General features: G+C 40.0%; 3 protein-coding genes and 1 long non-coding RNA gene across 12 annotated transcripts; 3 read left to right on the forward strand and 1 right to left on the reverse strand.

Moving 5' to 3' along the window:
- Positions 1-1,204: 1,204 nt before the first annotated feature.
- LOC134298726 (uncharacterized) lies at positions 1,205-1,563 on the forward strand. The gene is made up of 2 exons (XR_010005816.1): positions 1,205-1,412; positions 1,495-1,563. It is a non-coding gene; the product is annotated as an uncharacterized LOC134298726 (long non-coding RNA).
- A 75,369-nt stretch (positions 1,564-76,932) lies between these two features.
- camk1g (calcium/calmodulin dependent protein kinase IG) lies at positions 76,933-136,224 on the forward strand. 3 transcript variants are annotated; one of them, XM_016993336.2, is made up of 14 exons: positions 76,933-77,089; positions 88,039-88,119; positions 100,075-100,192; positions 113,158-113,286; positions 114,595-114,669; positions 120,992-121,130; positions 121,460-121,583; positions 122,089-122,164; positions 125,425-125,537; positions 128,563-128,641; positions 130,388-130,475; positions 131,347-131,762; positions 134,590-134,714; positions 135,579-136,224. In XM_016993336.2, the coding sequence occupies exons 2-13, from the start codon at positions 88,041-88,043 to the stop codon at positions 134,675-134,677; spliced, it is 1,524 nt and encodes a 507-aa protein (XP_016848825.1). In that variant the 5' UTR covers positions 76,933-77,089; positions 88,039-88,040; the 3' UTR covers positions 134,678-134,714; positions 135,579-136,224. The 3 variants fall into 3 exon arrangements, with proteins under 3 accessions (XP_016848825.1, XP_062834710.1, XP_016848826.1); XM_062978640.1 differs by lacking the exon at positions 100,075-100,192 and having other exon boundaries at positions 76,934-77,089; XM_016993337.2 differs by lacking the exon at positions 88,039-88,119 and having other exon boundaries at positions 76,934-77,089.
- On the reverse strand, positions 133,396-224,271 carry lamb3 (laminin subunit beta 3). Of its 7 annotated transcripts, none has more exons than XM_062978638.1 (24): positions 223,956-224,271; positions 217,032-217,106; positions 214,423-214,479; positions 213,151-213,305; positions 175,043-175,157; positions 174,687-174,760; positions 173,612-173,803; positions 172,430-172,493; positions 170,684-170,871; positions 168,370-168,490; positions 167,177-167,365; positions 165,018-165,173; positions 159,962-160,158; positions 157,780-157,891; positions 155,336-155,708; positions 153,232-153,392; positions 149,567-149,775; positions 147,814-148,017; positions 146,585-146,729; positions 141,832-142,039; positions 140,317-140,458; positions 140,007-140,183; positions 138,937-139,090; positions 133,396-136,788 (listed from the first exon to the last, which is right to left on the reverse strand). In XM_062978638.1, the coding sequence occupies exons 3-24, from the start codon at positions 214,448-214,450 to the stop codon at positions 136,649-136,651; spliced, it is 3,504 nt and encodes a 1,167-aa protein (XP_062834708.1). In that variant the 5' UTR covers positions 214,451-214,479; positions 217,032-217,106; positions 223,956-224,271; the 3' UTR covers positions 133,396-136,648. The 7 variants fall into 7 exon arrangements, with proteins under 7 accessions (XP_062834708.1, XP_016848824.2, XP_008108022.2 ...); XM_016993335.2 differs by having other exon boundaries at positions 214,423-214,482; XM_008109815.3 differs by lacking the exons at positions 217,032-217,106; positions 223,956-224,271 and adding an exon at positions 216,004-216,538.
- Positions 224,272-256,991: 32,720 nt separating this feature from the next.
- On the forward strand, positions 256,992-259,195 carry g0s2 (G0/G1 switch 2). Its single transcript, XM_062978641.1, has 2 exons — positions 256,992-257,223; positions 258,491-259,195. The coding sequence occupies exon 2, from the start codon at positions 258,535-258,537 to the stop codon at positions 258,850-258,852; it is 318 nt and encodes a 105-aa protein (XP_062834711.1). The 5' UTR covers positions 256,992-257,223; positions 258,491-258,534; the 3' UTR covers positions 258,853-259,195.
- The last annotated feature ends 29,163 nt before the right edge of the window (positions 259,196-288,358 follow it).

Below are 288,358 nucleotides of genomic sequence, written 5' to 3' on the forward strand. Positions count from 1 at the left end.
CTCTGTCTCACCACCCATTCAAGCATGCTTGGTGGGAACCAGGGAAAGGGCTTTTTCGGTGCCTGCTCCCAGACTGTGGAATTCCCTCCCGAGAGAGAGCAGGATGGCCCCATCCCTGCTGGCCTTCTGCAAGCAGGCCAAGACCTTCCTTCCTTCAGCATAAATTATTATTATTATTATTATTATTATTATTATTATTATTATTATTATTTTATTGTATGACACAACAAACAAGATAGACATGCTGGATTTCATATTACTTATTATTTATTTATTTATTTATTTAGTATTATTTCATATTATTATTATAACAATTATTATTATTTGTTATTATTATTATTATTATTATTATTATTATTATTATTATTATTGGAGCTGGGCTGTGGCACAGCTAGTTAGTTGACAGCTGCAATAAATCACCACTGACTGAGAAGTCATGAGTTTGAAGCCAGCCCGCATCAGAGTGAGCACCCGACCATTAAAAAAAAATAGCCCAGCTCATTGTTGACCTAAGCAACCTGAAAGATAGTTGCATATATCAAGTGGGAAAATATCAAGTAGGTACTGTTTATGCGGGGAGGCTAATTTAACAAATTTACAACACCATAAAATCATCCAGCAACATGCAGAGAGGAAGGAGGAAGCAATCCATCAAGGACTCGATGTCACAGAGGATGATGAAGCAGCAGCTCCCGCTGTGGCCGGAATCAAGCATACCCTCAGGAAGCCTGGAAGCTGGAAAAAATGTTAAATTGTCTCTGTGCCTCTGTCTATATCTCTGTCTGTATTTCTAATAGCACTGTATGTTTGCCATGTATGTTGTGACTGCGCCTTCGGGGATTATGGTTGATGGTGATGGGATTCGAAGAGGAAGAAAAAACCCTCGTGATGAGGGTTCACTGGAGGAGTTGCGCAGGAAGCGACTTAGAGAGCTATATGGGGGATCTTCTGAGGAAGATTCAGATGGGGAGTTTGGGGAAATGGATGCTGAGGAACAGGTGGTGGCTGGGGAAGTGGGCACTGAATGGGCACAGCCACCGGAGATGTCTGGGGATTTGGGGCCTATGGATACTACTGAACCTGGGGTTTCTGCAGGAGCTGATCCCACTTGGGATGCTTGGAGAAGGGAGGATGGTTCTTTAAGTGTTCATGGGACTAAGTGTGGGCAGGATGATTGGGACTCCGATGAATTGGTAGGTACTCCGGATCCACGAGCTCTAGCTGTGTGGAGTTCAGACTCTGAGTAGATTTGGGACACCTGGTGTTTGGGTGTGAGTGTTTGGTCACCCAGGAGGAAGGGGAATAAAATGGGAATGTTTGGCCATTGCACTTTGCGTGTGGCAAGGTGTTGCTGAGGCGCCATTGGGATCTCTGTGTTTCCGTGAAGACTGGACTTGGACTGTGATTCGGATGTAAGTTATCTGGGACTGCTCTGCAGCAGAGCGATGGAACTGTGTGGGTTTCCTTGGACTGCATTCTGATTACTATTTCTAGCTGCTGATACCATCTGGCTTGGCTCTCGCTGTGTCTTATCGTGGACCTGGTTTGGATGACTGCACCCTCTTCGGACTTTGGATTGAATTTGACCTGGCTTCTGTCTACGCCCTCTGACTGACGACTACTCCCAGCTTCTGACTACTGGTTTGCCTTTCGGAATTTGCTGCTGCCTCCTGACCTGACCTTGGAATCTCCTGACGATGGCTATTTATCATCCCTTTGAAGCTTTCGGCTTTATCTGCACCGTGGAAGCAGTTTACTGCTCTTCTAGTTTGTTTGTTTTCAAGCCAGTTTGCTGTTTTTCTTTTGGGAACTGTCCCTTTAAATCCGCAGAGCCGGCTGTCTGTTTTCAGAAATGGTTTGAAGCCAAAAGAGGCTTTTGCACTTTCAGTTATACTCTGCAGCTTCTGAAAGGTTTCAAGCCTTCGTTTATTTTGCATATTTTCCTGCAGTCAACTCTATTTGTTCTCCAAAGCTGAATTGAAGCGTCTTTTTAGTTTTTATTGAATGCCAGCATGGGAAAATAGCGTGGCTTGTTTTTGAGTTATTTTTGTCCAAACTACTCTTGAAACACTGATAAGTGAAGTGTTTCAAGGATACTTTCTGTGTTTATGTTATTTTTGGCTTATCTTCGGAATAAACTCTGTTTTGTTTGTTAACTGGCGTCTGACTCTTGACAATGTATGTGTACATTGTGATCGGCCCTGAGTCCCCTTCGGGGTGAGAAGGGTGAAATATAAATACTGCAAATAAATAAATAAATAAATAATAAAACTTTATTTCTATCCCTCCCTATCTCCCCATTGGGGACTCAGGGTGGTTTACAACATACAGAGGCAAACATTCAATGCCGTAGAGTGCGATCAAAAACAAATAAACAACCATAAATTAACTAAGAACACATTAGAAATCAATATAACACAATAGTGTAACATTACAACAAATTAGGCATCACACAGTAGAAATACATGTTTAAATGAATAGGCATCTGAAAACAAAGTTTAGAAATTAAAACTAATAGGATGTAAGCATTAAAATTTTAAATGCCAGAATGACATGCCATTTTATAATCCATGAAGAGCCCGCGGTGGCGTAGTAGGTTAAACTGCTGAGCTGCTGAATTTGCTGACCGAAAGGTTGGTGGTTCAAATCCGAGCTTCTACCAACCTAGCAGTTTGAAAACATGTCAATTTGTGTAGACCAATAGTGGGAAGGGAATGGCGCTCCATGCAGTCATGCCAGCCACACGACCTAAGCTCTTCAGCTTAGAAATGGAGATGAGCACCAACCCTCAGAGTCGGACATGACTAGACTTCACATCAGGGGAAAACCTTTACCTTTACCTTACCTTCATAATCCATTCCGTTATATTTGTGCCAGGTACGTATTTTATATGTCTTCCTCTATCTTGTGAGCATAAAAAGGTCTTTAGGTTTTTGTTTTTGTTTTTTTCGAAGAGAGCAAGGAGGGCACCGTTTTAATCTCTTTAGGGAGGGCAGAAGGATAAGGGGCATGCTGCTGGGGAGGTGTGACTGGGATTCTTGGTGTGAGACTGGAAATTTTAAAGGCTATTTTATTTTAAATATTTAATTTGTTTTTCCCACACTGTACTATTTAATTTAATTATTGCACTTTTTAAACTTTGCCAAATGTGTGGGATTGTTAGTCGCCTTGAGTACCCATGGGAAGAAAGGAGGGGTATAAAGTTAATAATTATGATTATTAGAAATTTTGTTAGAAATCAGAAAGTGTTAACAACATAATCAAAGGTCTAGACCTTGATTCTGCAAGTCTGATGAGCTCAATTTTTTCATAGCACAAACAAAACTGTCTGAACTGTATTTGCTCTATACACAAGGCAACCTTACATGACAAATGTTAGGGGACATCTGAAGCATCTTATTTTAAACTCCTAGACCTTTCAACTCTCTTGGAAGATAGAGCCTTGTCCTCTATTCCCTGAATGGTGTACTGCCCTTAGGTGTAACTGTAAACTTAACCCATAGCTAGTATTGAAATAAGGTTCAAGTGTCAGTCCAGTCAACTTCTGTATGTGTTTTTTAGGGGGGTGCCATTTTGTCTTTTGCATCAGACAGCATAGAGTATTGGGCCATCTTGGTTTGAAGGAGTTAGTGAAAAAATGCAACTGCAAGCAGACTGCTGGGAGAGGGGGAGGATTAACCTGGAAAGATTAATTTTAATGAATAGCCATCACACACTTTACTGATTAAAATAAAGTGTAGGTAAGACTGAAGAGCAGAGCCTGTCAAACTCTTAAAGGATTTGTGTTCTCTTCTGTGATTTAGTATTGATCACTTGGGGGATGCACTAAGAATTGAAGGTGAAACTAAGACATGAGTTCAGCAAATGCTGGGCCTCTTCTGCATAGTTCTAGGGCAGAAGGGCACAAATGGGAAGAAGGGACACAATCCCTCCTTTTCTGTCAATTACCTGCTGCATATTTCCTTATAAGACATGCTGTTCAAGGCTAATTTACCTCCAGCTGGATTAACTGCTGGTTGAGAAAGAGGAAAAGGCAATTTAAAGCAGCTTGGAATTAAATTTGCAAGAAAGAAACAGAGAAGGTGGAAAGGTTAAGCACATTCTTTCTTCATACTAATGCCTTTTGTAGATGCTTTTCAAGTCTCAGATTAGCACTATGAACAGCAAAAGTGGTTCCTCATCTCTCTTTTCTTGAAAATAATAATAATAACTCCTCAAAACACAGCAAAGAATCAGTACAAGAAAACTGCACTAAAAACTAGAGCTGACAGCTGGCACAACAAAACATTGCATGGAAAGTTCCTTGACAAAATTGAAGGAAAAGCTGATAAGGAGAAGACCTGACTATGGCTCACGAACGGGACCCTGAAGCAGGAGACAGAAGGACTGATCCTTGCAGCCCAGGAGCAAGCCATCAGGACAAATGCAATTAAGGCCAAGATCGAAAAATCAGCTGATGACCCAAAATGCAGACTGCGCAAGGAAACCGACGAAACCATTGATCATATCCTCAGCTGCTGTAAGAAAATCGCACAGACATACTACAAACAGAGGCACAACTATGTGGCCCAAATGATTCATTGGAACTTATGCCTCAAGTACCACCTGCCAGCAGCAAAGAACTGGTGGGATCACAAACCTGCAACAGTACTGGAGAATGAGCACACAAAGATACTGTGGGACTTCCGAATCCAGACTGACAAAGTTCTGGAACACAACACACCAGACATCACAGTTGTGGAAAGGAAAAAGGTTTGGATCATTGATGTCGCCATCCCAGGTGACAGTCAAATTGATGAAAAACAACAGGAAAAATTCAGCCACTATCAGGACCTCAAGATTGAACAAAGACCCTGGCAGAAACCAGTACAGGTGGTCCCGATGGTGATCGGCACATTGGGTGCCATGCCAAAAGATCTCAGCCGGCATTTGGAAACAATAGACATTGACAAAATCACAATCTGCCAACTGTAAAAGGCCACCCTACTGGGATCTGCATGCATCATCTGAAAATACATCACACAGTCCTAGACACTTGGGAAGTGTTCGACTTGTGATTTTGTGATACGAAATCCAGCATATCTATCTTGTTTGCTGAGTCATAATAAAATAAAATAAAATAATAATAATAATAATAATAATAAGGTTTCATCTTCTGACCATGCTGGATGGGGAGGGCTATTTGCCCACCCCGATGAATGAGACCAAGTTTTGGAGGTGGGGTACAACTTATAGGTGCCCGCCCCTCTCATTTGCTAGCATTGGAGCAGCAAACATTGAAGATGTCTCTGGTCCACTGATAAGCTACCATTCTCCCTTGCACTCACCCTTACTGTAAGTGGAGAGTTGTTGTGAGGGAGGTGGCAGCTGCAGTGAGGGGTGCCTTGTTGGCATCCCATTGTTCGGGCTCATCGTTGCTTGGGGGCCTCCATTTCACTTTTGGCCTCCTCCTCCTGATGACGGGAGGCGCAGGGCCTCATTTCTACACACATTCTCCTTGTGGTGTCAGGAGGTGTGGAGTGGCTCACTCAATTGGGCGGCGTAGGCTATCATGTGGAATATTGGGATACAATTTGCATCTTTTGGTGAAGGCCAGGAATGGGAACCCCTACCAGTAAATTCACTCTACTGAGGTGGGGGGAACAGAAATGGCCTTGAGACTACAGGGGAATTCTAATAGCTGAAGTCTCTCAACTTGGGGTTTGAATACTCTATGCAGCTTCCCTAAGCAGTTGCCCTGGTTATGACTCATGGTGAGTTATGTGAGGAACTCATGTTTCTCACCCAAGTCAGCTGAGGAATGGTTCTGAGATGGCCACTGCCTCGGCTTACGCAACATCAAGTTCAAACCCCTACTTTTACCTGGTTGCAGTTCATAAAGGAAGTTTCAATAGGTAACAATTTAATAAAAGTTACCCATATTTATCCAGACACAGTTGCCTGCTCTCTTTATTTCATTGATGGGTGGGCAGTAAAATTATGTATATCCTGCCCCCTCTCCCCAAAGCCTAATATCTGTTTAGGCTTTCGATATGGGACATTATGGTAGCCATTGAACAGTTATATTATAGTACTCTTTTTGATAGATTATTATATTGACCTATACAGCAGGATTTTGATATCCATTGACATTTGCTCCAAGGTTGCTCTGTGGATACTAAACCCATGGATACTCATGTGCCATTATACATAGTGGCATAGTAAAATAGTGTCCCTTATAGAACACTTGTTTTGGGGATTTAAAAAAATATTTCAAGCAATGAATGGTTTAATCAATGGATGGAGGAGGGAGGTGATTGTAGTCTCAATTAGGGTAGTCCATTGATTTGACCTATGTGGTCAATCACTATTAAAAATGTATTCAATTAGTCTACTTTTCTCTATTTGGGACTATTCAGCAGGGATCCAGATGTTATATAACTAGTCCCTATATGCATCAGATCCTATCTGATCTTGGAAGCTAAGCAGGTTCCTCCTTGGTTAGTATTTGGATGGGAGACTGTCAATGAATACCAGGGGCTGTATTTCAGAGGAAGGAAATAGGAAAACTACCTCTGAGTATTCTTTGCCTAAGAAAATTATATCAAAATCAAAGTGTCTTCAAAAGTCAACAAGCAAGTAGAAGGCACATAGACTATAGGTTCAGCAAAATCAAGCTCTTAATTAATTAACTCATTAGATCTTTCTATGCTTTATTATGATGTTCTGTAGGTCCTTTTGGCAGCCATTGAGGGAATTTGCAGGGTTTTTTTGGTCTTAAGGCGCTAATTTATATGGTAATATTTCAACTTAGCCACATCCATCATGTAACAAAGGGGGCATTGTGATCTCATCAGTGTAAGTAAAAGTGACATAAGAGGATTTTTTCAAATGAGAGCACATGCTGATGGATGGTGATCCTTACTACGTCAGGAAAGTATCGATTCTAGCCAATAAATTATTTCTCTCATTAATAACTCACAGGCAAGAGCAAATGGAGACCCTACAATATTTGTTATAGAATTTAATGCACAATGAACAATAATTCTTCCAACTCACAACATTTTAATAACTCCCAATCCACAGGGGCATGAACTGGCTTCTTATGGAAATGTTAGTTTCTTCAGTAGATCCCAGAATACAACAAACTGCCAATCATATGACTGATCATATTAGAAAAGCTGCAGTGAAGCAAGGAGAAGAAAATGCATCACATACAGGGAGGAACTATGACTGGACCTTAAATATGGGGATAATCTTAATGATAACATTCAAATATGGTGCCATTTGAAGAATTAGGTATATTAACCTATGATTCTGCCAAATGTTACAACTGTATTGTGCAGCTTGTTGCTCTAAAAGGACTTTACCACCTTTTATGCAACTACTTATTTTAAAATGGTAAGATATCATGTATGTATCAGACCAAATAAGTGAATGTCATGATGTTCTTGCTTAATTTCTGCATTCTGGCAGAGAAAATGATGTATTTTCAAGAGAGAAACAGTGCACACTGCATTAAACCTTAAGCCCCCACTAAATGTAATATACTGTATAACACACACAAAAATTCCATGCTGACATCTAGTGGAACTTTGTATTCAACACTTTTAGAATGACCATTTTCAATGTTGCAGATTGCGACCTGTCATCCATTTTGAAAAGCCCTGGCTTCGTATAATACATTGCATGTAGCAGCATGAAAGTTCTGAAAATGTTTCAGCTTTTAATTATATTGTGCAATACAGGGAAGGAAAAGTCCCCGCTATGTAATCAACAAAGCACTAATATGGGTTCGAAAGAGATGATGGCGGATGTTGTGGAAATGGATTATTTGTTCAAGTGCTCTTTTGACATTAGCCAAGAGCAGATATAATTGCTAATACTGCTAGAGCAATTGGATGTGATGAATAGATAGCAATTATGGAAAAGCAGGTATGTTGTTTGGTGTAGAGCTGGAAATGATTGTATTTTGCTTTACAATTCCTAGTATACTGCTGGTGATTATGGATGGGAGTGATACTCCAGAAAGTAACTTGTTCAAGTTCTAGGTTTGTGGTTAAAATTATGGATAGGTTGTGTGACAGTATCCTTGGGAACAGCAGTTTATCAAGGCCCAGAGTGAACAGACAAAAGACTAAAGACAAACACAACAAGTACCAAGCAGCGAGGGGACAGTAATCTCAAATAAACAGCTAAAGGGAATGTCCCACAGGTTTAGATGTCTTTACACTAGTGCCCAGAGCATGAGAAATAAACAAGATGATCTGGAACTCCTAGCACAATAAGACAGTTACAATGTAATAGGCATAACTGAAATCTGGCAGGACGAGTCCTATGATTCGAATGAAGAAATGGAATGGTATAACCTATTTCAGAGAAATAGACCAAACAGGAGAGGGGTGGAGTAGCAATATATGTCAAAAATATTTACACCTGTGAAGAGATGAAAGACTTCAATTATGGCTGGGTCAAAACCAACAAAATGAATTTCAACAAGGACAAATGTAAGAAACTACACTTAGGCAGAAAAATTGAAATGCAAAGATACAAAATAGGTGGTGTCTGGCTCAACAACAGTCTATGTGAGAAAGATCTTGGAGTCTTTATAGACAACAAGTTGAACACTAACTAACAGTGTGATTAAGCAGCTAAAAAGCCAATGGGATTTTGGGCTGCATCAAAAGGAGTACAGGATCTAGATTGAGGGAAGTCTTTGTAGTCTGCTTTGGTTAGACCTCACCTAGAATACTTTGTCCAGTTCTGGGCACCACAGTTCAAAAGAGATATTGACAAGCTGGAAGGTGTCCAGACAGGGGCAGTTCAACCATTAGGCGAATTAGGCAGTTGCTGAAGACGGCATCATCTGGGGGGCACAATTGAGGCATCTCTTGAGGTGCCTCCAAGTGCCCTAAAGCCAAGGAGTAGCCACCGTCACCTTTGGAAACCCGGCCTGCCACTCACCAGTAATGGGAAGGGTGAGGGTGTGCGCGTGCCAGCTGCGCCAACTTTTTGTTCGTGCCTCTCACCTCTTCTCTTTGCGCGAGAGGCACTCAGGCCAGTGGCACTAGCTTCCTGTTCTCGCTGTGCGCACGCCTCTCTCCTTCTCATGCAAAGAGAAGAGGGAGGCGAGGGACACGAGTGCCAGCGGCATCAATTTTCTGTTCTCACTGTGTTCGCACCTCGCCTCCCTCTTCCCTTTGCATGAGAAGGAGAGAGGCATGCTCACAGCGAGAACAGGAAGCTGGTGCCGCTGGCCTGCGCGCCTCTCTCGTTCTCGTGCAAAGGGAAGAGGGAGGCAAGGGACAAGAGCACCACTGGCATCAACTTTCTGTTCTTGCCGCGTTCACGCCTCGCCTCCCTCTTCCCTTTGCGCGAGAAGGAGAGAGGCACACGCACAGTGAGAACAGGAAGCTGGTGCCGCTTACCTGTGCACCCCTGCCTCCTCCTCCCAGGCCCGCGGCCTCTTGCTGGCCTCCGCGGCCTCTCCCTTGATCAAGGTTGTTGTGTTATTTATTGCTTATCTAATTGCATAGTTTTTACCTTGTATTAATATTATGCTTATTATGTTGTTATGTTATTGTTTTTATGATTGGAAACCGCCCTGAGTCCCTTTTGGGAGATAGGGCGGTATATAAATAAATTGTTGTTGTTGTTGTTGTTGTTGTTGTTGTTATTATTATTATTATTATTATTATTATTATTATTATTATTATTATTATGTCCAGGGTGGGAGAACTCTTGTGTGCTGGAGACAGATGTGGATTTTGCCATTGGCCACCTTGATTAGCATGTAATGGCCTTGCTTTTCCTTAATCCTTATTATCCAACATTTTCGCTTATCCAACACTTTTATTTTTCAGTGATTAGTTTGGGGGGGGGGTGCCAAAATTCTTTTTGCTTACACTTGAACATTACCTCAGGCCGGCCCTGTGTCCAGAGGAGGGCGGTGAAAATAATCAAAGGTCTGGAGACTAGGACCTATGAGGAGCATCTTAAAGAACTGGGTAAGTTTAGCCTGCAGAAGAGAAGGCTGAGAAGAGACACGATAGCCATGTATAAATATATGAAAGGGTATCATCTGGAAGAGGGAGTAGACTTGTTTTCTGTTGACCTGGGAACTAGGAGAAATAGGTTCAAATTACAAGAAAGGCGATCCCACCTGAACATTAGGAAGAACTTTCTGACTGTACAAGTTGTTCAACATTGGAACTCTCTTCCCTTGAATGTGGTGAAAGCTCCTTCTTTGGAAACTTTTAAACAGAGGCTGGATGGCTATCTGTCAGGGATACTTTGATTGTGCTTTTCTGCATGACAGGGGGTTGGACTAGATAGCCCATGTGGTTCCAACTCTATTATTCTGCGATTCTATGATTCTATGAAGCTGAAATAATTAAAATTTTCACGACCTATGAAAAGAGGGAGTTGCAGAAAAATGAGGGAACTGTTTTCTCAGTGCTTCCAGTCTACATTCTGGTTTTCCTTCCTGCTATATCACTATCTAATCCATTACCTGATATTGTCCCAAACCCAGTGCAGAGTGAAAGCAAGCAACATTACCCTTATTCTGAATTGGCTTTATACTCTGACAAATAGTTAAATCCAATTAGTTCCATGGCTTTACATTATCACTGAGAGTATGACTCTCCCCTACCCCATCTGCAGCTGATGAGATGACATAGCAAGAATGAAGGAATATATGAGTGAAAAGCAACACAACAGAGTGATGTTTAGATAATTTATTTAGTAAAATGAGATGCCCAATGTTTTTTCCTGCTACTTGGTGAAAGGGGATTTTAAACAATAGTGGCTCCTAGTTTGGGAAATGGTAGTCAATGATGAAATGAGCTCAACATGTGTTTATTTTATTTGATTTATATTATTTATCTACTAATGTTTACTATGTAGTAACTTACCGATCTGACTTTGTTTGTTCCTCTCTGCAAACAATCAGCAGCAAAAAAAACAAACTTGTTTAATGTATCTGTTGTTAGCCAACTTCGTTATTACACCAGATTTATGGATTTATGAACTTAAGTTCATGCACCAGAACACTGCTAGAGTAGTATCTATGTAACATGGATATCTATATGGGTGTATGCAACAATAAAAAACACACATAAACACACACACACACAATCTGAAATGACTAATTGGCTCTGATTTTTTTTTGTTTGAGATGGTGCATGTTGCTGACTTGGTGCATGTTGTGTGAATTCAGTAATCTCATCAGAACCTAAGGTGACACCAACCTGGCAGCATCAGGAACAATATGCCTCAATTTCTTTATCCAGAATCCTGTTTATTCAGTCTGAAAGAAATTGGTGTGTCTGTCTGTGTGTGTGTGTTCATGCACAAGTGGGAGGATATATATGCATTTAGAACTTTCCCTTCTATCCTCAGTTTTCCAATCATTACTCTAATATCAGCATCCCACTAATTGAACTACACCAAACCTCTTATGATCCTACAAAAGAAATGTTTTTGGATATTATTATCTTTTCCTTTCTGAACCCTTTCTCATCTCTCTTGATGTGGCTGTAGTGCAGTGTAAGGCAGCTGCATAGGGTGCCCAGGCCAATTTTCACCATGACTTTTCCCTGTAAAGTGCACAGTGCTGCAGTGTTTGATCACATGATTTGATCCTGGCATTATTTTGGCACATCATCAACTTTCTTTGCATGGGGAGTTCAAAGGGGGGGGGGGGTCACACCTAACTTACTTCATTTATAGTGTCTTTGGTGCCCTTGAGCTATTTTTCAGGTGAGTATCACTCCAAAAGATGTGTGTACCCGAATCCTGTCTAGCTATTACTTACAACAGAAAACCATAACTATTTCAGCCAGACCCACCTCCAACTCTACTGGAATGAATGGGGACTCATTGCCCTGTTAACTGAGAAGTAGCTGCCTGACATTCCCATTACCTCCCATGAGCAATTTTGGGCATAACAGGAAGAAAAAGGACCTTTGTGACAAATCCCTCTTGCTCTGCAGATTGCTCATGTGGGGGGAGTGGGATTGTCAGGCTCCACCTTTTGATTGGCAGGGGAATGAACCTTCATCAAGCCCAGTGGCTGCTTACTGGAAAGTGGGATTTGGGAAACTTTCACTGTCCCTATGTAGTCCCTGAACTAAGGACCATGTTTAACTATATTCATTAGGCTTGCTCAAATAATTCGATTTCCCCGTTACCCGTTATTAATTCGTTATTTTCGTTTGTTTTGAAGCAATATGCGGCCTTGATTGTCCACACGTCTGGATATCGCAGTTTCGAATCGCGAGAGGCCGTTTTTTCTTATTTCGTCGTTTTTTTCGTTAGGAAAAAAAAGCTTTTGCAAATCACCCAAACTCCCACCATTCAGGCCCTTTCCTTTTGCCCCTCAGCAAAAGGGGCGTCACGGGCTCAGCCAATGGGAGGGGGCGAGGGGGAAGGAGGCCGAGGAGGAGGAGGAAGACGGAGGGGGGAAATGGCCACCGCCGCCGCCTCGCCTCAGCTCAGGCCTGGTGTCTCTCTGTGAGGCGAGAAGGCGGCGGATGGAGCCGAGACCGAGAGAGACAGAGAGGGGCCCGGCGGTGAGGTTTTGATGTCTGTGCGAAGCTAGGCAAGTGGGGTTTATATATCTGTGGAAGGTCCAGGGTGGGAGAAAGAACTCTTGTCTGTGGGAGGCAAGTGTGAATGTTGCAATTGTCACCTTGATTAGCATTGAATAGCCTTGCAGCTTCAAAGCCTGGCTGCTTCCTACCTGGGGGAATCCTTTGTTGGGAGGTATTAGCTGGCCCTGATTGGTTCCTGTCTGGAATTCCCATTTTCTGGGTGTTGTTCTTTTACTGTCCTGATTTTAGCTTTTCTGTAGCTAAAAATGCATATAAAATTGATTTTATAGGGAGGATAAATGATTGGATTTCAACTCCTACAGCTTGGCTTTCTCTGCCAATAATGGTACCCATCTTGAATATTGTAAGGGATTTATTATTATTATTATTATTATTATTATTATTAGACCTTGCTCCCAGGAAGGTGCCTTCGCTGTGGCTCCCAACTTATCTATCTATCTACCTTTCTACATATTCTCCACATTGTGTGTATGTGTATGTATATTATATATACATGAGCCCCGATGGCGAAGTGTGTTAAAGCACTGAGCTGCTGAACTTGCAGACCGAAAGGTCCCAGGTTCAAATCCCAGGAGCAGAGTGAGTGCCCGCTGTTAGCTCCAGCTTCTGCCAACCTAGCAGCTTGAAAACATGCCAATGTGAGTAGATCAATAGGTACCGCTCTGGCGGGAAGGTAATGGCACTCCATGTAGTCATGCCGGCCACATGACCTTGGAGGTGTCTATGGACAACACTGGCTCTTGGGCTTAGAAATGGAGATGAGCACCAACCCCCAGAGTCAGACATGACTGAACTTAACGTCAAGGGATACCTTTACCTTTACCTATACACACACACACACAAACACACACACACATATGCAGGGACTATATATATATACACAGTATATATCACACACACACCAATTTAACAAAGTTTCAGCCACAAAAACAAAGTTTCTGAAGTAGAACAATGACTTTCACAGTAAGACAACCCAATTTAACAGGAAATAAGACTTTCAAACCAGGAACAGATTTCTGCAATTATTAAAAAATGGTTTATTATAAAAGCTATGAAAATTCTCCAAAACTCAGAGGATAAGGGAAACGTTCCAAATTTTGGTGAGCTATCAGTGTTAAATGTGTTCTACCACTGTACCAAGTTTGAAGAAGATCACTCAAAAAATGAGGGTGGGAGAGTCCTGTAAAGTCCTCTCCCTTTGTGCTGTTTTTGGGAATTGCGCATGCGCGTCCACCATTAACAAATTAATTTAGAAAATAACGAATTTTCGTTAATTTCGAAATTTTTTGGGGGCAAAATTCGGAAATACCTTCAAAAACGAAACGCTGCCCCCCTCTACTTTTGCAACGAGTTTAGAATCAAATTTTTCGTGGATCGATCAAGCCTAATATTCATAACTGCCCAATATCATTTATGCCATTTAAAAGAAAAACAACCAGGGCTGTAGGGTTTGGGGATTAAGGGCCACTAAAGTAGCGTACTGGGGCAACATGTGTCCAGCAGGCTGCATTTTTATGATCCCTGCTATAACATAAGCTTCCCCTCTTACTCCTCATTTCTCCCCCCAAGACAAATATAAAAAACACAAGCTAAGGTTTGAAGGCTCCAGAATAAGTAAAGTATTTCCAAGAAATAAATCCAAATGAGAAAAGGAAAATACAAGAAACTGACTTACACAGGGTACAGAATGCTTCTAGAACATGGCCATACAGCCTGGAAAACTCACAGCAACCCAGACTCTTTTTTTATTCCTTGCTACCTAGCTTTCTTTTTGTCTTTTAATTGGTCTCTTTTCCATCATCACTAAAATTCCTTTCTGTGTTAACAGGTGGCAGTTCAGGAGAAGCAGTACCTCACGCTATTTTTTTCTTTTTACTGGTCATAAGCAGTTCCCCTTTGCCTTGAGAAAAACAACACAATTGTGATGTCCTCTTGGCATGCTTACTGGATATAAAGCCATCAGATGTATCCAGAGTATTCCATTTAGTAGCCATTCAAATCTAGGCACTTACCATAGCGATGAATTAGCTTTGCAACTCCTTCCCCACTAAATTCTGCTGCTTGTGTCCTCAACCAGCTGGTCAGCCCTTCCCGCAGCTGCGCAGCATCACCAAAATGCTGCGTTGCCAACCACACCCCCATTGTTGGAAACAAGTGGTTGAGGACGCAAGCAGCAGAATTTAGTGGGGAAGGATTTGCAAAGCTCATTCATCGCTATAGTAAGTGTCTAGATTTGAATGGTGACTCCGTGAGATGTGGTATTTGGGTGTGGCTTTCAACTGCATATGGTAAATGTTTTCTCCTATACTTTGTTCATTTTTAATTCCAAAACGTAATCTACTTTGTGGATAGCCCTCATAAATATATCAGAACATTAATGGGACTTTATTATACTTATTTGTATCAAGTTTAAGTGTTTGGTTTTTTCCCCAGAGGCTATACATACAGTATTGCCTAGACTCAATATTGCTTCATTCCTGAAGAGTTATATCACTCATTGTTGACTGATGATTTCCATGATAATGCACATTTATTTTGTGTATATCTACAGTGAACTAACTTAAAATATCCTTGGAATAAATCAAAACACATAGACACATGAGGGTTTGTTTTGTTTTGCATACAAAATGAGGGGAGATGGCTTTTTAGGAGGAGATCATTCATTTACTAAGAAGTCTCATCAGTCTGCTAAAAATCTTTACTTGATTTTACTTGACTGTAAGTGCTTTCAATGTAATACCAGTGTCACCTTTGAAAGGGTCTTTTATTGATGATGTTTCCTAGCCATTCCTAGTTTCTTGGTGGTTTGAAGAAGCGGGAAGGAAGAAAATTAAATTACTTAACTTAGTGGTCTTAATTATCAGAAATAATTACCTCCACTCACTTCTCAAACATGAACTCTCTAGAGAATGAAGCATTTTACAGTGAGATTGAGCAAGGAACCAAGTCCAAAGGAACCAGTTTGTAACTTATTTAGAGGATTCTAATTAACCCACTGAGTGTATAATGCAATCAAAGCTTCTCCATTAGACTTAATTATTAAAAGCTATTAAAGAAAAGAAAGCATGTGTGTGCTAACTGATGTGCCTGGAAAAACGGTATGTGTCCATTTCCCTAATGCACAGTCTGTCACTGAAAGAGAAGTGAGTCCTGCAGTGCATTTCAGGTAAAGCTTATATGAAGAATGGCCTCTACACGGTATTCAAGAAAATGCATATGAATCTCTTATAGCCAGGCAACAGAGCCAGGCTTTTCACATCAGTCGGCTAAGACCTGTGCATTAATCACTTACAGAGGCATCATCCAAGATGGCAGTTGTCACTCTAACACTTGCCAGAATGTACTGTCACCATTAACAAAAAATACTGTTTGCTATATACTTCCAATGTCAATCACTAACTTGTCTGAAACCTGCTTCTACTGGTTTGCTTGGGCATTATAAGGGACACTTCCAAGTTCATGAGATGCTCACACAGAGTCAAATAACTATATACATAGAATTGTTTTTATATGCTGCACGCAGATGAGTTCACTTTCAAGCTGCTTACAAGTTTGGCTATGGTTATCACGTGATAAAAAGGAAATTATTATGCAATCCAGCTGTCAAATCTTTCATGTATATATTGTACACACACACACACAAGAGAGAGAGAGAGAGAGAGAGAGAGAGAGAGAGAGAGAGAGAGAGAGAGAGAGAGAGAGAGAGAAAATACTGAATTATATTTCAGTATAATTCATAACTTAATAGATGAATATTACCACTCAAGGTTATAAATAATGTATGTGCACAGCCTGGTTCAAAATGTGACCAAATAAGGCTTATTTGGTATTATTTGCAGCTGTCAAAAGAGAGACAGCTCCTGCTTTCATGTCCAGTCTAGCAGATCAGTACCAAATCTGAAACCTCACAAACTTTCATTAGTGATTTAGAACCTTATCCCATTTGCTGCCAGAACTGCCACACATCGTGGTGTATCTGGTGGTACCCAATCACTCCACGCCCTGCATTGCCTGGCTTCTCCCTCATCTCACCCCACAGGAAGAAGTGTCAGTAACCCAACTTCTCCTCATTAATCACTATACAACACAGGAAGTCACCTGTGTTTCTGTCGTGGCTTCATATGGCAGTTCCCCTTCTCTTTTACCATGGAGCCCTGCTGGAAGTAGCTGTGCTTCGTTGGATGGAAGCTGGTGACTCTGCTCTCAGTCAGTGTGCATGATACATTACTTCCTCAGCTCTCCAAAACAAAAATGCCAATTTCAAAAAAGTAGAGAGAGGAAAACAAATAGTGTTTTGCGGCTGAGGACTCTACATTCAAATCAAAGCAGAAGGTTTTGTCAGTTTTCCAGAGTACTTTGCTTATGTGTTCCTGCATAACAGGGAGTTTGGCTGTATGGTCTCTTGCGGTTTCTTCCAACTCTATAATTCTATGATTCTATAATTGCAGCCCCAATGTTTGGGGAAAGGGACACTGTATATATTGGTGAGCCATTTCAGTGGTCTTTTTCAGGAGCTCTCAGGAAGAGAAATTCAAAATGGGTTTTGACAATTCTGTGGGATCCTGGAAGCATGTAGCACAGGATGCCTACTTGAACATTCCTGGATGCTCAGCTCTTTCTGGCTCTGATACTGTTTGTTCAGAATTCATCACCCATCGCTTTCCTGTTGTGCTTTCTGTAATTTTAGTCACCGCTGACTTTAAAAAGTTTTAAATTGTTTAATTTATTTCTAACTCCCTATGGCCAGAAAACATGCTTCTGAAAATGCGCATATTTCTCACCTAAGAACATCACAAATGCCATCCCTAGGGACACCATACATGGCATTTTCATACCCAAAATCTTGGGGAAAGGAGGCAACATGCAGATGCTTCCCCTCAATTGAAACAGTCATCATTCAAATAACTAGCCCTGAAAGGAGAGAAAAATTCCACCAAACCTGACATTTTGCAAGTTTCTAAGTAATGATATCTCTATACTGAAATAAACCTCCCTGAATCACATCACATAATACAACTCCTGCATAAGCTCCAATATTTCTTTGTCAGGGGGAGCCTCCCAGATCCAAGAGTTCATGGTTCACAGGTTATTATTCTGGCTTCACGCCTGGCTATGGGACAAAAAGTAATTTGGCAGCTATGATAGATCGCCTACATTGGGAACTGGATGAAAAAAAAAGCCATACATACCCATCTGCATCAGCCAAATTCAGTACAGATAGTTAGCCTAATGTGATTCATATTTGCATACCACATAAAATTAAATTGTTGTTGTTGTTTATTAAGTTTATTTATACCCTACTTTTCTCTCCAACGAAACTCAAAGCAGCTTACATTAAAAACCTTTCAGTAGAATTTAAAATCTGAAATATACAAACATTAAAACAGAATTAAATATAAATAATATTAACAAATTTACAGCTAAAATCCATGAAAGCATAATCAAAGCTAAAAACCACAGCAACCATATTTTATTAAAAATAAGGAACCTGGGGGAAAATGTTGAGTATCTTTCAGGCATCAGGAATGGTGTTTGCATGACCAGGAAGAAAGGGCAGGAATTGGAATTCAGGGAAAGGGGGATTCAGTGGCTGGCCATGTGGACAGTGGGCCAGATGTCTCTAAGGTATCATCTAAACATCCAGGAGCAATTTCTCTTCAAACCTGGTCTATAAAGCCCGTGTTAAATGAGCAATTATTCAAGCCAAGACTTTAAAGAGTGAGCATTCCAAGTCATAGCCTAAATGGAAGAATTTGTCAACGTTGGTTTCTCTCACTTTCTTTTAAAAAAAAACAGATTATTTTCAGTTCCTGATTTCATGATGAAATTTGCACATGTCAATCAATTTGTATCAAAAGCAAACTGAAATGATATTCTCACTCATCTGTAATGTTAATGTATGAATTGAAATCATTACTCATGTGAGGGAGCTGTTCATTTTGAAAATGAACAACACCATTTGCTCATACAACCATTCTAGCACTAGGTACAATAATCCAGTTTCTCAAAAAGCAGTGTTTGGAGTGGCATGTAAATAGCCAGATTTCATGCAAACATGCCAGAAAATGCATATGGTCAGTCTGCCACTAACAAATGTGTCCAGGAGAAGACGTCAACAAAGTTCTTCCTGCCACCACCCTCACCACCACCATCACTTTTTGATGAAAACATTTACAGGAGTCAAGCCAGCAGCAAAACATGGTGATTTTTTGTGTGTTATTTCCCCAGTTTAATGTTTTTAGAATAGAAAAGGGATACTATAGCCAAAATATTCAAAAAATGGTAGGAAATCTGTTTTTCTGATATCAAGAAACTCTAGCAAGAAGAATCTTGGACTAATGAGAATCATCACAGTTTTCTATTTTTTCCTTGCAAAATTCAAATATGAGGAATTTATTATTTCGTCACAGAATGTTTTTCTATGCACTCTATTCTGAAAAAGTATTTTCTCAGCATAACAAAATTATGTTTCATGCACAAAAGTATTACATGCAATTGTTTGTGCAGAATACATTTTTGAAGACTTTATTTCTGTGACAATGGTGAGAACTAATTGTTGCTTTCTTGGGGAAAAATATTAGCAAATAATTATATCCCTATTTTGAAAGCTTCTCCTTTGTGACAAAAATATGCATTGCTAGATATCTTCCCACAAATGTGATGCTCAACAACTAAACAAAATATTGTTTGCACTTCTCATGGTTGCATATATTTAATGAAAGTAAAATGCTCAAATATTTATTAGTAGATCTGAGCTCAGCAACCAGCAGGATGTCCTCATTTTCATGCAAATGAAGGTATCCTATTTGGTATCTCAGAGTTATAGCTATTCCACCTCACCAAGCCTTTATGGGCCACACTAATGATAAGCAAGGGCTGAAGAGACATTCATAGCTACAGTCTGACAGGAAGCTTCATGACACAGAAAAATAATCAGAAAGGAACAAGCACAAGACTGAGGCCTGTTGAAAATGCACCTTGTCTTTCAACAACCGCATTCTTTCTTGCATCATATCTCTTGCTTTCTGGAAAGCATTGTAACATAAACTGAGAAGAACAGATATGTGCCACGAAAAAGGAAATTTTGAACTAGGTTTGTGTGCTGGTATTTTATTTAAAATATTCAATGGCAGTATGGTGTAGTAGTTTGAGCATTGGACTACATCTCTGGAGACTAGGATCTGAATCTATACTTGACCATGAAAATCTACTGGATTACTTTGGGCAAGTCACATTCTCTCAGTCTCAGAGTAAAGCAGCCCCTTTGAACAAATCTTGCCACAATAACCTTGCGATAGGTCTGCTTTAGAATTGACATGTCAACCATAACACAAGAACAATGAATGTAGAAAACATGAAAGAGAAGAAATTATCAAATGGCCCAACATTGTTTATTAGAGTTTGTAGTTTACTGTCAGTAGGTTCTTTACATCAGAACTTTTTTAAAGAGAAATTTGCTAGCTTCATTAAATTGCTAAGCACATATGAAGGAAAAGCTGTAGCTTTTGTTTTCAGGAAAATGAACAAGACAACTCATTTACTACAAGCAAAGCACTATACTGGAGAGAAAGAAGAGCATCTGAATTTAGCAGTTATGGTGTATGTATATTGGTTTCAAATGCAAACTAGTCCAGCATGTGCAATGTCAATTGGCTCCAGGCAATGGTTTAAACCAGAGTTTCTCAAACTGTGCTCCTCCAAATGTTTTGGACTTTAGCTCCCATAATTCCTAACAGCTGGCAAGCTGGCTGGGATTCCTGGGAGCTGAAGTCCAAAATATGGAGGAGCAGAGTTTGAGAAACACTGGTTTAAACAGTCAAAAAAATCTTTCATTTTGTGGAGGGAAGTAAGATTTATCTACCTTTTTATTTATTTATGCATTGGTTAACAAAAAAATAAAAACATGGTACCTGGAGCCTTCTGAATGGAAAGTATGTGCCCTGATCTATGGTCCTTATTTATTTATTTATTTATTTATTTATTTATTTATTTATTTATTTACAGCATTTATATTCCGCCCTTCTCACCCCGAAGGGGACTCAGGGCGGATCACATTACACATATAGGCAAACATTCAATGCCTTTTAACATAGAACAAAGACAAGACAAACATAGGCTCCGAGCGGGCCTCGAACTCATGACCTCCTGGTCAGAGTGATTCATTGCAGCTAGTTGCAGCTGGCTTGCTCTCCCGCCTGCGCCACAGCCCGGGTCCTTTCTCATATTCCAGTGTTTCTCAAACTGTGCTTCTTCAAGCGAGCTGTTTGGAATCGTGGGAGCTGAAGTCCAAAACATCTGGAAGATCACAGTTTGAGAAACTCTCCTGTTCGAATAGACTGTATTTTAATCAACAGGAAAACTTTCTTTTATCATTTTAAACTTTTATTCTGTCCTGACTGAGTCAATGGAATCATACATTTGCCTTTCGCTTTTGTCGCACTGATAAAATTAGATTATGATACACCATAATTTAGAAGGAGGGGGCTAGTTCTTTCCAAAAATGTATTTCCTTAATAAAAGATCCTCCTGCTGAGTATTCTTAACTTATTTTTCTGCCTGCAATTTGATTCTTTCATACTCACTATTCTTATAATGTGCACCTCTGTGTGACCGGAGCAAAAGATCCAGCAGACTTTTCATTCCAATAATAAATCTCAAGCTCCATGCCCTCTAACAAAAACAAAAGTTTAAACATCTCAATGCAAACTCTCTAACATGCATTTGAAATTTATTCTTATTTTAAATGCTTTATAAATTATTTAAAGCGTGTATATTAAACTATGTTGCATTAAATGTTTTGCTGTTTCAAATGGCTCCTATAGTGCACTTTTACCTCTTCCACCTTCATGGCCGCATCACAAAATTTACTGGGTAGAGACTTACCACCAGATCACAAATCTGCAGAGAATATTCAAGGGCTACATCGTGTTCATTCAAACACCACCTACATATGAAGTACGTACAAATAGTATCTCTTTAGAGTTTTACTGGAACAAAACACTATGGAAAGAAATAATTAAAGTGTGTACACACCCCTCTATATCATGGGTTATGTTTTTCCATTGCATAGCAAGAAACTCAACCTTCTTTATAAGTATGAAAACCTTTAAAAGGAATAATTTGCCAGTTTCCCTGACAATGTAATAAGTTTTTATTTTCTTGCTTTTACTCCCAGAAAATGCCAGCTGAGGAAAAGAAAGGGAGACAGAAATAAATAAGCAGGGATATTACAAATATTGGATAGTGAAAGGTTACCTTTATAAATGAGCTACTGCTGATAAACTCTATTCCACTGTCAGGCAACAAAATGCAGGCAAAAACCTGTGATGAGAATACAAGGGAAGTTAAATTTACAGGCTGAATCTGATGAAATTCATCAAGGACTACAGCTGGTGTCATGTCTAGATCACATTCTTGTGACACACCAGGAACTACTGCTGTGTTCTCTGAGAAGAAGCAAATTAGAAATAAAACATTTGTAAACAAGATGTGAAGACTCAGATACATTAACATGGTCTTATTTGAAAGTTTGCTCTAACCAAAGACATTGAAATAATGTAGGCTGGAATTATCTCAGAAAATGGCAAGCAATAGGAAAGATTTTTTCAAAGCGCCATGACTTCCTAGGGAAATATCTCTATCTGGATGCTTCCAAATATGTTAAGTGTGTCTATTAGGTATGTGTGATCCAGAAAAAAAATGGTTTTAAACTCTGTTTGAGAGTAGGGGGCGCTGGCACTTTGTTTCTAAAGTCATTTCCGAATTTTGAAGGCAAAAAGTTAGAAACTTTCCAAAACTTCAAAATCTTCATATATACCTCGTTAATGGCGGACGGGCATGTGCATGAAGGAAAACATTACTGTCAATGGGGAAACTTGAGAGGCTTCTCTCGCACTCATTTTTTTAGCTATCCTGGTGAAACTTGCTACAGTGGTAGAACACATTTACCACTGTTAGCTCACCGAATTTCAGAACATTTGACTTATGTTCAGATTTTTGCTTATTATTTTTTAATAATAACAAAAAATCTGTTCCTGGTTTGAAAGTGTTATTTCCTGTTTGATTTGGTTATCTTTACTTTGAAAGTGATTGTTCTACTTCAGAAACTTTGATTTTGTGGCTGAGACTTTGTTAAATTGGTGGAGAGAGACTCAACAAACCATAATGTGCTATTTATAGGACGATGTCCCTTGCGCAAAGAAAAGTTTTGGCAGTGTAATAAAGTTTTGCCATGTTTTTATGATAGAACCAATTAGGTAATTACATTTATCAACCAGGAACAGAAATCAGAGCACACCATCAAACCACTCCTGACAGATGGCCATCAGCCTCTGAATAAGGAAATCTATTCCTGGCTTGAAAGTGTTATTTCCTGTTTGATTGGGTTTTCTGGGGCTGAGAGTGTGTGACTTTCCCAAGATCACCCAGTGGGTTTCCATGGCTGAGTGAGGAATCAAGCCACAATTGGAATCCAACTCTCAAACCAGTGCACTACACCATGCTGTTGTTCTCTCTCTAAACTTCTCATACCCTCCAAGAATTCACAGATGAAAACCAGGACAAGCAACATCCAAGTTTGGTCAAGATGGCCAATGTTATTATTAAGGAAAGAGTGAGGACAAAAGGGGGTGGGGAATGCCAAGAGAAGATTGGAACTGGTACACCTGGGAAATGTAGTTTTAAAGTAGGCATATGGCTCCTCCCTTACTATTGGGGAAACTTCAGGGCTGCTATCTCCCTTATTTTTAAAGCTATTGGGGTGAAACTTGCTACAGTAGTAGGACAAATTTACCATGCTTTGCCCATCAAGTTTCATAATGTTTCATTTATCCACAGAATTTTAGGGAATTATTAAAACTTTTTAAAACAACTTTTTAAAAAGATGCTTGCTGCCTCCCCCTCCCTCCCCCATCAGCCTTGATTGGCTGAGAGGAACAGGTTTAACTTCCCTCATATTGACACAGAACCACATAACTTTACACAGGTTTATATACTATTATTTCCTTAATTCCTCTTTGCAGATTCCATGATTTTATATATTATAAACATTAGACTGTCTCTCAATGCCACAAATAGCTGCTCCAGCCCAATTCATTCTGGGAAATGTAGTTCAGTGCAGGCATGTGGCATCTCCTAGCTTCCCATTAAATTACTATAAATGGGGAAAATTCAGAGACTCCGTTCTCTCTCATTTTTAGTTATTGGGGTAAACTTGCTACAGTGGTAGAACATATCTATCACTCTTTGCCTATCAAGTTTCATAATGTTTCACCCATCCACTGATTTTTTTGGGAATTTTCAGTTCTTAAAAAACAACATTTTTAAAAAAAGAGACTAAAAGAATGATGCCTCTGCTTATAATATAATAATAATAATAATAAATTTATTCTTATATCCCGCCCCATCTCCCTGAGGGGACTCGGGGCGGCTCACAACAATAATAAAAACAGTGACAAATTACACATTGTAAAATCAAACATGAAAAGCAGTCATACAATCAATACATACATCACATGTTAAAAACAGGGAGATAAAACAGTTCTAGGCCGAAATAGAAGGCTTCTGTAGCTTCGTGGCAGAAGTACTCAGCAAGGTATCAATAATCATGGCAGAACACTCTCTAATTAAATTAAATGGGCAGACAAATCAACCCCCAAAAATTAGTCGTCGAAGGCCCTCTGGAAAAGCCAGGTTTTAAGGCTTTTTCGAAAGGCAAGGAGGGTGGGGGCCTGTCTAATCTCCCTCGGGAGTGAGTTCCAGAGGCAGGGGGCCACAGCGGAGAAGGCCCTCTCTCTCGTCCCCACCAGCCGCAACTGCGAAGGTGGTGGGAGCGAGAGGAGGGCCTCCCCCGAAGAGCGAAGAGATCGTGCAGGTTCATAGGGGGAGATGCGGTCTCTAAGGTAGGTGGGTCTGCTTCCCCCTTCCTCCTTTGTCAGCCCTGATTGGCTGCGAGGCATGCCAACATGTTTGGCTTCACCTCTCAGCGGGACTTGGTCACAGCTATATCCAAAGACATCCAAGACTTAAGAATCAAAAGCTCCTTTTGATTCAAATTCTTAATATTGAGAAGGCAGTGAGCAGGTGGGTTGGAACTCGCTTCAAAAGTGCTTTAGATCCAAATTAGATCTGAATTTAACGAACATATGAACAAATCGCACAAACCTAGTGTCTATGTAAAATGCCTGTAATTTAGCAAACTACCTTTGCTATCTTTGGGCATTTTCTCAGCCTTTACTTGTATCATAGGTTTCACCCAAAAATTGAATATTCTAACCAAGGCAAGTTAGGTTGGTACTTTTGTTTTGATTTATGCTGTTTTGTTTTACACACCATGCCTTCTTATTTGAGCTAGACTTCTGCCTTGTAATAATGGCAAGCTTTTATGTGAAAATTGTGAAGCATGAATATTTGACTCAGCTCTCAGTTTTATGAACAAATTCCTATGCAAACTGTACATATATTTTTGTAGTAAAAAAACAACAACAAAGAACAATACAGTATTTACAACGAAGAACAATTTTAACCAACATAAACTTACCAGAATTTAAATGGGAAGTGTGAGCCTGCTTTTGGCCGATGAGATAGTCAAGTTAATTAGGATTGTTACGTTGTGTGCCTTCAAATCATTTCAGATTTAGAGAAATCCTTATTCAAAAGTTTAGGGCAGGTAAATGTCCTTGGAAGGCTGCATCTGGCCCATGAGCCTTAATTTGGGGACCCCTGATCTAATGGGACAAATATGTGACTGATATTAATTCAAAAGTACCAGTCTGTTTCAAAAAGGTCACCTACATAGCACTGATATCATCTGGCTGGTCCTCCAAGGATAGGGTCAAATTGACAGATAGTTTATTGGAGCCAAATGAGAGTGCATCCATATGAAACTCAATACAGGCTGTCTACTTGGTAAAGTATTATAATGTGGCAATAAAAGCTACAAAGCAAACTAGCACTCCATTTCCTTTAACTCTCTCTTGAGGATAGGCAGATCAGATTCCATCCCATTAGAACACTTTGATTAGTGAAGTGCAATTTCAGGTGTCATTGCTGCAACAGTAACAAGAGCATATTAAAATCCATCTTTCATGCCCATAAGAGTTTTTTTATGGCCTGATATACACTTCTAGTGAAGTCATTTAATCATATATATAGGTAGAAGGTAATATACTTCTGTATAAGTGATACATCTACACACATTTGTAACTTAAGGATGAATAATGACTTGTCTAATCCTTGTTCTAGGAAGAATATGAAAATAATACGTAATTAATAATACACTCTTGTTTAAATACTTTGTGGAGTTAGAATTTCTAATACTTACTTGGATAATATGAAGGGAAGCCAGCCAGTTCTGGGGAAGAAAAAGAGTAAAAGAAATAATAATAATAATAATAATAATAATAATAATAATCAAGAAATAATAATGATAATAATATTTATTTGTAATAGCTCAAAGTGGGGTATAACACAATTAAAATACATAGATAAAAAGGACCATAAAATACAAATAATAAAAATAGAACAAAGATTAAAATAGCAGTACTAATAAAAGAAAAAACCTTCAGAGCCTCTCTTGTTTGAAACTTGGGGGCTGCCTGTATTTTGGCACCATGGGTTGCAGAAAAAGGGGAAAGAGAAGATAACTTCAATTCCATTTTTTGTTAGATACCCAAATATACCACTGGATCGCAGCACAATAGCAAACCAAGAAACAAGACCCACTATGGTTTTTAAGCAGTCATTGGGGTTTACAGGTAGGTAAGTGTGTATAAGATTACAATCTTTGTCACAAGCACTAACAGCAGTGGAAGGCATAACGGTAGTTTGAAATGGCTCTCTAAAGAGGTTAAAATCTTGTTTGTAACTGGGGCACTGCCTGTATTTTGGCACCATGGGTTGCAGAAAAGAAAAATGGATTACTAATGAAATTGTCTTTCTTTGCATCCTGCTTGGCATTCAAAGGTACAAGACTAGAATGAAGTGGAAAAATGGTGGGCCTTATGCAGTCTGTCGTCCCTTGTGTTATGGCCCAAATGCCTCCACCAGTTTCAAAAAAGCCATGCCCTTTTTAAAATTTTGTCAGCATGATTTGGGGAAAACATTTGCATCCAAACTACACAGAAAGTCCCCAAGACATAAAAACGTCCAAAAGTTATTGGAAGAAATATCCATTTCTGTGCTTGTTCTTACTGCTCTCTTGTCCACCAGGGATGGTAGGCAGACAGAGATTAGGATTTTCCTCTCCTGTTTTATTTGTCAGTCACCGATCCCAAAAGTTTTATGGGCAAATGATGTTGTCTAGTGCAATCAGGTATGCTTAGACTAACCTTCAGTTGTAAAAGAAAAGGAACCAGCCCAGATGAAAACCTATTTGCTCTTCTCTTTCTATATGTTCTTTAATGAAAGAGGCCATACTACAACATGTTCCCCCTCACTCCCTTTTCTCTTTTGAATTAGACTATTACAATCCAATAATGTAGTTCTTTAATAAATGTTCCTCCTTTTGATGATGCTAAATTTATTTTTCTGCCTGCAATTTGGTGCTTTCAAACTCTGCTGTGAGTGGAATAAAGGACTCTAGCAGATCTTTTATTCCAATAATAATCTCTCATGATTTCTCCCTTCTTACAAAAGCACCCCACAACCCCTCAAAACTTCCACTTTTCTTTGCAATTCTTATCAAAATTGTGAAAAGAAATGATATGATGTCAGTTTTTCACACCATCTTGAGAGGGACTTCAGTGAAAAATGGAAGTATTTGGGCTTGCCGTGGAGGATGTAGCCCACAGGGATATTTGTGGGGAAAACGGGCTGCTGGCCAATATGCAGTTGTCCAGCCATGGTCTAGAACACCTTTGGTCTAGAATACCAATGGTCTAGAACATTTGCAACCTCTTTCCACACAAGTAATTTTTACACAGCTCCAGGTATAGGTATACAAAAAGATATAAAATCAAACAATTAATGATAATAAAACAGCATTTTCATGGCTTGCTAAACAGTCTGATTTCTCCCTTTTTTGAAGAACAAATAAAGCATTTTCTGTGGAGCTCACTGTAAACTCTGCACATTATTGCTAACTGATTTATTGTTGTCAATTTTTTCAAGATCTCAGCATTTAGCTAAGGGGGACCCATTTGGGATCGGGACCCACAGTTTAAGAAGCAGTGGCCTAGAAAAAGGTGACAGCTCACATTAAGGATTATATCCCAGGTCTTCCCTGATATCTTCCATTGTTTGATTACCCTTCGCCTTTAACAATCAAAGAAAAATGCTCTCATGAAGATGTAAAAGCTGAATGAAGCATTCATAGTAATACAGATTCATCAATGATTGTGTATTTTCTTTTATACACACAGCTTGTTGAAAGTCTTAGAATGGTGAATCAGGAAGAAAAGACGAGTGAACAATTGAATGTAGACACCTGAAGAAAATCTGAAAAAGTGTTTAGAGCTTTGCTGTCTAAATAACGAATGAGCTGTGTTCTAGGTAGAATCTAGTGGCATTGGGTGGCTCGAGTGATAAATCAGAAGAAAGGCAGGTGGTCTGCTGGCTAGCATCACAAAGCTGATGTGCAGTTTTTTATGAGAAAGGGGCTGGCTTTCAGAAGAATAAATCACTATAACTCTTGGCTGCTCAGAAGTTATAGCACTTGGCAATGCCATGTGGAGACCCTGTAATAACTCATACCTTTCTAATGAAAAGTCTGGTGCTAAGAGATGGATTTACAGACTGGTATGAACAGCCCTAACTCTTGTTTTTATTTTTCCTAATAGTAAATTAAATTAAAGACATTGCAATTCACCAAGTTTGTGGAACCCATTCAATGTCAATCTTGTGGAAAAGGCTAATAAACACAAATTAGAAATCGGCTCTGAATGAAATCAAACACTTATCTGCTATTTTGGATCTATGCTCCAATAATTACATGTATTTGGGTAGGATGGGAATGCATATTATTTAAAAACACTGTTGTGTTGCCCCATGTTCAACATACAAACATATCCCCCCACTGCATACAATATTCCATTTATTATGTACCTTAAAGTTACCTCTGACTTATGATGACCTTATTCTAGTGTTTTCTTGGTAAGAATAATGTTGGACCATATGAGAATTTCTTCCCTTTCAGCTTTTCTATATTTATTATTGTGTGCCATCAAGTTGTTTCTGATTTATGGGAACCCTAAGGTGAACCTATCAGAGGGTTTTCTTGGCAATATTTGTTGTGGGGGAAGTTGCCATTGTTTTCTTTTGTGACTGAGGGAATGTGATTTACCCAAGGCCACCCAGTGTGTTTCCACAGCTGAGCAGTGATTCAAACCCGGGTCTCCTGAAGTCCTGGTTTAATATTCAGACTATCACACTTTGTTGGTTCTATATAGCATATTACAAGTTGGAAAACTACCCTACATTATCATGTATAATTCTAGAAATATTAGTCAATAATCAATCCCCAAAATCTGAATCAATTTATTGATGGGTCAACATAATGACTCAACTCTCTCTTTTTAAGGAAGTATCATCTCTTTGAGTAAAGTGACAAAGAGCTTAGTTCATTCTGGAAGAACCCAAAAGAAGCAGTCCCTTTACACATTCAGCCATAGCACTGCTTCTGGCTTTTTTGAATCCTAGATGGAGAAAATGTAAGCAGTGGCCCACTGAGGTGGAATTGATGCATTCCGCTTCTACAGAATGACTCCTGACTTATTCATGGGTCCTATTAAAATCCATGATTTTGACTCCAAAAACTGCCCTTGACATACACATACAATAAGTACAGAACTTTAGTTTTCTGAGGCAGACTGAAAAGAGGATCTGCCATAAATGTGTGTGAAAATAACAATGGCAACAAATGATAAAACTCTCAAGAATTTCAGAAATCTGACCCAAGTATTTCAAGAAAATCTATAAATACATAAACAGAATGTATGAAATGAATACACATAATCAATTTTAACTGCATATTGTATGGATTCAAAATTAGCCCAATATTAGCCCAAATGCAACACTCATAGTTCTTTGTTGCAGTCCAAGATTGTAAATGAACTGTGTATACCTTCTAAATTTGGTTAGGCTTTCTCAGATGATTTTATAAAAATGAAATCGTTTGCAACTATGTACTGGGCCACAAGCAGCCAATCTTCATTCAAATCTAACTTCATCCTGTGACATGACGGAACTAATCAGAATCGTTAGCTGTCAGGAACATCCTGAAGAAATCCTCATTTGAGAAGGAAACAATCCTCTATGATACTAAGACTTTATAATCTAATCTTCTATATTTATAATTGCAATAAGAAAGCCCTGAAATTAAAGCACTATTAGCATAAATGATGAAATCCATCATCATTAACAATACATCTACTATATCAGATTTGATATTTAATACATAAAATATTTAAATTCTACATAATAGGAGCAGCCCTTTCTCACTATTATTTGATTCCAATAGAAAGTGGTTTCTGTATATTGGTCATTTGGAGTTTAATCCATACTCCAGTCAAGTTCATAGCAAAACTTCTCACTGATCAAAATGCAAGAGAATTGGTAATAATGATAGAATAACACAATACTGTCAACTATCTGTTATGAGGGAATTCTTCAATAACACTGGTCAACAAATTTTTGGGAATGTTGTTTTGTTTCCTCCACAATTTTGGGTGAACCAAGTAGATTTTAACATACTGAACACAACTATGCATTTCTTATGTCTATATTACATACAGTTTTCTTGAAAGGGCAATTTATTATTATTATTAATAATATTATTATTCATATATATATACCCCTTAACATTAAACATTAGCATACAATTTAAAATATGCAAATATGTAAACATTGTAGGCTTTAGCCTAGTCTATCTGTCCGAACATATCTCTCCCTATGAACCCCCTTGGAGTCTAAGATCATCTGGGGAGGCCCTGCTCTCGATCCCACCTCCTTTGCAAGCGCGATTGGTAGGGATGATAGACAGGGCTTTTTCAGTGGTGGCCCCTCGCCTGTGGAACTCCCGCCCTAGTGATATTAGATCAGCCCTCTCCCTCCTGGCCTTCAGAAGGAGAAACCTGGCTTTGGGAGCAAGCTTTTGAAAATAGCGCAATGCAATAAGTTGACTTGGAAATCGTGCAATTGATTATGGAACTGCCTTAGACCTTGCTTTTGGATGATGTGTCTTAACATTGGAATGTATTTTAATTATGTTTGTATGTATGTATTTTAATTTTAATTTAATTTTACTTCAAGTTTATGTTTTTATGTCCAAGGCACTATGCAAGTGCCGTTTGTAAGCCGCCTTGAGTCCCCCTTGGGGTAGAGAAAGGCAGGATATAAATATGGTAAATAAATAAATAAATAAATAAATTACAACTGAGCCAAATATAAACAGTATTTAAATCCATTATAGTTAAAATCCATTAAAACATATTCAAAGTTAAAAACCACAGTCTAAACATTACTGTATGTCTGTAGCAGCATACATTATGACAGTAATTGTGTCATCAGGAAACAAAACTAAAAATGTTTTGCCACAAATTTTCATTTGTAATCACTGTCTGATGCTTCCCGGATGAGACCTTTCACCATGTTTGTCACTCACAGCACCCAGGTTTTCTGGAAATACGTCCAAGTGGGAATGAAGAAAATGTATCTTCAGTGACATGTTGCACTTTATTGATTTGTATGCCTGAAGCAGACTTTCAACCTGTTGGACATAATTGGGTGCTTTATAGCTGTCTAGAAAGTTACAAAGAACATTCTTAAAGGCTATTCACGCAACATGTTCTGCACCCTGTAGAAGACCAAAGTGGTTGTCCTTCATCACATCTCGGACTTGTGGGCCAATGAAAACACCTTCTTTTATCTTTGCATCACTTATGTGGGAAAACATGTTCTGCCAATAAATTAAGGCTTCACTTTGCTTGTTCATTGCCTTAACAATTTTTTTCCCATTGGCTTGAGTTTGGATAAACCAATGGGTCATGAGCAACATTCCTCTGCCATGAAACCAATTTATTGCAGGGAATCCAGTCTTTTTTGATATAATGCAAATCTCTTGCTCAACTGTCCCATTCACACAGGAAACAGAAATACTTGGTGTAACCAAGCTGCAGACCCAGTAGAATTGCAACTACCTTAAGATCACCACACAAATTTTAGTTGTGCTTTGAACAGAAGTTCCATGTTCTCAACTGATTCTTTCATATGAACAGCATGTCTCACAGGTATAGATATTGTTCAGCAAAATAACCTTCAAACTTAAGAATCTGTCAAGAGTACTTTGATTGTGCTTTTCCTGCATGGCAGGAGATTTTTGTACCAGATGACAAAAGATTCCATCCTTTTAGCCTTGATCCAAGCAGCTCTGCCTGACTCTTTGATAAACCCAAATCTCAGACCAGATTGTTCAGCTCTGCCTGAGATATTAAATGAGGATCACTGGATGGATGTTGATGGCACAAAGTCAGGATCTGCATCAGTTTCCATCTGCATCTTATCGCAATCATTGCCTACCTCGTCATTCTCTAGTGTCCATGCCTCTGGCATAGCCGAGCAAGTTTCTACATGATCAGAAATGTATTTTTGTGGTATTTTAACAGACTGAGTCTTTGTTACATGTTACATAATATTGGTTATGGCTGTCAAAGATATAAGTAGTCTAAAATCATGCAAATTACTGTTGGGAAAGAAAATGTTTCATAGTTTTGTAATAATTGTAAAATAAAATTGGGAGTTTCTCAAAAATCTTAAGTGGTATGACAATTTTGAAATCATTTATGTCATCAGCATAAAAAAATCTATTTTATAAACCAAAAATTGTAAACAAAATACCTGTTTTTCAGTGTAATTAAAGAAATTATCACTAAAGTTTTAGCTGAACACATGTTGGAATAAGGAAGTAAGTCCCATAAAAATTCTTCCCTTTTTTTGCTCTATTTTTTAAATTGAAATGTATCATCAAAATTTTACATATAATTCTTTCATATATATAAGATTTTGTTGTTGTTACCGTATTATCTAGTTCATTGTGTAAAATGTAATAAATTAACATTGTAAACATTAAATCCCCATGTTAGATTTTTCTTTTCTTCCAATTTTTAAAGGGTTCCCAGTCTTTCTTGTGTATTGAAGGGTCTTTTATCTGAAGATGTCTTGTCAAAATGGCAATTTCTGCTATTTCAGCTACTTTTCTTATGTATTCTTCCATTTTTGGTGGAGTTTTTTCTAGTTTCCACATCTGTGCAAACACAATTCTTGCCAGAGTTGTCATCAGAATGAAAAGTCTGTCATATGAAGTAATCTCTCTGTTATGCCTAGTAATAATGCCTCTGGATGCATAGGTATTTTTAGTTTTAATACTTTTTCTATAGTTTCATTGATCTCAATCCAATTTATTATTCTTAGTATACAGTAGATTCTCACTTATCCAACATAAAAGGGCCGGCAGAACTTTGGATAAGTGAAAATGTTGGATAACAAGGAGGGAGTAAGGAAAAGCCTATTTAACATCAAATTACGTTATGATTTTACAAATTAAGCACCAAAATATCATGTTTTACAACAAATCAACAGGAAAAGCAGTCCAATGCACAGTAACTTTATATAGTAATTACTGTATTTACAAATTTAGCACCAAAACATTGCAATGTATTGAAAACATTGACTACAAAAATATTGACTACTAAAAGGCCGACTGCATTGGATAATAGAGAATGTAGGATAAGTGGAGGTTGGATAAGTGAGACTCTACTGTTGTTGTTGTTGTTGTTGTTGTTGTTGTTATTATTATTATTATTATTATTATTATTATTATTATTATTATTTTGCCATCTTGCACATATTAAAAAATGACCCCGTTGTTTGTTTATATTTCCAACGGGTATTTCTCAATTGTAGCTGTATTTTGGCTATTTTTAAAGAAATCATGTGACATTGATAAAATATTTGCTAACAGTTTTCCAGCAGTGAATAATTTCTGAATATTTTTAATTTTTTTTACTTTCCAGACGCATTCCCACTTATCTAGACTAATCGTATGTCCAATATTTTTGACCCATTTTAGCATACATTTTTGATATCTTTTCTTCTGTGTGTAGTTTTAGCCGGAGGGAGTAGATTTTGGATTGTTGTTTGTTTCTTACTTGTAACATTTTGTCGAAATTGGTCTTTTCTTCCTCAAATCCTATGTGTGCCTCCTTTTTATATTGAGGGTGTAATATTTGTATAAATTCAAACCAGCTCAGGTTGCAGCCTTGTTGGTTTATTTCCGTCCTTGTTTTTAGTTGGAGATTGCCTCGTGTCTAAAGTAAATCCACATAGGTTAAACATCTTCTGCTACCCTTGGGATTTTCACTTTTCTTAAAAGCTTCCTCAAAGTCCATTGTGCTATTTTTGTATGAAATTTTATTTTGCGTTTGTTCCAAATTCTCATCAGAATTTTCCTAATTGGGTGTTTATTAAAGTTTGGGAATTCTGCCACTTTTCCATGAATTATGTATGCAGGCAAGCCAAATTTTAAATCTGTTCCTTCAAGAACTGTGAAGCTTTAATTGTCAAGATGGAGCCATTCTTTTACCCAATTCAGTATAGCTGCTTCTTGATATAGTTTTTATTTGGGAGATCAAGTCTGCTTCTTTGTTTAGCATCTTGTAATTTTTTTTGTCTTTATTCTAGGTTTTTCCCCTCTCCAAATACATTTTGTAAGTTCAGCATTCCAGTTCTTACATTCTTTTTCCTTAATATCAATTGGGATATTCTGGAACAAGAAGCATATTTTGGGTATTCCCATGGAAAATTTACTATTCTTTCCAATTTCAAATGTAAGTATTATTTTTAATTGTTTAATCAATTAATGTATATCTACTCCAACACTGCAAAATATGATTTTTCTGTCCAAAATCATGTTTTCTGGAAATCATGTGCATTTCTGTATAAATTAATTTTCCTCAAACCATGGCCAGAGTGTAAAGAATCGTATTGTTGGTCTCCATTTCCTTGGTGTGATTTCACACTTCGAACAGTGTAATCACTCAATTCTAACAGTAATAGCACTGCTAGAATTGTATGGGTTAGGACTATTTGTTTTACCCTGTGCTGTTGGTAAGTTTTTATTTTTATTTATTTTTTATTTTTTTGCAAAAAGAAGTCTCTGTGGCAGGTCAAAAATCTTTTTTATGTGTGTGTGCTAAATTAGTTGTACAAAACAGTGTTTGTGTAATGCATTTTTGGCACAAATTATTTGGAGACTTTTGTACAAGAAGCTATATTTTATGGCAAAAAATTAACAAAGTCCTAATATGTTTATACCTTTTCTTATCAAGGATGATACAATCTGAAAGCATTCTTTACATAACACCCAGTGTGATATAGTGGACTGAGTGTTGAGTAAGCACTTTTGGCGACCAGGGATGAAATCACCAGTCAAGCATGGAAAGTCCCTGGGTGATGTTGGTCAAGTCACATTCCCTCAGCCTCAGAGGAAGGCAATAGAAAATGTTCCCAGGGTAGGGTTGCCATAAGTCAGAGGAGACTTGGAGCATTTGTTGTGGCTGTCAGCCTTTAAAACGAACCTATCACAGGGCTTTCTTAGTAAGATTTGTTCAGAAGAGGTTTGTTATTGCCTTCCCCTGAGGTTGAGATAGTGTGACTTGCCCAAGGTAACATCTTCTTACAGCCCCCAAGCTATTATTGTCTTGTTATTAATAATATCTAAACCAGATTTGGCTTAAATAATATTTTGAGGCATTTCATGGTGTACTGGAGACTATGTCAAGGAGATATATGGGTATGAAAAAGTGGGCTCCAAATTTATTATAAATGCACCTAATCCTGTTATGGCATGAACAGAATTTTTGGGCACTTTAAGACACACTGCATATATGTATTCATAATTTCAAAATGAAATCAGTTTTAAAAGCATGGCTCAGGGAGCATCTGTCTTAGCATTTGAGCTGCTACCCTTTAAAGCGACCTTTCTATACTATATTAAAATGGTAGCAGCAATACAAACATTGCCAGCAATGAATATAGCAGATGACAGCACAGCAGGGAAGGGAGTTGGAGTGCAAAAGGCTGACATGGAGGACAATGAGCTTCTTGCAAGCCTCACAGACATCGAACTCCTACAATCTGATTATGAATAGAAATGCAAATGAGTTGGAATTAGAATATACACACACACACATCCATTACCAGGTTTATGTTCATTGCATATCCAGGTCACAGACTCAACCAACATCATGAGAAATCCTGTAAAATATTGTTAACCAGAAAAAACTACACCTACATTACTGTTGCAGCTATGGCATCAAGGTCTTTATTGTCTTAAGAAAAATACCTAACTTGCATACCATCCTTCTCTTTAAGCAACTACTTTTACTGGATAGTTTGTTCTGCAACCATCCAGCATCAATGCAAAAAATAACACAAGGCTCCAATGAGGACTGCAGTTTCCTTTGAGCCCAAAGGAGGGAGCAACTCACTAAGAATTCTCCACCAGCAGGAAGGTCACCAAAATCTGGCAGTGCCAAGAACCCATCAAAGTGCTGAGTGGATGTGACAGATAAATAGGGCCTGAGATTCGGTTCATGCTTTTGGGACATCTGTTTTAAGGCTTAATTAATTATCTGTCAGGTTGTAAAGGAATTGATTAAACCCTAAATTGCATTTTAAATCCTTCATTAGTATTCTCTGTTGGTGTTTGGTCCTGTAATTATTTTTCCATTCCCTTTTTGTTTTAATAGTCCCTAAAACTTAGTTCAGCTAATAAAATGCCCAATTGATCAAGCACTGATTTGGGAGATATTTTCAAGTATATGTCTGTTTGGTAAATGTTACATTATTCCCCCAAAGCTACACTCCTTGGTTACAGGTAACTGTTGCATTTGAGTTCATTTACGTTGCTTACTCATTTGCCTATTCTACTCATAAATATGGAACAATTCTGTTCCTAACTGTAGGTTCAATGACTCGTGTAGTCTTTTTCATTAAGGACATTATTGCATGAGGTTTATAAATTGTATTAGAGGTTCTTTAGCCCTGAATGGAAAAAAAAACTCACAATTGCATGATATCATCATAAACACATTGCAAACCAATCTTTGAGTTGTGTTGAAGCAATCCTTTTTTTAAAAAGGGGCACATCCCATTTTAGGGCTGTTCAACCAGTCTTCCAAACCGATTTCTCCCATGCCAAAATCCGAAATGGCTTCTACAGCAACATTGGGACCAGTGATTGTGAGAATATTATTCCTTCTCTTCGCATTTGTTGCCTGCTTCCAATCTGCTGCTATTGTCACTATTAGTAGTCAGACAAAGAAGTCTGGATGCAAAGCAAAAGCTTCCTGTTTCTCCCTGAACACTTACTTTAAAAAAATTAAATGAAGTAGCTGCACAGTTCCATGACTGCTGATATGAATTTCTCCTCTTAATTATATGTTTCAATTTCTTGCCAGGCAAGACCGTTTTGCAGAATTTCCTGCTCATGGATGGTTTTGCATCACTAAAAAAAGGTTCAAAATCTAAACTAGATTTTCCTTCTTGCAGAATAAAGATAATAGGACAAATTAATTACAAAATGCTCATATATTTTGACTTCATATTTTAAGTATTCATAGGGAAGGTGCTTCAGGATGTTGGAAACCCAGAAGTGCAGGCATGTACAGCTCGGAACCTCTAAAATTTGAATGCTTGGCATTCCTCAATTCTCACTGAAAAAAGGGGGAGCATGTATGAAGACAGGGAATGCACGGATTGAGAGGAGCAATGTCCCTGCAGCTGCAGGAAGCTAACATTCTTGAAGCTTTCTTAGGACCTCATCACATTGAGGTTCTCAAGCCAGGCAACAGTGGGGGCATCTTTGGGACAGCGGGGAAAATCCAGTGGACAGTGAGAGAAACCATCATCACATGTCCCGCTTTGCCTCCTTCCCCATCCCATGGGGGAAACTGTCACTGCCTGCCCCCCACTCTTCCCCCGGCTTACCTTATGAGAACAAGGGGAACTTCCTGTGATCTCAGGGCTCCATCCTCGCAACCTCTTGGGAATGACCTAGGATGCTGCAAAAAGTAAATGTGATGAGGCCCCTAAAGTGTTTAATTAAGACTTGGTAACACACTGTGGTGGCACAGTGTGTTAAAGCGCTGAGCTGCTGAACTTGCGGACCAAAAGGTGCCAGGTTCAAATCCCGGAGTGGAATGAGCGCCCGCTGTTAGCCCCAGCTCCTGCCAGCCTAGCAGTTCGAAAACATGCAAATGTGAGTAGATCAATAGGTACCGCTGCGGTGGGAAGGTAACGGCGCTCCATACAGTCATGCCGGTCACATGACCTTGGCGTGTCTATGGACAATGCCGGCTCTTCAGCTTAGAAATGGAGATGAGCACCAACCCCCAGAGTCGGCCACGACTGGACTTAACATCAGGGGAAAACCTTTACCTTTACTATGATAAGAAGAGGGCTGGGCAAGAGTACTGCAATCTCAAGCAAGGCAGATTTGCAACAGCAAAACCCTTTTTAGGACCCACATCCAATAACATCTTAAGTGTGCAAGGAAAACACAGAGATAAAACATTTCAGCTATGTTTTACATAAAAGATGCTTACCAATTTTAAATAGTTTCTTTATGTTTATTTTGCTTACATTGAAATGTAGCACAAAGGTCCCTGAGATATTAGAACTATACAATCTTGTACAATCTTGAAAACATTCCAAGAGCTTGAGATGCTATGGTTTTTCATACAATGTGTCCTGATATCATGAACACATGTTAAATAGAAAAGCCTATAGTCTAAAGGGGGAGGACTACCGCTCGGTGATATTTGTTTTGCTTTTTAAAAAGTCCCAGATTCAATATCAGGTGCCTCTGAGGGCTTTCTGAAATGCCAGAGAGCTACTGCTATTAAATGGAAACAATTCCAGCTTCAACTCTCTGGGACCTTTCCAGCATAACCAGTAGTGGGGTAAACTGGGAGTTATAATCTGACAATATCTCAAGGATCACTCAGTTCGTACCCAATGGCTGCACTCTAGTTGAGACTAACAAGTGGATTTAGGCTTGTGCTTTATTATTCCATGTTTATTAGTTCAGACCACTAACATAGGATGTTCACAGTGACTAACCTACAAATGCCTAGAAAAGGAATCTCAATATTCTTCAGTGCAGCTCTATAGTCAATTTCCAACCACTGAGGCACCCATCTACACTACCATATAATCCAGTTTCAGAATGCAGATTAACTACATTCAACTGGATTATATGGCTGTATGGACTCATATAATCCAAGTCAATGCAGTTCAATCTGCATTTGTGAGTCTACACTGACCATTATAATGCATTTCAAACTGAATTATGGATCTTTTCACACAGGGCTTTTTATGCCATTTTTCATCTTTTAGCTGGGGCCTGCCGAGCATCATCAAACGATGCTGTCTTGGTCCTGCCCACGCTCCTCCCAACGTGGAGGGGAAGTGTCACAATCACTTTTTCCTCCATGATGGAGAGGAACCTTTTTTTCCCTCTCCATTTCCCCATATGATGAGGAAAAGGACAACGGGGCTGCCCCTTCTCCCATATGATGGGGACAGGGTGCCTTGTACCATCCCCACCATATGATAGGGAAGGAGGGAGGGTTTGTAGGGCATCACAAGCTGCTCCATGCACCTTCCCGTTCGCCAGCAACTGCTGGCAAAATGGCACGGCCCCAGGTTGTGTGAAGAGGTGGAAGATGACAGTGTTTACCATCATGCTGGATAACCTATACATCTCTAAAGAAAACCTATTAATCCATGAACTATCAAATCTATAAAAGTGAATTGTGAAGGCTGAATGGTATCTTTGCTCTTTAATGCTCTTCCATCTCAAATATTTGCTAAAGAAACATCATCGGACTCTATCAGCTGAGGTGATTCACAATTGTACATTGGGTGAGAGATTCTACTTAAGGACCCCAGTAACTATTTTTTATATTTTATAGTTTTTTGTTTAAAAGCTACTTCACTGCCTCATGTACTTCAGGATATGATTTATAAATACCAAAAACAAGCAGGGAAGATGAATAAGTCTCCTTGCTTATTATTGGTTTTGCATTGTGTGTCAAATTTCACATGCAAATTACATTTGCCATTTCAGATTCCATCTTATTTTCAACACTCATTTGAGCTGCATTATCTATTCAGACCTGACAAAGATGAAGTTTATAGGGAAGGCCTGCATCTCCTGTGGCTTGTTTAGCTACTCTCTGCATCTTGCATACTGACAAATGCTGGTACAGCTGTCCACCATAATGACTCTGTTTAAATTGTTTTGCAAAATATCTTCTCCTGAGGAAACCTGCTGTCAAAGTATATCTGGAAGAATTGCATGAGACCACATAGTGTCTCCAAAGTAATCCTTTATTCATTTTTCATCCACTCTATCAGTGAGTGGAATGGCCACAGTTCAGAAGGCCAACTCAATAGTCTTCTTCTCCAACATCTCATTGCTCAAGAGTTGTACAAAAGAGAACTACATTAATAGCTGCAACCAACTTTGTTCATACTAATAGATCCTCAGGCCCACAATCTAAAAAGAGATCCGGAGGACAGGGAGGTGGTGTCGCTATAGTCTACAAGGATTCCATCCCCCTGACCAGGTGCCCCATTCCACAGTCAACCTTGTTCGAATGTGTCCATCTGAGGGTGTGTGACTGGGACAGACTAGGAATTCTGTTAGTGTACCAACCACCCCACTGCACTACAGTCTCCCTGCCTGAGCTAGCAGGGGTGGTCTCGAGCCTGGCGTTGGAGTCTCAGCGGCTTATGGTGCTGGGGGACTTCAATGTCCATGCTGAGACCATCCTTTCCAGCATGGCTTAGGACTTCATAGCCACCATGGCAACAATGGGGCTGTCCTGGCTAGTATCTGGTCCCACGCACAGAGCGGGATACACACTTGACTTGGTTTTCTGTCAGGGATGGGAGGAAGGTGGCGGTGTGGAAGAGCTTACCATCGCTCCTTTGCCATGGACCAACCATCACCTGATCAGATTTAGACTTACGGCACACACACCCAACCTCCACAGGGGTGGAGGAAAGATTAAAATGGAGGCTTATGGATCCGGATGGATTCCTGACAGCTCTCGGGGAGTTTCTCACCACCTCGGCTGATGACCCTGTTGATGCTCTGGTCGCCCTCTGGAATAAAAAGGTGGCTAGGGCAATAGACACGATCACTCCAGAACGCCCCCTCTCGAGTACCAGAGCTAAACCATCTCCTTGGTTCACCGAGAAGCTGGCAGCAATGAAGAGAAAGAAAAGGGGACTAGAGTGTGTGTGGCGTTCACCGATCGAGCCAAACCGAACACAGCTATGTTCCTATCTTAGAGCATATGCCGTGGCAATAGACACTACAAAGAACTCTTTCTTTGCAGCGAAAATTGCGTCCGCAAAGAACCATCCGGCAGAGCTGTTCCGAGTTGTCAGAGGTTTGTTATATCGACGGGATCCCTGACAACTCGGCAGCCTGCTGTGAAGCATTTGCTCGGTTCTTTGCGGACGAAGTCGCTTTGATCCGCTCCGGCTTTGACATCATATTAACGGCAGCTTCCGAGGATGTAGCAAGAGAACCTGCTTGTCCCATTTTGATGGATTCCTTTCAATTGGTTCAGCCTGAGGATGTGAACAAGGTGCTTGGAGAGGTGAGGGCTACCACATGCATCCTAGACCCCTGCCCATCCCGGCTGGTGAGAGAAGCCAGAGGGGAATTGGCCAAGTGGGTGAAGGTGGTGGTGAATTCCTCCCTTCAGGAAGGCATTGTTCCAGCGAGCCTTAAATTGGCTGTGATCAAACCGCTGTTGAAAAAGTCATCACTGGACCCCACTCAATTGGATAACTATCAGCCTATTTCCAATCTCCCCTTTTTGGGCAAGGTCATGGAACGTGTGGTGGCCACACAACTCCAGTGTGATGATTCATGGGCCTTGTAGTCCTGTTCCTAGTACTATTGTGACAGACGAAGAGGAAAATATGGGATTTTTGCCGGTTCAGTCAGAGCCGGAGTCTCCTCACCTGGAGGATGTTGATGTTTGTCCTCAAGAATTCAGCCAAACAGGCCTTGGGCAGAACTCCCCCCCGTTTCCCAGAAAAGAATCTTATTCTCGTGAAAGAGGAAACAGAGAGGCTCATCGGAGGAGTTTACGCATTGCTGCCAGAAATCAAGCTGATTAGGCTTGCTTCCCTTGGGAAATTCTAAGGAGTCACACATCTGGACAGAGTTGGGTTTCGCTTCTCGTTCTCTAGGGAAAGAGTTCTGTTGGCGGGAAAATGAGACCCAATATAGGTGCTTAGCGCCAGGGATACTTTGCGGAGTCAATTGTTCAGCTTGAGGAGAGTGATCGTGTGTGGACTTCGTAACCCCAGTTCCTTGTTTCCCGGATCAAGTTTCCAGCCTTGCCTTGTTTCACGGACTTCCTTGGACTCTGTTCATGTTTCATGTTGCCTCGTTTCAAGTCTTTGATCTAGCCAAGAATCAAGTTCATTTTCCAGCCTTGTTGTCAAGCTACATTGGACTTTAAGGACTCTGTCATTCCCCACACTATTGCTTGGCAAAGTGTGTGTTTCGGTCAAGTGGATTATAACTTTGAACTCTAATATCTTATATTGGACAATACATTTCTGGACTAAATTTGACCTCTTCTGAAAGGTCTGTTTCTGAACTATATTCTTCACTTGTTTTTATTGACTTTATATATTTCTTTAATAAAGATATTAGATAGATTCTGGGTCTTGACAACAATTCTGTTCAAAAGGCAGATTAATTGGTTGTGTATTCAGAAGCTGTGTATATAAAGTTGCATGTACATAAATTCTATTCAGTCATTGTGACAAATGTTCAGGGCATCATAGTGCCCCCTTCCTAAATATATAAAATCTACAATATATAAACCTAAATATTAACTGTTGTTTTCTCATTTTAGAGGAGAAAGGCAGTCTCACAAATTTATACACAAAAATCATAGAAAGTTCATGGAAAAAGTTAAAAATTCTGTTCTTGCCTTTAAGCTCTCTGACTTCGAAGAGGAAGAGGAGGAGGAGGAGGAGGAGAGGGAGGGAGAGAAAGGAAAGGAAAGCAAACATGACTTCAGGGTAGGCAATATTCCCACTGTGGGAATCTTTAAACTCCCTAAACAGGACAAATCAAATCTGATTTCTTTGCAGGCACATAATTAACCCCTTGAGTACACATCAAGCTAAAGCTAAATAATTATGGTACTTAATTTTCCAATTGCTGATGAAAATCTCTTTTAGACTCCTAATTGGCTGCCACCTCCTATTACAGCTTACTATAAGCACCTAAAACAATCAACTTGGGGACTAGGCTACTTTAGCAAGAGAATACGGCAACAGCTGGTAGAATGTGTTTTACATTTGTATGAAGCCTATAGATGAAACGTAGAACTTAGTATGAAATGTTTCTGTTTCACATAATGGAAGGTTATCAAGATGCATTAAACCAAATTTATTTGAATATTAAAAAAGAAGACACACCACTTCTAATTGATATAACAGCAGAAAAATACCAATATATCTTTGCTAGTGGTTAACAGATGCCATCTCCATAAGGGGCAAGGAGAGGGAAGAGTGAGTCCTGCCCCCATTATTGTTTGTGGCAGTCTCCACACCCCTGCTTTAGAAGGTGGAAAGTATGACTATGATCTGACTAAGATTAAGCAGGCTTGTAGATTTCATTAATATGAGTTTCCATATCTGCATCTTCCTCCCAATAAATTGAATATTGTTCAGGCTTCTGTTCATACATCTCATGTCTGGAGCCCAAATACTTGTTGATTTTTAGCCTTCCCCACAGGTTTGCTTGGTTACTGGGCTTGTAAGAGCTGCAGTTTATTGTTGGTCCCATTTCCCCCTGATCACCTGCTGGCAATGTTCACTATACACTGGCAAAACAGTATAAGCATTTCTCTAGTAGCTGCTATGAGGTGGATAAACATAGCTAGGTGCTGCGAAATGCCAAAATGGTTTTGTTGAAAGGCTCCAAAGCCATGATACAGCTAGTGTATCTAATACATCATTAGACTATACATGGAGAAAATGGTCCATTCTCATCAGCATTGTGATGCTAGATGAGTATATTGTCAGTGAAACTGCTGCTCTTCTGTAGGAAAAATACAATTCATCTTAAAGTTTTCATATTCACAAGTAGAACTTGGAAGCTTCCTCTTAACAATGTGTATAATATGCTGACACCATCCCTAAGAGAGTCAGAGCATCATTCTACTACTGTTTTCCAGATGACTTCAGCATGTCATTATATTCCTTATTCTTAAAATTCACCTTCTAAACACTGATGGTAGCGGTCTCATAATAAGAGACTCCTCTGGCATTATCCTATTTTGTATGCAGATACTGACTGACATGAACAGTGATTTGAAAGAGTGACCAGCTAAAAATAGGTAAAGCATCTCCAAGTCCAGACTAATGAGGAATAGGGAGAAAACAGTGACAAGTGGTATCTACTTCAGCAATGCAGTTTTTACATTCTTGGGCATTTTTCATGAATCTGGAAACTCTATTCACATTCTGAGAACCCAATACTTAGCCATATCCTGTAATAGTTTCCTTTGGTATTAAAACAGATTAGCCATTGAGGTTTACAGAGATGAGGCAAACCAGAAGATTACTGATTGGAGAAGAGATTGCAAAAGCTAAAGACTAATGCAAGAGACACCTTACAAATGTTTTGGACTTGATATTTCAGAAGCTCCAGTCGGCATGATAAATTGTAGAAACTATAGTCCAAAATATCTAGAGAGGAAAAGATTATCTACATATGGCCTCACGAAAAGTGATATTATACACCTATTTTAAAGGGGATACCTAATACCGCTTCTTTTATTTTGAAGGAGCAGAAAGCCAACTGAATGATGAGAAGCAATAATACAGTAAACCAGGGGCAAGCTGTTCCTCCCAGCATTCCTTACCATTGGCTACGCTGGCCAGGACTATTGGAGTTTGCAATCATACAACATTCAAAAGGTCACATATTTCCCACTCCATGGTAAACAGTGAATAGAAATCTGGGGACCCTTGCAAAGCCCTAATCCACACTATTCTAAGCACTGCTGAAAGGAATGCATGAAAAGGTGAGTATATTAAAATAAGATGTGCACAATGTGTCCAGACTAAAATATTAGGAAAAAGTAAAATGTATCTGATAGCTGATTCCTGCATGCTCTTACTGTTGCCAAAAGACTCATATTCCAATTGTGGAAGAATAAACATTCTGTCTATGGTTCAATAGTCAGAAGGTCTCACTAATTTATTTTTCATTGTATTTTACAGATGCCAACTTAAAACAAATGTGGAAGGTGGAAGTGGGGGATAGAAAAATGATCAGCCTGTATTAATATATATACTTAGCTCATGCACATAATATATGTATTTCTCTTATGCCCTTGTTTCCTTCTTTTTTTTCTCCCTCTTTTCTTTGTAATTTGAAGATATTTAAGCAAATGTGTACCAAATCATTATGTATGGGAAGAGTGAGATGCATCCATCTGAAAAAAGATATACAGCCATTTATGTACAAGACATAAAGGAAAAAAAATACAAATATTCATTCTGGTTTTTTAAAGAATGAATACATCACTGCAAAAACTGTATGGGGTTGTTGTATGTTTTCCAGGCTGTATGGCCATGTTCCAGAAGTATTCTCTCCTGACGTTTCGCCCAAATCTATGGCAGGCATCCTCAGAGGTTGTGAGGAAGCATCAGGAGAGAATACTTTTGGAACATGGCCATACAGCCCGGAAAACATACAACAACCCTGTGATCCGGCCTTGAAAGCCTTCGACAACACAAAAACTATATGGATCAAAGTCAATGCAAATCAAACAACCAAAACACTGTTAACTCAGCATATTTGCCTCTTCTTATTTCTGATTTATATTTCTTTCCAACAGAAATTGTTCAGCCCAGGATTTTCAGTGAGTAGTCATGGAGGTTCACAAATGTCATAAGAAAGGAGAACAAATAAGTATCAATATGTTTATTTTCTTTCCCCCTCTTTTAATGGGCATAGAAATGGAACTCCAGATTTAAAAAATCAAAAAGAAAGGGAACAAAGATTCATTTAGATATCTAATTAAGCCATAAATAAATGTACCGTCAAGTTGCTTAATTAGCAGCATGTGTTTATTAGGAGCCAATTACATGATCCCTTAGCAGTTTTAATTAATGATTGTCAGCCCAAGGAATGTAATTGGCAAAGGTTAAAATGAACATGAAAATTTATCTGTAAAGTTAACCAGCTAAAGTTACTTTTAGCAATCTATCAGAACAGAAAGAGAAGCCTATAGCCTTTTCTGGTGCACAGCAGAATATTTTAAAAGAGATGTAAATGACATCTTCTTCTCACAAAAAGTAGCCAATAGTACCTAGTAGAGAGCAATATAACATTTTCCTCCAAGTCGCTATATCACTAGGATATTCAGCTCGGTTCATCTCATCAGAACCAAATAATTAAGTCTGTCACATGTTTATATTCAAGGGATATGTGCTACATGACAGGCATGGCATAGAAGAAACAGAGGCAGAGGAGAAACTGCTTCTGCCTCTCAGTTTGTCCTTGGCATGTCATTGTTGAAAAGTCAGAAACAGAATCTCTCACCTTAAAAACAAACAAACAGGCAAATAAAAAACAAAGATGCCAAATAAGTTAATTTAAAGCATTGATGTTGATCTTGAATATAGATTGAGGTAAGATAAATGGAATTTGAAAACCAGAGTTGGTAATTGGGGATCATACCATCCAATTCCTTTATTCAGTTTTTTCTTAATTATTCAATATTATTAATACGTTTTTAATGTAAATCCCTCCCCTCCCTCTCAGGGCAATGTACACATTTTTCTTCAACCTCACAACACTTTTGTGGGAAACACGAGTCTGATTGATGGATCTTCTACACTGACAATATATTTGGGATACCAGATCAGGCTCACATGGTGTCCTGACAGAGACTCCTTCAACTGCGCTGGAAGCAGGAGGGAGTTCCTGCTACTCAGTGGTACCAAACATGCTCTGTATCACTGGGCAGCCACTCTAGGGGCACCCTCTGCTTACCATGTCATGGCAGTCCCCAACCACGATGAGCCACCAACCTCTTCCTTAGTGCTCTGACTATCATGCTAAGATAGATTGAGGGGAGGGAGGAAACCATCAGCCAGAGTGCCAAAAAATGGTAGATGGCATATCTTGGCTGGGGGCCACTACAACATGAGAAGAAACGGGGGACTGCCATCCTTAGGCTGCCTGGGCCCAGAGGACGAAGGGTGGCAAGGAAGAAAGATGTGACTGGTTCCGGTTAGGGATTGACCCAATGTCTTCTCTGCCCCAAGTCAAGGGACAACTGAAATCCTGGGTCAAGATTCAGGCTTTCCTCCAAGTTAGCCTAACCTAAGGCAAGGCCATGCTAAGATAAACTTACTGCAGGTTAACTTGGATCAGTCCTGTGAAGTGTTCAGCCACAGCAAAGCTGATCAGTTATCAGCTGAGCCCTGAGTATGAATAAGCCAAGATCAAAAAAGGAATTTGGAGCTGAGTTCAACACAAACACATTAACATCCCATCCAAAGCTTTAATGCCCCCCCTCTCTCTCTCTCTCTGTCGCATAGTTATTTCTGACTCTTCGTGACCTCATGGACCAGTCCATGCCAGAGCTCCCTGTTGGCCGTTGCCGCCCCCAGTTCCTTCAAGGTCAGGCCAGTCACTTCAAGGATACCGTCCATCCATTTCGCTCTTGGTCGGCCTCTCTTCCTTTTTCCTTCCATTTTCCCCAGCATCACGATCTTTTCCAAGCTTTCCTGTCTCCTCATGATGTGGCCAAAATACTTCAACTTTGCCTCTAATATACTTCCCTCCAGTGAACAGCCGGGCATTATTTCCTGGAGGATGGACTGTGTCGCACCTCAGAATAGTTCACCTTGCTATAGACACCCAGTCACACACAGAAGGAAGTCTTTTGTAGTTTTATTGAGCAAAAGCAAATATAAATCAAAGCAGGCAGTTATAAGGTTTCCAAGATTGCAGTAAAAGAGTCAATAGGAATCCAATAGTTCATAAGCCATAAAAATCCATTAGTCCATATGCCATAGAAATCCAATAATTCATAAGCCAAAACAGTAGATGATAGATCCCAAAGAACAAAGGCCCAAAGGTTATAAAGATCCAGGAACAGAAAACTTCTCTTAAGCATGAAGCAGGAACATCCACTCAGATGAAGCGAGAATTTGCTTTGACAAAAATCTATCTCAAAACACACACTTTTAAAAGCAACTCAAAAATGTATTTCTCTTTCCTTCCGAGGTCTCTCTCTTCCCCGCCAATCTTACACTCCTACAAGGCTGTACTCCCTTCCATAACAACCGGTCCGCCCTAGATAATGATGGCGCCCCTTGAAGGTCCTCGTTATCTTGCACCTGAACTGGGGCTGGAAACACCGGGGCTCGAGACATCTCTTGCTCATTAATTCCCATGGGAATGTCATCCTGGCTGTTATCTATGGCCGGATGGGTCAACAGTTCATTCTGCTCAAGCTGCATTTCTTGAGCCTCTAAATCAGCCTGTATCATTCCCATTCCCATGCCATAATCCTGAAATTCATCCTGCATCCCATCATCTGGCTCTTGTATCTGAAACCCAGAATTCCCTTCTTCATCCTCACTCTGGCTATGCTGTGGCTGAGTCACAACAGACTGGTTGGATGCAGATGGGAGATGAGCAGGAGAAGTCAGGGCTACTGTTTAATCGCCCATCTTTAAAAGGCCTATTGAAGACCTACTAATATCAATCTTGCAACTCTATGAAAATCAAAGTGGAGTTGTATGACTGTTGTACTTTGTACACCCAACCTTAAAGATATCCCAATTAATAAGATCCTGGGTGTCTTCAAATGACATCTAGATATACAGGAGCATATTTGGCAATTTGGGGGCAGGGCCCAAAACAGGTAATTGTATAATCAGGAGGTGATGTTTTTGTTGCTTCCTTAAGTCTTGAACTGGCCATTCCAAATCATAGATTTATATAACTGCTAGAAAGATACATCTTTTTAAAGTTTCTGGTATAACACGAAGAGTTATGAATCTCAGTCCCAGATTATGATGTATAGAAATCACTCACCTACCAGGGAGCTATTTAAATTATTACTTTGTATATCTGAAGCATGAAAATAGAACTGAAAATCACTTTTATATCATCTATAAACAATTCTTGCAAAGCTGCTTTTGTTGTTCCCTAGGGCCATCATTTTAATGTAAGCCACAGGTTTTTTTCATAACTATTCTAGATTTTCAAAAATTCAATGATCTTCAAAATTTCATATTATTAATTGACTTATTCACAAACAGTCAGAATGATTGCTAGCTATATTATCTACATAAAACAAATAATCTATGTAAAACATGCAAACCAATCTGTGTGAAACACAATATAACCATAAACATTATTCAAATCCTAATTCTATACTTATACATTATAATAATTGCGATTATAATTCAATTCAATTACAATAAACCATCAGCAAATAAATACATGAAGTATTTATTAATTTTCTCAAAGCTAGCATAAATACATGTATTTCATTTTCAGATGGTATATAACTGGCAATTTCCAAGCTGGGGTGGTGCCACCAATAAATCTCTGTAGTGCAGGCATGGGCAAACTAAGGCCCAGGGGCAGGATGCAGCCCCCAGGGAACTTACCTCAGGCCCTTTTTATTTTCCTCATCCTCTTGGCATAAGGACATGGTGGTCCGCCATATCCTTATGCCAAAAAGATGAGGGAAAAAAGGCATGCAGCAGCTGAGAGCCCTCCGGAGCACTCTCAGCCACCACCTGTCTTGCCCTCCTCCCAGCATAATGACAAGATGATAGCCCAAAGATCAGAGTATCAAAAGGAGAATTGGGAGGGAGAATTGGGGCAGTTGCTAAGTGTCTTGCCTTTTTCTAGCATAAGGATGGGGTGAGCTGCCCCACCCTTATGCCGGAAGGACAACCTGAGAATGACCCAGGCCCTGCCCTGCCCCCTCCTGACTCTGACCTCTCCTGGGCCCACCCCACCCCACGTAGGCCAGTCCCACCTCCCTCCTGGGCCCTCCTGGCCCAGTCCACAATGCGTCCCCAAGGCAAAAAGGTTTGTCCATGCCTGCTGTAGTGTATAGTTGCCCAGGTGGCTCCACACATTAAGGGTATCACAAGCAAATACTTTCAACCAATCCTATATCCTAGGTCTGTCAGTATCGGATCAACTAAAAAAGACAAAAAAGCACAAGTTGTAGGTAGTTACTCCTCTATATGGAAATTCACAATTACTTGCATTTATTTCATCGTAGATTCTATACTGTTTGTCAGAACTAATATGAAAAGCCATGGATATATAATCAAACCTTTCTGCAGAATCTTGATTTAGGACATTTCTACTCCCTAGTGATTTTCATGACCCATTGAAAACAGGAGGCAAACATGTGGTTTTCTTTCACCAGAGTTAACAAAAGATTTATATTTCATAATTTTTTCAGGCTCATTTTTCATTACTTTTTCATTATCACCAGAGAAGACATCTCCATCCACTTTGATCCAAACTGGTTTTCAGACACAATCATTAAAGTTTTCAGTTCTTATAAGATCTAATTACTCACCTACTTTCACACATTTTAGCATCAGCTGCAACCCTATCACCAAACTGTCTTTGAAAAGCTGCCAAGCAGATGTCAAATGGAAATGGTTATCAGCCAGCATGAAATGAAAGCAGTCTCCTGTACAGATATTCTTGTCAAAATTTGGTAGTGTAACTGGGAAGAACACATCTAGGGACATGAGTGGAAAGCTTATGTCGTTTATGCAAGGGAAAAAACTACAAAGTGATTCCATCATAGTGAGTCTATAAAATCCTACAGAGGCAGAAACATTTTAATCTAGCATATTAAGGCCATAACAAACGCAAACGAGTGGAAAAAGGCTGACAGAGACTAGAAAGAAATCACCCATTTGAAAAAGTAACAAAAGTTATCAGCTGCAAGAAGAGCCCTGGGAACATGAATAGGATATTTATCATTCAATGGTATGAGTTGCATGTTTATTCTTAAAATGTAGTGCATATCTTTTCTCAAAGATATTCAGGGTGAAATGTATGTTTCTCATCTATTCTGTCCTCACAACAACCCTGTGAGACAGTTTCAGGTTAATACTGTATTTCTTCAATTGTAAGACACACTTTTTCCTGTATACAGGGGTGGTTCACCCAAAAGGCAATATAGGCAGTTGCCTGGAGTGCCAGAATTTGGGGGGCGCCGTTGTGGTGCCTCAGCAGGCAGCAGGACCAAGGCAGGCAGCAGGACCACTTGGTAAACTAGAGGTGAGATGGGCGGCTGCCCACTTGCGCCATGCGGCTGCTTGGCTCCGCCCTGTATCTTTCGAGGATATGGGGCGGGGCCAAGTGTCTGCATGGCGCATGTGCAGTGGTCGGAGAGGGTGCCCTGCCCATCTCACCCATCCGCCAGAGGCGGTCCAAACAGTGAGATGGGCGGGCCACCCTCTCCGACGACTGTGCATGCGCCATGCTGCCACTTGCCCCTCTCCCGTATCCTCGAAAGATACAGGGCGGAGCCAAGCGGCCACATGGTGCAAGCGGCAGTGCGTGCACTCACCACACTCCAGCCACTTCACCCGGCGGGAGTCAGCCTCGAAGGATATGGGGCGGAGCCAAGCAACCGCATGGCGCATGTGGGCAGCCGTCCATCTCGACGCCGGTATACCGATAGGTCCTGCTGCCTGCCTTGGGACGTTTCGCCCACATCTATGGCAGGCAGCCTCACAGGTTCTGAGGTTTGTTGGAAGCTAGGAAAGTGGGGTTTATCTGTGGAAAGTCCAGGGTGGGAGAAAGAGCTCTTGTCTGTTTGAGGCTAGTGTGAATGTTGCAATTGGCCAGCTTGATTAGCATTTAATGGCCTTGCAGATTCAAAGCGTGGCTGCTTCCTCCCTGGGGCATCCTTGGTTGGGAGGTGTTAGCTAGCCCTGATTGTTTCCTGTCTGGATTTCCCCTGTTTTCTGAATGTTGTTCTTTATTTAGGCTTCTCCCTAATCCCTCCTTATTGTCCAACATTTTCGCTTATCCAACGCTTTTATTTTTCAGTGATTGGTTTGGGGGAGGGGGGCGCCAAAATTCTGGTTGCCTACACTTGAAAATTGCCTTGGGCTGGCCCTGCATATATATATACATACACTAGCTTGGGTACCCGACGATGCCAGGCCATGCCAGTTATTTGAAAAGGGCATTGTTTGGTTTTGGATGTTAGGTAATATCAGTTTGATCATATGTTGGTCTACTGTATTTCTGAGAAAAAAAACTCAGTCTTTGTTTTTGTTTTTATTTTTTTATGAATATTCCATTTTGAAAATGCATAAGGATATGAGTGAATTACAATTCCCAAAAAATCTTGGGTCAGTCCTCCCCAGACCCCTCCTGTATTCACAGTTAGCCATCTTGAGTCTGTGTGCCAAGTGTGGCATAGATCCGTCATTAGCTGGGTTCAGTGCTCTCTGGATGCAGGTGAACTACAACTCCCATATGTCAAGGACAATCACTGCCAAACTCCGCCAGTATTCCCAGTTGGCTATGTTGAATTTGTGTGCCATGTTTGGTTCAGATCCATCATTGGTGGGGTTCAGAGGGCTCCAAGAATAAAGGTAAACTATAACACCCAAAGGTCAATCACCCCCAAAGTTCACCAGTATTCCCAGTTGGCTATGTTGAATTTGTGTTCCAAATTCCATATCCGTCATCAGATGGGTTCAGTGTTCTATGAATACAGTGAACTATAACTCCTGGATGTCAAGGTCAATCACCCCTAAACCCCACCAGTATGCAAAGTTGTCTGTGTTGGGTCTGAGTGCCAAGTTAGTTCCAGGTCCATCATTGGTGGAGTTCAGAGTGATCTTAGATTGCAGGTGAACTATACATCCCAGTCCCAACAACTTTTATAAATCATGGTGAATTCTCCCCAAATCCCTCCAGTATGTTCAGTTGCTGATCAATTCCTCTGTTTGCTGTGTGCCATAGGAAAGAATAGAATAGGAAAGAGTTAAGAGAGAGGCAGTGGGCTTGCTGTAACCTGCAATGTCCTGGGAGGGAGTGACTTGGTGGCTCCTCAGCAATGGGAACTATAGCCTGTTTGTGGAGGCTGGAAGCTGACTGTGTGAGCTGACACCTGTGCCACATACACACATACAGTTGGATTTGCCTATGTGTTGACTTGCCATTCAACAATTGTTCGAACTCATCAGATTCAAGCTGGAACCAACAGACTTCCAAGTTTTAGTTATAATATTTCTGTACCACCTTTTTGAAGCCTCCCGTGGCTCAGTGTGTTAAAGTGCTGAGCTGCTGAACTTGCAGACCGAAAGGTCCCAGGTTCAAACCCGGAGAGCGGAGTGAGCGTCCGCTGTTAGCTCCAGCTTCTGCCAACCTAGCAATTCAAAAACATGCAAATGTGCATAGATCAATAGGTACTGCTCTGGCGGGAAGGTAACGGCATTTCAAGCAGTCCTGCTGGTCACATGACTTGCCAAATGTGCCTGTGATGGCAGTGGCGGGAAGAGGAAGGCCTTCCTTCCTTTTACCTAGGGTAGTGTACAAAACACACCAAAATAAAGAGCATGCAAACACATATTCCAACAGTAAGCATACATTCAAAGGAATGTTAAAAGATGTGCCAAAACAATCCCTAAAAGTGGAGAGTCCATATAAACAGAGTGCATTCCATAGTGTGGAAATCATGCAGAAGAAACTCTTTTCCTACTTGCCTCCACCACTGGAAGGAATTTCAAATGGCTGGTCTGCCAATGAAGAATTTTAATCAACTCATTTTCTAGTCCTTTTCTTGCTTAGAAAACATGGAATACTGAACTCATTTCAGTTTCATCCTAATAACATTAGATAACATTAGAAGTTGCATTAGATACTAGGACTACTACATGCCTTTTTAAAAGGTGCTTGCTACGCAATCCTATAAACATACCTATTCAGAAGCAAGTCCAGTTAATAGAGCTTCCTCCCAGGCACATTTGTGCCTTAGTGACTTCAAAACTAAGCATGATCATCAGTGGTTCTAAAAGTAAATGCTATTATTTTGCTGGTAGCTTGTCTCATAGGAATAGAATATAGGCAGTTGACTCTATGAAATGGAACTGCTGATTACTGAACAATAGTCAAATAGATGTAATAGTATCTTTTTCATAACACACACAAACGTGTGTTCCAAAGAGGGATGCACATCTGCAATGCAAGTCTGATCCATCTTGAACATGCTTGAATTCATTTCACTTGACATGGTAGGCATCCCTGGAAATTGAAATTGTACTATCCTCAATGCCTTCATTAAAGCCATCAGCTAACAAAATTTCACACCCAGTGAAATCACCTTAGGTAAACCTGTCCTTGTCAATCTTCTGGCAAACTTGGCAAGGGATGTCCAATTCACCCTCCAGTCCATTGCACTGCAAAACATGTACAACAATTTGAGTTGTGGCATCACTCTGTATGTGTGTTGTGTCAGCCATGAGGATATTCCCCACATCCAGTGAGTATCACAGGTTATAATAAATTAGAATAGCTTTGCCCTGCTTCAAGCAATGTCAGAGGATGCTCTGGTGTTTATTCTGAAGCTTTGGGGCAGCGTGGACAGCTGGATTGGATCTGGTTCAGACCTATCCATTGTCCACACTCCTGTCACCCCCATGTTACCTGCACTCATCAGTGCAGGAAGAAAGCGAAGGCTTATGTCTGTTTTGTCATCATCACTGCTCCCATCCAGCAGCAGAGTTTCATGCAAGCTCCTGGCTGCTGCAGGTGCCCCATTCTGAAATCAACAGCGGTGTGTTTATGACCAGGAAGAAAGTGTGGAGAATTGCCCTCTCCTTTTTCCTGGTTGTGTGAGTGCCTCTGCTGATATCAGAGCAGGGCACTTACAATGGTCAGGAACTCACATGGAGCTCTGGCTAGGAGCAGTGATGGCAGCAACATGTTGTGTTTCCTTTTTCCTGCACTGATGAATTGTGGGATACTCCAGAGTTGCAAGTGAATGTGTTGTCGAAGGCTTACATGTCCAGAATCACTGGGTTGCTGTGAGTTTTCTGGGCTGTTTGGCCATGTTCCAGAAGCATTCTCTCCTGATGCTTCACCCACATCTACAACAAACATCCTCACTACCTGTTAGACCTCACAACCTCTGAGGATGCCTGCCATAGATGTGAGTGAAATATCAGGAGAGGATGCTTCTGAAACATAGCCATACAGCCTGGAAAACTCAAAGCAACCCAGTTTCAAGCAAATATTAGAGCACTCACTTGCCCAAAATGGATAAAAGATTCTGTTGCAAAAATAAGAAAGGAGAAGTTGTCTTTTCTCCTAAGGTTTTTCAATGTGTTCCAACAAAGAAATTCTAGAGGTGACAGTGACTTGTGGCAAAACCAACACATATTCCTGTAGAATGTTTAAAGCTAATAATTCTATTGTGGAAGAAACTTCCATAAATGCCCTGCTTAGATAGATACAATATTTTATGTATCTGATATAGCCGGTTTTGTGGTCTAAAACAATATGTGTCATCTTACATTAAAACTTTTAGTCTCTGAGGTCTCCCAGGACTTTTTGTTGTATATCCTAATAAATTGCATTTAGGCTAGAAATGATTTTTTAAAAATCCTTATTATTTCTGTCTCAAATCCAACACACCCTGTGGCCGTGCCTAAGGCACTTGAGACTGAGCACAGAAGTGTTGACAGCTTTTTTTACCATCCCCCAGAAGACAGAAACAGATACACAAAGTAGGAATAAACCAAGAACCATTTTAATAACTTAAAAAGCAGCCGCATTGCATAGTACAGTATAGGCTGAAGCAGGTATATATCTGTATCTCTTCAGCATGTTCAGAGCAAGCCCTCGAGCCAAATCAATTAACTTAACTGATCCCAGCACGCAAATCCCCAGGATGTCTGCATAGACCAAATTCTTCCTCAAGCCTTGAGCTGTAAAGGAGAAAGTCAATCAAGCCAAACGCAAAAGATGTTCCTTTCCAAATTCCCAATTCCTAAAAGACGGAAAAAGAAGCAGTAGTGGATTGTGTGTGTATATATATTTGCCTTCAAGCCACCTGTCACTTTATGGTGACTCTACGACTTCCATAGGATTTTCTTAGGCATGGAATAGGTACAAAAATATGTGCATGTAGGTGATAAATGCTTAATTCAGCATTGAATCCCCATGCCATTATTACAGTTTATAGATACAGGGATTTCTAAAGACAAAAGAACTTCCAAAAATCACAGTGTTCAGCTCTTGTCTTCGGGCTTTCTGTTAAAAGTGTCTGTGTTGAGGAGTGGAGCAGGGCTCTGTAATCCTCATACATTTTCAGCCTTATCACTTGAGGTAAATTAAGTGTCCTAGGACACTTTTGGGACAATTTCTCCTCTCTGGCCGCTGGATGGCATCACATGAATTCTGGCGGGGCCCCATGGAGAAAGCGTTCTGACTGTGTCACAGGAGTCTTCCCTCAGAACACAGGCGGCTTCCTGTGTTCCATAGAAAACCATGGGGCCAAGCCGTGCAGCAATGCTTCCCCATCTGGGATGGGAAAACATCAGCTGTGGGTGAGATGGGGAAAGGGGTACCAGGATTGCCCCACAGATTCATCACAGGTGGTAACCAGTTGCTCTGAGAGACCTCATCCATGTGATGAGGTCACCAGGGTGAATACATAAATTCAATCAATGTTGTGATTAGAGCCAGCCCTACCATTAGACAGTGCCTCCTCAGCATGTGTTAAGTATCATGAAAGGCAGGAAAATGTTAACTGTTTAATGTGTTAAACAGTGCTTTTTAATCTGAGGTTTCTTCTGATCCGGAGCCAAGATTTCATTACTAACTATGCTACTTGGCCTCATGAGTCCTGATCTACCAAGCCTCAGCCTTGATTCTGATCTCAAAAATTGGGTCCAGGCTTCCAGTTTATCCCTACAATACCATGTTTGAAGATCAAGACTGAACTGCTCCAGTCCTTTACTGATCATGCTCTTTGCTCAAAGGCTGCAGAAATAATATGTCTTGAGCAATTGCCATAACATGAGGTTACAGCCGAGAAGAATCATTATCCATGGCACCAATCAAGAGAAAATTCTCACCTGCTCACATATTACTGTTTAATAGTGACAGAGATTGTCTGTTTCTTTTAGCAGAGATGTCATTGAATCTTGAGGCGCTGCCATAATTGTTAAAGGTGACATGCTAATTCTGGTTATATAAGGAGACACTGCAAAAGGACATACATATAAAACTCAGTGCTCCTGTTTAAAGCGTTTTAAACATTCAGGGTTTTGTTTCTAAATGGCATTAAAAGAGTATTTTCCATTTGTATTTAATGGCTTATTTCTATGTTTAAAAAATGATTATTGGGAGAAAGAACTGGCCAAGGTGTGTTGTCCAAAGATTTAAACGTTCCTTAAAAAATGTAATTTAATTTGAGAAATCTCATACCAAGAATACATGTCACTATCCTTTTTTCCCTCAAATCCTTTCTCAAAATCATCATTTTCTTTTTAAAAATACAATAAAGTAACAATAAAACTAACAAGCAAATTTGGAGGTATGTAAAAGCTCACAACTACATTCTACCTAATATGACAAAACTACAGCTAAAAACCTATTAAAATAACAAAACATAAAAACAAAACAAAACATACAGTACACACAAAAACTAAACAAACAAACATAAAAACTTTTTTCCACATGTGGTGGACCTGTAAAAAAGCAAGAGAATTCTGGGATAACATACAAAAAACACTGCAGGAAATTTTTAAATCAAAGACACAACTAGAATTCGAATTATTTTTATTGAGTGTCTATCGCAACCCTGCACAGCGCCTCTCAGTATAAACAACCACTCCTCATCAGTCAATCCGAGATCCAAGCCAAAGTTGATTCAAACAACAAACCATGCAGGGATAATCTAAAAGTCGTAGTCAATAGCCCATTCCAAATGTCTTCACCAAACATTAAAAATGATACATAATCCAAAGTCCAAAGCGAAGGTCTAACACACAATAAGGCACACAAAGTCATCCAACAGAGCTCCAAGCTATAGCAAGTTCCAAACATTGCTCCCAGCAAAGACCAAATCCAAACTGCCACTCTTTATGCTCTATAGCACAAGTGATTTCACCTGTTGGCCCTTCTCTGTGCCAGGCGGGTGGATCTACGCAGCTGAATAGCATGAGTCCTCAGTTGCAATCTTTCTGGGATAGTTAACTTTGCCTGATTGCTCTCCTGATCTTGAGTTAACTCAGGACTCCCACTTGCCTGAGGCACTTGGTCCTGCACTGCAGGGGCAGCTTCCTCAGAGTCAGGCTGCAGCTGTTGTTGTTCCCTGCTTTCTACTGACTAAGATGTTGACCCTGGCAGCCCTTCATCTTTATCTGTATTGCAAACCCTGACAAAGTCAAATAATGAAACAAAATAATTAAACTACAAAGGATTGCACTATATGATCATAGCAGCAAGAACAGTATACGCACAAGTTCTTGAAGAAGGCAGACCTCCCAACAATAGAAGAGTGGATGGTTAAAGTCTTTAAAAAAGCAGAAATTGGCAAATTAGCAACGAACATCGAAAAAACACAAAAAACTATCAAAAACTGCAAACTATTTCTAAACTTTGTTTTAAAAAGAAAGAAGAAAATGTTTTTTTAGAAGGCTTCATAATTTAACCTGTTAGAATCAGTGTAGGTGATTTAGCTGTACACATAATAAAAGTGAAAATATGTATTTGTGTATGTGAAACGGGTGTCCACTCACACAGACAGCCTCTGGCCTACACAAACAGGCTATAGTTCCCAGTGCTGAGGAGTCAACAAGTCACTCCCTCCTAGGACAATGCAGGTTACAGCGAGCACATCCCAGGGTTCCTTTCTCTCTCTATTTGCATAACACCACCCACTGCCTCTCCCTTAACCCTTTCCTACCCTTTCCTATGGCACACAGCAAACAGATGAATTGATCAACAGCTGAACATACTGGAGAGGCCTGGGGAGAATTCACCATGATTTATAGGAGTTGTAGGGACTGGGATGTATAATTCACCTGCAATCTAAGAGCAGAAGCCCATCAATGATTGACCTGGAACTAATTTGGCACACAAACCCAACATGACCAAGTGTGCATACTGGTGGGGTTTGGGGGTGATTGACCCAAGGTTTTTGGGAATGGTAGTTCAGCCATCCTTATGCATTTCCTAATAGAAGCATTCATTTAAAAAAAAAGCAAAGACTGAGTGTTTTTATAAGATATAGCAAAACATGACCAAACTGATATGACCTCACATCCAAAAACAAACAAGGCCCTTTTCAAATAACCTGGGCATCACTGGGTAGGGTACTCGAGCTGGTAAATAATAAATGTCAGGCTAGAAGGAAGAATAGAAAAACAATGTAATAGGAAGGAAGAACTGACTTATATATGGATGTTTCCAACCCAAGGGATGGGAAGTCACTAAATTGGGCAGAGTGGGAGGAGAGGAGAGTGTAATCAAATATGAAAATTGTATAGAAGTTAGGAAGTATTGTACTGGTTCATGTATATAGATTTGTTTCACTGTTTTTTATAAACATGTAAATTGAAAATTAAAAAATTAATTTAAAAAATCTAAGAGCCTCAGAGTCACTGTCAGAGTTTTTCCCTTATTAGTCTACTCCATTTAAATGAGATAATCACACAGCTGCTTTGGGTAACACTATTACTTCATACATTCTACAAACTGACAAATGCCCCCATCTTTGTTGTGAAAAAGTAACAAAGAAATTCTAATCTTTCTTAAAGTTGATCAAAGATTTACCCATCTGCTAGCTGAAATTGACAGACTGACTATGCTGATTTAAAAGATACCTTCATTTTCTGTTGGGATTTTGCTTTAACATCTGATAAAGTAATTCTAATCTTTCTGGACAGCCACATTTTAGCAAGGAGTAGAAATGTTCCTCCTTCAGTAAGTATTTACTTTAGAGGCCTCCAGTACACCCATGGGAGTAAGAGTACCACTAGCCAGGTTTGTGAACCACTGGTGAACTATTCCAGGATTGTATCAGGGATAACCTGAGATCTGCAAGTTCCAAAGACTAAGCCCATTAACCATGACGGCCAGGAGATACAATACTGGCTTAACCAGAAACAGTGCACAGCAGCCTGGAAAACATACTGGTTCCCTGGTGACTACATATTTTCCAAGATTGCAAACAGTAGGGAGGGAAGGCAAATATAATAAACCAGTTAGGAGTCAACTATTTCTACAATGCCTTGCTATTTGCACAGTTATTGTGCCTGCAGGCTCTTTCTACCTTCCACCTCTGGCTAAACCAACATATATGTTGGCACAGTAAGCCACGTATGATGGGAAAGAATCGCTGCCAGCAAGGCAGGTTGCTGGGATTTTCCTGCTGCCCCACTGATTCACCACAGAGGCTGACAAATTGGAATGAAAGAGAAGGAATTGGGCTTCATTTTTTAAAAAGGGAAAAAATGTTGTGCATGGACAAAGGAGGAGGAGGAATTGGGTTTTATTTTCAGTAAAAGTTTTATTTTAATACCTATTTTATATGCCTATATTTCTGGGACCACGTAAACATTTCTCAGGCAGAAAAAGATTGCAGGTGGAAAAAGTAAGAAGCCCTATTTTTCACTGATATGTCTTCTAAATATGGGAGTATTTCAGAATGGTTGGCTTTTCCAACAATGCAATCACCATTTCCTCCATCCCTTTCTGATTTCTAATCATTTTCTTGATATTTAGGCGGCTTACCTAAACAGTCCCTTTTCTCAGCATACGGGGTCAGCCATAACATGTGCACACCATCATACTGCAATCCAGCAATTTCCAGGTGCCCCATGTAACACCATTGGAAAGCACTGTAATCTAATGAGTGTCTTGAGAGTCTCTTGCAGAATGGCATGTAAATGATGGTTTGGTTTTCTTTTTTGAGTCCTGCACAAAAGAGCAATCTTTCCCAGAAAGTGCTGGGCCTGAGACACACAGAAAATCAGGTAGTAATGCAAGACTGTCGTTATGCCTCCACTGCATGTGTGAAAACAAAATGAGATAAGACTCAAGATGTGCTGTGATTTGAGAGTTCTTATTTCTTTTTTTCCTGATCTCCCCTTTCCTTTTTGTCTTTTTGCTGATCTCTTAAAATCAGGTTCTTTTCTGATTTGGAAGCTAACAAACGCTTCCACAATGTGTGCTTACGACAGCAACTCTAGTGATTGCAAGCCCGGTTTATCATTCTTGATAATAAGATTATCTTTCTTTTCTAAGCAAGTGGAAAAAGCTCCTAATACAAATCAATACCAGTTACTGGAGAACCAAAAAAGAAAAGAAAAAAAACCTTAGCCCAAGAATGAGCTGATTAAATGCAATTCAATCAGAGAAGTCCAGCTAACATATCAAAGTCACACTGCCAGTTACTTACAATTCTCATATGCTTCTAACTATTCTCATCTTAATTCTGGAAAATAGTAGGCAATGGCATTTTTGTCTTACTTATGTCAAGGCTTAGTGTCTACTGCCCCCTGCTGGACATTCCTATGAATTGCACAGTTATATATGGAGGAATTTTATTCAAGGGTTGTTGTTTGTTTTCCCGGCAGTATGACCATGTTCCAGAAGTATTCTCTCCTGACGTTTCACCCACATCTATACCACATTTATGGTATACCTCAAAACCTCTGAGGATGCCTGCTATAGATGTGGGCGAAACGTCAGAAGAGAATACTTCTGGAACATGGCCGTACTGCCCGGAAAACAAACAACAACCCTGTGATCCCGGCCATGAAAGCCTTCGACAACACAATTTTATTCAAGATGTCCCACTGCAAAATGGGTGAATGTTTCAATAATTTTTCAGATGTCCTCCAGATGGGTCAATGTTTCATATATTTTATAATCTCCTAAAGCATTCTGGGATATTGTTGCATAAGATGTTCCAGTGTGTGACTAACAGAAATGTGAAGGACCATAGAAGGTCAAAAGTCAGAACTGCCTGTAATTTGAGACACAGGACAAAATGGTGTCCAATTAGCAGATCCTGGAACTGAAAAACATATTCAATGCATATGTAACAGCACACATAGAAGATTAATTGCAGTTGAAATAAAAAAAAGGGAAAGTTAGTTTTTGAATTACAACCTCGAAGAATTCCTCCTAGAAATGGAAATAATGCTTGTTGTTTTACATTTCCTCCCCTCAAAATGGGGTTCCCAAGCATTGGGAAATCCATTCAGGAAGAACGATACTGAGGCAAGAATGTTGTGATGTTGTTGATTTAATAATGCTAGAAGCAGCTAGTTTCAATTTAAAATCAGTGCCCCCGTCTTCCTTGTCTTTGAACGCTTGACATAAAAAGTTGTTTTAGGACTGAACCAGAGTCTAAATGTCATGATATATTACTTTCTTTTCTCTAGGAGAAAGGAGGCACCCCTCTGCGCTACCTTGAGGATTCAGGATTGTCAGCAGCCGTTTCATGCCAAATTCATTAACCCCAGCAGCAAAAACTACTGAGGAAGAAGAGGAAGTGGAAGAGGAGGTGTGCTGAAAAATGTCAGCAGCTCAGAAGAAACAACAGTGGAAGGAGGGTGGAGAGTTAGAAGGAGAGGGAAGGTATAGACTTGTAGGAGGAGAAGTGCTTTCCATTTGAGTTGTGGTGATCTAGCAGAGGAATACTAACCAATGCCAGGATCCACTGGAGAAGCTGGAATACAAAATTGGCCTGCCTTCTATTGAATTTAGAGCCTAACAATTAAGTTAGCATAATAATATAATAATGATAGGATAATATAATAGAATAATAGAATGGAATAGAATGATATAAAATATATTAATAGGATAATATAAAATGGAATATAATAATAATAACAGAATATGCTAATAATAATAAAATAATAATATGATAATATAATAGAATAATAGTATAGAATATAATGATATAAAATATATTAATAGGGTAATATAAAATGGAATTTAATAATAACAGAATAATAATATAATAATATGAAAATATAATAGAATAATAATAGAATAATAATATAATGACATAATAATAATAATAATAATAATAGAAAAATATAATATAATGATTTAAAATATATTAATAGGATAATATAATAATGGGATATAATAATAGTAACAGAATATGATGATAATAATATGGCAATAGAATAATAGTATAAAATAATCAGTTTCATGGCATAGGATAGGAAGATGAGAGGAGAATCCCAATGCGTCCTGTACCTTTAAGGAGCACAGAAGCCTTGGGGACGAGTGGAGAGCCCTCTTCCTTCCCTCCCACCCTCCCTTGCCCTGGCTCCAGGAGCCAATCAGAAGCCTCTGGGAAGCAAGGCAGCATGGCCAGGAGGGAGACGGAGGGAAGGAAGAAACGGCAGCGCAGCAGCAGCCACGGAAGGTTTTTCAAGCCTCGGCTGGGGGACAGGCAAGGCAAGGCAGGGAGGGAGGGAGGCACAGAAAGCAAGCACTTTCCCTCCCTCCCTCCGGTGTATGAATGAGTGCTGCTTCTGCCCTGCAGCCATGCTTCCCAATGGAACTCTGCTGCAGCTTGGGTTGCTAGGTCTTACTTTCAGGGGAGGCCTTATATTTGGCAATCCCCCCAAACCCCTGCTAGGTCTTATTCTTTGGGGAGGTCTTATTTTTGGGGAAACACGGTATATCTATATATCTATCCATGCAGTGATGCTGGCAACATGACCTTGGAGGTGTCTACGGACAACGCCGGCTCTTCGGCTTAGAAATGGAGATGAGCACCAACCCCCAGAGTCAGACATGACTGGACTTAACATCAGGGGAAACCTTTACCTTTACCTTATATCTAGATATGCAGATTTAGATATACATGCATACTGTTTTGCTCCAAGGATGGTATCTTTTCTAGTAATGTACCACTACAGCTACCATGCCATCCCATGGCTTTTTCAATATACTTGGCTAATTCCCCAATTACTTAAGAGTTTTCACAACGAAATACAAGTTGCTACCATGGCATCAGTGGCCATTTGCTCCTACGCAGAGTGAAATCAACATTCATGTTTAAAAGAATTCATTTTTTCTTATTCTAGTTATTCAACATGTGTGCAGACCACCCACTACTACAGCAATCTGAAGTGGATTTAAGAAAAAACATCAGTGACAACTCAGTTAACAAATCTAACATTTTCAGCAGGACCGTCACTGGCTAACCACCCACCAACATACATATAACTGAGAATTATATGGTTAGTGTGGGAGAAGAGGGGGTGGGAAATAGATAGTTTGGTTGTCTTTGGAAACCGAGCAAAATGACTAACCTGTCTCTGCTTCCATTTTCAGAACAGCAATTGAAAAGAAATTATCTGCCTTCCTTAACATGTTAAAATTGCCTAAGTTCTCTTGTTATGATTGTGAGTATAATAATTCTATCATTTTAAGCATCATGCAGTTGTTTTATTTTTCATATTGCTACTCAATCCATTTCTCATGCTGTGTTAGATTGCTTTGTGCAAAGAATGGAAGCAGAGCATTGGCTCCTGATGCTTAGGGTGACAAGATCTCCTTTTTTTGCCTGTAGGCTTTCACCCTCAGTGGTTGGGGGGCAGGGGCTGTTTTATTTTTTTCTGCTTGTGGCTATAGAGGGGTCAGGGGAGGAGGGAATATGAAATTACATATTCTTGACTGGAATATTTCCATATTTTTCCATTTGCTGAACTCCCAACTGTTGTTGAGCCCATCAACTGCTGGGTATCAATAGAACCAAGAATTAGTTTCAATATTATGGCCTTAGTATATATCATGTTACCATGATAAAACTGTGTAACACAATTTTTGTTCCTGGGTTATAAATGTCATTTCCTAATTGGGTCTAAAAACATGGGGAAAGTTTATTAAACTGTAAAATCTTTGTTTTTGTGGTTTGCACATTGGAAGGTTAAAAATTGCATGTTTTCATTAAGGAAAATGACAAATGAAGTGCATGACTCTAGACTGAAGAAAACAAAACAAAAGGAAAGAATTACTATAATCACAATCATAACAAGAGAACTTAGGCAATTTTACATGTTAAGAAGGGCAGATAATTTCCTTTCAATTTTGTGACCCTCAGCCACAAAAACGAAGTTTCTAGAGTCTAACAGCTTCTTTCAAAGTAAGTACCGCACAATTAAACAGGAAATGATACTTTCATACTGGAACATAATTTTTAAAAGTTTTGTTATTTAGTGTTATGATATAAACCTCATGCAACAAAAGACATAAAATAGCAATGTAAATCTTCATAAATATTGTTCTATGGTCACACTTTTTCAATTTTTCTCTCAGTGCAAGAAAGTGCATACTTTTACAAAATTTGTAACTCTGGATTGTGTGCAAAAAAGAGTTTGCCTATTTTGTGCACAAAATAGCATTTTCTGCTCAGAAATGTCATTTTCTGTGCAATAAATTCTGGTGTTGGTGTGAAATGTATATTTTTCGTGCAGAATAAGGTCTGAATTGTGAAGATCCTCTTGCACCCATGATTCTTTTCCCCAGCACTCAAGAAAATTGGTTATCGACGATTTTCTTAATATTTTGAATAGTCTTTATATCCCTACAAGAGAATACACAGAAAGTATAGACTGGTGATTTGCAAATGGAGTCAAAAGTACAGCATAGTTTGAGAATATAATACTACTAGTCTTGGATTTTATCATTCGGGGTGAGAAGGGCGGAATATAAATGCTGTAAATAAATAAATAAATAAATGTCATGAACACCTGAGAGTGGGAAAGGAAAATACTCATCCTTTATGCTATAGGATCTTGCACGAGTGGTCTTCTAGGCAAATCTCATTTGTTGATGACTGACTGGATGCCCAGTCAAACTGGTGGCTGGCAGTATTTCATCCAAGGTTGTCTGAGGAAGTGGTCACAGGCCGAGGTCTCAGCTGGAATCCAATTTAGTCTCCTCCCCGCCCCCTGCCAGGTCATAAAAATTAAAATTGAAAACTTAGAGTGGAATAAAGCAACCTTTTAGTATCCAAATCTGATGTCTGGTCTCATTATTTCTTAGTTGATTAGCTAACAGCAGTTCTTAAGAGCAGAGTTGCTCTACATGAAAAGGATTTCTATGGAAGCCAGAACCCTGGATAAACTTGACTAGGGCTCAAATGGAAAATCTTCTGATACAAAAAACATTCTCCTAAATAGTGGTTGGTGGATGTCAGAATGATCCCCATGACTGCCAGGAGTACAATGAATTCGTTCTGTGATTTGTTACAGACTTTAAAGAGATATTCAAACTGCAGAACTTATTTGGGGGCTCCAGCATCTTGGATAGTTCTTTTAATTTCAATTTAAAGCCCATTGGCAACCACTAGCACTATACCATGGAACCATGGATTTGTATAAAATCAGAGCTATAAAGAATGGTCATGATAAGGAACTTTCATCCTATTTGTCAATAACTCAAAAACATTCTGGCTTCCCTGGCCTTCCATTTCTTCCCTTCTCATTCCAGGCTTCTCACAGAATGACCCTGGCAGCTCGTTTTTTCCTTCCACACAATCTGCTCATTATACCAAGCTGAAACATTATTTTAAAATTCATTTTCCAGCCTTAACAATTGTATAGAACATCCTATCATCCAGTATTGCAAAGCCAATGTCAAAGTATGGCAGCCAACATGATAGGACCTATGATCATGACAGTATGCAGCCATGACAGTTAAAGTGGAATTATAGAACTATGCTTTGTGAAAGACCTCAGGAAAGAGAAAGAAGCAGTACCTTTGGAGGAAGAAAATAGTATTCAGGTAGCATCAGCTGATAATCACTGTGGTGCTGTGGTTTGAGTGTTATAGTCTGACACTAGAATCCAAGATTAAATTCCTGGCTCTGCCGTGAAAACACACTGGGTGAAATTCAGTGAAATACACATTCTCAGCCCCAGAAAACCCCATGGCCATAGGTCAGTATTGTGAAATGAAGGGGAGATAACATTGAACATATATCATATTTATATATTTCCTCCCCTCTTTTATCCTAACTACAATTCTGTGAGGAGTTCAAGTTGAGAGGTATATATTGGTTCAATGAAGAATTGAATTTGGATCTTCTGAGACCCAGTCTGACAGGCTAAACAGCCTAGCTTACATGACTAGCCATGTTCTCCAATGGCAATAGTTCGGGTTAACAAATCAACATCATTTTTATGTTATGGAGAGGAAACTGTGTTGACTGGGCCTTAAAAATGTTGTTTGGGGGGGGGGGGTATAACAACTTTTAAAAGTAGCATTTTCAAGCATTGGGTGTCTGTTTTCCAACTGGAGCTTCTTCTCCCCAATGGTGAATTCACTAGTCACAACATTACAATATTCCACAAGGATTTGGTACAATATTTCTCATCTGAAAGGCCCTAAGAGAGGATCTCAATGTTTTCCCCAGACCCTTCAAAAAGAGTCATGGGAACCAGGATAAAGCAAAGAGCTGCTTCCACTCAAGTGTTGCATGGAAATGTAGTTAAGAATGTTAGTTGTACAACTGGGAAATTGGACAGGCGAGCAGGAAGAAAAGTAGGGAACCTGTTATTGCCTAAGACATTTCTTTTGCTAATAGCTTTCTTTCCTTTATTGTTTTTGCAATGCTAGATTGATAACCATTTTCAGGAGGCAAACCAGCATGAACAAACAACTTCACGTTCCTCTGAGCTTTCTTTAGGAGCAAATTACTGTAGTCATCATAAATACCAAAGTTATGCAGAGGTTTCAGGCTAATTATCAGCCTAATTAAAAACAATTCTGTATTTTCATGACTGCATAAATTATTCAACTGTGTACTTTTTAAACATACTATCACAATTTGCAAAAGCTTCCCCCATCCCTTCTGGATAATGGATGAGAATCATTTTCTTTCTTTCTTTCTTTCTTTTTTAGAGTAAAACTTTGCCTCAAATGTTGAGCTCTATGATCAGCCTTGACAAGCAGCCAGTTTTATTTTGGTTTTTGGCTTTTTATGTGTGGGTGCATTGATTGGATTTATTAATCTTTCAGTTGCATTGAAAACCCACTTTGCAGAATATTTTCTGTGCAGCACTTCAGAATGTTTGAATATATAGGAATATGGACGGAATGAAGATGATGAAACCGAAGCTTAATCCAGACAAAACAGAGATGCATCTGCTGAATTACAAAAATAGATAAGATCATAGTGCCTGTGCTGAATTGGGTTACCCTCCCCATGAAGAACTGGGTTTTATCTTGGATAATGGTCCTGGATTCAGCTCTGATCATGGAAACTCAGTTTTCAGCTGTGGCCAAAAACACATTTACATAATCACAAGTGGGATATCACTTCTAATTACAATGGCACATGCATTCATTGTGTCCCATTTGAATTATTGCAATGCTTTCTATGTGAGATTTGAAAGGATATTCATTCCATTTGGTTCCAGGAATTTCTCTGTTTGTTAAGTGGGGCTAACTACATCGTTACAACAGAAAAAAAATGTTCCAACAGGCTTTTAGGGGACTAATGTCCCAAGTAGAAATGTTTGGTTTTGCTGCAAGTACTGTAATTGATTATTTGGCTGTATTCCTTTAGTTAAGATAGTTAAGAGTAGAGACATCACACTGGCAACGAAGATCCACATAGTTAAAGCAATGGTATTTCCCGTAGTAACCTATGGATGCGAGAGCTGGACCAGAAGGAAGGCTGAGCGAAGGAAGATAGACACTTTTGAACTGTGGTGATGGAGGAAAATTTTGAGAGTGCCTTGGACCGCAAGAAGATCAAACCAGTCCATACTACAGGAAATAAGGCCCGACTGCTCATTGGAGGGAAGTATATTGAAAGATATTAAAGTCAAAGATGAAATACTTTGGCCACATAATGAGAACACAGGATAACTTGGAGAAGACAATGATACTGGGGGAAATTGAAGTAATAAAGGAAGAGGGGTTGACCAAGGGCAAGATGGATGGATGTTATCCTTGAAGTCACTGGCTTGACTTTGAAAGAGCTGGGGGTGGTGATGGCTGACAGGGGGCTCTGGTGTGGGCTGGTCCATGAGGTCACAAAGAATCGGAAATGACATCATGCAGAGTAATCCTGCAGTAACTGAATAATTTTCATAAATACTGTAATATTCATAAATATTTCCAAAATGGAACAATGGAATTTACTTTACTGTTCATTCAAATGCTTTATTAAATGTCAAATTCTGAAGAAAACATACAATCCTTGGCATTTAAATATCCCAGAGTGACATTTAGCAGAGTGAAATAATAAGTGTTTTTGGGCTATTACAGTCAAAGATATTGGCTGTGGAATTAAACTCCCCTGCTCAGTGATTAACTGTTCTGTTGGTGACATATGCATGTACTATGTATATTGTTCATTTCTCAATCAATCCAGAAGTGCTTTGCCCAGTATCCTCCCCCTCATGTCCCAAGCTTGCTGCAAAGAGCAAATATACACATTCTAGTGCAGTGGTTTCCAATCTTTGATCCTCCAGGTATTTTGGACTTCAACTCCAAAAATTCCAGCCATCTTACCAGCTGTTAGGAATTGTGGGTGCTGAAGTCCAAAACACCTGGACTAAAGGTTAGCAACCACTGTTCTAGTGGCAGGAGAAAGTGGGCAGCCTTTTAGTATCTAGGGGAGGGTGCACAACCCCTAGTCATTTAGTGGAAAAGAACAATTGTCCCCTTCTTCAGGAGACATGATATCCTCATTAAAATATTTGAAAGAATGTCATATTGAAGAAAGGGAAACCTTGCTTTCTGCTGGTCTAGAGACCTAAACATTAGAAAGAATTTCCTGGTGATAATTGCTGCTCAACAGTGGAATATGCTGCCTCAGAATATGGTAGAGTCTCCTCTTCTTGAGAGGTTGAATGGTTACCTGTTGGGAGTGCTTCGATTATGTATTCCTGTATGGCAGGAGGTTGGATTGGGTAGCCCTTGTGGTCTCTTCCAACTCTATGATTCTATGATTCTATGAAAAGTAGTAAGGTCCCATTATGGTTGTATTTCTAAAATCTTTTGCTTTTATCAAACTTTTCATTGAGTATTTTAAATAAAATATGAATGATATTATCTGTGATACTGTTCTGTGGCAGAAAACACTCTCATTATTTTCATCTTCCATTCAAACCACAGTGGAGCACAATCTGCAGCATAAAGCACAACATCGGTAAGCAAAGGTTTCTCTGAATCACATCTGCATTTTCTTCTCAGTCTTCCTTTGTCTTTGCTTAAAGACTTTAGCTTTTCCTCTTGCACAGAAATGTGCAATTTAAAAAAATGTATTTTAACATATTTATTTCTGCAGTTTATCTAAGTTGCACAATCAAATTTGTCCCATTGACAAAATATATTTCTGCATTCTAAAATGCATCTGTATTGTGTTCTGTGCACTTTATTTCCCAGGAATGCTTCATAAACTGGTCAAATGTGCAAATGCTCAAAGCAAGGCATCCAAAAAGTTTCAAGATGTTCAGAAATGTAATTTTCATTGAAATGTCAAGTTCAATGAAATTTTCCCCCACTCTTAACTCTAAACTCAGCAACAATGTTGTAATCCTATTAGTAGCCAAATCAAATCAATGGTAATTACATAACTGCTGATTAACCATTTAACAATTCATTTAATGACTGTATTTTAATTGAAATCTATAGTGTTCAAACCTCTGACTCCTGTCAGTTCCAGTTCTTGTCATGCCAGACATGTTGGCATTGTTTAAATGTACCAACACTGGGGGTTTTTTAGAGAGGAGAAACTATAAGATGGTGCTGGAAAGTTCTCGTTTCACTATTTGAGCATTGACCTCTAAGGTTCTATAGTATTTTATATTGTCCCTCCATGCTATTTAATATATACATGAAGCTTCTGGAAGAGATTTTCTGGCAGTTTAAGTGAAATTATGGTTCTATAACTCTATAGTGAGAAAGAGGCCCAGTTTAGTTATCTAGAAACAGCCACTATTGATTCCACTGATGTCAAAGAAGGCATTTTGCTAAATCTATTTTAAAACTGCTAGGGTCTGTCAACACTAGCCAAAACCCACAGACTCACCTCCAATTGAAGGCTGTCTGTCTTCGCAATACACAGCTAACTCCAGATAATACCCCAGGAGAAGGGATTTGAAAACATATTTGGCCTGCTTTGGACAAAGTTATGAATGCTCCAGAATTTCCTGGAAACTTCAGAGTATCCTGCAGTTCCAAGGCAGTCTAGAGAGCCTGATATGCTGTTCAAATGAGGTACTGGTTCTTTCCTTGCACTCATCATCACAATGAAAATGGATGGATCATGGCTGTATCCAGGGCTATGTGAGCTCCTGACATTGCAAATGCCTGCTAACATCAGTATGGAGTGTTGTGAAAGCACCATAAAGGAGAGAGGCAATCCACCTCCTCCTTACTGATCATGCAAGTGTCCCATTCTGACATCAGCAAAAATGCCTATATGACCAATGGTTGAAATCAGGAAGAAAGAGGGAGCCTCCTTCATGGTGGTCTCACTGGCACTGCATTCTGATGTCAGCAGAGGCACCCATGATGTTCAGGAACTCACACAGAGCTCTATGACCAGCTAGGAATCGTGGCAACATGGACGAGATAAGATGCATGCCACCTTGGCAAAGCAACTGTGCTCACCATCCATGAGAAACATGGCCCAGAATTTGGCACAAAACCAGGGGTGCTCCAGGGCACTTTTACATTGGGGTAAGCATCCCAGTATAGATGAACCCCCAGTCTGTTTCAGACAGACAGGATTTTTAACTGTGCTAGACAGAAATTTCGATTTGATATTGACAGATTTTTTAAAAATTCTAACATCCTAAAATTGACCCACAAACTATTGAAATTTCTCTCTTCTTGAGAAATGTCCTAGATTTATCACAACTCTTTTGTGCCCTTAATCACATAGGGGACCCTTAAATGCATGTTGTCTATCACAAATTGATAGCACAATCATTATGAGTGAAGCTTCTTTAAGCGAAATATTGTACAAATCATGCAATGAGCAATTATTCCTTTACACATTCACTGGTCTCACTGAGACCTTTTGGCTTCTGTTGAAAAACCGTGCATGACGTCTGAAAGTAGGAAGACAGGAACCAGATGTAGATGTTGGCATAGGTGACATTTCAATGACACTTCTGGGACTTTTATGTCTTGTGTATGTGCATACATACTATTAGTTCAAATCTGAATGCATCTTTTTAAATGCAGTATATTTCAGAAACAGCTAGACGTAGATTCATGTGCATTCATTGCAAAATGTGCAGTGTTCATATGGATAGAATTCATACAAGATAGGAAGAAAATACTAGATTACAAACTTTTGAAGTCTGCCCAATATCAACCCCTAGAGGGCAATATTTGTCCATATAGTGAAAAAACTAATAGCAAGGGGTGGGGGTTCATGCTTCCGTTAATTTGAAGTGCAAGCTGTGTCTTCTTTCATTTCAGCTCTAAGATAAAGGGATCGTGTACTAAGGCATAAAAATATAATTCATGCTCACATTTTCTACATGCATTTAAATAGAGCCCAGCCCATGTACACCTACTGCAAAGTTCTCTGGCATTGCTGATGTAATCCAAGATTGCACAAACAAAGAAGTGTGCACACAAACTTTCAGAATGTTCTTGGTTCTGCTGAGAAAAAAAAATCCTAGTTCCAGGAGATTAGTAACCATCTGTAATGCAAGACCTAATGTAAGCCAAAACTCAGCAAGCTTTCTAAACAGTGAGTATCCTCTTAAAGAAACAATAGTGTCTATGAGCTTTAACCATTAGTACCACCTGGCAACTGGAATAAGAGTGCTCAGCAATGCTGAGATATTCAGGATTATGTCTATGAAATTTGTACTGCTACAGCTATATGAATGCTTGTCCATCCTCCTCTTACATCTTGCAGTTTTTTATTATATTCAAAATTAGTCTCCACCAATCTGAGAGAAAGAGATCAAGGCTGTAAATTAGATGTGCCACCATTGACCATCCTATTTGCCCAAAAACCTGTGATGTCATCAAAGAGGTGTAGGGTCATACATTATTATGGTGTAACTGGATTGCATTCAGCTATTTCTCTCATCTCTTATTACAGATGGCTTCTTGAATTTTCTATAGTGATGGAATGTAGCAGTCACTGTTTGTTGTTATCCCATGCTCAAGGAAATCAACCAAAATCATTATTTTTGCATCCCAGAAAACATTCACTATAGTATTCCGAGCTGAGCAATTTTTGTTTGTTTTTATAGGGCAGGTGGAGTAATGCAATTCAGTGGACTGGCACTTGGTTATACAGTGGCCTCAACACCAGAGCAAACTTCAGCTCATCATATAGATTTCTGAGCCTTCAGATGACGTTGGCAGGAGTAAATCCAGTCAAAAACCCAATGACTTCTTTTTATTTCACCTTCATATCCTTGGTTATGCAATGCCCAGAAATACAGAAATTATTTTAGACATGCAGTACGGATTACTCTATCTGGTAATGTAATACCATTATAGTTTCAGAAATAATGGCACACAGGCATTACTTTCAGTATAACCCATGTAAATGAGGTTATGCAGCCATTATGATCCCCTTTTTAGTGCTTAATTTCTTCCTTTGGGGGAATCTCTAATTAGACTCTGGGGTAATGGAATGTGTCAGTTTTGCTGTCTTCCACATTTCCCCCCTAAATTTTACTTATTTCTGTCAGATATATATGAAGAAAGAAGAAAATAGTTCTTCTTGAAAATGAACTGAACACAATTATTTCTCATTAGTTCCAGTCAAATTCAACAGGCACATTTTCCCAGCATGGAGAGGACTGTTGAGATCATGACCTGCATGAGTGACTGTGTCCATTCCCATTTTAACTCCCTCTCTTATGTTATTTGTGTTGAATAAGTGACACTCTCTGCTCAGTTGGAGGCCTCTTTCTGCCTTGCCACCTAATGTGGCTGATTTTTTAAAATGTTTATGGAGAAATTTGTTCACATTTTCAAAGTCCTATTCAAAATATGAATCAAATATGATTTCCACCCTAAGGCAGAAACTGTATGCATTTGAGACTAGGATAGATTATGTGGCATTCACATCTCCTGCAATGTATGTTTCATAAACATGTTCCTTGTAGCGGAGCTCTAAGAATATGTGGTTATGTTTCTGCTGGGCTGCAATTTCAGTCGCTTAAAAATAATATTCTTACCTGGCACTTCTAGTACACAATCAGTTGTCACACAATACAATGCCTAGGTGCTGCAGTCAGCCCTCCAAAAATGTAGGCTAAAACAAATCTGTTGAATAAGGAGAAATGGGGCTCTGATTTTATTTTTTTTATTTTTTTTCCACCTTTTCCCTGGTATTTTATATATGTGCCAGCTTTTTCCCGTAAGGAACACAAGGTAAACAGTAAAACCTAGCTAAGACCATAACAATAAAATACACAAAATTAAAACTAGAGAATCCATCTCTTTCCCAGGATAAAGTTCCTTAAATGCAATTACCCATTAAAAGCCTGCTTGAACAAGAATGTCTTTCCCTGCCAGCAAAAAGAGAGCTGAGAGGAGACCAGGCTGCTTCCCATGGAAGGAAAGTCCACAGGTTAGGAGCAGCCACAGAGAAGGCCCTCTCATGTCTTCTGACCAAACAAAACTGTGATGGTGACTGGACTGAGAGAAAGTTGTTCCCCTGAAGTTAAGATTCCAGCAGAACGGTATCAACCCTATTTTTACCAAGAGCCACAACAGCCTTATGGTTTCCTTCAAAGAGCCATTTGTAATTGTAAGATTATATAAATGTAACTATGTTGCCCTGGCATTGAATGCCCTGAAGACCACATCCAATGATGTGTTGGACTGGATTAAGTCCACGGGCCTTGCCTTTGACACATGTGCAGCAAGTTTACAGAGAGACATATGGTCTTTCAAACAGGCTTGACCCTGGTTATCAATGTGGGGCACACAGCCCACAGGTAGCATTTTTAAGGGGGGCAATTTGAGAAAGTACACGACAGTCAGGTGGTGACAATGGAGAAGGAGAAAGCTCACTCATAGAGAGGAGTGGTTAGAGCAGTGGTTCTTAACCTGGGGTCCCCAGCTGTTTTTGGCCTTCAACTCCCAGAAATCATAACAGCTGGTAACAGAGCAGGCCCTAGGTATTTTTCAAGTGTAGGCAAAGAGAATTTTGGTGCCCCCCCCCCAAACCAATCACTGAAAAATAAAAGCGTTGGATAAGCAAAAATGTTGGATAATAAGGAGAGATTAAGGAAAAGCCTATTAAACATCAAATTACATTAAGATTTTACAAATTAATCACTAAAACATCATGTTTTACAACAAATCAACAGAAAAAGCAGTCTCAACTACGCACCCGTATGTTTTGCGCCCCAAGCGACCACTTAATTTGCCTCATTGTTGGACCGGCTCTGGCTGGTAAACTGGCTGGGATTTCTGGGAGCTGTAGGCCAAAAACATCTGGGGACCCCAGGTTGAGAACCACTGGGTTAGAGTATAGAGTTAGAGAGTGCATGAGCACAGAAATGTGAGGCCACTTTCATTCCAAACACTCCCACTCCTTGCTTTTAAGATTACAAGTTATACAAAATATATTAAAATGTCTTTTTGTTTTGCATATAAATGTTACAAGAAATCAGTGAAAATATCTCAAGGATAATTATTACTTTCAAAAGTAAGTCAATATTTTTGTATGGAAAAAAGATTATCAGCTGCAAGAAAATTAATGTGAGATGACAGGATATTCTAATCAAATACACACAATGAAGTTGGACACTTAAGTTACTGAATTTGATGCAGATTACTCAAATCAGTTGTGCCTCAAATATTAGTACTGCCCACATGATACTTGGGTTTTTTTTTTCATTACTTTATCAAGCTCCAAGTATTTTCATTAGCAAAACCTGGTATTGGCCAGGTTAAAGCATAGAAATCTTTTCCATTCCTGCGGGTTTTTCCTGATATCTTACTAGCTTCTAAAAATACTTGCATTATTTTTTAGGGGAAAGAACCTTTTGAATGGATAATGAGCATAGAACATGCGTTGACACATCATTAACCATCAACAAATGACATCAACCATAAATGTTAAAAAAAACCACCAGCTCAAGATTTGGACATAGCTTTTCTTCCTCTGTCTCTCTATGACAAAAGAATACCAAACATGCAATCTAACTGATAAACAGAAAAAAGGCTTCCTCCAAGTGAATAGGAGTCACTTTTTTAAATAATAAGAATTGTGTCACAGGTTAGTGAGGCATCAGAATTTGAGAGGTGCTTGGGTGGCACAGTGGATTAAACCACTGAGCTGCTGAACTTGCTGACCAAAAGGTCAGTGGTTCGAATCTGGGGAGCGGGGTGAGCTCCCACTGTTAGCCCCAGCTTCTGCCAACCTAACAGTTTGAAAACATGCCACACTCCATGCAGTTATGTCGGCCACATGACCACAGGTAACAATGCTCCATGCAGTTATGTCAGCCACATGACCTTGGAGGAGTGTACAAACAATGCCGGCTCTTCAGCTTAGAAATGGAGGTGAGCACCAATCCCCAGAGTCGGACACAACTAGATTTAAGGTCAAGGGGAAACCTTTACCTTTACTGGGTGAGGCATCGGATTTGATTGTCTCAATGAAAATGGCCTGTTATGAGAAAAAATGCACCTCACTTTGGGAATATGCACATTTGCAGGGCTCATGGGGTATTTGGAGGCAATAAGATATGAATACTGTTGAAATAGCAATTGGATTAAAATGCATACACCTGGAAAATACACACATTAGGAAATCTGCATTGAAATGTATGCAAATCTCCATGCCCACCTCCACTTTCCATGAAGTCTTGCACCTGATAAGCAAGAAGGATGGAAATACAATCGAGGTGGGCTTCAGAAAAAAATTACCAAAATACAGGGTACAAGACTGTGACATCCCTAGCCCTGAGCTAAACATGGCTTTTCCCACAGTAGCTAAAGCAGACCTGCCCATAGGTAGAAAAGAAGGTCAACATGATAATGAGCTTCTTATTAAAGTAGCTGGGTGTTTTAGGAGACAGCTAGAGAAAAATCTAAGCATGCAGAAATATAAATTACTGGCTGTTTCTATGTGGCTTGGATTGTACTAATGACAGGTCTTCGGGAAAAGTATAATGACACTTGCATTTCTCTTTCAAAGGCACCCACCGAGAAAAGGCTTTTTAATTTTCATTCACTCCCCTTTAAGAGCTGCCTAGCTACTATCTCATGAAAGAAGCCTCCTGAATCCCTCCCCTTTAATCTCATTTTATTGTTAGCACTGTGCCTGCCTTTAATCCCTGCAGACCTGTAGGAGCTGAGCAGGAGAATCACAGAACAGAAGTTGCTTCATTTTGGGGTCTTGAGGGTAAGCGGATTCAATTTCCTTGACAACCATTTGTGCTCTATGCTTGTTTTCTTAAAAGTATTAATGGCATCTAGTCCGGACTGTTGACAGACTCTTTTAAACTAGATTTGATGTGATGTTTTCATCCTAAACATAACAGCTTTGCAGATTTGGTAGCCTGCATTGTACTTTACTCTATACTTTATGAACAAGAATTCCAGCCAGGAGGGAGGTGTGTGTTTGAGAGATAATGTTATTTGGCAAACATTTGTATTGGTTTAAAAAATAATAACAAAATTGATTTTGGAAAATCTAGACATTCAACTCAGACAGACATATTCCTTTGGTATTTGATAGCTGATGCATGGCTCATATTTTTCTTTCTAGCTAGGAAACTGTTCTTTTGCCTATGTTTACCAACTGTAAAATAATTCACCTTGTGCTATCTTGAATGTTAGCAGAATTAAAGCGAAAAGTTTGGATTACATGTGTAGTGTAGCACCTCTCTTTGTCCAAAGATATCATTAAAAGTTATGGAAGAATGGCAAATCTAGAATCGTGATATTGCATTTTTATTCATATTAACTTTGCCTCTCAACTATTATTGCCTGTGTTTCTGCAGTTTTCCTAATGGATTTATGTAGTGGCAGACTCTGTTAACACATCTGCTGCTGATGCCATAAGATATGAAAGCTGAACAATTTTTATTGGGGAATATTTATGCAAGGTCATAACATTCATTATATAGTAATTGGTGACACATCGTTGTCTGGATAAAACAGAATAAAGCAAGTTTAATGTATGTGTATCTGATGTCTAGTGTTCAGGGAGGGGGTGAATACTCCTAGTTTAAGCTTTCCATATTGCCACTTCTTTCTCTTTGCAAAACAAACACGTCCTGGCTGAGATACAGACAGAGGCAGCAATTCAACAGCTCTGGGTATTGTTGTTGGGTGGTCCAAAAGCATTAAAATAAATGTGTGATGCTTTTTACCCACAAAGGGCTCTCTTGAGGACATTAATTCTTTATAGAGCAAAGTTTATACACTCTAAATAAAGAGCAGACTATACTTTCCGAATGTTTGATTTAATAAGAGATACAGGTTGTCTTATTTTACTGTTACACATAAGACTCCACAGCAATATATGCCAAGTCATTTTTCTTTTGTCTCCTGCATTTCTTCAATTTGCATCTCTTTTTTTCCTCAAAGAGAATAATGTTGTAGTACTTCTGTGAATTTTCTTCTTCTATGTAGTACTAGATCAATAAATCTTTATTGTAACCAACTAAAGTACACCAGGACTGTTATACAAATGTATCTGATCAAAACTTGGATAAGTTACTTTCTTGCGCTACAATTCCCAGAATCCATCACCCAGGATATTCACAGGTAATGCTGGCTTGAAGATACCAGCTGCTCTGATGTGAAAAGTAACTTTTCTAAGCTTAGATTGTAAGGGGAAAAGGATGAAGTAAGACTTTTCATTCTGCTTAGATCCATCTTCATGACATGCTGAACTTTGTAATTAAGAATCTAGTGCCTGAGTTTACTATTTGCCTCCTTTTCATTACTTTTTTTGTGTTAAGTTATTAATTCTTTGCAAACTACTCCTTTGTGGCTGAAAAATGGAATGAACAAGCTAGCTATAGATAAATAAAAACAAAGAAAAGACAAAATTATACTCGTACAACTTGTAAATATATGAAACAAGCAATGAGCAATCTTCCAGATGTTTTTGGATTGCAATTTCCATAACTGCTCACAATTGGCTATGCCAGCCAGAAGTGATAGATGTTGTAGTCCAGAGACATATGTATGGCCATGGTGGCCCCTTTGATAAAACAGATGGCAGTCCAGTATAAACTAGTTCAGTGGGAACTTGAATGAGAGTGAACATTTACAGCTGTGTCACAGTAACAGTTCTGCAAAACTGCATTGACATTGCAGCCAAAGGAGCTCCGTGCCTATCATAAGTGAATGCTAAAGAGCTGTCCCTGGTTTGAATCAATAAAAGGCTATTAGTAGTTTGAAAGATTAAAAAGGTGGTTATTTACATGTCATCTTTTCCTCAAGAGTTAGACTCAAAGTGGCTTGACTAGGACTCTGAGATTTAAATCTCTGTTTGGCCATAGAAAGTCATGGGTGATCTTGGGCAAGTTGCACACTCTCAGAGAAAAGCAAAGACAAGCCTAGTCTGAATAAATCTTGCCAAAGAAAGTCTTAAAATAGGGACTCTGTGAGGTGGAAATGAAATAACACCAAGAGATGCCAAGCAGATGTTGCTGCAGAATAAGAGCACACATACTTTGTACTCATTGGGGGGGGGGGGGGTGCAGATTTCCTGGGTTGTTTTGATTGGGGCCCACTGGTGGCACAGTGTGTTAAAGCGCTGAGCTGCTGAACTTGCGGACCAAAAAGTCCCAGGTTCAAATCCCGGGAGCGGAATGAGCATCCGCTGTTAGCCCCAGCTACTGCCAACCTAGCAGTTCAAAAACATGCAAATGTGAGTAGATCAATAGGTGGCAGGAAGGTAACGACGCTCCATGCAGTCATGCTGGCCACATGACCTTGAAGGTGTCTATGGACAACGCCGGCTCTTCGGCTTAGAAATGGAGATGAGCACCAACTCCCAGAGTCAGTCACGACTGGACTTAACGTCAGGGGAAACCTTTACCTTTACCTTACTTTGATTGTTACTGGAATACTAAGAGCCTTCAACTCACTCTTGTAGGGGGTAGGAGAGAAATTAAGGACCTTGTCAGATGCAGTCTTCTCTCTGTTCTGTTCTGGAACTCAGAGCAATTGTTGGGCCCATGATTAAGAACACCATCAGACAAGCAGGGGAAAAGCGGAGGGATCCATTCTCCTTCATTCCCAACTGTCTTTCCCCATCGTCTGGGATGACTGATCAACCCACATCGTTTCTTGTCACTTGTTATGCTTTCCCCACTTTTTTCCCATTTTCTGCAGTTAGGGACCTCATCAGATGGCCCTTTGTAAAGTGGGGAACAGTTGGTAAAAACGTGGGGCAGCCAGTGCCTAAAAACAAAGAGACCCAACTCCTCACTGCAGAAAATGGGGAGAAAGTGAGGAAAAGCAAGGGAGTTCCTGGGTGTTTCTCACATCCCTCACCTCTGCCACATGTTGGATGAAGGAGACCCTGGGACCTCCTGATTCAGAACTTCTTATACCATTCACGATGTGTAGGAGAGGCACCAGAGGAGGAAAGAAAGATCTGGGGACCACCAACTCAAGGTCACCTAGGATATATTGAACAGATACCATCCCCATTGGCTTCTCTTGCCCAGATTTTTCAAAGCAGCTGCAATAAGCTTGATCCATCTTCTTCCATTGGCCAGCAATCATTCTACCCTCTCAGTAGTAGGGAAGTATATGCAAAGTGGAAAAGAGGATCTACATATTCCTAAAACTCAGCAGTTTTTATGATTGCTTGCTTTTGGCAACCAGCTGATGACTGTTGGGTGACAAGATTGTAACCATTCACCACACTATACCACATGTCCAGTAGAGGTGATACAGTTGATCAATAGGAAAATAAAAAGAAATAAGCAAAACTCCTGATTGCTGTGTTAAACAATCATTGCAGTAGTAGGAAGAATTCTGTAAATGTGTGTGTTGGAGGAGGGGAGATGGAGAAGAGATGTCTCCTTGTGTGTGAAGGAGTATGGGGATGACTGCATTACCCTTGTCTCCTCCTGTCATATCTTCTTCTGCCTATCTCCAGCCTCCAAGGCATCAGGCATCACTAACCAAAAGTGAATGGAAATCATAGTCTTGCCACACTAAATCTATTATTATTATCCCATGATTCAGAGTTTAATGCAGAGTAAACTGGTGGAAGGGTCATTATGTTGGTGCTGTAAAGCAACTAGGAGTCTGAAACCCTTGGAAATCCACTACAAATCATCAGTTTAATGTTGATTTTTAGTCCAGATCTTTTGTATGTTTTTAACTATACTGTACTCATTTTCATTTGTAAACTTTCTTGTGGCCCAGTTTAGAAAAATAAGGCAGGGTATTAAAATTAAATATTATTATCAACTCTTACCTTTACCAATTCAGAAAAAGATTTCTCACATGTTTATTAAAAGGAGACAGATCTGTATACCTCACATTTTTGAAGCATAACCTTTGGACATAATAGTGGTACATTTACTACGTAAGCCAGCATTGGACTCACTTTTAAGACAAGAGTTTGAATCCACACTCAAACATTAAAACCCACTTCGTGATTTTGGGCAGATCACACTGTCTCAGCCTCAGAGGAAGGGAATGGCAAAAATACACTAGGGTTGCGATAGGGCGCCCAACAAATTTACAGAATGTTTTTGTACTTTACTGAAGTTAAATAATAAAAGGTTCTGGTATGCCTCAATTAGTGGAGTAGATATATTCCTGGCAGTGACTTCTTCTTTCCAGGGGGCAACAGCATACCTAAAGAAATATGAGACCACTTCAGCATGCTTAACATTAACTGATGACTTCACCATGGGTGGCTTAATGTTTACAAACAGTATAAATCAGGACCCTCCACATTTGTAAAAATGACATTGGAAAAGGAAAGGGAATGGCAACTAAAAGTCTTCCAAATGTCCTGCTATCACATTCAACTGCATAGCTCATATCACTTTGTAAGATTCTCAAAGAGAAAAATATATCCTAGGTGAACCTAATTAGGCTTTAGTACAATCCACTTTTGTTAACAGCTCCGCTAGTTCATACCTGATCACAGTGAATTCCTGGCTACTCTTGTGTCTTTTCTATTTGTTACAGTGGCTTAATCTAGCAGGCTTTGGAGAGCTTAACTTTCACATGGTGTCCATGTGAGTTCACTGATCAGAGGGCGAAGCATGTTGACCAGAGGAAATATCTGTCTGTGTATGTTTATGTTGTGCTGTCTGTCTGCTAGCCAGTGATCTGAGACTAGCCTCCATGGTTTGGTTTCCTATCCATTTCTGAAATAATGACAAGTGAAAGCAAAATAATATGTGAAATAATTGTAATCCATGAACAGCAATTGCACCAACTGTGAGCAGCAAATTTCAGAAAGGCACTGTTGGTCTAGCTCTGATCTCATGTACATTTAAAAAATGAAGCGTGGTGAGAAGAAGGGGAAGAGCTGTGGACCTTTAAAACTTTTGACATGGGCATTAGGCAACCGAGAAGAGCTGATAATAGGAAATCCCAAAATCACTTGGCTTAGACTACTGGACATACACTGTCTACATATTTTGTTGTGTTGGTGTACTGTGTATATATATATCCATGTGCAGTGACCTAATTAATATTGTGTATATTTTATTTTTACACCCCTGAATTCCTCAAATAATTTTCAGAATATTTTAAATTACCTTACCCTATTTTCCTTCACTGTGAATTACAGATGAAATAATAATAAAGCAGTACTTTATATGACCTGCATAAATCATCCATTGTAAATTAATATTCAATTTGAATTGTTTCCATGGGTTGCTGAAGTTCTAAGGGAGACTAACAACAATTATATAATAAGTAAGTGGAAACTTGTTATTGGTATATTTGTTATCTTTGTAAATTCATATTTACTTGGGATTACCATATATCCTCATTGTGTAATATTCAGCGTGGGCTAACTCCCAGATAAATATGGAGAGGGTCTATAACTCGGTGGTAGAACATGTTTTCCCCATTAAGGGCATCAGCTAGCAAAGCTGGGCAGGTTCATTCACTGAGACCCTGATAAGAAGCCACAAGTATTGAATCCCCACCGTGAAATAAAGAGACCAGACACAAGATACCGAGAAATAAATGGGTCATTTATTGACCTAATTAGAAAACTGGTAATTGAGCTAAGTAACTAGTTGCGGGGGGAGCACTACAACATGGGTAATGGTGTGAGGCCAGCTATCGTTCTCAGACTGCCTGCCAAGACACCTGACCTGGGGAGACTCCACCTTAATGGTTTGCTATCCCAGCTAGTCATTACTGGAAGGCTGTCGCTGGGAACCTCTCCCTGAGCTATAAAGCCGCATAGGAGAGAGGCAAACCCCCCAAGGGAAGCCCTAAAGGAGATATTTTGGGGAACCCCATAAGCCATAGAACCTACTGAGGTAGACCCAAAGTCCCCTTCACCCCAAAATGGAGGGGTGTCAAGGTGTTTGCCGATCCAAGCTCCTCCACACATATGTCCTCTTTGTGCTGCAGGAAGGTCAAAAGGAGAAGGGAAGGGACTACCTGTAGGATGGTGACTTAGATCTCCCCCACCAACTGGTACGAATGCCAGCCAGAAGCACTGATCTTTCGCTGGGAGATTCAAGTGCCCCCATCTGGCCACTTCTTTCCAGAAGTGTGTGTTTGCATTATACGATAGAGACCAGTTATCTAAATCTATGGAGGAAAGTTTATTATGTACTCTAAAATAAGTGGAATTTCAAAAAAAATGGAGGTCTAAACTAGAGTAGCAATGCAAATAATTATCAGCCCTAAGTCTTCTTCCAGATAAGCTCTATATCCCAGGATCGGATCCCAGGTTTTCTGTTTACCCCAGATTATCTGACAGTGCAGGCTCATATAATCCAGTTTAAAGCAGAAAACCTGGGATCAGATTTGGGGATGTAGGGCCAATTTGGAAGTGCCCCTAGGTTTCCACTATAAAGAGGATCATGTTATACCAGTCAGTCATGTAGCAACTAAAAATAAAAAGACTTATAGGAAAGAAAATCGGCAACTCAAATTCAGCACCACAATCATGGATAATAAAATGATTTAAAACTAAGTTGAGCATTCAAGCCTTCTGCCCAAATAAAATAATCTGTTTGGTACAAATTACTTTAGCACTTTTTCAGAGGTGAAAGAAAATATCTGCTTGCCATAACATAAGAAATGTTGTATTTATTGTACTTTGTTTCACGATCAGTCTCTGGGTGATAAGCATTTGAAAAAATCTACTATTAGCTTGGTGGTATGCAATGGTCTTGTGCATTTGTATAAATTGCTCCCGCTTTTCTGTTTGTTTCATTCATATGGCCCCATTTCCATGTCTGTCTGTTGGTTCCAAAATCGGCACCCATTTGAATGAGCTCTTTTGTTTCACCATCCAAATATACAAATGAATTAGTCCCATTGGCTGCAATGGGCAGGCTGCCCAGGCTCTCCTTCCACTCAGTTTTAGGGTTAGAGGGGTAAAAATCACCAGACATGGAGGGCATATCTACCACTTTTAGCCATCCAACTCTTACAAGGTTTGGGTCATCCCCCAAATTTTAGGGATTTTTTCTTTCTAAAAATAAAATCTCATTTAAAACATTCCCTCTTTCCCCACTGGTCCCGCCCTCTAACCTAAGGACTTTAGATACCAATGATTCTGAGATGTTTTACTTTCAATCTGCAGAGGAGACCTGAGCTTAAAGGCAGGACTTAAGGTACCACTGATTCTAAGAGGTCTCTATCTCGATCTGCAGAGGAGACCTGAGGTTAAAGAATAAGCTGGCTGCAAGGCAGGCAAGAGGCAAAAAGCACGGCAGGCAGAGCAGCAGCAGCAGCCAACAGCTAAGAAGGACAGGCCCACAATAAGCTCCCGGGGTTGCTCAGGCAGCATCACATGGAATGAACAGTTGCAAAGCAAACAGTTTTGTGCTGCTTTCACTTTCGTTTCACTTCTTCATCCATGTGGGTAAGAGTCTGCTGTACCATACAATATGAATGAATGGTATGGTACAAAAGCACAAATGAAACAAATACCGAGCCCTACTCTAGTATGCAATGTTCTACCAAGAAATTCTGCCGATTCAGTCAAGATCGAGGATATGAAAGGATGGCATCTTGCATTTGCAACTGAAAAGTTAGACTTGTTCATATGGGTGACATTACTTGAAGAACATAACGAATACTTCCTTCTGCAATGACCTCAAGGGAATATATAGTATACAGATGTAACAGGGGTTTACACCTTTGCATGTTATTATTAGGGTTCCAGTCGTTGATTTAATTCCCATATTGCACAAATTGTTCAAAAAAAATGATGCATTTTGTGGAAAGTAAAATCGTTTGATAACAAATAATACACGTTTCCCTTAATAATTTCCCCTATAGTCTTCCTTTTGCACATCTTTGCAACATGGCCATTCAAAGTATCAAGTTCTTTCTCTCCTGGTTATGAAGACGCGGATTTGTACATTGATACTGAAAAACAAACAACGAAATCCTGACCTATAGCTCTAGTCTTTTAAAAAAATTACTTAATCTTCATCCAGTTCTCCACTTCAGCCTACTCACCATCACACAGAAGTCCTAAGTGCCCTATTAGTTGCTGCAGTGCAGAGCTTAGAAATGCTACTGTAAAACTTAACTCACTAGTGTCACTTTAGTCTATTCCCCATATCCATGGATTTTACTTCCAGTGATTCAATCATACACTGCTTGGAATTTAAAAAATCCAATAGGCAAACCTTGATTTTTCCATTTTGTATAGGGGACACCATTTTATTACATTATTGAGTACATCTGGGCTTGAGAATCCATGTATTTTTGTATCCAATTGGGATCCTGGAACCCCAGTGGATACCACTATATTCACAGTTTTAAAAGTTTCATGTTGCATTATTTTTAGTAAAGTATAGCTGATACTTTGGGGAAAAAAGAAACTCAAAAATGAAAAAATGTTGCACTTTCCTAAATATGGAAACTTGCCAAAATGATATTTGGAAAAGTTACTTGTTATGTGGGTGCAGGAAGTCTTTTAACATCACTGCCATTAAAACAATGATAAGGAAGGGTTGCTGTCTAGTGTGTAACAAATTATCAAGCAATAATGTGCAGCTTCCCAGACATATTTCTATCTGTACCTGCAATCTAATGCTTATTTTTTTCTAATACAGGACCAACCTGGACCCAATATCCCTAGGATCACTCACTGTCTCTAGGAACAACATATTCCTATTTATTATAAAGCTTGGCTCTCCTTCCTACTTTCAACCCTTTCTTCCCATTAAAACATAAAAAGTTGAAATGTTATCCACTGATTTTTCTGGAAATCAGGTTTTAGCAGTTATACAGATAGGTTTCTGATAACCATTGACCCTGTATATACTTACACTGCACACTTATAGTATTTGGTTATTATGGCTCCATCTCATGCATTCCTGGAATTTTGAGGTACTTAGCATTTGCACTCTGTCACCTTCTATGCTGCACTTCAGAAGAGTGGACTAAATATCTAGCAAACTACTTATCATAAGAACCATAACCCTGAGCATTTAAGGGGACCACAAATTGCCATAAATATAGTGTAGATACACTAATAGTGTACACACACAATAGCCATGTAAAAAACCACTATGAGTCCCTTTGGGGAGATAGAGCGGTATATAAATAAAGTTTTAGTATATTATTTACTAGCTGGGGGACCCGGCAGTGCCCGGGTAATTAGAAGAAGACATTGTTTGTTTTGGGATGTTAGGTAATATCAGTTAAGTTTGGTCCATATCTATCATTGGTTGGGTTTACTGCTGTCTGGATAAGGGTGAACTACAACTCCCAGATTCCCAGGAAAATCACTTTCCAAACCCTGACAGTATTCGCAGTTGGCCATGTTGGGTCTGTGTGCCAAGTTTGGTCCAGACCTATCATTGGGTAGATTCCGGGCTCTCTGGATAAGGGTGAACTACAACTCCCAGATGCGAGGTCAAGCAGGCCTGTATGCACAGTTGGCCATGTTGGGTCTGTTTGCCAAGTTTGGTCCAGATCTGATGTCAGCTGTGTTCAGTGATTTTTGAATAAGGGTGAACTATAACTCCCAAAATAAATGTCCATTCCCACTAACCCCTGCAGTATGTTCAGTTGGTCATGGGGCTTCTCTGTACCAAGTTTCGTCCCAGTCCATTATTGGTGGGGGTCACAGTATCAGTGAAGGTACTGCAAGTCCCATCATCCGTGGTATGTGTGGTCCAGATGCATCATTGGTTGAGTTAACAGGATGTACAACTCCTGTAAATCATGATGAATTTTCGCCAAACCTCTTGTTCAGTTGTTGATCAATTCTTCTGTTAACTATGTGCCATAGGAAAGGGTAGAAAGGGGTTAAGGGAGAGACAGTGGGCGGAGTCATGCAAATTAAGGAACCCTGGGATGTCCATTCTGGAGGAAAAACAACATCTAAGATGAAATTGTCCCCACATGAAAGCCTTCACTTTGGGGGGGGGGGGGTGGAATGGTGTTTGTGAAGGACACTGGCAGGGTTTGGGCTACATGTTCATGGCACTCACTATAATAATAATAATAATAATAATAATAATAATAATAATAATAATAATAATAATAATAATAATTTTATTCTTATATCCCGCCCCATCTCCCCGAGGGGACTCGGGGCGGCTCACAACAATAATAAAAACAGTGACAAATTACACATTGTAAAATCAAACATGAAAAGCAGTCATACAATCAATACATACTATAACCTACAGTGTTCCTTGGAGAAAGGGCCATTGGTGTCTCCTGTTCAGTGGGAGCCACAGCTGTTTGTGGAGGTGGGGGGCTGTCTGTGTACATAGACACCTCTGCCACATACACATTTTTCACCTTTATTATGTGTATAGATTATATATTCTACTTTAAAGGAAAGTCTTCTGTTTGAACGTCTGTTAGAAGATAATCCTTTATTTGAAGGCCTCTTCCATCTGAAGACAATTCAAATTCAATTTAAAAATAGATAACAAGAAAGGGAGAGCAGCAGGGTCTATAAAGTTACCCATCAAGAGCAATTCGACCGCAGATTTGTTAGACATAGACAGACACACAAGTCACCTGGTCACAGTCAACCTCTACTGTAGTAAAATATGCTGCAATTCTTTTTAAATGATGCCAATTGTTTCTAGCTGTGCATCTGTACACATTAAACAGTATATGTAAATCATATGCACTCTTACGTCATTTTTTCCCTTTTTGGTGATGAATTTCCTCCTTTTTTAGTGATGCATAATTCACCAAACTATCTCGACATGAACCAGAATGAGGAAAGAAAGAGGAGTGGAATGGATTGTTGCGCTACAGGTAGGGTTTTACATTTTTGGCTGATCATGTGCCTTTAAAAAAAAAACCTTCAACTTCTTGGAAGTAGAACATTAGCATGCAAGGGACAGGATGGAATAGACCTTTACTCTTTTATGTTCTAATTTTTAAGTAGTACAGACAGGAGCAGTACATATCAGAAAAGATTAAAAATGATGGTTTAGTCCAGGGGTTATTATATTGTCTCATTCTGAAGTGCATATGGACAAAAGCTGAGTTGATCACTAGGAGGTAGTGCCAGAAATTTCTGGGAAATGCTATTTATTATATAGGTAATGCATTTTAATTTGCTAATGTAAAATATTTGTACTGCCAGATACAATTTTTGGCAGTTATATGTATCAAGTGATTGAAACTAGAAAACCTCTACTACTATTAGAAGCCAACTAAAGAACTTAAAATATTACATTTAAAGTAACCGTTTGACTCACATTGACTTTGCATAGTGAACTTTCATTCAATGAATTTCATTCTCTACATTCACTAGATCATCTCTAGGTGGTTCCAGTTTAGAGCAGGGAAGGCATCAGATACCATAAAATGAACAAGCCAACACATAATTCTACCCCAAGATGATAGTATCGATCATCCTTCATACTTGTTAGGATTTGCTTGCTGTCAACATGGAACAAGGCATGACAAGTTGCTTGATAGTTATTCACCAATCAAGACCATTGGTGCCATGCTCAAGACATCAGAACACCTCCATGCCATGAGTTCACAGCCAAGGTTGAGGAATGAAAACAGAATGAAAACATCTGGGGCTCTGCATTGGAAAGAGCCTGATAACACAAACCAGTTCAGGCTAGAAAACCTGGAGGCTAGACAAAGGAATTTTCTGGAGTTGAGTAGGTAGGATTTTGGGGGTATTGAACTGAGAAGTTGGCCATGTTTTCTTCATTCATAATTTTACTGTATAGTAGTAACCTAGCATTAAAAGATGTCTAAGATTTCCTTGTGAATGAATTTAACTGCTACTAAGGTTCTCTTCTAAATCACATATTCTGGTCCACTTTCCAAGCTTCTACATTAAAAAGAAAATGATTTCTCATACTTTTGTTAGTTTTGAGAAGTTCATATTTTAAAGACATATACATAAAACCCCATTCATCCCTATCCTTGGGACTGTCCAGACATTCTCTCTTCTCTACTGTTCTTGTAAAAGCAGATACTTGTAAAGTCCTGAAAAAGAGAAGATACTGAATGTTTTAAATGTGTAGAAGCATCTTGATGGGAATTGAGTGCCCTGGCTTCAGCACAGAATCCCAAGCAGAATACTTATGGCTAGGAATAAAGAGATGAATGAAGGTAAAGGTTATACTACAGTTCCTCGGAAGTGGTCCCATGCTTCAGGGTGAATGGGATTATCCTCTCTGAATAGGATTATGCCCTTGGCATTCAAGTTCAAGTTCTAAAAATTATGTAACAATTAACTCGAAGCTCAAAGCAGTTGCGCCCGGTAGCTGCAGAGCTGGTAGGGCAACAAAAGGACAGTGTTTGAATTTTAAAGGAATTAGCCCAAATATTGGACCCTATTTTTAAACAAAATTAGTAGTATAAATAGCTCTGTTACAGTTTGAAATGAAACCTACAACTGATTCACTGCTTCCAGTAGTATTGAGGTCAACAGTAGCCAAAGTTTGTTTGCTTTTTAATCCTTGATCCAACCCTTTGATATAATACTACATTTAATAATAAATGTTAAGGCAAATTATTAGATAGATCAAATATGATGCTGAAAGAAAATAGAACACATGTGAGGAGTGATTTTTTTTTCATTTTTGAATTTTTCAGCTCTGCTAAAACATGCAAGTCCGTATAAAACAAAAAGGGCATCTTTTACCAAGACTTGTAACTGAGCAGTTCATTGGGGAACTTGCAGGCTTCCCAGTAGATAAAGGCAAACTCACATTTTGGCCTTTAAGGAGCTTATAGACTGAAGCTGTCATTCTTTAGCAACTGAGTCAATTTCTCTTTCACTACACTTGAATTAACCTTTGAAGCCTGAAGCTGGAGTACCAGTAAATAAATACCATGCCATCCTGTTCATTAAAGGTGGCAAATACAATTTCTTTGAGAATTGAAAACCTCAGCTACCTGTCACAAGAAATGAACTTTTGCCCACTGCTTTTTTTACTGTAGTTTACTGTTCAAAATGTTCCTTTTTACCAAGAAATTTAATTTGATCCCTGGCAAATTCAGCCATGTGCTTATGCTTAGAGGTTCTGGTTGCTCCTGGAAAAAGATCAATGGACCACGAATGAGTCTTTGAGGTGACATTGAGACATCTTTCTGCTGTTGCATTTGTTTTTGTTCCTAAACACGACTGGGGCATTTTCAAGAGTCTTTGTCATTTCCACTTCTTAACTGCACTAATTGTTGTGAAGGAATAAAAATTCCCTGGTGTGTTTTTAACTTCTCATGTGAACAGCAGCATGTACTGAGGAATTTGAGCTAGTGCATTGTTGTGGGTGATAGATTGTTAGAATTTGTGGAATACGATCTAGATCAATCTTTCACAGTTGTGAAAATTATGATCCCCTAGCCTAATTTACACAGTGGTTGTGAAAATCATATGAGGCTGAAAATATGTAGTTTCTCAGCTCCTTTGCGAATGGAAAAACCAACATTAATTGACTTCTTCAGAGAGCAAAGCTTTGAGGAATGACACCTGTCATTTGGATTCCAGCCTGTCTAAATTTTCAACTCATTTTTAAAACTGATGTTGCAGTAAGCCCAATTGCCATACACAAAAGAGCAAAAAAAAAGTGTTTTCTGGCCCTTACACATATTAGGAAAATACCAGTGCAGGAATCCTTAAGCAACCTCCATTTATCATTTTATTTGGTGTCTAAATGGAGCAGGTGACAACCTTAATGCTTCCATCCAGACTAGTCAGTGAGTGGTCTGCATTTTAAGGAGGGTCAGGGAATTGTTTCTATTGGGAATGATACAGCCTTCCTTACCATGTGTATCTCAGTCTATTTATTTGTTCTTTTTGGATTTTATTTTCTGCTTAACTAGCCTTGTATGCCATGCATTCTAAGCAGTTCATTTTCCATAACTATGTTGAAATGATGGTAGTGATCAGTGTATCTAATTTCTTCAGTTTTTAAAAATCCACTCAAAACCTTAACATTTCAATTGCATGCAATTCCCACAGAACATAATGAGAACTGTAAGTAAATTTGCATCACATCTGGTGCATAGGATTAATTTATTGGTTTAACTATAAGAGATTGATAGCTTTTTTATTTTCTTACTACTGTGCTTACCTGGAAGCACAACACACTTTTTCAGTCTGAACTGGCTTTCATTTGTCTTTTTCTTCCAAAAGAATGCACCCAATACTTTATTTCTTAATTCAAGAAAGCTCAGTTTTAAGTAATATCTTGGAGAGATTTAGTGATGAAAATATTTTATTTATACAAGGACTTCAAGACAGTGTGTACTTACTTGGAATTAATCTACTAGATTCTTTGTTAGAGCTGTACAAACTTTTTAGTTTGGGTATGGAAGCAATTTTTTAAAATTTGGAAAGTTATACAGTGAAACCTCGAATTAAGAGCATCCCAACTCAAAAGCATTTTGAGTGAAGAACTGTCACTCAGCCTGGGTTTTGCTTTGACATGTGAGCAGCATTTTAAATTAGGAGCACTAGCGCTAAAGGCTGAAAGCGAGGAGGAGCTGAGGAGCCTTATAAACAAGGTCAAAGAAGAAAGTGCAAAAGCTGGGTTGCAGTTAAACCAAGATTATGGCAACCAGACTGATTGATAACTGGTAAATGGAGGGAGAAAACATGGAAGCAGTGACAGACTTTGTATTTTTAGGCACACAGGCTGCAGTCAGGAATTCAGAACACGTTTACTTCTTGGGAGGAGAGCAATGACCAATCTAGATAAAATAGTGAAAAGTAGACACATCACACTGGCAACAAAGTCTGCATAATTAAAGCATTGGTATTCCCCATAGTAAATTATAGATGCCAGAGCTGGACCATAAGGAAGGCTGAGCGAAGGAAATAATGCTCACTGGAGGGAAAGATATTAGATGCAAAGATGAAGTACTTTGGCCACATAATGGGAAGACAGGAAAGCTTGGAGAAGATAATGCTGCTGGAGGAAAAGGAAGGAAAAAGGAAGAGGGGCCGACCAAGGGCAAGATGGATGGATGTTATCCTTGAAGTGACTGGCTTGACCTTGATGGAGCTGGAGGTGGCAACAACTGACAGAAAGCTCTGGCGTGGGCTGGTCCATGAGGTCACAAAGAGTCGGAGGCAACTGAACAAATAAATAACAAAGCGCCAGAGGGCTTCAAAGAAGCAGCCTCTGTGCCTCATGCCTCTGTGTCTGCGTGCCTCCGTGCTCTTGTCTGCTTTGCTCTAGTTCGCTTTGAGGAACTTTGGGTTAGTTCATTTTGTGTGGTTTTTATTCCTGGTATATTTGGCTTCATGAAGAGAGAGGGAGCAAGACAGGGGGGAGGGTGGAATGAGTACAGTATGAAGAAAATGATGCTTCTGCCTCTTCACCTTGTGCTTTGTACTTCCTTTCCACAACTTTGTGCTTCTACCATTTTAAAGTTGATCTTTCTTTTTATTGTTCTATTTGAATGTGCATATATACAGTATTTGTTATATATAAAGTACATTTTCTTATTTTTAAACACATAGCAAAAATTGGAGGAGGGTGGAACAGATTAATAGCATTTTAATGGGAAGTTGCTTTGAGATAAGACTGATTTGAGCTAAGAACTTAGTCATGGAACAAATTCAACTCATAACTCAAGGTATCACTGTATGTTAATGTTTTCCTATTTCAAAGTATATTTTCACTTTTTTATTTAAACATGGCTGAAGCAAAATGACTGAAACTCAAACTGCTTGCAAGCATTTTGGTGAAGATTTGTATTTTAGATCATTTCCAGTACCTGCACATTGCCTCTGTGCTTTAGCTTCATGGCAAAGCCATTTGCACAGAAAGAAATGTGATTTTATGTATCCTTTCAGATTGCTATATGGTTTGATATATCCTAAGCTATTTCAATCAATTAGGCTGCCTGCTGTATTTTCACATATATGAATTCTATGCCTCCCTTGGGAGTATTTATGAGCAATATTTAGGTTAATTCCTGTTCAGTTGTAAAACATAAGTCTGCTAGTTCCTTTCCTGGAGCATTAATTCTGTATAAATAGTGACTATAGAATCTGTCTGGTTTTATATTTATTTATTTTCTAGAAGTAGGCTATTAAATGGGATGAGTGTAGTCACAATGTATAGTCACTTATAAGCAACTATACATTACATCTAAATGACTGTTACTGCCTAACATCCCTAAGTTTTACCTTTACCGTGAAAGCCATTTTAATAGAAATAGCATGCTTAGTTATTATGTGCAATGTAATGACTGAGAGAAAATAGAATCAGGAATTTCTATGTGATAAATTTCCAAAAACAAATTTACTGTGTTAATTGTGATAAATCCTGTGCTATGTGTATAAACACAAGGTTAATGTCTTTTATGAAATCAACACAGCTTTCCCTAACACAATGAGTTAGTTATATGAGCAGACAATCAATAGAAATTATAGTGGCATCACAATCACAGAAAGTTGTTTTTGAGAACTGCAAGTAGTTGATATCTTGTCTAATCTCTTTGAATCATTACATTTACATTTTCACAGTGCAGTCATGCACAATGTCATCTCTAACAGTTCTTTCCAGACTATCTGTTGTGGATTTTTTTTGGCTGTTTTGCCTGCTAAATGGCTACAATTGTAATCTTGTCAAGGACAATAACACCTTCGAGGTGTATGGGTCTATAAAAATCTGTGATGAAAGGTTTTCGAAAATACAACTTTAAAATTAAGCAATAATGCAGAGGATGCTTTTGGTGAAAAATTCCTGACATTTCTGAGGCTATCAATTAGAACTGTAAACACTTGATTAACTTGACAATCTTGTCTCTTTACAGTTTTATCCCATATGATCAAGATGATGATCATGGTGGTTGGTGGATTTTTCTGTGTATTATTAATATAGTAAGACAGCCATAACCACAGAACCCATATCCCCAGGTCCATTTCCCCATGTCTGGGAATGAAATATTCTCTCTATGAGTTTTCTATGTCATCTAGGCCAGGGTTTCATAAACCTTTTTCACTTGTGACCCCTTTCCACCTGAGAAATTGTATTTATATAGGTATATAGGTAAATAAAATAGGTATATAATCAAACATTTACTGATAATAAATCAGCATTTGCAAAATTTGCAAAAATTTCCTTTTTATTTAGAACATCTGAAACATTTTCTGCAGAGTCCACTGTAAATACACTGCATGTTGTTGCTAACAGATTCTTTTAAATGTCTATATGACACTCAGAAATTTGCTATGGCTCCCATTTTCTCATATGGGATCCCATTTGGGGTTAGGACCCATAGTTTAAGAAGCCATGATCTAGGTGATACTATGGTATACTTCCCATGGAGGTTATCATAAAATTGCACTGGAAGATCTAGTAGATTTCTAGACAGATTTCAAGGAATGTCTGTGTTATTCAACATAATTATGGTATGCTGAGAGAGAAGTGAGGTAATTTAATGGGGTTCGTTCGAATCCACAGTTTCACATAATTACAATCCGGTCTAGAATGTATCCCCCATTAGGTCTTACTGTATAATATTTATATATATTCTACCTTTTCTACAGACTCATATAAACTCACGTGAAATAAATGTGTTAGATTGGCTTTTATTAAAATGCAGTCTAAATGTTTTTTGATATGTGCCGCACTTTAAAAAATACTACTAAACAGTGATAATACATTTTTGCCTATTTTAAAAAGAAAAAATAGAAACCACCTTCCATGATGATATTCAAAGGTGGATCAGGATTCCAGAAAGGGTAAAAATTGCCTGTTTGGGAAGTTCAAAAAACAAGAAAACAAGCAACTAGGTCAAAGTAAAAAAAATCTTATGTTAAAACAGTATAACAAACAAACCATGAAGTATATATGCCGCAATTCTAGATGAACCTCTTAGTTAAGCTGGTATAACTAGTGAATTTCGAGAGTCAGGCCAGGTGTTAGTTATGCCGCCTTAATTGAGATGCTAATTTGGGATTGTGGCATATATTCTTCATGGTTCGTCATTTTAAGAGCAAGCCTCTAGATGATGACGATGACGATGATGATGATGATGATGACGATGACGATGATGACTATTAGATTTTTTTTTGTACATAACAACACAGCACACATGCATATTAGATCCAAGTGTCTGGGATTTGTCTCTGAATATTGGGCGCTTCCCAAGGGCCTAAGATATTATTTTTTGCAGAATATGTGCATTTTCGAGAAGTGCTCCCTTCTGCAGCATGTGGATTGATGTTCTGTCCAAATTAAGGCTTTTCCAGTGCTTTTTGAGGTTTCTTGGAATGCTTCCAAGCACACCAACCATTATTGGTACCACTGTGGTTCTCTTTTGCTATATTTGTCTAATTTCAATTTGTAAGTCCTTGTATATCACGATCTTTTCAAGCTCTTTGTCTTCTTCTCTACTGTCTGCTGGTACTGCAATGTCTATAATGAAAACGTTTCTTTTCCACAACCCTTATATCTGGTGTATTATGTAGCAGGTGTTTATCTGTTTGGATTCTAAAATCCCAGAGTATTTTTGCTTCTTCATTTTCTTTGGTCTTTCCTGCCTTGTGCTCATAGCAGGTATTGCCACAGAGTAGGCCATACTTCTTGCAAAGGTTCCAGTGCACCATTACTGCTAGCCTGTTGTGATGTTTAATATAGTCAGTCTGGGCTATTTTTTTGCAACCGTAAATGGGGTGCTCCACAGTCCCATCACTCTCTTTGCATAAATGGCACTTTGGGTCATTCTATGACTTTTCAATTCTTGTTTTTATTGCATTTGTTCATAAGTCTTGTTCTTGTTTTACTGTTTTAATTGGGTATGATATTGGTTTTTAAGTGTGTTTTATGATTGTTGGTTTTTACTACATTTTGTATTATATGTGGCATTTAATTTTGCCATTGTGTAAGACTGCTCTGGGTCCCCTTGGGGGAGAAGTAAAAGGTAAAGGTTTCCCCTGACGTTAAGTCCAGTCATGTCTGACTCTGAGGGTTGGTGCTCATCTCCATTTCTAAGCTGAAGAGCTGGTGTTGTCCATAGACACCTCCAAGGTCATGTGGCTGGCATGACTGCATGGAGCGCCGTTACCTTCCCACCGGAGCAGTACCTATTAATCTACTCACATTGGTATGTTTTCGAACTGCTAGGTTGGCAGAAGCTGGAGCAACAGCAGGCGCTCACTCTGCTCCTGGGATTTGGGGGAGAAGAGTGGTATATAAATAAAACAAATACATAAATACATAAATAAATAAATTATGCAGCAAAAATCAGGCCTTCCATTTCCTTTTTTAGGGTTTCCCTTCTAAGCCACTCCCATGTTTTTTTGCTGTCAACCTTCCCTTCAGTGTTCTTAAAATACTGTCCATGGAGTGGCTTACTTAGCCACTAGGCTTGTCCGATCGATGGAAAAAATGTTTCAATTCTCGTTTCTAAAGTAGGGGGTGCCGGCTTTTCGATATAGAAATTATTTCTTAATGTTTCACCCAAAATTTTTGGATATTTCCAAAAATTCGTAATGTTTCTAAAATGTTTCTAAAATGGCGGACGCGCATGCGCAATCGCCAAAAAACAGGAAACCGGGGGGGACTTTTCTGGGGGTCTCCCGCCCTCATTTCTTGAGCTATTCTCATCAAATTTGGTACAGTGGGAGAACACATTCCACACTCTTTGCTCAACAAATTGCAGAATGTTTCCTGTCTCCTATGATTTTTGGCGAATTTTCATAACTTTTTATAATACACTATTTTTCAATATTTGAAGAAACCTGTTCCTGGTTTGAAAGTCTTATTTCCTGTTCAATTGGGTTCTTATCACTGTAAAAGTCCCTCTTCTACTTGTGTAGACTTTGGATTAGAAATGCAGCACACGCCAAGCAATGCCTTGGCAGGAGTGCCACTGTCCTTTGGAAACTGTAAATTGCCTTTGAACCTTTTGATCAATGGTGCCACTGGTTGACCTTGTGATTGCAAAAATGAAACTCTGGCTGAGGACTTTGGATTAGAAATGCAGCACACGCGAAGCAATGCCTTGACAGGATTGGCAACGTCCTTTGGAAACTATAAATTGCTGTGGACCCTCTATTGAATCAAATCAATGGCTGACTTTGTGATTGCAGAAATAAAACTCAGCCCAAGGCTTGGGAATAGAAATGGAGCGTGAGGGAAGCAATGCCTTGGTGGGTGCCCCACGTCCTTTGGAAACTATTTCTTCCAATGTACCCTTTAGGTTTGAAAACAATGTGTGTCTTTGTGATTGCTGCAATAACACTCAGCCCGGGGGCTTGGGATTACAAACGGAGCGGGAGAGAAGCAATGCACTTGCAGGAACGCAGACGTCCTTTGGAAACTATTATTTTCAAGTCCCCCCCCCCCTTTCAGGATTGCAAAGAAGGGCTGATGTGGTGATTGCTAAATTCCAAAAAAGAAAACAGAAAGGCAAAAGGTCTCCCTCAGGAGTAGATGGAAAGCACCCCAAGCTCAGCACTAGCAGGGACGCAGACGTCCTTTGGAAAAAAAAAGTTCCCTAAAGCCAGCCACAGCAAGGACTCTGCCCCAAGCCCCCAGCCAATTTCCCCCCCAAAAAACACAATATCGAACCAGCAACAACAGAAACACTCTACCCCCAGTCACTTAGCCCTCTCTCCCCCAAGCAAGCAAGCAGCTTCCCAGCGCGCGTGAAACACCCTCTCTCCTTGGTATCCCAACCCAGAATGGCTTGGCTCAGTTGGGGAGGGGATTTTTATAGAGATCCTCCACGTGGACGCGCAGGACGCTAGCCCCCACCTTTTTCAGCCATCGTGGAAGTCTCTGATTGGCCAGGGAGCGGTAGCCATGTTAGGCTGCGCTAGGCTCCCATTCATGTTAGGTTGCAGAAACAAAAAAAAAATTATTATTTTTAAAAAAAATATTAAAAAAAAAATTTGGAAGGAAAAAAATTAACGAAAATTTTAAGAAACAATTAGAGAATGGGCCAACGATGGTTCGAATTACATTGCCAGTTGCGCCCAGGGAAAACATTTCAATACTCGTTTCAAAAAACGAGAACAATCCGAAATAATTACGAAACGAGAAACATAACGAATATTTGGACAACCCTATTAGCCACTGCTCTTTTCATGTTGTGAACTGTTGGGCTCTGTACTCTTCTTTTGATGTTTTGGCTTTTAGTATCTGAGCCTTATGGACTTCTTTCAATGATGACTCTTGGCTTTCTTGGATGTATTTTTTCCGGCCCCTTTTCTCTTCCTCTACTGATTGCTTGACTTGAAGCAGCCCACTTCCTCCTTCAGACCTTGCTAGATAGAATATGTCTATGTCACTTCTTGGGTGCAGCACTCAATTTATGGTCATACTTTTTCATGTTTTTCTATCCAGGTTGTCCAATTTGGCTTGTGTCCAGTTAATTATGCCTGCAGTGTAACGTACTACAGGCACAGCCCATGTATTGATTGCCTTTATTGTATTTCCACAATTGAGCTTTGATTTCAAAAATTTTCTGACCTTCTAAGATATTTCTTCCTAATTGCACCTTTGACTTCTGCATGCTTGATGTTCTCTGCTTGCAGTATTCCCAAATATTTGTAACCTTCATTCACTGGCAAACTCTTTCTATGCCATTTGACATAATTTACACCTTTGCATGATGCTAGTTTTTCTTTTTTTATGCCCCAAAGATGCACACTTGTCGAGTCCAGAATCCATTGCAATGCCCGTACTGAAGATTCTTATTGTGTTCAGTTGTTGTTGTTGTTGTTGTTGTTGTTGTTATTTATACCCAGCTTTTTCTCTACACAAAGGAGACTCAAAGCGACTGCTCAAGGGAAGGAGGTCTCTTTAACTTGCTTTCAGGGAGCATGATGTTGTTTCCACAGCTCACCCACCAACATATGACATTGAAACAAGGACCAACAAAGAGGAATCCTGCTTCAGATGGTCATAGGCTCAGTGTGTGGTTGGAAAGGGGTGGTGGTGGAGAAGTCATCCTCCTTGTACCCTGATCAAAAGCTGAACAAACCTTCTTTTCTGATCCAGCTGCTTGGTCTTAAGATGAACTGAGGTAGTGTTTATGTAGTTTTACAGTAGAACTATGTCGTCTTGTTGAATACAGAATGGTCATGAATCCATAAGTCTAGGTTACCAATCTATACTGAATTTAATTATTTTTATGGCACTTATGTACCACTTTTCTCACCCTTGGGGGGACTCAAAGCAGTTCCCAACATAATCAATGGCAAAATTCAATGTCTTACATGTATAAAACATCACATATCAAAACAACAACAATGACAATAGATTAAAACCATTAAACTATAAAACTCTAAAACAACAATCAGACACAATACATAAAACATTTGGGCCTTGCAACAATCCCGAGATGATCTTTAACTTTAATAATAGCCAATGTCTGTCACTCAAGAGGAAAACTTTATATGATCCCTGAATTGAAATATGTTGCAAATAATAACTTAAGAGAAACAAAATCGTTTTCTAGGTAAGACTCTAAAGAAAATCATTACTTTTTGTGTTTACATGACCGAATATATAAAAAGAATATAGGCAAACATCACCATTATCTGTCTTTGGTAATATAGGTGAAGGTTTAAAGAGCCAATAGCATTGGTACAAGACTAAATACAGAAACTGCCAGCACACAGTGTCTATTGAGGAATGGCAAATACTTTCCATATAAAAAACTGAAAATATAGGCTAGCACTAGCATCTCTGTTTACAAATTGCTACAGCTGAATGTATTTTCCCTGTATATATGAATCATTCTGTCATCATTATTATACCTTGTCAGAAATTTCAACTTCAGCTCTGGAGAAGATGGGCCACAAACAAGAGGAGGGGGCTAATCCCTGGAAGAAACAGACCACCAACATCAGAAAAACATTTATTTTCATGGAAGCACTTGGATCGTAAGTGTTCATTACTTTTTTTAATTTATTATGGACATTTTGTACCCAGGCTTTGCAGTTCAAACAGCAATCAAAGAAAACTTCCCAAAGAATGAAAGCTACTTTAAAAGCACAAACGAGTCAATGGAGACAACTAGTTGCTCACATTACAAGAAGAGTGGGTGACTGTGACTCTCCAGATGTTTCAAGACTTCATCTCTCAGCATTCATTGCCATTAGCTAAGGTCTGAACCTTCACAGGAAGGATGTTCTTCAAAGCAATTGCAGTAGAGTCAGTGTCTTCTTTGCCTGTCATGGAGCAGGTGGTCATGAATAAAATGCAAGCAGCATTTGGCCTCCTTGAATCTGTGGATTCAATGTTTGACTCTAGATTCCATCATCCTTATTAAAAATGCTCAAAAGTAAGAATAGTGGCAATGGAGTACATCATCATCTGGAAGAGTCCCAAATCCCCATGGCTATATTAAAGAAATATAATCTTGAATTGTATTCAGAAGCTAACTATTCCTCACTTTGTTATTGTGCATTTTCTGAGCTGTATGGCCATGTTCTAGAAGCATTCTCTCCTGATGTTTCACCCACATCTATGGCAGCATTCACAGAAGTTGTGTACCTCACAACCTCTGAGGATGCCTGTCATAGATGTGGGTGAAACATCAAGAGAGAATGCTTCTGGAACATGGCCATAAATTTTCTGAGCTGTATGGCCATGTTCCATAAGCATTCTCTCCTGATGTTTCACCCACATCTATGGCAGCATCCTCATAAGTTGTGTACCTCACAACCTCTGAGGATGTGTCATAGATGTGGGTGAAACGTAGGAGAGAATGCTTCTGGAACATGGCCATACAGCCCGGAAAATGCACAGCAACCCAGTGATTCCAGCTATGAAAGCCTTTGACAATTAATCACTTTAATTACCAAAGAGTATGTTAAATATGTTCCCATTTCTCAGGGCTTGTTTAAACTGTCTTAAACCTCCATCAGACTAGAGGTTGTTCCTTGACATCCTCACAATGTCTAAGATGAGGTAAAAACAGTTAACACTTTTTTGTCCCATATTAGGTGGAGGAATCAGGAAATTCTCTGGGGTTCCAATGAAACTCCAGAGCAGCCAGCATTCCAGGGTTAAAGTGATCAGTTGAACCAGCTCTAATTCAAACTGGTCCACTGTTCACATATGAAGAATACTCACTTGAACTATCATTCCTCCTGTCATGACACCATTTTTTTCATTGTCAGAATAAATAATTCTGAGTAATCTTTCCATCCACAGAATGAACTCACAAATCTAAAACAGTTGCAGTAGAGTGTCAGCAAAAAAATATCCTATGTATTTCTACTATGTTTTATAATTACTTATCTTTTCATTGCACAGAACTGTATAAGATTAAGTAGAGACTGTTTCATGTTGTGGATCATTGGCCCAATATTATTGTATTGTCTAAATTAGGGCATGGATCTTGTGACCTGTTAGATCCCAGCCAGCCAGGGCACCAAGGCCTGCAGTGGTTCAGGACATGCACTTTGACACAGATAATGCTGAGGGTTATACTGACATTTCACCCTCCACGGAGGGGCCTTTACAGCTGCAGGTGCCTGAAGATATTGGCTCTGGAGACTTACTAATTGGAAGGCAGAAGGCAGAGATGGTAGGATGTGTGGAACATACCACTTGTTTCTCACACAGAGAGGACTAGTCACCCACACAAGACATCATGTACCAATGAGGCAAATATTTCACATTGTCTAATGGTAGAACCAACACTAACATGGAGGATACCTCTCTTGCTTAGCTGTAGAAACCATACTGAAAAGGATTATGAGAAACTGATTAAGCTTTTACTTTATATGTTTGGCCTCCACTAAATGAAACATGAGAGATCCTAATATTATGATTCCTCTCCCTTACAACAGAGAGCATGATCTAACTTCATGCTGTGGATGGGATGGAAGGAAGGGTACATGTTGCTCGGGCCTGGGTCCCCAGGTGTTTTGGCCTACAACTCCCAGAAATCCCAGACAGTTTACCAGCTGTTAGGGTTTCTGGGAGTTGAAGGCCATAACATCTGGGGACCCACAGGTTGAGAACCACTGGCCTGGAAAGACAGAATATATAGTTTATTCTGAATTTCTCCTTCTAGGGAAGGGATTGCAGCATTAGCCATGACCTTTACATTTCTGGGCTCTAGTAAAATAATAACTATATCATCACACATGCACATTGTGAGACCCTTGACTATCACTACATGTTTCTTCATCAGGCCTTATTCTTCCATATCTACAGTATTTTAATCCCTGTAGTGAGCAGGCATTTTTATGTTTTACGAAACATGGTAAGGGTAAAAGAAAACTCAAGTGGGAACAAAAATAGACATATAAGCTAGTGGACTCTCATGCAAGTCATATATTAATAGGACAAGTTGGATGTGTTGTATACTTTCCCATAGTTTGCCATTAAGCTTCTTTGCAACAAAGGGGCAGCAGTAGCCTGCTACTGTGTATTATTTTGCCTTATTGTGCTGAGATATCCTTTCTGAACAAGTTACATATCCCTTCCTCCTTGTACCTTCTAAATTCTTTGGGACTTCACATCAAAATATGGGAGGTGTGTACTAATAAGGTGTTCCTGTTTGTAGTTTGCGAAGTCTGACTGTAATGCTATGAAAAATGAGCTTAGGATCACTCAGAGATATGAAACCAGGTTTTCTAAACCTGGCTGCACATGTTACACCCAATTGGTTCTCAATGCATTGAACTGCTATAGAAATTGTGGATCATGTTCTTTCTATATATATATAGAAAGTGTGTGTGTGTGTGTGTGTGTGTGTGTGTGTGTGTGTGTGTGTGTGTATATATATATATATATATATATATATATATATATATGATTACAAAACTGTGACCCCAAAACTATTTTTCAGTAGAAGTACCATTGCTCCCTGAGGGATGGAATGAACTAATGTACTTCTGCTTGGAAGAGGATGGGTGGAAAGAGAAAAGCTTCAGGAGAGGGCGATGGGAAATAACAGCACAATGGATGTGCAAGGAGCAGTGACAGGGTATATACAATGAACAGTGATACGCAAAGGGACTATGTGGGCAAAAGGCACCAGGTCCCAATCTTTGATCTTAGCCTTGAAACACTATCACAGCCAGTTCAGCACAGCAATGTCATCTTTTCTATTTCTTGTGAATTTGCAAATTGGCTCGAGGGGGTAATTAAGGGGTCCCCCACACCCAATAAACAGGCCACTTTCAGTCCTTATATCAGAAGAAAGGCAAGCTAAAATAAAGTCAATAAATTGGAACAGAAAAATGATCTAATGTCAGCACTGGATTTTTAAAAAAAAGCATTGGTAGGGTAATCCTTGTATTAATGTTAAAAAGGTTATCAAATTCTTAGAAAAATTGTAAGTTTCTCAGGCTGGATGTTATCATTTTAAACATTGCTAAAATTGACATTTTTAGAAATGTAGAATAAGTGATAGCAATTTTAGAATTAAATCAAAGGCAGAGAAAGCAAAAGTTCAGTCTGGGAGAATCATAGAAGTGGCTCACAAGGGCCATTCAGTCCAACTGTCTGCCAGTGAAGGAATACTCAATCAAAGTACCCCTGACAGATGGTCATTGAATCTGTTTTAATACCTCCAGAGAAGGAGACTTCATCACACACTGAGACAGCATAATCTATCGAACAGCTCATATCATCTCACACCATCTTGTGATTTTAATTCGTTTGTTTTTTAATGCATTTGTTTTAATTGGTTTAGATTTTAATGCATTTGTTATTTATTGATATGTATATGCATCATTGAATTTTTGCCTTTATAAATCAATCCTGAGTCCCCTTTGGGGTGAGAAAAGCAGGGTACAAGTGTGGTAAATAAATAAACAAATAAATAAATAAAATTACCATAAAATGGTAATTATGTTGTTACAATGTTTTAATGTTATGGGTCTATGTTTTTAACTTATGTTGTTGTTGGGCTTGTCCCCATGTGAGCCGCCCCGAGTCCCTTCGGGGAGATGGAGGTGGGATACAAAAATAACGTTATTATATTATCAAAAAGTTCTTCCTAATGTTTAGGCGGAATATCTTTTCCTGAAATTTGAATTCATTGCTCCATATCCTAGTCTCTAGAACAGCAGAAAACAAGCTTTCCCCCTCCAAAGTACTATACCAACAATTATTGTACTGGGAAACAGAGGAAGACTATATAAAAAACAACATGACCATATGGGCAAGGGAGATTGGGCACACTATAAGTTTAGAGCAGTGGGAAAGATGTTGGCAAAAAAGATTAAAATTTACATATTCAATAGCGCTAAAGGAAAGCTGGTATAAAATCTTTTTTAGGTGGTACATTACCCCAGCAAAACTGTCAAAATTCAACAAGGGAAAAAATTGGGGAGAGTGCTGGAAATGTAGAAAAGAAAAAGGGGATTTTTTTCACATGTGATGGAGGTACAAGAGGATTAAAAGGTTTTGGAGAATTATACATAAGGAGATGGAGATTATATTACAAAAAAAATTATGTTAAAACTGGAATACTTGTTACTAGGTCTAACGGACTTCTCTATGGACCTAAATAATGAGAAACTTTTCATGTATATGATAAGCGCAACAAGAATTGTAATAGCAAAATTGTGGAAGACATCGGAAATACCGTCAATAGAACAATGGACACTGAAATTGATGGACATAAAAAACATGGACATATTAACGCAGATAATCTCACAACAACCGCAGACAAGGGTAAAAACGGACTGAAGCAATTTCAGTAAATATCTAAGGAAAGGAGGAATTTGGAAACATAGAAGGAATTGATGGGTAAAAATAGAAACTCAGGTATCAAGATAATAGGTTCAGAAAAAACATTGAAATGTAAAGAAGCAAAACGCTATGCAGTGGAGCTGGAAGGCAATATAGAAAGGGGGGAGGATTAGGGGGAACTGGGCTTAGCTTTTGGTTGGTTTATGTCTTCCTTTTGTTTTTTTGTTTTTTGGGGAGGTTTTTGATGTTTTGTGTTTTGCTTTGTTTTGTTTTGCGTTTTTGTTTTTCTTGTTTTTTTTAATGTATTGCAATAACTATAAATAAAATGTTTTTTAAAAAAAGCATGACTAACATGTACCTTCTAAACCTTCTCTTCTTCAAGTTAAATATACCCAGTTCCCTAAGCCGCTTCTCATAGGGCCTGCATCCAGACCTTTGACCATTTTGGTTGCTCTTCTCTGGACACGTTCCATCTTGTCAATATTCTTCTTCTTCAGCCGTGTTGTGCAGAACTGGACACAGTATTCTAGATGAGATCTGACCAAAGCAGAATAGAATGGATGCTGTCCTTCTTACCTTCTATTCTATTTGATAAACAAAATCTCTAAGTTATCTTAATAACCTATGCTCCAGTTTAGCAGCTTTATTGTGATTACATAGCTCAGTGATAAAAAAAAATCTCCTTCACACTTCATGTCTTTTTTGATTCTTTCTTGACATTTAAGTGGCTTTAATATTGTACCACAAGCATAATTTCTGAAGCTTGTAAGGGGCCAGCTATCTCTTCAATTATACCTGCATACAAGATTCCTTTTACTCATAATGGATTTTTTTTTAAAAAAAATTACTCATTTCATCAATTTACATTTTTCCACTATAATTTCTCATTTAAAGAACTCAGAAGAAATGCTATAAATACCTAGCACCCACCTTTTTTTAAAAAAAAAAATCTGACTTAGGTAGCTGGCATAATTCATCAGATGAAGTGTGAAAATCTTGATTATTTCCCTGCATGTTGCATTCCAACATGCAATAAAATGAATACATAGCATCATAAGGGTGGAGGGTTCTCAACTAGTCAAAGAGCATTTATTATTTTGAGATGTTCTAAGAGTGTACACTTATCTCATTATTTAATAACTTTCTCACTTTCAGAAATAAGGGTTCTTGAGGGTTTTGGTCCTTCCATTTTTTTCTAGCAATTAATTTACACTGTCCAGACTAATACATGGTTTGAACACAGCTAAACCTCTGTGGTTGTACTTTTCTAATGATCTTCTCCAAATCCAGTCTTATTTTAAAAATGTGGAAAACTACATTGACTAATAATACTATAGAATACAAATCATGGAGTAAAATGAAATAGCACTAGGTGCATGTGTGCATATTTGTGTGTGTGCTTAAAGCAGCCTGATGCAAAACTCGATTCAGAAACTGATGAATGAATATGTGAAAAGTTATAACAATTTGTTCGAGCTCTAGTGAGAAATTATATTACAACTCGGCTACTGTGAAGTACTAGTGGACTGCACAGTGTTTTGATAGTCATCTGAGACACAAAATATGATATTCCCATTAGATTTGTCACATAATGACACAACTCCAAAGAAAAAATCCTGTCTGTGGAAATACTTCTTTTTCTTATCTTTTCTCACTCTTTCCTATCCTTCCTGTTTACTGGCATCCAAAACATATGGTGCTTGTGACTCCTTAAGTGTTGTAGGATTACAGTTCCCCACATTCCTCATCAATCACTATAACTATGACTGATGGAAGGTATAGTACTGCTTCAGCAGAACATTTCCCATCCTAGTGAGCAGAATATTTCCCATCTTCACTCCAAGACTTTAATTAAAATGTATATCTTGGCAGTGCTTAAAAATTAAACTTCAAGTGATTCTGAACGGCATCACCAACAAACAATCTAGACATTTTTTGTATTTGTTAAAGGATTTATGTCTGTATGCACAACATTTCTGAGGAAATCAGCTTTGGATAAAATCAATTCACTAAGCATACACCCTGCAATAAACAAACAAAAACATTTTCATTATCTACGTGGATGAATACCCAATGAGCAGAGCAGGATGGAGTTTCTGCCTAATGTCCTCATCCCCAACTCCATGTGTTGATTTAAGCTTTTCTCCTAACAGTTCATGCACAGAGCTATTATAAGGATAAAGAGTTAAATTATTCTGATCAAAATTAAGGATAGGACCAGCAGATACATACAGTGAGGTGGGGGTTAGCATTTTGTTGGTTAGGGTGCTTCTATAGTATAGAATTAATGCAATTGAACACCACTTTAACTGCTATGGCTCAATGCTATGGTATCATGGAAGTTGTAGTTTGGTGAGGCACTAGTACTCTTTGGCAAAAAAAACTATCATGATTCCGTTGTATTGAACCATGGCAGTTAAAATGGTGTTGAACTGAATTAATTCTTCAGTGTATAGGCACCCTTTGTTCCAAATAGTGTAGATCCATTCAATCAGTTGTCAAACAATGAATTAATAAATCTAGTGGATTAAATGGGTCTGCTCCAGACTAAAAGAGGACTTAAACCAGTGTATGTAGGGGTGAGAGAGAGTGTGTGTCTTAAGAGAGAAAAATTGAAATTCTCCCCAGAATAGTCTTCAGCAACTCATGGGTCAGAAAAGCATTGAATCTGTTCTGGGGATTTACTCTGAACTTTTAAAGGAGTAATCCAAGGTTCTAAAAATATAAGATTCAGTACCTCTGATACCATCTTTAAACTCCGGATTGAAACCCAGAGTGAATTCCCTGCCCCATTGCCATGGGATCCACCAAGTCATTAGTTGAACCTTATAAGTTCAGAACCACCTTTATATAAAAAGAAAGGGACAAACAAGCTAACAATACACAGATTAAGAGCCATTTATCACTCATTCATATATGGTAAATTTATAATAAATAATATGATTAATAAAAATTGTAATTGTGAACAAAATTGAGATACATGGTATGAAATGAAATGAAATCTTGGAACAGTGTGTTGTTATTTAGAGAACAAAGATAAAATAAAACAAATTGGTCAGATATTTAATTTGAACAGAAGTAGAGTTCTTGTCACAAAGGAAAACAAGTATATTATTGGCACACATAACAGGAGCCCCTGATGTCATAGTGGACTAAAGCCTCGTGACTTGAAGGTTGGGTTGCTGACCTGAAAGCTGCCAGGTTCGAATCCCACCCTGGAAGAATGCGGATGAGCTCCTTCTATCAGCTCCAGCTCCATGCGGGGACATGAGAGAAGCTTCCCACAAGGATGGTAAAAACATCAAAACATTTGGTGCAACGTCCTTGCAGACAGCCAGTTCTCTCACTCAAGACGTGACTCAAGTTGCTCCTGACACAAAAAAACACACACACACATAACTTCTTGGCATGTGATGCATCCCACGGTTAGGCAGATCTAGGGATGAGATCAGTTCTCCAGAGACATCTCCAAGGAAGGGGACTAGTGAAAGCTTTTGTTTCCTCTGTGCCAGCTTGTTGATTCAAGTAGTCTAAATGCATGGCTTTAATTATCTTAAACTGTTTAGGCATGAAGCATGGAACAGATGAGTGAACATCTGATTTGTGGGCTGATAGTTTCCTACTGTCTTCGACTGTATGGGGAGATGATAGAAATTCTGATTTTCTCTTCAATAGAGTGGGTATTTTAGTAAGTGTTACTGGAAAGTGCAGATACAAGAATAGGGTTTTTAAAAAAAAATAGAAAGGGAGCAATGTTGTGTGAAGGCATACAACAATAACAAAATATGAGTAGTGCTCAAAAACTGCAAAAATCCTTGTCTTCTCACAAAAGAGGGAGAAAATCATGTTTCTCCCTATCACCCTGTCACCATGTCTCTTCAAAATCTATTGCACTGTTTGTAACAGCTGACCTCCAGTTACAACACTCAAGTGCCAGAGCTTCCCAGTTCTTGGTGTTTATACCATGTTAAAGTTAGCTTTAAGCCCATCAACATTCCAAAATTGATTTGTCTTTTTCAGCTGCAAGGTGGTGACTCCTCTAGATCGGCAGTACAGTCAGGGATAAAAGAGCAGATTATATTTAGAACCTTTTCTACCCCCACCCCCATATGGGTGAGCAGAGTGGATCCTAAATAGGATTGCTCAGACATGGATACAGCTGCTGAACTGATGAACTGCCTCAGATCTTGAGTTAGAACCACTGAATCTATGTGTAGATCTGTAGCTAGGGACTTTCAGATTTCACTCTGCCCCCATCACCGCTTGCCGATCACCTTAGGACTTACGTTGGTTTTGTTGCTTGCAAGGTGCCTATGCATGAATGTGTTTTATGTCTGGGAATCAGTGCACAATGACCCACATTGATTCTTCACAGAAAAAGGTTATAATCCAGTGGTATGGATGCCATGATGATTGGTGGCCTCTTCTATCCTGCAGCTGTTGTCTGCCTTCACCTGTTTTGCCATTGAGAACTTTCTCAAATAGTTATTTGTTTGATTGCTCCCCTGAGATCTTGCTGCCAGAGGTGACCCTGCTGGGAATACATTATGGCTTTGCTCACAAATTCACTGGACCACACACCTTGGTTTGACAACAGTGCATATGAAATAGAGCTAGGAGTCTTAGTAGATCACAAGATAAACAAGTGTGATGTGGCAATTTAAAAAGTGAATGCAATTCTAGGCTGCATTGATAGGAACATAATGTCTAGATCAAATAATATAAAAGTAGAAATGATAATACTACTGTATTAGACCCTTTCAAGAGTGAAATACGAAGCCTTGGAGTGTGGCAGAGTCTCCTTCTCTGGAGGTTTTTAAACAATGACTAGATGGTTATCTTTTGGGAGTGCTTTGATTGTGCATGGCAGGAGGTTGGACTGGATAATTCTTGTGGTCTCTTCTAACTCTATTATTCTACAATTCTAGTCCAGGATCCAACAGTGTGCATTTGCCAGAACTTATTTATTTATTTGTTTGTTTATTTACAGTATTTATATTCCGCCCTTCTCACCCTTAAGGGGACTCAGGGCGGATCACATCGCACACATATAAGGCAAACATTCAATGCCATAACATAGAACAGAGACAGAGACAGACGCAGGCACGGGCTGGCCTCAAACTCATGACCTCTTGGTCAGAGTGATTTGTTGCAGCTGGCTGCTAACCAGCCTGCGCCACAGCCCGGCCTTCATCTAGAATTGGCCATACCACTTCTCTTCTTGCAAGCATGCACCCATAAACAGATATGCACAAATGACACATTCCAGACACATTCTGAAATGTGTCTGGAGAGCTTTGGGACAGGTTTTGATGCAGCAGGAGGCTACCACAACAAGGGGAGGGGAAAAACATGTTTCCGCAAGCATTAGATGCTGGGTTCCTGTGCCGGATCATCACCATGTTAAATGTTAAGTATCTGCAATGAAAAAAGTGTCAAGTTTTGTTGTACTGTACAGCCTGTTTTCCATTGTTAACATTTTCTGCAAGAGCATCAGTCTTCAAAGACATTAATGCTATTAAATCTTAAGTGCTTCAAAAAAAAAAAAAAACGAGGACTTGGCTTAAGCTGTCTCTTTCCTACTTTGCACTTTTGGCAATTAACTGGTGTTCATACTGCATACTGTTAAAATGTTAGAGCTACTTTTGCCAAGAGATGTATCATTTCTTGGCAGAGTACACTTTCTGTACTAAGACATGCAAGTTATTCTTATCTGTATAGTGAACATGGTTGGGGTTGCATATAATGTCAGCAATATAAAAGGACTTCTTTTTAAAAAGACTTTGTACTTCTTGTTGTACTTGTTTCTCAGTGAAGAAAACAAGGCAACGAATGGGGGGGGGGGAGACAATAAAATTGATGTACTTTTTTAAGTGTTTAAAAAGCAAATCTCTTCACAAGACAATGGATTTAGGAGCAATAATCTATTTAAGGTAAATCAGGCAAAATCAAGTGGAAGGACTTTGTAAACCTCTAACCCGCACCTCATAACCATTTTTTCTCGTCCATCCTAGCAGAGATTTTCTCAGATTGTTGCATCTTGTTACAATGTTGCTTAAGAAGTTTCACTTATTTTAACCCTCCATCTTATTAGCTCTTCAACATTATTAATGAAGCTTAATGTTTTAGATCACTGCATCTAGTGTAAGGGACTAGCAATTCTTTCATGCCAATATACAATAGATTGGTATTATATTTGTTCCACATTGGCCATTACTGTTCATTTCTTTATTTATTTCTTCCCTGTTGTCTACCACTCTTTCTTTCTTTCTTTTTCTTTCTTTCTTCCTTCCTTCCTTCCTTCCTTCCTTCCTTCCTTCCTTCCTTCCTTCCTTCCTTCCTTCCTCCCCCACCCCCACCAATGAAGTCAACTGAATTGTAATTGGTGGTTGATTGATAGTATTACTGTTGTATTAACTCTTGTTTTATTGTCTTACTGTGTTTTAATTTTTTGGTATATTGTTCAATGTATTTATGCTGTTGTTTTTGTAAATTGTGCTGGTCAGGCCTTGCCCCATGTGAGCTGCCCCGAGTCCCGAAGGGTTTGGCAGGGTATAAATATTTATTTATTTATTTATTCCTTTCTTTCTTTCTTTCTTTCTTCCTTTCCTCCTTTCTTTTTTTCTTTCATTGTTCCCCATCAACTACAATTGTTTATTACTTCTGTAACTTGCCAGGTCACAACAGCAGATGGCTTATGAACCACCATTTTGAGTAACTTTTTAAAGACAATTTTCATGACACCTTTTGGAAAAGTTCACATTCAGAATGCCTGGCATATGAGCATTAATATTCCATGTTGTTTTTTTAATTTTGTAGAGCAATGAGAGACAAGTTTCACCCTGTGAGAAATCAAAAATACCCTCCAGAAGTCCCTTGGAGAGGATTCTAATCTGATATTTTGGCTTATATGAGTAGGTCAAAGTGGGAAAGGTGCAAAAATGATTCCTAGATATATGTAAGGGAGCAGCATCCCATGGGTTATGCCATTCCAGGACATCTGTTGAACCACAGAAACCCCCTAAGTGAGCATGTCACACTCACTCAGCCTAAGAGGAAGAACTCTTAGGAATAAATAATGCAAGAAAAACTCCATAATGTTTTTTTTAACTTTAAGGCAGGGAAAAATGACAATAACTAACTTGTCTTATGTCCAGTTTGGTTAATGCAAAGGTATGCAAAGCAGTAATTGGTAGTCTCTATGTCAATTGACTGGTTTATCTGCTCTGGGCTTAAATACGAATTATTAATCTGACTATGCAAAATGGTCAATCTATCTTGAAGATAGAGTTCAGCACCTTGGATAGCTCTTTTGAAGGGCAGACAATTCTAGAATGGATTCGTTGACCGATTAACATGGAAACCATCATCTCCCACATGTCCTTAAACTCTTTTCCCTTCATTAGTAGTTGCCCGTTACATTGAAAATGCCCAAAAACATGGGCAGCCAACCTTGTGTGGGCTGCAAAGATGAGAATAACTAGGATCTTTGTTTTCTATGCCAAATAAGTCCCCCGTCATTCTTACCTTGTGCTCACCTTCTGTATCTGTGATCTAGTTGGAAAAGAGGAAAACCACAATACAGATGTATGAAGAATCAAGAAAGCTGCCACTGTTCTAAGATTACAAGAGCTTAGTAAAACTGTTCGTAACAGGGTGTCTTGAAGGTCACCCGTTCATCGGTTTGCCATAAGTCAAAGCCAGCCTGATGACAATAACAACAACGCTGCCCTCTCCCCTCTCATTTGATGCAATTTTCAAAATTATCAATTCAGGCCTTTAATCTAGGTTTATACATTGCAGTAGTATGTTACTAAGGAATATGAAGTTGCTATGCAATTGCTACATTTCAGCCCACATAACTACCATTGTTCCATGGTGCTGTTTTCCCTCTATGTTTCCTACAAAACCACACAGTAAATAGAAATCCACATCCCACTGGGTATTTATGCAATTAATATACTTCAATTTGCAGCCAAATCCCCAGGTCTAATTACTAATGCCATCTGTTTCTGAAAAGGAGTATTAATTTGTTACTGTATTATTTTCTGGCTATTTCAGTGACAGCTTTTGCTATATGCATTCCACAGTGGTTTGCAGTCAAACCTTTGGATCTCTCAGTTGTTTTCAGTTAAACCATGTCAATGAAACCCTGTCCCCAATCTTTTTGTGTTTGTCTTTCTCACAGAGGTGCCTTTTCTGAAGTTTTCCTGGTGAAGCACAGAACCACTGGTCAGCTTTTTGCTTTGAAATGCATTAAAAAGTCACCGGTCACCCAGGACAGCAACCTTGAAAATGAAATAGCTGTGTTGAAGAAGTGAGTATACAGCTATCATTTCCAGATACACACAGAGAGTGAACCCATACAATTGCATTCATCGAGCATCGGGCATCATCCAAAGATCTATTTCATCATCAGGGATAATGAAATCAGTATTGCATATTGTAATATTGTGCTCATGATTTAAGTTGTTAAACTATGTATTGCTTTAATTGTTTTCTCCCCATTTGATCCCAACTATCTTTTCAATCCAAACGCATACATAGTATAGCAGGGTAACCATGGGCAAGTTACACTCTCTCAGACTCAGGATAGAGCAAAGGCAGACCCTTCACACACAAATCTTGCCACAAAAATCCCATGACAGGAGTTCCTTAAGATTGATATAATTTGGAAATGACTTGAAGGCATACAACAACAACATATGAAGGCTTCTTGCCATGAAAGCTGAATTAAAATTTTGTGTTCATAAGCAGAAATTTTTGTATTGTTATTTTTTCTACAGAATGTGTTAATGGGAAATGGATAGTCAAAATGATTATGACTATCATATAATGACTGTTGTCATAGATTATGACTAATGCAGTTAAGAACATCTCTATGCTGTCAATAAGGCTTGGTTACAAGAATATAATCCCCCTTCACTGGCTACTAGTCCATTTCTAGTCAGAATTCACAGCATGGCTTCAGACTCTCTAAAGGACTGTAACTCCCCATATGATCTGGACAAAGTTTTGATACATAGCATACATTTGATTCATATATATTTTGCCACTTTGAATTCCAGGATGTTAGAAAGTTGGGATAATAAATAAATAAAGGCTTTAAGATCTCTGGTGGAAGGGTATCTTAGTCTTACCATCATCACGGGCATATTTGATGAGGCCGTGGAAGTGACACTTCTCCGGACTGCTTCCAGGCTATGTTATTCTTTGTGTTGAAAGGTTTGGCATCCCCCAGTCCTTTTTCTTTTAGGAGAAAAAATCCCTTTTTATTTAGACAGGGCTTTGGTGTTTAAATTAAGAGGCAGATGGATGTTCTGACTATAGTGTGCTATGGTTTTACCTTTCTAGCTCTCAATTATATTTTATATGAATTTTAAGCTGTTTAACTATTTGCTTTTTAAATAGAATTCTTTGTTACGTTTTTTAACTTTACTAAGGACTGTTTTAGCTGGACTATGTTTTACACTTTGAGTCACGTGTTAGAAGAAGGGGAGCAGGTTTGTCCAATTTTTAGAAATTCAGTTCCCTTCCCAGAAAACAGCACTAGGGAAGAATTAGTTTTAGTATGATGTTTTCTGGCACTTTCATCATTGTGAAGTGTTTGTATCTTTGATTGCAGAATAAAGCATGATAACATCGTGACGCTTGAAGACATTTATGAGAGTGCAACCCACTATTATCTGGTTATGCAGCTGTAAGTATTAGTTTGCTGGTTATATAACAAAAATGGCAGTGTGCTATAGCAACATGACATCACTAACTTTGGATGAATGGGTCTGTTTCCATTTATCTTTTCCCCATTTCTCAAGCCTTGAGTTTGGTTTATGCTGAATTCATCCTGAACATGGAATCTGTTTGGTTTTATTTTAGGTTTTTTAAAGTTCATATTTAAAAAATCACATATTTATGTGAACATCTATCAGCTTTTTCAAAGGTGCATCTCACATTGTACTATATCACAAGTAACTGTGTTGAAATGAGTTGCATGCAGCCATTTCATCACATAAAGAATAATATAATGAAGAAACTGTAAACATTGTAGCACCACAATGTGGAAAAAACTACAGGAATATAAATCCCATATAATTGCTGTAGATTTTTAAAGTCTACAGATAATGGATAGTAAACTTGGGAAGTTGGGCTAACCCCTAAGGTTAATCTCTTCATCTATTTTAAACTAGTCCAACAGTGCTATCCGGGACATATCTGCTCAGAACTAAGTCCCATCAAGTTCAAAGGGGTTACCTCTAGATTATGGGTTCATGACTACATTGTAATTTATCAGATCCTGAGACAGAAAACCATTTTCAGTTGGTTTGTAAGTCTTAAGGCACATTATCTTTTTTTCTCCATCCACACAAAGCTACCTGTTTATTTCATTTCAGCACTATGAGCTTGTTTATTACTTGTTCAGAACAAGAAAAGAAAATCCTGTAGTGCAGTGACTTTCGTCTTTATTCCAACTGGAGTGTTCTGCTCAAGAGGCCACCAATAACAAATAATAGTCATTGTGTAACATATAACCTGTTGTTGCTAGAGACAATGTAGATAAGTGGATCAAAAAAGGTTTCCACGCTTCATGTTATTCCCTTTGAAAAAAGAAACTAGAGGTCAAACCAGACAACGTGATGTGAATGATATGCATAAATCTCTCTTACAAAATAATAATGTTGGCAAGAGAGAAGTTACACAAGATCAATTCCCATATCTGCCCACACAAGGTATAACAGACAAAAGAAGCAGTTTAGTCTTTTTGAAGAGCAATAACAAATCACTGCTTTATATGCTTTATAATACTTCCCCTCCTGCCCCTACTCTGCTCATTTCCTTGAGGGCAAGAAAACATTGTGTTAGGAGCGACTTGAGAAACTGCAAGTCTCTTCTTGTGTAAGAGAATTGGCCGTCTGCAAGGATGTTGCCCAGGGGATGACTGGAGGTTTTTGATGTTTTTATCATCCTTGTGGGAAGGCTGCCAAGGCATATGCTGATCCAAGCTCCCTCCCCCCCACTTCCTGCCACAAAAAGTCTCAGGTATCTGCCTAGTGTCTTTTCTCCCACCACACCTCCAGAGTGAGCTCCAAACCCCTTTTAAGATCCACTAAGAATATGTAGTTCCCTTCCACTGATAGATGTACCCTGTCTGGTCTGTAAAGCTCTGGCCTATGGAAAATGATTTCAGGATGAGGGAGGTACTGGCCTGCTAATTTCTCCACACCCTTTCTTAGTTGCCTGTTTACTTTTTGTCTTGCCCTCTCTATTGCCCTAAGATTGCCGTCAACCCTCCAAACCTGGCATAGCAACATAGCCAACCAGATGATGTAAACCCCAGGCCATCTCTTGTGAATGTAGTTGAAGTCATACTGAGCTTGTAGGCTTATGGCTATTCCCTTAAGTGATCCCAGGTCATTGCCCCCCCAAATGCAAAATGAGGATATCGGGGGTGGTCCCTTGCATTCCTCAAACAGCAGTGGCAGCAGCACATTCCACCGAAGGCTGCGTTTTCCCAACCATTCCACTGTGCAGAACTCAGCCAAGCCCATCTGCTAGCCCACAGGGGTCCGACGGGCTTGCCATCCTGCCCAGTAAATCATGCTGTGTCCACAGATCAAGAGCCTTTGGCGTGGTGGAAAGGCTCTGCAAACTAACAGCAAAGAGGTTAGTTATAACTCACCCTTCCCCGGGAAAGGCCTGATGTATCTCCTGAATGTCTGTGAATGCCATCTTCCAATTCGCTGTATAGCCTGAGAATCCATGCCCATCACAAAGGCCATAGATACAGCCCCTATTCTAAAGGAATGAGTGGCAAATTTAGCCCCTGAAACCCCTAGCATCCCCAAAGCTTTTGAAGTTACATTCCAAAATTGGTATTTAGTGAAAGGGATGCCATTGTTGTGACAGAACAGGTAACTAGGAGTATCTCCTCTAAAAAGAGCATATTGCTGTAGAGCCACAACTGGGCAGAGGTTCGCAGTACTGTTGGCATTGAGTTCCACCAACCTACCCCTGCCTTTTTGGTCCATTTTTGATTACCTAAGGGTTAATCTAATCTGATGCGGCAGAATCTGTTAATCTAATCTGATGCGGCAGAATCTTCCCACAACAGTGCTGAATGTGGTCTTGAACTGGTCAAATTCCACCACCGCCCTACCATACTGCTTCCTTGTTGCTGGTGCTAAAGACAAGCCTGTGGGCCACCTAAGTTCCTTTCTTCAAACTTCCATAACTCCAGAGGTAATGGGATTGGGGCATCCTCCGCATCCAGAGTGAGTTGCCTGAAGCATGACATCTGTTGACGGGAAAGAGCATCTGCTATCCCATTGTCAATGCCTGCCATGTGCCAGGCCAAAAATAGGATGTTATGCCTCAGGCAAATGAGCACAAACTCCCTTAACAGGGCATTGGTTCTGGGGGATCTGGTTGTTATAGAATTAATCACCTGGACAGTGGCTGCATTGTCACACCAGAAATGCACTGTCGAGTTAGAAAACTCGGAGGGCCACAACTTAACAGCAATCATGTTAGGGAAAAATTCAAGGAATGTTAAATCAGTCAGCATGCCCTTTTGTACCCAGGATGGTGGCCACAGGGATGCACACCAGTGTCCCTTTAAGTAAATGCCAAAGCCCACCAAGCCTGCGACATCTGATGCTACCTGCAAGGTGTCCTGAAGTCGAAGTTCATTTCGCCAAAAGGAGACTCCGCTAAAGTCATCAAAAAAAATTGCCAAATCATTACAAATTTCTCTGTTTATCTGTATCCTTTGGTGTGACCATACGGCTCCCACTATGGTATCACAAAGCCTACAGAGAAATGGCCTACCTGAGACAACTACCTTACAGGCAAAGCTGAGATGCCCTTTGAGGCTCTAGAATTCCCTGAGCATTGCCTTATGCCTTGCAATGAATGATTGTATCCTGTCCTTAAGATCCAGCACTTTATGCATTGGCAGGTGTGAGAACTGATGTACTGTATCCAATTCAATTCCCAAAAATGTGATCCTGGTGCTGAGGCCCTCCATTTTTTCATGTGCCAGCGGCACCCTCAATGATGCTGCTAATTGATTGAACTGGATCATTAAACTAGCACATTGGCCTGAACCCGTTCTGCCTATGAATAAAAAATCATCCAAGTAGTGAACTACACCCGACAATCCCAAGCAGGCTCGAATGGCCCATTCCAGAAATGTACCAAATTTCTCAAATGCACTGCAGGAGACTGAACACCCCATAGGAAGAGCCCTATCTATGAAGAACAAACCCACAAAGGCAAGGTCTAGCAAGGAGAAATCTTCACGATGTACAGGGAGCAAGCGAAAAGCCGACTTTATGTCACATTTTGCCAGCTCAGCACCCAAATCTTTCCTACAGACCTCCTTAACAGCCTTGACAAATGATTGTGTACTGTACTGAGCACAGCTCTGATGGGATGGCATCATTAACTGATTGGCCAGCTGGATAAGATAAGTGGTGTATTAGTCGGTATTCTCCTGGGGCTTTTTTTGGGACTATCCCTAAAGAGGATGCCAGAAAGCAAATGCAGTGAGGAGGGGGCTACCTGCAGCAAAGTTTCCTTGGCCCCTCCCCTTTGCCAACTGGCAGAAATGCCAGCAAGAACCAACTGGTCTTTCGCAGGGGGATCCAATTGCTCCCTTCCGACCCTCTGATTGGCTCCTTCTGTCTGGAGGTGCGTGATCTGAGCAAAACGGAAGCCCTGATCTCCTGTACACATAGTTTGTCAAACTGCCAAGTCACAAACCCCATGTGCTGGGAAAATTCCACCAAGCTAACGAATTCAATACAAGTGTTGACTATGGTCTTGCCATGTATACCTTTCATTATGTTAAACAGCCTTTCCCTAGTCCTTGCTACATAGTTCCCCAGTGCCTTGTGCTCCTAGGGAGTGAAATATAATCTTAACAATACTGATTTGCTCTTCTGAAGGAAGACTAGGATAATATAAAAGTGTTTTGCTAGATGAGTCCATTTGAAGCAATGTTAGTTTCTTCTTCATTGCCAATACCCACCAACACACTTCCATCCTTTACTGAAACAGGGTATTCAGTTACTTGTACTGAACCAGATTGTTCTCAACTTGAATTGGAACTGATAGGTTGATTATTCAACAAGTGTGTAAGTAGAAATGAGGGTACTAAAGTTACATCTCAACAAAAGAATGTGAAAATGATGATATAAGAAATGCAGTAGATTCAACTGGATGGGCCTTGTGGTATATTACAGATGTATGATTCTTTGATTTTATGAATAAAGAAGTTTTATGTCCACGATGACAAATACTTATTTTAGACTAGAGGAAATAACTTTATAAGTGTATATTATGTATATCATTCACCATCTTTGCCTTTCACTCTACTTCCTATTGTTGGGTAAAGTAAACCACCCTATCAGACAGAGGGATTTTTATTTCCTTTTTAAGTAGCCCAGAAAAATAACAAAAACCATGATCAGACAGCCTTCACCACTTAAGGGAACATTCTCTCTCAAAATATGGGTTCATTGTTATTTCCTTTGACTTTAAGGGATTGCAGAGGAGATGCTTATCATTCTAAGGGATTAAGAATACCATTCAAAAGGAAAATAGGTTATTGTGTCAGCTATTAAAGCTGGTTCAGGATTTAGTGCTGGATAAAAAGTGAATTCATCTAAATGAAGGTATTTCATGCTAAAATGTGGTTCTCGACCTTCCTAGTGCTGCGACCCCTTAATACAGTTCCTCATATTGTGGTGACCCCCAACCATAAAATTGTTTTCATTGCTACTTCATAACTCTAATTTTGCTACTGTTATTGTAATGTAATGTTATGTGTGTAAATATCTGATATGCAGGATGTAGTTTCACTCATTGGATCAAATTTGGCACAAATACCCAATACGCCCAAACTTGAATACTGGTGGGGTTGGAGTTAGGATTGATTTTGTCATTTGGGAGTTTTAGTTGCTGGGATTTATAGTTCACCTACAATCAAAGAGAATTCAGAACTCCACTAGTGATGGAATTGAACCAAACTTGGCACACAGATCTCACATGACCAACAGGAAATACTGGAAGGGTTTGGTGGACATTGACCTTGAGTTTGGGAGTTGTAGTTCACCAAGATCTAGAGAGCACTGTGGACTCAAATAATGATGGATCTGGACCAAACTTGGCACAAATACTTAATATGCCTAAATTTGAACACTGTTGGAGTTTGGGGAAAATAGACATTGACATATGGGAGTTGTAGTTGCTGGGATTTATATATCACTTACAATCAAAGAGCCCCTTGAACTCCATCAATGATTGAATTGGACCAAACTTACCACACAGAATCCCCATGACCAACAGAAAATACTGGTCTTTGGTGACCCCTCTGAACCCCCCCTTACGACCCCCCCAGGGGTCCCGACCCCCAGGCTGAAAAACACCTATGTATACCAAACTGAGTATCAGGATATTTCGATCATGGTTCTTTGGAAATAATAAGGCAGAAGCATGACATGGTCCAAGGCACACTAAGTTTAATTAGGTTTTTAAAAATCTTGATACTGATTTTTTCATATATATTCTATTATAACATAGAAACAAAGAAGAATTTCCATTCTCCCACTGCATTTTCAGATTATCTAATAGTAAAACAGAGCATTAGAATTAAAGTGCGCATTTCCATTATGGTTTTGTGAGAATAACTAGCATTATTATCTTGTACCAAAAGCTTTATGAAGAGATTTTTGCAATTGTGAGAGTCAAAAGTGCCATAGCAGTATTTTCTACCTCTGCAATTATAGCCCATGTCCATAATTACTTTCAGATAACAGATGAAGCAATTATGAAGTACAAGTATCTGCAGCATTAGCAATAAATATATCTATCAAGCTATTCAGTGTGACATGTGTGTGGAAGATGGGAAATAGAAAACTTAGACAATGCAGTTCTCTCTATGGAAACATGTAATCAAACTGAATTTTCAAGCAGTTCAATCAAGGCAGTTTTGTGATCGTCTTAATTATCTTCATTCACAGAGTATCTGGAGGGGAATTATTTGACCGTATTTTAGAACGTGGTGTTTACACTGAAAAAGATGCAAGTGTTGTTATTCAACAAGTCCTGGGAGCTGTGCACTATCTTCATGAGAATGGGATAGTTCATCGAGATTTGAAGGTATACTCCTTTAAAAGCTTGTATCTTGGTCACTACACCACAGTAATTTATTCTTATCCATGGACTCAACATTAGCTTTGTTTATATCCTAACAAACTATAGACATCGATGTACCTCTGCAAATGGAATAGATAAGTACTACCTTCAGAATAATGTATATAGATCCTCCTTCAAACAATCAATTGTTATATTTCCATTCTTGAAACTTCTGACCAGTTCCTTATGCAGCAAAAGAAAGCTTTATCCCATAAGTTTTTCCTATGTCTTTCTGAGTTTCTTTCAAAGCAACAGGGGGAAAAACCCTTTAATGCTCTGCTTATCCTCTATAGCCTGAAAACTTGCTATATCTAACTCCAGAAGAGGATTCTAAGATTATGATCACAGACTTTGGCTTGTCTAAAATGGAGCAGAATGGCGTTATGTCTACAGCATGCGGTACTCCAGGATATGTTGGTAAGCAACCTAGATAGGTTGGTTTGGTGGTAGTGATAGTGATAGCAGATGATAACGATGATGATTATTATTAAATTTTTCTGTGGAAGTATGCAATAATATAACTTTGGATCATACATTGAATTACTTGTCAGTCTGCCTGAGTCTGGTAGACAAAAATAGGTTCCTAGGTTCCTAAGTACATTTCTCTCTCCCCCCCCCCCTTTATGTACAATGAAAATAGCACTATATGAATGTGCATTTGCAATCAAAATCTTTAAAATGGAGTATTGTCTGAAGCAGAATATTAATTTCTGTAGAATTCTGATTTGTTGTAAGCATGCATATAATTGCACCATGAACTCACTTGTCCATCCCTCCTAAAACTGCATCCAACATGAGATCTTGCCTTTCTGCTCAACCTTTTTTGGTTTCAGGGAGGTTATCCATCCACCACCCACCCCCCAATGTTTAACTGTTTTTATTATTATTTATTATTATCTGGGTTGATTTTTCTTTGCTGCAGCTCCAGAAGTACTAGAACAAAAGCCATATAGCAAAGCTGTGGATTGCTGGTCCATAGGAGTCATTACCTATATACTGTGAGTGTCATGCTACAACTAACATGTGAATGTTTATTAGTTTGCATGTTACACCCAGAAAAAGAAAAGTGAAGTAATTTTAGAAATTTTATCCATGTTACAATACTATTCATAGTTTGGGGTTCACTCTGTGCAAAGTTCACATGTGGCTATTTTTCTCACATAAAAATTACTTTCAGCAGAAAAAAACTGTGTTCTTTTCTTCCATATGTATGAAATTTCTGCACAATAATTTTCAAACCACAGAAATTCTCATCAGTCCATGATTTGTTTCACCATAATTTTCCTACCACTCCAAAATTCAACTGTTTTCTAGCATTTTTGAATATTTTTTTCATTCCTACTTTTGGTTGTGAAAAAAAACAAAAGACCCAAATTTTGGATGTATTGCTATTATGTCCAGTCCTTGGTGTAGGGCAGAATTTTTCCGCCACTGAAAATTCCTTTGTCTGTACTACACTGTACAGCTTTATATTACACTATACAAGCTACTACATGACAGTTTTTTCTGTTCTCATTGAGACTTTCATTATTTCCATTTTCCTTCATCTCTTCATGCATTAAATATTCATTTTCTGCCATGGCAGAAAATTACACGGTAGAAATTGCAAAATAAAATACTGAATAAAATGACATGCTATTGATGATGTCATCAGAAGGTGACAGATTGGGTTCCCTGGCCTGAGTTTCTCCTTATCTATATCTTTTTGCTTTTATCCTCACTGTGCTTTTGTGAAAGTGCTTTTTCTCAAGGTGACCTTGGATGCAAAGCTGGCTTAGACATCTACAGTCAACTAAGACATTGTAAATAAGCAATACATTACACTTGCACATTGGCACCAGCATATACTGTGTTTAATAGATGAAGTAATGTGCCATCATGATAGATGCAAAGAAACAACAACATTCATTCAGTCTTGCTGTCTCCTTTATTCAGAGCCCAAGCAGTGTACTGCCCATAATTACAATGAATAAATGCATCATTGTACTTTCTAAGGTCAATTAGAATTATTTTCACCTTCCTTTGTAACCTCTGAGCTCTCTGCTTAATATTTCAGCTAAGTATCTAGTTAGTGGCAGTAGCATGCTGCAAACTGTTCAAATAAAATGTCTCATAACTCCACACAGAAGTGAAAGTTCGGCCACACATGGTGTTATTAACATGGTTTGTCATTTAACTGGGACAAAAGGAGGTGGATTGGAACAGCAAAATAGAGGAAGTTGACTGTAGTGTCAATATGGATTACTAATAGGTCCCTCCATGCCTGCTCTTTACAGAGGTATAAATCTCTTTGATGACCAAAAGGTTAAATCCACCTCAATCCACTCACTTGCACAAACACACAAAAAAACAGAAAGAGAAGGAGAGAGAGGCTGCTCCATCCTAAACAGCCTGTGAAAGAAAACCCTTATAGTTGAAGGTGAACTACCTCAATAAAATCACATTTGATACATTTCTGCTTTGCCATCCCATTTAGTTAATTACTTAGGCAATCCCTCATTGTCTGAGTATGATGGCTGTCCTAGTGTAGTGTCTTGGCGTTGGGTATGTAGGTGACTGTGGAGACCAATTCTTGACCCGCATGTTCTTCCACAGTGAGGGCATTTGTTTCCAGGTGGAAGGTAGTCCCGGTCAGGGTTGGCTTGATACACCTGCCTCTTGGCATGTTTCTCCCTTTTGCCCTCCATTTGTGCCTCTTTGAATTCCACTGCATTTCTGGTCACAGTTGATCTCCAGTTAGAGTGCTCGAGGGCCAGGGCTTCCCAGTTCTCAGTGTCTATGCCAGTTTTTGAGGTTAGCTTTAAGCCCATCTTTAAAACTCTTTTCCTGTCCACATTCTTTTTTTTTATTCTTGAGTTGGGAGTATAGTAACTGCTTTGGGAGACAGTGATCAGGCATTTGGGCAATATGGCCAACTAATTAATTTAGTTAATTAGCATCCTGGTAAACTCACCAAAAAGTATTGCATCTGAAGGGAGATCACCTTCCCAAGGGTGGGAGCAAAGGTTTCAAGGCAGTTCCTGAGAGGAAAAGTGTTCGAAGGGTTCTGCCAAGGAGGTCAAGAGAAAACGCTATTACCTCATTTAGGCTAAGGCTACAGTGCTTCAACCAGTTTGTGGTCTTTTCCATTGAAGGAAGAAAGACAGAGAGAGCTCCAGCTTTGGCTGTTCCCTCACAGCACTCCAAAACAGAAAGACAGAGGATCAGGAAACGTGATAGTTGGAACTGGGGAAAACTTTAGGTCAATAAGAGGACCCTCAGTGGGAGAAAAAGCTCAAAGAAAAGTCAGAGAAGAAAAATAATAGTGAAAACCCTTATTCCCATGTTCTACCTTGCAAGCTGTAGCCTGGTAAACTTTATAAGACGTTGCTTTTACACCTTAAGATCTTGTCACCTCTACTGGTTGGACTGCTCTGCTCATGCTTGAACAATTTTTTCTGACTTGTGATTAGCACTTGATATGATGTCATACAACCGCCCTGGTGCTGCTGGACTACATCTCTCAGAATAGCACATGGGTAGGGATGCTGGGAATTGCAGTACACTGGGAAATGGAAGGCAAATGGTTCCTGCCCTGTAATGCAACAATATATTGCCCTACTTTTTCATGTCTATAATTATTCATACTTAAAAAAAACTAACTGCTGCTCCCCTAAAGAATAATTCTCCAGAGTATAATTGCCAGGTATTACTCCATTATCCGGGCAGAGGCTACAAGAGGTTCATTTTATGGGGTGGAAGGTGGGTGGAAAAAGTTAAACCATTTCCCCTGTTTTCCTGTTATTCCCTCCACCCATGTTACCATCGTCAAAACAACCATAGTTTATAATATGGGGAAAGAGTGGGAATAACCAATGAAAATGGGGAAAATTGTTTTTCTCCTTCAACTCACCCGCCCCTTCACAAAATTGACTATCCTTCTCTGTCTAGACCCTCTTTTGGAGCCCAGATAGTGGAATAGTCCCAATTACTATACTTAAGGGGAAAGAGCCTTCTCTATGCTTCAAAGTAACCAGCTGACATCCACCACAAAGGGACAGCTGGCAAGAATGTCTAGAAAAGTGTTATCCTTTTAAAAAGGTTAGCCTTGTGTATTACCACCTTCAGAAGGAGTCACTTACTGTTGGTTCTCAACACTGGCCTCTGTTCTTCATGCAGACCTCAATATATATTTAAATATACACAGAGAAAAGGGAGGATCATACAACTGCTCATTCAAATGTCTTTTCTCCTTTTTTACCTTCTCACTTCACTTTAGTTTATGTGGCTATCCTCCTTTCTATGAAGAGACAGAGTCCAAACTGTTTGAGAAGATCAAGGAAGGCTACTATGAATTTGAGTCCCCATTTTGGGATGATATTTCTGAATCAGGTACTTTTCTATTCTGACAGAATCTCTGCTGGTGCTGAGTTTGCTGACTGGATGACCATAAGTGTGCCATACCTGGTAAATAGAAAATATCTATTTGTGCAATGAGACTACTTTTATATCTCCTTGCAGTTTACAGTGCTTCCTGATCCATTCCAGACAATTTCCCAAATTTTTGGGAAAGCAGGCCATTTTAAAACCAAGCAAGGCACAAAATAAATAGCCCAGGGATGTAGCTATGGGAAGGATGAGGAACTTCACACCAAATAAGTGTTTTGTTCTCACAATGAAGTTTTCCTTCAGTCCCAAAATTTCTAGCAGTACAAATAGTCATAGAATCATAGAATAGTAGAGTTGGAAGAGACCTCATGGGCCATCCAGTCCAACCCCCTGCCAAGAAGCAGGAAATCGCATTCAAAGCACCCCCGACAGATGGCCATCCAGCCTCTGCTTAAAAGCCTCCAAAGAAGGAGACTCCACCACAGTCCGGGGGAGAGAGTTCCACTGCCGAACAGCCCTCACAGTGAGGAAGTTCTTCCTGATGTTCAGGTGGAATCTCCTTTCCTGTAGTTTGAAGCCATTGTTCCGCGTCCTAGTCTGCAGGGCAGCAGAAAACAAGCTTGCTCCCTCCTCCCTATGACTTCCCCTCACATATTTGTACATGGCTATCATGTCTCCTCTTAGCCTTCTCTTCTGCAGGCTAAACATGCCCAGTTCTTTAAGCCTCTCCTCATAGGGCTTGTTCTCCAGACCTTTGATCATTTTAAGTCAGGGGCTTAAAGTTGTTCAAACCTACATCTCTTATATATGCTGTGTTTGCATCCCCTTGATAGTTTTCCTGCTTCTTTTTTAGAAGTCTATTTTTCTAAATGCCTGGCTCTTAAGTTATTGCAATGACTGATGGAAAATTTTATTTATTATCTTATTGAGTGGAGCATATATTCACTCCCCCCCCCCAATAGCTACACCCCTGGTATTACTTTTCTCTTTTAATTCTACTGCTGGAAGAAACTCTACCAGTGGAAAAGTTTAATGGGAATCCATTTAGCTATTACAAAGACAAAATTGTTACTCAGTTGTTTTAAATTAAACCAAAGGTTTCATTTGCTTGTTTAGAAATGAAGTCCTCTCCATGAGTTTCTGATCACATGGAGACTGCCCAGGGAACTCTCTCATTCAAATGTTTCATTCCCCAAGTGAGAAGAGCAATGGAACTGAAGTAGGGCTAGTCCATGCCTGTATTTGTGTATTGATTATATATTCTTTATAAACAAGCAAATAGGGCAACTGTGCATCTTGCATTCAGAGAAGCTTCTACGTTCACTGGCAGTTGCTGCTTGATGTGGTATAAAGATGAGCAATGAATACACTCCATAATTGGAATTCATATGTTAGATTATGAGATAAAACTATATCATGCCAATTTAACCTCCATTACTAAACTCAAGAACAAATTGGAATGCATCAATTGCCATGATTGTTGTGGAACATTTATCCAATAAACGGAACATATCTAATATCCTGACTGACTGTTCCAAACATTAATGCGTAAATGAGACCATCAGTTTTCACTCCCTCTTCCATTTGTCTTTCAATTTTGCTAATATGTTACTTTAGCAACCCTTTGCAGCAACCCTTTGTTTAATGTTTGGAATAACCAGAACTCCTGGAAGGACTTTAATCAAGTTCAGGGGAACAGGCAAGGAAATAATATTTTAGAGTATTTCCAAACAGAAGACTCGTGGCAATAACAATCAAATATTGTAGCTGTTATTCCACCTTTAATTAATTAATAAGGTTCAAACAGATCCTTAAAAATATATGAACTATGCGTGCTGTTTATTGTTAAAAGTTTTCACAGCTGGAATCACTGGAGTGTTGTGTGGTTTCCGGGCTGTATGGCCATGTCTCCTGACATTTTGCCTGCATCTGTGGCTGGCATCTTCAGAAATCCTCTAGAGATTCCAGCCACAGATGCAGGCAAAACATCAGGAAAAAAAATGCTACTAGAACACAGTCATAAAGCCCATTAACCATACAACACTCCTTTGAGTGCTGTAACTTATGTTTAATTTTAGTGAGGAGGAATTGAAACTAACAACTTGAGTACATATTTTGCTTTCAGAAAGTCATAAATTCAGTACTTTGCTATCAACAGTTCAAAGAACTTTGAGTAGCAGAGTTGTGAAAAGCCCTGGAGAGTCTTACCAAGCAAAAGGGCATGTTCAAGGCAGATTCAGAGGCACAAAGACCTTTTATCCACACAAAAGCATTTGATTATGAAATCAGCATTCCAGCCAACGAGTAGTTCACATTTACAATATAAACCAAATGAAATTTGAAGCACAAGATCTTTCCGGTGGTAGTACCACTCTTGGAATTCATCAGGCTTTTGTTTTTACCAAAAATTGAAGGCACCCTTATTTTCATAGGTTTTTAACATGTAATCTAGTTTATTTGGATTAATTTAACGCATTGAATGCCTTAAAGGTTTTTATTAAAGCAATAAAAAAGATTTTCATTCTAAAGAAACTGCTTTGTGGTAAGCCAATTTATTGTTTTTAGACTTTTATACTAACATAACTGTTGAAAAATCTGTTATCTTACACAATTATTTGAAAATTGTGTGGGTCAGAATTGACATCTCTTACATTCAGTTTCATTTCCACAGTTCAGTTACTGTGCTTAAATACCCATGACTTTAATATCATTCCATCAATGCATCTGAAGATTGCATAGCCACAAAAACAGACTGATATCCACAAAAGCCCAAACTAAAATTAATCAACCTGAAAGATAAGGCTAGATTTTTCTAACATACCACTATCACCAGCTTTCTCTTCCCTTTTCATTAATTGCTGAAACTGAGTAGTACAACTATCATCCTCGAAAACAGAGTAGGAGGTTATCTTTCCACTCATGTATCTTACTTTTTTAATGTTTTAAATAGTGGACAGTTTAGCAGATAATGGTTTCTGCTTCCTGCCATTTGTGTTTAATCTTATCTCTTCTAATTCCTTCCAAATAGCCAAGGATTTCATTTGCCACTTATTGGAGAAGGATCCAAATGAGAGGTTTACCTGTGAAAAAGCCCTCAGGCATCCATGGTGAGTTTGGAGTGCTATTACAATCAAATTTTGCAATTCTGTGTAATAGTGAAAAAATGAATCATTGATCTTTTCTGAGATATTTATTTGCATGACCCATGTGAATATGGAGAAGTCAATGGTAAAAAAATTAGATCAGATGCATAGGAACAAAGATATGTTTAAAATGTTAGAAAACACAGTACCATAAGTGGAATACAAGACCAAATTCCTATCATCTCACTACACTACTAGCCTCAAAATTCATTGGATGAAGATGGTCTACATATTTAATATAGGAACAATTTCTTGTTGTTCCTTTGGGCTTTCGCAATTATTTCATCTGGACCTTACAAAATGAGGTAAAGATAAGACTCAAATTAATAAGCAGGTTAGGAGTGGAGCTTCCGATGCTGCAGTGGGTTAAACTGCTGAGCTGCTGATCTTGCTGGCTGAAAGGTCGGCAGTTCTGAATCCGGGGAGTGGGGTGAGCTCCCGCTGTTAGCCCCATATTCTGCCAACCTAGCAGTTTGAAAACATGAAATTGTGAGTAGATCAATAGGTACCGCTCCGGTGGGAAGGTAACAATGCTCCATGCAGACATGCCGGCCACATGATCTTGGAGGCATCTACGGACAATGCTGGCACTTCGGCTTAGAATGGAGATGAGCACCACCTCCCAGAGTTGGACACAACTAGACTTAATGTCAGGGGAAAACCTTTGCATTTTCCAAAGAAAAGGATTTGTTCTGGCCTATTGTGAGATTCCCACAAATATGACCAAGGAAAGAAGGGAAGACTGTAAAAAGATAATAATTAATTCGTCAGCCGTGTACACAATACAGAAGCACCCATCTGATTATAATTGGGCCTGTAGTAATGTTTAATTTCAAATGAACTTTTTCTTAAAGTAACCAATTCAAGCAAGAAGACTTTTTAAAACAAGGGATATTAGTGATGTTAGCACTTCCCATGGCAACAGCTCAAATGCTCAGAGGTGTCTTAAACCTTTGTTTGCCAGAGTTGTAGTCTTTAAATAGATGATTAAATTTCAAAACCACATCTGATCACTCTTAACTTTAGTTTTTACTGAGGACAAGGAATCCAACAGTCCTGAGCTGTACCGTTTTGGTAATCTCTGAAGGAGAAGCACAAGGTACATTATGTGCCCACCTCCATGCTGCCACTCCAGAAAGCCAGATCATGTTCCAAAAAAGCAGCTGGTGATCAACCTCTGTAACTTAATCATAGTACCTGGCTTTGAGAAAAGACCAACTGAGACCATGGAGAGTTTCCCCATAATTGGTTTTTTTTCCATGGAATGCTCCAAATAAGAATGGGAGTAGATGGTGATGTAGGATGGTTATAATGACAGCGACTTTGTAGGAAGCGGTGGATCCTTGTGTTTCAGCCAACAGGAGACCATAGTTCAAGGACTAAGTCTCAGAATACAAAATAGGTGAAAATTGCAGAAGTTTTTTTTTTTTTTACTTGTCATATCTGTTCACTGATGCTCATGGAAGTAGAAATTTGTTAGAGACATCTTTGGTATGGCATTAAGACAGCCAAGGAAGGAAACATCTCTGCCTCTGACCATGCCAAACACTGAGGAATTTGTTTATATTGTACTATGTTGCCTTTTCCCTTTTGGATTTAATTACTACTGATTGAACATACAAAGACATTAGCTAACTGTTGTGAGAATGCAAAATGCCTCATAAGCACCATCTGCCTCCATGCCTGTTTTTCCTCTCACTCCATCTGCAGGATTGATGGAAACACAGCCCTCCATCATGACATATATCCATCTGTCAGTGCACAGATCCAGAAGAATTTTGCAAAAAGCAAGTGGAAGGTATGTTCCCTGATGCTGACATCTGAAGACATTATTGTTATGTTCATGTCCAGCAATGAACAATCATTCCAAAGGACACTTTAAAAATACATAAGCTCCAAACCACTCAGCAAAAAAAAACTTTTAATATCTTTATTTTGCATGCCATAAACTTTAAAATGGATTTGGGCTATGTGTGGAAAGCTGCATATCAGTCCCTCAGGAATGGCAGAGCTGCCATGCCAATTTAGTAAAGTTTGAAAATATAATTTTAGAAAGAGATTGTAGGTCCAGAATTTCTCAGTCAGCAAAACTGAAAAAATAACTTGTTGAGGCTTCACAATATTGTATACAAAGGAGGGCAGAAATAAAATGTTGGGGCTTTTATGAGAACATTTATTTAGCCCTTTGAGACAACACATGTTTAAAATTTCTCTGCACATAAGCTTTTTCATTTTTCATATTTCTTCAAAAAGACATCTCTCTATGCATCTGCACTGTAGAATTAATTCCGTTTGACACCACTTTAACTGCCATGGCTGAATCTTATAGAAACAAGGGAGTTGTAGTTTTGTAAGGCTACCCTTGCCTGCCACAGAATGCTGTGCCTCACCAAACTATAAATTGCAGGATTCCATAACATTAAGCCATAGCTGTTCAAGTGGTGTCAAACTCCATTAATTCTACAGTGTAAATTCACCCTCAATCATTCACATAAACATCTCCTGATGTACAGCCTAGTGAAGGGGGAGGAGTGCCATCTGAACTTGAGATTAGCTTCCATTGTTTCCTTAGGTAAAACTATTTGAGAAAAGTAGTGTTTGAGAACAGGCGTACAGTTTATCAATCATTTGGCCACTCTCACAAAACATGTTCTCTTCTCTTTTACCAGCAAGCCTTCAATGCTGCAGCTGTTGTCCACCACATGAGAAAGCTTCACATGAACTGCCACCACAGTAAAAAAGACAATCTCCCACTCATAGAAGTGCAACATGCCTCAAGACCCAATACTCCATCCATTGCCTGCCAGGAAGACCAAAATGAAGACTCCAAGATATTGATCCCTGAGTTATCATCCCAGAATCCTTCATCTCCTTCTTCCCGACACAACAAGGTGACAGACAGCAAGTGTTTGGAGCACCTGGTTAGTACATCCCTCCCTATCACTACCAGCACAGATGTGGAAGCCAGCCAAAATCCTTCCAACAGACCCTCATTTAGTTGCAGTACAACATGTGGAACACATGAGAAAGTGAAGACTGCCTTTTGCTCAGAGTCGGTACTACTCAAGAAAGCTGCCAAGCCCAAGTAAGTATCTATTTACAAAGCACAGCAAAAGCCATCGCTCTGAGCTGGCATTCTTCTATAGCCTCTCGCCTCAGCAAGCACAACTCAACACACAGAGATAAGAAAACACATTCCTCAGTCTGAAGGAATTTCCGACCTCCAAAGCCGGAAACCATGCCTGATAGGTTATAGCAATCACAACAGGCTGTCAGTCAAACTAGCCTGCTGTTAACTGTTTCATTACTGAACACACACTCTTGCCTAACAGCAGAAAACACTTGATTTACATTTCATACACATACAACCATAATCCAACATCTATTGTATTAAATGGAATTGTTGAGCTAGAAATCATCAGTACTGTCTAGTGTCAATAGTGGTCTCTTCTAGCTTTCAGATGTGTTGATCTAAAATAACCATCACTGCAGTTAAGTGCTGGGCTTTATTGGGTGAGGATGGTAAGAGTTTATTCCAACTCCACTAATGGGCAACAGTTAGGAGAAAGCTGGCATTACTGTCTGTAAGCCACAGAAAAGGGGGAAAGCTATACAGGTAAAGGTAGGTGGTAATGTTCTGTTCCTTTGTGTTACCATCCATGCTCTCATTTTTGGTCAAAACCATTCATGCCAAAAAATATAAAAAAATAACTCATTATTATGAATCATCATCATCTTGCTGTTGTTGCTGTTACTGATACTATAGGTTAAGGATCCTTTATATCAAATGCTTGGAACTCAGAAGAGTTTCAAGGGAAAGCTGACAAATTTTGGAGCACTTACATATGTATAATGTATCGCATACACCTTACACACATACCCTGAATGTAAATTTAAACTTCATATTTTTAATAGTTTTGTGGACGAAACAATGTTTATGTATATTGAACCATCAAAAACCAAAATGTGACACTATCTCAGCCACCCACATAGACCGGTTTGGAGCATTTTGGATTTCTAGATAAAATCTCAACCTGTACTAGGAAATTAACAAAATATTGAAACCAATTCTACAAATATGAAACCCAAAACAAACCAAGAAGCAAAAATGTCAATAAAAACAGTAATGTTATTGGATTGATGTTTGGATAAAAATGTTTGATAACTCTGGGCTTCCAGACATGGGATTACACTTCCCGTAATGTTACATGAAACCGACCATGATTTTTTTTGTGTGTGCAACAAACAGCATTTTCTGCTGGAAATTTTCTGCATAGAATATAACATTTCTATGCTGAAAACACCATTTGTGGAGATTTGTTCTATGCAAAGTTTGGACTTTTTGGAACAGAAAACATCATATTCTGCAGAAAGCACTGTTTTCTGAGAAAAAAATCCTGTAATTTGTGTAAAGAAGAAGTCCTGAATTATGAAGATTCCCATCACTCTGGGATTCTCTTTGGCACAGTCTCTGAACACATAAAATCATAGAATAATGAGAAACAAATTTTAAAAACATGTTCTGAATCTGTTCAAAGATTCTTTTCAGTTTCAATAACATTAGGCTGGAGGATGGTAGAGCCAAAAGGAGATCTAGGGACACATTTAGGGTGGAAGAGGCGCTGTGCATGGAAAGGGTTTACTAGAGCTTGTTTACTCATTTATTTAAAATATTGATATCCCACCCTTCAGACAAAAAAAACAAAAAACAAAGAACACATTGTTATTTTGATATTTTCATGGCCTCAGGCTTACAATCTTAATATGACAGGACATACAAGGAAAGGGGAATGACAGTGAGATAAGGGATTAAGCGCAGCAGATGCTGTCTGCTGTTTTCTCCTTCAGAGGCCACAGCAAGGACAGTTGGGATCAATTATAACAATACAAAAGTCAATTACATTAGAGATCATCTCCCAAAAGCTACAACCTCACTGGGTAGCAAATGTTACTATTGGTATTATTGTGTGCCTTTAACTTACAGCAACCCTAAGGTGAAGCTATCACAGTGTTTCCTTGGCAAGATTTGTACAAAGGAAGTTTGCCATTGCCTGTCTCAGAGGTTAAGTGTGTGACTTGCTCAAGATCATCTAATGGGTTCCATGGCTGAGCCTGGATTTGTATTACAATGCTCAAACTACTGTACCACACTGTTGTGGTGGTAGTGGTGTGCCTTTTTGACATATGATCACTCTAAGATGAAGTCATCATAGGGTCCTCTTGGCAGGATTTGTGGAGAGTTTTGCCATTGCTTACCCCAGAGGCTGAAAGAATGTGCTGATGTTAGTGAAAGCACCTGCACAACTTGGAGAGGGGAGTGGGGAATCCACAGTTATTCACACATACCTTGAAGTGTAGAGCAGTTTCAGGAAAGCTACACAACACCCCCCCCCCCCGACTTTACCTAACAAAGGACAAAATCACATTAACCAGCTTTACCCCATGTCATTGTGAGTCATGTGGACACTGAGGAATGACTTTTGGTCAAATTCTAGATTTGTGGCCCAGATTTGTATATGAAAGATAAACCATGTTGAGAAAAATTAGGTTGCTGAGACTCCATTGGTTCTTCTGTCATGAGGATTTTATGTTTGAGTTTCAAATTTATGTCATGGTTACTGAAAATGAATAGTTCACTAGCTACTCAACTAATAGATATATGAAGAATCCATGCATCAGCTAGTTCATTTATATGCATATAAGGTACACCAGATGTAGCCATTCAGATGTTGCTAGCCTCTGTCTCCCATCAGTTCAAGACTGACTCCCATCAGCCAGTGATAAGGGATTTGAGGATTGGGATCCATCTTCTGGAAGACATCAGTTACTCTGTCTCTGCTGTTATGTTGCTTCCTTCTATTCACATTGAAAATTATTTTGTTTTGCTTTCAATTTTCTATTTCAAAATTCAGTCACTTCAAATCAGAAGTCCTTGTTCCAGCAAAAAATAACCATTCATATTTTGGCACTGGGCAGACTGGAGTTTGTTTGGTGATGTGATAGGAAAGTCAGCCATATCATGTGCACACCTTTACAGGTAAGTGTGTCAAGATCTAGACATTACACAAGGGCTTTCTAATGATCCAAAATGTTCTGTTTAAGGTTAACGCACCACTTATGGTGCTGAAATGCTAGCCGCATAATATCTTATCTTTGATTAGTGCTTAGTGAACAGGGAATTTTTTTTTGCAAGGTATCCCATTTCCTCTTGAACAGGGGCTCATTAGCACTACTGAATTTTAACACTATTATTCCACTTTAACTGGAATCCTTGGGTATACACTTTGGTGAGGCATTAGAGTTCTCTTGATGATAATTCAAAATTCCCCCCTCTAATCTGCAAATCCCATAATAGAGTTATTATAATATAAAATAATAGAGTTATAATTCTGTTATATGAATTGTCACCTAGTGTGGACACTAGTCTTGGAGAGGAGATGCAATGAATTCTAGCATGAACAGTGAAAAAGAACTCTGAAAATAATACTGTGTGTACCAAACTAAGTGCTAATGGAAATGCATATATTGTGCAATAAATCCCCCATTTCATCCCCTTGTGGGATTCATAGATCTGGGCCTTAGCAAACAGTTTCACAAATTAAGCCTGTGTTTTTGCTCTCTAGTGACCAATCACAAAACAAAGCACAGTAAGAGCAAACTATATTGGTGATCACAATCATGTACTATGACTGAAAGATGTCATCCAGGAGCAACTCTACTCCCCCCCCCAAAGGTGTGAAATGTATCATCTAGTTTAGCTTTAAATCGTCTACAGGACTAAAGGTTACACACACCTGTTCTACAGTCCTTTAACAAACAATCAGAAATGAAGAATTAATTGGAAAATAACGTTATAGTCGAAAGTGCTACATATGTGGTATAATTTTCACATGTCTTTCAGAAGGACTGTTGGATTCTCTTCGAAACTTCAAACTCAAGCCTCAGTTGCTCAAGAAGAGAAAAGGACTTGACCAGAATTCTGCCAGGAAGAGCTGTGCTCTCAGAAGGCAGAGGCCTTTCCTTGAAGTGCTGCGCATTCATAGGCCTGAGGAATCAGATGGTGCAATTCTCCTGAAATGTTAGAAGGACCATTTATACAAACTGGGAAAACATTTTTATGAAGGAAAGATACCAGGCTTCTGCTAGCAGTTTCAGTGTATTTATTTGCATCCTAAGGTTATATCTTCTTTGCGGGAAGGCATGTTGTATTCCTGCTAAGTTCACTAAATTATGAGAATAATTGCCTGGTGTGTGTGTGTGTGGGGGGGGGGGGGTTGTTGCTGTTGTTTTGTGCTGGGTGCATGTGATCTAAGCAGAAAGCATCCCATGCTGACTCAACTGGTGTCTCTTTCATTTATGATATGGGGCACAATGAGCCAAGCACAGTTGCCATTTGTTTCACTGCAACTTGCATGGAGTTTCTGTACTGGTTCCAGTGGATAGAGATAATTTACACAGCATTCCTTTCCCTTGGTGGAATGACATTTTGCTTCCAAACCAGTAAATTGTTTAGTTATACTGTGCTTAATAAAGCCTATTGTTTCCAAGTGACTGCTGGTTATTAAGAATACTGGAAGTGGCCTGTGACTAGGAAATTTGTTTTCTTTGATTTAGAGTGATATACGACCCAGTAATGCAGGTGGGCGACTGACAAAATCTGTCAGTTGCCCACCTGCATTATAATGGCCAAGGTGCAAGCCATCATTGTTCTTTCTAAAATATCTTCATAGCTATCTACGATTTTTACCCTTGTAAAATCCAGGTTTAATCTTGTTTCTTCTAGGACACAATGCTCAAAATAAACACATTATTTGCAAAAAGCATTCTTCAGAAAAAGTTGATTCAAAAGGTGAATTCTAGAAATAAAAAAAACTCGGAAAGCTCCAACATTAAAGACTGATAAGGTTGCTTATCACACAAAAGAAAAACAAAAAAGAAAAGGCATTCATTGTGAAATAACAACAAACTGTTCTAATCCGTGCAGGTAGCATAATACGTAACTCGGCGGCTGATATAGTCACGAATTGTTTCCACTTTTCCTTCCAGGCCTGCCAGTTTGGCTGACTCAAGGACAAGCTCCTTGTTACTCATCTGGATTTCTGCCCCTATACCTGAGGAAAGAATGACAAATAGGTTGCACGCAAGAAAACATTTGTCTTTGCTTTACATTATCCCTTTAGTTCTTTAACATTTTCATTGACTTTTTACTCTTTTCAAAAAAAATGGATTATTGTTGCAGAATCCCCAAACCTACATGGTCAGTGGTAATGCTGGTTGGGGAATTCTGAGAGTTATCATAAAAAAAATAATATATTCAAGTGTTAAAATAGGCCAGACTGTATTGTGATATTTGACTTTTTAATTACTGACAGATGAGAGGACAAGAGATAAGCTAAACTCTGCTTATCTCATAACACATGTCCCCTGCTATAAAATCTATCTATTTATCCTATCAAGGTCATGTTTGCCTCTTGAGAAAACCCTTCTTGACTTCTTCAGCTATTTCTCCATAGTTTGTATGCCAACAATGTTCCTATGGGTGCACAGCTGTTTGTGCATATATTCAGCATTAGTTTTATATTTTCAAGCCACACAGTTGATAATGTTCTGTTACTCTTGGTTATATTGGATGGGGGAATTGAGCACCTCCTCCTGCTATGCCCTCATTCCAAGCCATGTGCCTGTTTTCTGCATGCACCTTGTCATGGCCATTCTGTGGTCTGGGACAATGGTGGGAGGCCAAGCAACTAGCCATCTCACTCCTAGTGCTCCTAGTGGTTGTCTACTGGTCTATGCTGGCTGCCCCCGTCCTCTTTGGTCACCCAGACAGAAAATAGGTAAGTCAACTGTTGGTTGGGAGACACAAGGCATAACTACCCCTGATAGAATTTTACAACCCATCAATCTCACCCCATGACATATAGCCCCAAGAGGAAGTATAGAAATGCATGTGAAATTGCTAGCTGCAAAAAGTAGTAGACAAACAGCCAGGAACAATATAAAGAAGAATTTCTGATACAAATTTATAACTGGTTCGCATTCATATAAATTACCTTATAAGCTCTAGGAAATCTCATTTATCATTTTTACTAAACATATTTAGCAGTGGATATCTGTGTCTAAATAGTAGGCCATGTTTTCTGCCCCTTCAGAACAGCAGCTAGAATCAGTCTCATTCAGCCACCCTAAACCACTGGCAGGGCCTAACCCAACATATCAGAATTGTTGCTCCGTGGCATAGCATCCTAATCAGTTTAGCATTTCCCCATGATAAAGCATCAGCTCCTTTTGATGGGGACAAATGAATTTTGACATTGACGTCAACTGAACCTGCTAATATATGCTCATCATGTTCTGTATGGGAAATTGCCTGCTGACCTATTTAATAATATCAACATTCCTTGCTGCTTTCAGTCAACTGTGAGCAGTAGTAACTGGCTGGCAGCAGCCAGCTGCCAAGTCACTGGCACAAAGAAGCACCTTCAATGAAAGGCATTCATCAGCGACACAGCTTTATCAATGAAAGCAACACCAATACCCCTTCCTAATAAAATCTCTGGCTGTGGTCCAGTTAGTTATTCATGCTGCACCTGCACAGGGGGCAAAGCATTTAGTCTACATATTGGCTGCCTCCCAAAACATATTGAGCAAAGCCATTAGATAGGGAAGCTTCACACTGGAATATAAAAATGGAACATTTTGTTTGTAAAAAACTGGCACTTGGCTTGCAGTAATTGCTTGTTATAAAGTGAGTCTGTGAACAGGTAGATAACATACAGTGTTTACAGCCCCTCGGCATAGACATCAGATCAAAAGAAAAGGCAGAGGTGCACAATATCAGTTAATCCTTCATTTCTCCATAGAATCCTAAAACTATATCAACTATTCATTATTACTGTTCCACAGACTTTGTCATTAAGAACATGCCCAACAACAAGCACAACATCAGTGGGTAAATAGTTAAGTAGAAGTAGTGTAGACTTTCTGTTTTCTTTCAGGTTTAACAGCCACTGCTCCTGAACCTAAGACATGTGAAGGCTGGGGAAACATGGGGACATTTAGGATGTAAAATCATTTTTAGTTTTTTAAAAAAATGAGAGTGTGCTGTGTTGAGATCTAGATGAGGATCAAAAGCATTTTTCCACCCAGTATGTACAATATTAGCACTAAAAATCTACTTATTCCAGAAGTATTCTATCCAATGAGAATGTCTGTGATTGTTAGCAGTTCTTTTCACAACCCTCTATTGTACACATTACCTTCCATTTTGGCCATCATATTCAAAGCTTCTTTAAATAATGTATCAGCTTCCATGTGGGCATTTTGGACCCGAGTACTTTGTGCACCCATGTTCATCCCTTTTCCTATCCGGTTTTTCAGTTCTGAATATTTTTTGATCACTTGTTCCATTCTCTGTGGGGAAGGAATTATGATGAGAGTAGTCAGATATCTAAAGGGTTCATTAAGTTGATATCATGGAAGTCAAGAGAATCCAAACTTCATTCATTCATGTTTTCTCACACCTACATGCAAAGGGGGCTATGTGTAATTTCATCCATGAGTTTTGATATACTGCATAAAATGTGCTCCCATTTTTATACCTATTTCAGTTTATCCATACAACTGGATTTCCTGCTTACTCATTTTCCCCTCCTAACGATGGCCCCTTCTACACTGCCATATAAACCAAATTATCAAAGCAGATAATCCACATTATCTGCTTTAACTAGATTATCTGAATCTAGACTGCCATATAATCCAGTTCAAAGCAGATAATCTAGATGTATATGGCAGTGTAGAAGGGGCCTTTGTCTGATCACTTCAGTTCTTTATCCAGCATACCTTCTAAAACATTCTTCATTAAACACTTGGGATTTCCCCCATGCTGTTAAAGGGTATGATTAGTAGATCCAAGGGGAGAAAGGGTGTGTGGGGGTTTGGGGTCCACGATTCCTAGAATTTTGCAACCAACATGGTGGCTATGCAAGAGGCGAGATCCTAGGAATCATAGTCCAAAAAGCATAATTCTTCTAAGCTCTGATTTAGGCAAGGTCTGTGTAGACTATGCACATTGAAAGACATATACTATAGGCAAGGATAGTGGCTGAACCAAGACAAGAATGGGAAAAAGCATTTCCCCCCAAAAGATGGTCAAGATGGCAATTGTTCCAGCTTTCTGTTAACAACCCATGGAAACTTACAATTGGGATATAATAGCAAACTACCTCTCTTACGTTTCCAGCAACTAGTTTATAGAATTATATTGCCTCATGTTTGTGCTAATACATAGCTAGAATGCCTGGAGAAATCGTTTTTGATATTTTTATACCTGCTGAGTGCTTCTTGCTTCATCACTGGCCTCTGTTGCTCTCTGTTGAGCATCTGCAGCCCTCCGCAGATCCTGACTGGCTTTGTTCTGTAGCTGACTAAATCTGTGTGTGAAGGTATCCAGTTGATCAGTGATGTCCCTCAAACTCTGCTGAGATGGACCAAGGACAGTCTGAATCTGAACATTCCCAAAGGAGAGAACAACACTTAGCAAATTACTGAAGATTATCAGTCCTGAAGAAAGATAGTGCTTGCTACATTCTATTCAACTATAAGATTTTAATGGCAGGAGCTCAGCAAATGTTAGCTACCTCATCAAGGCGGTCTTGGATGAGTCGGAGGGAATAACTGGAGCCACTGATAGTATCTTCAGCCTCCTGAAGTACTGTTCTTGCTTGTCTCAAATTCTCCACCACATCTTCCACATTGCCTTCAATATCATTGGCTCGAGTACTAGGAAAATATTACATGAAAAGGTGAGAATGACTTTTATGAAAAGCTAATTCCTACGCACTGATTTTGTGCCTAACAACATGAAAAACAGGCAATCTGGTCCATTAATCAAGTTTTTAAAAAGAAATAACAGAGCAGTGTTAAAGCAGAACAAGTAGGCAAAATGTAATTCCACATCTTTGATGCTCATTTAGAAGTCATCTATAAGGACCCAGATCCTATTAGTTACAAATGAAGGTGCAGATCAATTTATTTATTTATGACATTTCTACCCCACCTTTCTCACCCCAGAGGGGACTCAAGGCGGCTTTACATACAAGCAATGATTTGATGCCTTAAAACATAATGTACACTTAAATAAATATTAACATAGAAATTAAAGTACATTAAAAACATTAAAGTTCTCTAAAGGCTTGGTCACAAAGCCACATTTTCAGTCTCTTTTGGAAGGTCAGGAGGGAGGGGGTTCATATCTTTGGGGAGGGAGTTCCACAGCTGAGGAGCCACCATTGAGAAGGCCCTGTCTTTAATCTCCACCAATCGTGCCTGCGAGGGAGGCGGGATCAAGAGCAGGGACTCCCCAGATGATCTTAAACTCCGCAGTGGTTCATAGAGAGAGATACGTTCAGACAGATAAACTGCATAATTTACCCCTGCATAAGTCAATTCTGGATGTTGTTAGCAGGAGGTCAGAGTTCTCTACTAACTTCATGCAAACTCCGCCCCAACATCCACCTTTTAGAAGCTGCAATGCTTCCAAAATTCATTTTTATTTCATTATTTATATTCTATGAGATATCATGAGATATTAAGGCAATATTAAGTCAAGACAATATTAACAGATAAGAGTAATTTATGACATTAAAAATAATGGCTGCAATTCAGCATGGGGATTGCATCTGCATAAGTGGACTTATGAAGGAATCTCCAGTGGCACAGTGGATTAAACCACTGAGCTGTTGAACTTGTTGACTGAAAGGTCGGCAGCTCGAATCTGGGGAGCAGGGTGAGCTCCTGCTGTTGTCCTAGCTTCTGCCAACCTAGCAGTTCAAAAACATACAAATGTGAGTAGATCAATAGGTACCACTCTGATAGGAAGGTAATGGTACTCCATGCAGTTGAGTTCTTCGTCTTAGAAATGGAGATGAGCACGAACCCCCAGAGTGGGACATGACTAGACTTAATGTCAGAGGAAAACCTTTACCTTTACCTTAAGTGGACTTATGCAGTGGTGTGAGGGCAAAATGGCAGTCAAAAAGGAAGCTTCTAAATAATACTATAAATATACCCATGTCAAATATCACTTTAACACTGGATAATTTTCATCATTGGCCTTTCATGATCCAAGGCTACTGAAACAATTTTCTTTTTACCGGGCTTGTTCAGCTTCCTGCAATAGCTTTTTGGCCTTAGCAATATCCCCAGCAGTTTGGGCGATGATGTCCTCAGGGCACCGAAGCTTAGCAGCCAAATTCTGGATCTCATTCATTTTTTGGAGAACCGTAGCGGAGTCAGTAGGAAGATGAAGGGAGAGAACAAACTCGCTGATCTGCTGGATGGTAGCAGCATCAATGTCTGGGTCTGCAAAAAATACATTTAAAAAGCTAGAACAAAAACCATGTGAGTTTATGTTCCTTGTGTTTAAAACCACGACAAAGTAAGACCCAAGTCATTGCCTATAAGAGCTAGGGATAATGGAAGTTATACTCCAAGAACAAATGGAGGGCCATAATTTGCCCAGGCCTGCTTTAAAGTAAATATGTTTCAAATTATACAGAATTATCCTTCAGTTGCCAAAGAAAATATTTATATATTGTAGCCAGGAACAATAAAATCTGCTGCTTTTTGATATAAAGATACAGAGCGAATCTTCACATAGACATGGGTCCTGCCTACGTTTGCTGCATTTCTCCACTCTGTGATCTCACTAATGTTTCTGATTCAATCTGTTTACAGATAGCAGGCAACCTCTTCTCCATCATTCTCTGCACCTGCCACATCCTAGAGCTCTCAATATTTCAAGATCCATCACCCGCTTTAAGGCATCTTTTAGGTTTAGTATTCTCCCCAGAAAGCTGTCACTTCATAGCATGCTTGTTCCTCAGTATGCATTGCTAGAATTTTAACAATGAAAGGACATGTCCCCTAACTCAGGCACAAAAAAGGAAATAAGTTTAGAAAGTAAGCTTTTCAAATAGGCCATTTGTTAAATATGGGCTTCCCAGAATGATATACAAAGTCCCCAAGTGATGTTTACAAGATAAATATTATTTATTTATTATTATTATTTATTTCCAGCATTTATACCCCACCCTTCTCACCCGAGGGGACTCAGGGCGGCTTACAACAATTGGCAAATTTAATGCCTAAAATACAGTTATAAATCAGAATACTACATACAATCAGTTAAAACTTAAAATACATTATAAAACTTAAAAACATATGTAATTAATTCCATTCATCCAAAAACCTCATGCTTCAGCCTTACATCGGACCATGTCGACTTTGACGTTTACTCATTAAAAGCTTGTGCACACAACTTTGTTTTTACAGCTTTTCTAAACCCTAGAAGGGTTGGGGCTTGTTGGATATCTCTAGGGAGGGTGTTCCACAGCCGGGAAGCCGCCACCGAGAAGGCCCAACAAGTCTTAATTGTGCGAATGCTCCCCTGACCACCGCTGAGGCCTGGGGTTCCAGGCTCAGTGATGAGTCCAGGAGAACACCCAGATTGTGAACCTGTGTCTTCAGGGGGAGTGTGACCCTGTCCAACACAGGCTGTAACCCTATACCCTGTTCAGCCCTGCGACTGACCAGGAGGACCTTTGTCTTGTCTGGCTTCAATTTCGATTTGTTCGCCCTCATCCAGTCCAACACAGCAGCCAAGCACCGGTTCAGGGCCTGAACATCCTCCTTAGTGATGGGTGGGAAGGAGTGACGGAGTTGGACATCATCTGTGTACAGATGACACCGCACCCCGAAACTCTGGATGATCTCTCCCAGTGGCTTCATGTATATGTTAAACAACATGGGGGACAGTACTGACCCCTGTGGGACCCCACACGACAAAGGTTGTGGGGCCGAGCAGGTGTCCCCCAGTGACACCATCTGGGAACGACCCTCCAGGAAGGACTGGAGCCACTGCAAGACAGTACCTCTGAGACCCATTCCTGCAAGGCGCCCCAGAAGGATACCATAATCGACGGTATTGAAGGCCGCTGAGAGGTCCAGCAGAACCAGCAGGGACACTCTCCCCCTGTCCAGTTCCCGGCATAGATCATCGACTAAGGTGAGCAAGGCTGTCTCGGTACCATGTCCCGGCCTAAAGCCAGACTGTACTGCATCTAGAAAATTAGTGTCTACCAAGAATGCCTGGAGTTGTGCAAGGACGTTCCACAACCTTACCCAAGAAGGGGAGATTGGAAATAGGCCGATATCTGTCCAATTGAGTGGGATCCAGTGATGGCTTCTTCAACAGAGGTTCGATCACAGCCAATTTAAGGCTCACAGGAAATATGCCTTCCCGAAGGGAGGAATTCACCACCACCTTCACCTCGGCCAATCCCCCTCTGGCTTCTCTGCCCAGGATGGGCAGGGGTCTAGGATGCATGTGGTGGCCCTCACCTCTCCAAGCACCTTGTCCACATCCTCAGGCTGAACCAATTGAAAAAAAATCCATCAAAATAGGACAAGCAGGTTCTCATGCTACATCCTTGGAGACTGCCGTTAATATGGTGTCAAAGCCCAAGCGGATCAAAGTGACTTTGTCAGCAAAGAACCCATCAAATGCTGAGTTGTCAGGGATCCCGTCTTGGGAGGCGGGATATAACAAACCTCTGACAACTCAGAACAGCTCTGCCGGACAGTTCTTTGCGGATGCAATATTAGCTGCAAAGAAAGAGTTCTTTGTAGCATCTATTGCTGCGGCATACGCCCTGAGGTAGAAACATAGCCGTGTTTGGTTTGATTAGTTCGGCTCTGAACTCCACTCGCTCTCTAGTTCCCCCTTCTTTTGCTTCATCGCTGCCAGCTCTTCGGTGAACAAAGGGGATGGTTTAGCTTGAGTACTTGAGAAGAGACATTCCAGAGCGATCGTGTCTATTGCCCTATAGACGCCTCCTTGTTCCAGAGAGCGACCAGAGCATCGACAGGGTCACCAGCCGAGGTGGCATGAACTCCCCAAGAGCTGTCAGGAATCTATCCAGATCCATAAGTCTCCTGGGGTGGACCATTTTAATAGATACTCCACCCCTGTGGAAGTTAGGGGGCCCAGTATGTCTAAACCTGATCAGGTGATGGTCGGTCCAAATATAAACTGATGATAATGCATAAGAAAAAGAAAAGCATGTAACAAAAACACTTCATGCTGAACACATTCAGATCTTTTTTAAAAAAAAAAACACGCAGTTTAAATATGTCAGAAGAAGGAAACCAGCCAGAAATTAGGTTGAATGGTTAACTGACAAAAGTGTAAAGTCCATACTGGAAGTGAAAAGGATGAATGCAAAGAAATTAAAGCTCTGTTGAGAATCCAAAATCTCACTAACTTAATCAGGTGAGCATCATGTTGCATTGACCTTCCCTCCACTCATTAAGTCATTGAAGTTCTGATGTACCTTCATGGACCATATATGCATATTGTATGCATATAAACGAGATGCCAGTATACATACAGCAGTATATTTTTCAGCTTCCTTCTGGAAGAAGCTTGAACTGTACATATAGTCACGCAAGGACACAAGTAATTGCATGTACGTGATGTTATGTAGCAAGGTGACATAGCACATCATGACTCTTCATTCATGTCAGAAGATAAGTTGGATTTTGAACAGATAGGACTGGATGAATTCAGAATTTATAGGAAAATGTCCAAGATCTTGAAGGATCTATAAACCAATTCCTATGAGGGCCAATCAAATCTTAAGAGGAATACATATTACCTATAGTTATCTCACTTTCTTTCCCATAGTGGGATTCATTCAAAAATGGATGGTTTAGGAAATTACATCCATACCTCACAACCTCTGAGGATGCCTGCCATAGATGTGGGCGAAATGTCAGGAGAGAATACTTCTGGAACATGGCCACACAGCCCGAAAGACATACAACAACCCTGTGATCCTGGCCATGAAAGCCTTCGACAACACAATTACATCCATGCTTATCTTCCAACTCCCAATTTCCAATTTCAGTATAATCCTTTTCTGAAATGTGCACATGCATTACCATTCAAAAAGAACTCACTGTTCTAATATAACACAGAATGTAGCCCAACTTCTGACTAAAGACCTGGGAACACCAGCTATTAAACAAAATTGATTCCATTTCAATACCAACAGAGTGTGTATATAGACAACTGATGAAAGATATTGTATAACGAAGTTTCTTGAATTGAAAAAACTAAAGACATAAAACTAGCAAATCACTGTTGTTTATAAGAGCAGAAGGAATTATATAGTTGCACCCGACTTTGAATAGTCGCAAATTTACTTCATATTTTCCGTTTGCTGTGTTGCCTCCAAAAAACTGAGAGAAATGTAAGAACTAAGCCATTTCTATGAGCACATCTGGTTTGTGATCTCATTTCTTGTCATTTCTTTTCTAAGATCAGCAGAAGCTGCTTCGTATCCATTTGGGATATGAATGGGATGTGAACATATTTTTACATTTTCAAAGATGGCTAGTGAAACATTAAAAAAATCACTTTTGAAAAATATGCTATTTAGCCTCAGTATAAAAGAGAGAGTTGTGGAGGATGATCTAGCACATCCATATACATCCTCATGACCTCCGGATATGTAGAGTTGAGTATTTCAACACACTAGTCAGATGAGAAATATAATCAACATTGTGGGATTATAATATTTTTACTCAATTTATAACTGCCATAGCTTTGTTCTACAGAATGCTGAGTTGTGTAGTTCGGTGTAGCGCCAGAGCTCTCTGACAGGAAGCCTCACAAACTATAATTCCTGATATTATAAAGCACTGAGCCATTGCAGTTAAAACAGTGTCAGGCTTCTGCAATGTGAGTGCATTCCAGCACATCTGAAAAGTGCCAGGTTGAGTATGGTAAATCTAATACAATGAATCAGTACAAATGTTTCATGGATTGACTTCTGGCCCTACCTGACAGGAAGTTTCGGACTTGGCGGATGAACTGCTGTGTACGCTGAATATCTCCCTCTAGCTGCGTCCGAGTTATACTCATTTGGTCTCCCAGGCTTTGGGCATTTGTCTGAATTTTGTTGGCAGCTGCTTCCATATCTCTGATCTATTAAGATGCAAAGCAGACCCATTTACTGTATAGTACACCCTAAAAATACTCACAAATAACTTCAAGCTCTTAAACTGATTGCAAGAGTGCCTTTTAGCAACAAAATTAGTATCTTTTCATGACTCTATCTTTCATAGGATTTCAAAGAAGCAAAAAACGGGATTAAAATAATCACTAAAAAGAAGATGGTTTGAGCAGACAGTGCCTCTGACTCAATCCATAGGCATTCAGATCATGAATGCCACTTTTTTGAATTTTGTAGAAGTCCCCTCCAGAATACCTTGAAAATAAGACATCCCCTGAAAATAAGACCTAGTAGAAGTTTTGCTGAATTGCTAAATATAAGGCCTCCCCCGAAAGTAAGACCTAGCAAAGTTTTTATTTGGAAGCATGCCCAGCGCCTGCCAAATAGGACACCAGAGCATGCGGGATTGGTAAATGTACATACCAGTTGTACATGGAAATAATGGTAGTAACAAGAAATTCTTGATAGGATTCACAGTTTGTCTGGTTTGGTTATGTTGGTTTGTGATGACGACTACTGTACAGTATATAATAAATTTTCTTTTCTTTTCTTTTCTTTTTTTGTTCAACAATAAATGTGAATTCTTCTTCATGGAAAAATGAGACATCCCCTGAAAATAAGACTTAGCACCTCTTTGGGAGAAAAAATTAATATAAGAAACTGTCTTATTTTCGGGTAAACACGATAGTAACAACTTCCATCGTGAAGGAACCTTGTCTCGGATATCTCCTGACTAGCTGTTCCCAAGTTTCTGTAAGACTAGATTCCTTAACAAACTCATAGAAATAGTCATAATGTAAATAGTTCAGATTTTAAAGATCACCAGAATTGGGATTAAAATTTAACATAGCTATTTTATGTAAGATTTCCTAACAGCCCAATTCATAAATTCAATGAAAGTCAGGTAAGTAAAATCAAAATGGATGTTCCATGCGTCTAAAAAATCTCTATTCTTCTATCACTTTTTCCTTGAAAAGAAAATAGTAATGGCCCTATCCCCATTGTTCACTGTGCACTCAAACATGAACATGTGCAGACACACACATATTCACACACCATTTGTGTAGTTTCTTGAAGTCGAATACTCAGGTTGCGGATCTCTTGGGTGGTTTTCTGGGCAGTTTGGATGGAGTTTCCAGCAAGGGAAAGGATCCCCCTGCAGCTCAGGTCAGCACTACATTCTACTGTGTTCTGCTTGAGGCACAGTTCTCCAACACATTCCCCAGGGGAGCAGATCTCCGATCTCATACCACTGCAAATCTGAAGAAAAAAAAACAATTTCATCAACTCAATGATGCCATCAAAAGACTAGGGAGAAACACAATTCAGAGAGCTACTTAATATCGGTTTATTTGAACTATTTCTATGCTGCCTTTCATCAGGCAGCCTCAAGGCAAAATGCAATACACTACAATAAAAGCAATGACAAGGACAAGAAACAATAACTCAAAACAGAGCATGAAAATAACTGGTTCCATTTCCCTACGTACATATTTACTAACTAGTTTTTACTTCCCTCCAAGGAGGTTTTACAAGTAAATTTGCTAAATACCACATCATTAAGCAATACAATAGAGATATCAAAGTGGTAAAAGAAGTAAAAAAAAATCTTATTGTTTCCTTTCTCTTTTCTTTTTCTCTCTCTTTTCTGGTTTTGTATTCTTACTTTGTATTATTGTTTCTTGTTTCTAATCATTATAACTTTTTATTTACTCTAAAGTGCTCGATAAAATCTTATTTTAAAAAACTACCAAATATTACAGCTTTGATAAATTGTTACTCGCTGGTGTTCCAGTTTCCAGTAAAACTTCTCTCTTCTCTTCTTTTTACACAGGCCCTATACACAAATAACACTTGGAGGTGGATAAATGTTATGGGTCTTAAGTTTTTTTTACAAAACGAAATAAACAAACAACAAATAAATAAAATGAATAAATGAATTGATTAATTGGTTTTTTAAAAAAACTGGAAATGTCCATAAGTCCAGATCTAGTTTTGAAACCTTTCAATTATTTTTATTAAAGTTCTTTGGAGACTTCTAAGAGAGGCAATTCACGTCTTCTCCATCTTCTTTGGCTGAAAAAGGGCATTCTAGTAAGTCTCAAGAGACTGAACGGAAGAACAACAGCAGAATGATAGCAAAAGGAAAACTAAACAGTCTAGAAGAAAACCAGTCAGCTTCTCCTTGACCCCTAGGAAGAATTTGTCCAGCTCCTAGCAACTCTAGAACCCATGTGAGTAGGAGTTCATATGAATGTCAATAGTTATCCTTGCCATTATCCTACATCCATTTACACAAATGTTATTTAAGAACTGTTATGCAAGACAGCAAAACGAATGATTTGCATAGCAACAGGAGATCTTGGTATGAATCTCCATGACAATAGCAGAAAAGTAGAAACAAAGATTAAAAGCAAATAAGACATTTTGCCCAACATTTTTTCATTAGGCATCAGATGTTCATGAGCTGTCAAACCCGGGGGGGGGGGGGGAGTACTATATACTGAGCAATCCAGCTATTCAGATTTTTAACAAAGCTTAAATGTGTGTGTGTGTGTGTGTGTGTGTGTGCATGCACACACATTCATGCCTTCAAAAGCCCTTTCAATTGTGTCCCCATGAATTTCATAGGGATTTCTTAGGCAAAGAAATATTCCTCTGAAATATAGGTATTCCTATTATTCATCACCTAATATTCATTGGTGGTCTCCCATCCAAGTACTAACCAGGGCTGGCCCTGATTATCTTCCAAGATCAGATAGTGCTGGTGCTTTAGGGTATTTAGGCCTCACTTATATATTAGTTTCACCTTATTAATGACTGGAGTCAAGTTTGGAGAGAATGCCATTTCATTCTGCAGAGCTTCTAATCCTGACCCAAGACTCGTAAAATGACTTTCAAGCTTCTCAGCACTTTGCCTGTTTTCCACAGACTTAGCCAGTAGTGTAGAAGACCCAGCTATCCGCCTACTGGCATTGAAAGATGTCTGATATGCAGAGCTGACAGTCTTGAATGCTCCTATGGGAACAAAGAAAAATATTGTCTGAGTGCTTTAGTGACTCATAATGCAGCATTTCTTAACCAAGCATTGCATTTTACCTTGGAAGAGGAAGCAAAAAGATGTACAAGAAGAATGAATCACAAGGCCAAAATTTGAAAAGCATTCATCAATAAGAGTGGGAGATATCTGAGAGATTTGTTTTCTCTTGCATTTCTTTTTTTAAAAATCTCACATGCTTTCTGTTTGAAATATAAAAAACTTTTTAAAATTTAATAAAGAATTCAAGAATAAACTGAAACAAAATCGCAATTTGTGCTGGCCAAATTCATACTAAATTAAACCCATTATGCAAAAGCCCACATTGCACTTGCTTAAACTGTATATTAAAGATATGTGGAGGGGACTCTGATGAAAAAAAGGTTTTAAAATTATTCTGCCATGGTGAAAAACACAAGAATTCAAAATCAGACAGTTCGGAATTGAGCAGTCATATGGATGGATGAATTCGGTTTTGGGGTTCTTTTAATCTGCCCTGTATATAAATATATTGCAAATTTTAAGTAAATGCATATAGAGTAAAACAAAATTCTCACCAACTCTTTCTTGTTGTATTTAAGGTAAAACAGGTTTGCTTATCTCTAATTCCCCAAATGCCTCAATACTAACTACAGCTGCTAGGAGTTGGAGTTCAACATCTGGAAGGTGACACAAAGCGAAAAATGGACTATATCATCTTCAAGTTGCACCTAGCATAGTGGAATCTCTTGCTCTGAGAAATCATCAAGATTCTCCTACAGAACTTTGTAAACTGAGGTACTTGATCTCTTATGCCTCCTTTTGTTGCAGTTAAGGGAAACATTATTGAAGTAACTGCAATAATCTACCAACTGTACCTCAACCGAGTATTGTGCCATCAAGATGCATCCTAGATTAAGCAGCAGTAAAACAATGTGTTGTCGAAGGCTTTCATGGCCGGGATCACAGGGTTGTTGTATGTCTTTCGGGCTGTGTGGCCATGTTCCAGAAGTATTCTCTCCTGACGTTTCGCCCATATCTATGGCAGGCATCCTCAGAGGTTGTGAGGTATGGAAAATAGTAAAACAGCTGCACTGATTTAAGATGACCAGTTGCTGAAGTGCAAAACATAATGCTGTATCTTAAAAGCCAGATTTTGGCAAGGCTTCAATAGCTGCACAATAGCCTAAAATCAAATAGGGATTAATTTCTCCTATCATCTCCCCTCTATCACAAAGGGAACAAAGTTGGTAAATCTGCTTGCAAGTCATATCAAAGTAAACAGATTCAGAACAAAAAAGCCTTTGCAAACATAGGTAAAGGAACTTCTGAATGTTAGTTTTTCAGTTATAATGAGACATCCCATCTCTCACAAACCAGTGGTGACCAGACACATACAGATGCCATTCATGGTAAGTAAGAAAGACAAAGTTAAGAAGAAATGCTTATGACATTGAGAACTTTCAGTCAAAAAACAGCAACTTTCAAAACTATGTGATCTTTATTTCCGAAGGCAATCATTTCAATGAGTTCAAAAAAAAAAAACAAGCAATGCTATTCTTATGTAAAAATCTAAAAAAAAATAATTTTGAGGAACAGAATTCTCCAACCAGCCTGGCCAGGTGTAGTGCTAAAAATTTCATATACGAAGTTCTGTTCAGTCATGAGAGATTTCCCACCATCTGTTAGGAAATTTTCCAAGGCCTATTCTTACATTTTTTGTAGGAATTTCCTAGCCAAAACAAGATCCTGAACATGAAATTCAGAACAGGGACACATCATCAGTCTGAAAACAATTACCTTTGTTATAATGTTGCAATTACATTTGCCATTACCCTCCACAGTGACATTTGGAAGCAAACGCAGAGCTTCCCACTCAGGTGAAACATCCAATGATTTTAGAGAGAAGAATAATTGTCAGTTTGACTAAAAAATTTCTCATTGGGTGAGATTTTTTCATCATCTCTATTAAAATGACTTAACAAGAACAATTAAAAACTTCTAGCACTGCCCCCCAGAGGAGATACTGAATCTCACAGGGCATATTTGAAAAGCCTTAGAGTTGTACTTTATCATTAAAAACTATAGGCTGCACCATGTGAATAAGAGAATAAGAAATTCTTTGGATATTACTACATTTACATTATTTGCTTTGACAGACGACATTTCACACACGCACACACGTGTGTGTGTGTGTGTCTGAAAAAGCAAATAACTTAAATGTAACAGTATCATTTGACACTAAGCTCAAGCAAAATTCTGTTATATATTGTTATTAATTGTCTAAAGATTTAAGTGCATCAACACCACTCAAAAGAGAGAAGTCGTATTTTACTCTCAAGAAACAGAGAAAAGAAAGGAAAGGCATTTGTAGGAATGGCAAGTCTAGGTCATATATTGGCATTGCAAACATAACCCATGCAAAAACTATTTTAAACCTCAAGTGTGAATAAGCTCATTGTCTGACACCCACTTGATTAGGGATCGTAATTGTCATCAACACAGTCTTCATTACTAGAGTTTGTGTGACAAAATAATCTATTCATTTTAATTACATTTCTACCAAATCGAAATGAAAGAGCTGTTTATGTTTTGAAGGGATTCTTAGAGACGAAAGAAGGCAACTGAAAAAGAGAGAGAAAGGAAGGAATATTCTCAAGGAATGTGGTTATTTCAAGGGTGCGTTTATTTATGTGTCATCACCGTTGTCATCACCACCACCGTCATCATAAGACATTTCCATGAATACAGGTATTTGATATTCCACATTTGGAAACTGAGTGCCTTAGAATAGTAGTTCTGAAGCTCTGGTCCCGCTGTTCAATGAGTTCTGGGGCTTGAATCCCAGATTTGGGTCAAGTTCTGGAGGACCAAAGTTTAAAAACCACTGCCCTAGGGCTTTATCATATGTAAACAAAAAAAATGTCAATTCTGCATCTATGCTACTTGTGTCAATGAACAAACACAGCTAATGCAGAACAAAAAGTAAGACAGACATTTACAATCCACACATATATTCTAGCCAGTGTTTGCTTGCTTTCAGATAGGATGCTGTTTCTCAATGTTCAAATGCAATATTGGATATGACCATGTACATGTGAATCTAGGGACCTCATCATATGTGCTGCCGGAATTGCCACAGATCATGGCAAATCTGTCAATGGTCAGTGGGGGAAACCTGTTGCCCCACATCACACATCACCCCACTTACCTCAGGCCCCATCCCATGGGGGGAAGTGTCCACCACCCGACTTCCCCCCATTGTTCCCAATGCAACATGGGCAGCATATACTGGTTCCTCTTCCCTTTTGCGATTTAGCCCTGCCAGAAGTAGATGTATGCCATGGGTTTAGAGCCAGCAGGTTCTATCGCAAAACTGAATAGGAACCAGCGTATGTTGCCAATTTTTACCCCATCTGATGAGATCATATGTGGGTTCCAAAGAGCAACTTTTATACCTGAAACGTCTGTACTGCGGCTGGCTTTTAACAGTGCTTCCTTGTTTTGATACTGTGCAGTTATCAGAAGCAGACTCTTATCAAGGGCTTCAACATCTAAGGACAGGGAGGACACTTCATCCGTCAGAGGGATTTCTGAGCTTAAACCTTCAATATTCTTCCTGGAATCAATAGAACAAAATGTATTTGTGGCATGCAGTTTTAAATTCTTTTCTTGTTCATCCTCCTCATGTTCTCATACTGGAATAACTTCAGTAAAGAGTGTGATATTTTATTGAAATAATCAGAACAGACAAAATGAACTGGATAAACTGCTCTATGATTGTATAGTGCAAAAAGGCCTGTGGCATACTTCAAAGGGGATTAGCTGATTCATGGAAGAAGGGTGAAAGAGAAGACAATGATGTTAGTGGCTACCACTCAAGATGGCTATATGGCACCTCCAGTACCAGAGATATCTGCATATCATGCGTTTGCGACCATTAGTGGGTGAATACAGTTGTGCTCATGTCCCACTAGCAGACTTTCCGTAAGCACCTGGTTGGTCACTGTGTAACCAGAATCCCGGATCAGACAATATTTTACCAACTTTTGATCCTCCAGGTGTTTGTGACTTCAACTTCCAGAAATTCCAGCCAGCTTGGCTAACTGTTAGGAATTCTGGAAGATAAAGTCCAAAAAAGTTGGAGGACCAAAGTTTGGGAACCACTCCTCTTGCATGTTTGTATTAATATATGAAAAGCCTGGCTTCTTTTTTGATATACCTGCACTGCTACTGGTGAATGTGGGAAGAGGAGAAGGTCTCCAGTTCCCTGTGATCCTATAAAAGATCAACCTAGAAGCCTGCACTGACATACCTGTCCACAAGGAACTCAATTCCCATTCTGAGCAAATTAGTGACACCAGCTGGCTCTTAGGGACAACTACTGGAAGGTGATTACATCTCTGGTCTGCCACAAACTTCATTCAATTTCAACCACTGTCCCCTGGCAGCTATCCTTGCTGCAGTGCTTTCAGTCTGCTCCTCTCGGCTCTCTAAACAGTTTGAATAAGGCAATCTGGTCCTCTTATATTCAGCTGTGAGGACAGAGAATTATTTTCCAGTGGCAATAAATTATATTCTGTTTTCTTATAGAAGGCATAGCAAATTGGAAGTGACAGGTCCAGCTCCAAAGAGTATTTATTTATATGCAAACTGTTTTAACCTTTCTTCTGTAGGCCCTTTAAAGCAGACTATAGTGTCCTCATTTTATGAATGAGAAAATGGAAGATGTTCTCATAGTCTGTGAATCTCAGAAAGGGGCATAAGAGATAGAGGTCTTCCAATTCATAGAATCATAGAATCGTAGAGTTGGAAGAGACCTCATGGGCCATCCAGTCCAACTCCCTGCCAAGAAGCAGGAAATTGCATTCAAAGCACCCCCGACAGATGGCCATCCAGCCTCTGCTTAAAAGCCTCCAAAGAAGGAGCCTCCATCACAGTCTGGGGCAGAGAGTTCCACTGACAAACAGCTCTCACAGTGAGGAAGTTCTTCCTGATATTCAGGTGGAATCTCCTTTCCTGTAGTTTGAAGCCATTGTTCCGCGTCCTAGTCTCAAGGGCAGCAGCAAACAAGCTTGCTCCCTCCTCCCTATGAAATCCCCTCACATATTTGTATATGGCTATCATGTCTCCTCTCAGCCTTCTCTTCTGCAGGCTAAACATACCCAGCTCTTTAAGCTGCTCCTCATAGGGTTTGTTCTCCAGGCCCTTGATCATTTTAGTTGCCCTCCTCTGGACGCTTTCCAGCTTGTCAACATCTCCCTTCAACTGTGGTGCCCAGAATTGGACACAGTATTCCAGGTGTGGCCTGCCCAAGGCAGAATAGAGGGGTAGCATGACTTCCCTGGATCTAGATGCTATACCCCTATTTATGCAGGTCAGAATTCCATTGGCTTTTTTTCGCCGCCGCATCACACTGTAGGCTCGAGTTTAACTTGTTTCCATGAGGACTCCAAGATTCATGTAGGATAAACTTTGTAGTAGTAAACAACAATATTCCTTCTTGAAAATTGTTGAATGCACTTTATTTGTGGCAAGTAAAAGGACAAGAAACATGTTTACCTGATTGCAGCAACGGCTTTAGTCACCTGGTCCAGTTCCTGCTCTGTTGTGAGAGGATTTTCCAAAATCCCTTGGATGCGCTGGATTTCATTTCCTACTTCTAAGAGGCGGGTACTGAAGGCAGAACTCACTGTCCCCACTGGCAGCTGTTGCGTGGAATTTTTCAAGGTGGCCTGACGCAAACCCAACTGATGGAGATCATCATCATAGGTCTGGAAGCAAGGGTGGCATGCCTCGCAGTATTGTTGGTTATCACAGTAACCTCGCTGACATTGGTCACAGCGGGATCCAGTAAAGCCAGGCTTGCAAAGGCACCGCCCTGTCTGCTTGTCACAGCCCATTTCTTCTGTGCCTTCAAAACTGCAGTCACAAGCTATAGGGTAGAAATAGCCAGGAGATGTTTATTTTTGTTTTTATCCATATTTTGAGGCAGCTTACAACATAAATTAAACCAGAATACATCTGAAATCAGTCACACTATTTTAAATATGTATACTTATGCAAGCTCAAATGGGAATATTTGATCTTTTAGATGGTCTGGATACAAAATGTACAGTCAGATGCCAATTCAGTCTCCCCATGCACTCCAAACATAGATTCAGAACACAAAAATTCCTTATATGTTTGTATAATTTTAGTTTGACAGTGGTATCCACATTGTTTTCCTTTAATGGAGACTTTCACACAACACGGTTATTCTATATTGGCTGCCATAGGAACATCCTATGGAATCCTAAGGCTTGTAGTTTGTGAGGCACTAGAGTTCTCTTGCTGAAAATTATGAGCACCTATCCCTAAACAAATCTTATGATTCCACACAATACTGTCACAGCAGTTATAGTGAAATTACCGTGCGTGTATTGCGTGAAAGTATTCAGTGCTGCCATTCATTTTACTTGGGTTGGAAACCCATGACCCACCAAACCTTTTGGACTAAATTCCCAAGATCTTTGTCATGGAGTTATGCTAAGTGAGGCTGTTGGGTCTTGTAGGCAAATGTCTAGAAGCCCACAGATCCCCTTCCTTGTGCTACCCTAAAGTGTCCACCATATGCATAAATCCTGCTTTGATTTCAGACAAGTAACAAGTGCATTTCATTCTTTTATTCTGCTTGCACAAGCTGTTCCTTTAGCAATTCAACCAGGCAGCATAGCAACTCTCTGTAACTCCACTGGAGAAAAAATTGCTTGCACTTATTGTGCTAGCTGTTTCATTAGTAGCCAAAGTGGTAGTAAAATCCCATATGTACACTTTCTGCTTGTGCACAAGTTGGCAACACAGAGCTGGTTGGCTGCACATGACCCATTATCGCTGTTTGGGCAGCCCCAGGAGTACCAGAGTTCTCTTAACATTCTCATCACAATGGAGTCATCTTCACTGAACTGATATAATATGTTGTATCAAAGTGCCACAATAAACTATAGTGAACTTCAAATGCAGACCACATTGTTTCCTCAACCTTTTCTACAAAGCTATGTAATACCATCATTGTTGCTGCAGGGAAGGACAGGGGAATTACCACACTGACCCTTTGAACTTGCTTTAAAGTGAAAATCTGCCTCTGGATTCCACGCTAATTATTTTCCACTACAAAAATAGGGAAGTTGAAAGAGAAGCTAATGTGGATCTGATTGCATTGTATAATGGCTAATTCTTATTTTTCTTTCCACATTTGCTGTGCTACCTCTGAAGGATAAGGAAAGGGCGGTCATGGTAAAATAGGACAAGATAGTTATTCATAGGATATTTTTCCCTCATACAGCTATGCCATTTCTCCTAGTCTGTTGGGATTGTGAAACTAAGCCACTGAAAAGCAGGATCTATTTGTGCAGGAAGGAAGGAAGCAAAATCTCAGTCATCTTTTATTTTAAGACTCTCTTGTTATTTTCCAGTTTCACAGAAACCACAACACAGAAATCCAAAGAAACATGTTTTTTAAAATGTTTCCCCAATATCTATCCTGTTGAACATTAAGAAAATTATAAAACCCAGACACAGGAGTGGGCAATGCTGGTTCTCTAGATGCTGTTGCACTGAACGTCTTAGACTTCTCACCATGATGCCACCCTGAACACCCAGCAATGAGAAACCACCAAAGAATTCCAATGGTCTCCAGGTAGGGCTAGAAAAGAGTCCTACTTGAAACACTGCCAAAGTTAACAATATTGGCCACCAATATGGCTTAGTGTAAGCTAGCTTGTTGTGTTCCTAGCCAGCATATCCAAAGGTCTTTGAAGTGAAATGTCCACCCCTACATTAGCAGGAAACTGAAGGGAAAAACAAGTATCATCACATTATGGTGATACTTCCATTGGATCAATATACTTACAAATCAAATGTCAAAAGAAAGCCTGTTCTAGTAGCATAGTAGGGGCCACAAAATAAGAGTAATTCATGAAATTCCCAATGATCTCCAGGGTGGAGAAGTATCCTACTTCCTATACCTCTACATCCTGTCCTGATGTCGCCATAAGATCGATCTGGACAAACCCGAATTTCTAGAGCAGAGCAGGTCAAGCCCCCATAGCCTTCTCTACATGGACACTGCCCTGTAAACTGCAGAGAAAAGGAAATAAAATGTGAGGATATTATTATTATTATTATTATTATTATTATTATTATTATTATTATTATTTCTTACCCAGCTCTCCTTGTGGCTTGGTGGGGTTACAGAATACTTAAAATGCATAAACATTGCAAAAAAATACCACAAATATGAATATTAAAATGTTTTTCTATAAAAGATACATATTAAAATGTATTTCTATAAAATACATATTAAAAAACACAAAACAGAGATTAATCAAAGGACACAAGTTTAAAATTCATGCTTAAAAACTGGCTGGGTAGGCCTGCCAGAAGAGATAGGTCTTTAGGTGGTTTTAAAATTTCAACAACTCATTTAGCTGTTGGAACTCTTCCAGCAGGTCATTCCACAATCTTGGGGTGGCTGATGAAAAGGTCCTCTGGGTGACAGTTGCCAGTCAGGTTCTGGCTGGTTGGAGTAACTGCCCCCTAGAGGACCTAAGTGTTTGGGGCGGACTGTATGGGAGAAGTTGATCCTTTAGGTAACCTGGACCCAAACCATGTAGGGCTCTAAAGCTCCAACAGAGATTGCCACAGCCTAACCCTGTCCCAGGTGTCGTGGTTTGGATGCTGAATTAGGACACTAATGGTTCAGGGTTAAATCACTGGAAACCCGCTGATAAACTTGAACAAGTCATACTCTCTCTGCCTGGACAAGCTTCCTTTGGACAAATTCTGCCAAGAAAACCTCATGGAAGGGTCACCTTCAGTCAGAAATGAATTGAAAGCACATATAATAACAAATGATTCTACAATGTAGTGAACAAGTGGCTAGGCTACCAAAAACCTATAAAGGAAATATCAATCTGACAAAGAGAAGGAGGTGGTGTGTTGTTATGGATGGAATGGAGAATACAAACCAAGAGGGATCTAAGGCTGAGTTCTTGTTTAGCTATTAAGTTCTCTGAATGGATTATTCAATGCATCTTAGCCTAACCTATAACAATACAAAACTAGTTTTTATTAATCTTGACATATAACTTTAATTAAGAAAAGTTTAATTTCCAAGCTCTGCACACATTCATGGATCTAGAACTGGTAAAAAGTAGGAAAAGCATTACCCGCTTGATTTTGCTAAATGTACAAATGTGACTTTTACAGCATCAAGTGGAAGGTGACTGCAGTTTAGTTTTAATTGAATTTTAAAAAGTAACACAAGATATTGAACCGTATTCCCTAATATACATATAATGTCCCAGACAGCTCCACTAAATTAAAACAAATCGAAAGGTGATATCATTCAACCTCTACTGACAAACTCCATTAATAGCAAGGTGGGGACAGGGAGAAGGAGAGAAAGGGAAGGAGAAAATGGGGTAGGGAGAAAGCAGAAGTCCTATTCCCACTTTACAGTTATAGTGCTGTGATTCTACTTTAGCTGCCCCTGATCACATCCTAGGGAATCCTGAGAACTATAGTCAGATGAGGCACTAGACCAGGGATCATCAAGCTAAGGTCTGTGGGCTGGATGCAGCCCTCCAAGGCCATTGATCTGGCCCCCCACCCTAAACTTTAGACTTAAGGTCACACTAAGTCTGAAACGACATGAAGGCACATAACAGTAACAATCCTAATTAACTTGAACATATCATCAGCCAAAAACAGGCCCACACTTCCCATTAAAATATTGGTACATTCATATTGGTTAAGATTCTTCTTAATTTTAAATAATGTGTTTTTCTTTCCTTTTTAGCACTAAAAATAAGATATGTGCAGTATGCATAGGAATCTATTTGTGTTTCTTTTTTTTCAAACTATAGTCCGGCCACCCAGCAGTCTGAGGGTCAGTGAACTGACCCTTGGTTTAAGAAGTTTGAGGACTCCTGCACTAGATCTTTCTCAGTGATCATTTTAAATGCTTTTTCCTAACTTTCTAATCTTAGGATTCCTTAGGATGTTGCCATGGCAGTTAAAGTGAGAACACAGCACTATAATTAAGTAGTGTGGAAGGACCCGGGGTCATAAGGTGTGCAGTGAACTTGCCCTGATTCAAGAAGTATAAGGGGCTTCACCACAAGTACTATGTCTTTTGCCAAGTACCTGGTTACACTGCAGGCTGAGAGAATTTTGAGGGTTGCACTGACAGGCCTGGCAGCCCTCACCACTTGCAATTTTCCAGTGATTTGCAGCACAGGTGTCACACTTCTCTCCCACCACACTGGGAAGGCAGAAACAGCGCCCGGTTTCATCATCACAGGGCATGTTACGGCGGCTGCCCAAGACGTTGCAGGCACAATCTGGAAGACAAAGCAGCCAGCATCCTCATAAGAATTCTCAGGTGGGAGACACTGCCAGAGGAGGTATCCAAAGCCATTCTATACATAATGCCAAACAAAATGGCAGAGTTACCTTTAGCAGACTATAATCCCCAAAGCTCCAGAACTCAAACAACTAGAATTCAAAAAAATATACCCTTTTAAAGAAAATGGCATATGGTTATGAGAGAATTCCAGATTCTACCAACAGAGAGATCCTGTTTTTACTAAGCTTCCTCATCTCCTATTCTTCATTCCATGAGTGTATATATTTTTTCCTCCATAAAGTATAATGATCACTGCTGGTTACGATGCCTTTGAAATTAGATTAGACCAGTCCAAGTCCCTATCAACAGACTGGCTTTATGCAGCCTCCAGATTCAAAGACAGTGTATCTCAGAATATCTACTACTTAAAGAAAGAAGGTGGAAGATAAATGGTGTGTGCGCCCGAGTGTGGAAATACAGCACCTTTAACTGAACAACTAATCTAGGTTGTTGTGAGTCAAGGTAACACTATCCATCTCTGCTATCCTCCCAAAATTAGCAAAGATTCTACTGCCACCTGCTGGGGAAATAGAGGAAACCCAAGAATACAGGCAGTCCAAGTTACGAACTAGATAGGGTCTGTAGGTTTGTTCTTAAGTTGAATTTGTAAGACAGAACAGGGGGTTTTTTCCAGTGTAACTCCAGACAAAAATATAAGTATATTAGCTTTGGATAGTCATTTGTAAATCAAATGTTTGTAACTTGGAGACTGCCTATACATTTCAACCCAAACAAGATAATGTCCCTTTTGCTTCTTTTAAACATCTCTAAAAACAGGATGCATACTAGAATTGCAGGTGCTTAGATGATAGATAGATAGATAGATAGATAGGTAGATAGGAGAGAGAGAGAGAAATAAAAGCGCGCACACACACACACACATAGCTGATGGTACTGAAATTAGTTTGCATCTTACAATCAATTGTCTTAAAATGGAAGAAATACAGTATTTGCCTGAGAGATACTAATAATGAATAAAGATTGATAAAAAATATCACACAAAAAACGAGATTTGGTTTATCAAGCCAAAGCTCAGCTGAGGCTATATACCACACCATTCCCAGCACTGGGATTCAGAGATACACATTAGGATTGAAGCCTGAGGAAAATTACTTTTGGGCTATATCTTCGAGAGTACTACAGTCATGAGCAATCCCCTCAATGACCATGTTGGTTGGGAGATTGTTGACATTGTAGTCTTAGTAATTATGAAGTTTTGGGGCAACTTTTCTTCTTTTCCCACAATCCACAGTGTGGGGATCATTTTGAAATTTTCACACTGCCATGTTCCCTTTGGGGATGGAGCAGTGAGCTGATATAAAACACAAAACTAACTCAAACTGGTGGACCCAGGGGCACAAGAATAACTGTGATAGATCAGATTAAATGTCCATTTAGTTGTACATAATCTTTCCATAACAGCCAACTAGATTTCTTTGGAAAACTTGCAAGTAGGACTCAAGTGGATAAGCACAGTTCCTGATCATGTTTATGAACAACAAAACAGAGAGGCTTACTCACTCCAATACTAGACAGAATACACAGTTATCCTGAGTCACCGCCATTGAGTACCCTATGTTCCATGAAATGATGCCTGTGGGTTGTATGAAATGTACCACTTTTGCTCAAGGTAAAATTCGCTCCAACTTTGACACCATATTAATGGCAGTCTCTGTGGATGTAACATGAGCAACTGCTTGTCCAATTTTCATAGATTCATTTCAATTGGTTGAGCTCAAGGATGTGGACAAGATCTTTGGAGAGGTGAGACCAAACACATGCATCCTAGACCCCTGCCCATCCTGGCTGGTAAAGTAAACCAGAGGGGGTTTGGCAGAGTGGGTAAAGGTGGTGGTGAATGCCTCCCTTCAAGAAGGCAAATTTCCAGCAAGCCTAAAAATGGCTGTGATCAAACCACTGCTGAAGATGCCTTCACTGGACCCCAGTCAATTAGGCAGCTTTTGGCCAATTTCCAATCTCCCCTATTTGGGCAAGGTCATGGAACATGTGGTTGCCTTGCAACTCCAGGGATTCTTGGAAGACACTGATTTTCTAGATCCAGCACAGTCTGACTTTAGGCTGGGACATGGAACTGAGACAACCCTGGTCGCCTTAGTAGATGATCTATGCTGGAAACTAGACAGGGGGAATGTGTCCCTGTTGGTTCTACTGGATCTGTCAGCGGTCTTGAATACCGTTGACCACAGCATCCTTCTAGGATGCCTTGCGGGGATGGGACTTGGAGGTACTGTTTTGCAGTGGCTCCACTCATTCCGGGAGGGTCAGTCCCAGAAAGTTATTGGGGACACCTGCTTGGCCCCACAACCGTTGTCTTGTGGGGCCCCGCAGGGGTCAGTACTGTTCCCCCATGTTGTTTAACATTTACATGAAGCCACTGGGAAAGATCATCAGGAGTTTTGGAGTATGGTGTCACCTGTACACAGATGATGTCCAACTCTGTCACTCCTTCCCACCTGTCACCTGTCCAAGTCCTGAACTGGTGCTTGGCAGCTGTATCGGACTGGATGAGGGCGATCAAATTGAAATTGAATCCAGATAAGACAGAGGTGCTCCTGGTCAGTCGTAAGGCCAAACAGGGTATAGGGTTACAGCCTGTGCTGGATGGGGTTACACTCCCCCTGAAGGCACAGGTTCTCAACGTGGGGGTGATCCTAGATTCATTGTTGAGCCTTTACACAGTCAAAACTTGTATGCCAGTTGTGCCCGTACCTTGGGAAGCCGGACTTGGCCACGGTGGTCCACACTCTTGTTACATCCTGAATAGACTACTGCAACTGCCTTTGAAGACTGTTTGGAATCTCCAATTAGTCCAGGTTGCTAATTGGAGCGGCATACAGGGAACATACCACTCCCTTGTTGCAACAGCTCCACTGGCTGCCAATTTACTACTGGGCACAATTCAAGGTGCTGGCTTTGGCCTATAAAGCTCTAAACAGTTCCCACCCAGTTTACTTGTCTGAATGTATCTCCCGCTACGACCCACCTCGTAGTTTAAGATCTTCGGGGGAGGCTCTGCTCTCGATCCCACCACCTTCTCAAGTGCGACTGGTGGGGACGAGAAAAAGGGCCTTCTCAGTGGTGGCCCCCCATCTATGGAATGCCCTCCCTAATGAAATCAGACAGGCCCCATCACTTTTATCCTTTCGTAAACATCTCAAAACTTGGCTATGGGACCAGGCCTTTGAGCAATAGAAGCAGTACTAACTGTAAAATGAAATTAGGATGAATAATGGACAGACCTGGATCACAATTTGGAATGCGCCCTTGAATGTATAGTTATATGGATGTTTTAACTAATGCTATCCATTTTAACTGTAACTGTTTTTATATATTATGTTTATATTGGTTTTTTCAGCGTCTAATGATGCTAATTGTAAGGCTGCCCTGAAACCCCCCCCCCCCCCAGGGGTGAGAAGGGTAGGATATAAATAAATGCAATAAATAAATAAATAAATAAATAAATAAATAAGATGTTGTGATAGACAATCCACAGCTCAAACAGTGGATTAAAGTTACAAGATAAGAGACTTCTCTTAAACATTAGGAAGGACTTCCTTACTGTAAGAGTTTTTCAATATCCTCTCCTTCCTTGAAGATCTTCCAACAGCAATCTTTAAAAATGTATTGTATACACAATAGGTCCTTCCGTTTTGGTTCCATGGCCCTCCATGAATGGAAAACCCCATAGATGCTCAAGTCCCATTATAAACAATGGTCAGTAAAGGGGTGTCCCTTATATAAAATGGTAAAATCAGTGCTTATTTTTAATTTTTAAAAATATTTTCAAACTGTGGAAGTTTGAACCCATGGATGCAGATTTTGCAGATAGGATTCTATATTTACTATCCAATTACTCAACCCATATTCAGCAGCATTGTTAGGAGGGACAGTGTACAAACATGTGCTCATGATGCTGCGACCAAACAAGCAACACTTCATCAATGTTCCGGTTTCTCAAGACCACTCATGTTAAAGTGGCCAGCAAACTGAAAAAATACAGAATAGGAGAACTAACAGAAATGAAAGTTTTCCTAGAGCTTTATAAAATTCTTGGCAGTGCAGATTGACAGAACAGAGATAAATTATTCTCCCTCAAAACAAAGAGATGGATTTGAGATAATCCATTAATCATTTGGTTGTGGATTGCATACAAACAAAAAGGAAATGTTTTTCTCCAATGCACAATGGAATTAATCATCTTCAGGGACAGTGCTGTCCATTAGATTAGATGGTTTTGAAAAGGAAGAGATAAATCTATAGAGAATGGATCTGTCACAATCATCATAGCTAACATCAGGACTTCCAAAAGCAATATTTCTCTAATTGTAAAATTCAGAGGGCAATATATACAAGATGCTGATGATTCATGAAGGTCAAAACCTCCTAAGTGTTTGGCTTGTTGTTTAAAACAAGAGTGCTGAATGGATTGAGCAATAATTTCTTAAACTTTTGTTATTTTAGACTGCTATGCATTTTGAGTTCTGAGAAGCAGGTGTCAGTTTAATAAGGCTCCATACTTGCCTCCATGCTAAAGTGAGCCAACAATGCTGCAAAGTTTATTTATTTTGTTCCTCTTGGGAACATTCATACATCTGCATGTTCCTACTCTAATAGGTAAAAGTCTACCTCTTGTTCAGGAACATAATACCATCAGAGAGAGCATTTAGATATAACAAATGTAACAAAACATTTTGGAAAGCCAGAAATCTCTCAGCCCTAGGTTTGAAACAAGACTGCAGTCCATTTCTTGATCTGTTTAGGAATCTCACTAACCTCGGCAGCCCTGGGGGTTGGAGTTGGTTAACTGTGTGAATCCAGGCTTGCATAGGTGGCAACGGTCTCCCTGTACATTATCCTTACAGACGCAGCGGCCATTCAGAGGGTCACAACTTGAACCAGGAACAGTGCCATCCGGATCACATTCACAAGCTTGACAAAATAAAGGCAATGTTTTAAACAGCATTTTAAGACACAGAAGGCTAATGGCAGCATTCTAATAATGGAAAACAACAGGGGAAGTCCCAAGGGGCCATTTACATATAGATTTAGCTTGAGCTTGCGGGGAAAAAATCACTATTTTCCTGGACTACAACTCTCAGAATTCCACAGCTAGCATGGCCATTGGTTAATCTGACTGGAGGATTCTGGGATCTGAAGTTTGAAAGTCATAAGACCTTTACTTCAAAAGGGTATTTTCAGGGCTACAACATCTGGACTTCCCCAGCTCCCATAGTCATGCTAACTAAAGGGTGCTAGGTGCTGTAGACTGAAGTGCTTTCTATACTGCCATATAATCCAGATGATTAAATCAGATAGTCCATATTATCTGCTTTGAACTGGGTTATATGAGTCTACACTGCCATATAATCCAGTTTAAAGAAGATAATCTGGATATCAGCTGCCGGTTAGGGGGCTGAGGCCCCATCTACACTGTCATATAATCCAGTATCTGATTACAGATCATCTATTTGAACTGGATTGCATGGCAGTGTAGAAAGCAACTCCAGTTCAAAGCAGATAATCTGGAATTATATGGTAGTGTACATCCGGCTCATGTATGCTCTATAATCTGTATTGCAAAAAGGTTTCTAAGTTCTTGATTAATACTACCCTATTTCTGTCATTGCCAGGCAGAACTGTAAATTCCCTGGGGAAGGGGGCAGATTTGATAATGAACAGGGCCTGATGTAGAGCTTGTCAAGCTTACTAGTAAACAAGCAAGACTGCTTAACCACACTTTGTTTATCAAAGATGAACAGCTTTTGCTGCACTGGCTCCTCTTCGTACTTGCTGTAATGCACTTTCATTGTCCAGCTACTGGAAACCACCAAGAAAGCAAACACAGCAGATAAGAAGGTACTGGCAGCACAGATGCATGCAGTAACAAAATGAAATTAATAAATAGGTGCTAGGAAATCAACCAGGAACAGGAATCAAATTTCTAGCTTTTCTAACTGGCAGCTGATATCCATGATGTTTCCAAAAGTTAATCAGGCCATGTAATTTTTGGCAAGCCTGCATTCAGAGCAGCTGTATAGTTCCTTCCTGTGAATTCCTTGGGGGAATGAGGTTTACTGGTTATTTCAGGGTTCTCCATTATGTGCTAAAGGGAAATTTCATCACCTTTTTAGGTCCAGTGAGAAAAACAAAGACCTTAGCATCTGGAAAAAGGGGGGAAACTAAATTCCAAAGAATTGGGAACAAGATGAAAGGAAAAGGGAAGGAGAATATAAGATGAATTTTGTTGTCTTTCTTGTAGTCTCCAACTGTTCTGATTTGGCATGGACAGTTCGATTAATCCTCTATCATCCCAATTTCTCAGCTGTTCTTTAATTTTGAATGTTTTGGGTACTCTCTCCTTCCACTTTGTCCTCACCTTACTACAGCTGCTGCTGTAGTTTACATTCAACGGGAAAAAGAGGGATTCTGAGTAGACTCAAGCAAAAGCTAATTGCTACAGCCTTCCCCAAATTTGCATGATCATGCTCATTTAATTTATGTTATCTTGTCTACGCTATACTGTTGTGTGGCTACATGCATCTAGTTTTTCTTTGGTGAAATGTTGAAGGGCATAATTTCTATACCAGACACTCTAATCCAACTCAAAATCAATCAGATTTTAAAGTGGATTAAAACAGTTAGGGTATTGTAGCTCATTTCCCAATGTTCAAATTCCATTTTTGTTAGGAGAAAGTACACTGGTTAGAGGAAATCAAGCTTTTCTGAGAATTTGCAAATCCTTTCTTCTTTGTCTTTCTTTCAGATCTTTCCTTTGGATATCTTAGAATATATTTTTTCCTGCAAGAGAGGTTATCTTACATATTTGTATAACAGTTCTACACAATGTGCCATCCCAAAATAGCTATGGTTACATACAAATAAAATAAATAAATCTTCCTGGAGAATTAAAATAAGCTTTAGCAACCACTTACGGAGGCAAGCTTCTGGGTGACCAAGATCAAATCGTTGGTTACGGAAAAAGTTGGTTTTGCAATGTTCACAATGTTCCCCTGCTGTATTATGCTGACAGTCTTCACATACACCGCCACTTACACCTCCGTTGGCCTCATACACAGCTGGATCAAAATGACACTTGTTGGAGTGTCCATTACAGTTGCATTCTATATAGAAAAGGAATGTCAAGCCATCTGTCACATGGAAAGCTGAGAAAACAATGGCTTTTAATGTTTGACTTCACCAGTAGATGGTGCTTTGGGCTCCTTCATTGCGCCTAACACATTTGTAACAGAGAAGCATTCATATTGTAGTGGATCCAACTTGAACATAATCCACACTGCACATGTTTTAACAGATGAAGTACTCTTGCATGCTCCATCTCCTGCTGAGTACTCTTTCTGGACTTATATTTCTCCCCCAGGTGGTGAAATATGTGCCTTTTTTCTACAAGGCATACTAATAATGTTGAGAGCAGGAAATCATTTTCACCCAGCCACATATCCTATACTGACAAGGTACTCTGACATCACCAGGATGTTGTTTCTCTGCAACACAAAAAATTTGGAACCAACAAATCCCATAGCAGATATTGCCAGCATCTATCTAGCACATGTCTCCGACAACATGACTTTCAGTATTCCTCTCAATGCAATCCATTTATAAAATTCAGGCACTTAAAATGTGTTTTAATAATTTTATTTGAGCTTTCGGGTACAAAAGTCATCTAGCATCAAGTAAAATACCTATGGCCCTACAGAGTGCAGAGAGAATACTTTTCTGAAATACTGCTACTAAAATCCATCAGAAAAAATGGCCATAGCAAACTCATTTTTGCAGCACTGTCAATGACAATGATTGCTGGCAGGTCTCCAAGATTTCAGATAGCTTTTCCAGACCTACCTGGATATAAACCTGAAACCTTCAGTGTGCAAAGCACAGGCTGTGTCATTAATCTATAGTCAAGTTTTTTCTCAAGCTGGTGAAGGGAATTTTGTCAATGAATAGTGAGCATCCCTTGTTTGTGAAAAGCATAGCTATCTGTTATATTACTATTCCGCTTCAACAATCATGATTAAAGCAATATCTACAGTGACTTTAACAGTAAAATTATAGTTCAAAAACACTAGCTAGAAAATTTTCCCCTAGGATATTGGTTAGGCATACATACGGTGGCATTCATTAGGACTGTTGTCTTCAGCAGGTCTCCATGGCTGGTCATGGTAAAATGCTGCACAACGGTCACAATTTGCCCCAGCAGTGTTGTGCTGGCACATACAATGACCATGAATCTAGAAGGTACAAGGAATTTGTTTTGAATTCTCACAATTTACCTCACCATCATCTAGTAGTTTTTTCACCCTCTCAGTTATTGTACTGTAGTTTGTTTTACTTAACCCTACCTATACTTTTCCCCACTTAACCAAAAAACTCTTCGGCAGGGATATACATCCTTTAATATTTCATCCTTGCATGTGTGGATGAATAAATGCCGTAATAAGTAGTGAGGAATATTCCTTGCATTCTTGCTCTTACACATACACACACACACATCCATAATCATTTTTAAAGCCAGTTAATGCCCATGGGATCCCAGTCTAAAAAGACATCATGCAAACAAATATTTCCAGCAGTGAGAGCTGAGGAAGAAACTGTCAGGGATTTTTTTCCCCAACTAAGCTGGTACAATGGCCTTTTTGCCCATTTTATCTCTCCTGTTTCTTTTGGCTCAGCAAAAGAGTTCTGCTCTAGCTTTCTTAAAGTATTGCATGTTGGTTGCTTCCACCGTATAATGTTTGCAGAGCTTAGAAAATTTTGCTTTCTCCAAAACTCCTACACTCACTAGTGGATTCTGGAAGTTGTATTACTGTATTTTCAAGTACTGGACATGGGCTGTTTCTTGCAAATGCCAAATCAGAGTCACCAATATCTGCACACCAAAAATAAATATTGGTTATCATTATGAGGAACCCAGCTGTTCAATTATTGATAATAGAATTACCATAGTAAAGTTAAAGGTATAGGTTTTCCCCTGACATTAAGTCTAGTCGTGTCCGACTCTGGGGTTGGTGCTCATCTTCATTTCTAAGCCAAACAGCCAGCGTTGCCCATAGACACCTCCAACGTCACGTGGCCAGCTTGACTGCATGGAGCACTGTTACCTTCCCGCCGGAGCAGTACCTATTCATCTACCCACATTTGCATGTTTTCAAACTGCTAGGTTGGCAGAAGCTGGGGCTAACAGTGGGAACTCACCCCGCTCCCCGGATTCAAACCGCTGAACTTTCAGGCACCACGTTCAATGAGTCAGTGGTTTAACCTGCTGTGCATTACCATAATATATGCAAATATCCCAGGCATTGTAATTCCTCCTTCTTCTTTTTTTGAGTACTCTATCAGATCAATTTTAACAATTAAGTACAACACTGTCTGGTAATGTGGAAAAATCCATATCCAATTTAGTACAAACTTGACCAGAAGAGAAAAGGAATTTGTTATTGTTGTGTACCTTCAAGTTGTTTCCAATTTATGGCAACCCTAAGGCCAACCTGTTGTAGGTCTCTTTGGCAAAAGCAAGGTGCCTGAGGAATCTCAAGCTCAGGGAGTCTGACTTGCTCAAGATAACCATGGGTTTTCAAAGTCAAGCAAGAATTTCAACCCTAGTCTTCAGAGTCATAATTGTCTCTACTAATAGTTTACTATAGGCTTTTCCTAAGTAGTAATAAGAATCAGAACCTGTTTGTTACTGCAGTAGAGCAGTTACTATGTGTTAGTTGAGCGTATTAATTGGGCATAGTGTATAAAACAAAGCATTGAGCTTGCAAATGCTGCTGGTAGCTGACTGCTGGTGGCTGGAAGCTGATATCAATGCAGAGAGTGAATGTTTATCTTGCTGCACTACCAGTCAAGGCCATCCTGAAACTTCATGAAGAAGAAAGAAGTTGAACTATTTCCTTTAGTTTTTTCCTGCCATCATATCAAGAAGAAATCTATTTCAAGAAGAAAGCATTTATTTTGTTCCTGCGGTGAGGACAACTATAGTGAACTATTTTGTTACTGTTATTCTTAGCAAATGAACTCTTTTCATTTCTACTTGTTCCTTAGGACTTGAGTTCAGGGTCACAATGCATATCTTTAAAAGGATAAGCTTCCATACTCTACTAGTTAAAAAATATTGTTAAAGCACTAACATTGGTTTGACAATAATTTCACACTCAAACCACAACACCATGCTGGCTCTCACAAAATTAATCCACATTGATGGTATAGCTAGATATGGTGCCAAACAGATATGCCTTCTCTCCACCAAAAGCAGACCATCTTGTCTAGCCAGCACTCACTCCAACCTTCTGCCCACTATGTGGACAGACTGGAAGGAGGATAGCATGTTCAAGTAAAAGGAATGCAGAGGAGACATACTAGAATCTAATGCTACAACTGGGAAGTCATTGCATCTAGCAACACTTCCCTACCTTCACACTCACCATAGCACCTGGTTCTCCAGAAGAAGCATCTGGGGCAGCACAGCGGTCAGCATGCCCATGGCAGAAGCAGCTCCCTTGCACTTGCATTTCCGTCAAGGCATAGAAAGCACTAGGCAATCGATATCCCTGGTGTGGAAGGCGGGACAACTGTGTGAAATTCACTCTCAAATTGGTGAATTCTGCCAGATCTATTTGAAACCAAAATAAAACACACACATCTGAAATACCTAGTTAGAAAATGGCCGGATTCATTACCTAGGGGGACAGGGACAAAATAAGATCAAAAAGTGGGTAATTTTCTTCATAAAATTATATAGGAGAATGAATTGGATGACTACTAGCTCACAATAACTACATTTAAGAAATCAGAAGCAAAATGGCTAAATACTGGGCCTCAGGGATTACCACCTCTGACTCCAGTCAAAAAGCTGGAGCCTCTTTCTTTAAAAAATATGCATGCCAAGGATGATATACAACTGCTCTGAGGTAGAAATAGGAAAATGTTTTCAGCCCTTTCTCATCTGAATTGGATGGTTTGGGGAAAAAACTGAATTCCAGCAATGAGAGGAACTAAGGATACTAAAGAAAAATTAGGACTTAGGGGCTAAACCAAAGAAGGTGAAGCCAAATGTGTACAATGTATCAATAAAAATTAAATCTCTGTGTATTTTTATTCTAATTCTAACTAGAGTGCAAAGAATTATGGGTAATAAATTATACCTTCTCATGGTTTAAAAAGTCTATTTTTGTTTTATTCCAAATTTAATGAGGTATAATAACTGGAGGATCTTCTGAGTTTGATGTGTAATCCCCATGGGCCACATCTACCCCCAAGCCAGAGGCTGGCCATCGCTGCTCTACCATAATGCTATATAAGAATCATGAGGTGATATTACAATAGTAATTCACATGCTCACTCAGAGAAACCATCTGTATATGTCACTATAACTGCCCAATGTACCTGCCAATCAGTACACCTGGTGACTTCAATGTTAGTGGACTGGTAAATAAACTACAGGTTTATCTGAACTTAATGGGGACTATCTAAGGAGTAAGACCCTGCACTTTGGCACCTCAAGCAGTTCCTTTACCATCCAGACTAAAACAATTTACCATCCCACTGTCATCAATGCCATGGATTACTACTTCCCTTAGCATAAATGACAAATAATTCATCTCTGTTGAAAACTTATGCTAACACTGTAAAAGTCTCATTGTAAAAACACGTAAAAAGTGGAAAAGACACAGCTCAACATGAAAAACATTGGAACTTAATGCTCTGACAATGACATATTCTTGATTCTCTCTATGAATAGTAAGCAGCCCTGTAGCCTGGGGGGGGGGGGAGTAGGGGTTCAAACTACCCCTGAAAATTTTCAGGTGACTGAAAAAAAAAACCAAAAAAAACCCTGGTTTACTCATGAATTTTAACTGGTTAACAAAATCCCCATGCTAAGCCTATGAGACGCAAAAAATTAAGATGCCACAATTCAACCTAGTATCTTCTTCATGCAAAATGTAGGTTCGATCTGTAAGCCGTTTCCTCCACCCATCTTAAAAAGAGAAGTAGCATCTGTCTGTTCTATCAGGTTTAAAAACCAAGACTGATGTATCTTCAAAATAAATTAGAAGGAATCATGAGCTTTGGTACCCAGGCATATCTGCTTTCTGTAATTTTTCAATAAAATTTCTCTAGTCCACCTCTGCAATGAACCACACATTGTACAGACATTGGTATGTACATACTGTTGACATTTTGGCTGTGAGATGTTGTCATCCCAGATGCAAGACCAATGGGGTTGAACTCGATCTTAGAAGGACAGAAAACGAAAACATGTTAAAGATCAATAATACTCCTACCTTGAATTGTTAGTTTCATTTCACAATTATGAATATGTCTTTTATGTGATCACGAAAAGTCTACAAATAATGGTGTAATAGTATCAATAGCATATAATGGTCATCGTGGCTACTATATTACTGTTGTGGTAAATCTGATCCAGCTTCTAGTTTGAATGTTAAAGGTGTTACACAAAATGCTGAATCTGTTCTGAGGACAGGATAAATGTTCTGGACAGAGCCTTTAAAGTTCATATGGAAATCAAAATAAGAATCACCACCTCACTGGCATGGCAGCAGCTAGCTACCAGAACTTAGAGATGAGGCTGCTTGCCTGGATATTTTTTTCCCTTTCATGCAAAAAGTGATAGCACTCTTTTAAATACAGTAATAAATAAATAAATAAAATTGTAAAATAAAGATAAGTAGTGATTAATGTGGTTTTTAATGCACAACATTTTAAAGGAACTATTCATGGAGTTCGTCTAAGTCCTAATTTTTCTAAGAAGGGTTCTGGTCACACCAAAGCATATCATGGTATGTCAGTGCATTGACCAAAAAATTGACCAAAGCACTTTTTTTGGGTATGATTTTTAATGTTAACCACTTTGAGTCTCCTTTGAGAGAGAAAAGGCAAAATATAAATACTAATACCAATAATACCCATACAATAATAATAATTTTCAAAAATGATGAACTCGGATGACAATTACAAAGAAGCTGGATTCCAGTGATATATGCTAGCACCACAAAAAATTGTTTGCTATTCTGTTTAGAGAGAAATAAAGATTAGTTGGCTTGAAAGCTGAGTAAATGAACTTTGCTGATGGTACTGAAAAACTATCTGGGTTTTAATAATGCAAAAGTTTGGTAGTATAGTGTCCTTTGGAGTCTGCATGATCCAGATCCCCTGAAGCATGTGTGTGCATGTCATTGCCATTTAATAGTATGAGGTGTTCCATATCTGCAGCAGGTTTCAGAACGAAACCTCTGTAAATACAGTGGGCCCACTATATCCTCGCAGTTTTCTTGAGCCCATAAGTATTGCATTCACTTTCTCAACTGACAGGTTATTGCATGTGGATATACCTTTCCTCCATTCTGAGGTGGTCTGTGCTGAGTCTGCATATCCTGGCAACGCACATCCTGCCATGTCTGTGGGAGACCACTGGAGATCTGTGGAAATGATGTAGCACAATCTGTGGACAAGTACTGATAAACCTTCCAGGTTGTGCCAAAGTCGGTGGAACGCTCGATCACCATTCCAACTGGCAAAGGGCTCTGAGGAGAGTGAAGGGAAGAGAGAACAGTGTTCGATCATTTCACCATCCTCACTGTGACAGGATGAGAACCAGCCTCTGACAAGTAAAACAAGCCTGATGTTTCCTTTGAATACAGAACTAAAAAGGAGAGGGATTGAGCCATAGCTGAACTATGTTCAGTTGAAACTTGGAAATTATTTTTTCTGTACATTTCAGTGAGCAAAACTGCCAGATAATAATAACATAAGAAGAGGCACCACAGATCACTTAAGCCCAACAGCCAATGCCACAAACAGGATTATTTACTTAATATATCACTAAAGCACCATGCCAAACTTGCTTGTATTTCAAAAGAAGTCTTTTCTTGAAAAATTAAAACTTCCATGGCATAGAACTGTATTTTTTGCCATTTCAGCATGGGTCATCAAAGAAGCCATTGACCACATCAATACATGTTACTATTCTCATAGTCCCAGGCCAATATATTTATTTATTTATTTACAACATTTTTACCCCCCCCCCTTTCTTACCCGAGGGGACTCAAGCCGGCTTTAGTCTGAAGATGGAACCAAAACATATAAAAATACATTTTGGATACCATTTCGAGAATCGCAATCTGGCTGAGGAATGCATAATGCATTGTTTTTTTAAAAAATCATGTTTCTAGGCTTTGGACTCTATCATGTCTTTTCTGTTGTGACATACTGACAGATGAGATGAACATGCATTTGAACATATGGATTAACATACAACCACTGTCATCATTTTACAAAGAATCTGGCTGCTTGACTTTGTCAGAAACACTAATAAATGCACAAATTCAAATTCTCCTTGACTTGCAGAAACCACATGAATTCAGAGTTTGTTAATCCTAGTTACTATCATGACAGCCTCGCACATACCCTAAAGTCCAACAGGATGCTATCAAGCTGAAACTTCTTATCCAGATCTAGCTGAAGAGAGACGTGATTCACATCTGTGAGGAGACAGAAGGGACCGTGGTCAGAGTAGCAAGTCATAGAGGTTGTAAAAACAAAAGACTTTTCCTGTCAGACAGGTTATTCATTTCCTCTTTGCACATAATCTATTCAAATCCAGACCCTGTTTGCTGAATCTACAGAACCCTTGGCCCCTTTCAGCCCATCATGCCTATCATAAAATTTCCAAGCCAGACAACCATCTTACAGCACGTTCACATCAAGAGTGTTTACATGCTCTTTTTCCTCTTGAATACATCATAAGAAAGACAGAAGCTTACCATTCTGGGACTGCCACCATTTCATGTGTCCAGCCGAAGACAGGACGTTTTCTATCCGGTGACTGTTGAACACACGAGGGGTTCTGGAATCACACCGACAACATTTCAGTTGCCACTGAAAATGAACACACACAAATAAAAGCAGATTAGGATGCCCAAGAAAAGGGATGGCCATGCTTTAGAAAACAATATTGTTTGCTAAACTGAAATATTCATTATATTTGTTGTATGTAAATAAAAATGCCATGCCTAAATTGCTGCCTGGGGCAGAATATAAAATGACAACTGGTTCCCAATTCTAATCAGGTTATTTAGGCCTTGACTTAAATTTCACAATTACCTCTCTTAACAAAATAAGAAATAAAAAAACTAACATGTTGCTGCCTTTACATGACAATCAAAATCAATTTCTGGTGTGAATGTCTTGCTCATGTTAAGACTCATCCTGCTTAATACATGAAAGTAAACTATATTTTGGTTAATGTGAAAGGGGGGGATCAATTTATTTTAGATTAATAATCATTTGGTGTTTACAAATGAGTTGTTAAGAAAGCAATTGTTCAATAGCTAATTTTAAAGAGGAGCCATATGTTGATTTTCACTTTTATTTATTTTTTATTTACCATATTTGTACCATACTCAAAACTGAGGGGGACTCAGCCTTACATATCAGGAACAATTCAATGCCTTAAATTAACATAGAACTGGTAAACATCCACATTATAAAACAGAATTAAATCGTCTAAAAACGATTACATCAGTGATTAAAATCACATCATCCAAAGTCATAATACATGGCCATTCCAATTGTCATTGCACAGATTCTATGTTTATTTATTACACTGCAATTCTCCAAAAGCTTGATCACATAGCCATGTTTTAACTTTCTTTCTGAAGGCTAGAAGGGAAGGAGCAGATTGAATATCACTGGGGAGGGAGTTCCACAGCCGAGGGACCACCACTGAAAAGGCCTTGTCTCTCATTCCCACCAACTGTGCTTTACAAAGGAGGTGGGACCAAGAGCACGGCCTCCTCAGAAGATCCTAATCTCCGCAATGGTTCATAGAGGGAGATACGTTCAGACAGGTAAGCTGGGCTGCAGCCATTTAGGGCTTTATAGGCTAAAGCCAGCACTTTGAATTGTACTCAGTAGCAAACTGGCAGCCAGTGAAGCTGGCGTAACAGGGGAATTGTCTGCTCGCTGTATGCTTGGTTGCCATCCGTTGGACCACTTGAAGCTTCTGAATAGTCTTCAAAGGCAATCCCACATTGAGTGTATTGCAATAGTCTATTTAGGATGTAACAAGAGTCAGAACTACCATAGCCAAGTCTGACTTCCCAAAGTACGAGTGCAACTGGTGCACAAGTTTTAATTGTGCAAATAATCCCTGCCACTGCTGAAACCTGAGGTTCCAGGCTCAATGATGAATCCAGGAGAACACCCAAGCTGCGAATCTGTGACTTCAGGGGGAGTGTAAACCCATCCAGCACAGGCTGTAACCCTATACTCTGTCAACCTTATGACTGATCAGTACCAGTTAGATACTATGTCTTTCTTCTTGTGGTGTTCAATAACTTCAAGATTAGATGGCTGCAAGTCAAGAGTCACAATAAGATGGTGTATGTACCTTAGTACTTGCTCTCTATCAGTTAGACATTATGTCCTTCTTCATGGGGTATACTTACCTCTGGGATCAGGTTATCTGTTAGCAAACATATATTGTAGCCTATCCTTTGCCAGAAACAGAACAAACACTACAATATAGAGCATATACTTGGAAAGAGAGATCTGACATCAATACAGCTCTGCAGATATAACATTAACTCCTGTTTTCCCCATGATAGTGACTATGTTTCAATGTGTGCAGTCTGAGAATGTGATAGAATGCTTGGAGAAGTTCAAGGTTCCTCGTGAGTACTCAAACTGTCCCCTTCCAGGTTTATAGAACAAGAAAAAATGGGAGACTGCTTAATGGGGAATGGGGAATGCCTCACTGAAGTAAGGCAATGCTGAAAGAGGTTATGATAAAACCTCTACTGAGAAAAAAACCTCCTTGAACATGACCACACTAGAAAATTATTAGCCAGACTCCAATATCTTCTTTTTAGACAAGATTCTGTAGTGGGTGTTGTCTCTGAGCTCAATGGACTCTTGAATGAAATGGGTTGTCCATTTCAATTTGGCTTAAGGTCTAAGTATGCTGTAAACAATGTTGGCTGATTTCGTGGATAACCTATGCAGGGAACTGAATATGGGAACATGTCCCTATTGATTCTGCTAGATTTCTTGGTGCCTTTCAATATCATCAACTATGCTATCATTCCAAGTTGCCTCTCTGGGATGTGATCTTTGGGTATTGGTTTCTACTGATGTGCATTTGTATGAAATTGCTATCCATTTTGTTTTGTTTCATTCGTTCTACTCTGTTTTCCGCTTCCGCCTCCTTGGGCCGCATGAGGAAAACCACGTGGCCAGAAAGCCAAACAAATAAACAGAAACTGTGCAACTTTTTATTTTGTTTCATCCGAAAATAGGCTCTTTCATTTCGTGCCCCCTTCATGGATAGTATGCAGAGCCGGCCCTAGGTATTTTTTAAGTGTAGGCGAAAAGAATTTTGGTGCCCCCCCCCCCAAAAAAAACATTCACTGAAAAATAAAAGCGTTGGATAAGCAAAAATGTTGGATAATAAGGAGGGATTAAGGAAAAGCCTATTAAACATCAAATTACATTAAGATTATACAAATTAAGCACCAAAACATCATGTTTTACAACAAATCAACAGAAAAAAGCAGTTCAATACATGGTAATGTTATGTAAAAGGTAAAGGTAAAGGTTTTCCCCAGACGTTAAGTCCAGTCATGTCTGATTCTGGGGGTTGGTGCTCATCTCCATTTCTAAGCCGGAGAGCCAGCGTTGTCCGTAGACACCTCCAAGGTCATGTGGCCGGCATGACTGCATGGAGCACCGCTACCTTCCCGCCTATTGATCTATACACATTGGCATGTTTTCGAACTGCTAGGTTGGCAGGAGCTGGAGCTAACAGCAGGCACTCACTCCACTCCCAGGATTTGAACCTGCGACCTTTCGGTCTGCAAGTTCAGCAGCTCAGTGCTTTAACACACTTCGCCACTGGGACTCCAATGTTATGTTGGAATTACTATACAGTAAAGTCTCACTTATCCAACATAAACAGGCCGGCAAAACGTTGGATAAGCGAATATTTTGGATAATAAGGAGGGATTAAGGAAAAGCCTATTGAACATCAAATTAGGTTATGATTTTACAAATTAAGCACCAAAACATCATGTTATACAACAAATTTGACAGAAAAGGCAGTTCAATACACAGTAAGGCTATGTAGTAATTACTGTATTTACGAATTTAGTGCCAAAATATCACGATGTATTGAAAACATTGACTACAAAAATGCATTGGATAATCCAGAACGTTGGATAAGTGGGACTCTACTGTATTTGCAAATTTAGCACCAAACATTGAACAGGGATATAGGGCAGTGTGGAATTAGATAACCCAGTTCAAAGCAGATATTGTGGGTTATTCTGCCTTGGTATTCCGGGCTATATGGCTGTGTGACAGCCACTCATAAATTCCCACTCCCATGCATCCTACACATCCTGAGAATCTGCTGGAATTCTATGAAATGATCAAATGATGATGCATTACTTGAAATATGTAGTATTTATGCTTTTCTAAATGCACACAGAATTATTTTCCAGCAAAGATGTAACAGCAAGTGCACCAGGCATGGGAAAACTTTGGCCCTGCAGGTGTTTTGGACTACAACTCCCATAATTCCTAACAGTCTCAAGGCCCTTCCTTTCCCCCCTTAGCCATTTAAGCCAAGGGGTAAAACCTGGACACAGTATATTATTTGAGAAGACAGAAATGCTGGACCACTCTCACAACCACCATGTCAAACTACACAGAGAAGCCATTGAAATCCACAAGAAGCATGTGGACAATTTCAACAGAAAGGAGGAAACCATGAAAATGAACAATATCTGGCTACCAGTATTTAAAAACTCTAAATCAGGACAGTAAATAAAGAACAACACACACAAAAACAGAGGAATTCCAGACATGAATCAATCAGGGGCAGCTCACACCTCCCAACAAAGGATTCCCTCAGGTAGGAAGCAGCCAGTCTTTGAAGCTGCAAGGCTATTCAGTGCTAATCAAGGTGGCCTATTGCAACATTCACACTTGCCTCCAACAGACAAGAGTTCTTTCTCTTCCAACCTGGACTTTCAACAAATATTTAAGCCCCCCTTCCCTAGTTTCAAACAGACCTCACAACCACTGAGGATGCTTGCCATAGATGTGGGCGAAACATCAGGAGAGAATGCTTCTGAAACATGGCAATACATACTGGGAAACCCACAGCAAACCAGTGATTCTGGCCATGAAAGCTTTGGACAACTGGTTCCAGAAGCATTCTCTCCTGTCGCTTCACCCATATCTATGGCAGGCATCCTCAGAGGTTGCGAGGTCTTTTGGAATCTAGACAAGACGGGTTTCTATATATGTGGAATGTTCAGGGTGGGATAAAGAACTCTTGCCTGCCTGAGGCAAGTGTGAATGTTTCAGATTGATTAACACCTCCCAACAAAGGATTCCCTCAAGCAGGAAATAGCCAGGCTTTGAAGCTGCAAAGCTTTTCAATGCTAATCAAGGTGATTTAATGGCAACAGTCACACTGGCCTCCAACAGACAGACAAGAGTTCTTTCTCCCACCCTGAACATTCCATGGATATGTGTTGTAAAAGATTTTAATGGTCGGAATCATTGGGTTGCTGTGAGTTTTCCAGGCTGACTTGCCTAGATTCCAACAGACCTCACAACCTCTGAGGATGCTTGCCATAGATGTGGGTGAAGCATCAGGAGAGAATGCTTCTGGAACATTGCCAGACAGCCTGGAAAACTCACAGCAACCCAATGATTCCGACCATTAAAATCTTTCACAACACATATCCATGGAATGTTCAGGGTGGGAGAACGAAACCTTGTCTGCTTGAGCTACTGTGAATGTTGCAGTTTGCCACCTTGATTAGCTTATGGCCAGCAGTTTCAAGGCCTGGCTGGTAGCTGCCTGGAGGAATCCTTTGTTAACACCTCCCAACAAAAGATTCCCCAGGCAGCAATCAGCCAGGCTTTGAAGCGGCAACAGGCTATCAGAAGCTAATCAAGTGAGGGAACACTGTATTCTATTCACAGGAATGTGATATTATTGTATATCCCATATTCAGTTTTCTCATTCCTTTAAGTGTTCTCCTAGTGAGGCGGGAGGTTAAAGAACCCCAGGAAATACCATATATGGGCAGAGATGGCGACAGCTAGCGACCCGGGTGCATAAACTCACAGAAACATGTGACTTCTGGGAAATCATGTGTTTCTGAAGAAATGAAAGCTAAAGATAAACAAACAGCGCATGCGTACGCAGGCGCTCTGAATGATTGTGAGCACGGCACAGAAAGAGTGCGGCCGGCCCGCTGGTCAGCACTGATTGGGTCCAAGTCAGGCAGCGTCACAACTCTAAGCCAATGAATTTGCTTGTGGGCGGGCATAACCCGAACCCTGTAGTGTGTATAAATATTTACTCAGCCCGCCACTGGGGGTTCTCCCTGGGAAAAGCACTTATTTTGTGCGAGGGGGAACCCTAGTGGCCATTAGCCAAATAAAACTGCTTTCTTGGAATTATTCCAGTTGTCCGTCTCCAATCCATCCACTGCGCTCAACAAGGACCGTAGCACAAAGGTTCCGCTACATTTTCTGGTGACCCCGACGTGATTTCCTATAAGGCGGGCCAGGAGGTTGGAGACGGATCCCGTTGGCAGGACGGCCCCAACTCGGCGGTGGGGGCCGGAGGCAACTACCGTGAGACGAGAAGGGGCCCCTGAATATTGCAAGACCGGCTGCGGTGCTTGCCTCTGATGCCAACGCCGACTGACGGTGGGAGCTGCAACACCAGCGAGGTTCCATAGAAACCAGCCAGGAGGGAAAAGGATCCAGGGAAAAAGTCCAGGGGCGAAGGTTGGTCCGACGTCTACAGAAATCTGGCAAGTATAGTGGTTGCATGAGACATTAAGGGAACACCGGCGCCGGGAGGGGCACAAAAAAAGTTCCCAGGGAGGTAGAAAGGGGCTCTGTCTTGTGTTTCCTGACGCATGCCGTTGAGAGGCCGGGTGCCCAGGCCAAGGCAGTCCCCTCTATTAGGCAGGATGGGAGGGAAAAATTCAAAGAGCTCCACTCCCTTACAATGCATCTTAGATAATTTTGGCTCTTTTGCTATCAGAGCCGTAGCAGGCAATCCAAGGGACCTGAGAGATTATAGACTGAGGAATTTGTGTCAGGGAGAATGGCCAGAGTTTGGGTTAGGTTGGCAAGTAGAAGGAACGTGGGATCTGAAACTGATCCGAACAGTGGAAGAATATTGTGCTGTGAATCATCCGAACCAGTGGGTCTATATTGCTACTTGGGAACGGGTAGTTAGAGAAGATCCAGGTTGGGTTCGACAGTGCAGGAATGGCAAATGTATGGTGGTGAAGAAGGAAGGGAAAAAGAAGGAAGTTTTCCAATCCAATGAGGAGGACTACCCAGATTTACAGTTGAGTGTACAGGCTAAACAACAGGAATTACTGCCGCCACCCTTGCCACCGCCCCCACCCCAGGGAACAGTTTCCGGTGCACCTACACTAGGAACGGGACCCCCACCCTACTCTCCAGAGTCAACCGAAGCAGCCAAGAAACACTATCCTAGCCTAGAAAAATATCAGGAGGAAACAAAGGAAAAGAAAAGGTCACAACGGATGCCCAGTGATGCTTCTCCGGCACAAACTCGGAGACATGGAGCTCCGGTGTGGCCTGGTGATTCACCGACCGGACCGGCCCTCCAGATGCCCTTGAGAACGGTGCCTGTGATAAACAACAGGAATGAGATAGTTCAAGCATACCAGGTAGTGCCTTTCAGTAGTAGTGACATTTTGAATTGGAAAAATAATACTCCACCTTATAGTGAAGAACCCCAAGCTATGGCTAGGCTATTGGAAGGGATTATGGCAACCCATAATCCCACCTGGCAAGATTGCAGACAATTGTTGAATATGTTGTTCACATCAGAAGAGAGAAGAGCAGTGTTGAATAATGGGGTAGCCATAGCCCAGGTTGGGGCCCCACAAGATGGTGATGCAGCCGAGTGGGGAGCACAGAGGTTTCCTGTGGAAATAGATCCCCAATGGGACACCGCAGAAGAAGGACATTTGCAGAGACTGAGAGGATTCCAGCGTATATTGGTAGAAGCGGTAAAGAGGGGCCCGCCGCGACCCGTCAACATTATAAAAATTCAGGGAGTGGTACAGGAAAAATCTGAGTCACCAACAGCCTTTTTGGAAAGGCTGGAGGCAGCATATAGAAAGTATAGCCCGTATAATTTGGAGGATGAAAACGGTAGGAGGGCGATTCAACAGTCTTTTATCAGTCAAGCGGCTCCTGACATCCGGAGAAAGATTCAAAAGCAACCAGGATTTCTAGGAAAGACTATAAATGAATTGTTGGCACTCGCAGATCAAGTTTATATGGCAAGGGACCAGGTAGAAGAAGAGAAGAAGGACAGGAAGAAGAAGCAGGAATACCAAGCATTAGTCACCATGATGGAACAGAGTGCAAGTGGACAGAGAGGAAGAGGAGGATATGCCAGAGGGGGACAAGGAGGAAGAAGAGGGCCCCCTCGGAGGTTAGGTCGAGACCAATGTGCTAAATGTAAGAAGTTTGGACACTGGAAAGGTGAATGCCCAGAAGGAAGAGAAGGAAGTCAGGAAGGACTGAGAGAAAGAGGAAGGCCTGAGAGAGGAAGAAACCCAGGAAGGGGAAGAGGACGTGGAAACTACGTACCTTTTCCTGCGAGAGAGGTGATAGCTGCAGCAGCTGTGATGGAAGAAGAATGGGAAGATATGGATGGAGGAGAGGAATGAGGAAGCCAGGCTCTTGTTTTGTTGGACCCCGGGGAGCCGATGGTCACACTTGAAATCGGGGACCAACAATTGGACTTTTTAGTGGACACAGGTGCCGAAAAATCAGTAGTAAATACAAAAATTAGTCCACCAACTCGGGAAACTACGAAAGTAATAGGGGTGTCTGGGAAGACCCAGAAGTGCCCCTTCCTCAAGGAACGCACCTGCAATCTGGCCGGACATCAGGTCAAGCATAAGATGTTATATCTTCCAGACTGCCCAGTCCCTTTATTGGGAAGGGACATTTTATCAAAATTACAAGCACAACTCCAGTTCATGAAGAATGGACAAATGGAACTATCATTTCCCATGGAAGAGGAATGGAGACTGTTTCAAGTTAGGATTTTTACTGAAGAAATACAATGGCCATGGCATGAGACTCCTTTAGTGTGGGCAGAAGATAATCCTCCAGGATTAGCTAAATATGTTCCACCGGTGGTGGTGGAAGTGAAAAGAGGAATGGGACCCATATGTAAGCCACAGTATCCCGTCAGTCGAGAAGCGGTGCAGGGGATCAGAAAGCATCTAGAGCGACTTCTGCAGCATGGGATATTGGTACCATGCAGTTCCCCATGGAACACGCCCCTGCTCCCAGTCAAGAAACCTGGAGGACAAGGAGAATATCGCCCAGTTCAAGATTTGCGGGCTGTAAATCAAGTCACCGTTCCCCTAACCCCAGTAGTGCCTAATCCATACATCATGATGAGTCTAGTACCAGCATTTGCCAAATGGTTTACTGTATTGGATTTAAAGGATGCATTCTTTTGCATTCGATTGGCCCCTGTATCCCAACCGATCTTTGCTTTCCAGTGGGAATCTCAGCAGTCAGGGCAAAGGACCCAGTATGTTTGGACACGCCTTCCTCAGGGGTTCCGGGACAGCCCGACCATTTTTGGTCAAGCCCTGGCCAAAGACTTACAGGATTTTGTAATACCTAAGGAAGAGGGAATTTGGCTTCAGTATGTAGATGACCTGCTTGTCGCTTGCCGGACACTAGAGGGCAGTAGAGACCATACTTTGAGGCTACTCAAGGAATTAGAAATAAAGGGTTACAAAGTATCAAGGAAAAAGGCCCAGTTGTGCTGTCCCACGGTGAAATATTTGGGGTTCCATCTGACCGAAGGAAAGAAGATGTTAGGAGCTGAAAGAAAGGAAGTTGTTTGTGCCATCCCCACTCCCAGTACCCGGCGACAGGTGCGGGAATTTTTGGGATCAGCAGGATATTGCAGACAGTGGATCCCCAACTACGCCGTGTTGGCTAAGCCGCTGTACCAGGCTACGAGAGGTGGAAGAGAAGATCCGTTTGAGTGGACAGAAGAATGTCAACAGGCGTTTAAGGCATTAAAAGAAGCATTGATGTCATCTCCAGCATTAGGACTGCCCGATTTGGAAAAACCATTCACTCTGTTCGCTGCAGAGCGGGAAGGGACAGCGGTTGGAGTATTGACCCAACCACTAGGTTCATGGCAAAGGCCGATTGCCTACTTGTCAAAGCAATTGGACACAGTGGCTCGTGGATTGCCACCTTGCCTGAGGGCTGTGGCAGCATCAGTAGATTTAATCAAAGAAGCGAATAAATTGACCCTAGGACAGCCACTGACAGTTAAGGTGCCCCATAGCGTTAAGGCACTGTTAGACACTAAGGGACCGCGCTGGCTCACAAGTGAGAGGTTAATGAAATATGAGGGATTGTTGTGTGACAACCCACTGGTGACCCTGGAGACTTGCTCCACTCTGAATCCGGCCACCTTGCTCCCGACTCCAGGAGACACCACGATCCATCAGTGTGCCCAGGTGATGGATGAGGTATTCTCCAGTTGACCGGATTTGAAGGATGTGCCACTGACTAAGGTGGACGACACTCTGTTCACAGATGGAAGCTCCTTTATGGAAAATAATCAAAGACACTCAGGTTATGCGGTTGTCCGGTGGGGGGGAGAGACGCTGGAAGCAGGGTCACTGCCCCCGGGGACTTCTGCCCAGAAGGCCGAATTGATTGCCCTGACCCGAGCGTTGGAATTGTCAAGCGGAAAGCGGGTTAACGTCTACACAGACTCAAAATATGCCTTCACTACTCTCCACGCACACGGAGCACTGTACAAGGAGCGCGGGCTCCTCACGTCTGGAGGAAAGTGCGTGAAACATGCTGGAGAGATTGTGGATCTCCTGGAGGCGGTTTGGAAGCCAAGGCAGGTGGCTGTGATGCATTGTAAAGGGCACCAACGTGGAGACGATCCCGTAGTGCAAGGAAATAGACAGGCTGATCTGGCAGCCAAAGAGGCAGCTAGGCTGCCCTATATTGAACATCAGGTAATGGCCCTACAGGTAGAATTAACTGAACATAACATTACATATACACCAGAGGAAGAAGAATGGGCCTTAAAGGAGAAGGGTCAGTGGTCAGGAGAACTCATAGTGATGCCAGACGCCCGTGTCTACGTCCCTAAGGACTTGGCATGGCACATAGTCCAACACATGCACCAAAATACACATTTAGGAAAAATGGCATTGGCAAATCTGCTAGGACAACAGTTGTATATCGATGGATTACATAGCCTAACGGCAGCAGCAGCCCGAAGATGCTGGACATGTATAAAAAATAACCCCAGAGAAGGACCCCTCAAGCCACCAGGAGTCCAACATGTGGGTGGGGTACCCTTTGAAGCTTTAGTCACTGACTTTACAGAAATGCCCCCATACAAAGGATACAAATATTTACTGGTGTTCGTGGACACATACACAGGATGGGTGGAGGCTTACCCTACAAGGACTGAGAAGGCTGTGGAGGTGTCAAGAGCTCTAATGAAAGATGTTATTCCCAGATTTGGCATACCCTTAGAAATTGGGTCAGATAAAGGCCCCGCATATATTCAACAGGCCGTGCAAGGATTATGTAGAATTTTGGGCATAAAATGGAAGTTACATTGTGCATATAGACCCCAATCTTCTGGAAAAGTGGAAAGAATGAATAGGACATTAAAGGCTCAGCTTGGGAAACTTTGCCAAGAGACAGGATTGCCGTGGACGGTGGTTTTGCCCATGGCATTATTAGGAATCAGATGTACACCACACAAACGGACAGGACTCTCCCCTTTTGAAAGACTCTATGGACGACCCCCTTTGAACTTGAAGGGAGCCTTAGAGACAGGAGCTGAGCAACACCTCATAGGAGAGAAACAGACATTGGCCCAGGTTCAGGCTTTGGGCAGACAAATGCAGCAGTTAGAAAAATACATTTCTGAATTGAACCCACCATTCCCTACCACACCTCTACATTGTTTTTCACCAGGTGACGAGGTTCTGGTCAAGGATTGGAAGATTGAGCCATTGGGACCCAAGTGGCGAGGACCCTATGTTGTGCTCCTGTCTACCCCCACTGCAGTGAAGGTGAAGGAGATTAAGCCGTGGATACATTACACCCGTGTAAAACTAGCACCTGAGGAGTGGCGGACGGAGCAAGTTCCTGGTGAGGACCTGAGACTCAGGATCATCCGGCAACTCCCTAAGGGGTCAACAAGGCCATGAAGCTGATCCCTTCGGGTGCAACAGAGCGTCGGTGGTCAAGTATGTCGCAGCATGGCCCAACAAAGGCGCTCTCCGGGAGATGGTGGCTAGACATTTTGAGAGGAAAAAGTGGGAGACAAGTTATGAGGAGGGGAGGAAAGCGCACTGTGTTTGGTATATTATTTGTGCTGAGTTTTATTCTCTCTTTTGGAAAAAGAGCACATGGGAATTGGATAAAAGAACATGCCAATTATATGTTTGAGCAGCACGGGAAAGAGGTAGCATTAATATATGAACACCCCCTCACCATAGGAGATTTTTCATTTCTTCCCGATTTAATTGATGAACCACAGATTGTGTTGGAGGGATTGTCCAAGGCTCAGGAGGGTCCACCTACCGTGTTTTCTAGCATACCGCAAAAAATAAATAAAACTCGGTTTCGACGGTTTAGATACCATACCTCCACCAGGGGTTTGTGCTTCTGTTGTGGAGGATCGGGAATATGGAATTCTGAGTGGAGACACTGGGGAACTAGGCAGGCGTTCTTTTCCCGATTAGGCAATTACTCCCATTGTCGAGACCGGTTCTATCTACATGGACGATTTAATACATCTTATGTCTCACGATTAAATCTAACCGCAACCGAGTGGGCTAGCATGTATCCAGATTATCCTACATTTAGTGTGAATGATTCTATTGAGGGCCTAAAATCTTATATGAACATACTGCAACAATTAACCCAACTGAGCCTAGGTAAAAGCCTCTGTCCGTTATGGCAAATTAGGGATCCAAATCTATGGTTTTTCTTTGATAAATGGGCCACAAATTATCACCCCGGCAACTACCAGTGTGTCGGTGTGGGTTATTTGACATTCCCAGTTCAGGTCTTACACAAAAGGCATCAGCGCCTGAAACGGGACATTGTGCAAACAGGCCCTCTAGGACCAGAATGCTCGGATGAGGTCATTATTAACAAGGCCCTGTCAGGTTCAGAAGCCTCCCGTGTAGGAGGAGGCCTGATCACAGGCTTGTTGACCCTGGGTGCTTACCCAGGGATTGTAGCTCAAGCAAATCGTAGAAGTGTTCTAGGCCTGACTTGCCGCCTTGAAAAGTCCATAAATGCCACTGGTAAAATTTTCCGGGAAATCCAGTCTGAAGTAGAAGAAATCAGCCAGATGGCCCTACAGCATAAGTTGGCCCTTGACTACCTACTGGCGGCCAGGGGGGGGTTATGCGCCATGGTTAGAGGGCGTTGTGTAGTAAAATTTCATAACTTGAATAGTACTATTGAAGATAACATCGAGTCATTGCAAAAGCTAATTTACAATAATGTCCAGGAGGTAGAAGGTTGGTCTCCCTTCTCCTGGGTGACTAGCTGGTTACCCTCAGTAGAATGGTTGAAGGACATATTGTTGGTAGGGATTTTAGGATTGTTCATTGTTCTCATAGTTATGTGCTGCACTCCAATAATGATGCAAATGTGTACTAGGTGTGTCACACAATCTTTACCTGGAGAAAAGATAGCCATACTCCAAGCCAAGCGGGATTGGATGGAACCATAATGCTTTGCTTCAGCTTTTGTACATGCGCTTCGCAAAAAGAAAATGGGGGAGTGAGGCGGGAGGTTAAAGAACCCCAGGAAATACCATATATGGGCAGAGATGGCGACAGCTAGCGACCCGGGTGCATAAACTCACAGAAACATGTGGCTTCTGGGAAATCATGTGTTTCTGAAGAAATGAAAGCTAAAGATAAACAAACAGCGCATGCGTACGCAGGCGCTCTGAATGATTGTGAGCACGGCACAGAAAGAGTGCGGCCGGCCCGCTGGTCAGCACTGATTGGGTCCAAGTTAGGCAGCGTCACAACTCTAAGCCAATGAATTTGCTTGTGGGCGGGCATAACCCGAACCCTGTAGTGTGTATAAATATTTACTCAGCCCGCCACTGGGGGTTCTCCCTGGGAAAAGCACTTATTTTGTGCGAGGGGGAACCCTAGTGGCCATTAGCCAAATAAAACTGCTTTCTTGGAATTATTCCAGTTGTCCGTCTCCAATCCATCCACTGCGCTCAACAAGGACCGGAGCACAAAGGTTCCGCTACACTCTTTTGTCTAAAGCCCCATCTACACTGCCACATAATCCAGTTTCAGAATGTAGATTGACTGCATTGGTCTGGATTATACAACAGTATAGACTCATTAACCTAGTTCAATGAAGTTAGCCTGCATTTTGAAACTGGATTATATGACAGTGTGGATGGGGGGGAAGTGTAAGGTTTATTTCTCTGTGGAATGTCCAGGGTGGGAGAAAGAACCCTTTGTCTGCTTGAGGTACTGTGAATGTTGCAGTTTGCCACCTTGATAAGCTTATGGCCAGCAGTTTCAAGGCCTGGCTGGTAGCTGCCTGGAGGAATCCTTTGTTAACACCTCCCAACAAAGGATTCCCCAGGCAGGAGTCAGCCAGGCTTTGAAGCTGCAAGCCCATTCAATGCTAATCAAGGTGGCCAATTGCACCTCAAACAGACAAGAGTTCTTTCCCCCACCCTGGTCCCTGGACAACACAGTTAAAGATAATTGGCATAATGGTTTGTGTGGCATAATGCTTTGTGCATTGTATGACTCTGGGGACCAGGGTTTGGCCATACAACCCGCTGGGTGACTCTGAAGGCAAGTTACACTCTCTCAGCCTCAGAATACGGCAGAGTTTTAGAAACAATCTTGTCCACCCACCACACCCAAAAAATAGGACAGAAATGACTTGAAGGCACCCAACGACAGCTCCCAGTATCAATTAAAAGGGAAAATTCATACCAAAAACTTAGTGCATCCACGGAGCTGTGAAGTGTCTTCCTTTCTTTTTTAGAGAATATTATTCTTCAGGCAAATATATAGCTAGTAAGGAGGAGGACAAGCAACAACACAACAGCATGCCCCACCACAGACGTCACTACGTGCGGGGGCGGAGCCAGGCCACACGGTCTGCGGTGGGAGGGTCCAGACAGCCTGGCCCCGCCTCCTGCCCAGCGTAGCTCCGCCTCCCGCCCGGCGTAGCCCCGCCTCCTGCGCGGGATGGCCCCACCCCCCGCTTGGCTGGCCTTGGCGCTGCGGCCTGCCTGGGCCTTCCCTCGCCTAGGGAAGTCCCACGCCGCAGTGGGAAGCCCCAGGCCTGGTCGCACGGGTGGAAGGCTGGCCAGGCCCCGCGATCCGTGGTGGGAGGCCCCTGCCTGGCTGGCCCCGCCCCCGCCTGGATGGCCCCACCCCCGCCTGACTGGCCTCGTCCCTGCCTGGCTTGCCCTGCTCCCCCGCCTGGCTGGCCTTGGCGCTGCGGCCTGCCTGGGCCTTCTCTTGCTGAGGGAAGGTAAATGCAGCGGTGGGAAGCCCCAGGCCAAAGGGGAAGGTGGCGGGGAGTGGTGCCGTCCTTCCAGGAAGCTCGAGGGCGCCCCCAGGAGGACGGCGCCACAGGCAAATGTCTATATTGCCTGACGGTTGGACCGTCTCTGATAGTATGAAATAAATATCCGACTGAAACAAATGGAACAAATACTGCACACACTTCTATCAATGGTTTCAGTGGTTCTGATCCATTTTGGGAGAGGTAAACTTGCAAACTCAGAAGGTAGAGAACTACTAGAGAAGTTCTATTTAACCCCATGACATTTGGTCTGTAGGATACCTCAAGGTCTACTTTTGTCCCCATGCTATTCAACATCTACATGATTTTTTGGTGCAGAGGTTTTCTGGAGTCACGGATGACACCCAACTATCTCTCGTTTGCACGAATTCCAAGAAAGCTGTCTTGATTCTCAATCTGTGATTATAATTAATAATGGATTTGATGAAGGCAAACAAATTGAACCCTAATTTAGATAAGATAGAGGTCTTTCTGGTCAGCCAAAGGAGATATTGGGAATTAGGGATACAGCTTCTACTGCATGTGATTTCACTCCCCCTGAGATCTTATAACTTGGATGCACAGTTGATTCAGCCTTGAAGTGCAGAGTGTGCCATTCAAACAAAAACAAGTCAAACAATTGTGGAATAGACACACATATTTCATGGCAGTATCTTTGCTTGTGATGTCTCCCCTTCATTCATAGACTAGAGAAGGAGCTCTTGTCTCTGATAATCAGCCATATGCTGACATTGAAAAAGGAATCCTTTCCACGAATTTCTCACATGGCCAATTTGGATTTACTTCATCTCCACCAACAATATGTCTTTTTAAAAAGGGTACAATGGTACATCCTGGATTGCTGTTTTGTGCCTTGAGATTAAATGGGTACCTTCAGTTTACTTAAAGTCTTACCACAGTCCAAACATTGACCACAACTATGTTTGCCATGCATCAAAAAGGCTAGTGACAAATACTCTAACACTGCAGCTTCAGCCTTGTCCTGCATGATGTTTCATTTGGGCAAACACCATAGCTTTTATCTAAATCTCAAAATTGTTTGAGCCTAAGGGCCCTCTCAGCACCCTCTCCCAAAAGCAAGCAACAAGACAAGTGGCCTCAGTGGGTGAAAGGTTATTGGGTGAAAAGTCAAGCAGAACAAAATTCATTCCTTAACTGGAGTAATTCAAGAAGCAAGACCAGTTGGCTATCTCTAAAGGGCTATGCACACAGAAACAGCTTAAAGAGACTTCATTCCCAACTTTACAAACAAATACTCCAAAATGACAAGTCAGCCTACGCCACAATGTGCAGGACCTTGTAGTAAAGCCCCTATTATAAATGTTTAGGAAGTCTTCCTTGCATTGTGCACATACAAAGGTGCGGTAGAGAACATAATAATACCATATTACATCAATTATAATAACATATTGTTATATATTGAAAAATATATTCATAATAATATAATAGTGTATTACCTATATTAATACTTTCTGATATCAATTATATGATGCATCAGGAATGAAACATACACACACACACTACATTAAAATTATTCATGAATATTTAAGTCACTATAAAATAGAAAACACAAAGGAAAATATAATACTCCATTGAATGACCACTGAAGCAGGGCTGAGCACAGTACAGTACACAGGTTATTCTTGTGCCATACCATCTGGATAAAAAAATACAAAAAAAAAATCACTTTGGGAGAGGGGTGGAGGTGCATTTCCACCAAATTTTTCAGCCCCGTGGCCCAGTCTGCATCCAAGAGAGATCATTTTTGAACTCAAAACAAGTGAAAATATGTTGTTGAAGGTTTTCATGGCCGGAATCACAGGGTTGTTGAGTGTTTTCCGGGCTGTATGGCCATGTTCCTGACGTTTCGCCCACATCTATGGCAGGCATCCTCAGAGGTTGTGAGGTTGTGAAAATACACAACAACCGCAAGTGAAAATATCTCCTTATCCCTTATAAGAGTATGGGGGCAAAAAAACAAAACCAAACAAAGATTTCTCGCCACAGTTTTACTAGAGGGCTAATACAACCTCCTAACCTTTTGCAGATGCCCACCGTGTTCAAAAAGCACCAGAGGAATAAATCAAGGACTTTTTCACAAAATTCTCTTTGCTTCAAAATTGGGGTGTTTTTTTTTTTCAAGAGGTCCCATCCGTTGGTTTGGGAATAGCAGCATTCTGACAGTTTTAAAAACCTTCCCTAGTCGTGGCTTAATCACCCCTGCAGTTACCTGTTTTGCCTCCCCAACTATATATAAACTCTGAAGGTGTCTCATTTACATGAGGCATATGCCTGTAAAACATATCCATTACATCTACTCCCAGAATAACTTAACCACAAAAGCCAGATCAATCCAATACAGTTTATTCACATTGCTAAAAAGAAGCAGAACAAAGGTTTTACTGAGGATTAATTAAGGGATTCTTTTAAAGAAGTGGAATTTAACTCAGAGAAAAGGAAAAGAACCCATGACTGTGAGAAAAACCTCCATTCACTATCATGGTTATTTCAGGGCTATTGTAGCTTAAATGTGTCATATGAAAAAGCTCCAAATCTCCAAACGCAGTAATTTGCTGGCTATGGCAAATACTTGGAGAGCACAAGCCCTCCCTGTCTTGTGTAATTGCCTAACAAAACTTTCTGCTGTACTTTTTTACAAGCAAAAGCAGTGAAGTTATGGGCAAAGACTGCAAGACTAAACACATTCATATTTGTAGCAAGAATGTTTTATCTGGTTTAATCTTAGCCAAACTCTTTTGGATTTATTATCAAAGATGTCCCCACCCTATGAGCTCAGCTACAGACATGCTACGGCCTTTCTTGTACCTGTGCAAAGTAAATCCACAGGCAATAAATACATTTTTTGGTGCAAGATTCAGAACAAAGATCTAGATTCTAGATGATTGTCTATGACCGAGCATCCCCTTCTGTGTTACAAAGAGACAACACTAAACTGTAGATGGGTTCAGCAAGGCTAGAATTTCCACGCTGCTTTCATAATCCATACAACATGAGCAATTATTTCAAGCATCAAGTGCCATAGATATTTTCAGACATTACACTTAGTAGTATGCTGAACGTGGAAGTGAGTAACTTGCTTTGAATAACTCTCTCAGTGATGTGATATACACAACATGAAGCCCTTCCACCCAGTATAATTGAATGCTTCAAGGAAATTTCTATAAGGGGTAGGAATGGATGGTGGATCTGGGGAACTGTCACACACTCCTAAAAAACTGAACAAAGTAAGAAGTGACCAAAAGCTGTTTTTGAAAAATGGGGCATTTATCCATGTTAAATGGTGCAAGTAGATACAATCTTATTTATAAAGTGAATATCTACTTCCCAAGAGTGGTGCCAGGAATCTGGCCACAAAGTGTGGGAGTAAGATACAAACCCAGGGCCACACCTAGTTCGTTTTAAGCCTTATGGAGAGAGAAAAAGATATACATCATCATCATCATCATCACAGTTCATTCATGGTTGACAGGAAGGGGGCCTATATGGATTGTATGTTGTGTGGGAATATCTATGTGTTCCCTTCCTGTAGCCATCCCTGCTGAATGTAGACAACCAGAGAATGGGCAGCTGATCAATTCCTTGTCTCAAGCAACATTTTAAAAAATGGTTTGCAAGGGCCGATCTACATTGCCACATAATGTCTGACAGTAATCACATTACCCTGAGGTACCCAAGCAACATCCCATGCTAATGTAATATAACCCAGGATAAACCTGTTACCCTGGGTTTATCCTGGGTTAAAAAAACACAGCAGCAGATTCTGGATCTTCCAAGAAGTCCTGAACCTTTGCCGGTGTTGTGGTTGTGGAGACTGCTATCTGGGATTATCATGTACAATCTCTGATGGCAGTCTCCACAGCAGTCCCACACTCCCTGGGTTCTTTGGTTTTGGGGTGAAATGAGATATAGAGAACAGAGAATGGCACTGGTCATGCCCTCCCACACTGACACAGGTAGGTGTATGCCCGTGCCACTAATAGCCTCTAAATGCAGTACAAATCTGCATTTTAATGCCAGTTTGTGTCACATTTTGGCCAGTGTGGAAGTGCCCTAAATATAGACAGTTCATCACAAATTTTCCCTTGTAGGAAGGATAGAATTGTTGGCCTATGGCCTTCGACTGGGAAGAAACTGTAAATAAAATAAAACCTGACTTTTTATAAATCTGAGGATTTCAAACCTCTAAACACGGCCCTGCCTTTGTGTAATATTGGGATAAAGCTACTCAGCATAGCCTATTTTGCTTTTCACCTTACTAATTCCTAAATAGGGTATAATTGTGTTCTAGTTCCAGTATGGTGACTGAGGAAGAAGATGAGCAGATTGCTCCCATTACTGATTTTGTATTACCATTTTTGTGCCCATCAACATTTCACAAAATGAACTGCCACAAACGTAGCCAAGCAACATCAGAATGTTATTAATGAGGAAAACCAGGCAATTTAGAAGAGGCTACAGCATCTTGCTTTGCCCTGACTCTATTGGGAAAGAAAAGATTTTCATCCTCCTCTTCCTCTCTCCTGTGTTCAATGAATCCCAATGACTTTTGTTGCTGTGAACTCAGTTTATTGCAATGGAAAGAAGCTGAAAACAAAGGAAGAAATGGGGAGAGGTGAAAGAAATTAGGACATTTTAAAGGTATCTGAAAAAGTGAGATGACAAAGGATTCATCAGGACTATCCCTGCCATATAGGGACAGTTGGAAGGTATGAATGTTTTAGATTCCTCCCATTTCAACACGTTTCTCTGAAGGAAAGATAAGAAGATATGTACTGAAACAACACTGCCTTTCTCTCATGCTATCTCCAAAAATTGTAGCCCTTCAAATCTTGTCAGTTTTTTCTCAGTGCCACTTACTGTGTAAAAGGTCAGCTGTAATTTCAGCAGGGTCTTGCATGTGTTCAATTCAAGGTTGCACTCCTCTGAAAGAGCAACTTTGCCAGCTGAATTGTGCTACATCGCTGCTTGGACTCTGGAATACTTGGACTCTGACTATTTCACGAGGTAGCCCACTGCAGTGTTGAAATCTTGCTCTCTCTTTTTTCATTATTTGGAAATGCTAAAATTAACACTGGAAGCAAACGTACAGGCTGTCTGCTGCACCAAGTAAATTGTGTAATGCCACATTGCCTAAGAAGAAAAAAATTCCCGTTATTGAAACAGTCATTTGGAAGAAGAGGTGTGCGTCTCAAAGTTCCTCAGGCCAGACAGAACTACTGGCCAGAAAAATGAAGCTATAGTCTTTTTTATTTGGGCTTTGATCAGGGTAAAGCTGATCTGGAAGAGCTTTATCAAAAACCTTGCCTGCCAAACACATTGGATGTACTGACCATTGAACATTTGAATGTAAAAGAAATGGATGAGTAAATTGCTTCATGTTTAACTGCTACATCTTTAGCAAAGACTTAGGACCTTTTTACACAGGCCCAAACCCCGTGATAGGTAATGGGCTTACCTGAGGCAACCAAATGACACCTCAGGTAAACCCAGATTAATCCAAAGTAAACTGGGTTTTCCCAGTTACTTCATATTAATAAAACACCTCAACAGATCTGGACCTTACTCTTGTTTTCGTGTCAGGAGCAACCGGAGTTGCTTCTGGAGTGAGAGAATTGGCCGTCTGCAAGGACGTTGCCCAGGGGATGCCCGGATGTTTTGATGTTTTACCATCCTTGTGGGAGGCTTCTCTCATGTCCCCGCATGGAGCTGGAGCTGGTAGAAGGAGCTCATCCGTGCTCTCCCCGGGTGGGATTCGAACCTGGCAGCTTTTAGGTCAACAACCCAACCTTCAAGTCACAAGGCTTTTATCCCCTAGGCCAGCGGAGGCTCCTACTAAAAGGTTTTACTAAAAGGTCTAGATCTGTTGAGGTGCTGGACTTGTGGGGATTGACTCCTGGGACCACATTTCGCTATTGCGGGGGTCAATCCCCAGCTATCCTGATTCTTCAGGCTCCTGGAGCCTGAAGGGGCTGGAGGGCGTACATCCTCTCCCCTCCCCTAGCTCTCCATTTCCCACTCCCCCTAAAAAAAATCTACTGGAGGGGCCTGGCACTAACGCATGCTCCTCTACAAAGTCATACTGATGCTTGAAAATGACACATCAAGAGGGGGGAGGGGGAGGATCCCTCTTCCTCACCTCCTGCATTGCCAGCAGACCTTTCCAATAAGTTTTTGAGGGGAATGGAGGGATGGCATCTAATCACCCTCTGAAGGAAAGTCCAGGGTTATGGGAGGGGATGGGAACTGAAACCCGGGAGGAAGCGGGTTTTATTTAAGCCTAGAAAGGTTTTTAGAGATAGACTCTGTGGTCAAATAGGTCTATATGGTGTATATGTATCTTTCACCTCTCCCCATTTCTCTTTTTGTTTTCACTTTCTTTCCATTTCATAGCATGGAAGCCATGGCTCACCAGAATGCAATCAATGTGATTGAAACAAGATATAAAATGGCATCTCATCCAAACTGTGGAAGAAACAGTAGCCTTATGATAGTTGGGTCCTAGAAGTTCTGCTGATGCAAGAGGGAGCATGAGGTTTACTGGCAAAGAAGTCCAGGAACAGTCAGTGTAGTCTCCTTAGAAGTAAACACTTCCTAGAGAACATAGACCACTTGTGAGTAAGACATTAGACTGCAGCTAAGAGACATGCCGGTAGGCAAAAATGGGCTGAGTCAGAATATGGTGTTTTGTTAATCCTGTTTTCTCCTACAAATGGAACCAGGAGAAAAATGTAGTTGTAGGCCATCTCACACAGTGAGATTCTTTCCTGATGTCATCATCTGCCTATTTCTCCTTCAGTTCTTTATTTAATCAATAGACCTTTACCTTGTATTCTACAAAAGTTGGCTCTTGTGTTTCCACATTCGGGCATCTGGAGAGTGCTTTGTCTATTCTTCAGCTAGTATATTTCCCTTCTTCCTACAATTGCCTTCTGTCAGCTGCTGTACTCCCAGAATTCTGTTTCCATTGCAAGCATGACTTTTCAACACACATTACAGCAAAAGAAGCTTAGAGATATTGTAATAGGAAGTGATGGCAAGCACCTTCCTCCAGTTCAAAATGTTCTCAAACTGCAAGTCACAAGCTCTTCAGTCTTACAACTTCATCAGATGCAATTTTATCTGTGTCTTCTCCCCATTTGTCTACACTGCCAAAATGCAGTCACACAAAGCCCATCACATGACGCAAGGCAATTTCCAGCAAGACTCTGCAGGGCTCAAATTTCAACAATGTAGAGAAACAGAGCCCAGACTACCTTTTAAGGAATCAGGTGTTACCCAACTGCAAATGGCACAAAGCAGGGGAAAGACAGACCTCTACAGGAAAAGGACATGGGATGGAAGAAGATGGACCTCAACAGGAGGGAACCGAGTAAGACAGTTCCTTCCACTGTCCCCCACTTTCCCTTGGCTCATCTGATGAGGTTTTTAGTTTTGTGCTACAGAATCAGTAACCAAGCTTTAAAGATTAAAAGTGAGGTTGGGCATGAAAGATCAAAGAATATAAATCACTTCTGTAGGACCTACATCTGCATGGGCAAATAAGCAGCTATGATTCATTCTATATTTTTCTTACTGGTAGGATCTCCAGAAGTCAAATTTTACACTGCATAGTCTTCTAAGCAGAGACTTAGCAGGCATAGATCACAATTCTCCCAACCATTAAAAGTGATACTGTATTGCTATTTAATTTATACAAATTATTAGTAAATCTGACTTATTTATTTATTTATTTATTTATATCCCGCTATTCTCCCCCATTGGGGATTCAAAATGGCTGACAACAAGGTATACAACATACAGGTACATTAGGGCAAAAAAGAAATAGACATAGTCAATAATAACAATTAAAACATAATAAGACAATTAAACCATAATAAAACACATTACAGATCAAAAAAACACCAGCACTTTAGGTATAGTTAAAAATGAAATTAACAAACTGAAGCCATTATCCTTCCCACTACCACTTGTCCATAAGGTATTGCACAGAAAATTTCAGCCCCAGATGTTACTATGGTGCATATCACTCTTTTATTAATCTTAATTAAAGGCCTGAAAAATTAGTAGGGAGGAGGCCATTCTGATGTCTTTCAGAAGGAAGTTCTAGAGCTGTGGAGCAACCACCAAGAAGGCCCTCTCTCTCGTTCCCACCAATTGTATTTGCGACAGTGGTGAGACCAAGAGAAGGGCCTTTCCTGTTGATCTCAGGGTTTGTGCAGGTTCATAGAGGGAGATGCGGTCTTTTAAATAGACTGGGCCTGGGTCATCTAGAGCCTTATAGGTTAAGACCAGCACTTTGACTTGTGCTCCAAAGCTGACTGGTAGCCAGTGTAGTTGTTTTAGTATGGGGGTAGTTCTTTCTCTGTAACCAGTCCATTAGCAATCTGGCTGCTGACCTCTGAACCAGCTGGAGCTTCCAAATGCTCTTTTGAGGCAGGCCCATGTAGAGTGTGTTGCGGTAGTCTAAACAGGATGTAACCAAAGCATGTACCACCATAGCCAAATCAGGGTTTTCAAGGTACAGGTGCAGCTGGTACACAAGCTTTAACTGTGCAAAGGCCCTCCCGGCCACTGTCGACACCTAGGCCTCCAGGGTCAGTGATGAGTTCAGAAGGACCCCCAAGCTGTGGACCTACATCTTCAGGGGGAGTGTAACCCCTTCTAACACAGATTGTAGCCCACAGGAACCCTGATCTTCCTTATGACTGACCAGGAGTACCACTGTCTTGTCAGAATTCAATTTCAATTTGTTCATCCTCATCCAGTCCATCACAGCTGGCAGGCACAGGTTCAGGGTCAGGACGGCTTCCTTGGCTTTTGGTGGAAAGGAGTTATAAAGTTGAGTGTTGTCTGCATACAGATGGCACCAAACCCCGAAACTCCAGATGATCTCTCCCAGTGGTTTCATGTAGATATTAAATAACATGGGGGAAAATACTGAACCCTGAGGGACCCCAAAGGACAAAGGCCATGGGATTGAACAGGAGTCCCCAGCACCACCTTCTGGACCCAACCCTTCAGGAATGAATGGAGCCACTGCAAAACAGTGCCCCCTAATCCCATTGCTGAGAGGCGGCCCAAGAGGATAACCTGGTTGATGGTATTGAAAGCTGCTGAGAGGTCCAAAAGAACCAACAGGGACACATTCCCCATCTAGTTCTCTGCGTAAATCATCCACGAAGGTGACCAAAGCCATCTCGGTCCCATAGAAAGGTCTGAAACCAGACTGCGATGGGTCTAGATAATCTCATCCAGGAAATCCTGGAATTGCGAAGCCAGTACATGTTCCAGAACCTTGCTCAAAAAGAGGAGGTTTGAAACTGATCAGTAATTGTACATCACAGAGAGGTCTAAAAATAGTTTTTTAAGAAATGGTTTCTACAATATGTGTATAGTATCTATGCATTATAATAAGTATGCAAACATGTTCAGATTTGTACTATTGTTCTGGTGGTGTACTTCTTTACTTCTCTCTCATCCTTTTTGGGTTTTTTGGGGGGTGCAATGCATAGCCGGCAACCCTATATATGGATATCTTGATTCTAAGCCATATGCACATTTGGATACAGTATATATACAGCCTATCAAGGAGAGGAGTCAATATTCTTAAGGGAAATCTGTCTCAAGTTTCATTTCATGGTTTCAGGAAATGAATTTTCATAGAAAAGTCCATGCCTTATTTGGAATGTATCTATCATTCATGCTTTCTCATTTTCAAGTGCAATATAAAGTGAAGTTTTCTCTTGTGCTAACATCACACTACATCATAAGATCTCTAGTCTTATGATTTCTGCAACAACAAATATTTTGTTCAGTTGCAGTCAGCCAGGAAACCACTCATGTTTCAGAAAGCATGACTAGAATCCAGATTGAGCTTTGTATTAATGCAAAAAAGATATCAAAACTTCTGGTTATAACAAATTGGACAAAAACAATTAATTTCATTAAGAAATCCCAGTTTACCAATTAGTATTCTAGATCACAAACCAGAGTTCTCTGTAACCTTAGTGTTCTGAAATAACACTAAGGGGTTAGTGTTAGGGGTTTCATGAGAGATTGTGATTTGGGGAAAAACCTCTCTCTCTTTTAACTGTAGATATAATTTTATGCAGGAGTTCCCTGAAATTTATTTCAAGGGTTTCTCTAGGCCAGTGGTGGCGAACCTATGACACGTGTGCAGCACCCTCTCTCTTGGCACACCTAGTAAAATACCATTGTTCCTTCTGTTGGGAAATGTGAGAACAAGAGTAACAGCGGCACTTTTTAAAAATATGCCTGTAAAAGTTTGCCAGCTTCTGAACTGACAGCTGTAAGTGTCCTTTTAACAGTGATTTGATCTACATTAGTTAACAAGAGATAATATTTAGCTCCAGGTCATGAAAAACAACACTGCATATCTGCCAAAATAACAGAGGAAAAACAGATTGGGCCATGTAGCATTGTTTTCTTTCTTTCTTTTTCCTAGCCAAATGGTGTTCTGATTTCTGTGGCATTTCAAATAAATAAGACATTTTAAAAGGTCATTTGAAAACAGCTGAACAGAATTCTCCTTTATTACATTTCCAAATGAGTGTTCAAGAAGGCACATGTGCACTTCTCTTTGTATATGCACTTAATCAAAAACACTTTTATTGTTTAAAAATTATATATGTTAGAAAATTGGGAGTGAACTCTTAAAACAAGATTCTGACTTCTCATTTGTCTGGACTGATGTACTTTTCCTAATAGTGATGTTGAAATTTCTACTAATCACCGAGTCCTGAGATGCATAGGACTCATGGTGTAAAAGAGGGGATAAACATAGTTTTTGTTACATGCTTATAGCCTGAGTCCTAAACACAATCATTACAGAACAAGATCCACAGCTCACAGTTATTTCTGAGTAAACATGAATGGGACATCATCATCCATGTATAATGTATATTTTATTAGGTATTAGTTGGGTCTTCGCCACCAGGTGGATATTTTCTGGAATCCTTGTTGGCACTAAATACTGTCAGCTGTCCAGTGGCATGAAAGACTCAATTTGTGCTAGTGACCTTGTCTGATACTTTCTGCATTCATCTGACAGTTTGAATCTAGGAAACAATACTATGCTGGGAACAAACTGTGGGAGTTAATTTTCCTATATCCCTAGCCTCTTTGCTCAGTTCTCATAGCTGATGGGGAAGGGATTGAAGGACTTAGAAAATTCCTAGGGAGGATAACTTTTTAGGAATGTGTTAAGTCCTCCAAAATAACTTTGTGGTACTTACTGGTGAAACAGAATCATAGAATAATAGAGTTGGGAGAGACCACATGGATCATCTAGACCAGTGGATCTCAACCTGTGGGCCTCCAGGCGTTTTGGCCCACAACTCCCAGAAATCCCAGCCAGTTTAACAGCTGTTAGACTTTCTGCAAGATGAAGCCCAAAGCATTTGGAGACTCATAGGTTAAGAACCACTGATGTAGACCAACCCGCTGCCATGCAGGAAAAGCACAATCAAAGCACCCCTGACAGAAGTCATTAGTTTCAATCAAGTTTGCTATTATTCACAGTTTCCTGTTGCTATGGTAAGCTCAGGAACATATCCCTTGTAGATCTGGTGTGCGATACTGTATAACTATTTGCACTTGCAAAAACAGAAACAGAGCACAAATTTGGAAAGGAAAATTATTAAATGCAGACTGTGCAAGGTTATAGTATGGCCAGTCTATTAAATCATTATTACCAGTTTAATCAGTATACTAGCCACATTAAAATCAGCTTAGGCGAACATATATGTATTCTTTCTGAACTGATCTTTTTACAATCCATCACAGTCTGGGCATGACAAACATGGTCACTCAAATAAGTATTTTGCATGCTTTGTAAATCAACATGAGCACGTGTCAAGGTGAGAAACATAATCATTAACAGAGGGAAGAATGTGGCATTTCATCCCTTATCAGAGCACAGTGATAATGTAGCTAATATAGGGGCTTTATATATAGGAAAAGGCTGTTTGTGTGTCTTTCAATAAGATCATTAAAGACATCTCTGTAGCAAATCAAGTATAACATAAAGCAAATAACCAACTGTACTTCCACAAACAAAAGAGGGAAACAAATCAATAAATAAATATATTCTTGGGTACACCTTACTTGGTTTCTTTGTACAGAACTTTCTTATCCAAAGTGACCTTGGAAGTAAAAGAAAGACACTACTCATGCAGAGAATATTAGGTTGACAGACCGAGTGTGTGTGTGAGTGTGTGTGTGTGTGTGTGTATGTATGTATGTATATGTATGTATGTGTGTGTATGTATGTATATGTGTATACACACACACACACACACACAGACTCAGTTTCTCACAGCATTTTATAAACAGAGAGATGTGAGCTTAGATAATAACTCAACATTTTCTCTTCCTTCCTGCTCCTCTGGCATGAAAAACCCATCAGGTACATATGGGAAACCCTTAAAATATATGTGGGATAATCAGTGTCACTTTTTTTGTCTTATTGTCCTTCAGTCCAAGGCTGCCAATGATAATCTGCACAATATTAACCCTTTTACAACCTTACATCCATGCTATTCATGGAGATGTTCACTGCTGGCTTTGACACAAATATCAAACAGGAGTTGAAATAGTATTTGAGCTTCAAAAAGAAAGAAAGGGTGAACACTGGATCTGGAACTGGCAAAGAGAAATGGCTTGAGTCTGCTTAGCACAAGGTCATCCATTAAAGCCAGGTTACACAAGACTTCATTTTTATTTCTCTAATTCTGATATAAATATAGTATCAAGTCTCAGTATCAAAGAAAGGTCCAAAATATAACTCTCACCCCCTTCTCTGTAGCTTTAATCTACTCTGTTAAGTAATAAGGCTACCTACACTTGAATGTCCAGGTCCCAAATAAAAAAAATAGGTTACTGGTATATTTAAAAGTAATGCATAGTTCCCTTCTATGAATTACTTTTAAAGTCTCAATTTTTCCTTGAAGTTGGAGAATGATTAAAAAATGTCCAGATTATTAATATTACATAACACATTTCATTATCACTTTTAGTAAAATATACTTTTCACTTGCTTTCCTTTATTCTTTATTCCTGCAGTTTAACAGTCACTTCAAACTTTCCACCTTGGGTAATAGCAAATATTATTAGGTTTGCTCATCACCTTGACAGAGATGTTCTGTATACATTTAAAAAGCCCAGTGCAGTAAGTGTAACTTCTGCACCTTAATCCCCTTGCCTATCCTCCCAAAACCATAAAATCTGTCCTAGATTAGACTGGAGGCCTATTTGTCCCAATATTTTGTTTCTACAGTGGTCAGACAAATATCTATCAGAGGCCCACCTACAGGAAATAGGACCAATAGGAACCTCCTATTTGTGTGCTTTAGCAACTGGTTTACAGAGGCATGCTGAAAATGTACTATATAGTTATCATGACAGACTGCCATTGTTAAATGTTGGAATTTGTTTAATCCCCATTCAACCATCCATGTCAGCAGCCTTGAATACATAATGATAATGATGATGATGATGATGATTATTATTATTATTATTATTATTATTATTATTTCTAACCCGCGCCTCTCTCCCCGAAGGGACTCAGGGCAGCTTCCAAATATAACACAAACCATGGCAAACATTTAGTGCCGTTAGATCAAATACATTCAAATACATTATAAAACATTTACACATAAACATTCCACTATTTAATTCCGTGTTGTGTGAAAAAGAACTTGGACTTCCAAAATTCTACTTAATTTGGTAACCTGGGTTCTAATATTATGAGAGAACAAAATAATTTTATCTGCTTTTTCCATATTATGCAGAACTTTATACATCACTCCTTAGCTTGGTTTTTTTTTTCCTGTTCTAAAAAGCCCCAGACATTCTAATTTTAAAAGAGATTCTCCAGCCCTCTTGATCATTTTTGTCTTCGCCTTTTCAACACATTTTTCATCTCAACAATAATCAGCACATTCTCCAGCCTTTTGTTGATGTATTTCTGGGCTTCTCTAGGTCCTCCAGTGCAATTCCATGGCTCAAATATAGTCAAAATATTGAATTTGCTATTGTCTACAGTTTCAATTATCCAGTTGGGGATCTTGGAACATATCTTCCATGGAAGCAGGAGCCATCACACGACACATGTCAGGCCCCACCCACACTCCTCCCAAAGTGGGGTACAAGCACCGAAAGGTGCTTTCTCCATCATTACAGGGAAGAAAGTGTAGTTTTGGGTACTCCAATACAGCTACCCACACCTTCCTCCCCTTTCCCCCATATGATTGGGGGAAAGGCAGTGGGGCAACACATGTTGCTGCCCATTTCCCCATCTGATGGGGACAAGGTAACAAAACACCTCGTCCCATCCCCACCATATAATGGGGAAAGAGGAAGGGTGCACAGGGCACTATAAGTCATGTCGGATGCCTTCCTTTTGGCTGGCAATAGTCGGCATAATGGCACAGCCCAAAGGGGCCATGTGAAGTGGTCCCTAGTTCACTTTTTGTCCCAGGACTTCAGGTTAAAACACATATTCTCTCACACCTTTTTATCTTGACAACAAGTTTCCAAAATAAACTCACCTGGGAGCTAGCGCCTTCATGGCCAAACAGGAATTGAGTCTGAGTCTCCCCTGACCATGTCCATCACTCTAAGCTAGTAGTGAGAAACATGCACTCATCCAGAAGCTGTTGGATTGCAATTTGTAGCACCTACATGAAATCTGGGAGCTGCAGTTGAAAAACGTATGTAGGTCTGTGTGATTTTCTCCTCTGTCCTACAATTAAAATTTAGGTGCCATAATACATATCCACATAAGCATTGTTCAGCTAAGTGTCATGGCACTTAGACATAATTATATTCACACTATACAAGTAGTGAGTAAAGTTTCTTTTGCCATTTCAGAGTACCCATGCAGGTTATTAGGGCTGTCAGACCAAGCCCAATTAAATGAAAAGAATGTTGTTGGCATGTTCCCAGTTTGCAGAGGCAGTGCGGAAACAATTGTCTGCAAACCTGTCTCAAGTGGCCTCAGAAATGTTAAGACTGATCTTAGCTCTGAATGTCATAAGCATTTCAGCTGCCTCTGGAGTGGTCAGATTCACTGTCTGATATATAAGCTAATATTTTTAGGAGGTGTCATGCAAGAAAACTGGCATAGATGGTTTATGAGTAGTGGACTTTGCTGTTTAATAGGTATTATAACATTTTACCTAACTGGCTGTAACACAGACTTATGAGATGATCTAATAATAAATGTTTTTATTGCAATAACCCTCAGAAAAAGTTGTATGTGTGCAAGGAGCATTTGAGGACATCAAGATATCAGTAATGGCAGATACATTTTGTACACAAACCATTAATCAATGTGATACAGCTGAGTACCTTGATTCAGAGGGCACATACAGGAATCTTATATATCAAGCACTACCATAACATGAATTTTGAAAACTAGATCTCAGGTGTTATGAAGAAAACAAAAAACTCAGTTACTTGCCCGAATGAAAAATAGATTGCAGCTCACAGGACTGACTCTACTATTAGACAGTGAACAATAATTTTAGGCCAAAGATGCTGGGGGATTGCAGGAATCCTTTTGCTTTCTTCCCAAACCTCCCAAGTGTTTCCATGTCTTGGAGAACAAAGCTCTCCCTTAAATTGGCTACTGTTGTCTACACCAGATAGTATCTCATTGCCAGTAAATGAAGGAAGATCCAATTGGCAGTCCAGACAATGTCTACGTATACAACATGGAGGAGGGCATCATCTTGCCCTTTACCTCAGACAGCAGAATGCCTTTGTCAAACCCTGCTAGCCTAGATCCAGTTTTAATATCTATATAGTTTCAAGATTTGTGGTCTATGTCTAAGTCTTATACTAGGACTCTGGGAAACCAGGGTTCAATTCTCCAATCAGCCATGGTATGTGATTTTGGAAAAGGCATATTATCTCATGATAATCTTTCCAAGAAAAACCCTGTGATACAACCAAAACATCATACAACCAAATTCAAGGCATATAACAACAACAAATAGGCTTATGACATTTCCAGAATCATCAGCTCCATGCTTCACTAAGTACTACGGTTCCATGTGCCTGGCCTACACATTAAGCAGCCAAATGTAGGACTCTGATGGTAGCATTCCAACTATATTTAGGCTTCAGGTGAGAGATCACATTTCTATAATATTCTATAATATAATATATAATAATCTGCCTCCTAGTAGAAATATATGACAGTTAAGAGTAATAAAATGTCTTCATGTTTTGGTTGTATTTATATGTTTTATTATTCTATGACTGAACTGCATTAAGAGGCTTTGTTTTGAAAGATTTCAAGGAAATGTATAAAATAAAAAGAAATAAAATGACATGAAATAAAATATTCAATTGCTAAAAGAAAAGCATAGTGTAACCTTACCTTCCTGCAAAGGAAGCAACCTTAAAATACGAACAGGTTCCAAATGCTAGCAAGACTGCTCTCTGAAACTCAGACCTTATAATACTAATGTGTATATACGTTGTTGCCTTTTCTTCATTTTCTTCAGATAAAGACTGATTAAATTCCACCTGTTTTCATCCCTCTTTCTATAAGCTGAAGGTTTATTCTCTGCTTATTAACTTTTTTATATACCACAATTGTTGTTAACTGCTGTCAAATCAGTTTTAACTGAAAATGACCCTATGAATGCAGGACTTCCATGTTACCCTACCATCAGCAACTCTGCTCAGGTCTTGAGACTTAGGGCCGTGATTCCTTGCGACTCAGGGCCATTTAAAAATCATGCTTTGGTGCACATTTAAGTCCCCACACACCCCACCCAAACCCAAGCTTTCCCGGAAGGGTGCCAAGATGCCACCCCAAAGCCCTTCAAAACAACCCTTAAAACTTAAAAAAAAACTTACCTGGCTGCCATTAAGATGATCCTTGCACTATTCTGGTTCATAGAAATGACGTGCCAGGAGACCCGGGAGGAGGGGGGGAGGGGAGAAGAAAATTGCTCTTCTCTTCCTCTATAGTTTTTTCTACACACCAGGAAGTTACAAGGACCACCTTAATGATTGTCTGGTAAGTTTTTTTTTAAGTTTTGAGGCTTGTTTTGGGGGCTGGGGGGAGTGATTGCTATCCTGCACCTTTGGGCTCCAGGAGTCCAAAAGATGTGAGATGGCTGTGGGGATTCACCCCAGGTAGTTCTGATTGGTCCTGGAACTACCTGGGGGTGAGCCCCCACAGACCCAATACCCGATTAGACCTGGGCCTTTCAGGAAGGCCCAGATCTAATGGAGTATTTGATGAATTCGGAATAACCAAGGTTATTCTGAATTAATTCATTTTTACTGGGTGCATCGTTTGGATATCCCAGTAAAAACCAAGACAGATCCCGCTTTTGGGCCTCTCTGGATGGGCCCTGAGTCTGCCCATTTAGGCATTATATCGCAAACATATGTTGGACAAAGGAGTACACCAAAAAACTTCAGAAGAAAATCTGATGGAGCTAAGAAAGGCCAAAGTCAGCCTTTCTTATGAAAATGTTCTGCTAATGTGAGGTGGGGGGAAAGTGTGTGTTGTTTCCATTCTAAAGAAATGCATATGAAAATTATGAGTTTCTGCAGTTGATTACAATGTTAATGAAATATCTGGAAGAGTTGGGAAGTGCTAGTAAATACTTTACCCATACAGGTTAGAACATATCCTTGACCAGAGTGATGCAAATGGGAGTGTCACATTGAGGGATAAACTTTGATTCTTGAAAGCTCTCGGCTCATGAGTACATCCACAGCATTTGTACTCTGCCATGGAACAAGTGCATGGGTCTCAATCCCCATTATAAAAATCTAATTAGTAATCCTTCACACAATGTCATTCTGCGAATGAATGAGATAATATTTTGCACAATGCTGCATGTTAGTTATAGAAAATAATCCTGTAGCACCTTAAAAATTAACAGATCAGTTATAGCTTGAAACAGAAAACTAGGGGCTTCATCAGTCTAACACAGAGTTTCTCAAACTGCTCCTCCAGATGTTTTGTCAGCTCTCACAATTCCTAACAGCTGGTAAGCTGGCTTGGAATTGAAAAGCCTGAGCCTTCCAGACCACTCCATCAGATGGATAAAGTGTTATGTAGTATTTCAGACATTTGTGTATTCATACAGTACATGTTGTTGTGGGTATATAATTTTGGGGACTGGTGGAAATGAAATGCAAAGGTTACTGTTAGTGGCAATTATAACAAGGGCTATGGTGCCATTCACAAAACTGTCATTTATACCATAGACATCCTGGCATTTTGTTGTTTTTATGTGTTTTTAAGTTCACTCTGACCTACAACAACAGAACCATGGGGGTCATCAACATTCATTTAGGGGAGATATGTGGTTGCCTTCCTCTACAGATGAATGGCTGAGCAGGGATCTGAACAATTTCTTTTCCATTGCTCTACACTTGTTCTCTCCTGAGCTGTAGATAAATCTATTAACACATGTTGTGTGATAAGAAATTATGAGCTTTATCTTGCTTTAGTCCTCTGGAGACAGATTGTATTTTTCACTGACTGTCACCTATAAAGTACAGCTCCCAGGATTCCCTAGTATTGAATCATGAAATTCAAATGGTGTCAAACTGCATTGATTCTACAGTGTTAGATGCACCCCTAGATACTATCTGACAGTTTGTTACTTGTCTCACCCACAGTGAAGACTTAGTTTTCTTATTCTGCCATATCTCTTAGAAGATAAAACCATCTTCTCACTCTTTGCAATTATCATTTGTTAATAGTCCCTCACTGCCAGGCAAGATAAGAATGGGAGTTGGTGTCCTTGACCTAAAACAAGCAACTCTCTAATTTCCAGGGTTGTAATATGATAAACGTTGAAAAAGTTAGTCTGAGGTTTTGCAGTAGCTTCAAATATTACCTGCCCCATTGTGAAAACTAGAATAAAAAGAAGCTCTTCATGCAATAATGAAGAAAGAATATTGCAATCAGGTTGCAATGCCTCATGGGCCTTGTAGTCCTGCTCCCAGTGCCACCGTGGCTGACGAAGATGAAAACATGGGGTTTTTGCCGGCTCAGCAAGAGCCGGAATCTTTCCAGATGCCTGATGTTGATGTTTTTGTCCAAGAACCCATTAAAACAGACCTTGAGCAGTTCTCACCCCCTTTTGTTAGGAGACAATCCTATACCGCGGGCAGGGGAGAGAAGGAGCAGATTCTGAGGAGTTTGAGACTTGCAGCTAAACAAGACACTGATTAGCCATGTTCCCCTGGGAAAATCTAGGGAGTCTCACATCTGGAGAGAGTTGTGTTTCGTTTCCTGTTCTCTAGGGAAAGAGAACGCTGGACACCTGCTTGGCAGGAAAACGAGACCCAGTTAAATGTGCCTGGCACGGTAGGTTCCGTGCGGAGTCAACAGAGCAGCTTCAGGAGTGAATTCATGTTTCCAGCCTAGTGTGGACTTGCCAAGTCCGCAAACCCAGTCTCCTTGCTTTGCCTAATCAAGTATTCAAGAATCGCCTTGCCTTGTTCCTAGCCACAGACCTTGTTCATAGAATCAAGTTTTGTTTCCAGCCTTGTTGTGGAATTACCTTGGACCTTGAAAGACTCTAGACATTTCCCCACACTATTGCTTGGCAATAGTGTGTGTTTCGGTGTGTTGGATTCTGCTTTGAACTCTAATATCATTTATTGGACAAAACATTTCTGGACTATATTTGACCTCATCTGATAGGTCTGCTTCTGGACTATATTTTCTACTTGTTTTTATTATTCTTATATATTTCCTTAATGAAGATATTAGATAGTTATTGGCCTCTGTGTTCGGTTCTTAGTGCTCCGTTGCCTTGAGCGTGACACAGGTTGTAAACTTTATAGGAGAGGGGAGGTCTTTAAGAAGCATTATGAGATTCCAAGAGCTAGCATTTGATAATATTTTAATGATTTCAAAAACTGTCAGGCAATAAACCTGTAAGTTAAGACAGCATTAGGACTAGAAGCAAATTAGTAGTGTTTGGGCAAAGCTTAATGCCTGGTGAGGATTCTGAGAATTAAAGTCCAAGGAAGTTACATTTCCAAACTCTGAATCTGGAATAACTCAATAAAAAGTCTGCTTCCAGATTTATCACATTTCACAAGAAAGGGTATTTTCAAGGTCATCTCCTTGAGGGAGAGATCCAATACATTCAAATTAAATTAATGGAATTGTAGTTTGTTCTGACAGCCAGGAAAAGGATCTTTGTGTTATGGAAAAAGAGTCAGAGAAAATAAATAACTGTGGAAAAGGCAGGTGAATGTAGAAATGAAGACTTTCAAAATTATGCTGCTTTTTAAATAAATGTATGGTACCACCTTACTTGAAAACACTGCATAAGTTGTTGATCATTTGTTGATGTGTTCCTTCAGACCATTTCCAGCTTACACCAACCCAAAAGTAAAATTATGGTTGTTTTTTTTCAGGACAACATTTGTTTAGAGGACATTTGTCATTGCCTTTCCCTAAACCTACAGTGTAGAATGAATGCAGTTTGCAACCATTGCACCTGTTGTAGTTCAATGGGAATAGGCCCCAGCACTATTGGGCACAGAGCTTAACACCTTGTAAAACTAGAACCCCATGATTCCAAAGCATTGTCATAGCAGTTAAAGTGGTGTCAAACTGTATTATTTCTGCATTTTTTAATCTATTGCTTCCAAATCACTGATTAGGATTAATGGACACGTGGATAGAAGTTCCTATAGTGAACATACATATTGCACTTTGCCTAGTACTGGCCTGAAGGCTGCCACTGTGGGGGTACAAAGTATAAAGGTTAGAAGGAATTGCCGCCAAAGTTAGAGGCTATCAAAGCAGAGGCCCAGGGCTGAAGCACTTCCATCAACAGAGAACTTGCCAGAATTGCAAAATACTTTGGGACACCAAACACACACTTGGGAAACTTTTCTGATTGGCACTAAACTCAGACAGTACACATGGGCCAGCAGGGCAGAGGGTGAGGCAAGCAAGGAAGCATAACCCCACTTTCCATATCTTGTGCAGAGGTTGCAAAAAACAAAACGAGAAAGAACTTTAAAACTTTCCACTCTTTGGCACAAAAATGAAGTACGTGATACATAACATTATAATGATGCCAGGAAAGCAGTTACTTAAAACTGTCAGGGAGGGGAGGGAAATCGCCAAAAAGATTCCCCTTTCATTTGAGATAATTGAGACATTAAAATACTTATCTAATATACGAAAGAGGAGGCTAATTCATGCTAAATAGATATTAGGTTGACATGATCTTTGTTCCCAAATCTAACCAGAATTCTTTGCATATTGTGCAAAATACTTGCTAATTTAGGAATTGTCTGTCTGTCTCTTTGTTTTGGCCCCTGGCTAGGCTTGGAAAGAACATTTTAAAAAATTAAGATAATTGGAAAAAACATGTTTCTCAAATATCAAGAATATTTGATGAAAAGAACCATGGCCTGAACTGAATCTTCACAGTTCGGGACACATTGTACACAAAATTCTCATTTGCACAGAAAACAGCACCTTTTTTGCCATTTTCAGCAAAACAATTCCATAATAGAAAATGGTCTTTTTAAAAAATCACTGTTTTATTTAAGCAAGCTTTTAACAAAAATGCTGTGTGGATACTGTCATAAAAGAACAGCTAATTGATGGTTATTTAAGTTGTAATTATTGTATTTCTACTGTTGCAGAAAGAGAGTGAGAGAGTGTCAGAAATAGAGTGGTGAGACTGAAAAAAAGTCGACTACTAAAGCTTGAACTACTAAAATTCCCTCTGCAATTAAAGTACAGAGTACTGTCCACTTGTTCATGTAGTCACCTTGTTTGTGAGATCCACTGTTTTAAGCACCAAAGTATTTTAACTGTCCTTGAGTATATACACTTTAAGAACATAAGAAGAGCTATGCTGGATTAGGCAAAAAGTTTATCTAGGCCAGCATCCTGTTTCATAATATCTAACAATGCAAACACAAAAGTGCCCACTAGTGTGAGTTCCCCCAGCAATGGGCAGAAAGAAGTCTGAGTACTATTTGAAATACAACTTGACTGGAGGCTAGTTACAAAGATATTATAAATTCTACTGAAAGTGGTAGGAAAATTGTGTGTTTTATTAATTGCTTTGAACCAATCAGACAGGCTTCAAATATTATAGGGAATCTGTATGTTCTTACACATAAATTACTCATAGAAAAAAAACCATGGTATGAAGCATTCCTAAATAAATCCCTATACTGAACAGAATAAAACAATGTCTGCTTTGCTTTTAAAAAAGAAAACCCTTTAACTACCACACGTCAGAGCTTAAGAAAGTCACTTTTTAACTGAAACTCACAGAATGCCCATTCCTCAGATCCTGAAAATGTCACCTTTCAGTCTACAACTCCAAAAACTTCCAGTTACTATCAATATTGGCTGGAGATTTGGGGAGCTGTTGTATAAAATAGTCACATTTCCAAATTCTGCCATTCCCAGTAGTCCAAATCAATTCACTGGGTTGAAGATTTTGATCTCTTTGTAGTCCAAATGGTCAAATTACAAACTAAGCAATTACTGTCAACCCAAAAATAGACCTTCTCATCCATATTTTGTGACAACTGTGATGCAACAAATCATAAAGATCTCACTACACTTTTTTGTTTTGTTACATGATTAATAATAGTCCAACGGAAATGGCTGAACCTCCTCTTAAGTGAAGCCTTATATATAAGCTTCTTTTCAACATTGTTTCCTTTTATTAATTTTATCAATGATGTCAAGGATTTTCGATTTTTCTCTGCAGTCATATTTGGATCAATGGAAAGATGCTTTAGACGTATAGTAAATTTATTGTTATTTTCTCATGCTGCGAACCTATAAACCTAAAACTTCAGAAAAACATGGAAAACCTTACTCAACAAATGGGGGACTAATATACATTGCCTGGTGAGTCTCTTGTTTGTTATGTTAAAAAGAAAGCTACATATGCACCAAGTCTCTTTTACTACACCCTATTGACAAGTAGAATCATTCACCATACTATACTGTGTGAAAATATGGCAATTTCAGTTAAGAGACATCATCCTATCTGCTCAATAGCAAACACAGAACTGCTGCCAGTGCTACTGAACATGTTTGTTTCTACTATGGATAAAAACATGTTTGTCTTACTTCCCCATATGGAGTGCAGTAGGTTTCAGGCTGGACAAGTCCACAGGTAGAGGAGGCTTTCAAGTGATGGATTCTTCCAATAAGGAGATCTCGGACAGGTGGATAACATGCCCCATGTAAGCAGGCATTCTGTGCAAGCAATAGCTGTGGGGAGACTGGGAGATGGGAACAAGAAGTGAACTTTAATTGTGTCATTAAATAAGTCAAAAGATAATCACAAAAGCCACCACTAGCATGGTGTTTAAGCACTTGACTATGAGTCCAGAGACTTGGGTTCAACTCCCTGCTCAGCTAATGAAACCCATGGGATGATGTTGGGCAAATCACACAATCTCAATCCCAAAAAATGTCATGATAGGTTTGTCCTAGTGTTTCCTTGAAACAGAAACAACTTAAGGCACACAACAACAAAATCCCAGTAGCCTCATAGAAATGATTAGATACAATGTGGGAGGTAGTGTAGTTCAGTTGATCTAAAAATTAGGAAGTTTTATGTTCAAGGTAGATTTAGGACTACCTTGCTATTTAGGATGCGGTCCTACACAATGAAGTAGGCACTCTTTTTCTGTTCTGAAAAACTGCATTTCCTGTGTAGTCGAAAGCTTTCATGGCCAGGATCACTGCATTCCCTCTTGGTCTCTAGCAGCTGGTGGCTCTTTATGCCACTGGGTGGTGAATTTAGATTGTATGTTTGACAAATTAATGATCTGACAGCCCCTCTAAGAAATTACCAATTTTAGTCTAAACTTTAAAGGCATTATCCACAAAGTTGAATCCCATCTCCAAAAGGAACACCTTGGATAATCCCTTTGAACATGTAAGCTATGTAGGTCCACCCCTGGGTAGAGCCAATAAATACTTGGTGTTGTAGGTTATATTAAAGAAGATGAAACTGAAAAACCCACCTGTGAGTATTCTTTGCCTAAGAAAACCCTATGAAATTCAGAGGGTCATCAGAAATTGGAAGTCAGCTTAAAGGCACATACACAGCATAGTACTGGAAAAATGCTAAGCATTAGCCTATTTCTGACACCTACCATGACCATCACCAGGTTGCATTTTAAGTAGGTTCTGCAAGTTTTTCATATTGTTATCCATTACTGAAATTAACTGTCTGTCATTTTAAGTCAGTTTTTAAAAAAGATTATATGCAAGCTGATTTGGAAAATACAATTTAGCTTGAACTTTCCCACTCACAATAAATAATTGGAACAAAATCAATACAAAATTACTTGATTTTTTTTTAAAGATACCTGCTTATGGAACACTTACCTAGGACAAAAAGCAATATCTTCCACATGATGATGAGATTCCACAAAACTCAAAATTCTGCTGAGATGAAAACAAAACATAAATTTAATATCACTTGGATTATGGCATGACAAAAAAAATGACGCATCAGTCTTGTAATTCCTGTAATCTCATACCATTTCACTATTTTTTGAGTAACCTAAAAGTGCCATAAATAAGTATATACAGTAATTGAGTTCTGCGCTATACTGAACTGAAGGTTCCAGGTGACAGTAAACAGCTGGAAATCAAAGCATGTCTCATTGATGTCCCCTTGACCTTATGGCTTTCCATTGTGAGCATTGCTTTAGAAAAAAAGCCCAATTGTGTGAGCAACAAGGGATGTGCTATGGGCAGAAATGTCCCCTTCAATTAATTAAATAGGGACATTTATTACTGAAGCGAATCGGTTTCTGCTATATTAGAATATAGTGATGTTCTTTAAGATGTTCTCCCCTTTTCAACATCAGAAACTAAATACTTTGGCAAACGCCATTACTGACTATGCAGATGCAAACACTGTAACAAGACTAGTAGTGAGGGGTTTGCGTGCCAAGACTGCACAGTGTTGCATTCCAACACAAATTCTGTTTAATGCACAGTGTTATTTAATGCACAGAAGGATAGCAGGCACGTTGCTGAGGAGGCTGTGGGTCTGATTTGGGGGGGGGGGGGGATTGGGTGTTTTAAAATGTATTTTAATTGTATGTATTGTATTTTTGACCTAACAGACACAATACTGTTTAGTTGTTTTTTAATTTACTTTGTATTTATCAATGTTTATGACTGTTAGCTGCCAGGAGTCCCCTCAGGGAAGAAAGTGGAGTATAAATAAAGTTAATAATAATATAATTCACATGGCTCACTGTTATAGTTGACCCTCTGTACACACAGATTCCACGTCAAGAAATTTGCCCATCCATAGCTTGAAAATTCAAAAAGCTAACTTTGTGTCATTTTACATAAGGGACACCATTTTACTCTACAATTACATATAATGGGATGGGACTTGAGCATGCACAAATGCACTCCTCAGCAACAGGCCAAAGTTGATTCTTCTCAATTCACCATTTACTCATTTCTTTTGCTCAACATCTTTGTATAACTACAGCCTTAACAAAGATAAGACTTTCACCAAAGCACTAATATTCATAATTTAGCTCTTTTCTTGGTTCTGTTCCTTACAGAGAACAAATAAGTGCTCAATTTCTATACAGACTTTGGAGAACCTGGTTCTCCTGTGACAACCCTGCTACCTGTGGAGCTACAAATTCAGGCAAATACACAGAATACACTTGTGTAGATCAAGAAAGCAAGTAAACTCATCATTTTCTGAAACATCAGCTATAGCATGCACCATTTCCCTTCACTTTAGTTCTATTGCTTTGTGAAGTTCAAACCTTCACTCTAGATACCAAAATTCATTCTTCTTACCTTTCAGCAAAGCAGGGAGCCTTTTCTGGGTAAGAGAATCTAAATTGACAGAGTAATTCTTTCAGTTGCTGCTGCTACCAAATCACTATGAGTTGATAATCTATTGAAAGCACACCAGTAATTTCTCACCTATAATTCAGAAACACTTTGTCGCAGATGCAATGCCAAGGGGGTAGTTTTCAGCTCTCCACATCCTACCTGCTCTGAGCCAGATCTTTTCTCCTCTCACTGACAGAAGTCTACCTAAATCCTGCTCTTAGTCTCTGGAACTGTTGTCTTTCGTTTTTAAATCTGCCTCACCTGGGCAAGTAAGTTCCTGTGGGTGTTGCAGTAATGATAAAAGCAGTGATTCAAGGATCTCTTCAGACAGACACACCTATTTACAGTATAACTCATTATACTTCATAGACAGTGAGCGCATGTTGGTTTACTCAGAAGTGAATTAGCAATCTTTTCAACAATGTATGGAATGGACACAGTTATTCTGACTTATGAATTTCCCTTCTGTGGCTTCAGTGATGCAAAGCTGAAAAGTTTTTTCAAACTCTCTCACTTCTCTGAAGTTTTCTTCTTTTTCAAAAAGTTTTAATTGAGTGTATTAATGGCATACAGATATAGAAAAGAAAACATCTGGAGATAATCAAATACAAAGAATCCAGGTATGTCATTCCCCCAACCCCCCCCCCCCCCCCCACCCATGAACCGGCACCCATGACTGCCATCACCATCCAGTGTGAAACTAGTATCTCCAACAAAAAAAAACCCTAATTAATAAATTAATAAACCCTACATTAATAAATTCCCTTTGCAACTACTTTAAAATCAATTTCATCTTCCTTTCTAGATATTCAAAAGCTAGTCTCCAATTCTTAACAAAGTCTTCATTGCTTCCTCCCTGGATGCCATTGGATAGCTTGGCCATTTGGATATACGCTAATAATTTTTCTCTTCAGTCCTTTAGAGTTAACTCTTTTTCTCCTTTCCCAGATTTTGCTATTATTATTCTCACAGAAATGAAACTTTGACAGATTTCTACATCTTGTTTTTTTCACCAAATAGCCCTAAGAGGAACATCTCTAGATTTTTCCTAACCTTTTTCGTGATCATATTATTTGTTTCTTTAATCACTTTTCCCCAAGAAGTTTGTACCAACTTACAATTGAAGTTTTCTTCTTGAAATATCTGAGGGAGTGCAGTTTGGTTTTGCTTCATTGCAACCACAATACAGCTATCTATAAACCGTAAGAAAATGTTTTCATATTAATATTGGTATTTTAAAGCTCTTCAAGCTTCTTTCCTCGGGCAAGCATGGGGGGGGGGGATCCCAGTGTGGATCTTTCAAACAAAGTTGTAGTCAGGCAAAGCAACTCAAAGCCTGCAATAAGAGACGTTTTCAAATTTCGTGCATTCAGAAGAAATATTTCTTGTAAACAGATGTCAAAAATATCTCTTGCTTAAAAACTAATTAATATATTCAATTCACTCATATACAGAATTTATTCAAGGAATAGAACAAAAGTGATAATAAAATCTAAGTTTTATTTTCTTAGATGACTCACTCATTATACATTATTCTGCATTCCGTTTCTAATTTATTCACATTACACAAAGCAATGATGCATAAATCTTTCAACTGAAATGCACTTTGAGATTGCCATTCAAGAAGTCAAATGATGCTATATATCTGGAGTGTGTTTTTTCCCCTATGGGATAGACATACTTGTTGTGACCCATACATTTGCATGTCTAGATTTGTACATGCAACATAAGTAAAATTATGCTTCATGTACAGAAAAATCCCATTTTCAACCTCTCACATTTTCTGGTAAAAAGAATCAGCAGCTGATGGCAGGAAAAATCTCTTTTTGAGGACCTGGATGATGAAAAACACTGGGCTAGATGGGTATGTAGACTGATAATGTCTCAGGATGCATCTACACTGTAGAATTAATGCAGTTTGGTGCCACCTTAATGGCCATGGTCCAATACTATCAAATCATAAAAGTTGTAGGTTTAAGAAGTACCAGCACTCCTTGGCAGAAAAGGTTGAAAACTATAACTCCCATAATCCCATAGCATTGAACCATACATTACTTCTACAGTGCAGATGCACCCTAAGGCAACTTCCTAAGCACGGTAGTACACTAAAAAATCAAAGATACAACACTGTCAACTCTCATTGTGTCTTAAGTCTGGCACTGTGGATTTAACTAAACCGTATTTTTACTTCTCAAGATGTAGGCTAATCTCAGTTTCTGTTCCTTTCCAAACTTTTTTAAAACTGCAGTGCCACAATGTTGTCTGAAGTGTATTGTCAGTGGCTTAGGGCTATGTTACCTTGGCATATTTCCATTTTCTATTTTAGTTCTGAAAATGAAAAGCCACATTTCTATCTGACTGGTTTAAAAACGCAAGTGTGGATGGCAAATCACAATCTGTCTCCTTAGGCTATAAGATTTGAAGGCCTGATTGGGAGTTTTCTTCCGTTCTTGGGTGTGTCAAGAATGCTTGGTAACTGGATTGAGACACTGGGTGTGCCTGCTTTTGTGTTGCTTGCCCAGACTCCAATTACTAATGCTGTGATGCCAACTTTTTCATCATGGAATCTTGATTCAACAAACCACCATGTAGTTAACAGTTCTCAACATGTCAGGGAAGATTAGTAGGCTTGCAGAAAGAAAGAGAAATGTGTGTTTTTCAAGTTTCTGTAGAAATACCACCTACACATGCTAGAAAGGACTTCAGATAGGCACTAAATCCAAATATCAGTTGCAAAAATTCCGTGTAAAAGAAAACAGTACTTTTTCTATTCCCATAATACCTTTCACCACAGAGGAAACTAAGTCAAAGAAAGAAGGAACAACTACATAGCATATTACTGTATCTGTGACAACTGTCTTATTATAACCTGAGAACCATTCACACAACAGAACTATAGCACTGTAATAGTGTAATAGTGGTGTCACTAGAGATGGTGTCACCCAGATTGGGAACTCATAACTCATAATGTTATCCCCATGAACCTATTCTCATTCCAGACCATTCAAAATCTTTAGTAATATTTTGTACTAATGTTACCCATTAATCATAATTCCTATACATCAGTAAGTTCTAGAGGAACTTAAGATGGTAGTGCATGTGCTGGTAACCTCAAGGTTGGACTTCTGCAATTTGGCTAATAATAATAATAATAATAATAAAACTTTATTTATACCCCGCCACCATCTCCCCGCGGGGACTCGGGACGGCTTACATGGGTCCTCTGCCACCAGATCTTCTAGGCAGATATAGCCGATCAACTTCACTGTGGGGGTGTAGTGAATGATGAATGGTCACCTCTGGCTGGTGACACTTTATCATTTGGTCATTAGGCATATTTATGCCCTCACTTTCAATTATTTTTCCCTTCTTCAGTGCCACTGTCAAACATTTGTCCAAACCAAACTCCATGCTGCTATCAGTGCTAAAAATTCGGACAGTGTAAGTTAGAGACTGGATTTCAGTTTCAGTTTTCCCATACAGCTTCAGGTCATCCATGTACATCAGAGGTTTGATAGTTGAGGTTTGTTTTTTGTAAGATTGTTGACAGAGGGATCATGGCAATAATGAAAAGCAGAGGGGACAATTAGTCTCCCTGGAAAATTCCTCTTCTGATGTTGACAAGTTCATAGCTTTCATTTCCAACAAACAGTTCAGTTTTCCAGTGCTCCATCATGTTTTCAATAAAAACGCCAACGTTTTTACAAATCCCGATGGCATCCAGGCACTTGATGATCCAGCTGTGTGGGAGTGAGTCAACAGCCTTTTTGTAGTCAATCCATGTCATGTGAAGATTAGCTTTTCGGCTTTTACTGTTCACCAGAATCATTTTGTCAATTAATAACTGGTCTTTTGTGGCCCTGCTTTTCCGTTTGTTGCCTTTCTATTCATATGGCAAGATGGGGTTTTTTTTCTTCAAGATAGTCTTGAATTCTGTCAGCTATGATGCCAGTCAGTAGTTTAAACATAGTGGGCAGACATGTTATTGGCCTGTAGTTTCCTGGTGCTGCTCCTTTTGCTGGATCCTTTTGTATCAGATATGCTCTCCTAGTTGTTTGCCATTCACTGATACTTCCTTTTTGCAGCATCTCATTGAATTGTTGGGCCATTTTTCCATGTAAGCTAATCAGATATTTGAGCCAAAATCCATGCAGTTGATCACTACCAGGCGATGTCCAGTTCTTGACTTTTTGCACTCATTTGCTGATCATTTCAGTTGTTATTTCCATCTGTTCCATTTTGTTCTGTGAGAATTTTCCTTCAAACTCCTTTATCCACACAGCATTTTTGTTGTAGTTCTTATTATTTTCCCAAAGTTCTTTCCAGAACTTCGTTGTTGCAGTTTTCTCAGGCTTTGTGGTTACTGTGTCTGTTGTTTGGTTCAGTCTCTGGTAGAACTGTCTTTGGTCTGATTGAAACAGCTGATTTTGTCTGTACTGGACAATTCTGGCTTCATATCTTTCAAAATTTTTGGCTGTTGCTGTAATTTGTTCTTTCACTATTTCCAAAGCTTCTTCAATTTTTCTGGTGTTCAGCCAGTACTTTCTGATCAGGTATAGCTTGATTTTGACATTCTTAAGTTTCTTCTCTTTCATATTTTTCAGATTACTTGCATTTGATCGTAGATTTTTTATTTTTTATTATTATTATTATTATTGTTATAACAAAATCATCAACTATTAAAACAAACAGCAGCTATTGTGCATTTATAAATAGTCAATGACAACAACAAAGTGTGTAGTGCCTTCAGAAGAAAACACACAATTCAAGGCATTATAGTAATTGGGTTACAATGACAGCTCTGATGGAGCACATGTACATTAGAAGGTTCAACAAGAAAATTAGCATAGAGTTTTAACCCTGGAGGTAAGATGGGCTTATGCAAAACACATAAGATGTGCTTATGCAAAAATTGTTCTTGTGGTTATGACTAATTACATACCCTTCTTATAAAAAAATAATAGTTTTTTTCTGTTAAAATGTTACAAAAATATAGTCTATTGTCTATTTGGTGTCACCCTTCTGATAGTATCACCTAATGTGGTATCACCCAATGTGGTGAAGTGCGTTAAAGCACTGAGCTGCTGAACTTGCAGACCGAAAGGTCCCAGGTTCAAATCCCAGGAGCAGAATGACCGCCTGCTGTTAGCCCCAGCTCCTGCCAACCTAGCAGTTCGAAAACATGCCAATGTGAGTAGATCAATAGGTACCGCTCTGGCGGGAAGGTAACAACGCTCCATGCAGTCATACCGGCCACGTGACCTTGGAGGTGTCTACGGACAACGGCGCCTCTTTGGCTTAGAAATTGAGATGAGCACCAACCCCCAGAGTCAGACATGACTGGACTTAACGTCAGGGGAAACCTTTACCTTTACCCTATTCCCTATTGATGCCATTGCACTTTTATTCCACTTTAACTGCCATCCCAAAAATCCTGAGGCTAGTAGTCTGTGGAGGCAGTAAAGTTTTCTGATTGAAAAGGATAAATGCCCTCCCTTAACTATAAATCCCAAGATTTCATAAAATGACACCATGGCAGTAAACACAGCATAAATATGTTATAGTTTTGTAGTGTGAATGGGTCCCTATTCAACTAACTCATTCATATACAGAATGAGTATTAAGTATTTCACTGTGAAATACTTAATGTAAGCTAAAATACTATAGACTGCCCAAGCAAATAGCTGCTGGAAAGAAAGTAAGAGTTTGAAGGAAACCGAACACATGTGCCTATACATAGATGAGGCAGACTTCCTCACATAGGAGAACCCCGCATCCCTGGTACCATTTCGCTAACCCTGGGATGAGGGTTGACACTATCACTATGTGCGCTGCCTCCTTGGGTGCTGCTTTCCCCTTCACACGGGGAAGCATTGCCAAAGCCGTACAGATTTGTTCTGGTTCTGTGCTGTCTCCATTGGAGCCTTCCATGTTACAAGGGAAGAATTATACAACACTTCCATTCCACTGGAAGTCCAGCAATGTTGTGTGATGAGTAATGTGCCCATCCATTGCTAGACTGGCAGGGATGCTAAAAAGGCCCCAAGTGATGAAGTGGTAAGTATTTCATTTGGCTAGATATATAAGGAATTTCTGAGTTTAGGATATAAAGAATGTATGTGGAATATATCTTCTCTTAAGCATTGCTTCAAAAAACATTTCAATTTGTGTTTTCCTGCTTTGTCTCAAATTAATTCACTTTTACCAGAGGTGTCGTTTGGATGCCTTTGGTAAAAGCATGAGAGCTCTTCCGTTTTGGGTCATGTCTGGATGGGCCCCAAGATTGTCTCTGCCAAATCAGGACAGTTAAAGATATGTGGGTTTTTTTCCCTTTAATGGCCGCTCATCATTATTTTAACAAATAATATTAAGTCAATATATTTACATTCGGTCCACCATATGCATGAATTCTGTATCCATGGATTCAACTATCCACACCATGAAGAAAAAAAAACTTAATTACAAAAAAGCAAACTTTGATAAAGGTTGCCATTTTGCCGCACCATCGTATACAATGGGACTTAATTATCCATTGATTTTGGTACCACTGGAGTCCTGATCAAACACCAGCAGATACCAAAAGCATTCAATAAAGATTAACTATTTTATGGTTCTGGGGTGGATGGCACTGGTGTACAGGTGTAGGCTTCTGATGCCTCTTCAATGCCACCTTTATATTAAAGACATGTGGACATTGAGCACTTGATAATCATAGCAACACTTCACAAGTTGTGTGTATAAACCAGCCTACTACAGACATTCAAAATTCTATGGTGAGATTTAAGTAAAGAAGTGGCAAGAAATGCAAATGATGCATACATTTATGAACCAGTCTTTGACATGAACTGGAGACTGCCTAGTTGTGTTTCCTACTCAGGATCACAACTCTCTTGTTGGGTATTTGCCCCTCTTACATTTCCTTGTTGTGGGTTGAGCTTGTTTTATTTAATGTTAAAAATAAATAAACTTTAAAACAATGTAACTTGATATAAAAGTTAAAATAGAAATACACATTTCTATGTTAACTTGTATTTGCTGTGGTCTCAGAAAGCAAGACTTCAGTCTTCAGTTGAATTTTTCTAAACTTTGCAGTGAATGGAATGGAAGCCTCTACCCCACAAAAACCTGTTCTATGCTGCATATGAAGTATAATTCTATATAAGTTGTATATATCAGTTTCAAGCCCATTGTCTCCAAATTATTGGAATCTGGTAAGTACTTCCTCCATTGCTGGGATGGCATATTACACAAGTGCTTTGTAGGCATATATGATACACAGCATTGATACATTAATATATTTCTTGCTATTATATCTTATCTATGTTGCAAATGTAATCCTCTGCACCAGACAGCTGACCTCCGTCTTGCCCTTTGGAGGTCAGCTGACCACACTCTACCCATGAGTATGGCTGTCTGCATGGAAATGTACTTGCTTAGCTTGTTCCATTTCAGACTGGAGGGGCGGCCTGTTGCAACTAACCTATGTGAATCTTTTTTAAAGGAAAAATCCCCTAAGCAAACAGGACTGGAATGTTTCCTGTTTGGATTTATTGACCAACATTGCAGACAGGTGGACAGCTTAGGCTAATTTTGCTGAATACAAGTATCTTTTGCGTTGACTGCTCTTTTTTCAAGAGAAAAACGGTGTTGGTGGTGTTGGATATGTTAGTGTTGCTCATGTTCTTGTTTCTGTTATATTTCCAATTTGGGATGGCTTAAAACAGTTAAAACAAACATAATTAAAATTACTGGAATATAAAAGTTAAAATTCAATTCTGTTTTTGTGACTTCAAGTCATTTCTGACCTATGGCAAACCTAAGGCCAACCTATCATGGGGTTTTTTGGCAATATTTGTTCAGAGAGGGTTTGCCTTTACCTTTACCAGTTCAAACAAATTAAGAAAACCACAACAAAAGAAATAAAAGTCCAGCACATTATGCAAGATTGTGCTGGACTTTTATTTCTTTTGTTGTGGTTTTCTTAATTATGCAAGATTGGTCTCCCCTAAAAAAAAGGCTTGTTGGAATAAAAAGGGTTTTACCTGCTTGAAGAAAGATAATCAGAAGGTTCTGGGAAAGGAGGTCCAGAACCTTAGAGCAACAATGAGATCATCTTCTCCCATATTCCACCAGATGTTCCTGTGGGATTATTGTTTGTTATTATTTAGTTAGTATCTTGCAAAGTGTCTTACAGACATTCAAAGAAATGAATTCACAAAATCAGGACTGGGCAATGTTCAGATTTCCAGATGTTGTTGAACTGTACCTCCCAACATTGTTCAGAATTAACTATAATAGCTAGGGTACATAGGAGTTGCAGTCCAACATCTGGAGTGCTACATTTTGTCTACCTCAGCTATACATTCATGGCTTGAAAATATTATCCAAAAAAGTTCCAAAAAGTAAGCCTTGATTGATCATGTTATATGAAGGATTCCATTTCACTACACCATTATATGTGATGGGACTTGAGCATTCATGGATAATAGTGGCCCCTTGTGTTTTTTCCCTTATTATTTCTGTACAACATCTTGAGCCATCCTAATTATTCCTGTTGTAAAGGTTGTGTCACATCTCCTTAAAACCCACCTGCCACACAGTCATTGTTGCCAAAGTTTGAGGGCCCTTCTACATTTCCCTAATATCCAGGAGGAAGCAGGTTAAAATAACCCTCTTCCTCCCTGGTTTCAGTCCCCGCCCCAACCCAAACCCTTGGCTTTCCTTGAGGGGTAGCTAGATGCCATCCCTGGTGAACCAACCATTGATCCAGGATAGCATCTAGCCCACCCCCCAGCCCCGCCCCATTTCCCCCCAAAATAATTATCAAGGAGACCTGAAGGCAGCACTGACCTCTCTACAGAGTCCTCCTGATGCATGAAAATGATGTCAGGAAGTTAGAAGGCGCGGAAGGGCATCTGGACACACCCCCCCCCCCAAAAAAAGCACAAATGTTGGGGAGGAGGTTGTGGACTTCGGGTTTAAGGAACCCGATTGCACTTGGGTTAAAGCCCTGTGTGAAACTGCCATTAGTGAATTGTGTCTGTGAAGGTTCTAGGGTATTTGAATAATTCAGTCCCCATGACCAAAATTTAAATTACAGTAGAGTCTCACCTATCCAACATTCTGGATTATCCAACGCATTTTTGTAGTCAATGTTTTCAAAACATCGTGATATTTTGGTGCTAAATTTGTAAATACAGTAATTACTACATAGCATTACTGCGTATTGGACTACTTTTTCTGTCAAATTTGTTGTATAACATGATGTTTTGGTGCTTAATTTGTAAAATCATAACCTAATTTTATGTTTAATAGGCTTTTCCTTAATCCCTCCTTATTATCCAACATATTCACTTATCCAACGTTCTGCCAGCCCGTTTATGTTGGATAAGTGAGACTCTACTGTAATACACTTTTCTGCACTGTTCCCTTTCCCTATAATTAATTGGATGTCCGTCCCCACCCAACAGTCGAAAAATGCTTGCACTTTGTCCTTTTGCCCTAAAGCACTTTATAACTATACTATTGCACTTTAGTTCAAATGGCCCCGCCTCCACACTGGTGGTTGATCTTATTTTATTTTATGTTTATTCATTTTATGCTTCAAATGAGTTTTTATGGTTAATGTATTGTTTTGCATAATGTTGATTTTACTGTGTTTTATATATTGTAATACGTTTTAATTGCTGTACTCTGTTTACTGTTTTCGGGCCTTTGTCCCGTGTTAGCCACACCGAGTACCTGCCGGGAGATGGTGGCGGGATAGAAAAATAAAGTTACAGTACTTACTTACTAGAGGCTAGAAAAATCCCCACCTCAGAGATGTTAAAATCAGGAAAATATGTCTCCCCTGCTCCATATAGGGCTTTATAGATCATAACCCACACTTTTAATTGTGCATAGAAATGGACCAAAGGACAATGTATGTGTTGCTGCAAGGAAATTCAATGTTCTCTGTAACCAGCAGTCTCTCAACAGCATTTTGGAGCTACTGAAGTTTTCAAAACACTTTCCGGGTGCAGACTGTCACAGAGGATGTTACAGTAAGTAGACCTAGAAACAAACAGTAATGGAAGTGGTCACAAATGTACCCTAGGAAGAGTGTGGATTGTTTCACCCGGTGTAGGGCAACAATCCCTAAACTGTTATTTTATATGGGTCTACCATTTTTAATTGCTTCTTATATATTGGGAATTGGTTAACCAAGCTGGCAAAAGCTGTTTGGGGCTGTAATAGTATTGCCTTCCTCCAACACAGGGTGGCATGGAGAGTTACAACACCAGGCAAGTAGTAATACCATCTCACAAGCAGATTGCTGGACAATTTCATCAGCCCGGTTCTGCAGGTATTTCCTCATTCCTCCATCTGCTATTTCAAGCTTTACTAATTGGTTATATCAGCTATAGGTATCTGGGAGTTGTAGTCCCAAACTTTTTTTTCTAATCTCATTCTTTCTTCTTGTCCTGGATACTTGTTTTCACCCTCATCCTATATATAGTTGGTGCTGTGCAGCATTATGAAGGAAATGCACTTTACTTCTGAAGGAGCCTTTTGCTTTTGCTTTCTTCAAGGTAGAGCTTGAAAGCCATTCTAGACTGGCATTTTGTCCCACATCTTTACATGCCATTTCATTCTTCTTACCACATCTACTTAGAATATATTGTCAGAATACAAAGTCTTTAAATCTGTCTTCTACAATATCTGACACAAATAGATTCCTTCTTCGCCCACCATCCCTGGTACAACTCCACCTTCCCCAGTCACCCTTCTTTACTTCTTGTATTCCTCTCTCCAAATACCTCATTTTAGTATTCTTTTAAAAAAAAGAAAACTAAAGCACTAACTAGAGCCTCCCTCTGGACATGTATTATCATGGAAATCATATGAATGCACAGTGATTCTTCAAGTGTTCTGTTAATATAGTTGTTGCGCAACTGTCTGGATGTATGTAAACAAATGTGAATGGACTATACCTGTTAAAATGATTTAATTATGATCGCAAATGTGGAATCATTTGGAAAGTTGTAGGGGAACAATGTAAAAGAGGTGTGAACTAATTCAACTGTCAACCTATTTCTTTCTTAATTAAAAAGAAACACTAAAATCTTGGACTAGACCTTAGTTACAGTTTTAGAATAATCAGCGATCTATTCTCTTTCTGAATTCAATACAGTCACATTCCTACCCGCCCACCTCTGATTGTGATTTCTGCCGTCTTTGTTATGGAATCTCTAGTTCATACTAGGGACCAGCAAACCATTTACCTCCAAGAACCAAAGTCCACATGCTGTTGACCTTTGCCTGTACAGAAACCATGTGGAACTGGGCTATGTGGCAATGGGCTCTCGAGCCTTGTCAGTACAAGGGTAAAAATAATGCTGTGCAATATTTGGGAAGTGCTGCTGACTGTCTGGCTAAAAGCAAAGCTGATCTTTGAAACAAATAGCCCTGCCTCCCTAGCATTCCTCAATGATCAGACCTTCTTATATTTGTAACTTTGCCTGCTGTATTCTTTGGATGCTTAAGCTTTATTTCAGAATGCTTCGTTAAAATTTTAAGTAACTATAATGGTAGACATATGGAAACTAACAAAACATTTTGTGGGGGTACAGTCCCTCATAATCTACCCTCCATAGGCCTAGGATGATGATCTAACACAGAGAGTAAAAATAACCCTTGAACAGACAGGACTGAGATTGTGACTGTGTACATCTATAAAGTCTGCACTTACAGGTACCTTCTTTTTCACACCATGTGAGGTTCTGTCATTGGGGTAGATGTTGGGTTGAACAGCATGGGGAGATCCAGCCCTTTTATGTTTATTTTCCCCAAATGTGCATGGTCCTTGTAAGCATGTTTTAAACTGTATGCATTACTTGACACATGCATTCCACTGCTTTCCAATGTACATTTTTTCCAGTGTGTATATTTGAGTGAAACACATCAACAGCTGCTTAACAGTTTTAGATTCTGGACTTCAGAAGGTACAAATGGTCCAGAAAGTTTCTACTGATCTATCTTCAAACCTCCAAATGAAAATACATTTTACCCATTCCTAAAGGGAGCATATTCAGTGGTGACCTTGTACTGACTTGGGAATGCATTTATTTGGTATCCCACTGTTCTTCCAAGACTGGAATATATGGTGGCTTACAACATAATACAGCATCTAATTGCTGTTGTGTATTCAATTAACAAAAGTAGATATTCAAGGTCTGTCAATGGAAGGATACTTTTGTTCATTTTCCAGGTGTAGTTTCTTTGTTGTTTTCGCTCCAGCAGACTAACGCAGGATCTCCTATAAAAGAGAACAGTTCTATATATCACAATTGTGAATGTATGTAATGGTGTAAAACAGTTTGTACATTTGGTAATGTCCTTTTAAGCTTGCTGATGGCTTAAATAGGATATCTCATGTCATCTGGCCTACACTGTAGGCCATGGAAGGTTTACAAACAGTAAAGATCAATACAAATCTCAGCTGGGTCATATATCTTTATAACCTAAAATCCTTAATGAAACAACAGATCAGCGGTCAGCTATGAGTTTGCTGTGTACTGATGTGTCTGAAGGCATGAGTAGCTTTAGGCTGTATCACAGCTATAAAGATTACACAGGAACACTTTCCTCACCACAAGTCTTTGTTCATAACAGTGGCTGATAAGAGCTGTGCCATTTGACCCAATTCATCAGGGAGGAGGAGGAGGGAACAGTTCCTGGGAATCTGCACTCAACCTGAGGCAAGAGATTCGAAGCAGCCATGATCACATAAGGAAAATGGGATATCATCTAGATAGCATTTACTACTGACGAGCATTCCAAATTCAGAAGTCACCATTATTATGTTTGCAACTGATCACTTGGTGTTAATGAAACATATGGGTACCCAAAACAATAGGAACTTGGCTTTGATTGGTGTGCATTGGTTTGGTGAACATCTAGAGCAGCTGATAAAATAACCAATAATTGGAGTAGGGATTTTCCACACAGTGTATTTCCAGTGAAACAGCACTGGCCTGATGTATGCTTTTCCTTAAGAAATGACCTTTCGCTCCATAACCTTCATGTAAGGCATGTTAGAAATTCCCACTTTTGGAGGCCAATTCTCATGCTTGAGAAATCTATCCTTTCTGCAGTATGAATCCAATATACACATTTAGGATGCTGCTACTTCTCATCCTTTCCTTCACACTTGCTTTTTGAAACTTTAGGCATAAACGTTGGGCTGGCCCTCAATATTTTGTTGCTTGAGGTGAAGGACAACAATGGCACCCCCACACTATCTATCTGAGACACCACAGAAGCCAGCTGATAAGTAGCTGAAGCTTACTTCCTACTGGCTGTTAGGAATTGTGGGAGTTGAAATCCAAACACCTGGAGGGCCGAAGTTGGCCCATGCCTGCTTTCAAGCAAAAGCCGGATGGCCACCTGTTGACTGTGTGAATCCTAGAATGGGATTTTCTCCCATACTAGGATCCTATGACTCCATAGGAAACCTCTTGGGCTTCCTAGCAGTTCAAATATATGCAAATGTGAGCAGATCAATAGATACTGCTCCAGCAGGAAGGTAATGGTGATCCATACAGTCATGCTGGCCACATGACCTTGGAGGTGTCTATGAGCAACAATGGCTCTTCAGCTTAGAAATGGAGATGAGCGCCAACCCACAGAGTCGGACATGGCTAGACTTAATATCAGGGGGAAAGGTTTACCTTTTACTTATATTTACTTATTCTGTATGTCACCTTTTCTCCTCTAAAAATGCTCTAAAGCAGACCATAAGCATTAAAATAGCGACAATTTAGAAAATGCTGTTAAAAACTAGAAGTTGTGCTATATTGATTATAGTATTAGCATTATTGTTAGGATACTATATTTTAATTTTTGATATTACTATTAATTTATACTGTATACCACCATTTCACTCTTAAAATATTCCAAAGCAGACTATAAGCATTAAAATAGAATTAAACCTACAAAGGAATCATTAATTTTTTTAAAAGGATATGAAACATTATATGACACAGATTAACAGTACAAGACACACAAGTGCAAATAAGACATTTATTTTTATTTCATTAATACACATCTATATCTTCCAACTCTATTATTCTGTTCTGGATACAACAAATTGAGTGATTCTTCTTCAACAAGAAGCCTATTATCTTTGCTATTTAATATCTCCATGGCTTTCGTCTTCCACTCTCACTACATTTGGGGGGGGGGGATGCCAAAATACTGTTTGCGCTTACACTTGAAAATTACCTAGGGCTGGCCCTGTGTGAATGTTGCAATTGGCCAGCTTGATTAGCATTTAATGGTCTTGCAGATTCAAAGTCTGGCCGCTTCCTCCCTGGGGGCATCCTTGGTTGGGAGGTGTTAGCTGGCCCTGATTGTTTCCTGTCTGGATTTCCTCTGTTTTCAGAGTGTTGTTCTTTATTTAGGCTTTTCCTTAATCCCTCCTTATTATCCAACATTTTTGCTTATCCAGCGCTTTTATTTTTCAGTGATTGGTTTTTGGGGGGGGGCAAAATTCTGTTCACCTACACTTGAAAATTACCTTGGGCCTGTCCTGAATAAGAATCAGAGGAGAATTACATATGTTTAACTATATAGTAGAACAATTAATTGAACCAAAACTCTTCATTTAGAGCCAAGCTGTAAGAGCACACACAGAGAAGAGAGATTTAATTTATATATACTGTCCACAATGAGTTGTAACAATACTTTTGAGCTAGATATTTAAAATATAGCATGGCTTAATTTATATTCTGGCATTGTAAACTACTACAATTTGTTTGGGGTTGGCAATAGAATCATATGCATGCCCACTCAGAAGTAAGTCCCAGAAGCGAGTTTAATTAGACACTACTCCTAGCTACAGGTATACTTTAGTTAATGAAGTAGATTAGTTGTTAAGCATGGCTTCTTTATCAGAAAATTTGGTTCCAGAAGCAGACATAAAACAGAAAGAGAGTCCTACATCAAAATATGGTTGACTTTTCTTTCAAAACTAACAACATGAACATGTGAGATGAAATAATCAGGTTGGACAAGCCTTGCATAAGTAAACAAAAATATTTTAAAGTTAGTAACAATGAAAAGAAGGCTTCTTCAAAAAAATATATCCAGAGATTGATTTTTTCCTTAACCCGTCGCCATCCATTTTTCTACTGAGTTCCATTACGGCGGTCAAGTGTATCAGTCCATGCATTTCTAATATTTGTAAGCATTCCAGAGGAGCTTATAAAATGTTGATTTAGTAAACTAAATAGATAGGAAACACAAGGGAAAGGGGGTGGCAATGGGGGGAAAATTAAATCCAGTAGATGCTGCCTGTTGTTCTCTCCCTATAAGACCATAGCTGTTGCAGTTGGGATGGAGTGGGCAGGGGGGCTGTCCTCAACTCCTAGATGATGAAGCTATACCTGCCTCTTCTTCTCTTCCTCCAAGACTACAACAGTAGATTGCACATGTGACTACTACTCACAGTCTGCATCCATGGGCCACACTTATCACCTCTTCTAAAGTGAGTTGAGAATAATAATAATAATAATAATAATAATAATAATAATAATAATAATAATAACTTTATTCTTATATCCCACCTCCATTTCTCCGCAGGGACTCAGGACGGCTAACATGGGGCCAAGCCCAAATTTCCACAATAAACAGATTAAAACATACATATATATATATATATATATATATATATATATATATATATATACACACACACACACACACACACACACACACACACACACACACACACACATTTAATGATAAAACATCATATACATTTAATGTTACACAGGTCAAACCAAGAGTTTACAACAATATAATAAGTAAAACCACCTAATAAGAACAAGATAATAAAAAGGCAGGGCAGTAGTGCAAAGCGCATGATTAAAATCTAATGAGATAGATAAAAGTTAATATAAAAGGGGAATTCAAGACACAAAAATGAGGAGAGTAATTACCAAATGCGGGCAAAAGAACAATATATTAGGCCCAATAGTAGCAATGCTGAGGAGGTAATTCTTGTGATCAATTGTTCAAAGCACACTGGAAGAGCCACTGTCCTAAGGCCAATCTACACTGCTATATAATCCAGTTCAAAACTTAATTTTATGGCAGTGTAGATTGAACTCTATTCTGTGCTTTCCACCTGGGAAAACACTCAGTAGTTTTGATATTCTAGATTTGTTCATCTCTTCATCACAATGCTATTAATCTGATAGCATATAAACTCCAGTGTACACAGTGGGACTTTTAGAGGACCAGAATGTGAATTTATACAAGAATACAATACCACATCAGCACACAAAACAAAAATGCAAACTTTGTCTATTCTGTAAAGAATGTAATGTGTTCTTCTGTAAGTAATGCATTTTAAATTAAACGTTTTAAAGGGAAAATAATGTCAAATAGAGAATTATACTTAAAAGAGATGAAGATGTGATAGCACCATTATTTTGGATGGCAAAACCCAAGTGTGACACAGGGATCTTTTAAACAATCAGATTTCTAGTCTCAGGAGATTACATTGTGAATGTAAACTTCCATTAGATGGTTCAAATGCATACCGTTCTTACCACATCCCCATTAGCATTGGAGTCCTTAACTGCCTTATGAATGAGTAATAGCCTGCTTGGTCAGATAGAAATCTTTCTGAATTCAGACCTTGGAAATATAGTGCAATTTACTTCTGACTAAACATGCTTAGGATCTGGATGTGAGCACTACACTGAAGAACACAATGTCCTTCTGGTGAAAGTTATTCTAAGGTGCTGCATCTGACTCACAGATTGTACTATTTTCTTTATGCATTCAGGCAAGTCCACACAGCCAGTTACACAGATTTACCAGGAACTCACACAAGGAACATTCTATTATCTTGATATTTCCATCTGAGACAGACTTAATATAAATGATGTCATGTGTTTTGTACTTGGCTTTCAAAGCAAATAAAGTTGCACAAAGCATCTAATCACAATTGATATCTATTACTAGACTATGGACCTCTTCACACTGATGAATACCAGCATTGCGATTCACCAGCTTCCAGGGCGAATCAGTGCGAGAACTTGGGCAGTCTCTGTGTCCCGCCTTACCCACAGCAATACTTCCCATCACACAAGGGTCCTGCTGTTCCTTACAGAAAATGGGAAGACTCCCATGTTCTGGGCACAGTTCTGTAAGACGCTTGTGCTGCACATATTCTACAGAGCCCTGCTGGAGGTGAATGTGTGTTGTGTGATGGTCAGAGTGGGGCTCTGTAGATCAGCTGTGCTGCAAGCGTCCCATGACGCTTGCAGCAACCCGTGTGATGAAGTTTTAAGTCTCCTACTTTAGCGAGGACAGCCTTTGATTTGAACCGCCATCAGAACAAAGTCTTTTACCTCAGTGTCAACAAAAATAGTGATTTACAGACCAGTGCTCATTGACAAGTCAACCACTGCCATGTCATGGCAAGTTTATAGGAAAGACTAATCACTTGGTAATAATATGGATAGATATGGCACCAGCCTCTGGCATATTGAAGAAAGAGAATTGAAAGTTCACAGACACTGCTCTATTTGAAGCCCCCCCCCCTTGTTTGTAGGACTGTCTTCAGTTCAAAGATCTAGACCAGGGGTCCCCAAACTAAGGCCCGGGGGCCGGACGCGGCCCTCCAAGGTCATTTACCTGGCCCCCGCCCTCAGTTTTATAATATAATATTTTTATATCAGTTTTAATAATATAATATAATGTATATACATATAATATTGATAATAATCTTATGTTATACAATATAATACTAATAGTAATACCATATAATAATATTAATTGTATGTTATACATTACATATTATATAATAGTATAGTGGTATAGTTCAATAAAGTAATATATAATGCTAATATTGTGTTATGCTAATAATATAATATATTGTATGTACATACAGCTGCTCTGAGTCCCCTTCGGGGTGAGAAGGGTGGGATATAAATGTAGTAAATAAATGCAGTAAATAAATAATTAATTTTAGACTTAGGCTCGGCCAAAGTCTGACATGACTTGAAGGCACACAACAACAACAACAACAACAATCCTAATTAACTTGACTATCTCAGTGGCCAGTAGCAGGCCCACACTTTCAATTGAAATCCTAATAGGTTTATGTTGGTTAAAATTGTTTTCATTTTTAAATATTGTATTGTTCTTTCGTTGTTGTTGTTGTTGTTGCACTACAAATAAGACATGTGCAGTATGCATAGGAATTTGTTTGTATTTTTTTTTTCAAATGATAATTCGGCCCCTCAGCAGTCTGAAGGATTGTGGACCGGCCCTCTGCTTAAAAAGTTTGGGGACCCCTGATCTAGACCCATAAGAAGGAAAAGCAGAACATGTTTTGAAGGTGTCTATCCACAGTTCACAATCAGGCATCTCATACCCCCCCCCCCTTGCTTTGTTGGTACATCTCAATAAGGGACAATTTGTTGGTGGTGCTTAGATTCCCTGTACCAGCCTTTCTCAATCTGAGTCTCTTCAAGTATTTTGCTCTTTGGTGTCCGTGTCCTCATTCCATCACTAGATGCGACTCTTGCCTAAAACATCCTGAGGGCAGTAATTTGAGAAGGCTGCCCTAAATCTATCTGCTTGAGCATGAACAGAAATCCAGACAATCCATTATCAGCTACAGGGCTAACCCTATTGGCAGAGATAGGGGAAAAAAACAATTCCAAATGACTTCTTTGTCTCTACTGCCATAAAATGATTGGGAAGTTCCTTTTCAAAAGGTTATCAATTACTGTTCCAAGGTTCTGGAATATTCTGTTATTATAAAATGAACACTCTTTAGAAAGTGATTATTTCCTTATTATTCAAATGTAACTAAAATCGCTGATAATCGTTTTTGGGGATGAGAACATTAAACCTACAAGCTGTTGGCCTGAACTACAGTAAAGCTGCACATACTGTGCAACAGTTAAAGTAACTTAAATATTTACAGTTGCAATATAAATGTTATCTCTCACTTTGTTACAATCACTGTGTTTCTTTAGGCTTTAGATGCTGCAAAAATCAATTAAGTACAAGTAACTTGCTTCTCTCTGTAAATGCCTGAGAGCCAGCATGGGGTAATGTTTTGCGCATTGGACTATGGACCTCAGCATATGGACCTTGAGAAGCGTTGGGGATCAGCTACCTAGCAAAAGGACAATTCCTGTTAGATCTCCAATCGTCCCGTTTCAAGTTCTGTCTTCTCATCACATATGTTTCTCTCTTTAGATTTTTGGTCATTGTTGCCTGCATTTGGAACTGTCACAAAGGGAATCCTTTTCTCCACACTTTCCATATTACTTTTTTTTTAATCAGGGAAAACTTCAATATCCAAAAGCCAAGAGATCCTTTACCCTCGCCAAAGCATCTTCTTTCCATGGGATAAAATTGCCCTGCCTAAAGCCTTTTCCATTAAAGGAGGCAAGACACAATTTTAAAAACTCTTCTTTCAATAGGATCTCTTGCCCTCCCCCCAAAGCTCCGCAAACCAGAAGATGGGACGTCTCCTCCCATATCACAGTTTTAAAACATTCCTTTCAATGGGATCTTCCCCTCTTCTGTTTGAATTTTAACTCCACTTTTATTATTTCTTTCAATGGAATCTTACCTCCACTTTTAACACTCCTTTCAATGTTGTGGTCTGCCTCTAAAGGAGATCAGCACATTTTTAAAACACTTCTTTCAATAGGACCCAAAATATTTAAACCACTTTAACCAACAGAAGGATCATGGAGAGGCACTTCATAAAATAGAGTATAACTGAGAAATCCATTACTTCCTATGGAGTCTAGATTACTATTAAGGAGAAAATGCAGTAATCCACTCACTATCTGGAAGATGATGTCCAATTTATACCTAAACCACAGACCCTTCAAGTGAATGGACTACATGGCTTTGATCAGAAAGTGACGAGTGCCCATTCCTCCACGTCACTGAAACTGTTCAACACAGGACAATCTGTCAAATCCCATCACATGTGTTTTTTTGGCATTAGTGATGGTTCTGCCATGCATAAGGGGCTCAGAACATGATTACTCACCCATATTCTGAACTCCCTCCTTTCAGCACACTTCATCTTCATTTCAAGGAGGAAGGGCAATGGATGATGGCCAGAAATAGGCAAACATCATGTGATGGGCTCCATGACTCTTCGTCCTTGAAATGGAGATTAAGTGTCCTACAATGGGGAAAATGCTCTATGTGATGAGGTCATATGACTCTAGAAACCACAGTTCAATTCCCCACTCAGCCATGGAAACCTGCTGGGTGACCTTGGTCAAATCACACACTCTCAACCTGAGAAGCCCCATGATAGATTCACCTAGGGTTACCTTAAGTCAGAAACAGATGGCAAACAGCAATATATACCTACCTGCAATTTAGATCAGCTGGATTACTCCTCCTCTGTGGCCTAACAAGGGAGCAATACTTCATGGGAGCACATGAGAGGGCCCTTTCCATTTTGGCACCTTAGTTGTGGACAGCTTTTTGGTACCAATACTGGCTTCATTCTGACAATAAGTAAAAAATGTAACTCTTAATTAAAGCCTCTTTTCATTTGTACAGTGCTTAAATTGTCTTTTAGTACTTTAAAATTTGGAGTTTGGTGCCACCTCTATGCGGATTATTTCTCCTTTCCACTGAATTCCAAAGGAAGCCTCTCAGACCATGAACCAGTGCCTGACAGCTGTGATGGACTGGATGAGGGCTAACAAGTTGAAGCTCAATCCAGACAAGACGGAGGTCCTCCTGGTCAGTCGTGGCACCGAACGGGACATTGGGTGGCAACTTGTGCTCAACAGGGTAACATTCCCCCTGAAGGCGCAGGTCCGCAGCTTGGGGATCCTCTTGGACTCATCGTTGTCACTTGATGCTCAGGTGGCAGCGGTGGCCGGGAGGGCCTTTACACAAGTAAAATTTGTGCACCAGCTGTGACCATATCTCAAGAAGTCTTACATTGCCAAGGTGGTCCACGTCCTAGTTACATCCAGATAGGATTACTGTAATGCTCTCTACGTGGGGCTGCCCTTGAAGATGGCCCGGAAACTCCAGTTGGTTCAGAGTTCGGCAGCCAGGCTCCTAACTGGAGCCAATTACACGAAGCATACTACAACACTGTCAAAATAGCTCCACTGGCTGCCGATAAGCTACCAGTCCCAATTCAAGGTGCAATTCTATTCTATATGGCTCAGGACCAACCTATCTCCGTGATCGCATCTCCCCCAATGAACCAGCATGAGTTTTAAGATCCTCTGGAGAGGGCTTCCTTGTGCTCCTGCCACCATCTCAGGCATGGCTGGTGGGGACGAGGGAGAGGGCCTTCTCGGTGGTAGCTCCCCGGCTCTGGAATGCCCTCGCTTTTACTCTCATTCCGTAAAGAGCTGAAAACCTGGTGATTTAAGCAAATTTTTGAATAGAGCCCTTAGACCCTTCAGCTATGCCCTTGTTTAGCTTTTTATCCACCCTTGCCCACCCGGTATTGGAATACCTGGCACAATTAGCACTTTATAGTTGGCCATTCCAAGGCTAAATCTTGGCCATGGTATTTGGACTCATTGATGGAGTTCTGTTATTAGGTTTTAAATGGTGAATTATATGTTTTCTTGATTATTTGTTATGCACATGTGTTATTGTGTCTAATGTTTTAAATTGCTGTATTTTAACTGACTGTATGTTTTTAAATGTTGGAAAACACTCTGAGTCCCTTGAGGAAATAGGGCGATATATAAATAAAGTTATTATTATTATTATTATTATTATTATTATTATTATTATTATTATTAAAATTTACATTATTTAACATGATTTATTACACCCTCTAGGTTTTCTAGTAAGGATGAGATATAAATATTTTATGAAAGAAAGAAGGAAAGATTATTTGTAACTTAATATGACTGATCTCTACAAAGAACACAGCACATAAGGAAGGAAGGACAGATGGAAGGAAGGTTATGCAAATTATTCCCTGCTTTCATGCTCAGAGCCAAAATGTGCCTGATATAGCTAGATCCCTGATGGGGAGGTGAATGGACTTACAGGTGCCTGCATAGGTTCTGTGTTGCTGTCCTATGCTCATCATATGTCTGAAATGCCTCTGCACTTCAGCCTTTTCCAGAGTACTGCCTGTAGTTGTATAGTAGCCTTGCAACAAGGACATAAAAGAAAGATGTCAACTTGGAAAATGTCTGAAGAAGCAGAACTTCACCGGAAGAAATGAAAAACTTTCAATGAAGGGAAAATAATGTGAGTCAATCCATGTCAACAACACTTGAACAGCAGGACTAAGAACTTACATAGTCTATGTAATATAACAATACTAGCTGTGCCCGGCCACGCGTTGCTGTGGCTTAGTCTGGTGGTGTTGGTCAGTCTACATTAGGTTGTATTTATGCTGTGACCTCCACCTTCTTTATACTCACATTAGTAGTAGTATTTGAAGTCTGTTACCTTCTTCAATTTTTGTGTTGATTGATAATTGCTTGAGATCCCTGTTGTCTTTGGTTTGTTGTTAGTTGTAACGTCTGATTCTGCTGAGTGCGGTTTATATTTTTATTGTGGTACAATAATCTTTTTTTTGTTTTGCCTGTGTGGGTGTTTATTATTGTTGTTGCTGTAGTGGTCATGAAGGTTGGATAAGTTAGATGTTACTGTATTGTTTTTTGGAGGCCCAGTGTAGCACTGACTGGCCTCTCAGCCTCAGTGCCTGGCTGTTTCTTGCCTGTGATGGTGTTGATTCTTGTTGTTGTTGTTGTTGTCATTGTTATTATTGTAATTGTTTTTTTGGAGGCCAAGTGTGAATGTAAGGATTGGGGAGGTGGATGAGTTGTGTTGTCAAATTTTGTATTTGTTAGTCATAATGCGTTGTTGTGAGTTTTGTGGGTCCGGATTGTGGTTTTGTGGTGTGGTTGTGTTGTTACAACTGAGAGGCAAGGCTTTTGTGTTGTGTTGCCAAGTTTTGTATTTCTGGGGCGTTTAGTTGTGTGGCAAGTTTTGTATTTCTGGGGTGTTTAGTTGTATTGTTATAGTCACGATGCACTGTTGTGAGTTTTGTGGGTCCGGATTGTGGTTTTGTGGTGTGGTTGTGTTGTTACAATCGGGAGGGAATGCTTTTGTGTTGTGTTGGCAAGTTTCGTATTTCTGGGGCGTTTAGTTGTGTTGTTATAGTCCTGATGCATTGTTGTGAGTTTTGTGGGTCCAGCGTGGTTTTGTGGTGTGGTTGTGTTGTTACAACTGGGAGGCAAGGCTTTTGCATTGTTTTGGCAAGTTTTGTATTTCTGGGGCGTTTAGTTGTGTTGTTATAGTCACGATGCGTTGTTGTGAGTTTTATGGGTCCGGATTGTGGTTTTGTGGTGTGGTTGTGTTGTTACAACCTGGAGGGAAGGGTTTTGCATTGTGTTGCCAAGTTTCGTATTTCTGGGGCGTTTAGTTGTGTTGTTATAGTCACAATGCGTTGTTGTGAGTTTTGTGGGTCCTGTGTGGTTTTGTGGTGTGGTTGTGTTGTTACAACTGGGAGGCAAGGCTTTTGCATTGCGTTGCCAAGTTTTGTATTTCTGGGGCGTTTAGTTGTGTTGTTATCGCATGATGCGTTGTTGTGAGTTTTGTGGGTCTGGATTGTGGTTTTGTGGTGTGGTTGTGTTGTTGTAACCTGGAGGCAAGCCTTTTGCATTATGTTGCCAAATTTCGTATTTCTGGGATGTTTAGTTTTGTTGTTATAGTCACTGCGCAAACAACTTCATCATTTTATATATATACTAGCTGTGCCTGGCCACGCGTTGCTGTGGCAAAGTCTGGTGGTATGGGAAATAAAGTATTGAGGAATTGGTGGTAGTTAAGGTCAAGGGTAAACGTTTTCCCCTGACATTAAGCCCAGACATGTCTGATTCTGGGGGTTGGTGCTCATCTCCATTTCTAAGCCGAAGAGCCGGCGTTGTCCATAGACCCCTCCAAGGTCATGTGGGATGACTGCATGGAGCGGCGTTACCTTCCCGCCAGAGCAGTACCTATTGATGCACTCACATTTGCATGTTTTTGAACTTCTGGGTTGGCAGAAGCTGGGGCTAACAGTGGGGGCTCTCTCCGCTCCCCCAATTCAAACCTTTCGGTCCAGAAGTTCAGCAGCTCAGCGCTTTAACACACTGCACCATCAGGGGATATTATTTGCTAAAGCTTGTGAATATACAATATTTCTGATTGTTTTTTTTTGTCTGTTGGAGGCAAGTATGAATGCTGCAATTAGGAAAAATGATTAGGATGTAATGGCCTTGCAGCTTTAAAGCCTGGCTGTTTCCTCCCTGAGTGATTTTTTTGTTGGGAGGTGTTAGCTGGCCCTGATTGTTTCCTGTCTGGAATTCCCTTGTTTTCAGAGTGGTGTTGTTTGCGATATTTTATGTACTTCTACTGTCTGTGGCCCTCAGAAAACAGAGGACTTGCCAGACTTTGATGATGGGAATACTTTGTTTGGAGGTGTTAGCTGGCCCTGATTGCTTCCTGTGTGGAATTCCCCTGTTTTCAGAGTGTTGTTCTTTATTTAGTGTTCTGATTTTAGAGATTGTATTGTTCTGTTTTATTATACCACATTAATTTTTATATATTCTGATTTTATTGTTTTTGAATACTTGGAGCCAGATTGTATTCATTTTCACGGTTGACCGCAACACAATAATAATAGTAATAATAATAATGATAGTAATAATAATGACTTTGGTAAGACACAGTGCTTCACTGCCTTCTCAGCTTCCTTTCTGGAAGAATCCTTTCTTGGGAGGTGTTAGCTGGCCCTGATTGTTTCCTTTGTGGAATTTCCAATTTCCCTGCTTTATTTACTTCCTTTATTTCTTTATTTACTGTCCTGGTTTTAAAGATTATATTGTTCTGCATTATGCTATCCCAGAAATTATTTCATATTAAAGTAGAATCTCACTTATCCAACATTCGCTTATACAATGTTCTGGATTATCCAACGCAGTCTGCCTTTTAATAATCAATGTTTTTGTAATCAGTGTTTTAAATTCACTGTGATATTTTAGTGGTAAATTTGTAAATACCGTACAGTAGAGTCTCACTTATCCAACATAAATGGGCCAGCAGAATGTTGGATAAGCGAATATGTTGGATAATAAGGAGAGATTAAGGAAAAGCCTATTAAACATCAAATTAGGTTATGATTTTACAAATGAAGCACCAAAACATCATGTTAGACAACAAATTTGACAAAAAAAGTAGTTCAATACGCAGTAATGCTATGTAGTAATTACTGTATTTATGAATTTAGCACCAAAATATCACAATATATTGAAAACATTGACTACAAAAATGCGTTGGATAATCCAGAACGTTGGATAAGTGAGACTCTACTTTAATTACTACATAGCATTACTGCACGTGGAACTACCTTTTCTGTCAAATTTGTTGTATAATATGATGTTTTGGTGCTTAATTTGTATAACAATTACCTAATTTGATGTTTAATCGGCTTTTCCTGAATCCCTTCTTATTATCCAACATATTCACTTATCCTGCCGGCCTGTTTATGTTGGATAAGTGAGAGTCTACTGTATATTGATAATCTTATATTATCTGCTTAGAACTGGATTATATGAGGATTCTTCTTCACAGCTGTATAAAATGCACACTGAAGTGGATTATATGGTAGTGTGGAGTCAAGATAATCCAGTGCAAAGCAGATAATATAAGATTATAAATGGGTTATATAGCTGTGTAGAAGGGCCTTGAGTCTACACTGCCATATAATCCAGAGCAAATTAGATAATCTGTGGAAGAAGTCTAAGTGAGGCCTAAATCGGCCTGTCCCCTAACTGAACCCTGGCTGTCCTTTGGCTGAATTGGTTGCTAGGCGACCAAGTGGGCAGAGATTAGCCCTTTAAACTGGCAGCAATTGGATAAAAACAATTATTGCTCTCCCTCTAATTAGGACTTTATTTTTCTTTTCTTTTTGTTGTATCAACCCTGAGGCGTGGGTGATGGGTTGTGTTGTCAAATTTCGAGGTTGGGGGGCCTGTACTTTTGTTGTTTTGTGGGTTGCCGTGATGCCATCACTCTTTTATATATATAGATAGATATGTAAGAAACTCCCCTGCCTGTGCTGTTCCTCCGCAGAGTCAGTTCAAAAGCTGGTACATAAGCTGCAGTTTTCTTACTCAGTGTGAACTCCTCTTTCATATCAAGTAGCAATTTTGTCAACTGTTTCCCTTGCAACTATTCCAATATCTAGAAAAATAGCACTTACACTAGTACCTCAACCGCCAAAGTAAAAAAATGTCCAATCTTACATTTATGATGACCTTCTAAGAAAATCAATAATCCATGAACACTACTGCTGCCTCTGCCAACGAGACTTAAAAGACTGACAGCGGGACTCTGTACAAGTTTACTAACCATATCAGGTGGCATATATACCTTGGTATCTACTGGATTTTCGTTCCAGGACCTCCCATGGATGCCAAAATCTGAGGATCCTCAAAACCCATTATATATAATATAAAGCCCCTCTACCTTGCCCTTACTCTCCAAATCTCTCTCAGAGAATGGGTCCACTTTCATAATCTCATCTATTTCACAGAGTTCTTGTGTAGTTTTATAAGCTTTCCACAGACTATTCTAAGAAATTTCCTTGTGGAATATTGTATCTGAAAAATGCAAGATTGTCCTAGGACCCCCTCCATTCCCCCCGCCCAAAAAAGAGCGTTGGATTCTGCTTTGCATCATCATTTAAGTCACCCCTCCACACAAACACATATCAACTTTCTCAAAAGTACCTTCTCTGTCCATGGAAACTTCTACATACACTGGAGAGTTGCCACAGATAATAGGTCTAATTCATCCTCCAATGTCATCCTCCACAAGTGTGTACTGGGCGAGGTGGGGGGAGATGGAGAAAGAAATGAATAAGCACAGAAAACAAATGCACTCTTTTCCTTCACATATTTGTTTACACTGCACAGAACTCCTGCAATCATGGCATTTATATTCCTTTACACTTGAAAATCTTATATACATACTTCTTCTCCCACTGGGAAGCTTTGCCATCTACTAGTTTATCAAAATAACACCCAGTCTTCAAAAGCTTATCTCGTCTCATAATATTGGGTTATGGTGTGTAGATCTACCAAAAAAGCATCAGAAATTCAACCTAACTCTAAATAAAGACCATGGGACACTGCCATTTAAGCACCTTTTTGCTTCAAATTTTAAAGTCTGCTCCCAATCATCTTTATAAAGACTGAAAGGAGTAAATCATCGAATGTACTCCTATTCACTGAATGGACACATTGCTGTAGTGCAGCAAGACCACAGTATGAAATAATCCACTTGCTATCTGGAAGTTGATGTCCAGTTTATACTTAAACCATAGACTCTTTAAGTAAACAGACTACATGGCTTTCTTCTGAAAGGGAAGGCGCCCCTGATAGCGCAGTGGGTTAAACCCTTGTGACTTGAAGGTTAGGTTGCTGACCTGAAGGCTGCCAGGTTCGAATCTAACCCGGGGAGAGTGCATATAAGCTCCCTCTGTCAGCTCCAGCTCCATGTGGGGACACGAGAGAAGCCTCCCACAAGGATGGTAAAAACATGAAAACATCCAGGCGTCCCCTGGGCAACGTCCTTGCAGACAGCCAATTCTCTCACACCAGAAGCGACTTGCAGTTTCTCAAGTCGCTCCTGACACGAAAAAAAAATCTGAAAGGGAAGAAATCTCTTTTATTTTATCTGCAGTTTCACGTAAACTATTTTTAAGGATTAAAGGATTTGTGTATTACAAAGTATATAAGTATATCTTGCCTCTAGCTCTTTTTTCTACTGAATTGAGATATCAGCCATCATTGTGGGGGAAATATATTAAATAATGTAAGTCATCAAAGGCAATCAGCACCAAAGCTTAAAGACAGAAGACAGATAAAAGAGGATGTATTGATTGTGTGTGTGCGTGTGTGAGAGAGGCGGGGATAGGTGGATAATCTACTATTTATGTAAGTCAATCATCCAGGAGTAGAAAACATATGGGATGTATCAAGCTCCCCAATCACTTTTGTAACCCAAAATACTTCACATATCTAAAGTCCCTGGAACTGCCACAAAATTAAAAATTGATGAGGGAAACCAAAATAAGATATCACAATTCATGGCGTGGAGATGTCCCCTTTACCCCATCCATTCCCCAAATCCCACAGAGAACAACCAAATTGGCCAAAAATCCATAAAGCACAAAGCAGAGGTGCAAACTATTTTACATTTTTGGTGACTTCCTGGCTGAAAATGCAGAGGTGAAATCTACAAGGATGCACCAAAAAAATTTTTTTAATCGTGTCAGAAGTGACTTGAGAACATACTGCAAGTCGCTTCTGGTGTGAAAGAATTGGCCATCTACAGAGACATTGCTCAAGAGACGCTCAGTTGTGTCCCCGCAAGTTAGAGCTGGCAGATGGGAGCTCAACCCATCTTGCGGATTCGAACTGGAAACCTTCAGATCAGCAACCCAACCTTCAGGTCAGCAGTTCAACCAGCAGAAGTGTTAACCCACTGAGCCAACCCGGCTCCTGAAAATTAACTTCTGTCCAGGGCCGGTTGGACATATGAGGCTGCTGACGCGGCGGCCTCGGGCGCTGGCCGCTAGGGGCGCTGTCGAGGTGTCGACAGCAGCCCATAGCGCCACAGCAGAGATTGCCCAATTCTCCCTTAGTTCCTGGACGCGGGCGCAGCTCGCCCTGGCGACCTGCGGCCGCGACTAGGAAGGGAGAATTGGGCGATCCCTGCTGTGTGCATGCACACAGCAGAGATCGCCCAATCCTCCTTTACTTCCTGGACGCGGCCGCAGCTCGCCCTGGCGACCTGCGGCCGCGTCTAGGAAGGGAGAATTGGGCGATCCCTGCTGTGTGCATGCACACAGCAGAGATCGCCCAATCCTCCTTTACTTCCTGGACGCGGCCGCAGCTCGCCCTGGCGACCTGCGGCCGCGTCTAGGAAGGGAGAATTGGGCGATCCCTGCTGTGTGCACGCACACAGCAGAGATCGCCCAATCCTCCTTTACTTCCTGGACGCGGCCGCAGCTCGCCCTGGCGACCTGCGGCCGCGTCTAGGAAGGGAGAATTGGGCGAGCCCTGCTGTGTGCATGCACACAGCAGAGATCGCCCAATCCTCCTTTACTTCCTGGACGCGGCCGCAGCTCGCCCTGGCGACCTGCGGCCGCGTCTAGGAAGGGAGAATTGGGCGATCCCTGCTGTGTGCACGCACACAGCAGAGATCGCCCAATCCTCCTTTACTTCCTGGACGCGGCCGCAGCTCGCCCTGGCGACCTGCGGCCGCGTCTAGGAAGGGAGAATTGGGCGATCCCTGCTGTGTGCATGCACACAGCAGAGATCGCCCAATCCTCCTTTACTTCCTGGACGCGGACGCAGCTCGCCCTGGCGACCTGCGGCCGCGTCCAGGAAGGGAGAATTGGGCAAGGAGGAGGCAAGTGGACAATATCAACAGAAAGGAGGAAACCATGAAAATGAACAAAATCTGGCAAACATCATTTTAAAACTCTAAAATCAGGACAGTAAATAAAGAAACACACTCTGAAAAAGGGAATTCCAGACATGAAACAACCAGGTAACACCTCCCAACAAAGGATTCCCACAGGTAGGAGTCAGCCAGACCTTGAAGCTGCAAGGCTTTTCACTCTAATCAAGGTGATTAATTGCAACATTCACACTTGCCTCCAACAGACAAGAATTCTTTCTCCCACCCTGGACCTTCCACAGATATATAAACCTCTCTTGCTTAGTTTCCAACAGACCTCACAACCTCTGAGGATGCCTGCCATAGATGTGGGCGAAACGTCAGGAGAGAATACTTCTGGAACATGGCCACACAGCCCGAAAGACATACAACAACCCTAAAGGGTAAATGTTTTTCCCCAGACATTAAGTCCAGTCATGTCTGATTCTGGGGTTTGGTGCTCATCTCCATTTCTAAGCCAAAGAGCCAGCCTTGTCCGTAGACTCCTCCAAGGTCATGTGGGATGACTGCATGGAGCGGCGTTACCTTCCCGCTGGAGCAGTACCTATTGATGCACTCACATTTGCATGTTTTTGAACTTCTGGGTTGGCAGAAGCTGGGGCTAACAGTGAGGGCTCACTCTGGTCCCCCAATTCAAACCTGCTGCAGCCTGTCGGTCCAGAATTTCAGCAGCTCAGCGCTTTCACATGCTGTGCCATCAGGGGATATTATTTCTTAAAGGTTGTGAATATACAATATTTCTGATTTTTTTTGTCTGTTAGAGGCAAGTATGAATGCTGCAATTAGGAAAAATGATAAGGATGTAATGGCTTTGCAGATTTACAGCCAGGCTGTTTCCTCTCTGAGTGAATTTTTTGTTGGGAGGTGTTAGCTGACCCTGATTGTTTCCTGTCTGGAATTCCCGTTTTCAGAGTGGTGTTCTTTGCGATATGGTATGTGCTTCTGCCGTCTGTGGCCGTGAGAAAACAGAGGATTTACCAGACTTTGATGATGGGAATACTTTGTTGGGAGGTGTTAGCTGGCCCTGATTAATTCATGACTGGATTTCCCCTGCTTTGCTACACCCATTACAATGGTCCACGCTGGCGTGGCACTTCTGAAGGACAAGAGTTCACTTCCTGAGAAAGGAAGTGTCTATTCTCCTGGGGCTGCGTTCTCCCAAACAAAACTGATCTGAAGCTAGTCTGAAGTCTGAAAAATCTTCTGAAGAGATATCATGACCAGGAAACCTTTGTGTAGTACTTGTAGACTAGAAATAACAAAAAAATTAAAATTGTTGCAAAGTTTATTAAAATATTTATTTATTAAAATGCAAGATTGGTGTTAATTCTATGTAATGTTACTATATGAACATAATGTTGTTAATAAACTTCTGGTTGTAAGGTAAACTCTTTTATCCATTCTATTCACCTCTATCTTCTACCTTTTATTTCTCGGTGATTGGGTTTTTTTTGGGGGGGGGGGCACCAAAATCCTGTTTCGCTTACACTTGAAAATTTCCTTGGGCCGGCCCTGCTTCTGTCCATGCTGCTACAGGATAATACAAAAAAATACACTGAGTTCTCATTCACAATCACTTTCAGAAAGACAAACTGGATGTTATTCAAGATGTTGTTTTTATATGATGTATAGCACTACTACACTAGCTGCAGCCTGTGCTTTGATTTGCAGCCTGTGCAGCCATCTATCCAGCTTTACAATCCCCTTCCCTCAGCGTGGTCAATAATTCTACATGATAGAATCCTTTAAAAGTTTTGCCTGAATTTAAAAACAGTGTTTTCAAAGATAAGCTCTAAACCTTTCTCAGCATAATTTACCCCGTTTACAATTCACACATGGTTGTGATTAATAGGGAATTGAGAAGATAGAGAAGATGTTACTTTACTCAGTGGCTTGGTTTATAGGAACACATCTGTTTCTCTGAGTGTGCTTGTTTGAGATGTGGGATGTTCTCCATTTCCTCCGTGTGCAAGAGAATTTTACAGATTATGCACAAAAACTTTGCAAAATCAGTTTCTTATCCTTCCCCTGACTTAAAGAATTTCTTCTAATTCTTGCCAAATTCTGAGTCATTTATACTATGAGCACAAACAGCACGTAGCCAAAGGAACTTTCATTTCATGAATGTTCTTCAGTGGCCATCTTTCCGGATGAGGCATTACTCACCGGGCTGAGTGTAGAAACATCATTTGTCATGTTTTTAAAAAAGAGTGGGGGAGAGCTATGGTAGCACCTTTAAAATTAATTGTTTTTTAAATTTTAACCTGAACTTTCAGGGATGTAAACCCATTTCTGTAATGCAGTACCAAATTGTATTAAATATAACATATTTATACAGCTGTGAGAGTGGGATTGAATATAATAGTATCCATACAGATGTAAATCATTACCCTTGCCCTACATTTTCAAAGTGTGGGGTGAAATGATACAAGGCTTTCTGAGCCTTACAAAGGTCAGTTAGGATTGATGTGTGAAAGCAATAAAGTTATTTTTCTAATCTAATTGTTGCAATCTGACTTAAATGTAGGGTCCTTTCAATTCTTTGAGAGAGTATAACATTAAAAAGTATCATAACATTATATCTGTTGATGGTTAGCAATGAGTTAGCTATGTATGTCGACATAACACTAGTGTATTTTAGTGGGTATAAGGAGCCCCCGTGGCCTAGTGGATTAAAGCCTTGTAATTTGAAAGTTGGGTTGCTAATTTCAAGGCTGCCAGGTTTGAATCCCACCCGGGGAGAGTGCGGATGAGCTCCCTCTATCAGTTCCAGCTCCATGCGGGGACATGAGAGAAGCCTCCCACAAGGATGGTAAAAACATCAAAACAGCCAGTCGTCCCCTGATCAACCATCCTTGCAGACGGCCAATTCTCTCACACCAGAAGCAACTCAGGTTGCTCCTGACATGAAAAAAAAAGTGGAATATAAATTCATTATCCCCCTCACCCAATGATTCCCAACCTATTCTCTCATGCTGTCCTCCTCCAGCTTCCACAGAGCAGGGGAAAGGGGGAGATCACAGATAAATTACTGGAGTTGCTTCTAGAGATACAAGAGAATGGTGTCGTCATTGTACATCTGGCTATAAGCACATAGCAAGGCACTTCTTCACTTCACTCGGCTCTGCAATAGCCACTAAATGGCAAGGAAGCAGGCCTCCACAGGAGGAAAGTGAGTTGTATGGGAAGGCAGGGCTAGTTTCACTTGGGTGGAACTCAACCTTACATCTCTCCACCCAAAATGCACTGGACATATTTTGCATTGTAATATTTAATAGGTTACAGCTTTTAAAAATTAGGACTGTTGGAGGATAATTATATGGGACTAACTGACATTTCATACATCCCAATGTTTATGATGGATCTATAGTGTTTGCTGAGATGTCAACAGAGGATGCCATTTACAAACGCATGCGTATCACAAGTGCTGGGTTGACTTTAGACTGCCCTATGTACAAGTGATTGCAAACTCAGATTTGCTCCAGACAGTACGTAAAGCTGCATTGGGTATATCAATTCCCAGACAAAGTTGCAAGATCTGTCAAGTTATATGTTCTAATTGCTTTACTTTAAAAAAAAAACCTCTTATCTCAGCCTCCAACGTGACACCAAAGGTTACAGCCAGTTAATGTGTTTAAAAAGCACTTCCTGTTCTATATTTTGAAAAGTGAACATTAACACAGGCGGCAACTACCAAGGTGTTTGAAATTAAACAGAGAAAGTTCAAGGGTAGTGTTATTAGTGTTGGACAGGTGTTTGAGAAATTGCACAGGCAGCAAAGCCATACTAATTCTTTAAGAAGGTCTGTTCAAGGAGAAAATGTGTTTGGTATGCTTGTTTCTTAGGAAGCCCAATGCTCTGGTGTCTAGAGAACTGAAAGGTAGAAATCACTCCCACAATTAGAAAGATAAGGTAACAATCCCAAATATAATAAAAGTTCTAAGACCTTCAGGAAAATCTTGATGTGGGGGCATGGCATGTTTAATCACATGCTTGTTTCAATGAAAATAAATTATTTGTCTCAACCTGTGAGATAAAATATTTATAAAGTAGAGATCAGGGGACATTGAAACCATAGAAATACTGGAAAAGCTATGCAAAGCCAGAACACACAACAAACATGGGCCAGCTGCCTAAGTTGCAAATTAGAGGGACATTTAGTTGGTGCATTCTGCTCACATATTTATAATTATTTTAGGATATGGTACTCTGTAGTAATCTCTGCGGTATAGAATATTGTCACATGTCAGGCACACACACACACCAACTAATTTGGTATTATATTAGCTGTCTATCTGTCACTTTTGTTATTTTTTCAGGCCTCAGGTTTTACATCATGAATTTATTTATGCTTAGGCGGTGGTGATGCTGTTTGTCTTTTCATAATATATTTCCTTTTATTGCCATGTTTTAATAAATGTATGCTGCTTGGAAAGTCCTCAGAATATAAAAGAGGATGTAAGGTAAGGTAAGGTAAAGGTTTTCCCCTGACATTAAGTCCAGTCATGTCTAACTTTGGGAGTTGGTGCACACCTCCATTTCTAAGCTGAAGAGCCAGTGTTGTCCAAAGACACCTCCAAGGTCATGTGGCCGGCAAAACTGTATGGAGCGCCGTTACCTTCCCGCTGAAGTGGTACCTATTGATCTACTCACATTTGCATGTTTTCAAACTGCTAAGTTAGCAGAACCTGGGGCTAACAGTAGGCACTCACTCCACTCCCCGAATTCGAATCCGTGTCCTTTCAGTCCGCAAGTTCAGCAGCTCAGCATTTTAACATGCTGCACTACTGGAGGCTCCCGGGTGGATGTAAGCATATATAATTAATTAGCAAATTAAAAAGCCAGGAAATGAGAAAATAATTGAGACCAAAGAACAAGCCATCATTTCAGCCCCAATGAAAAACAGATAAAAGAAAAGGGAATACTGAGTGGAAACAAGTCCAAGTTTGTTTGTGTTCTCTATCACACATCATATCTCCACATTGCCAGTTCATCTTCCTGTATTTCTCTGATGTCTTTAAAATTTCTCATTGCCTCTCATCCATTTGGTTAGCACAGTGACGTGTTAGATGATTTGCTAGAAACATGTGATGGGAGAAAAGGACAGAATGGATTTTTTTTTCTGTTGATGGTACTGAAATTAGTGTGTGTCTTACAATCAACAGCACCTTATAATCGAAGAAGTACAGTAATTCCTTATGTCAGCACTGGAGCTGATAATGGATGCTCTCATCATTTGGGGTTATGACCTTTCAAAGAATAGAATGTATTTACTATTTACGAGAAGAAGGTTAATAGCTGCTTGAGGTTAAGAGAGGTGTTACTGAAGCTGATGTAATCTGCTTTTCCTAACTGATGAAATAGTCATCCAGGAAAAGACATGCGAAAGAAGTAGGGAGTAAAATGCAGCCACCTTCACAGAATGTGCTGTCCCTTCCAGCACTGAATCACTGTTTAAGAAACAATTAATATGCACTTTGTTTTCCCCTGATTTCATGATCAGAGAAGGGAAGTCCACTGCATTAAGAAAGAGCACAAAAGCAAGAAAGGAAATATCATAACTTAACATTATGTTGTAAAACTCAGCAATTTCTTCTCTATGTTCTTTTCTTGATACTATATCTATACTGGGGAAAAACACAGAATGCATTATTGAATGCTCCAGAGTGTTTTATTTAAAACAAGAGGCAGGGAACATGTGACCAACATGCTCTTAAGATTTCAATTCCTATCAGCCTTGCCAGTTGGTAGTAGTACTAATCAAAAACAATTGGACCATAATGGGACAAAAAAGGTTTTGCTACACTTTCATCTGATTAAACAATGAAAGGACCAAGGCATTGACATCTCCAGCCCATCCTCTGTTTGGATATCAGCCACAAGCCAACACCTTAAATCAAGAAATAACTTCCTAAGGTCTGCAGAGATACACGCAGGAACACCTCAGCAAGCAAGAGTCCAAAAGTGGCAGGCTAAAACCAGCACCTTTATCAGTGGCTGAGACCAGGTGAGAACCTCCCTCCTGGGCACACAGAAGACTGGGCAACTTGGAAGACACTGAACAGACTGTGCTCTGGCACCACGAGATGCAGAGCCAATCTTAAGAAATAGGGCTACAAAGTGGGCTCCCACGACATGTGAGTGTGGAGAAGAACAAACCACATACCACCTACTATAATGCAGTCTGAGCCCTGCCACATGTACAATAGAGGACCTCCTTACAGCGACACCAGAGGCACTCCAAGTGGCCGGCTTCTAGTCAAAGGAAATCTAGTATAATACAAAGTCTTTAACTTTGTTTCTATTTTTAAATACATTATAACTGTATCCTCAATTTGCTTCTGACATGATAAATAAATAGCTGATTAAACTCAGTAAGTTTGTGGATTCTTAACCATCTCTAGTAAAAATCATGGAGAAAGCAAATAATTTAAAATATCAATTTTTATTTGAATCAGAACTCTTACCTGTATCTGTCTAACAGAGAAAAAGTGAAGAATAAAACACAGATGGATTAGTAAAACGTATCATTGGGGAGTTGTTATGAATATAAGCCCTACATGCATCCCCAAACCACTACCTTAGGTGAAGTTTAGGTTAGATGCCGCTCTTACATACAGGTCGTCATAATAAATAACAGGTAATTAGCTCTGCCCTCCCTTCTCACCAACCAGGACACTGGGTAAGTACAATAATGAAAGATCCCATTCAACTTGGAATCTGAACACAAACAATTCTACTCCCTTCAATGTAAAGTGGGAAAAGTCTGGCTGTGAAATTGTATGTATCCCTCAAAACTATCCTGGGGGACTTTAATCCACTTAGCCTCCTATTTTTCTGTCCACATTCTGTAAAAGGAGGGTGAACGCCTCTCCCTGAAGCCCCCAGAAGCAAAAAAATTAAGTTTACTATTCGACATCAAAGGCTACTGATGTTTCAGAATCAGAGGTGGACTTCTAACCACTTTCAATTTTTTGGCTTTGTTTCTCTGTGGTGCCCCGCAAGAAATCCAAAGATCCTGGCCCTCAAACATAATATCTCCCCCCCCCCCCCCGCCAACTCCTTACTTTAAGCTTAGATTCTAAGCCATGTTCAGGCACATTAAACTTGGGAAACTGACTTATTTTATCACAATTCTCAGGATCTCCCAGCTAGCATGTCAATTTAAAATATGTTTTAAAAAAAAACTTTTCAAGCTCTCTTTAAAAAGAATGCTTCCAGGAGGAGATCAGTCATGGCTGGTGATATATCGTATATCCCTCCTCCCCATATAACCTCCATGAATTTTTCTGTTCCTTGTCCTCAAAAAACCCCCAGAAGTTATGTTGTGGGTCTGATAAGGCATGTCCTGGGGAACTTACACTGGCATGTAGAACCTGGGGCCACAATCCCGGCTCTCATGCATTTTTCTTCCTCTTCATTTTTTTGGCTTTTACTTATCTGAATCAAACCTCAAGGTCTCTATTGCAATGAGTAGCCACTTTTGCAACAGATAGACAAGCCACACATGGAGTCACAACCCCTTATTGTCCAAATAGACAACAGCAGCCAGTGGGTGAGAGGTGAAAGGGAGGCACATGGGCTTGTGCAAAGTTGCACTGCAGCTTGGCGGACAGAAATAGCATACAGATCCCAGGAGGAATGCCCTACAGACTCCTGCCCTGTGTACTGCAAGGGGCCTGTCTCCTCATCATCTTGAAAGCTGCCTAGAAATCAGCTAAACCAAAATGGGTTGCTTGCCTTTCACCTGAAAAATATGAGTCAAGAGCTGAGAAAGGAGTTGAGAAATCTATTTAGGGATGGTAGCCTCCACTTTTACTAGGAACTTGTATAGTAGTTAGAGTGCTACACTAGGACTGCGAACATGTGGACCCAAGTTCCAAGTAAAGCTCCCTGAGACCCCATCCACACTGACAATTTAGAACAGTTATAAACCAGTATTGAAGAAAGTGGTTTTGCTGTGTAGATGATTACATAGGAAATCCTGGAACCAGTTTGAGGCCCGGGTGGTGATGACACAAACTACAGAGCATTGGTGCACATTGATGGCTTTTTAAGCATACTTTTGTGAGAGTTTGTTGTCCATCCACTTGAATTTGAAGCTAGCTTCGCACTGCATTAAATGGTCAGTGTGGATGAGGCCTGTGTGATCTTGGGCCAAGTTATCTATCTGCCTCACTTTAGGCAAGTTCTCCATTTCCAATTAGATGTTGCTGGACCTCCCAAACTCTTTACCACTTGCAATGCTGGCTCGGGCTTCTGGAAGCTGAAGTCCATGACACTCAGAGGATCAAAACTGGATTAAAACTAACCTATTTCACAGTAGGGATAAAAAAGGGTAGGGACATGAATCCCTGAATGAAAAGTATGATAAAGATGCAATGCATGTGTGTACATCTGGTTGGAAAGCTTCAGAATCTAAGCACAAGGTAAGGCAGATTTTCTGAATTCAGGTGGCTTTCCAAATCACATCAAGTCATGCCAATGTCAGTCAAAAGTTCAGTTTGGCAAAGCAAAGGTTGGATTCAAGACCCTACCTATCCATGAAGTTAGCAGAGGAATCTTTCAGTCTATCATACTTGATGACTGTGAAGACAAAATGGCTCAATGTATATCACCATGGACTCTCTTCAGGATGTTAATTACAAATGAAATATTGCATATAAAACAGCCATCTATTACTTAGAAATGTAATATTATAGAGAAGATAACCAAAAGGAAGCTACAATTTCAAACCAAAATGATGCAAAAAGTCTCACTGAAGATCTGAAGCATGTGTGGCAATGTGTATGCAAAAGGCACTAGGCAGGGATAAGTACAGTGTGATCACGATATCCACGTTCCTGGGCTTCATCTGGATACGTGAAACTATGGATGATAGAAAACCCTATTGAAACAAAGGACTTCTGGCCCAAGAATACTATAGTCACGCTGGAGAACATAGAAAATGCCTAGAAAGGGCATGTTTTGTCTGATGTGGATAGATGAAGTTGTGGATGGTGATCCAATCAGCTGGGGAGATTGTACTGCAACCAAAAATTAGAAAAATGATTTTATGACAGTGTGTTGTCGAAGGGTTTCATGGCCAGAATCACTGGGTTGCTGTGAGTTTTCTGGGCTGTATGGCCATGTTCCAGAAGCATTCTCTCCTGACGTTTCACCCACATCTGTGGCAGGCATCCTCTGAGGTGTGAGGTCTTTTGAAAACTAGGCAAGTGGGGTTTATATATCTGTGGTAAGTCCAGGTTGGGAGAAAGAATTCTTGTCTGTTTGAGGCAAGTGTGTGAATGTTGCAATTGATCATCTTGATTGGCATTAAATGGCCTTGCAGCTTTAAAGTCTGGCTGCTTCCTGCCTCGGTGAATCCTTTGTTGGGAGGTGTTAGCTGGCCTTGATTGTTTTGTCTGGAATTCCCGTTTTCTTAGTGTTGCTCTTTATTTACTGTCCTGATTTTAGAGTTTTTTAAAAACCGGTAGCCAGATTTTGTTCATTTTCATGGTTTCTTTTCTGTTGAAATTGTCCAAATGCTTGTGGATTTCAATGGCTTTTCTGTGTAGTCTGACATGGTAGTTGTTAGAGTGGTCCAGCATTTCTGTGTTTTCAAATAATATACTGTGTCCAGGTTGCTTCATCAAGTGATCTGCTATGGCTGACTTCTCTGGTTGAATGAGTCTGCAGTGACTTTCATGTTCCTTGATTCGTGTCTGGGCAATGCTGCTGCGTTTGGTGGACCCTATGTCGACTTGTCCAGAGCTGCATGCTATACGGTAGACTCCTGAAAAGGTGAGAGGATCCCTCTTGTCCTTTGCTGAATGTAGCATTTGCTGGATTTTCTTAGTGGGTCTGTAGAAAGTTTGTAGGTTGTGTGTCTTCATAAGCTTCCCTATGTGGTCAGTGGTTCCCTTGATGTATGGTGAGAACACTTTTCCTCTGGGTGGATCTTTGTCTTTACTCTCATGACTTGTTCTTGGCCTTGCAGCTCTTCTGATGTCTGTGGTGGAAGATCCATTGGCCTGCAGAGCCCAGTTTGGGTGGTTCAGTTCACCTTGGAGAAGGTGAGGTTTGCAATTGTTTTTTTTCTGCGAACCTCATCTCCTCCAAGAGGAACTGAACCACCTAAACAGGGCTCTACAGTCCATTTGAGAACACAGAAATGCTGGACCACTCTAACAACCACCATGTCAGCCTATACAGAGAAGCCATTGAAATCCACAAGCATGTGGACAATTTCAATAAAAAAGAGGAAACAATGAACAAAATCTGGCTAAGGTAAAGGTAAAAGTTTCCCCTGACGTTAAGTCCAGTCATGTCTGACTCTGAAGGTTGGTGCTCATCTCCTTTTCTAAGCCGAAGAGCCGGTGTTGTCTGTAGACACCTCCAGGGTTATGTGGCTGGCATGACTGCATGGAATGCCGTTACCTCCCCACCGGAGCAGTACCTATTGATCTACTCACATTTGCATGTTTTCAAACTGCTAGGTTGACAGAAGCTGGAGCTAACAGCAGGCGCTCACTCCGCTCCCTGGGTTTGAACCTGGGACCTTTCGGTCTGCAAGTTCAGTAGCTCAGTGCTTTAACACACTGAGCCACCAGTATTAAAAAAACTCTAAAATCAGAACAGTAAATAAGGAACAACACTCTGAAAACAAAGGAATTCTAGACAGGAAACAATCAAGGCCAGCTAACATTTCCCAAGGAGCCTCTGGTGGCGCAGTGGGTTAAAATGCTGAGCTGCTGAATTTGCTGACCGAAAGGTCAGTGATTTGAATCCAGCGAGCGGAGTGAGCTCCCATTGTCAGCTTCAACTACTGCCAACCTAGCAGTTCGAAAACATGTAAATGTGAGTAGATCAATAGGTATCACTCCGGCGGGAAGGTAACAGCGCTCCATGCAGTCATGCTGGTCACATGATATTGGAGGTGTCTACCGATAACGCTGGCTCTTCGGCTTAGACATGGAGTTGAGAACCAACCTCCAGAGTCCGACTTAAAGTCAGGAGAAAAACTTTACCTTTAACACTTCCCCACAAAGGATTCCCACAAGCAGGAAACAGCCAGGCTTTGGATCTGCAAGGCCATTAAATGGTAATCAAAATGATCAATTGCAACATTCACAGTTGCCTCAAAGAGACAAGAGTTCTTTCTCCCAACCTGGGCTTTCCACCGATATACAAACCCCACTTTCCTAATTTCCAGCAGACCTCACACCTCTGAGGATGCCGGCCATAGATGTGTGCGAAACCTCAGGAGAGAATGCTTCTGGAACGTGGCCATACAGTCATGTTTTGGAATGGGCAGAATGATGGCCAGCCAACCGCCTGCTCCCAGCCCTCCTTGACCCCGCAACCCTTGGCGAGCGGAGGAGGCGGCCGCGACGCCTGCTACGTGACTGCCGCCTTCCCGCACACAAACAGCCCTCCCCTTGGGACAGGAGCCACGCTATTGATGAATGAAGAAGGGTCTCCAAGCCCCAGCGCTTGCCAAGCGCCCGGCGGCCAATGATCGGCTGCGTGTCTGCGGCGTGCTCGGCGCATGGGGCCGCCCCATTGGCCAGTCCCCAGGCCCCCCTCCGGACCCAGGGAAAGCGAAGGAGGCGGGACCTCTGGCCACGGCGCGCGCCTATAAAGGGCCACGGGGCTGCTTTGCTTTCCAACGCAGCGCGCCTTTGACGAAGCCGATTTCTTCCTTGGAGAAGCTTGCAGGCGAACTCTTCCCTCCAAAGCCCCCGACTCAGGCGGACGGACTGTGGCTCCTTGGTACGTACCATTCCATAGCCATCACTGGGATCGATTGGCAGAATTTAGATCCAGTGCTGCTCTTTGCTTGGATGTGGCTTTTCTGGAGAGTATACATTTAGAAAGACTTTAATTAATTCAGGCATGTGCAAACTTCGGCCCTCCAGGGGTTTTGGACTTCAACTCCCACAATTCCTAACAGCCGGGAGGCTGTTAGGAATTGTGGGAGTTGAAGTCCAAAACCCCTGGAGGGCCGAAGTTTGCACATGCCTGAGTTAAACTAAAGCTTTTTGCATGATTGATTGAATGCATGCAATTTCAATTCACTTTGCAGTTTCAATTCAATTTCAATTCCACACTGTGGAATTATTGCAGTTTGACACTACTTTGGCTGCCATGAGTCTATGAAATGGAATCCTGGGATTTGCAGTTTGGTGAGGCACTTAAAATCAAAGAAAGCCAAAGTCCTTGTGAAATTACATCTCCGAGGATTCCATTGCATTGAGCCATGGCAGTTAAAGTGATATCAGACTGCATTAATGCTACAGTGAAGAGATGAACACTTGGGAAGGATTCTCTTTAACAGCCTGTATGAAATATATGATATATACTTTGACATTTTCTATGGCCTTGAGCAAGTCACACAGTCTCAGAGAAAGTGGTTAAAAATATCCTTTTAACTAATCTTGCCAAGAAAATCCAGTGATTGGGCAACAATCAACACTGAGGAGTGACTTAAAGCACAAATTAATTGTTACTAAAGCCCTATTTGCCCTTGTGTTCATGTTGGACTGTGCTGGAGGTGAGGGATGTGCCTGAATGACATTGTAAATGTGCACATGAGACCAACAGTGTGGCACTTGATCTAGTATAGTCTGCTCTTCACATTTGCACAATGACCTTTGAGGATTTGATTACTCAGTTTTGATTAATACGATGTCTGCAGGATACTGTAGGGCCTCCAGGGCAAGTCTATGGTCACCTTCTGGTGGATGTTGACTGTAGAACCACACTAGAGGAACTAGAGTGGTGTTTTCATGAGTAAAATGACAATGTTTCAAGTCATGTTTTTCCCACTTTGAGGGGGTCCTGTGACTCTAACCTCAGCAAACATGGAGGGCTGACTGCAATACCACCATGTGGAAATAATACTTTGTAGGGTCTGATATGGTGAGCCTTTTAGTAGGAGTGCTTCAGTTGTGTTTCTTCAAAGGAAGGTTAGCCTGGAAAGGGCTTCATGCATTGAGCTTGTCACTCATGTGCTGCTTCTTCCCATTTTGTTCTCTAGGTCTTTGCCATTACGACGTGCCCACTTGTCTCTCTAGCCAAGCCATGGAGACGATGCAAGAGCTGATCCCCTTTGCCAAGGAGATGATGAGCCAGAAGCCTAATGGGAAAATGGTCAAGCTGTACATGCTGGGGAGCGTCCTGGCATTCTTTGGGGTGGTTATTGGCCTGGTGGAGACGGTCTGCAGCCCTTTCACCTCTGAAGGAAAGCCAGAGGATGAGGAGGAAGAGGAAGAGAAGAGCCCTGCTGTCCCCTTGTCGAAAGAGGATTTTGCTCCTCAGAAACCAGAGGAGGTGATCTTAGAAAAATGCAAGCAGGAGCTGGCAGTGAGGAATTCAGTGACCAGGCAGCGTGCATCCTAAAGAAACGTTGGGTCTCGAGAGAATGAGAACATGTTGGCCTGTGGTGTGCAGATGGGCTGCCCTTTTTTGCTCTGACGTGGCAGATATACAAACATCCAGAGAACTGTTTCTGTGCAACTGCCAACACAAAGAGACTCCTTATAAATTAGACTGTTTTCTATTTTGCTGCTGTGCAGCAGTTTTACTATGCAGCTGTTTCAATTTCGCATACCTGTTCTCTTGGTATGACTGTGCAACGCTGGTAGCATCTTGTACCTACTTATGTTAGGGGTTATTTTTTATTATGACTATACCACTGTTTTGCAAATATTTTACAATTTAAATAAAACTATTTTATACCTGATGCTCATAGATTCCAGTCCGGCTCTCTTTCCTGGGGAAGGGGAGCTTTTGCAGGGGCACTTTGAAGTCTCTTCATGGTTTTGGTGAAAAAACATGGTGAAAAACATCCTTAAGAGTTGAGCCCCCTTAATCGCAAATGTTTCCATGGAAATAAAAGATTTTAAGCCAAGTAAAATCATATTAAAGTTGTGGCAGAGTGTAGGTGTTAATATGGAGACTCAGACTTTAAATAAACACCTGCAAGCGGGATACTGGTTTCATATGTCCAGTTTCCATATAGTAGAGAAACTCAGATATGGGGAAGGAAAAGGGGATGGAGAAACTGGAGTATATTCTAGCAACCTAACATTTTTATAGTATGATGAAATAAAATGTATTGAAAAGCTTGTACTGCAGCTCTCAGAATCCCCCTAGACAACATTATCAGTCCTGCCCAAAATAATTTTTCTTAGCTCTGAAATGTTCATGAGGTGGAGGGAGGGACCAACTGTGAGCTTACTGCATAATCCACAGTGCACTGTGTGTTTCAAAATGATAGACTCCATTCTGAAACTATGTTTCTTGATGGCAACACGTTACAATTGCACAAAAGGTACAAACGGTTTAATGAGTTACCAAGTTTTACTCACCATTGTTTTGGTACATTAATCCATTTATTCCGTTATATACAGATTCAACCACAGGCTGAGACATTAAATTGCTTTAGAAAACAGGTCAGCACACAAAGTGCCATGTGTTCTGAATATGTCTCTTTCTCTAAAGATCAAGGGAACCTGCCCCACTCTTTACAGCTTCTATCAGCTTTTTCTTGATTCCAGCCCTCATCCCTAGTCCAAGTAGAGTGAAGATTATGGAGAAATAAATGCCACAGGAGGGTCCTGAGTCCCTGATCACAGTTTTGTTTAGTCCAGAAAGTAGTTTCACTAACCATTTTGAGCCAGAAACCAACCTAAAAAAAACTCCACAAATGGAGTGTGATGTATAGCAGCTTCAAGCTGAGTGTGACGTATAGCAGCTTTATCCTTGAGTTTTTGTGCCAAGATTAATTCAGAGGAGGTTTGTATTGCATTCCTTTGAGGCTGAAAGAGTGTGACCCACCCAGTGAGTTTCCACAGGTGAGTTGGCATTTGAGCCCATGTCTCTCAGAACCCAGTGCAATATTTAAACCACTACACAATTTATAACTGAATAAGATCAGGAGGACCACAAAATTCCCACCTCTGAGTTGGAACATCAAACAGTTTAAAATGTTAAAAGCGCAGAAGTTCTGAGACTATTTGGTTTTTCAAATAATTTAGTCTCTAATTCCCCAGTCCTAGCCAGTGTGACCACTGGTTGGGGATTATGAGAGCTGATTTCCAGCATTTATTTATTTACATCACTTTTACCCCGCCTTTCTCTCCGAGGAGACTCAAAGCGGCTTACAGTAAATGGCAAAAATTCAATGCCTAAAAATAATGTAAAAACAACAATTCATATAAAATAATCTACAAACAACAGTTCATATAAAACAGATACCATTACAAAATAAAATCACATTATATAAAATTTTAAGAATGTCCAAGATTAAAATCCAGCATCATCTGGAAGCAAATATTAAGAATTACTGTTTGCAACATGTACACATTTGTACATTATTGAAAAATCATAAAACCCACCGCTTGCTAGTTATTTAGTGCCTTTCTGTTTCAAAGCAATCATGACTTTCCCAATGCAATACTCTGTCTTTGCAGAAGAAAAAAGGAAAGACGGGCCCCACCTAAACTTTGCTACTAGAGATAAATAGAAGGTCATGGTGCAGTGCTACACTGTGTTTTCTCGAGATCCAATAAAGGCCTCTTTTTCCCATTTGTGGCTGTAAACTGGTGGTGAACAAACTCAGGAGTTGACGGAGATGGTGATGTTGCAGGAAAACCTAGTATGACTGCTTCACTACCACTCCATAGTTACTTTGGATATATGGAATCTAATTTTAAGAAACAATTCATAAGGTACCATTATCAACAGATCATCATTGTGTACAGAAGTAAAAAAAAAAAGGAAAGCAGATGAAGATTTCATGGAACCAGCAATTTGCACAATTATTCTATTATCCATAGCTGTTCGTTTTGTGGTTCCAGTATGCATAAGCATTTTGAAACATTCAGCTAAATCTGTGGCTATTAGAGTTGTCAAGAGTAGTCATTTTTATTAATTAGGTTTAGGGTTTTGGTTTTTTTTGAAGAGTGCATCTTTATAGACAAATGCAATGTTCAGTCATCTCAAAGGATGGTTGAGAATTCTCCTTTGCCAGTGGCAGATTTCTATAGCATAGCCATATAAAACTGGTTCATAGGGCACAGCCATAATGCTAGTGTAGCACTGAAAGATTCAGTAATGGATAAGACTAACAGCTAATGTTTATTCAGTGAAGGCAAACAAAACAGTTTTGTTCATGGATGCCTTTCGGGTCAAATTGCCCTTTGCAGTGTTTTTTTATAGCAGTTAGCCAAGAAAAGGGGAAGACTTGAGACAATTTGGTAGCAAGATAGAAATTAGATTCTCCAGCAAATAATTTCCTAAAGTTTCTCGTTTCTGCCTGGTCATGCTGCACTTGATTGGAATCCAGTATGCTAACAGTTTTGTTCTTACATATTAATTCTTTAACAAACATTGATACAAGAGGCAGAAATAACATGGAAAGAATAGGAATAGGTTTCTATGCCACACAAAGAAAACTTTAGATTTGAAGCCAACAATAAGCCCATGTGAAATTAAACAACCAGGCAGATGCATAAAGAAATAAAACATTTTGAACCACTTGAAACTTTTTTTTCCAAAATTTATTAAGGGAAAGTTTATCTCTCACCATCCTCCACTTTTCTTATGGTTTCCATTTCCATGGCCAGACTTCTAGACTTCTTTAAGAGAAGTTTGTGAGACAAGATTATCTCCTTTCCACTTTTATTTTTATTTTGCTGTTCACTCATGCTCAGTAAGGGATTCTGGAGGCAACAGCTGTTTACTCTGTCCATTGTAGGCAAGCAGATACCATTACAGTAGGATTGGCTAGAATATAACTGTATTCTTTTCTAGTTCAAGGAGTGTTTTCTGTAGATTAGCTACAGCTACTTCAGCTTTTCTTCATCATCCTTCCTACACATACAGTATGTTGTTAAACCCTCCAGATAGATGGAAAAAGAGAAGGAAAAGATGTCTGGGTGGGCATACAAAGACTTCATGTAAAACAGCTTCCTTCTCAGAAGCTTTGGTTACTGAGATATAGTTTAATTTGACTGACATTTCCTCCTCACATTAAACTTCTATTTTCCCTTCACCAAGTATCACCTTCACAGTTCTCTTGTACTTTTCATTTGCTTATTTATTTGATGTCTATCCTTCACTTTAACAGATAAGAAACTCAAGACAAAAACAGAGCTTATACAATAACATTGAGGTCTTTTGGCTCCTTTTGTCAGTGTATCCTCTCTTCCTACCCATTCCTCAGAATTGCAGTTCTCTTTCTCTCCTTGAGCAAATAGAAAACTGTACAATTGCTTTGACTTATATCCAGAATTCTGTTGTATAAGCCCAAATTGACTAATGGTGATTCTATCCTAGGGCTTTATCAGAGGCAATTTGCCACTGCCTTCATCTAATTCTGAGAGTGTTCAAGGATACCCAGTGCATCTCCATGGCCAAATGGGGATTTAAACCCCAGTCTTCTAGCACCGAACCCACTACACCACAATAACATTTTATATCAGGACAATGATCGCCAGGCTCACCTCACACATTCTGTTGCCTAACCATCCAATTCAGAATGCATAGGATCTGTGTTATTTTGACGCAAGACCAAAATTCTTATGAATCTCACCAGCCCTCCCAACATTTTAAAAATACCCAGTTGCCATAGAAGAAGTAATTACTTTCATGATGTGGCAAATCTTTTGCTTGAAATAAAAAACTAATTTCCTTCTGTAAGGTCATTTTGAAGTCAGGAGCTCTCCATTTGGAAACACCAAAGGGATTCTGTGGCTCACTTCTTCCACTGTCTGTAATACTGCAAGAGAAAATGTGTCAAATGGCTCTTTCACATTATGCAACCAAAGCATTATGATTGCACTTTTACTGCCATGGCTAATCCTTTGGAATCCTGGGATTTGCAGTTCAAGGAGGAGATTCTTAGTCAGGGAATTTTAAAATTTCAGACCCCAGAACTCCATAAGGTACAGCCAGGGCAGTTAAAGTTGAACCTTAGTGCAATAATTGTATGGTGAAATCTGTGGCCAGTAATAGGTTGAGTTTTAATGTCTAGCATTAAACCATAAATGTGGCTATACATTCTTATTTATTGCCTTTGATGCTGCACTGTAAAAGTTTACCTGAATTTCTGGTTTCTTGGTTAATTTGTCTTGTATCCACCTGTATGAAGGATACCACTGCTCCATGCTATTAAATGAGGAAGGGCTTTTTGCCCAAGGTACAGCTTACTCATATTCTGTAGAGTGAGAATAAAAGCACAAGTTGCAATAATCACATGATTTGCGCTTGACAAACACATGGCTTGTGCTTTGTATTTTTTTTTTCCCCTGGCAAGTGGCCACCGCTGGATTGGGACTGATATTCTGGGCACTAGAAGCTTTAACTCCTTGTCCCCCATCAGCACTCCCAGCTTTGTGTGTGCCTTCTATAGAGAGATGCAAAGTTCTGGTAAACACCGGTGGAAGCTTCCCACTTCACCATGCAAATAGTCTAGAAAACATGCCTTCAAATTGTTTCAATCTCTCAGTCCCAATTAACCTTCTGTCATTTTATTTTTTTCAGCTGCTTTTAAAATGCCCCAGTTTCTATTTTCTCTTTCCACTTCCATTTTTTATTTCAGCTTGCTTTCATTGCTGCAAACTGAGCTCTAAGTGCAAACGTAATTTGCATTAAGTTAACTCATCAGGGATTTTAAAAAAGATATGGGTGAAATATTGCCCTTTCCAGTACAGCCAGATAAAAGCAACCATCTTCAGCTTCTCTAAACTTGTGCTTCCCCTCATTAATTTTTGCCATCTTGACCATGTGATGCTGCTTGGCCACACATGTCCCAGCTTTCATCTGTGAAATGTCAAAGGATATGGAAAAAATGACTAGCTGGGCAATTTGGTTAGTTATAATAAAAAAATTAACTTTCCCAAGTTCTGATAAGGGCCTGGATTTGAATTAAATATTGTTACAGAAATCCTGAGATCACCAACGTACCACAAAATCTACAGCCCAAGAAGGGTTTGAGGCATGTAAAGAATGAATACTTTTAATACAAACAGTTTCCATTCCTGAGCTCTTCTCCCTTTACTAATCTATGTTGGGTGCCATGCCACTGCACCTACTGTGGTACCAGATTAGATATTGTGGTTGAACCACTGCAGTCTTTGGACAACAGCCATGAAAATAATAATTGTTACATTTATTGAAAAAGATTGTGCACTCCATACCATTCCATCCTCCAAAAAATACTGGTGATAAAAAATAACATTTTTTTCAGTTGTTTTTCATGGAAGAGTAAATAAGCTATTTTTTGCTCTAACCATTGGATGGTTTTCTGCATCAAGGGATTACTAAATTTTTAAAACAAATGCCAAAGAAAAAGGGGGAAGGTACATTTCATCACAAAAGAATGCTGCATGAGAGGACCTCCCAGCTCCTGCAATGGCATGGCCCACACAAGTTTCCCAGTTATGGGAAAGCTAGGATGCCAGCCAGCAGCTCCCTTTGAGAAAACATGATGTTCCCACCAAGCCTTTATAATACTTGTTTCCCCAGGCAGTCAGGAGCCAACATAATTAAATTCCCTTGCAGTGAGCATACAAATAAGGAAGAATACAAGCATAATTGCTTTCCTCTAAGAAAGTGGGGGGCAGCAAGGTTTGAGTTCAGTTGGTTTTGTAGCACTTGAAGAGCGAGACTCCTTGCCAATACTTGGAATGTTATGCTTTAAAGGAATTTGTGGCTTATTAGCCTCCCCCTTCCCTCCACCCCAATAATGTGTTCACACTGAGTTACCATGTTACTAACACATTAGTTTGGGGGTTATTTTTCACTCTCTTTTTTAAAAAAAGAAACATGTAAATGTAAATATAGCTTCAAATCTCCAACGATGATTCACCACATAAAAATGAACATTTTTGTAAGTGACAACAAAAAAAGTAATGGTGCTGCCTATTGCTAAAAATACACATTGTTACATACAAACTATGTTATATTACTGGTTAACATCATTACTTATGAGGCATTATTTTCAACCTAGGTACTGGGTGTAACAACATCATCGTCATCATCATCATATGTTGATGGGTGACAGTTACCCAGAGGACTTTTCATAGGTCGCTCCACGACTGTGGAACAACCAGCCAGAAGAGCTCAGAAAGCTAAATGAGCTGTTGGAAATTAAAACACACCTGAAGACCTATCTTTCCCAGCAAGCCTATCCAGTCAGTTTTAATCATGAATTTTAAACTCGCATCTTGTGTTTCAATCTTTGTTCTGTGCATATTAATATGTATCTATAGAAATATGTTTTAATATGTGTATTTTGTAGAATGCTTACAGTGATTATTTGTTTTTTGTATGTTGTAACCCACCTCGAGCTACAAGGAGAGGTGGGTAAAAAATAAAATTATTATTATTATTATTATTATTATTATTATTATTATTATTATTATTATTACTACAATAAGTAAAATAAGGGAGAAATGGAAGCTGATGAAGTTAAAGTTTCCATCCCTTCTTATCAGATAATCCACCTGTGTTCAAGGAGTCAATGTTTACCAACTACCACGCCTACTGATTTTAATTATGTCTCCATTTTTCTGCGAGAAATAATTCTAATTCAATGCATCAATTCCCCATATATGACCAGAAGAGAAACCTTAGCTGGTTTTCTGCCATCTGACAAGGCAGATAGGTTGCTTATAGCAATTTGATAAAGATTGATATTGATATTGTCTTCTTCCCATCACTTCAGCACCCTACTTATGCCTTTCCAGTTGAGCAACTGGCATTCAGGGAGTCCTCAAAGTCTCTATAAACCATATCAGGACATCCTGCAGCTAAAGGGCTGTACATATTCTTAATTTGTTTTCTGCATTCCCTTCCATGCTACCACTGTTCTGGATAAGATGGCGCACTAGGAAAGTCATTGCAGGGAAGTCTACTCCCAGTACAATTGTCTTTCTGAAAGCCAGCCAAGCAGTTGTGCAGCACGCTCTCGAGAATATTATATAAATGGGGGAAATGGTTCAGGACGACAGTTATGCTTTCACAAATAACATTCTTCCTCCTGCCCTACTCTGCTTGCCACTGTAAGAGGGCACAAAGCAATCTCAGCAAACAAAGAAGGGATGTCTGTAGATGTGAAGGATATTATATTTTCCAATGCTGTGTAATTTACAGAAAATACAAGGGACAAACCGACCTTCAAAATTGCACATATTTTCTAAGAGACCAACTCCTCCTTCCCCTCACACAAAAGAACCATTGCCTCACAGTGGCATGCTCTGAGGACAAATGTTTTATCTTGTCTCAGGCCCTTCTACACAGCTGAATAAAATCCCACATTTTCTGCTTTGAATTGGAATATATGGCAGAGTCGACTCAGATAACCCAGTTCAAAGCAGATACTGTGAGATTTTCTGCCTCAATATTTTGGGGTATATGGCTGTGTGGAAGGTAAATCACATCCTTTGCACGTTGATCATTAGACAGATCTGTGATGGTCAAGAAAATCATCATGCCTGATGTTCTGAAAAACCACTTCCAGTCAGTGTGTCAACATTACTATTTATTTATTATTTATTTATTTATTAATGTATGTATCGTGTCAGAAGCAAATTGAGGGTACAATTATAATGTATTTAAAAACACAAAGTTAAAAACTTGACATTATACTAGATTTCCCTTGACCAGAAGCTGGCCACTTGGAGTGCCTCTGGTGTCACTGTGAGAAGGTCCTCCATTGTGCATATGGTTCAGGTTGCATTGTGGTCTGTGGTCTGTGGTTTGCTCTTCTCCACACTTGCATGTCGCAAACTCCATTACTAGGCAGTCCTATCCATACACATCTGGTGTTTAAGATTTCCCAATTTTTCTCCAAAGGAGAAGTACTCTGATTTCTACTGTCTGCCAGGTTGAACAGGCTTATTATAAGACCACCCACCTACGACTTCCCAAGAATGAAATCTAGGCAAGGAACAAACAGCCTGACTCCATTTATCAACAAGATAAAGCAAGCTATATTTTGTTCCCTCACCTTAAATCCATTTGTTTGTCCCATCTAGGGTAGACCCCCAATTCAATTGCTAAATCGTAAGTTTCATCAGAACCTTTTAATGAAAACTATCATCTGGATTTGCTTTTTTCTGTCTTTCTTTCAAACCATTTTTCTTTTTGAGTTGTGATCAGTGCCACTCAAAATAGTGGTCAAAGGATGAGTGTTGGTTAGCAAGCCATTAGTTGCTGGGCCCCAGTGACTTTCCAGGAGAAAAAGAAACAGTTGCAGTCAATGGGAATTAAAATGTCACTTTGGAACAGGGAGAAATAATTTCTTGTCCTCCACAACAGATAGCCTGAGAAGCAATGTTATAAACTGTACACCTAAGAGGAGGAACACTCTTATTATTAGCCTTTGTAGAGCAAACTTATTGTCATTTCAAAAAGTTTGAAATATAACAAAAGACAAACAAACAAAAAATCCAACAGATAAAGAAGGCTCAGTTCACCCAAACCTAGTATCTTACATCTGAAGGCAAGTGTCTTGAACCATAAGTGTTAACTATGCGTAGCCATCAATAAACTTCAGTGGACACTCAAGATAGATCAACTTCAGTGGACACTCATAGGGATTTGATTAACCAGTTAAAATTCATGAGTAAACCAGTTTTTTTAAAACTTGAAAATTTTCGGGGGGGGGGGGGGGGTCTGAGATGATGGATATTTTTAACCCCAGACACTTCAAATGGCATTTGACTCTCAAAGATAAATGGGACAAATGTTTTCTTATTGCTTGGCTTGGATGAACTGAGTTATGTAATGTCACAGTTTATAAGCTTAAAGCAAAGAGATGTGTGTAAGTGTTGAAATAGACATGCCTTAAGTAGCCAAATGGATTAAGCAGCTAGAACAGACAGGATTACACTAGTCCTTCCGTCCAGTACAGGTTTATGTCTTCTGACCTACTGGAGTCCTAGAGGTCAACACTTTCAAAGTATTTCCCAAAGGCATCAACAAATCCATCATACTTTGTCCAAATGGCATTTTAAAACCAGACAACAAGTCAAATGTCAGAAAGCAAACTGTGATGATAAATTCTCTGATATAATTGTTATGTGAATTTCAACTTCTGCATGAAATCAGAGTTTGGAACCCAGCATGTCTAGCTTCCCAGAAGGCCAGATGAGACACAGAGGAGCTGAGGACGAAATCAGCTTTATTTCCAATGGTCAGGGAGGATGTCAGCAGAAAGAGCAATCCAAAGAACCGACATACCGCAATACTGAATACATCACATATTTATTGTATTTTAACAGCTTTCAAGACTCCCATGCCAGATCCCAATTTGTTCAAAAAGTGTCCAGCTAGGATCCACTCTGTAGTTGGTCCAGTGCTCCATCTGACATCATCGCAGGTTGGTCTTTTTGTGGTGGGTAAATTTAATAAATTGTCATTGAATTATTTTGAAGAATGTATTTCTTTATTGGGTCATCCCCAAGAGGAGCACAATTGGAAAGAAATGTAGTGGGGCAAGTGAGAATGTGCTGAAATGAGTTTTTGTATCTCAGCTCCAGTTAATACAATGGGTGTCGAACTGGGAGAACAAAAGTTGTTGGCTGTTTCAATGGGTGTCGCAGGGGTGGATCTGGTTATGGGGCATAGAAGAGGAAGTGTTCCCAAAGATAACCCAGATCATATTAGGTAAAAGGATGCCTGGGGTTCTTACGCCAGCCCATTGTGAGTCTCCCAGAGTCACCCAGTGTATTGTGAAGCGATTATGATAATCGGGGAATCATTTCCTGAACTCCGAAGTGTGGTGAGGCAACATTCCATGGAAATTCATGAAAGATTATTACAAGACAAAATGGAAAAGGTAATGCATGCTTGCTGCATATACCAATGGAGCCACCTCTCATAATTCATAATTTTGGGTCTAATTTTCAATAACATAATCATGATGAGCAGATAGTACCCAAACACCCTTCCCTCTAAATTTCTTAGTTTTAAAGCTAATTTTAAAATGTGTGTCTAAAGTTTCGGATAGCATATGCTTCAGTGTACAGCATGAAGCCTGGACACATGGTATTTCAAATGATTTTCATATAACCCGTTTGGGAAAAATAGCTGCTATGATGTGAGGTATTTCATTTTTTTATTAAATTTCTATCAATTTTTTAAAAGTACAAGTCAAATTCCCCAATTAAAGATAAAAATAAAATATGAAGACACTAAAATACTCAATTTTATTGTCTCTTCTTTGTTCTGCCCTTTCCAACAGATCATCTTGTGATTACTGAAAAAGGGCACAGTCCCATTGGCCTGCTTTGGATTCCTTCTCCTTTCTGGATCCTCCTCTACCTGCACCTCCAAAAAGTATTATACGTCTGAAAATATTTGCATTTTTCTGAGTCCTATCTTCTTCTTGTCCTGGATGATACCACATGGCATACTTAGAGTCCAAACACAGAGGAGGAAACAGCGACTAGAATTGTGATTGTTGCTTTTAAAAGTAGAGCGAAAGTAGATACGTGATGAATAATTTCCAGAATTCTGACATTTTTTATTCCAGACCTATTGCAAGGATAAAATTAATGGGCATAAATCCAATTGTCAGTTCTAAATACAGTAGATTAATTGAATTAACTGCTGTATAGTAAGCTACAAAGCTCACGGATTCAGTGGATCTACTGTAGTTGAGACTATCAGTTGGATTAGGCCACTGTTTATAGAAAGTTATAATAGACTTAAACATCATGATGTAATAGTTTAAGTGCTGGACTAGGATTCAATCCTCATCCAACCATGGAAACCAACTGAGTAGTGTTGGGCAAGTCTTAGTATCTCAGCCTCAGAAGAAAGTTATATCAAATTTGAGTAAACCTTCTAAGAAAACACCATGATAGGCACACAACAATAACAGTCTTAGATATCTGGCTGGAAATGCCATGAGTTGGGTTTAAATGAAAAGTACCAAGAGGAACAGCAGATTTACCACAATATCACACCAGGGCTTTAAAGCGGACAGCCCCACATTTCTGCTGCCTGCTGAATTCTGTGAAATGTAGTTTCAGAAGTTGAGGACTTCTCTGAGTATTAGAAAGACATGTTTCAGAAGTAGCTACAGTTATGCATTCCCACAGAGTCATATCATAGGAAATCAAGAAATCAGGAACAATCTGAAATTAGGACCCTGGCCACAACATGAATTTCACTGCCAAGCTACTGTATTTCACCACTAAATAGTCACATTTTATGCCTTTTTCCAGAAAAAGGGTATGTGACTATTATACGTGGTGTTGCACCCCTAGACTGCAGAGACACCACAAACCACACTGGAGCCCCAGACTGTAAGCAATGTTTATTGAAGAATATATGTAAGCAATTGCAAATCAAAGTTCAAAGTCAATGAAACAAGGTTTTAGTCCACCAGCTATAAGATACTTAAGAATCTTGAAGCAAAGGTCCATGAAAATCAAATACAAGAATAAACTTCAACAAGGTATCAAAATTAGTCCAAGGAACAGGATCAAAACTGGAACAAAGAACAGGATCTTTAACTGGAACAAGGGATCCAAATTGCAAAACCTTCAGGAACAATGACTGGATTGTCCAAAATTCCCCAAGAGCAAGAACAAGGACTGGAACAAAACTCAAGATACAGGCTACAGGAACTTGGCATGAAAGTCCACAGGAACATGAAACAAGATTCCATGAAGCATGAAACAAGAGTCCATGAAACAGGAACAACACTCTTGATGAGCAAAGTTACCACCTCTGAAAATCTCTTTCAGAAGTGGCTATTCTTAAAGCTGGAATCAAGGCCTCTTTCCGTGGGAAGTTTGCTCAAAACCCTTTCTCACTAGCAAATGTCTGCTCCTTCTCAAAACCTCCCTTTCTTTTCTCTGTTGACATATTGCTTTCTTTCTGTCAACCTCATTACTCTTATCACAACTGGAATGCCCATCTTCCAAGGGATAACACGACCTTGACTCTCCCAAGGAATGCTGTTCAAGCTGCCTGCTTGAAACCATTGTCTGCCTGCTCCCAGAATCCTCAGGAACAAACTCTGGCTGTCCAGGAACAAGAGCTTCATCCAACTCTGGCTTCATGGGAATACTAGGCCCCAACCCAGATTCGTCTGACGGGTCAGGTGCAGGTACAATCACAGGCTGAAGAGGCCCAACCTCAGGCTCACTTGACAGCTCAGGTGCAGGCTGGGATACAACACATGGGAAAATGTGTTGGTATTACTTTACACAGTCTATCTAGTGCAGGAATAATCCAATTTATCTGCATCACATGTACTTACTGTAGAAATGACAGCTTTGTCTGCCCATCCAATCCCCTGGCAGCAATGGCTCTTTACTGGGCTGAGTCCAAAAGTTGGTATTGTCATTTTCTTCATCCCAGTGCTTCTGGATTCAATCCAATAAAGAATGTGACAATACTGGCTTTCGGGCTCAGCCCCATGAAAAGCCATAGCTTACAGGCAGAAGATAAAACTGTAGCACATACAGTTTTCTCTTCTCATACTTTGCTGCTTCTTACCATCCAACAATCTCAGCTTGATAGGGATAGTCTCAGTTAATCTTTTTCTGTTGATTTTTAAATGTCTCAGTTTATTTCTCCTCCCCCCACTTCCAATTTATCCCCAACTTATTTAAACTGTTGAAAACCAAGTTCAAAATGCAAAACTAGTTTACAGTCAGTCAATTCAGCAAAGGGGAGAAAAGAGGGGAGATGGAAGACAAGAATCTTGCCTCTTCATGCAGGGTCGGGAAAAGCAAAGTACAGCAGCCTCATTTAGCTGGTATGTTTTTCTTCGTGCATAACTTTTGCTATTTTGACCACACTTTGATGTTGCTTGGCTGCATTGTCCCTCTGTGAAATATTGGAAGGTATGCTGCTAACCCTAGCATCTGCCACCTGTTGTAGATGCTACAGGTGGCATGGCTGTTCCTTTTCACAGAGTCACGCTGGATATTCTTGTACACATGCAGAGGCCAGCCTGCACATATTTATAAAAATGGTTGGCTAGAAGACTTGTTTATAGGCGCAAGCCACATTTCCTCCATCTAAATGGATAATCAGTATTCATTCAATTATTTCTAATGTCCCCAATGATATGTTGATGGTGAATGGCTTTGATTTTGTCAGTTCCTTTCCCCTTGACCACCATACTTAATCTATTGCCTAAACACCTCATAATATGGCATTCTACAGCCAAACATACCCAACTTCTGCAGCCAAACATACCCTGCTGATCTTGTGAGACCCCTGTTTCTGGTGAGGTCCTAATCATGCTATGATTCTCTTATTGGGTTTTGCAGCTGTTTCATATATTGTGACTTCTCAAAAGTCTTTCTCACCTGTATGGTGGAATAAAAATGAAATGAGTGCTGCAGTAGAACTTCAGGCAGCAAAGTGAGACTCTTGAAATAATTCATCTCACAGGCACAGAAAGTAAAATACGTGTGCACATTTCTGGTTACAACTTACAAGACATTTCCCCCACCAATTAAATTTGAAGAAGATGGAAGTAAATTCCATTCCCTATATAGAAATCTAATCTAATCCAAAGAGCATTGGAGTACAGCTTGTTTTTCTAAATTCCTACCTTATGATAACATGATGTCAACTGATGTCAATTTAGCATAAACTTCTTAATAGTATGTGGCAGCTTAAGTAAGGGCCAAATTGCTGCCTCTGGTCTCAGAAATGTATGTGCTTGACAAAGCAAAATGGTGTGCAAAAGAGTGAAAATAGTCTTTATGTTTTCCCAGAGAGTCCCACTAGAAATGTGGAAACATATGAGTCCTAGGACTTGGTGACTTTGTGGATAGTGTCACTAGTTGGCACTAGAATAAGTAGAATTGAGGCTGAGTCAAGCATTTAATGTTCTGTTTCCTGTTATGTATTTTCTGCTCTGTTCCTATTCAATAGCAAGGCTGCCTCTCCACCCACAGATGTTAGAATATGAGGAGCAAAGAATTGCACATGGCTGCCAGCTGAGCGTTTAGTGGCCTCTTTCCAGATGTAACAAATGGAATCAGCTGCCCTATCCATGCACTACAAACCCTAGAGAGCTAAATCATCTGCTTTTTTTCCTACGATTTCTGCCCTTTCCACAATGCCTGGCTAAAAGGAAAGGCCTTCCCTGATTTTCTTGGGATGGGGCAAACCTTAATTGCCTTTAATCCCAAAGACACAAACAATGGTTTGTTTACACTTGCCCTGTAAACTGAAATTGGAAACTGAGATGTTACTTCAAACCACAAAAGAAAGATCTCCATCGTATACAGAGGGAGTCAAAGAAGAGTCAAAGCCATAAATGTATTATGTTTAAAATGAACTGTCTGGTATGATGGGATCATAACATGTTTGTGTTAGATATCAGAGATCAGAAAGAAGGGGGAGACCTTGGCCATATGAGACTGAGGGCAGTTGCACACAGCACATGCTTTTCGGGGGGGGGGGGGGGCGTCCACATGCCCTGCCTGGCTTTCCAGACACAAAAGAAAACCCCTTAAAAAGCCTTAATACAAGGAAAATAACTCACCCGGCCGCCATTCCCCGTTCTCTGGAGTTCTCTTGACACGTATCCAATTCCCCCCACCTTCCTGGCACATCATTGGTATGTGCCAGGAGAACTCTGGAGAAGAGGGAATGGCAGTCGGGTGAGTTATTTTCCTTGTTTTAAGGCTTTTTAAAAGGTGGTTTGGGAGGGGTGGAGGCTGTATTGGGGCTCTTGGGCTCTAGGAGGCCAAGAAACCCAAGACAGATGTGTAAATTGGTACCAGAAGTCACGCAGCATGATCCTCGGTCCCATTTACACAGTTCCCACACCTGGAAAGAACTAGATCTTCTGAAAGATCCAGGTCTTTCCAGCAGACAAATTACCTCGGCACAAAGCATTTGTTTTCCCTGAGACATTGTCTGGATGCCCAAGGAGAAAATGTGGGAGGGTGCACACTTTAGGTGCTGTCTGGATGCACCCTGACAGATTTGTGGTTAAATATTAAAAATCCAAAGAAGTTGTGTCCTGCACTGAACATTCTGCATTGACTAAGGGGAGAGATTAGACGTGCTCTAAGGATGGATCTACACTGCCCTATATCCCAAGATCTGATCCTAGATTATCTGCTTTGAACTGGATTATATGAGTCTACACTGCCAGATAATCTGGAATAAGCAGATAATATGGATCAGATTCTGGGATATAGGGCAATAAAATCCAGTTTATCTGATTTTAACTGGATTATATGGCAGTGTAGACTCATATAGTCCAGTTCAAAGCAAATAATGTAGATTATCTGATTTGATCATCTGGGTTATATGGTAGTGTAGAAGGGGCCAAATATACCGAACAACTTAATGATTCAATGAAAGCCAAATCAAAGAACAGATCAGTTTAATTTTCCTTAACATGACACAGAAGCAAAAACTTTCTTTGTTTTCGTGAACAATCCATTGTGTTTGTCTTGATCTAAAAGCCAATTTCAGCTGCTCCCTTTCTCTACTGCAAAGGCAAAATGTAGAGATAAAATCGTGAAGAAAGATCTTGATGAGCTGTTTCTTTTTCTATTTGTCAAAACAGACTGAAACGCATGCATCTCAAAATGGCATGGTATGCTAAAAAATGTCTCAAATGAGCTCAGATTGATGACTCAAGCTACATGAAATCCAGGCGCTGCCAAAATTACTTAGATAAGATCTACAGCTGCAGTCTTGAATTCGCTCACTATAACAGAGTGTGCCCAAAACCATGCGAAATACCCAAGTGAAACATGGAATGCTCTGTTGTCTCGGATGAATTGGAAAAGTAATCTCAGATTGTATTTCAGCAGCAACAAATGCACCAGGTGGCTGTTGGCAAGTCCATTGTCACCTCAGTCTAGTGCTTGGGAAAGTTATGTTTAAACTGCAACTCCCAGAATATGCCCCTTCCTCCCCCCCCCCCCCCCAAAAAAAAACATGATGCAGAATACAGGGGTGTTAATGTAACCTTCCTCTTCTCAGTCCATACTCTTGAATGGCAAAGCAAAGCAAAGATAGATGGCAAAATAACTGCTGCCTTGAAAAACACAATCAGACTGTATTGTCATAACCAACTGTTGAGCTCATGTTCCACAGAAAACTAGCATGTTTATTACTGATATCTTTTTTTATCGTGTCAGAAGCGAACATACTGCAAGTCGCTTTTGGTGTGAGAGAATCGACCATCTACAGAGACGTTGCCCGGGGGCACCCAGATGCGTTACCATCCTGCTGGGAGGCTTCTCCCATGTCTCCACATGGGAAGCTAGGGCTGACAGATGGAAGCTCACCCCATCTCATAGATTTGAACCACCAACCTTTAGCTCAGCAGTTCAGCCGGCACAAGGGTTTAACCCATTGCTCTACCACACCCCCTTATTATTGATAATTATTCTACTGAAGAAGACCACTGAAATGACTTCACAAGTTCCTGAGAGTGTATGCCTAAATATCTTTTGAAATTTGCCACCATAAACACTTTTTGGAATTTTTGCAAGCATAAATAGATTTTTATTTATATGGACCTGAGTTCATTCTTATGATCATGTAATGGATAGATTTGTTTTGCCTGTGTGTTTACAATCCCTGTTGTGCGGAGGTGTAATTCTATTTAGGGAATTGCTGGCTCTTACTTATTTTTTATATGTCCTGGCTGATTGTTTTAACAGGTTTTGAAAATTTGTTAGCATTCATAGAATATATTGAGACAGATTTAAGTTGCCACATGTTCTCAAAGATTATGGTGTTAATTCTGTATGTATATTGACAATCTATATTACAATCTAGTAACTAGGGTAACTCAGCCTGAAATGTCATAACTATTTGCCATTCTGTATATATTTTATGTTGATTCTATTACAATGGTTTGTTTATCATACATGTTTATTACATGTTGCTTCAGTTATTTGTTAGGGGTATTTTTGTTATTGAAAAATCAATTCCCGCCCCCCCCCCCGCCCCCCAAAAAAGAATGAATTAAACACGTTATTGCTATTAAATATTTGTTAAGAAACATAATATAACTTCTGCAGTTACAAAAGACCAATGTTTCAGGCTTTCACAAAGGTTCATCTTCACAACCACCCAGAGCCTGGACATTCCTGAAAGGATTAAATCAATCATCAACCAAGCCCAAAAGCCCTGGGGAGATGGAAGGAGAAATGTCCTAAACAACAGGCTAATCCTAAATCCCCTCGCCCAGAGTTTCACCCTAACTAAGCACTCCGGGTTTCCCCCTTATGATTACATTATTTATGAGTTACATTAACTAGAACTGGGGTGTGTTGGCAGGGACAGAAATAGATTTGATCCAGTGCACCCAGAAGAACTTTTAAACCATATGATATTATGTTAATGCTTATGGAACAGCATTGCAAGAGTATGTATGATTCCTTTTGAGCGGCGGCTCAGTATCAGACCTCCTTTCAGGCCTGAAAGTTAATAAACCTCTGTTTGTTGCCTTCAGACCCAATCTGCATTTTATCACCTGGCTGTCAAGGTAGCACGGCATGCCAGGTGACGAATCAATCACCACTCCTTAAGAGGCTAGCTGATTTCGGCTTAATTTTCATTAGTCATGGTCTTGTTCAGTATCAGAAAATAATTTCACATTATGAACATGTTGTTGTTCTATTAAAATACTTGGGGAAAATGAGACTTCAATTTCATCCTGAGAGGAAAATTGACATCAGAATATGTCCAGCCTAATGTTGTTGATATGTGTACAATGTGTACCCTCAAGTCATTTCTGAGTTCTGGCAAGCATAAGGTAACCTATCACAGTGTTTACTTGGCAATATTTATTTCTTTGCTTTCCCTTGAAATTGAAAGGGATTGAATACTGGTTGCCTGCAAAAGGAAATTTGTTAACTGATATCACATCCAATCAGATATTTTCTGAAGCCCATCAGTTTATTTATTTACCTGATTGATGATCAACCATTATTTTTATAGGGAGGCTCAAGGTGGTTCACAGTATGCTTAAAAAGCAAATCCTTTTTGGTCTTGCTAATATAGACAGAAAACCATGCCTTCTCCCCTGAGAACTGATAAGGACATTTTGGCTAACTCTCCTGAGAAGCTCTGTGTTGACAGAACATAAATGTCCTATCTAACTGCTCATTAGCCTGTCCACCTGGAATCTCACCCCCATCCCCGAGCTCAGCTCATCCCCTGAGCTCAGTTCTGCTTCTGACCTTGCTTTCTTAGTGAACGGCCTTTCAGGAATGTGGCAGTGGCTCACTTTTAGGACCTGAAATCTCCTGCTGGCTCTCCTGCTGGCTTGCAGGCCCAGAATCCCCAGTGTCATCAGGTGCAGGTACGATCAAAAACTGAACTACAACAGGGAACAGTTCCAGACAGCCCTTTAACACAGGAGCAATTGCATTTGTTAAATGTGATTGTTCCTGGGTTACAATCCCCCCAAAAGCATGTGCTTTTCTGGGGGGGGGGTGTCCAGATGCCCTCCCTGAACCTTCCGAGACAGCCCCCACCCCTCCCAAACCCCCCTTTAATAGCTTTTAGAAATAAAATAACTTACCCGGCCGCCATTAGACTGCCACTGGAGCATTCCTGGCATGTAGGAATGATGGATGTACCAGGAGTAGAGGGAGGAGAAAAATTGGTCCTGCCCCCCCCCCCTTCTCCTGGTGTATCATTCCCTCAAACCAGGAAATCTCTGGCAGCAGTCTAATGCCAGCCGGGTAAGTTATTTTATTTTTAAAGACTTTGGGAGTGGGTGGGAGGAGGGGCTGTCTTGTGTTTCTTGGGCTCCAGAAGCTGAAGAAACCCAACACAAATGTGCAGATGGGCACCAGAAGTTGTGCAATGTGATCCTCAGTCTCATCTACACAGCCCCTGCTCCAGGTTTGGCCCTAGATAATTTTCAAGTGTAAGTAAACAGTATTTTGGCGCCCGCCCCCCCAAACCAATCACTGAAAAATAATCTCTCTCTCTCTCTCTCTCTCTCTCTCTCTATATATATATATATATATATATATATATATATATATATATATATACACACACACACACACATACACACACACACACACACACACACTCCATATCTCCTGCCTGGGACATAATTGTTGGGAGGTGTTAGCTGGCCCTGATTGTTTCATATCTGTAATTCCACTAGCCCAGAAAAGCCACACCACTTTCAAAGAGAAGCTCCTGCCTTTCTATTATTATTATTATTATCATTATCATTATCATTATCATTATCATTATCATTATCATTATCATTATCATTATCATTATCATTATCATTATTATTTTGAAAATAATTGGATCTCATTCCTAGGGAAGCTGACTATATCCCTTGGGCTACCATTAGGACAAATGCAAGAAAAAGATCTCAGAGTCCTCATGGACAACAAGTTAAATGAGCCAACAATATGATGTGGCAGCAAAATCACACTGTCCAATTCAGGGAGATATTGATTCTAAGTTGGAATGTGTCCAGAGGAGGGAGACTCAAATGATCAAGGGTCTGGAGAATAAGCCCTGTGAACACTTGCCTTTCTATCATCATCATCATCATCATGAAAAGGTGCCTGAGAGAACTGGATCTTTCTTCTAGGAGAAGTGACTGTATCCCTGGGGCTACCATTAGCCCAGAAAAGCCACGCCACTTCCCAAAAAGGGCACCTGCTTGATTATTGGGGGGCAGGGCTGAGATGAGAAGAGGGGCGAAGCCCAGAATAGGCTGAGGCCCTGCACCCTCAGAGGCCGATCCCCACGTGGGGCCCCTCCCCCTCCCTTGGAGGCCTGCCACTCCCCTCCTCAGTCCTAGCGCTTTCTTAGGGAGAAGAAGGTCCACTCAGTTGGGGCGATCCGGGGGCAGCTCCACCAGGTTTTGCCTTGACAACTTCTAAGGGGTTGTCTGAATGGGCCCGGGGCGTTAGGCCTCTTCCACGCAGCTGAATAAAATCCCACATTTTCTGCTTTGAACTGGATTATATGGTTATTTGTGGACTCAGATAACTAAGCTCAAAGCAGATATTGTGGGATTTTCTGCCTTAAAATTTTGGGTTATATGGCTGTGTGGAAGGGCCCTTGGCCTCAGAAGAACACCAAGGCACTCCCCTCAACAAATCTTGGCAGGAAAACCCTGTGATAAGGTTGCCGTAAGTCAGAAAGGACTTGAAGAATTTAATGACTGCAACAATCCATATTAGTGCAGCATGCCCATATTGAAGGTTCTTCTCTCAAAAGCCATGCAGTTATCTGCTTTTTAAAAGGCAATTTCTGACAGAAGTGTAGGAGGGAGAGTTCCAGCCTTGCCTCCCTTGGAAGGAAGTTCTGCAGAGTGTTTAGAAATTATCTGACCTTAAATATATAAAAGGAAACCTTTCATTGCCCATTTTGGAAGAAAGGCTTAGGAAACTTAATTAGGCCAACTAATTAAAGGAACAGTTCTAGGGGAAAGCAGGTCACTTTTAAATAAAACCAACAGAACAAACCTGTGTGGTGTTGCGGAAATTATGTGACAGAACAGACCCATATACCAGTGGCTTTCAACTCCCCAAAATTCTAATCGCTGGTAAACTGCCTGGGATTTCTAGTAGTTGGAGGTCCAAACACTGACAACCCACAGGTTGAGAACCACTGTGATATACAAAGTGTTTTCTGCAGCAATAGTATGTGTGCATATGAGGAGGAAATATTTTTAATCCAATCATGCATACTCATATTGCTTTCTCCGATTCTCCTCAATTGCAGTAAAAAAGAGAAAAGTTCACCTGACCCAAAACTGTCATGTTTTGGTTTTTGTTTTTTTGTTTTTGTTTTTTTGGGGGGGGGCAGATACATTTAGGGGGAATAAAAAATCTTGGGATGGTCTACATCCATGGTCTCCTTTGTATACTCAATTACACAAATTACACAGAAGTAATTAAGGATATCTGAGAAGCAGGAAACAGGAGATGGTGATAGATTAATGCCTCTTTTCACACAGCATAAAGGTTTATAAAGAACTGGTTGCATCTGGATGCAGTGATAAACTGGTATTGTTGAAACTAACTGACCAGAAATTAACAAAATGAGCCAAAGAGTAATGAAACAAAAGCTTCCAGTACAAACTTGAATTACTCAGTTTGAACTTGGTTTCTCATTCATAAGGACACATAATTCTCTGGCTGGGGTGCCTCGTAACTTAATTCCTGGCTGACAGCCCTCAGACCTAAGATAATCAATTTTCTTGCTGTTGACTGGAGTTCTATTGCTGAGCCCAATACATACAGGTGTCTCCCAAGAGGTTAGTGTTTGTTGGATTCAGTTTTCTCAAAAGAATCCAGGGATTGAATTTTGTGAAAGTAGAAGGGATTTGTGGAAGATGGGGGAGAGAGACTATGAGAGAACAGCGGATGTATGTGGTTGAGGTTTAAGTTAGTTGTATTGCATCAAGAATAGAGCCAGCATGGCATAGTGGTTTTGAGTACTGGACTATGACTCTGGAGACTAAGTCATGGGTGATCGTGGGTGAGTCATAGACTCTCAGCCCCAGAAAACCCTGTGATGGGGTCAACTTAGGTCGCCATAAATCAGAACCACACAAAGGGGCACCAGAACAAATAAATCTAAGCAATAACCTTATCTAATATATTCTGGGATAAATATGTTGGCCATGTAGGAAAATACAAAATTCACAAGCAGTGATACTTTTATTAGGCCAGCTCCAAACATATTTTATAATTTGGCATTACTGAGCCAATAAAGGTATCGCTGCTAGTAGATTTTATATTTTGTTGTAACAATGAGATATTCAGGTTGCTATATTTTATTTATATAATACGAGCCTATGTCCCAGAATAAGACCCAAGTTGGAACACAGATAATGTTGCCTAAAACCTAAGAATATATTCTAAGAAAATCTTATTTAAATCAGTATAACATTATTCTAAAGACATAAATAAAGCACAATACAAAGCTTCACTGGAAATGATTACATATTAAAAGCCTGCTTGAATAAAGAAAATGTTACTTAGCTGCAGAGTGGCAAGGAGCAAAAAAATATAGAATACCCTAAGTTGTGTCCAATAAAAGTATATTTGCTATAAAGCATTTCTACAGATGTCCAGTACTTGGTCACTATTCTTAGATCCATAGTGAAGCAGACTGTAGAACACTAAAACAGGAATGAACAACTATGACAAGATGAAAGGACTTTCTCATGTCCTATGAATGAGGTGTTTTTTTAATGCCATCTCAAAATGTGTGGTGTAGGCTATCTCATTTTGCATTAATATTTTAATGTTTGCTTTTAGAGTTCAGGTACTGGGCTGAATTCCTATTGTAATTTTGTCTAGAGTACAACGATTATGTCAATTTGATTTACTTATGTGTTAGCTCACCATTCAGGAATTGAATTCATCAACATTTCATGGACAAAAATTGGGACAATGGTAGCTAGCAACATCAGAGTGTGGTCAAGATCACAAGAATTATTAATGTGGAAAAACACAGAAACTAGAAGAATCTGCAGTAGCTTGCCTTTTCTAGAGACTACTGAGTTAACAAAGAGCTCATCTACACTGGCCACTCAAACTAAGGCCAGACTAGAGCAGAAATGTTCTGTAATGGCCCCGGAGTTCATTTCACACACTTCATTCTCAATCTGTAGTGCAGCAGAGTCCAGATGGTCCAGTCAGGCCAAGATTGTCACCTTGTCATCTGTGTCGCTATCACTGCTCCCAGTGAAATGGTTTGTCATACCAACCTTCATGGTTACACAGCACCTCTGCCGATGTCACCACAGGACTTCCATAATGGTCAGGAGCTCTCACAGAGCTCTGAAGAAACTCGGAGCAGCAATAATTACATAATCTATCCCCTTCCCTCCAATGAGTGCAGGGAAAAGGGAGTGGCAGTTGAGGCCTATGTGGTCTCTATCAGACTCAGTTGTGCTGACGGCACTAAATCCATGCAGTTGCTCCACAGTTTTAACTAAACTCCAGAGCATCCTCCAACTTTTCTTAGGGCCCATCCAGACAGGCCAGAAATCTGTGATGGGTTCCAAATTGGCTTGAGGCATCCAAAGAATATCTTGGGTTAATCTGGATTAATCCAGTGTAAACTGGATTTCCCAATTCACTCTGGTGTAATGCCTCATGGGTCTTGTAGTCCTGCTCCCAGTGCCACCGTGGCTGATGAAGATGAAAACATGGGGTTTTCGCCGGCTCAGCAAGAGCCGGAATTTTTCCAGATGCCTGATGTTGATGTTTTTGCCCAAGAACCCATTAAAACAGACCTTGAGCAGTTCTCACCCCCTTTTGTTAGGAGACAATCCTATACTGCGGGAAGGGGAGAGAAGGAGCAGGTTCGGAGGAGTTTGAGACTTGCAGCTAAACAAGACACTGATTAGCCATGTTCCCCTGGGAAAATCTAGGGAGTCTCACATCTGGAGAGAGCTGTGTTTCGTTTCCTGTTCCCTAGGGAAAGGGAGCACTGGACACCTGCTTGGCAGGAAAACGAGACCTAGTTAAATGTGCCTGGCACGGTAGGCTCCGTGCAGAGTCAACAGAGCAGCTTCAGGAGTGATTTCGTGTTTCCAGCCTAGTGTGGACTTCGCAAAGCCTGCAAACCCAGTCTCCTTGCTTTGCCTAACCAAGTATTCAAGAATTGCCTTGCCTTGTTCCTAGCCACGGACCTTGTTCTTAGAATCAAGTTTTGTTTCCAGCCTTGTTGTGGATTTACCTTGGACCTTGGAAGACTCTGGACATTTCCCCACACTATTGCTTGCCAATAGTGTGTGTTTCGGTTGTTGGATTCTACTTTGAACTCTAATATCATTTATTGGACAAAACATTTCTGGACTATATTTGACCTCATCTGATAGGTCTGCTTCTGGACCATATTATCTACTTGTTTTTATTATTCTTATATATTTCTTTAATAAAGATATTAGATAGTTATTGGCCTCTGTGTTCGGTTCTTAGTGCTCCGTTGCCTCGGGCGTGACATCTGGGTTAAACAAAACACCTCAAAAGATAAGGACCTTACAGTAAGGTCCGGATCTTTTGAGTGTTGGGCCTTTGGGGATTAACTCTCGGCACTCTCTTCTACAATTCCAAGGACCAGTCCCCATTGCCATCCCAGTTCTTTGGGCTCTAATTGCCCCTTCCCTCTCCAAAGCTCATGACACGTTATTTTGATGCTCTAAGGCAGTGGTTCTCAACCTGTGGGTCCCCAGGTGTTTTGGTCTCCAACTCCCAGAAATTCCAGCCAGTTTACCAGCTGTTAGAATTTCTGGGAGTTGAAGGCCAAAACATCTGGGGAACTACAGGTTGAGAACCACTGGTCTAAGGGGACTGAGGATGCAGTTGAATTTAGAGGGGAAAGGGGGGGGGTTACATGCCTTCCTGGGTTGACCTCTGGTCAACTTGGGAGGTCATGTAGCCACCCACCCCCCGGGAGAAACCTGGGATTTTTGTCCTATGTATGGCCTAAATCTCAAAAGTAATCAGGATTTTAAATCCCGGTTCCTTTTGTGATTTGGACCTATCTGGAAGGGCCCTTAGGCTGGATCTGCACTGCCCTATATCCTAGAATCTGATACCAGATTATCTGATTGCCCCATCTTACCAAAGCAGAATACTCTGGAATAAGTTCCTGGGATAAAGGGCAATGTAAATCCAGCCTTAAGGTGGGGCTAAATGTAAAAAGTACCAGAAGTTACAGAATGTCAGGACAGCTAAAAGCATTATGAGTGTGGGCTGTTAAATCTGTGTACCCAATTCCTAAGGGTAAACTGCTTAAGTACTTTGGATTCAATTTACAGCAAATGAAATATGCTGATGATAAAAGGGGGAAAGAGGGAGTAGTAAAATAAGCTGGTACATTTTAAAAGCAGCTGAGAAAGTCGGATGGCAGAGGATTAATCAGCATCATTCCATCCAGATTGGGATAGTTGGTAGGTATGGGTTTACTGGCTGAAACTAAACAAGAGGATTTCAAGAATTGCATATAAGTGATACCTTGAAATTCCTAGGCAAGCCACAAATGAAACATAGATAGTATGGTAAATTGACAGAGCAGGAATCAAATTTGGGCATTTATTGACTTGAAACAATTCAGTTGATTTATATCAAATATGCAAGTTACAAGCAGCACATCATTTCAGAAGAGCTGCGGCAACAGGGATTTCTTGTTTGTCCCTACCTCACCTGTGCAGTATGCATGTATTAGAGTGACAGCCGTTAGTTCCCTATTTATTCACTTATTTAGGTCAAGTGTCTCAGTCTGTGACCTCAAGGTTAGGAAAGCTGAGAATTTCCCTGCTAAACAAGGGCTCATTATACATTTGAAACAAACACAAAGGGTTGGCTTTGTTTGCTGGAATAATTCCTCTTACTTCAGCAGAACTTCATGTCCAGAGTATCACAATGGGATGTACTGAAGGTAAGGATTTTAAACACCCAGCTCTATTAAAATGTGTCCAGGGAAGCTGCTTTCTTTCTAAAATTTTGTCCTCAGAAGCCATGGGAAGTGGACAAATAAGCTAAAAGGAAGACAACTGGTCTATTAACTTTTGCATTTCAACCACCTGGACAGAAGTGGGTGGAAAAGACTACTTTTTAAAATTCTGAATGGGTGCCAAAGGGTAGAATCATGTGACTGAATATGTGGTGGCTATTAAAAAATTAACCAGCTGATGGCTGCATCGAAGCTGGAGAATCATAAAAGTTTGATATCACATTAACTGTTATGCCTCAATGCTATGGAATTCTGGTATTTGTAGTTTTGCTCTGTCAGAGAGCTCTAGTGCCACAACAAACTACAAATCTTAAGATTCCATAACATGAAGCAGTTAAAGTAGTACGAAATGGCTGTAATTCTGAAGCATAGATGATAGGCACACTAAAGAACAAATTCCTGCTGAAACAATCGAAAGACAAGAACAAGGTTTTTATATCACACCTCAAGCCATGAGGGGAGACAGGCAACACATATATTACTAGGACAACAACAACTACTACTACTATTGTAACTGTAAAGAGACATCCTATATCACTAAACCAACATCCTGAATTGTAACATGAGACTCCACCTGTGCAGTTCCGCATCCCTGCTGTTCCCAGAAGGCTACTGCGAAGTGCCATCACGATCAAGGCCCTTTAGCGGCTAAAGAGGGAAGGAGTCTTATGTCAGATTTTCTCTTAGGCCCCTTCCACACAGCTGAATAAAAGCCCACTTTGCTTTAAAATGGAATATATGGCAGTGTAGACTCAGATAACTCAGTTCAAAGCAGATGTTGTAGGATTTTTTGCCTTGATATTCTGGGTTATATGGCTGTGTGGAAGGGCCCTTAGTTGCAAACCTCCTCAGTGTCATCTAGGTTTTTCCACTGTGTCAGTATAGCAAGCCCTCCATATCCATAGATCCTGTATCCATAGATTTATCGATCCATGATTTCAAATTTAAAATAAATTTTTCAAAAAAGTAAACCTTGATTTTGCCTTTTTATATAAGAGATGTCATTTTATTATGCCAGTGTACATAACTTTAGTATGCATGTATTTCGGTATTCGTAGGCATTCCTGGAACCAAATCCCAGCAGTGACAATGTAATTTGACTGCTTGGAAGCTCCTGAAGGAGTAGAAGGTACGCAAAGTGGTATTGAATATCTCCTCCTGCAATATCCAAAAAAGGACACACACAGAGAGAGTCCAGCATGGTTCTGAGCCTAGAGTTCTTTAATTATATGAACAAATATGTGGCTGAGGGTTTTTGGTACACACAAAATACTAAGCATCTTATTACATTAAGTCCCCAAATCTGGTGAAACCTGGTGGCAGGCATGGAAAACTGGTCGCCCCCATCCTGCATCGTTCACCTTTCTCCTCACCTCATCCCACGGGGGGAAGCCTCACTGCCTGGCTTCCCTCCATTGTTTTTAGTGCAACACGGGAAGTTCCCATGTTGCCACCACCAACACAGATTTCACCCCGCTTCAGGCATGGACCCCTGCTGGAAGTAGATCAACAGTTATTATGGGAACTGGTAGGCTCCATGCCTGAAGAGGGGTGAAATCGGCATATTATAAGCAATTTTGCCTGTCTGATGAGATGGTTAGTCAAACTTGCAGATAATTCTATCCTATGGCCACGATACAATCAGTTCCAACTAGTTTCTTTTGGCAGTACAAAAGGTAAAAAATAGCCTAGAATATACCACAAAGGAAAAAAGCAACATGTCTAAATCATGACTCATTGGCCAGGAATGGAAAACCACTTCCAAATCCTGACACCAAACTCTGGTTTCTTCGAAGATATTCAGGAGACATGTCCTCCAACATATAAAACTACTCTGGAACAATGATCTAAAGAGTACCTTACCAACACAAACACACACACACACTAGCTAAGGATGATTTAATTTAAAGTTTTTCTTGAAAGTTTATTTCTATGCTAAGACTTCCTGCTAGATGTTGGTTGTTGGGAATAAGGGAACAGTGCCTGCTATTCTCAATTTAAAAGAGATTGAAGCTGGCAGTGATGCAGAAAATCACCACTGGATAAGATTTATTTCAACACTTTCACGAAGACTTGATAATTATGTGCCTAAAACAGTTGTGGCAGATACCTGTATGACCTTTGCAAACCTCCAAACTATGTTTTGTCTCTAAGCAGGCTAGTTGCTATTGGATATTTAGCTTGAACATATTTATTTGTGCATTGTTCCTATTCTCCTATCACCAATAGGTCAGGTTTTATACATTTCTCCTTCTTCCTTATATATTTTAAATTATCACTGGAGGGGACAGTTTCACAAAGAATCTTATTCCAAATGTGTCCAAATGTTAAAAAAATTACAGTCCTTAATGTTACTTTGAGATGGAGTTATTTTTTATTGGGACCATATAGGCCTGTTTTCTCTCCCTTATTCATAGCAGCACTAGAGGCTGAAGAAATGAGATAATTGAACCAGATAATGTATTTATTCAGAGAGAATGTTAACATTTGGGAATTGCAGTTTATATCTGTAACTTTTAAAACTCTGAGCTTCTCTTTTCTGCCAAATCAGTATTGTTCCTACATCTGCCCACCAACCTAAACTGCTACATTGCTTTTGGATTCTTCTTGTGTCTTCTTCAAGTTGAAGGAGGTCCTACTGTCATTGTCGGAACCACTGTGACAGTTCTACATTTAGCATTTATTTATTTTAATGCTAAAATTCCACAAATGCTTGGATGCACCTATTGACTATCTCTGTGCTACAAATGGGCACAATAGCCAACAATATCACAAGACATTATTTGAAAAGTCTTAAAGACTTAAACAATCTTGAACAACTAAATTAAGGCAAATAAAAGAATGCAGGAGACCTGAAGTAGCAGACATTCCATTGTCAACAGCAGACTGTAGGAAAGGGCCGACATTCCGGATGGTCACAGACTGCAGAAGGTTCAGTGAAATCATCCATGTCAGAACGTGGAGGTGATACCTCCCTGATCATTATTAAATTGCTTGCATGCTTCAGAAATATATTTGTTCTACTTGCCATGGCTTCTCTTCTCCATTGAAATAAGTAGTATCAATACACTTTGCCTCAGACTACAAATATACTGTATACCTTACTATCATTCCTCACATAGCTAAGAAAATCTGAATATCACTCTAGCCAACTGTCTAAATATAGGTGTATATTTCCCAACAAAGGCTGCATGTTACACACGAGCAAACCAATTGTCTGGATATCTACCTAGGTACTCTCTGGCTTTAACTAGAATGGATAAATGTCACAAAAAAACATCTCACTTGCGACCAAGTTTGTCTAACTTGATGCAGGGTGGTGCACCTCTCCCTCTTTTCATCTGCCTTTCTCCCTTCTTGTGTATCTGAACATTGTATTGTCAAAGGTTTTCATGGCCAGAATCATTGGATTGCT

The sequence above is a fragment of the Anolis carolinensis genome, chromosome 4 (genome assembly GCF_035594765.1).
Source record: "Anolis carolinensis isolate JA03-04 chromosome 4, rAnoCar3.1.pri, whole genome shotgun sequence".
NCBI classification, from domain to species: Eukaryota; Metazoa; Chordata; class Lepidosauria; order Squamata; family Dactyloidae; genus Anolis; species Anolis carolinensis.

Bases quoted from the DNA above. Each gene is read 5' to 3' on its own strand.
- camk1g (XM_016993336.2), top strand. From the start codon at position 88,041: ATGCATAATTCACCAAACTATCTCGACATGAACCAGAATGAGGAAAGA. The intron at 121,131-121,459 runs GTATACTCCTTT...TATCCTCTATAG, and splicing joins TAGTTCATCGAGATTTGAAG to CCTGAAAACTTGCTATATCT. The intron at 131,763-134,589 runs GTAAGTATCTAT...TTCAAAATTCAG, and splicing joins AAGAAAGCTGCCAAGCCCAA to TCACTTCAAATCAGAAGTCC.
- lamb3 (XM_062978638.1), bottom strand. From the start codon at position 214,450: ATGTGGAAGATATTGCTTTTTGTCCTAG. The intron at 170,872-172,429 runs GTATGTACATAC...GGTTTCAAATAG, and splicing joins TCACAGCCAAAATGTCAACA to ATCTGGCAGAATTCACCAAT. The intron at 136,789-138,936 runs GTAATGTGTACA...TTCTTTCCTCAG, and splicing joins TATGATGGCCAAAATGGAAG to GTATAGGGGCAGAAATCCAG.
- g0s2 (XM_062978641.1), top strand. From the start codon at position 258,535: ATGGAGACGATGCAAGAGCTGATCCCCTTTGCCAAGGAGATGATGAGC.